The sequence below is a fragment of the Callionymus lyra genome, chromosome 4 (genome assembly GCF_982586985.1).
Source record: "Callionymus lyra chromosome 4, fCalLyr1.hap1.1, whole genome shotgun sequence".
Lineage (NCBI taxonomy): Eukaryota > Metazoa > Chordata > Actinopteri > Syngnathiformes > Callionymidae > Callionymus > Callionymus lyra.
In genome coordinates, this window is record NC_141821.1 from 3,444,551 (window position 1) to 3,728,497 (window position 283,947).

Below are 283,947 nucleotides of genomic sequence, written 5' to 3' on the forward strand. Positions count from 1 at the left end.
GATGGGATGTTTAACCATCATCATCATCATCATCATCATCATCATCATCTTCATCATCATCTTCATCATCACGCTGGAGGCAGGACGCCGTAAATCGAGGTCACGGCAGGTTAACGCGAGGCCTCAGGTGCCGGACGGGAGGCAGGTTGTGCCAAAACACAAGTGCAGTTTTTTTCCATTTGCTGTGGGCAAAATCACGACCCCTAAAACCTACCAAACCCCCCCCCCCCCCCTCCAACACCCACCCTCCCGATTTGAATTGATGTGAGCAGACAAGACGATGGAAAGAGAAGCATGTTAGAAACATGAATATTCACAGATACTTGAAAAAGCCAGAGGCCTCAGACAAACATGGAAAGCGTGTGTCTATAAAGCTGTCCAACCGTCTGGAGACACAAAAATATACTAAAGTCTAAAAAAAAGGTAAAATATATATATATATATAGAAGAGGAAGTGTGAGTACGTAGGATGAGGAGGGATACATCTAGAATAGTGTTGATGCTAATATTGATATTAAGTTAAGGTATATATGTACGTATACATGATGTATTTACGTATATATTATATCATACTTTATATCGGCTTCGTAAATACATTTTTATTCTAATATATTGTAGGATATCGTTAGTTATATTGTTCAATTTAGATGATATAATAACAAGATACATGGAATGTATTTATATAAGTGTTACCAGATTGTGTATTGTTATGGATATCTATGTATATATTGGTTACAAACTGATTTAAACTGTATTAAAAAGGGGTAGGAAATTAAAAAAAAACTACTTGCTACTCTATTTTGGAAATACAGTGTTTTCTTTTATTGTATATGTTTTTATTTCCATGGTTAATTTTTTTCTTGTGTATGTACAAATAATAATATATTTTACAGATGATTGAAATAAACATTATACATTTGGTTGTTCTTTCCTCTGCCAAGTTCATTTCTCACCGATATTCTATGCCTGCAAGAGAAGGTAGAAATGAAAAGTATAAGAGAAAGTAAAAATGAGTATTAAAATAAGTATTTTAAGGGCACCTTATGGTCCAAGAAATTCTGTGATTTATTTGTTTTCTATAATTTTGTATATATTTAAAAGCGAGTCTATAAGAATATGATATTTTTGGTGTGACTGGAAGGGCTTTGCTGTAATATGATTGCGAGGTGTTTGAAATATGAAAGAACCCTCCGGTGGGTATATAGTGCAACTGCGATAGGATGATGGTAAAGCTGTAGCGGTTAAATGTTGTTACAAGCGTTGGTCACATGTGTAGATGAAATCCAATTATTTTCAACACAATATTAAATTAAAATAACATCGCTTTAAGAGTAAGATCTAACGAGACAGAAATAAAATATGTTAATATTAGATTAATAATTCCACATTTGTGTGATCGAGACACTTTTGACCTTAAAATAAGTTTTCCTACCTTAAGGAACTTCATAAAAAGATGAGGTGCATTTAAGACACAATCTATATCGAGATCATTTATGAATTAAATGATACAAATTGAAGGTTTGGGTTTCATTTTAAATCTCAATATTCAAAAAAACACTGTTAGCCACTAGCTAAGCTATCGAGGTGAACATTCAGTTTGACATTTCCTTCACTTTAAATTCCAAATTTCAATCGAATGTGATGTTCAGACCAAATTCACCAAATATATTCACCAGAAACAGAAAATAAATCAATTCAATTGTGTCAAACTGCAGATCATTGACAACTCCAGAGGCGACAGTGTCCTCTAGCGGTGATCTTCTGCTACTGCGTCCCTCTGGTTCAACTCACTGTCACACATAAGAATAACAGCTTTTGACGGCTGGACCAGCAGCCCCTCACCACTGCCGTCCTACCACAGGGAAACACCCACAATGCACCGGTGGATGGCTCTGTGACCTACTTTCCTCCAGCAGCAGTTGCTCAGAGGTTCGAGGAAGGAGAGGAAAGGTGAGGAAGAGGGCGAGGAAGAGGAGGTGCTGACAAGCGAGTAGTGATAACAGAGGCCGAGGAATTGTTGTGACATTCTGGTTTGTGCTGCAGGGAACAAACTCACTGACATCAGGGTCGTCCAAGCATCACCGCAGATGAAGCTTGTCATGAGCTCGGATCATGTGAACGTTCTGCAAAATATTCTTCATTATTTGAATGACGCGCTTGATGCCTCTGTTAGAATTAGGATCTACACCCACATCACAGTTTATCATTCTCCCATCACGCTCGCAGCACGATGTCTGGATTCATTTATAAGACCCTGATTTTTTAAGTGACATCACAGAGAGCAGACTCTAATCCAGCTGGATGGATGGATGGATGGATGGATGGATGGATGGATGGATGGATGGATGGATGGATGGATGGATGGATGGATGGATGGATATTTATTCATGAAACAGTGTCATGTCTTCTAGACGTCAGTAGGTGGCGTCATCAGTTTCAAAATGATGTTTCATTAGAACAGTTGTTTAAATCAAAGGAAAATAGTGCAGAGACGCCATCTAGTGGACTTTGTAGATAATGACACTGTTTCATGAAGCTTCATCAACACATCACTACCATCTAGTGGACTCTGAAGATAATGACACTGTTTCATGAAGCTTCATCAACACATCACTACCATCTAGTGGACTTTGTTGATAATGACACTGTTTCATGAAGCTTCATCAACACATCACTACCATCTTGTGGACTCTGAAGATAATGACACTGTTTCATGAAGCTTCATCAACACATCACTACCATCTAGTGGACTCTGAAGATAATGACACTGTTTCATGAAGCTTCATCAACACATCACTACCATCTAGTGGACTCTGAAGATAATGACACTGTTTCATGAAGCTTCATCAACACATCACTACCATCTAGTGGACTCTGAAGATAATGACACTGTTTCATGAAGCTTCATCAACACATCATTAGTTGTATGTGTGTGTGTCTGTGTGTCGGTGTGAGAAAGGGAGATGGATGGGTTAAAAAAAAAGCCATAACACAAGTTAAATACATTTAATTATTCTTTAAACAAGAATTGAAAGTGAAGGATATCAGTTTATCAACACAATACTTAATAGCTTAGCTAACAGAGCAAGCTGCAGCGGTTCACCACCAGTACACATTAAGAATCCAAAGTCTGTAAATCAAATCAAATTAAAATAAGCTATAATTTCATATATTTATTTGTGGCATAAAAATGGTCAATACTGTGTAATAAATGATTTGTGTTCAATGGTATCAATATGAGAAAAAGACAGCGTATCAATGATTGGTACGTGGGAATGTCCAGATGTCAGCCCCGGAGCAGCAGGAGTCTCCTTAGGTCATATGTGTCAAACTCAAGGCCCGCGGGCCAAATGTGGTCCGCCATGTGATTTTATGTGGCCCGCCTGACTTACCTTGACCATTGAGCAAAAAAAAAAAAGAAAAAAAAAAAAAAAATTTAATAAAAAAAAATAAAAAACTTGTCCGACAAACCCATCCCACAACAGACAAAATGGTTTTCCTTCTTTTATTCACGCTGCTTGTGTTCCCTTCTCTGACTCTGCCTCGGTCAGCTTTTCACAAGCGCAGGCACACACGCACGCACGCACGCAATACATGGCTTTGGGAAAACCGGCCGCGAGCCTTTGATGTGAGCAGCACGCGCTCTCATCGCGGCACGCACACACGCACGCGCACACACACACACGCACGCGCACACACACACGCACACACGCACACACGCACGCGCACACACACGCACACACGCACGCGCACACACACAGTCCCTGGCCTGTCAATCGCTGCTGGCTTGTAAAGAAACCTACATTTACCCACAATGCATGCCTACCGGTATTATGTTTCCCACGATTGACGCATCACTGCTGCAGCGTCTCCAAATCCATGCCAACAGGTGGAATTGAGAAATACAAATACATCCTGGCAAAATGTCCAAGAAGAGAAGAGTTGATGCGAAGGGAAGGATATTTCAAGAAAGGTGTGAAGAATACATGTTTGTGCTTCAAGGAGAAAGACCTGTATGTCTTTTGTGTTATGAGGCGTGTCGGTTGTCAAAGAGTAAAATCTACGCCGGCATTTTGACACCAAACACGGAGCTAAGTATGTCACGTTTACTTATTTTCATAACATGACCAATGGATGGTTGGGAGCAGGGCTGGGTCTAGGCAGGGGCAAGAGGGGGCCTGGCACAATGCCCCCTCAAGATTTGTGGCTGCCTGTCTAGACCCGGCCCTGGTGGAGACGGGATCCACTTGGTGTGTTCAGGATCTACTCATCAAAAAGAATTGACAGCCAATATATAAGCTGGGGAACCTAAAAACGTGACCAATAACTGGTTGTGAGACTTTCTTTCTTGTTGGGACATATAAAGACTCAACAATCTGATTTTCCTGCTATTTATTTATTTTTTCTCTGCTTGAGATGACAAGTGTGATGACAATAAAGTTTTAACTTACTACCTTACCTTACCTTACCTTACACATGTGCATCAACAGGAAAAGTTGTTTGTCAGACTTATTTCAGTTGCAACTTATTAGTCTTGAGCTGTAAGTTTTGACTTATCTTTATGTGTAGAAATGTATTTAGTACCACATGCAAGGCTGAGTGCAGCCATTTTTATTTTATTGTAAAATGCTACGTCACACATGTTGTTAGCAGCTCACAATTGTTGGTTTTACAGTAGTTATGACCTAAAGTAATACATTCAAGTCATTTAACATTAAGGAGTAGTTACATTTATTTTACATTAGCTTACATTTAGTTACATTTATAAGTAACATCTGGCCCTTTGAGGGCAGCCATTATGATGATGTGGCCCCTGGTGAAAACCAGTTTGACACCGCTGCCTTAGGTGGAAGATCTAAAAGTAAAACCAGTGGGTTGTTTGAGTTTTCAGGTAAAAAATGTCCGTCTGACTGTGGAGACCAGGCCTGTCTTCCTCTCACGACGCTCGATCCTAGTGCGACTCCCTCGTCTCTTCCTCCACAATTCAAGAGGTCAATCCATCAGTAGTAGTGTGGAGTTAGTGGTTAATGCTAACAACTGCTTCCTACGGGAACATAAGTTTGTTGCATTAAATCATGCAGTCTGACGAAGAGACCATGACGATGGACACCGTCTTGCAAGCAGACATGATGCTGATGTTTAAATAGTTAAATTAGTGCATTCATTCTTTTTTTGTATAAAACATTTCCTTTGAAAAGTTTACTTTCTGTATGAAGCAGCCTATGAGTGTTTCTCTCTAAAAAATATTCTTATTATTGGATATTTTGTATTTTCTGAGGTACTATCCTTGCTTCAGTTCTTACTTGTCTTATAAAAGCTCTTGAAATAACTTTATTTAGTTAATAATCAATCAGTTAATAAGGCTTTGCTTAACTTTCAGTGACTTTCAGAAACACATATAATTATTTTTACATTGAAATATATACCGTGATGAATTATTTGACCATTAAGAGATTCAATTTATACCGTGACATCAATTTAATTCATACCAACCAATAATACATGACAATATTACCACATGCATGATAACTGTTAAGAGTAATCACTGACTTTTGTACTTTATAATGTATAACACGTCCACTGATACAACACAAGAGTTCATCAATACTTTGGTTGGTCAGTGACTCAGATGTGTTTGATTATTTAATAAATAGATGTATTAGTCAAAATGTCTCTGTCTCTCAACAGTTAAATACTCTCGACTTTGTTGTAGTACACATTTCAGCCGTTAGATGGCAACAGTTCTAACTCTAGACTAACAACGACGTCAAAAGAAGAAAACCACGTGACTCAGTGGTAAACAAATGCTGTGTCTCAAATCGCATACTACATCTTAGTATGCTAGAAGTTAGTATGCATCAGTTTAGTGTACGTACTAACTAGTACGCAAATTCTCCACAGATAGTATGTCTCAAATCAAACTCTGCTGCTACACACTAACTGGAAATCACATGACAGCTTCTTCTTCTATTTCTATTTAATGATGTTTCAAGCAGCTGTTTGAACGCTATCGCCACCTGCTGGCAGCACGTTTTGCAAGTTTGGAAAAAGAAATAAAGAAAAAATAAGACGTGTCATCCTTCTACTGCTGCTGAAAATGCATCTGTAAGTATATTAATATATATGCATTTATATATGACGTAACTTCCGTTTAAAACGTCATTAAGATGGCGGACGTTTAGGGTGGTTAGTGTCCATCGAACCATACTCAGTTTTGTGGGCGTGTTAGTGACAATTTAGTGTGCATGGAGCACTAAATTTCGCATACTAAGAATTGAGACGCACTAACGCACTAAAAATACTAACTTTGAGTACGCTAGTATGCGATTTGAGACACAGCAAAAGGATCTTCACTCTCCTCCATTTTCTTCCACCAGAACACACCGAAGCAAGAATCCTGCTGGAGATGGAGACCATAAATCCAGGTACACACTTATATTTCTATTCAAGGTGGAATAATGACATTGTTCATACGTTGTGTACGTCATTAATATGACGCAGTGTGGATCATGATGTCATGGCGTCAGACTTACAAATGTAAGAAGTGAAAATAGCATCTTAATCCACTGTTCATCCTAAAACTACTGTGAGGCATTTTTCTTCAGTGTTGGGAAAGTTCACTTTCTACGTGAACTAGTTTAAAGTTTAGTTCACCAGTTTTAAAATAAACTCGTTCATTTCATAGTTTATAATTCAGTATTTTCAGAAGTTCACGTCTCCAAGAATGAACTAGTTCGTAGTTCTTTTTTCTTGATGTGTTGTTACGAACTAGTGTTATTTTGACGCATTAGTTCGCGATACTTATGCTTCAAAGGACCATAAACATTCTCCAGTTATGATAAAGAAGTAGTTTTGTTCAGTGACTTCCCATTTGGCAAAATAAACGAGTCTTTTTTTCGAATCACGTAATGAATGTTCATAACTGTAGTTCTTCAGTTTAGCCACTAGTTGAACCAAGTCAATAAAGTTCATCGTTATAGACCAGAAGTTAACAGAACTTGGTTACAGGTTGATGTTTGTAAAATGTTACTTTCACTGGTTGATCCTGTGAGTCTCCTGTGATACTGAGGCAGTTCTTCAAGTCCTTCTCGTTCATCTTCATAAATTCCTCCAGCTTGATCTTCTTCAGCTTCTGGTCTCTAAACCATCACTTGGTCATCAATGAACTAAATAATAATAAACAAATATATATGTGTGTAAAAAGGTCAATGAACAGACAAAGTGATAATATTTGTTCCTTCTGTGCTGTTGTTATTTATTTACAATTTTAACGTGTCGCTCATACTGCACAGATTTCAAAACAAGACCCTCATGAGACGAGCCGTGTCCATGCCAACGAACACACGAGTCCCCGTCTTGGTCAGTTCATCAAGCATGGACCACCTCCAGTTGGACTTTGGTTACGTGGCTTCCTCTTTCCTTGGGGGTTGTTGGCTTGTCTTGCAATGTTTCTGAGATCCTTTCGAAGTGTATGGCCGATCCACGCCCACTTTCTATTTCATTTGATTTGTGTGTCCTTTGTGTGAAGGAGGAGCCTGACCATGAATAGATCTGAAAGTAAGAACCAGAATTTTAAAGTTGATCCTGAAAGCAACTGGAAGCCAGTGAAGAGTTTTAAGGATCTGAGAAATGTGAGTTCTTCTACTTGAGCGGGTTAGAATTATAGCTGCAGTTCAGCTGAGTTCTGAATCAACTGCAGGGGGGACAGCTCCTTCTTGTTAAGACATGAAAACAAACTGTTGCAATAGTCCAGACGAGAAGAAACAAACGCATGGATTACCAGCTCCAGATCATGTTCGGACAGGAAGGAAACAGTTTCTGGTCAGTTTTCTACAGTGTTGAACAAGAGACATGTCTTTATCAAATACAACACCCAGGTTTCTCAGGCTCAGTTTGACAGACTGACCTAAGTCACCCAAGTACTGACTCAACCCTGGAACCTTATCATCAACAATCACCAGAGTTTCAGTTTTGTCCACATTTATCTGCAGAGTGTTTTCACTCATTGTTTGATTTCTAGCAAACAATTGACTAAGTTCAGCCTCTGGGGCTCAGTTGGATCAAAAGAGCAGTAGAGCTGGGTGTCATCAGAAAAAATGTGATAAGAAAAATCAGGAAATCTCTGAATGATTTTACCGAGGGGAATCAAGTACAGCAAAAACAATAAAGGACCCAGAACAGAACCTTGAGGGACTCCACACATCAGATCTGCCGATTCAGACCTCATTTGATGACAGATACACTAAAACTGCGCCCAGAAAGGTAAGATGAGAACCATTCTAACACAGACCCAGACAGTCTTCATCCCTCAGTCTTCTCAGCAGGATCTGGTGATCAACTGTGTCAAAGCCTGAGGACAGATCCAACAGAACCAGAACAGTGAATTTACCCGAGTCAGCCGACACCATGATGTCACTGGACACCTTCATTAAAGCTGTCTCTGTAGAGTGATGTTTACGGAAGCCAGACTGAAACTTCTCATGGATGTCGCTCTGATCCAGGAACAAAGACAGCTGCTCAGACACCACCTTCTCCAAGATCTTGGACAAGAAAGGGAGCTTAGAAATAGGCCTGAAATTACTGAGGTCAGTTGGGTCTAAGCCTGTTTTTTTGAGCAGAGGCTCCACAATGGCATGTTTAAATGCATTGGGGAAAACCCCTGTGGAAAGGGAGAGGTTCACCATATTGGTAATCCAGGGGCCAATTACACCAAATACTTTGATAAAAAGCCTACAAGGAAGGACGTCATCTGAGCAAGAGGAGGGTTTCATCTTGTTCACTAGTGCCGAAATATCACCCAAAGATACAGCAGTGAAGGAAGACCAAGAGGAGGAGAAGGGCTCAGAGACAGTAGGGGTTCCAAACAAAGGGGGAGAGATTTTCTCTTTGATCAATTTAATTTTGTCAATGAAAAATCTCAACAATGCATTGCTGTCAGCTTCACAGAAGAAAGTTACCAGATAGTGTGAGACTTGAAAATAGTTTTTGTTACGCAATAAATTAACAGTAATAAGGTTTTATGTTGTTTTCATTTAACCTGATGCAATCCTGTTCTATTTTTAATTATGTTTCCATTTATTTATTTTGACCAACAATACGAAGGAATTAATTTAAATTGTGCTAATAGCGCTATATATATAGCGGAAATGTATCTTAAACTTTTATGGGGTAAATTGAAAAGTTATATCATTATAATCCGTCAATAAAGACACATGTATTTTAAATATCATATAATTAAATGGATTTTATTATTATTCGGGTTTAAACATCTTTAAAATATCTTCACTGTTTTGAAGTTCACAATTAATCCGCTAGATGGCAACAGTTCTAACTCTAGACTAACAACGACACCAGAATAAGAAAACCACGTGACTCAGTGGTAAACAAAGGATCTTCACTCTCCTCCATTTTCTTCCACCAGAACACACCGAAGCAGCTCCAAACGGAGGAGAATCCTGCTGGAGATGGAGACCATAAATCCAGGTACACACTTATATTTCTATTCAAGGTGGAATAATGACATTGTTCATACGTTGTGTACGTCATTAATATGACGCAGTGTGGATCATGATATCATGGCGTCAGACTTACAAACGTAAGAAGTGAAAATAGCATCTTAATCCACTGTTCATCCTAAAACTACTGTGAGGCATTTTTCTTCAGTGTTGGGAAAGTTCACTTTCTACGTGAACTAGTTTAAAGTTTAGTTCACCAGTTTTTTAAATAAACTCGTTCAGTTCATAGTTTATAATTCAGTATTTTCAGAAGTTCACGTCTCCAAGAATGAACTAGTTCGTAGTTCTTTTTTCTTGATGTGTTGTTACGAGCTAGTGTTATTTTGACGCATTAGTTCGCGATACTTATGCTTCAAAGGACCATAAACATTCTCCAGTTGTGATAAAGAAGTAGTTTTGTTCAGTAACTTCCCATTTGGCAAAATAAACGAGTCTTTCTTTCGAATCACGTAATAAATGTTCATAACTGTAGTTCTTCAGTTTAGCCACTAGTTGAACCAAGTCAATAAAGTTCATCTTTATAGACCAGAAGTTAACAGAACTTGGTTACAGGTTGATGTTTGTAAAATGTTACTTTCACTGGTTGATCCTGTGAGTCTCCTGTGATACTGAGGCAGTTCTTCAAGTCCTTCTCGTTCATCATCATAAATTCCTCCAGCTCGATCTTCTTCAGCTTCTGGTCTCTAAACCATCACTTGGTCATCAATGAACTAAATAATAATAAACAAATATATATGTGTGTGTGTTAAACTCAATGAACAGACGAAGTGATAATATTTGTGTGTCATTAATGTTACAACACTATTATCAAGTGAAGTATGACTATATATTGTTTGTAATGCATTACACTAATGTCTTCTTGGAAGTTATTCTGAGCATGACCAACTAGGAGGATACCCCGGGGCAGACCCAGTATACATCTGAGAGACTGTCTCCCAGTTGGCCTGGGTATTCTCCCAGAGGAGCTAAAAGAGGTTTTTCAGTTCTGAGAAATACTAAAAATACATCCAGGTTATTGAGGGACTTGAAGGTGAGGAAGAGAACCTTGTATTGTATGAGGTATGTGACAGGGAGCCAGTGTAGGTCTTTGAGGACGGAGTGATGTGGTTTCTGAAGCGGGTGTGGGTGAGCAGACGAGCAGCAGAGTTCTGGATATATTGTAGTAGGAGAGTCTGGAGGTAATGAATGTGTATGAAGATTTCAACAGTGGAGGAATTGTAAAACAATATTACGAAATAATCATGGACTTGTGTATTTCAAATGTATAACAAGTCCACTGATACAACACCAACAAGAGTTCATACATAATTGATTGGTCAGTGACTCAGGTGTGTTTGTGTCGCTGCAGATGTTCAGCAGCTGCTGGTGATCAAAGAAGAAGTTGAGGAACAGAAGTGCAGCTTCAGTCTGATTAAGGAGGAACAAGAACATGAACTCATTAAAGAAGAAGAGGCGGAGAATATACAAGATGAAAAAAACTCCCAGTTCTTCCACACTCCTGTTGATGTGAAGAATGAATATGATGACGACACCAACAACCTGACTCCACAAATGAAGGCAGAAGATGATGGAGACAACTGTGGAGGACCAGAACCAGCCAGCTACTTGCATACACCTCTCCATCCTGACCACCAGAGGGGGCTGTCTTCTGAATCTGACACTGATGACAGTGAAGACTGGAGAGAAACCAGTAACACTCAGTCAGGTTCAAACTCTGTGGAGAATCCAAAAGTTCATGTCAGTGAGAAGAAAGATGATGATCACAAATCACTGATCTGCTCTGGATGTGGGAAGAAATGTTCTTCAAAATCTGGACTGACTAAACACACACAAATCTGCGGTCGACAACCTTTTAGTTGTTCGATTTGTGGAAAGTGTTTTGCACAGAGGATCACTATGAAGAATCACATGATGACTCACAGTGAAAAAAAAACTTTAACCCGCTCTCAGTGTGGTAAATCTTTTTCTCAGGCCAAGAGCCTGAAGTTACATATGAGAACGCATACAGAAGAAAAACCTTATACCTGCTCTCAGTGTGGTAAATCTTTTTCTCAGGCCAGGAACCTGATGTTACATATGAGAACGCATACAGGAGAAAAACCTTATACCTGCTCTCACTGTGGTAAATCTTTTTCTCAGGCCAAGAGCCTGAAGTTACATATGAAAACTCATACAGAAGAAAAACCTTATACCTGCTCTCAGTGTGGTAAATCATTTTCTCAGGCCAAGAGCCTGAAGTTACATATGAGAACTCATACAGAAGAAAAACCTTATATCTGCTCTCAGTGTGGTAAATCTTTTTCTCAGGCCAGGAACCTGACGTTACATATGAGAACGCATACAGGAGAAAAACCTTATACCTGCTCTCACTGTGGTAAATCTTTTTCACTAAAAATATACCTGACACAACACATAAAAATTCATACTGGAAAAAACCCTTTTCTCTGCTCTCATTGTGGTAAATCTTTTACTCATCCCAGTAACCTGAACAAACATATGAGAACTCATACAGGAGAAAGACCTTTCACCTGCTCCCAGTGTGGTAAATCTTTTAGTAGTCGTTATTACCTGAAAGATCACAAAATAACTCACACTGGAGAAAAACCTTGTAAATGCTCTCGGTGTGATAAATCTTTTACTCAGATTGCGTATCTGAGGACACACATGAGAACTCACACAGGTGAAAAACCTTATACCTGCTCGCAGTGTGGTAATTGTTTTGCACGTTCAACGAGCCTGAAAAGTCACATTAGGATTCACACTGGAGAAAAACCTTATACCTGCTCTCACTGTGGTAAATCTTTTTCACTAAAAATATACCTGACACAACACATAACAATTCACACTGGAGAAAAACCTTATAACTGCTCCAAGTGTGGTAAATCCTTTACTCAAAGTGGGAATCTATATAGACATATGAGAAGGTACTGTAAGTAAATGACAACTTTACTGTAACCGTTCCTCTCGATTTAACTTACATTTAAATAATCACTTGATTAGCTGATAATCTTTCATATTAAATAGTGTTGTGTATTGCAGTTTTTGTCCCTAATGTGCTACCGTATTTAAAGCCCTGTATGGTATGTGGTGACAGCATTAAATGAATGAAGCTGCACTAAACAGCTGCTCAACAAAGTTCCGGTCTCCTGTCATTCCTGCTGCTTTCAACTATGATCATATTTTGGAGCCTAAAGACACTACAAACTGGCGACGAGGTTCGGCCCCACGTTGTGTTTTAGTGACGGAAAGTGAGCTTTTGAAGCGTCTGTATCCAACATAAATAACGTTCTACCTAACCTATCCGTGCGGGTGAGAGTGAATCAGCTGCGGTGACGTCACAGACCGGCTTCGGTGGAAGGAATCGAAAGTTTTTGAAGAAACTTTCTTCCCACGGAGAGCTGGAAAGGATGACAGATGAAGAAAACTTCACAAGCTGGAATAAAGAGATAATGGAGTTCATACACCGAAAGGTTCAAGTACTTTGCCCTGGCAAACAGCTTCAAAGAAGCTGTTCTAGTGCCAACATTTTTGAGTGTCATGGGAGCAAAAACGTTCAGCTTATTGAGAAGTTTGATACAACCAAGTTGTGGCAGTTTTGAAGAATCACTAAACTCAGCTAAACCACTGATTATTGCAGAGGTTCAGATTTCATAAAAGAAATCAAGAGGAAAGAGAATCTGTTTCACAGTTTGTTGCAGTGCTGAAAGGTTTATCAGAGCATTGTGAGTTTGGACTTTCACTCAATGATACCATCCGGGACCGCCTGGTGTGTGGCCTACGCTGCGAGGCCATTCAAAAGAGGTCGTTGACTGGAGCTAACTTGAGATTGGAGAAAGCTATTGAGATCACGAGTCAATGGAAATGGCTGCAAGAGAAGCTCATCAGCTCAAGTTCATCCATCCAAGTACACAAGTTTACACAAGACTCTGCACAAAAAACGGCACCTGGTCCGCCATGTTACCGCTGTGGAAAACCAGGACATCAGGCATCAGAGTGTTGGTGTAAAGACTGTAGAATTTGTGGTAAAAAAAAAAGGCCACATTGAACGTGCCTGCAGGAATAAGATATTTAAACAACCTAATGATAAGAAGATAGGATTTTACAAGAACAAAAAGAAACGTGTGAATAAGATGAGGAACAGGAATATGATGAATATGAATCAGACGACGATACTGTGCACATTTTATCTGTCATGAACAGTGATGATGAAGGATACTGGGTCACACCATTGCTAGAAAACAAACCAGTTCGTATGCAGGTCTCCTGTCATTCCTGCTGCTTTCAACTACGATCATATTTTGGAGCCTAAAGACACTACAAATAGTCATTGCCTCTCTTTAGAATCCACTTGTTCAGGTCAGGTCAAGCCTAAACTCACAAGACAAAACAATCTCTCGATGGTGCAGCTAGTGAAGGACAAGTACACAACATCTGCGTAAGTAATCATGTAAGTTGTGTCTCTGACTTTTGCATATTTCACTAAACAAGCATTTTCTCCTAAAGTCATTCCTGTGTCTGTCTTTCTTTACCACCACCTCGTATCGACTGGGGAGGGGTCGGTTCATCGGAAAACAAAACCTTAACAGCACGAAAGAGAAAAAGAATGATCTTGACTCAAATAAGGGTTTACACAGCTTTCATCCGCTTTCAGTATGGACATGGTTTCACACAGAGAGACAATCTGGAGGAACACATCAACACTAGAAGTCCAAGCTTTTTTCTGCTCGCCCTAGAAACCCAGCAAAGAGCCAATTGGCTAAAAATCTTCTGTGGACACTCATTTTGTTATGGAAACAAAACAACCCAAAAACTAGTCAGGATGTTTTCAGTCACATGTGTCGTTAGCATGTTGTTTAGAGATTGTGAGAATGATATATCTTATGCCATTATAGGTTTGTAGTAAGTGCTTGAGACAAAAAATAACAAATATAACATCACTAACCTCAGACACCCAGAAGATTAACTACAAAACAACATGAGACCATCCTGAGTAGTTCCGGGTTTCACTGACCCCCCCAAACACTGACGACTCATTAACCACTGTTGAGTGATAATTTATCACATTTTCATGTAAAATTTGAGTTTCTTCACACTGCAGATGAGGAGACTGCTCCTCAACCAAAGAAGAGAGCTCCCCCACTGCCCTCACCATGTCCCCTCCTGTGGTGTGACAATTATCGGTTTACATAACAAAATACGTGTCCACAGGGTTATTTAGCCAATCAGCTCTTGGCCGAGCATTATAGAGCAAAAAGCCAAATGGCTCTTCTCTGGGACTTCTCTGGGAACTCACAAAAGAAAAAACATTTTGATGATTTAAGGGCGGCATTTCTTTCACACTGAGAGAAAGGGTGGATACACACAAGAAAATACTAATTGAAAAATCTTGGTAAACATTTTTTCTGTCACTGTTGCAAGACATACTCCACAGTGTATATTATAATAATCTCCATCCATTCATCCTTCGCTGGCTCAGGATTCTCGTCCAAACGGATAATGAACAGCTTACACAACTGTGATACAGTATAAAGAGTGACCTGACAGTTCTTTGTGAAGGAGAACTTTGAACCTTGGTGTACGTCTGTAATTTCTCTCTCTTGCAAATAAAACGTGTGTGACTTTAAACCACCTTCTCTGTTGGAGTTTACAGTCCAAACCTGAAAGTTTGCCTCCATTATGAGGAAGGAGAAAAGAACAATGAGTGGACACTCGTGCCATTCATCACCAGCATCACCTGTCTCCTTATATGGATGATCTGAAAGATAGAAAGATACCAACCAATCCTACATGACAATATTACCACATGCATGATAACTGTTAAGAGTAATCACTGACTTTTGTACTTTATAATGTATAACACGTCCACTGATACAACACAAGAGTTCATCAATACTTTGGTTGGTCAGTGACTCAGATGTGTTTGATTATTTAATAAATAGATGTATTAGTCAAAATGTTTCTGTCTGTCAACAGTCTAAATACTCTTGACTGTGTTGTAGTACACATTTCAGCCGTTAGATGGCAGTTCTAACTCTAGACTAACAACGATGTCAGAAGAAGAAAACCACGTGACTCAGTGGTAAACGAAGGATCTTCACTCTCCTCCATTTTCTTCCACCAGAACACACCGAAGCAGCTCCAAACGGAGGAGAATCCTGCTGGAGATGGAGACCATAAATCCAGGTACACACTTATATTTCTATTCATACATCCTTAAAAACAGACTTATATTAATACAACATCACGTGATGACTATTTGCAAACTATTTCTAACGACGACAGAGATAATCAGACGCGCTCAGTGATGATGATGATGATGATGATGTTAAGATTAAGTTTATGATTTACAGAAACGTAATCTTCACATTGGAGGATGTTTTAAATAAGCCACTGGTCGCTCGTCTGAACGTGTGATTCATGTCAGAAATGTTTAAAATTAAAGAGTATCAACAGTTAATCGAGTTTTATTTATTACTTTAAGGTTATTTATACACCACAGGGATCTGACCGTGAACTGCTATAGATCAATAAGACGTTTATCATCAAATGAACATCAGTGCATTATATCAAAAAATCACTCCGACTACAGTCTGTGTGGTTTCCATGACCACGACACACACGCTCTGCATCGAAACTTAGTAACACAACAACACACGGAGGAACAATAACAAACCCCCCTCCTCCCCACACACACACACACACGCACTGCGCGCTTCAGCGACAAACACACACACACTAAAGCGACAAACACACACAAGCACCACTATTGATCTCATAAAGCGCAACATTATTTAGAAAAAAAATAAATTTACCTCACGTAGTTCATGGAGGAAATAAATCAATCCTTTGAAGCTCATGAAAGACTTGTCTCACAGTTAACATAACTTTATTAACAACGTCTAGTTTTTCTTGAAAAGTCCTTCTTGAAAGTTGCTTTACAAGTATATCCGAGACCAGATCAAGCTCTTCAGCTATTGTGTGTTGAAAAACAAACGGTTAAATTAACTCAAATCAACGTTTCAGCGCCATGTGACTTGTCTCAGTGCTATCCTGTGAGAAGAGTATCTGACGAAACGCTGACGTAGATGTCGCCGACTCGAATCTGATTGGTTAACACAATCCTTTGGCTGGCTTTTATTTCAATGTACAAGAGCCACTTCTGAAACGACTGAAGGCCTTGGGTAGATTTCTTCTGGCAACACGTGACAGCTTAAATATGATTGGATGAAAGCTCTAATTTTAACGTACAGTCCTGGAAGCAGTGCAAGCAACAGGAAATAAATTAAATGAATGTCGAAATATAATACATATTTATGAAAAATAAACAATAAAAAAATGGTGTTAAGCTTATCAGTGGTCAGTTGTGATACCCACACTGCTTCCTTATTATCATTTAGCGTTTCCAGCGTCTGATATGTGTTGTTCCAATGAGTGGGTACTTCATTGAGGAGTTTCAGGATCGGGAGTCTCATCTGTTGAAAAACCTTCTCCTTAGCAATGACGCTGGATCTGAATTATTTAACAATTTACCCAGATTTTTGCCTAATTTGTATAAGAAAATGAGTGTAGATGCTATCATTTCATATCTTAATATTTCTATGTTAGAGACTCAGATGTGTTTGTGTTCCTGCAGATGTTCAGCAGCTGCTGGTGATCAAAGAAGAAGTTGAGGAACAGAAGTGCAGCTTCAGTCTGATTAAGGAGGAACAAGAACATGAACTCATTAAAGAAGAAGAGGAAAATATACAAGCCACTCCTGTTGATGTGAAGAATGAATATGATGATGACACCAACAACCTGACTCCACAAATGAAGGCAGAAGATGATGGAGACAACTGTGGAGGACCAGAACCAGCCAGCTACTTGCATACACCTCTCCATCCTGACCACCAGAGGGGGCTGTCTTCTGAATCTGACACTGATGACAGTGAAGACTGGAGAGAAACCAGTAACACTCAGTCAGGTTCAAACTCTGTGGAGAATCCAAAAGTTCATGTCAGTAAGAAGAAAGATGATGATCACAAATCACTGATCTGCTCTGGATGTGGGAAGAAATGTTCTTCAAAATCTGGACTGACTAAACACACACAAATCTGCGGTCGACAACCTTTTAGTTGTTCGATTTGTGGAAAATGTTTTGCACAGAGGATCACTATGAAGAATCACATGATGACTCACAGTGAAAGAAAACATTTAACATGCTCTCACTGTGGTAAATCTTTTTCTCATGCCGGGAATCTGAAGGGACATATAAGAACTCATACAGGAGAAAAACCTTATACCTGCTCTCAGTGTGGTAAATCTTTTACTCGGGCCGGGACTCTGAAGGAACATATGAGAACTCATACAGGAGAAAAACCTTTTACCTGCTCTCAGTGTGGTGAATCTTTTTCACAAAAAATATACCTGACACAACACATAAAAATTCATACTGCAGGAAAACCTTTTTTCTGCTCTCATTGTGGTAAATCTTTTACTCTTGCCAGTAACCTGAAAAAACATATGAGAATTCATACAGGAGAAAGACCTTTCACCTGCTCTCAGTGTGGTAAATCTTTTTGTAATCGTTATTATCTGAAAGATCACAAAATAACTCACACTGGAGAAAAACCTTTTAAATGCTCTCAGTGTGATAAATCTTTTACTCAGATTGCGTATCTGAAGAGACACATGAGAACTCACTTGGGTGAAAAACCTTATACCTGCTCGCATTGTGGTAATTGTTTTGCACGTGCAATGAGCCTGAAAATTCACATTAGGATTCACACTGGAGAAAAACCTTACATCTGCTCGCGCTGTGGTAATTGTTATGCAAGTAAACGTAGCTTGAAGGTACATATAAGAAGTCACACAGGAGAAAAACCTTATAAATGCTCCAAATGTGGTAAATCCTTTACTCAAAGTGGGCATTTATATAGACATATGAGAAGAAACTGTAAGTAAATGACAACTTTACTGTAATCGTTCGTCTAGATTTAACTCACATTTCAATAATCACTTGATTAACTGATAATCTTTCATGTTTAATTCATATTAAATAGTCATTGCCTCTCTTTAGAACCCTCTCGTTCAGATCAGGTCAAGCCTACACTGAGAAAGACAAAACAATCTCTCGATGGTGCAGCTAGTGAAGGACAAGTACACAACATCTGCGTCAGATCAACTGATAAACAGATTCTCTCTACATGATCAAACTAACTTTCCAAAACCAACATATGGCACGGCCATCTTAGAAAACAAAACCCTAACAGCACAAAGGAGAAAAATAATGATCTTGACTCAAATAGGGTGGGGAAAAACCTTTCATCCGCTTTCAGTATGGACATGGTTTCAGAGAGACAATCTGGAGGAACACATCAACACTAGAAGTCCAAGCTTTTTTCTGCTCGCCCTAGAAACCCAGCAAAGAGCCAATTGGCTAAAAATCCTCTGTGGACACTCATTTTGTTATGTAAACGAAGCGACCCAAAAACTAGTCAGGATGTTTTCAGTCACATGTGTCGTTAGCATGTTGTTTAGAGATTGTGAGAATGATTTATTTTATGCCATTATAGGTTTGTAGTAAGTGCTTGAGACAAAAAATAACAAATATAACATTTCTTCTTCTCTGGGACTTCTAGTGTTAAAACTCACAAGAGAAAAACATTTTGATGATTTAAGGGCGGCTGTGATACAGTATAAAATGTGACCTGACAGTTCTTTGTGAAGGAGAACTTTGAACTTTGCTGTACGTCTGTAATTTCACTGTCTTGCGAATACAACTTGTGTGACTTTAAACCACCTTCTCTGTTGGAGTTTACAGTCCAAACCTGATAGTTTGCCTCCATTATGTCCACTCGTGTCATTCATCACCAGCATCACTTGTCTCCTTATATGGATGATCTGAAAGATAGAAAGATACCAACCAATCCTACATGACAATATTACCACATGCATAATAACTGTTAAGAGTAATCACTGACTTTTGTACTTTATAATGTATAACACGTCCACTGATACAACACAAGAGTTCATCAATACTTTGGTTGGTCAGTGACTCAGATGTGTTTGATTATTTAATAAATATATGTATTAGTCAAAATGTTTCTGTCTGTCAACAGTTAAATACTCTTGACTGTGTTGAAGTACACATTTAAGCCGCTAGATGGCGACAGAGTAAACTCAAGACTAACAACGACGTCAGAAGAAGAAAACCACGTGACTCAGTGGTAAACAAAGGATCTTCACTCTCCTCCATTTTCTTCCACCAGAACACACCGAAGCAGCTCCAAACGGAGGACAATCCTGCTGGAGATGGAGACCATGAATCCAGGTACACACTTATATTTGTGTTCAAGTAGGTACGTGTGTAACATTTTAAACATGAATTGATTTTTTATGAAACCAGTATCAGATAAAATGTACTTAAGTAAAGTTGGCTCGATATTATCAGATTCGATCTTTGCGCTCTAATACCTCTTTATACGAGTTATTAAAAATAACAAAGCCCGATGTATTTTGATCACTGTTACACTAGCTTTGTACTACACCCTCATTTTTGAAGAAAACATGTGTTGATCGCACGTAAACAGCAAAAATAACGTGAAAGAGCCTCTGCAGGCGCGACATCAAATGAGGGACCGTCTACAAATTACATACACTGACAAAAATGTAGTGTTGAAAAATATTGTCTGATTTTAACCAGCAGACTTTCTTTCAATTACAACTCTGATGGTCACCAAATTCATGTCACATCCTTCATATCAAGTTACTACACTCATTAGTTTTTCAAATGTTCCTCTAAATTCTTTTAAATCACTATTTTCACACAATATTTCACATATATTTTGTAATAGCTTTGTAATTACAACTCTGATGGTCACCAAATGCATGTCACTTATGAAGTACCTTCATATCAAGTTACTACACTCATTAGTTTTTCAAATGTATTCTTGAAATTTTCAAAATCACTATTTTTGTGAAATATTTCACATACATTTTGTAATAGCTTTGTAATTACAACTCTGATGGTCACCAAATTCATGTCACTTATGAAGTACCTTCATATCAAGTTACTACACTCATTAGTTTTTTTTAATTTCTTCTTGAAATTATAAATATGACCATTTCTGTGCAATATTTAACATACATTTTTAATAGCTTTGTAATTACAATTGTGATGGTCACCAAATTCATGTCACTTATGATGGCTCGGGTCCAAAAAAATCAATGAATGAATACATTTAGAAGATATTTGGCAGACTTACAGGTAAATATATACTTTGTAATATAATGGTTGTTCCAAAGACTATTTTACTCAATATTTTGTCGAGTGAAAAATTGTCAAGTTGTCGGCGATTTGTGGCGCATATACTGGACCAATGTGGAAACATTCTACAGAAACTATGACGCGTCTTCTTCGTCATCAGTATTAATAAAAACAAACGAATGCATCGACACACACATACCTGATCCAAGGTGTGAATAATGACATTGTTGATACGATCCTGGCTGGTTTATGGTTTGTGGTTCAAATGAAAGCAGCTAAAGTCGGTTTCTCGTCGTGGTGACGAGTTCGGAGATACATTAAAACACACTTATATTAATACACCATCACGTGATGACTATTTGTAAACTAATTCTAACGACGACAGAGATGATCAGACAAAGCACTCAGTGATGATGATGATGATGATGATGTTAAGATTAAGACCAATGAAAGGAAATGTCAATATTCTAATGAAACTATTGTAGTGATATGTAGTGACAAATAAACAAGCGTGGAATATCCGTGTCTTTAGCCGTAGCTTCGGACCAAGAACAACACGTCACTCCCGATGTATCCATGCGCCGTGCGCTATAGAAAACATAGTCCCTTAACACCACATCTCCCTTCCTTTGAGTCTGTTGAGACACAGTGTTACCATAACCTAATAAACATTTTCTTCAGAACAAATAAATAGAGATTTGTGCAAACAATATTTCAAGCATGTTTATCTTAACATTTCGAATATCCGAGATATCACTCCTTTAACATCTTACTAGGGTTTCTCTCCCAAACATTTATTTACACAAACTCTTTAAAACTTTCAGGAGGTTTTATTTCCACTTCTTCTCAACACTGTAGGACTCTCTGGTTTGGCAGTAGAAGAATCTTCTCAGTCTCGAGCCTTCAGTTGGTTGTTCAGGTGTTTAAACCGTTGTCTGAGATGATCTGTTTCGTCTCACTTCACCTTCGTCAGTCTGGACTATAGATGACCTTGGTGGATCAAAGCGTTTAACAACAGTCGCAGGTTTGATCCTTTTCCTGCTCTAGTTTTACACTCAAGTTCCGGATTGCAGCTCCGGCAAGGGTTTAGGATTGTGTTAAAGTTTGGACTGTACCTTTCCTTTACTTTTGCATCTTTTTGCCTCACCTGCATCAGATCAGGCCATGCAGGCTGCGATCTAAGCTTCAATGGTTGGAAGAGTTGTGCGGATTTGTCTTCCCAACATCAACTGAGCTGGACTCACTCCAGTCACTTGTAAAGGTGTTGCTCTGTAGGACAAGAGTGCTAGTGATGGATCACTCTGTCTCAGCATCTGTTTTGCAGTTTGCACTGCCCTCTCTGCCTCACCATTAGCCTGTGCATTATTCTAGTTATATGATCAAAATCATAAGCTCTTGAAAAAGGCTGCAAACTCTTGACCTGAAAACTGTGGTCCTCTGTCAGTTATGAGTTTGTTTGGACAACCCCATCTTGCAAAGATGTTCTTCAGGCTGAAAACTGTACTGTCAGTGGTCAATTTTGAAAGGTGCAAAATTTCAACATACCGGGAAAAATCATCAACCACCACTAAATCGTTTTTTTTCCCTCAAAGTGACGAATGTCAGCCGCGATTCTCTCCCACGGAAGACTTGGTAGCGGTGAACAGATAAGAGGCTCTTTCCTGAGATGGTTTCATCTCCTGACATTCTCTACACACACTGATGAGGTCCTGAATGTTTTTACTCAGACCCGGCCACCAAACACTACATTTCTCACGACACTTCACTCTGCCCTGGTGACCATCGTGAATGTCACGTTCAATGTCCTTGTAAAGTAATAAACTCTGTGACACAGTAAGGTGATCACGATGTGAGAAATAAGGTTTCACACATACCGGTACATCAGCGTAATACTTCGGCCATCCATCTGTAATGAACTTTTGGACCGACTTCAACTCCTGGTCTAGTTGAGTCTGCTTTCTAATCTGTTCCAGCTTTCCAGGGGAAACTGGCCAACGTTCTTGAACTGCCTCCTCATACGCCTCCATCTCACTGGTCAGTTCTGATGCTTCTTGTTTAACTTCTACCAGTGGATGTCGAGAGAGTGTATCTGCCACGACTAAATGTTTCTGGTACAAACTCTGCCACAGGATTGTATCTCATCATGCGGATCAGCAGTCTCTGGCCCCTCATAGGCACACAGTCCAGATGTTTGCTGTTAATAAGTTGTTTGTGGTCAGTTTGAAAGAATCTAGACCGTACAGATATCTGCTAAACTTTCCACATGTCCACACTGCAGAAGGCACTCTTTCTCAATTTGAAGCGCTTCTCAGCATCAGTTAATGTTCTAGAACAATAAGCTACCGGTCTTAGCTGCCCATCATGTTCCTGCATTAAGACGCCTCCAAGCCCAGAGCTACTTGAATCAGCACTTATTACTGTGGTTTTGTTCACATCATAATAAGCTAACACAGGAGCTTCAACCTGTGCAGGGCCCCATGTCCATGTTCCATCAGTCTTTAACAAGTCATTCAGGGGTCTCGTAATATCAGACAGGTGAGGAAGATACCTGCCCAAATAATGAACCATCCCCAGAACCCTTCTGAGGCACATTGTTTGGTTCAGCTGCATGATGGCTTGAACTTTCACATCATCTGGACGTATTCCGTTCTCATCAATGAGTGTCCCAAGTAGTTAAGTTTCCGCTGCCGCAGTGAGACCTTCTCATTGTTCAGCTTCAGGCCTGCTCTCCTCAGGGTGTCACAAGTCTCTTGAAGTATCTCCTCCTGTTGCTCCTCTGACTCTGAATAAACAAGAATGTCATCCATGTATACAGCGACTCCATCAAGGTCTTTCAGCAGTTCTGTCGTCTCACGCTGGAAGATTTCTGGGGCACTTGTTATTCCAAATGGAAGCCGGTTGAAGAAGTATCTCCCAAATGGCGTTATGAACGTCGTCGACTCCAAAATCCACTTGCAGTAGAGAAAACATTTTGTCATGTGCTAATTTTGGCAAGATGTCATCTATCGTTGGTAGCAAGTACTTTTCCCTCTTGACTGCTCTGTTGAGGTTCTTCAAGTCAACACATATCCTCAGCTGTTCCTTGTTCTTCTTTGGTACCATTGGAGCAACCACTCTGTAGGTTCCTTGATTTCTGTTATTACTCCAGCATCAACCATACGTTTCAATCAGAATCAGAATCAGAAAACCTTTATTAGTCCCGCGAGGGGAAATTCGGTTTAACAACAGCAAGAGAAATAAAAACACACAGAAATAAAAACGAGAAAGAAAATCTAAATAGAATAAAAGTTAAATCAGCGCTATATAATATATACACAATCATATTTACATAAATAACAAGAGGTGCAGTTAAATAGTTATCTTGGTGTGTTCTTGTTGTGGAGTCTGATGGCAGCAGGGAGGAAAGACCTGCGGTACCTCTCCCTCACACACCTGGGATGGAGCATCCTATCACTGATGGAGCTCCTCAATGCCCTCAGTGTGTGCTGGAGAGGGTGAGACAAGTTCCTCCTTATGGAGCCCAGCTTGCTCCGCATCCTCCCTCCAGTCACTTCCTCCACAGGATCCAGGGGGCGCCCTAGGACGTAACCGGCCTTCTTAATAAGGCTGTCCAATTTAGCCCTATCCTTTGCTGTCATGCTGCTCCCCCAGCAGACCACACCGTTGAAGATGGCAGAGGCCACTACTGAGTCATAGAATGACTTCAGGAGTGACCCCCGGACACCAAACGACCTCAACCTCCGGAGCAGGTAGAGTCTACTCCGCCCTTTTTTATAAAGAGCAGCAGTGTTATCCACCCAGTCCAGGCGGTTGTTGAGGTGAACACCCAGGAACTTGTAAGTCGTGACAATCTCAATGTCCTGTCCCTGGATGTTCAGTGGTCCACTCATCAACTTGAATGTATTTTCTGATATAACAGTGGTATCAGCGCCAGTGTCAATTTTAAAGTTCACCAGAATGTCGAGAATTTGAGTTTCACTTTCCAGGCGTCATTTGGCTCTCAGAGTTTCTTGCAGGACATCATCTCTTAAATGCGCTTTTCCACATCTGTAGGCCATGTCTCTGCATCTGACCAGCATCCTTCTCTGTTCTCCACTTTGATACTTCATTCAGGTTAGTTCTCTCTGCGTGAGCTCCTTGTTCACTGATGTGACATTTAACAACTGATTGACGCACTAACTCGACCGCTTTGTCCAGAGTTAGGTCCAAGGTTAACTGTAGCTTCTCTGACGGTTCCCTATCCAAGATGCCCACGACCAGTCTGTCACGGATATTTTCATTTTTCACTTCGGCAAAGGCACATGTGTCTGCGAGCTCGTGCAGATGTACTCACTGGTAAAAGAGTCCTCGGTCGTGAATGACATTAACTTTTGGCACTAAATAATTGTCCAGTTTGCCCGGCACGGTATCATAGTCATCTTCATCATCTCCTTGCCCAAAGAAAAAAGCTTTAAACACTTCCTCAGACTCTTTTCTTAATCTTAACATCAGAGGATGTTTTAAATAAGCCCCTGGTCGCTCGTCTGGCGTCTGTGTGGTTTCCATGGCCACGACACACACGTTCTGCATCGAAACTTAGTAACACCACACACACACACACACACACACACACACACACACACACACACACACACACACACACACACACCACTATTGATCTCATAAAGCGCAACATTATTTAGAAAAGAAAAAAAAATTTAGTCATGGAGGAAATAAATCAAGAGAAATTTAATACTTTTTAATGAAAAATAAACAATAAAAAAGTGGTCAGTTGTGATACACACACTGCGTCCTTCGCATCATTTAGCCTTTCAAGCGTCTGATAGGTGTTGTTCCGATGAGTGGGGACTTCATTGAGGAGTTTCAGGATCAGGAGTCACATCTGTTGAAAAAGCTTCTCATTAGAAATGACTCTGGATATAAATGATTTAACAATTTACCTAGATTTTTGCCTAATTTGCATACAAAAATTAGTGATCATTTCATATCTTAATATTTCTATGTTAGAGACTCAGATGTGTTTGTGTTCCTGCAGATGTTCAGCAGGTGCTGGTGATCAAAGAAGAAGTTGAGGAACAGAAGTGCAGCTTCAGTCTGATTAAGGAGGAACATGAACATGAACTCATTAAAGAAGAAGTGGTGGAGAATATACAAGATGAAAAAAACTCCCAGTTCTTCCACACTCCTGTTGATGTGAAGAATGAATATGATGATGACACCAACCACCTGACTCCACAAATGAAGGCAGAAGATGATGGAGACAACTGTGGAGGACCAGAACCAGCCAGCTACTTGCATACACCTCTCCATCCTGACCACCAGAGGGGGCTGTCTTCTGAATCTGACACTGATGACAGTGAAGACTGGAGAGAAACCAGTAACACTCAGTCAGGTTCAAACTCTGTGGAGAATCCGAAAGTTCATGTCAGCGAGAAGAAAGATGAAGATCACAAATCACTGATCTGCTCTGGATGTGGGAAGAAATGTTCTTCAAAATCTGGACTGACTAAACACACAAAAGTCTGCTCTCTAGGACCTTTTAGTTGTTCGATTTGTGGAAAATGTTTTGCACAGAGGATCACTATGAAGAATCACATGATGACTCACAGTGAAAAAAAACATTTAACATGCTCTCACTGTGGTAAATCTTTTACTCATGCCGGGAATCTGAAGGGACATATAAGAACTCATACAGGAGAAAAACCTTATATCTGCTCTGAATGTGGTAAATCTTTTACTTGGGCCGGGACTCTGAAAGAACATATGAGCACTCATACAGGAGAAAAACCTTTTACCTGCTCTCAGTGTGGTACATCTTTTTCACTAAAAAGATACCTGACACAACACATGGAAATTCATACTGGAGAAAAACCCTTTCTCTGCCCTCAGTGTGGTAAATCTTTTACTCAGGCCAGGAAACTGAAGGAACATATGAAAACTCATACAGGAGAAAGACCTTATACCTGCTCTCAGTGTGATAAATCTTTTACTCAGGCCAGGAACCTGAGGGAACATATGAGAACTCATACAGGAGAAAGACCTTATACCTGCTCTCAGTGTGGTAAATCGTTTACTCAGGGTGTGCATTTGAAGAAACACGTAAGAACTCACTCAGGTGAAAAACCTTATATCTGCTCTCAATGTGGTACATCTTTTTCTCAGGCCGGGAGCCTGAAGTTACATATGAGAACGCATACAGGAGAAAAACCTTATATCTGCTCTCAGTGTGGTAAATCTTTTACTCGGGATCGGGGCCTGAAGGAACATATGAGAACTCATACAGGAGAAACACCTTATATCTGCTCTCAGTGTGGTAAATCTTTTTCTCAGGCCGGGAGCCTGAAGTTACATATGAGAACGCATACAGGAGAAAAACCTTATATCTGCTCTCAGTGTGGTAAATCTTTTTCACGAAAAATATACCTGACACAACACATAGAAATTCATACTAGAGGAAACCCGTTTTTCTGCTCTCAGTGTGATAAATCTTTTACTCGGGCTGGGGGCCTGAAGGAACATATGAGAACTCATACAGGAGAAAAACCTAATATCTGCTCTCAGTGTGGTAAATCTTTTTCTCAGGCCGGGAGCCTGAAGTTACATATGAGAACGCATACAGGAGAAAAACCTTATATCTGCTCTCAGTGTGGTAAATCTTTTTCACGAAAAATATACCTGACGCAACACATAGAATTTCATACTAGAGGAAACCCTTTTTTCTGCTCTCACTGTGATAAATCTTTTACTTGGGCAGGGGGCCTGAAGGAACATATGAGAACTCATACAGGAGAAAAACTTAATATCTGCTCTCAGTGTGGTAAATCTTTTACTCATGCCAGTAACCTGAACAAACATATGAGAACTCATACAGGAGAAAGACCCTTCACCTGCTCTCAGTGTGGTAAATCTTTTAGTAATAGTTATAATCTGAAAGGTCACAAAATAACTCACACTGGAGAAAAACCTTTTAACTGCTCTCAGTGTGGTAAATCTTTTACTCAGAGTGCATATCTGAAGAAACACATGACAACTCACTCAGGTGAAAAACCTTATACCTGCTCGCAGTGTGGTAATTGTTTTGCACGTGCAATGAGCCTGAGAAATCACATTAGGATTCACACTGGAGAAAAACCTTACATCTGCTCGCGATGTGGTATTTGTTATGCAAGTGCACGTAGCTTGAAGGTACATATAAGAACTCACACTGGAGAACAACCTTATAACTGCTCCAAGTGTGGTAAATCCTTTACTCAAAGTGGGCATTTATATAGACATATGAGTCACTGTAAACTTTTTGCTGTTCGCCCTAGAATGCCCAGTCAAGAGCAAATTGGCTAAAAATCTTCTGTGGACACTCATTTTGTTATGTAAACAAAACAACCCAAAAACTAGTCAGGATGCTTTCAGTCACATGTGTCGTTAGCATGTTTAGAGATTGTGAGAATGATATATTTTATGGGTATTATTATAGGTTTGTAGTAAGTGCTAGAGACAAAAAATAACAAATACAACATTCTTCTCTGGGACTTCTAGTGTTAAAACTCACAAGAGAAAAAACATTTTGATGATTTAAGGGCGGCATTTCTTTAACACTGAGAGAAAGGGTGGATACACACATGAAAATACTAATTGAAAAATCTTGGTTAATTATTTTCTGTCACTGTTGCAAGACAGACCTTATGAATGACTCCACAGTGTATATTATAATAATCTCCATCCATTCATCCTTCGCTGGCTCAGGATTCTCGTCCAAACGGATAATGAACAGCTTACACAACTGTGATACAGTATAAAGAGTGACCTGACAGTTCTTTGTGAAGGAGAACTTTGAACTTTGCTGTACGTCTGTAATTTCACTCTCTTGCAAATAAAACTTGTGTGACTTTAAACCACCTCTGATCTCTGTTGGAGTTTACAGTCCAAACCTGATAGTTTGCCTCCATTATGAGGAAGGAGAAAAGAACAATGGGTGGACACTCGTGTCATTCATCACCAGCATCACCTGTCTCCTTATATGGATGATCTGAAAGATAGAAAGATACCAACCAATCCTACATGACAATATTACCACATGCATAATAACTGTTAAGAGTAATCACTGACGTTTGTACTTTATAATGTATAACACGTCCACTGATACAACACAAGAGTTCATCAATACTTTGGTTGGTCAGTGACTCAGATGTGTTTGATTATTTAATAAATAGATGTATTAGTCAAAATGTTTCTGTCTGTCAACAGTTAAATACTCTTGACTGTGTTGAAGTACACATTTCAGCCGTTAGATGGCAACAGAGTAAACTCAAGACTAACAACGACGTCAGAAGAAGAAAACCACGTGACTCTGGTAAACAAAGGATCTTCACTCTCCTCCATTTTCTTCCACCAGAACACACCGAAGCAGCTCCAAACGGAGGAGAATCCTGCTGGAGATGGAGACCATAAATCCAGGTACACACTTATATTTCTATTCAAGTAGGTACGTGTGTAACATTTTAAACATGAATTTATATTTATGAAACTAGTATCGGATAAAATCTCTCGTAAAGACGATTCCAGTGATGCAAGTATATTTTTTCTTCGATAAATATTTACAAAGTAATGGACTATAATAACTACTAAAATGCTCTCATTTATGGTCAATATTTAAGGTTTGACAGTTTGTTAAACCCGACTTTGAAAATACTATAACCTGCTCAACATTTTCTTGATTTTTAAAAGGTTGGTATCATTGGGGAGCTTAATAAATATGTCAATTATGTTATTCATTTTAAGTTGTTTAAATGTAAAAATAAAGGACACATAAAGCAAATTGGCGTTGTCATTAAACATGGCTCGGGTCCAAAGAAAATCAATGAATGAATACATTTAGAAGATATTTGGCAGACTTACAGGTAAATATATACTTTGTAATATAATGGTTGTTCCAAAGACTATTTTACTCAATATTTTGTCGAGTGAAAAATTGTCAAGTTGTCGGCGATTTGTGGCGCATATACTGGAGCAATGTGGAAACATTCTACAGAAACTATGACGTGTCTTCTTCGTCATCAGTATTAATAAAAACAAACGAATGCATCGACACACACATACCTGATTCAAGGTGTGAATAATGACATTGTTGATACGATCCTGGCTGGTTTATGGTTTGTGGTTCAAATGAAAGCAGCTAAAGTCGGTTTCTCGTCGTGTGGTGACGAGTTCGGAGATACATTAAAAACACACTTAAATTAATACAACATCACGTGATGACTATTTGTAAACTAATTCTAACGACGATGATCAGACAAAGCACTCAGTGATGATGATGTGAAGATTAAGTTTATGATTTAAAGAAACTTAATCTTCACATCGGAGGATGTTTTAAATAAGCCACTGGTCGCTCGTCTGAACGTGTGATTCATGTCAGAAATGTTTAAAATGAACGAGTATCGACAGTTAATCGAGTTTTATTTCATGTTCTCTTTTGTTGGCTCATGGATACTTTTGAAAGTTACTCACAGAGGAAAACTAATTGATTACTTGATTAAATCAACTCATCCTTCCATCATGACTGAAGTATGTACTTGCTTGTGTACTTACTCATGTTAAGCATACTTGATGAAGGTAGATCTTTTGGACTTGATGTTTTTTTTGCCTGTGGTTTCTGAATATGTGTTCTTCTCTTAATACATCTGCTCAGACAATATCTACAGGGGCCCCATGCTACTATATCAACTACTATCCAGGTAGTTACGTTTCCGCCATTAAGATTTGATTGTTATGCTTTTACTTTTGTCCGGGTTAAGAATATGACAGGGCTACACATCTTGCATATTAATGCTCATAGCTTGTTCCCAAAAATGAATATGCTAAGATTATGGGTTCGCTCAACTGGTGCTGATTATTATTATTATATTGATGGGTTTAATATTTATCGCTCAGACTGTCCAAGGAAGGGCGGTGCTCTGGCAATATATGTCAGGTCCAGTCTTGCCACACAAACTGTGTTCTCTAAATCTGCAACTAAGCAGTTTGAAATTTGAGCACTAAATATTGATTTATCTGGTGGTCGGTCCTTGACTGTTGTTGGCTGCTACAGGCCCCCTTCTGCCACATTACAGCCTCGGATCAACTACCACTGCCTTGAGAGTTTATTTTAGCTTCACGGCTAACTTTGGATAAACCTCGGAAGATGGAGCGTGTCCATGCTATTGCTAATAATTTATGATCTGATATAGATGTGAATTAGATAAGATCACAGTCCAGTGTTTGATGTATTTAGTTGTACTGGGTTTATGTTTGCAAGTAATTTTTGTGTCCAGTTAACTGTGTCGTTCTAGTGATCATAGAACCTGAGTTATTCATTTCCTGCACAGCTGGTGAGCAAACCACAATGTTACATCTCTCAAGTCGAACAACTTGTATCAATACTCAGGTGTCAACTATGTGAGAATATAAACCATTGAAATGGTGGTTTGCAGTGATAAGTTCAGAGTTTACGGAGGTCTGTGAAGGCATCGCGAGTCTCGGTTCGTGAAGAAGAATACGGACAGTTGTTGTCGTAAGGTAAGGTAAGGTAAAACTTTATTGATCCCTCAGGAGGTCTCCTTTGGGAAATTGTTTTTTACCAATAGCCAGCAATTTTTCATAAACAATAAAAAATAATACATAAAAAATAAAATAAGAAGAACATAAAGAGGAAGAACAAGATGACACAATCTAAGTCTAAAGACAAAGACAAAGGACATAGGTCAAGGAAAGAAAAACAACAAAGACAAAGATACAAAGACTAACATGGAACAGAACATCCAGATACTTTCACTCCACTCCTGCCCCCGAACTCAGAATTGTACAATTTAATAGCCCGAGGGATGAATGAGTCCCTGAGTCTATTTGTTTTGCACCTGGGTAGGAGCATTCGTGCACTCATTCTGCTTCTCTGCTCACTGATGACAGTGTTCAGAGGATGACTGTCATCATCCATGATGGACAGTAGTTTGTTCAATGATATCCTCTCAGAAACTGTCACCAGTGAGTCCAGCTTCATTCCAACCACAGAACCAGCCCTCCTGATCAACCTGTCCAACCTGTTGACACTCCTCTTGGACACATTTCCACCCCAACACACCACAGCATAGAACAGGACACTGAAGACGAGGGAGTGTGTGTTCACTGTTTTTTGGCCTTGTCTGTGGCACAACCTGATCAGCATTATCAACAAAGTTGATAAACCCTTTATGCTCTCTCTCTTTCTCTGCGAACGCTACAGTTCAGTTTATTTAAAAGGACAATGTGCAGTTACATTAAAAAGATGCTGCACCAGATTTAGCACAATGCTTATTTCCATCTGTTGTCCTCAACAAAGATGCAGACAGTTTACATAATACATACACATACAAATAAAGCAAAAACACAATAATACACAAAAACACAGTACAATCTTATAATGTCAATGATGGCCAATCACCATCTGGTACTATCAGTGCGAGCAGGACTGGTGGTCTAAAAGCCAGTCTTTAACAGCCTGTGAGAAGCGATGAAAATCGGCTTTGTTCCTGATATTGTCTGGGATCCCGTTCCATTCTTTGATTCCTTTGTATGAAAAGGCTGATTGAGGGAACGCAGACTTTCTTTTGGGAACATTTTAGTCGCCCCTGGACACTGACATTAAAGTTCTGCTCGTTAGTTGAAAGCGTGACTGTACGTAGGTCTTTAGGGGAGGAGGGGCAGCATCATGCAAGACTTACTATGTACCAGACGGATATTAGAGAACCAGTCTTAATAGACATTTTGTTGCCTCGAGCACCTTGTTCGACTCAGTTTTTCATGGTGAATCACCTACTTCTTCTCCCACCACTCATGCCTCTAATAACCTCACCTTCTCACTTTCTCAATTTTCTGTCAGTGAAGTCTTTAAAGCCTTAAAGGGTTTAGATCCTAAAAATTCTGCAGGCCCCGACGACCTCTCCCCTTACTTCCTGCGCCTGGCTGCATATATTATAGCTGAACCAGTGTCATATATTTTAAATCTCTCCATACAACAAAATATTATTCCTGATGTTTGTAAAACAGCTTTTGTACTCCCTTGTAATCCCACTGTGCTTAATAACAATTTCCAAACTCTGCAATTTATCCAAGGTTCTTAAACAGCTGGTGAATGATCAGATTAAGGAGTACTTGTGTCCTTTTAATATTTTTTATCTCCCCTTCAGTCTGGCTTCAGGAAACAGCACAGCACAGCGACTGCCTCCATAAAGGTTTAAAATGATATTGTTGAAGCATTGGATGCCAAATACTACTGCGCTTTACATATAATTCTGTCCAAAGCATTTGATACTGTAGATCATGGCACAGACTCTCAGACATTGGCTTGTTCGTCTGCAGCACGGTGACCCTTCATCCGGTTATCTTAATGTCATCAATGGAGTGCCACAAGGCTCAGTTTTAGGACCAACTCTTTTAACAATATTATTATATATATTACAGATGCATCTTCACATCTTTATACAGATGATACAACTATTTATTGTCGTTCAAACACTGTTGCTCAGGTCTTTCAATGACAACAGTCTGCTTTCGACGCTATTCAGTCACACATATTCAGACTGATGCTTAATGCTGAGAAAACAAAGGTTATTTTCAAACAAAAAGAAAGGGCCTTCAGCTCTTCCATCGATCACATCCAAAAAAGGTGTTCCTATCGAGTTTGTGGCCACTTATAAATACTTGGGATTCTTAATTGATGACAATCTCTCTTTTAATCCTCATATTCCTAACATTTTAAAAGGCTGAAACTAAGGCTAGGGTTCCTCTTTAGGAATAAATCATGTTGTACCTTCAATGCCAGGAAACGGCTTGTAGCTGCCACTTTCTTACCAATTGTTGACTTATGGTGACATTGTTTCTATGAATGCCTGTGCCAGCTCTCTACAGATGTTGTCCACCATGGAGCTCTGAGATTTATAACTGGCTGTAAACACCTCTGCACTCTGTATTCTCTGGTCAACTGGTCATCATTATCCACTCGTAGACTTCTGCATTGGTACCTTCATTTACAAATCAATCCTTGGACTTCTGCCATCATATATTTCCACCTACATGTCGCGCAGACGGTGTAGTCATAGCCTGCGCTCCCATGCCTTTATAACCTTCAGCGTTCCTCCAGTACATACAGAACTTGGCAAGAAGGCATTTTCATACTATGCCCCTTCAATCTGGAACATTTTGCTACAGGATCTGAAGTTGTCAAGTTTGATTTTCATGACAATTTTAAGAACACTTGAAAAATCTCTGAAAATGTGTTCCTGTTTTTAACAGTCCAATCTGCTTTACTGTGTTTATTGTACATTTTTGTCTGTCTGTAACTAATCGTTTGTTTTCTGGTATGTTTGCCTGAAACCAATCTCTCTTGAGAATGAGACTCCGCGTCTCAATGAGACTACATGTATAAACAAAGGTTAAATAAAAAAATGATTTTAAAAGCGAACCGAAAAAGTGTGGACACCCATGCTTTAGATATAGTGCAGTCTCTGTGTTTGAAGAAGAAGCATGACTCAGCATTTTCATCAGGATGATGACCTTTGAACCTGACACCACTGTGGCTCGATGGATAAGAGGAAGCACAAGAAGTGCTTCTCTAATGGTGTTAAACTCATCAGCCGTCAGTTGTGATACCCAAACTGCTTCCTACTCATCATTTAGCCTTTCCAGGGTCTGATTTGTGTTGTTCCAATGAGTGGGTACTTCATTGAGGAGTTTCAGGATCAGGAGTCTCATCTGTTGAAAAACCTTCTCCTTAGCAATGACGCTGGATCTGAATTATTTAACAATTTACCCAGATTTCTGCCTAATTTGCATACAAAAAATGAGTGTAGATGCTATCATTTCATATCTTAATATTTCTATGTTAGAGACTCAGATGTGTTTGTGTTCCTGCAGATGTTCAGCAGCTGCTGGTGATCAAAGAAGAGGTTGAGGAACAGAAGTGCAGCTTCAGTCTAAAAATACAAGACATAGAAAAAAATGCCTCCCAGTTCTTCCACACTCCTGATGATGTGAAGAATGAATATGATGATGACACCAACAACCTGACTCCACTAATGAAGGCAGAAGATGATGGAGACAACTGTGGAGGACCAGAACCAGCCAGCTATTTGCATACACCTCTCCATCCTGACCACCAGAGGGGGCTGTCTTCTGAATCTGACACTGATGACAGTGAAGACTGGAGAGAAACCAGTAACACTCAGTCAGGTTCAAACTCTGTGGAGAATCCAAAAGTTCATGTCAGTGAGAAGAAAGATGATGATCACAAATCACTGATCTGCTCTGGATGTGGGAGGAAATGTTTTTCAAAATCTGGACTGACTAAACACACAAAAATTTGCGGTCAACAACCTTTGAGTTGTTCGATTTGTGGAAAATGTTTTGCACAGAGGATCACTATGAAGAATCACATGATGACTCACAGTGAAAAAAAACATTTAACCTGCTCTCACTGTGGTAAATCTTTTACTCATGCCGGGAATCTGAAGGAACATATGAGAACTCATACAGGAGAAAAACCTTTTATCTGCTCTGAGTGTGGTAAATCTTTTACTCGGGCCGGGACTCTGAAGGAACATATGAGAACTCATACAGGAGAAAAACCTTTTACCTGCTCTCAGTGTGGTACATCTTTTTCACAAAACAGATACCTGACACAACACATGGAAATTCATACTGGAGAAAAACCTTTTCTCTGCCCTCAGTGTGGTAAATCTTTTACTCAGGCCAGGAACCTGAAGGAACATATGAGAACTCATACAGGAGAAAGACCTTATACCTGCTCTCAGTGTGATAAATCTTTTACTCAGGCCAGGAACCTGAGGGAACATATGAGAAATCATACAGGAGAAAGACCTTATACCTGCTCTCAGTGTGGTAAATCTTTTACTCAGGGTGTGTATCTGAAGAAACACGTAAGAACTCACTCAGGTGAAAAACCTTATATCTGCTCGCAGTGTGGTGATTGTTTTGCACTTGCAGTTAGCCTGAAAAATCACATTAGGATTCACACTGGAGAAAAACCTTTCATCTGCTTGCACTGTGGTATTTGTTTTGCACTTGCACGTAGCTTGAAGGTACATATAAGAACTCACACGGGAGAAAAACCTTTTAACTGCTCTAAGTGTGGTAAATCTTTTACTCAGAGCAGGAACCTGAAGGAACATATGAGAACTCATACAGGAGAAAGACCTTTTACCTGCTCTCAGTGTGGTAAATCTTTTACCCAGTGTGGGACTCTGAAGAAACACATGAGAACTCACTCGGGTGAAAAACCTCATATTTGCTCATACTGTGGTGATTGTTTTGCATTTGCAATGAGCCTGAAAAATCACATTAGAATTCACACTGGAGAAAAACCTTTCATCTGCTTGCACTGTGGTGTTTGTTTTGCACTTGCACGTAGCTTGAAGGTACATATAAGAACTCACACGGGAGAAAAACCTTTTAACTGCTCCAAGTGTGGTAAATCTTTTACTCAGAGCAGGAACCTGAAGGAACATATGAGAACTCATACAGGAGAAAGACCTTTTACCTGCTCTCAGTGTGGTAAATCTTTTACCCAGTGTGGGACTCTGAAGAAACACATGAGAACTCACTCGGGTGAAAAACCTCATATTTGCTCATACTGTGGTGATTGTTTTGCATTTGCAATGAGCCTGAAAAATCACATTAGAATTCACACTGGAGAAAAACCTTTCATCTGCTCGCACTGTGGTGTTTCTTATGCTCGTGCGCGTAGCTTGAATGTACACATAAGAACTCACACTGGAGAAAAACCTTATAACTGCTCCAAGTGTGGTAAATATTTTACTCGGACCAGGAACCTGAAGGAACATATGAGAACTCATACAGGAGAAAAACCTTTTTCCTGCTCTCAGTGTGGTAAATCTTTTACTCAGGGTGGGACTCTGAAGAAACACATGAGAACGCACTCAGGTGAAAAACCTCATGTCTGCTCACAGTGTGGTGATTTTTCTTGCACTTGCAATGAGCCTGAGAAATCACATTAGGATTCACACTGGAGAAAAACCTTACATCTGCTTGCGCTGTGGTATTTGTTATGCACGTGCACATAGCTTGAGGTACACATAAGAACTCACACTGGAGGAAAACCTTTTGACTTCTCACACACCTTTCATCTGCTTTTAGTGTGGACATTGTTTCACACAGTGAGACAATCTGGAGGAACACATCAACACTAGAAATACCAGCATTTTGCTGTTCGCCCTAGAATGACCAGCCAAGAGCCAATTGGCTAAAAATCCCCTGTGGACACTCATTTTGTTATGAAAAGGAAACAGTAGTTGTTGCACCACAGCAGGGAACATGGTGAGTGAGATTGGGGAGGGATGGGGGGGGTCCCAGAGAGCTCATGCAAGTAAAAAAATAATAAAGAAAGGTTTAGGGTTAGGTAAATCACGGGGTGAAATGGCAGGGCCAGTGCAGGATGAGTTAAAAAAAAATGAAAGGTCTGATTATCTTTCATTTTTAATTCATATTAAATAGTCATTGCCTCTCTTTAGAATCCACTCGTTCAGATCAGGTCAAGCCTACACTGAGAAAGACAAAACAATCTCTCGATGGTGCAGCTAGTGAAGGACAAGTACACAACATCTGCGTAAGTCAACTGATAAACAGATTCTCTCTAGAAGAAATCAAACTAACCACAACCAACATGTGGCACGGCCATCTTAGAAGACAAGTGTTTGGAGTATTTGACCAATCATACATGCACAAGTGACTAGAGGCGTTTACCTGAATATTCATACTATAAAGATCCGCCATTTCATTAGAACTTTGCGCTTGGCACTGGAAGACGTCTCTGTGATAGATTTCTGCTCTGTTAAGCGTCTGTGATTATGTAAGTTGTGTCTCTGACTTTTGCATATTTCACTAAACAAGCATTTTCTCCTAAAGTCATTCCTGTGTCTGTCTTTCTTTACCACCACCTCGTATCGACTGGGGAGGGGTCGGTTCATCGGAAAACAAAACCCTAACAGCACGAAAGAGAAAAAGGATGATCTTGACTCAAATAAGGGTTTACACAGCTTTCAGTATGGTCATGGTTTCACACAGAGAAACAATCTGGAGGAACACATCAACACTAGAAGTCCAAGCTTTTTGCTGTTCGCCCTTGAATGCCGAGTCAAGAGCCAATTGGCTAAAAATCCTCTGTGGACACTCATTTTGTTATGTAAACGAAGCGACCCAAAAACTAGTCAGGATGGTTTCAGTCACATGTGTCGTTAGCATGTTGTTTAGAGATTGTGAGAATGATATATTTTATGCCATTATAGGTTTGTAGTAAGTGCTTGAGACAAAAAATAAATACTAAATACTTGACTGTGTTGAAGTACACATTTAAGCCGTTAGATGGCAACAGAGTAGAGTCAAGACCAACAACGACGCCAGAAAACCACGTGACTCAGTGGTAAACAAAGGATCTTCACTCTCCTCCATTTTCTTCCACCAGAACACACCGAAGCAGCTCCAAACGGAGGACAATCCTGCTGGAGATGGAGACCATAAATCCAGGTACACACTTATATTTCTATTCATACATCCTTAAAAACACTTATATTAATACAACATCACGTGATGACTATTTGTAAACTAACGACGACAGAGATGATCAGACAAAGCGCTCAGTGATGATGATGATGATGATGATGATGATGTTGAAGATTAAGTTTATGATTTACAGAATCTTCCCACAACAGAAATACAGTATCTATTCTATATTACTATTTTGCTTATTCTTAACTAGTTCCTTTAATTAATATTCACTTCAAGGAGATTTCCTCTTAGTCTATAGGTGTTTGGTTTATTCAACTAGAGAGAAGAATGTCATATTTATTTTTCAAAGTGTTTCTTTGAATGTATCTCTCAATTAACTATTTTTTCTTTGACCTTCTTACAGTATTTTAGTCTCTATTTTTACCATTTTCACAATTTTAGTCTAATTTCAAAGAACAATATATCATCAATTTCACTCGCATCAAGATGGAGTGGTTTAGTATAGTATACTCTAGTCTCTATAGTATATTCTTTATAGTCTAGTCTCTATAGTCTAGTTTCTGGAGGTGACAAGTCAGCAGCTCTAGACAGAGTCACTTATAATTAGTTTAAATAAAATTCTGCATCAGTCGACCACACAAGTTTTGTTTAGTTTTCTTATGGCTGCTTTCATCATAGCTCTGAGTGGATCAATCAGAGGATGTTATTCTGGGATTAACTGTTTACTGTTACATTTTAGACTCAGGAAGTTATCATGTTTCTAAGATTTGTCTACTTTTTCATCAAATCACAAACAACTTTGCATTTCTCAGGGCCCTGTTATAATACCTATATTATAATATCTATATATAATATATAGAACCTAGCTTCTCCACCAGCAACCACAGCAAGAGCAACACGAGGGACAGAAGTGTCAGAGAGAGCATAGAGAACCTTGTTCAGTTGTTAGTTCAGCAGCCTCACCATCAGGACCACAAAAATGTCACCGCAGACTAGAGTCAAGTTCATGTTTGCGACCAGATCGTGCCATTTGTCGTCATCATCACGTTCATCATCATCCCAGATATAGTTAATAGTTCAGTGTGGGGGGTCCACAGGTGGATCATAGGAATAAAGTCTCAAAAGTCTTTTCAAGATCAGAGAAACCATCAGATGTTCAATCACGTTGAACCAGTACAGCTCCTCCCTCTCTGGAGCAGAAGTTCATTCTTGGTGGAGAGTTGTTGAGGTTGAGTTCTTGTTTGTTCAACTAAAGAAAAATTGCTTCAATCGTAGGTGTCACCGATAGGGAACTGGACCAAAGTTCCTGGACTAAAAGCCAAAAATGCGCCATTGTTGACCAAAATTCTTTGTTTGTTTGTTTCCATCCCCTCGTCCTCTTCTCCTGCCACACCCATGCACTCCAGTCAGTGGCCAATAGGGATCTATGATAGGAGCCTAGAACTATCATCAACTATCATCTATGATAGGACCCTAGAACTATCATCAACTATCATCTATGATAGGACCCTAGAACTATCATCAACTATCATCTATGATAGGACCCTAGAACTATCATCAACTATCATCTATGATAGGACCCTAGAACTATCATCAACTATCATCTATGATAGGACCCTAGAACTATCATCAACTATCATCTATGATAGGACCCTAGAACTATCATCAACTATCATCTATGATAGGACCCTAGAACTATCATCAACTATCATCTATGATAGGACCCTAGAACTATCATCAACTGTCATCTATGATAGGACCCTAGAACTATCATCAACTATCATCTATGATAGGACCCTAGAACTATCATCAACTATCATCTATGATAGGACCCTAGAACTATCATCAACTATCATCTATGATAGGACCCTAGAACTATCATCAACTATCATCTATGATAGGACCCTAGAACTATCATCAACTGTCATCTATGATAGGACCCTAGAACTATCATCAACTATCATCTATGATAGGACCCTAGAACTATCATCAACTATCATCTATGATAGGACCCTAGAACTATCATCAACTATCATCTATGATAGGACCCTAGAACTATCATCAACTATCATCTATGATAGGACCCTAGAACTATCATCAACTATCATCTATGATAGGACCCTAGAACTATCATCAACTATCATCTATGATAGGACCCTAGAACTATCATCAACTATCATCTATGATAGGACCCTAGAACTATCATCAACTGTCATCTATGATAGGACCCTAGAACTATCATCAACTATCATCTATGATAGGACCCTAGAACTATCATCAACTATCATCTATGATAGGACCCTAGAACTATCATCAACTATCATCTATGATAGGACCCTAGAACTATCATCAACTATCATCTATGATAGGACCCTAGAACTATCATCAACTGTCATCTATGATAGGACCCTAGAACTATCATCAACTATCATCTATGATAGGACCCTAGAACTATCATCAACTATCATCTATGATAGGACCCTAGAACTATCATCAACTATCATCTATGATAGGACCCTAGAACTATCATCAACTATCATCTATGATAGGACCCTAGAACTATCATCAACTATCATCTATGATAGGACCCTAGAACTATCATCAACTATCATCTATGATAGGACCCTAGAACTATCATCAACTATCATCTATGATAGGACCCTAGAACTATCATCAACTATCATCTATGATAGGACCCTAGAACTATCATCAACTGTCATCTATGATAGGACCCTAGAACTATCATCAACTATCATCTATGATAGGACCCTAGAACTATCATCAACTATCATCTATGATAGGACCCTAGAACTATCATCAACTGTCATCTATGATAGGACCCTAGAACTATCATCAACTATCATCTATGATAGGACCCTAGAACTATCATCAACTATCATCTATGATAGGACCCTAGAACTAACATCAACTATCATCTATGATAGGACCCTAGAACTATCATCAACTATCATCTATGATAGGACCCTAGAACTATCATCAACTATCATCTATGATAGGACCCTAGAACTATCATCATCTATCATCATCTCTATTTTTTAGAGAAGCTCTTTCAAGTCTTTAAGTTGAATCTTAATTAGCTGTATCTGGAGCTCAATAAGAGCATTTTGTTGAACTATTCTATTTATTATGAATTCTCAGAAATCATTAATGTCAGTAACACACTTATAATAAGTTAAAAACAGAGTAAAGATTCTTCTTTTTCTTCCTTGTCAGGAGCTTTAACTTGTCACCTGTAGTAATAGTTACTTTTCTTTTAAAAAGAGAAGGTCAATAAATGAATAGCACAAATTAATAATAATATTAATAATAATGCTAATAATAGTAATAGGTGGGGAAGCAATTACCAAAATAAACAATTAAATGAAAATATGAAAGAGGAAGAATCTAAAAATCTAAATTAAGAACCAAAACTTTAATTAACTAATTAAAATATTATGAAATCCGAGATAAATAAAACAAAAAAGTAAATTAAGATATTAATAATAAAAATGATAAAATTAAAATGAATGGAATAATTTGAAAATAAATGCAATTAGATCTAATCACATATATACTAATTAATTAAAAGTATTAAAGTCAAAACAATGGTCAATTAACAACTTATTATTTATTTATTAATATTTATTTAACTTCCTAATTAGTTGCATATATATATATATATATATATATATATATATATATATATATATAGCGCAATTGACAAAGAGGAATAAGAGTGACTGTCTAAAGACCAAATACAACACATAAGTTAACATTCCTCCAATAATTAAAAAGATAAAAATCCAATCCCTAATTTACTAAAAATAATAAAACAGTAGTACATTTAACTTATTGTTAAAATAATAAAATGTATTTAGAGTAATAATTGAAAAATTAAAAAAACAAAATAAACTGCAATTGATTCAATTAATTAATAATTAAATAATTAAACCAATTGAGTCAGAACAAAAGTCAATTAAGGATCAAGCAAAGAGAAAACCAGCAGGGGGCAGCATAGCAAATACAACACCAGAGATCAGCAATTGAGAGTAGAAGAAACAGGAACTAGATATCAACAAACGTACACACGTGCAAGCAGTCAATGACACACTTGTTTTAGATAAGCAGTATTAGCAACACAAAACAACCAAAGTTACACTCAATGTGACCAATTGTGAGTTGATCAATTGATAATGTGAAATAGTAAGAGAGGATGATCAAGATCATTAATACATACAACAGTGTGCCAACAATCAATGTTAATTGTGTTATTGTTATTGAACACAGCAGAAGAAGGAGAAAATTGAAATGTGAGTTGTTTTTGTTTTTCTTCTTAAACCAATTATACCACTAATTAACTGTATATATTCATATATACCTTAATTAAGAAACAGGAATAATAGTATAATAACTATTGTCAACAAAGAATGTTACTTAATAAAGAGAAAAGAAAATGATATCAAACCCAATCCATATACTTAAAAGAAAAACAATAAAGGAAAAAACTAAACAAAAATAATAATAGAAATCAATAAAAAATAGAAAAATAGAAATGACAACAATGGATAAAGGTAAGAGAAAAGGTAATAAGTCAACAATTCAAACAAACAGTCGGGATCAACATAGAATTCAAGATGACGTAAGAATGTGTGTTTAAAGAAGACATGAATACAACGGGAGGGTCGGTGAGGAAAAGAAGGAAGTCTTAAAAGTTCAACCTCCAAGCGAAACCACTCCCACTAACAAGGAAAAACTCTTTCGGAGCTCAGTTGCCTTGCAGCAGCTGAAGAGACAACGTCTGCCAAGAAGCAGTTCTTATCAGCAAGAGATAGTGTCCACAGACACAAGAACCTGGACTCTCAGCTGAGTCACAGAAAGTCAGAGATCTCACACAAACGAATGCTAATTTTTACAAGTACCGCAGCGAGAAAAAATATTCTAAATATAAAAATATACAGACACAGACAATTTAAACAAACAATATGTCATGACAATACGACGACAACAGTATTTTACCAAAACAGGTGAGAGAGACACACTATGCTACGTGGAACGAGACTCTTGACCAGCCTGTCGTGTCTAAAGTGTTGAAGTCATAATGGCAGGAGCCCCTCGATCGCTCAGTTAGCTTCCAAACACCCTGGATAGGAGACCCCTCAACTCATCCATTCTATTTCAACCCCCGTCGAACTAACTCTAAACTAATCATCAATGAGACTTTATCCATCACCGTGATGGTTCGGAAAAATTAACTAGCCCTAACTATACTGCCAAATACCTGTGGAGCCCCTCAACACCGAACACAATGAGATCTAACTGGCCTACACACCGGCTGGCAGAGTCTTCAGACCAGGATATTGGGAGAGACCCCTCAAATCACCTTACATCCCCAAATTTATGATAGCTACTCGGCTTACCGAAAAGGTACGTCTACCATAATCAACCATAGGCCAAGCATCCTAACTAGTTTAGGAATCTGAAATTTAAAATGTCAGACGCCCCGTAGAGGGAGCCGGTTATACTTCCACCTCTACTCAGAATTCCCAAGGTTTACCAGGTCGTGTCTCCTCTGCCTATCAATTCTACTTAAATTCTAATCAACGTTTTTTCTTCAAAACTTCACAACGTTTTTTCTTCAAACTTCACAACGTTTTTTCTTCAAAACCCGGGACACGATAATGTCGTCTACACTTAATACAACAAAAAACAACAACTGACCATGTAATACCTCAAAAAACGAGCACCAGCTTGAGAAAGCACTATTGAAAATTATAATCTAAATTTGTGACAGAACCAGAGACTTACGTTTATTCTTCCAGGCAACCAAAACTAATATAGAATATATATGTAATCTTTCCTAACCAAAAATAAACTTAATTTTAGATTATAGATTATAAAATCTATGTAAAAATAAGATCAAATCTTTCTCGCCTGATTCTTGAAGTAAGGTAAAGTTGCCGCGGCCTGGTTGCCTGGAGAACAATCAGCTCAGAGTTCGTCTCGGAATCGAAAAGGCCTTCAAACCATCAGTCCACGCCAAGGGTCACGTGCACCAAGTTGTTAGGGGTTTCTGTGTTCCGATGAACCGACCCTCCCCAGCCTCGTACGTGGTGGTGGAATGAAGGACAGACACATGGATGAGTTTAAGAAAAATGCTTGTTTAGTGAATCATGCAAAAGTCAGAGACAAACTTACGTGAACACAGCGCTAGCAAGCAGAGAGATCTATCAACAGAGATCTATCAACAGAGAGATCTATCGCAGACGTCTTCGAATGCCAGAAGGCAAAGATCTCACAAAATGGCGGATCTTTTATAGTAGAATATTCAGGTTAACGCCTCTAGTCAAATGTGAATGTAGGATTGGTCAGTAACTCTAAACACTTGATTCTAAGATGGCCGTCGCACGTGATCGTAGTGGAAACTTACTGAAAGTTGTCCTCTCCAGAGAATCGGTTCCCAGCGAATTGCTACATTTGATACATTTTGTTACATATTTATACATTTGATTATACATTTATCTATACATTTTGACATTTATTTATACGAAAGTCATTTATCTTCCTTCATTCAGACAATGGAAGTCTGGAAACAGAAAATTTGTCCAACTGCTGTAAACCATTTACATGGCAATTTTTTGCGACGTTAACGAGTGCTCATGGGAAATGTAGTTTCCCGTCAGGCTAAACACTACCACCTTTAGTCCATTGGCGTCGCTCTGCGTCAAATCGTATAGAGCTGCTTCAAGTTATTTATTATTATTATATTATTATATTATTATTATTTCATGTTATCTTTTGTTGGCTCATGGATACTTTTGAAAGTTACTCACAGAGGAAAAGTAATTGATTAAATCAACTCATCCTTCCATCATGACTGATTATCAGTCCATTCAGTGCAGTCATCTGACTGAAGTATGTACTTGCTTGTGTACTTACTCATGTTAAGCATACTTGATGAAGGTAGATCTTTTGGACTTGATCATTTAAAAAGTGTGGACACCCCTACTTTAGATATAGTGCAGTCTGTGTTCGAAGAAGAAACGTGACTCAGCAGAATGATGACCTTTGAACCTAACACTCCTAGTGCTCCTCAGGTAACTCCACTGAGGTTCGATGGATAAGAGGAAGCAGAAGAAGTGCTTCTCTAATGGTGTTAAACTCATCAGCCGTCAGTTGTGATACCCAAACTGCTTCCTACTCATCATTTAGCCTTTCCAGTGTCTGATTTGTGTTGTTCCAATGAGTGGTTTTTTTTAACAATTTACCTAGATTTTTGCCTAATTTGCATTAAAAAAGAGTGTAGATGCTATCATTTCATATCTTAATATTTCTATGTTAGAGACTCAGATGTGTTTGTGTTCCTGCAGATGTTCAGCAGCTGCTGGTGATCAAAGAAGAAGTTGAGGAACAGAAGTGCAGCTTCAGTCTAAAAATACAAGACATAGAAAAAAATCCCTCCCAGTTCTTCCACACTCCTGTTGATGTGAAGAATGAATATGATGACGACACCAACAACCTGACTCCACAAATGAAGGCAGAAGATGATGGAGACAACTGTGGAGGACCAGAACCAGCCAGCTACTTGCATACACCTCTCCATCCTGACCACCAGAGGGGGCTGTCTTCTGAATCTGACACTGATGACAGTGAAGACTGGAGAGAAACCAGTAACACTCAGTCAGGTTCAAACTCTGTGGAGAATCCAAAAGTTCATGTCAGTGAGAAGAAAGATGATCACAAATCACTGATCTGCTCTGGATGTGGGAGGAAATGTTCTTCAAAATCTGGACTGACTAAACACACAAAAATCTGCGGTCGACAACCTTTTAGTTGTTTGATTTGTGGAAAGTGTTTTGCACAGAGGATCACTATGAAGAATCACATGATGACTCACAGTGAGAAAAAAAAACCTCTAACCTGCTCTCACTGTGGTAAATCTTTTACTCGGGGCGGGAATCTGAAGGAACATATGAGAACTCATACAGGAGAAAAACCCTATACCTGCTCTCAGTGTGGTAAATCTTTTACTCAGGCCGGGAGCCTGAAGGAACATATGAGAACTCATACAGGAGAAAGACCTTTCACCTGCACTCTGTGTGGTAAATCTTTTAGTAATAGTTATAATCTGAAAGGTCACAAAAGAACTCACACTGGAGAAAAACCTTTTACCTGCTCTCAGTGTGGTAAATCTTTTACTAAGGATGGGTATCTGAAGAAACACATAAGAACTCACTCAGGTGAAAAACCTTATACCTGCTCACAGTGTGGTGATTCTTTTGCACTTGCAATAACCCTGAAAAATCATATTAGGATTCACACTGGAGAAAAACCTTTCATCTGCTCGCGCTGTGGTATTTGTTATGCACGCGCACGTAGCTTGAAGGTTCACATAAGAATTCACACTGGAGAAAAACCTTTTAATTGCTCCAAATGTGGTAAATCTTTTACTCAGACCAGGAACCTGAAGGAACATATGAGAACTCATACAGGAGAAAGACCTTTCACCTGCTCTCAGTGCGGTAAATCTTTTACTCTGGGTGGGACTCTGAAGAGACACATTAGAACTCACTCAGGTGAAAAACCGTATACCTGCTCACAGTGTGGTAATTGTTTTGCACTTGCAATGAGCCTGAAAAATCACATTAGGATTCACACTGGAGAAAAACCTTTCATCTGCTCGTGCTGTGGTATTAGTTATGCAAATGCACGTAGCTTGAAGGTACATATAAGAACTCACACAGGAGAAAAACCCTTCACCTGTACATTGTGTGACAAATCATTTACTGAGAGTTGGAATCTGAAGACACACATGAAAACTCACACTGGAGAAAAACCTTTTAACTGCTCCAAGTGTGGTAAATCCTTTACTCAAAGTGGGAATCTATATAGACATATGACAAGTCACAAAGGAGAAAAAGATGAATCTTGACTCAAATAAAGGTGCACATAGCACCATGTGAATATAGTTTTGGGCCTTTTTCTGATGTACTGGATTTATTATTATTAGTCTCTATGCATGCATTTGAGATATATATTTGACTTTCCCTTTGCTCAAAATTTGAGTTTCTTCACACTCCCCAATTGCCCTACCCACTCCCTCTCAACATGTTCTTTCCTGTTGTGCGACAATTATCGGATTGTTTACATAACAAAATGAGTGTCCACAGGGTTATTTAGCCAATCGGCACTTGGCTGGGCTTCTTTAACGCTGAGAGAATGAGAGTGGATACACACGTGAAAATATTAATTGAAAATTCTTGGTAAATCTTTTTCTGTGATTGTTGCAAGACAGACCTTATGAATGACTCCACAGTGTATATTATAATAATCTCCATCCATTCATTCTTCGCTGGCTCAGGATTCTCATCCAAACGGATAATGAGCAGCTTACACAACTGTGATACAGTATAAAGAGTGACCTGACAGTTCTTTGTGAAGGAGAACTTTGGTGTACGTCTGTAATTTCTCTCTTGCAAATAAAACTTGAGTGTGATTTTGAACCAAGTTTTACCTTTGTTGGAGTTTACAGTCCAAACCTGATTGTTCGCCTCTGTAGCGGGTTCAGCCTCTGGGGCTCAGTTGGATCAAAAGAGCAGTAGAGCTGGATGTCATCAGCAAAAATGTGATAAGAAACATCAGGAAATCTCTGAATGATTTTACCGAGGGGAATCAAGTACAGCAAAAACAATAAGGGCCCAGAACAGAACCTTGAGGGACTCCACACAACAGATCCGCCGATTCAGACCTCATTTGATTGGCAGATACACTAAAACTGCGCCCAGAAAGGTATGACGAGAACCACTGTAACACAGACCCAGACAGTCCCACTTCATGCATTTGTCTTTTCAGCAGGATCTGAAATGAACTGTGTCAAAGGCTGAGGACAGACATTGACATTGATAACATTGTTGACAGCATACATGTTACAAGCTTAACTGAATTGCACCATTAATTCAAAAGACTGTTAACCGAATCAGTCATCAGACTTTTAAAGTTGCAGTAATCAAACCTCTGCTCTTGATCCAGGGGTTCTCACTAACTATAGGCCTATCTCTAATCTTGTCTTCACTCAACTGTATTTGTCAATGAAGCAGATGAAAGAATCAGATACACAACTACAGTCCTGTATTACAGATATCAAGTACTGGATGACCAAAAACTTCCTTTTACTTAACTCAGACAAAACTGACGTTCTACTAGTTGGTCCACAACATCTCAGACAATCATTAACTAATGATTTAGCTTTACGTAATGGATTCCTGCTACTAGCACCACTGTAAAGAATCAGTGTCTGCTTTGACGAGGATTTTTCATTTAACTCACACATAAAACAAACCTTCCATTGGATGCTGCAGAGAAACTCCATGCTTGTGTTACCTCCAGACTGGACTATTTTAACTCTTCTGTCAGGATGTTCTAAAAAGTCTCTCAGAATCTTCAGCTATATAGAACTCTGCAGCTTGTGTCCTGACTAAGACTAAGAGGCGCGAACACATTTCCCCTGTGCTGTCTTCTATACGTTGGCTTCCTGTAGAATTTAGAATACAATTTATGTATTATATATATATTATATAGGTATTTATATTCATGGTCTAGCACCAACATACATCACAGATCTTATCCAAACTAATAAACCCTCTAAGACATCAAATCTGATCTATTAGTTACACCATATATCTCTGAATGTAGATTTGGAGCCAGGGCCTTCAGTTTTCAAGCCCATCTGCTGTTGAACCAACATTTGGATTCAGTCTGGAGGGCAGACACCCTCTCTACGAGACTTATGATTTCTTAAATAAAGAATCAACTCATGCAGTTGATTCCTTGGTCTTTTCACCTCTTGGGGCCCATCCTTCCACAATACGAGCAAATCCAAGCATGTTTTCTTTGTACATCCAAATAAATCTGGAATTCAGCGTAGATTATTTATCCCTCTCCCTCCCTCCATTTATATATGTCAATCATATAAGACCTCAAGATGGTCACATACAGTGCATAGTGACAGAAAGAACAAGATCGCTGGTACAGGTGGCCAAAATGAGTTATTTTCCGTAGGGTGGTTGGACTCTGTCCTGGAGATAGGGTGAGAATCATGGTCATAGCGGAGAGCCTCGGAGTAGAACTGCTGCTCCTCCATGTTGAGAGGAGTCAGTTGAGGTGAACATCTGATCCGGAAGCCTCCAGGACGAACCACTGGTGAGGTGTTCATGGTGAGTTCAATCGGTAGGAGACCACGGGCAGACCCAGGATGTGCTATTGAGACTATGTCTCCCAGCTGGTATGTGAATGCCTTGGGGACCCTCGGGAGGAGCTCGATGATGTAGCTGGAGGAGGAAAGTCTGGTCTCCCTGATGAAACTGCTGCCCCCGTGACCCGAACCCGGATTTTCTTGCATATTCATCATGTGATGTTGCTTCTATAAATGTGTTCTTCGAGGAGGTGGCTCCGAACACATGATCACATGAAGGAAACTGGCTTTTGCTGAACTTTCATGTGAACCTGCAGCTTCCGTTTGATACTGACGTGATGTTGTTTCACAAGAACGTCTGTGACTCTCGTAGAGAAGACTCAAGGTGATCAGACAATAGCAAACAAACCTACAATTAAGGGCGTCATAGCTCAGATGGTAGAGTGGTTGACTTGTGGTCTGAGAGGTTGCAGGTTCAATCCCAGTTCCGGACGAGAATGTGGCATTGTGTCCCTGAGCAAGACACTTTACCCCGATTGCTCCTGATGGTTGAGCTGGCACGCTGTGTCGCAGCCTACTCTCATCAGTGTGTGAATGGGTGAATTTGTAACTTAGTGTAAAGCACTTTGAGTCCTGAATAAGCACAGAAAGTGCTATATAAGTAGGAGTCATTATAATCCCTGCAAACTTTTTATTTTGCATTGAATTAGCTGATAGACACATGTAGTATAAAAAGATCATGTGGTCATAATAAAAATCAGATTGGTGAACGAAAACATATTTTTAAGTTTAAGATTAATTTGATATCCACCCGTTTAACAAACACGTCCGTGTTACTGTTTGATCATTATTGTGTCTCGGATGTAAGTAAGTTAGTAAGTAAGTAAGTTATTTTTATTTATATAGCACTTTTCCAGACCAGGGTCACAAAGCGCTTAAACAATCAAAACAATATTCAATAAAGTATATATTTTAAAGATCAAGATAAAACTGATAACAGAACAGGAGTTCCAGAAAATCAAAGAAAAGCCTGAACAAATAAAAACGTCTTAAGATGTTTCTTAAAGGAGTCAGTAGTAGTAGTAGTAGTAGTGGGAACTTCTCAAAATGATAAGTCTGAGAGGTGAGAAACATGCTTCTGTTCAACAGTAAGAACCAACTCATGATACATATTTATCTTGAGAATTAAAAAAATGTCACAGCAGGAGAATAAAGATTTTCTACCTGAATCTGAAGAAACACATCAAAGGTTCTTTACTGTCAACGTCTGTCACTAAACTCATCACCTCTGCTTCTGATGTCATCATGTCATCATCCTACTGCTTAAACCATTTGTTACAGAGGGTTCCTGCTCCTGTGAACATTTTAGTCCGGGATTCATACTTTCATATCCTTTTAAATAGTTCTATTTGTTTTACTAATTTAAAGTTAATCATTTCGAACTATTCTTTAATGCAGTTCTAATTTAAAAGGTTTCCGTCTCTCAACAGTCTGAATACTCTTGACTTTGTTGAAGTTCACATTTCATCCGCTAGATGGCAACAGAGTCTAGAGTCTAGACTAACAACGACGTCAGAAGAAGAAAACCACGTGACTCAGTGGTTAACAAAGGATCTTCACTCTCCTCCATTTCTTCCACCAGAACACACCGAAGCAGCTCCAAACGGAGGACAATCCTGCTGGAGATGGAGACCATAAATCCAGGTACACACTTATATTTCTATTCAAGGTGGAATAATGACATTGTTCATACGTTGTGTACGTCATTAATATGACGCAGTGTGGATCATGATATAGATAGATAGAACTTTATTAGATAATGCCATTGATTTCAGTGACAGCAGATCCTCTCCATGTTTTAAAGTATCCATCGAATAAATTATTAATAAAAAACAGAAAGTTATTGATCGTTGCTATGGAGCTACTGGAGAGGATGTCGTTCTCTTCAGCGCCTTGTGACGATGATTGATGTGGAGCGAGAGGTCGTGGAAAAAGATGTGTGAAATAATACTACGTTAAAAGTAAAAAACAACAACTAAAAACTGGTAAAAGTACCTCTTGCTACTTGAAGTATAGTATAAGTAGTAAAGTATCATATGTGACCGACAATATTACTGTCTTTAAATTGTAATGTTAAACTACTTTTATATCACTTTTACTTTCACAACCATTTTTTTTAGTTTTTCAATACAACAATATAATGGCTGCGGTACATGTCTCTGGTTCAACTCTTCAGAAAACTGACCAGAAACTGTTTCAACTGAGAAAAATCTCTAAACTTAGGAAAATGTTGTAAAAACACGACCTGGAGCTTGTTGTACAGCTTGTGAAAACATTTTTTTTTTCATGTCTTAACAAGAAGGATGTGTCTCGCCTGCAGTTTAATTAAAAAACTCTGCAGCCAGAATTCTGAGCCGCTCTAGTAGAAGAACTCACATTTCTCCTTCAAACTCTTCACTGGCTGCCAGTTTCTTTCAGGATCATTTTAAAATTCTGGTTGTTATTTTCAGATCTATTCATGGTCAGACCTTCCATCAGTGATCTGATCCAGACTTACACCCCAGCTCAAGAAACATCTTGATGGAGTCAGTCAACATTACAGCCTTCATGCTGACTTGAATGAGAGGTGTGGATGTGGAGACGAGAGGACGAGCAACTAGAGTATAAATGACCTGTTAGTGTTTCATCAAAGATTAGATCTTAACTTCAGAAGAAAAGTAAAAAAAAGCAAACAAAGATTATTACATGAAATATTACAATATGAATATATTAAAAATTGACATAACAAGCTTTTCATGAATTCAGTGTCATTTTTTTCTACCAGCAGACTTTGAGACAAAAATTGAATCATTATAAAATAAATAATTTAGTTAAAATAACAAATAAAGTAATGCATTTTACTGAGAAATGTACCAAGTAAATGATAACTATATTTATTTTACAATTCCTTAAACTACCGAGTTAAAGCAACATGTAATGCATTACATGCTCAGTCACCTTTTAAGAATGATTCCTGGATGTCTCTCTTGCAAAGTGTTCTGTGTAAAAGCTAATAGACGTTTCTCAGCACTGAGAAATAATGTAACATGACTTGTGTATATATAACATATATAACACGTCCACTGATGCATCACAAATAAGACTTTAGAAAATGGTTGGATTGGTCAGTGACTCAGATGTGTTTGTGTTCCTGCAGATGTTCAGCAGCTGCTGGTGATCAAAGAAGAAGTTGAAGAACAGAAGTGCAGCTATAGTCTAAAAATACTAAAGAAAGAAAAAAATCCCTCCCTGTTCTTCCACACTCCTGTTGATGTGAAGAATGAATATAATGATGACACCAACAACCTGACTCCACAAATGAAGGCAGAAGATGATGGAGACAACTGTGGAGGACCAGAACCAGCCAGTTACTTGCATACACCTCTCCATCCTGACCACCAGAGGGGGCTGTCTTCTGAATCTGACACTGATGACAGTGAAGACTGGAGAGAAACCAGTAACACTCAGTCAGGTTCAAACTCTGTGGAGAATCCAAAAGTTCATGTCAGTGAGAAGAAAGATGATGATCACAAATTACTTATCTGTCCTGGATGTGGGAAGAAATGTTCTTCAAAATCCGGACTGACTCAGCACACAAAAGTCTGCTGTCGAGAACCTTTTAGTTGTTCGTTTTGTGCAAAATGTTTTGTAAAAAGGAGGAATCTGAAGGATCACATGAAAATTCACACTTTAGAAAAACCTTTTATCTGCTCTCAGTGTGGTAAATCTTTTGCTCGGAGGGGTAGGTTGAAGATGCACATGAGAATTCACACTGGAGAGAAACCTTTCATCTGCTCACAGTGTGATCATTCTTTTACTCAGAAAGGGAGTTTGAAGAAACACATGAGAACTCACACTGGAGAAAAACCTTTCATCTGCTCGCAGTGTGGTACTTGCTTTTCACATAAACAAAGCCTGAGAAAGCACATGCGAATTCATTCTGGAGAAAAACCGTATACCTGCTCTCAGTGTGGTAAATGTTATGCACGTGGGGATTGTTTGAGCAAACACATGAGAACTCACACAGGAGAAAAACCTTTCATCTGCTCGCAGTGTGGTAAATGTTATGCACGTGGAGGTTCTTTGAGAAAACACATGAGAATTCACACTGTGGAAAAACCTTCTGTCTGCTCGCAGTGTGGAAAAAGTTTTATTAGGGCTGATCATCTGAGGACACACATGAGAATTCACACTGGAGAAAAACCTTCCATCTGCTCACAGTGTGGTAAATGTTATGCACGTGTAGGTTCTTTAAGAAAACACATGAGAAGTCACACTGGAGAAAAACCTTTCATCTGCTCGCAGTGTGGTAAATGTTATGCATGTGTAGGTTCTTTAAGTAAACACATGAGAAGTCACACAGGAGAAAAACCTTTTACCTGCACTCGGTGTGATAAAACTTTTAAACAGAGTGGGGCTTTGAAGAAACACATGAGCGTTCATGAGTGAGAAAATCATCTGCTCGCACTTTGGTCATTGTTCTTGTCATCTTTCACTCGAAGTGAGAGTTTGAAGAGACACATCTCAGTGGTTCCATTGCAGAATAATAGTGAATGAAACATGTTGAAATACAATGTTTATCACATTTACTTAACTACATTTTACATTAATAAAACGGTATAATGTTGTCTGTTGCATGTGTGAAGGATGAATTTAAGTTTTAAACAAGATGTCTCTGTGCAAGTTACTGGACTGAAAAGTAATCCACCTCTGAGACCATTAGAGGAACAAAATGTAAGACTTGTGAAACTGGGATGGAGATATAACAGCAACCTCAACAGAACTGGAAACGTTGCTGGTATTTCTTTAATTGTATACAAATAAAATGGGGGTCTTTCAACCACCAACTTATTTCTTGTGATTGTTGAAAGCATTAAGTCAGATCCTACCCCCACAAATTAGTCCTTGAGGGATCCTTAGTGATCTGATCGACGGGAGAGCAACACAGCTTATCGAGAGACTGTGTACACAGTAATTGATTAATACTGAAGTGATGTTGTATCACAAGAACGTCTGTGACTCTCGTAGAGAAGACTCAAGGTGATCAGACAATAGCAAACAAACCTATAATCCCTGCAACCTTTTTATTTTGCATTAAATTAGCTGATGGACACATGTGGTATAAAACAATCATGTGGTCCTAATAAAAATCACGAAAAACATATTTATAAGTTCATGATTAATTGAATATCCACTCGTTTAACTACAAACAATTTCCCGAAGGAGACCTCCTGAGGGATCAATCAAGTTTTACCTTACCTTACCCTTAAACTTACTGTTTGATCATTATTGTGTCTCGGATGTGAACTTCTCAACATGATAAGTCTGAGAGGAGAGACACATGTTACTGTAAACATTTTGGTCTGTGATTCTTTCATATCCTTTTAAATAATTCCATTTGTTTTACTAATTTAAAGTTAATCTATTCTTTAATGCAGTTCTAATTTAAAAGGTTTCCGTCTCTCAGTCTGAATACTCTTGACTGTGTCGAAGTTCACATTCCAGCCGTTAGATGGCAACAGTTCTAAATCTAGACTAACATCGACGCCAGAAGAAGAAAACCACGTGACTCAGTGGTAAACAAAGGATCTTCACTCTCCTCCATTTTCTTCCACCAGAACACACCGAAGCAGCTCCAAACGGAGGACAATCCTGCAGGAGATGGAGACCATAATTGGTAAATTGAACTTCATACATGAACTAGTTCCACTTTTAGTTCACCAGCTTTAAAATGAATTAGTTCAGTTTATAATTCAGTATTTTCAGAAGTTCACGTCTCCAAGAATGAACTAGTTCATAGTTATTTTCTCTCTATATGTTGCTACGAGCTATTATTATTAAATTAGTGACAAAGCACATATATAACCAAAGTCAACAATTATTATATCTATTTTAACATAAACATATTAATCATACTTTACTGAGATATCAGAAAGTATTTTAAATTTAAAATGACAGGAATTTTAAGTTGTGTTTTTGTAATACTACTGTCGTGTCTCCAATAAGTTGAGGCTTTAGTGGGTTTTTATAACTGTTATGAAGTGAACACTTGGATGCTGTTTTCAAATGTGTGGATAAAATATCACTAGTTTGGCCTTTTTTTGTTATAAGTACACTAAAGAATTTGATGAAACTTCCTGAGTCTATTCTTCAGTTAGTCTACTTAGTCTAGATCAATTCCAGCCATGCTAAACTAGGGGTATTTTCTATACACAGTTAAAAACGGTACACATTGAGATTTAAAGGAACATTTTAAAACTTTTAAAATATTTGATAAGATATCTTGAAAGTAAATGCAGTTTTTTTTAATGGAAATATCTGGATTTATTCGTGAAATTTAACTATTTCATGTTTCTATTACTTTTAAAGAGCTTCTTGTGTTTATGTTTTGTATGAGACTTCTGGCTCAGGCACAACCGTATTAAGCAAAGTATGCGCGCACGACACATTTAGCAGACTCTGGGTGTTGACTTGATCGCTGTTGATATTCGTATATCATGTAATTCACGTCTAGTGTAATTTTGACGCATTAGTTCACGATACCTAAGCTTAAAAGTACCCGAAATATTCTCCAGTTGTGATAAAGAAGTGGTTTTGTTTAGTGACTTCGGCAAAACAAACAAGTATTTTTTTCAAATCACTTAATAAATGATCATAACTGTAGCTCTTCAGTTTAAAAACAAGTCAACTAAGGTCTTTTTTATAACCAAGTTAACAGAACTTGGTTACAGGTTGATGTTTGTAAAATGTTACTTTCACTGGTTGATCCTGTGAGTCTCCTGTGATACTGAGGCAGTTCTTCAAGTCCTTCTCGTTCATCTTCATAAATTCCTCCAGCTCGATCTAATTGGTCAGTGACTCAGGTGTGTTTGTGTCGCTGCAGATGTTCAGCAGCTGCTGGTGATCAAAGAAGAAGTTGAGGAACAGAAGTGTAGCTTCAGTCTGATTAAGGAGGAACAAGAACTTACTTTTATTAAAGAAGAAGTTGAGGAACAGAAGTGCAGCTTCAGTCTGATTAAGGAAGAACAAGAACATGAACTCATTAAAGAAGAAGAGGCGGAGAATATACAAGATGAAAAAAACTCCCAGTTCTTCCACACTCCTGTTGATGTGAAGAATGAATATGATGACGACACCAACAACTTGACTCCACAAATGAAGGCAGAAGATGATGGAGACAACTGTGGAGGACCAGAACCAGCCAGCTACTTGCATACACCTCTCCATCCTGACCACCAGAGGGGGCTGTCTTCTGAATCTGACACTGATGACAGTGAAGACTGGAGAGAAACCAGTAACACTCAGTCAGGTTCAAACTCTGTGGAGAATCCAAAAGTTCATGTCAGTAAGAAGAAAGATGACGATCACAAATCACTGATCTGCTCTGGATGTGGGAGGAAATGTTCTTCTAAATCTGGACTGAGTAAACACACAAAAGTCTGCGGACGAGAACCTTTTAGTTGTTCAATTTGTGGAAAATGTTTTGTAAAGAGAAGTATTCTGAAGCATCACATGAGAATTCACACACTAGAAAAGCCTTTCACCTGCATGTTGTGTAGTAAATCCTATAGTCAGAGTTGCACTCTGATGACGCACATGAGAACTCACACAGGAGAAAAACCTTATACCTGCTCGCAATGTGGCAAATGTTTTACTCAGAGTGGACATCTGAAGCAACACATGGTAATTCACACAGGAGAAAAACCTTTCTCCTGCTCTCAGTGTGGTAAATGTTTTACTGAGAGTGGGACTTTGAAGAAACACATGAGAAGTCACACAGGAGAAAAACCATTTACCTGCTCTCAGTGTGATAAAACCTTTAAACAGAGTGGGAATCTGAAGAAACACATGAGCATTCACGAGTGAGAAAATCATGTGCTTGCACTCTGGTCATTGTTCTTATCATCTTTTAGATACTATGTAGTGAAATCATGCATGTTGTTTTTGCTGTTAACAGAAAGACCAAAGTTCTGTTTTACGACTACCTTGGTCTTAAAGCTTTCCCAGAAGATGACAATTATCAAAGCCTTCAAGTCCGTTACTTCCTGAGTAATTAATATTGTTCCTTCCATGATATCAAAGCAAGCATCATCATTCCATTACATTGTTCTTAACTGTTCTCCCTTTTCTCTTTATTTCTTTCAATAAATCCCATAAAAAGTACGTCAGTTGCCTTTACAATTTTTCATATTTTTGTATAATCAATTTAAGAGCCTCTTTCTCAGTAAAGAACATTAATAACAAGTAGTAACTTCAGTTAATGAGATTGATTCAAACTAGTGTTTCATAATTAATTAATAATGCCAATTAATTATTATCCAAGTAAATTTAATAGTTTCCTTTGGACTAGAAATCAAGGGTGGTGCTCTTTTCTTCAGGTAATTTTACCTAGAGGCCATTTAAAAGTTAAATCTACCAGAACTTAGATGTTCTTAAAGTAAACCTTTTTATAAGGAATCAACTGGATTTACAGTTTCTATTCGTTAATTTGTTTGTAAAATGTTTGTATTATACAGAGTTTTTATCACGAATAGTTGAATTACAGAGACAATCAGGAGCTTGTTAGAAACTTCTTAAGAGAATAAAAATATGATTCAGTGACTCGAAGTGATGAGTAGTGATGATGATGTGAAGATGTTATGATAATCTATGTGCTTGAATAGAATTTGTGGCTCACCTGCGATACAGACACGTGTGTATATTATATAATACAGATAAAATATACAGTGTATTAACCAATAAAGAATAAATTGAAAATTCCACAGAGTACAATATAATCTGGTAAGAAATCTAACCTGAATTTAACCCCGAGTGCATGGAAAGGCCACGATGTAAGTGTGAAGTGAGAATTAAAAGTGTGAAATGAGAATTAAAAGTGTGAAATGCTGACGAGTGAAAGAACAGGAAACATCTGTGCTGTAAAGAGGAACCGAACGCGCCAGTCTCCAACCGCAGAACTGGTCTGATGACGGTCCATGTCTGGGTAAAAGGTTCACGTCTGGGGAGACTGCTATAACACCCTAACCTGCCTAGCAACCTGATGTGTACTAACCCAAAACGAGGTCCGGGTCCATGGAGCCAATCCGAAGTGTCCTCGCCCAAGCTCGACTGTATAAAAAATGTCTGTTTCTTTGTTTCTGTAGTAAGTTGGTAGGCTGTATCTGAGAGTTCCTCAGGTAACAGTCGCTGACCCAGAATTCTGGGTCTTAATCTCCTTCTGTTAGAATAAACACAAGTTCTTTTAACGGTTTGCCTTCTGGTTCTCTTTGAGGTCGAAACAACGAACGCGCTGGAGATACAGTGGGAAACTGTACTTCCAATAAAATATATACACTTATATACACTTGTAATATTTATAAAACGTGTTTGCTGTTTTCTTGCCTCGAGGAGGTGGCTCCGAACACATGATCTCATGAAGGAAACTGGCTTTTGCTGAACTTTCAATTGGACCTGCAGCTTCAGTTTGATACTGACGTGATGTTGTTTCACAAGAACGTCTGTGACTCTCGTAGAGAAGACTCAAGGTGATCAGACAATAGCAAACAAACCTATAATCCCTGCAACCTTTTTATTTTGCATTGAATGAGCTGATAGACACATGTGGTATAAAACGATCATGTGGTCCTAATGAAAATCACGAAAAACATATTTATAAGTTCATGATTAATTTAATATCCGCTCGTTTAACTACAAACTTACTGTTTGATCATTATTGTGTCTCGGATGTGAACTTCTCAACATGATAAGTCTGAGAGGTGAGACACATGTTTTACTAATTTAAAGTTAATCTATTCTTTAATGCAGTTCTAATTTAAAAGGTTTCCGTCTCTCACAGTCTGAAAAGTCTTGACTTTGTTGAAGTTCACATTTCAGCCGCTAGATGGCAACAGAGTAAACTCTAGACTAACAACGACTTCAGAAGAAGAAACCCACGTGACTCAGTGGTAAACAAAGGATCTTCACTCTCCTCCATTTTCTTCCACCAGAACACACCGAAGCAGCTCCAAACGGAGGACAATCCTGCAGGAGATGGAGACCATAATTGGTAAATTGAACTTTATACATGAACTAGTTCCACTTTTAGTTCACCAGCTTTAAAATGAATTAGTTCAGTTTATAATTCAGTATTTTCAGAAGTTCACGTCTCCAAGAATGAACTAGTTCATAGTTATTTTCTCTCTATATGTTGCTACGAGCTATTATTATTATTAAATTAGTGACAAAGCACATATATAACCAAAGTCAACAATTATTATATCTATTTTAACATAAACATAGTAATCATATTTTACTGAGATATCAGAAAGTATTTTACATTTATTGTGAGAAATCACAGGAATTTTAAGTTGTGTTTTTGTAATACTACTGTCGTGTCTCCAATAAGTTGAGGCTTTAGTGGGTTTTTATAACTGTTATGAAGTGAACACTTGGATGCTGTTTTCAAATGTGTGGATAAAATATCACTAGTTTGGCCTTTTTTTTTTAAAGTACACGAAATGATTTCATGAAACTTCCTGAGTCTATTCTTCAGTTAGTCTACTTCAGTCTAGATCAATTCCAGCCATGCTAAACTAGGGGTATTTTCTATACACAGTTAAAAACGGTACACATTGAGATTTATAGGAACATTTTAAAACTTTTAAAATATTTGATAAAATATCTAGAAAGTAAATGCAGTTTCTTTAATGGAAATATATCTTGATTAACTCGTGAAAATGAACTATTGCATGTTTCTATTACTTTTAAAGAGCTTCGTGTGTTTATGTTTTGTATGAGACTTCTTGCTCAGGCACAACCGTATTAAGCAAAGTATGCGCGCACGACACATTTAGCAGACTCTGGGTGTTGGCTTGATCGCTGTTGATATTCGTATATCATGTAATTCACGTCTAGTGTAATTTTGACGCATTAGTTCACGATACCTTAGCTTAAAAGTACCAGAAATATTCTCCAGTTGTGATAAAGAAGTGGTTTTGTTTAGTGTCTTCGGCACTTTCACTGGTTGATCCTGTGAATCTCCTGTGATACTGAGGCAGTTCTTCAAGTCCTTCTCGTTCATCATCATAAATTCCTCCAGCTCGATCTAATTGGTCAGTGACTCAGGTGTGTTTCTGTCGCTGCAGATGTTCAGCAGCTGCTGGTGATCAAAGAAGAAGTTGAGGAACAGAAGTGCAGCTTTAGTCTGATTAAGGAGGAACAAGAACTTACTTTTATTAAAAAAGAAGTTGAGGAACAGAAGTGCAGCTTCAGTCTGATTAAGGAGGAACAAGAACTTACTTTTATTAAAAAAGAAGTTGAGGAACAGAAGTGCAGCTTCAGTCTGATTAAGGAGGAACAAGAACATGAACTCATTAAAGAAGAAGTGGAAATGAATGCCTCCCAGTTCTTCCACACTCCTGTTGATGTGAAGAATGAATATGATGATGACACCAACAACCTGACTCCACAAATGAAGGCAGAAGATGATGGAGACAACTGTGGAGGACCAGAACCAGCCAGCTACTTGCATACACCTCTCCATCCTGACCACCAGAGGGGGCTGTCTTCTGAATCTGACACTGATGACAGTGAAGACTGGAGAGAAACCAGTAACACTCAGTCAGGTTCAAACTCTGTGGAGAATCCAAAAGTTCATGTCAGTGAGAAGAAAGATGATGATCACAAATCACTGATCTGCTCTGGATGTGGGAAGAAATGTTCTTCAAAATCTCGTCTGACCTATCACAGAAAAGTCTGCGGACGAGAACCTTTTCGTTGTTCTCATTGTGGAAAATGTTTTGGAAAGAGAAGTTATCTGAAGGATCACATGAGAATTCACTCAATAGAAAAGGCTTTCACCTGCACGGTGTGTGGTAAATCCTATAGTCAGAGTTGGAATCTGAATAAACACATGAAAACTCACACCGGAGAAAAACCTTTTACCTGCTCTCAGTGTGGTAAATGTTTTACTCATAAATGTGATCTGAAGAAACACATGGGAACTCACACCGGAGAAAAACCTTTCTCCTGCTCTCAGTGTGATAAAACTTTTAAACAGAAATGGAATCTGAAAAAACACATGAGAATTCACAAGTGAGAAAATCATCTGCTCGCAATCTGGTCATTGTTCTTATCATCTTTTAGATATGTAGTGAAATCCTTCATGTTGTTTTTGCTGTTAACCGAAAGACCAAAGTTCTGTTTTACGACTACCTTGGTATGCAGACCCCCCCCCAAAATCAAAATCCCGGCCAGTGTCCACACATGGCCACAGACCAGCATGGCCAGAAGAGCAGAATGACTAGATGACCTTCAGAGTATTAAATGTATTTTTCTTGTTCAATAAAAAACTTTCAGGTAAAGAGACGCCAAAGAAGGAAGTCATATGAAATATATTTCCAAATATAAAAGTGTTTTGATGTTTATATGCTGTCTGAAAATACATCTCAATATTGTGTTTTCATAACATGTAATGTATGATATCATTCTGATCCTTAGAAAGAGGTGGGAAAGTCATGATAAGTTAGCATTTTATGTGAGCCTCAGATCTTTCAAAAACATCAAATAAAAAGTTTAAAAGTCAATACGAAGGAGGAGAGAAAACCAAAGGACAGAGGGGGGGACCATCTCTAGCCAATGTGGGGGTGAGGAATCAGATGTCACCCACCAATCAGGAGCACGATTTGATGGCTTTAAAGAGGACTGCATGATTCAAATCACTCTCTTGACCCTTTTGCCTTCATCCTCTTGACTCTTCCCTCCCGTTTCTGACTCCTGCCTCCTTCCTGCAACTTGGTGAGAGGAGCGCCCAGCTGCTTACCTTCTCAAGACGCAAGCAACCTGCACACCTTCAAGCTCCAGCACCCAGCCAAGCGTGGCTGAATCTCTCTGGCTCTACCAAGCAACCGAACTGCTATTCCAGAAAGATCCGTGAGTCAAAGACTTGTTAACCCTTGAGCAGAGTAAAGATACGTCTCTGGTTGGTAACGCCAACTCTCTCAAGGAAGATCTTTGCCAGCCTGCAACAAAGTACCAGGGCCGGACCCAAGAAGACCCGACATCACTGGATCCAGGGCCTTCATTCGTGCTTCTCCTGCTGCTGCTCATCCTCCTCATCCTGCTCACCTCAACCTCCTCGTCATCATCACAACTTCCTCTCTCCTGAAACTGTAACATTGTCACTCTTGCATTGATTGATGTGTTGGAATTTTTCTAATTGATCAGCGGCAGCAAGATTAGCTTAAGATAAGTCTTAAAGCTTTCCCAGAAGAAGACAATTATTAAGCCTTCAAGTCTGTTCCTTCTTGAGTAATGAATATTGTTCCTTCCATGATATCAAAGCAAGCATCATCGTTCCATTACATTGTTCTTAACTGTTCTGTTAATTGATATGTTGTACTATGTTAATTAATAAGGCAAATCAATTATTATCCAAGTAAATTTAATAGTAAGAAAGTAAGTAATTTTTATTTGTAAAGCGCTTTTCCAGACCAGGGTCACAAAGCGCTTAAATAATCAAAACAATATTCAATAAAGTATATATTTTAAAGATCAATATAAAACTGATAACACAACAGGAGTTCCAGAAAATCAAGGAAAAGCCTGAACAAATAAAAACGTCTTAAGATGTTATTTAAAGGAGTCAGTAGATCCATCAAGAAAGAGGAAGATCGTTCCAAAGCTTAGGAGAAACAGCCTGGAAGGATTTCTCTCCTCTGGTCCTGAACCGTGTGCGTGGAATCATCAGTAGATTTTGATCCACAGACCTCAGAGCCCGAGCTGGCGTGTAAGGCTGGATCAGATCAGTGATGTAAGGAGGAGCCTGACCATGAATAGCTCTGAAAGTAAGAACTAAAGTTGATCCTGAAAGAAACTGGAAGCCAGTGAAGAGTTTTAAGGATGGAGCGGGTCAGAATTCTCGCTGCAGAGTTCTGAATCAACTGCAGGCGAGACACATCCTTCTTGTTAAGACATGAAAATAAACTGTTCCAATAGTCCAGACGAGAAGACACAAACGCATGGATTATAAGATCCAGATCATGTTGTGACAACATTTTACTAAGTTTAGAGATTTTTCTCAGTTGAAGGAAACAGTTTCTGGTCAGTTTTCTGCAGTGTTGAACAAGAGACATGTCTTTATCAAATACAACACCCAGGTTTCTCAGGCTCAGTTTGTCAGACTGACTTAAGTCACCCAAGTACTGACTCATCCCTGGAATCGTATCATCAGGAGCAATCACCAGAGTTTCAATTTTGTCCACATTTAGCTGCAAAGTGTTTTCACTCATTGTTTGATTTCTAGCAAACAATTGACTAAGCTGTTCAGCCTCTGGGGCTCAGTTGGATCGAAAGAGCAGTAGAGCTGGATGTCATCAGCAAAAATGTGATAAGAATCATCAGGAAATCTCTGTATGATTTTACCGAGGGGAATCAAGTACAGCAAAAACAATAAAGGACCCAGAACAGAACCTTGAGGGACTCCACACAACAGATCTGCCGATTCAGACCTCATTTGATTGGCAGATACACTAAAACTCTGCCCAGAAAGGTAAGATGAGAACCATTCTAACACAGACCCAGACAGTCTTCATCCCTCAGTCTTCTCAGCAGGATCTGGTGATCAACTGTGTCAAAGGCTGAGGACAGATCCAAAAGAACCAGAACAGTGAATTTACCCGAGTCAGCCGTCATCATGATGTCACTGTACACTTTCAATAAAGCTGTCTCCGTAGAGTGATGTTTACGGAAGCCAGCCTGAAACTTCTCATGGATGTCGCTCTGATCCAGGAACAAAGACAGCTGCTCAGACACCACCTTCTCCCAGATCTTGGACAAGAAAGGGAGCTTAGAAATAGGCCTGAAATTACTGAGGTCAGTTGGGTCTAAGCCTGTTTTTTTGAGCAGAGGCTCCACAATGGCATGTTTAAGTGCATTGGGAAAAACCCCTGTGGAAAGGGAGAGGTTCACCATATTGGTAACTCAGGGGCCAATTACATCAAATACTTTGATAAAAAGCCTACAAGGAAGGACGTCATCTGAGCAAGAGGAGGGTTTCATCTTGTTCACTAGTGCCGAAATATCACCCAAAGATATAGCAGTGAAGTAAGACCAAGAGGAGGAGAGGGGCTCAGAGACCGTAGGGGTTCCAAACGAAGGGGGAGAGATTTTCTCTTTGATCAATTTAATTTCGTCAATGAAAAATCTCCACAATGCATTGCTGTCAGCTTCACAGAAGACAGGCCTGATTTGAGGAGCAAAAGTAAAAAATAAAAAGTAAACCTTTTTATAAGGCATATAACATTACTACAGATAGATAGATAAAACTTTATTGATCCCTCTGGAGGTCTACTTCGGGAAATTGTTTTTCCAGTCAGCACACAGACGATAGATTAACAAAAAACTAGAAACACAATAAAAACATATTTTAAACTGGATTAACAGTTTCTATTCGTTCATTTGTTAGTAAAAATTATTTTTTATACCGAGTTTTTATCACGAATAGTTGAATTACAGAGACAATCAGGAGCTTGTTAGAAACATCTTAAGAGAATAAAAATATGATTCAGTGGATCGAAGTGATGATGATGTGAAGATTTTATGATCATCTATGTGCTTGAATAGAATTTGTGGCTCACCTGCGATACATATACATGTGTATATATAAACTTGTAATATTTATAAAACAAGTGTTTGCTGTTTTCTTGCATATTCATGATGTGATGTTGCTTCTATAAATGTGTTCTTCGAGGAGGTGGCTCCGAACACATGATCACATGAAGGAAACTGGCTTTTGCTGAACTTTCATGTGAACCTGCAGCTTCAGTTTGATACTGACGTGATGTTGTTTCACAAGAACGTTTGTGACTCTTGTAGAGAAGACTCAAGGTGATCAGACAATAGCAAACAAACCTATAATCCCTGCAACCTTTTTATTTTGCATTGAATGAGCTGATAGACACATGTGGTACAAAACAATCATGTGGTCCTAATAAAAATCACAAAAAACATATTTATAAGTTCATGATTAATTTAATAATCAACTGTTTTAACTACACACTTACTGTTTGATCATTATTGTGTCTCGGATGTGAACTTCTCAACATGATAAGTCTGAGAGGTGAGACATGTGTTACCTTTCCAGCCTTCTGGCGTCTTTACCGTAGTTAAGACCCACTGGTTTCCGAAACTAAGTTATCAACTTAACTGGCTCGTTCGTCGGTGGTAACTTTATGTCCGTATAGTTAAGATGAAGATGGTCACGGAGAGTCTCCACAGGAACAACAACTTTACTGGCTTCAATGGTTTTTATTTCCAACGGTATTTCTCCGGACAAACGTGCATATGCGGCTTCACTGCTCGCCTCCTCATCAACACACACAGAACACGCACACAGAGCACGCACACCTAGACACGCCCCCAACCACGCATCATCCGCCTGCATAATGAGGAACGCAGGTTGGTAACACTACCCCCACTCTGGATGATAATTAACTCCTAATATCACTCCAGGACATAATACACATTATAGACAGGCACACTTGCAACCATTCCCACCATACTCATCCCAACCCCTAGGGTCCCTCAGTGGGCTATTCTAAGCGGGAGGGACCTGTTATGAGAATGATCGACATCTATGTCGTGTGCAAACCGAAATGACAAAAACCCTTACCATTCACATGTAAATGCAACAAAGTGTCCATAACGAATATGTGCATTACTCCGGAAATAGGTAACAGTTGCTCAATTTCACTTTCTAACATTCCCGACAATATAAGGCACAAGGTATTTAGCTTTGCTGCTCGCAGGTCCAAACTCTGAACAATTCACTTTGAGCTGTCTCACTAACTTTGTGAATGGTTGGGTGAGTGTCAACCCCCCTGCAGCTGCTCACTCCACTGTGCTCTACCCCCACTATCACTGGCCCCAGTTCTACAACCCTGCTGCCAACCCAGCCTTCAGGCTCCACTACCCCCACTGGCGATTGCTCTGTGGTACCTGCAATAGCAACCAACTTCTCTATGTCACTAGTTAGGTTGCACTGTACCTCTTTATGCTGGTACTGGACAGTGTTGATGGTAGGGTCCGGTATGGTACATGGACATGAGCTCCGACACGGTTTCCTTGAAAGTGCATCTGCATTTTGGGGGTTTTTCCCCGGCCGGTGGACCACACAGAAGTTGTATTCAGCGAGCTTTTCCAACCAACGAGCTAGCTGACCTTCCGGCTCCCTTAACCTGGTCAACCATCTCAGGCTGCTGTGGTCGGTGCGGATGGTAAAGGGTCGGCCTAGCAGGTACTGTCTGAAATGGGAAGTGAACCCCACCACTGCTAAGAGTTCTCGTCTCGTTGTGCAGTAATTCTGCTCTGTAGTCGTCAACCTTCTGCTTCCATATGCCAAGACTCTCTCCTCACCACCCTGCACTTGGGACAAGACAGCTCCTATCCCCCAGTCACTGGCATCAGTGTCAACGAACATCTCACCTTCATCAAGCGGATAGCCCAGAATAGGAGCCGAGGTCAGTCGCTGCTTGAGTTCCTCAAATGCCTCCTGACATTCTTCTGTCCATCTGTAGTGAGCATACTTTTTGGTGAGTTTGTGGAGCGGCTGGGCTATTGTTGCGAAGTCTGCCACAAAACGCCGATAGTAGGAGGCCAGACCAACAAACTGCCGGACTTCATGGACATTCCTGGGTACAGGCCAGTCCTTCACTTGTTCGATCTTCTGGGGGTCAGTAGCTACTCCCTTAGCAGAGACCACGTGACCCAAGTAGAAAACTTGCTCCCGGAACAAACAACATTTGGAAGGTTTTAGCTTTAAGTTTGCTTCCCGCAACCAGCAAACACCTGGCCTAACCGCTCCAGCATTTGAGCGCTGTCCCGTCCCAGAACAATTATGTCATCGAGGTAGACAAGGCAGGTCTCCCATTGTAGTCCAACTAAGACACGGTCCATAAGTCTCTGAAACGTGGCGGGCGCATTGCACAGTCCAAATGGCATAACATTCCACTCGAAGAGTCCCTTTCGTGTACAGAATGCAGCAGCTTTGCTGGCCCTGGGGGTCATTTGTACTTGCCAGTACCCTGACGTCAGATCTAGAGTGCTGAAGAACTTGGCAGAAGATAGTGTGTCTAGAGTGTCTTGGATGCGGGGCAAAGGGTAGGCATCCTTAATAGTTCGTTCATTCAGGGGTCTGTAATCCACACAGAGCCGATGAGTTTGGTCTTTCTTTCTGACCATCACAACCGGTGCTGCCCAGCTGCTGTTACTGGGCCGGGCCACACCAGCATCCAGGCTTTGTTGTAACTGCTGGTCCGACGATATTTGTTTGTCCCTGGCCATTCTGCGTGGTTGTTGTTTTACAGGTGGTCCAGGAATTGTCAGAATGTCGTGCTGGACAATGCTAGTACGGCCGAGATCAGTGGGGCTGGAAGAGAACACATCACTGTGAGACTTCAGCAAGGCTGCCAGATTTTGGCGATCACTTTGGGACAGGTTAGGGCAACTCTCAACATATAGGGCTTGCAGGTGACTCGGTACAAGGACATTATCGGGGTTGCTGAGAGCAAAATCTGTTTGAGCCTCTGGAAAGAGAGACTCCCCGGCGCTCAACACTTGTGCAGACTGGAGGACCCCCGCAACGGCCCCTCTCTTCAAAGTTACAGGTGTGGCACTTGCATTGAAAACGCGAATGGGGACGCTGGTGGACTGCTGCTGCTTCACGACGACCCGGGCCACCAGAACATGGTGCTTCTCAATGAAACCCTGGGTGGGACTTAACATCATGTCTCTACCAATAGCATGGCCCAAACGGGAAGCGCCGGGGACAACGTCCTGGTTCCAACACAGTCGTGCGTGCCACCCTGACAAGATGAGACTTGGTTTGTTGACTAAACCCATAGCGGGGAACTGTCTCACCGAAGAGGGTTATCTCTTGGCGGCTATAGTCGAGGAGAGCCTGTGCTTGCTGCAAGAAAGGGTGAACCAGGATGACTTCAGTACTTTGAACCGTATCGACCACGATAAAGTTCACCTGGGTAACTGTGCTTCCGGTCTGCACAGGGATGATAACTTCCCCCAGGACGGGTAGCCCAGCTAGTCCGATACCTTGTAAAACTTGTGCCACAGATGGCTGGAGTCTAACGTCTAAGGGAATGGAGTTAAAATGATGTAGAGACAACACGCTTCTACGTGCTCCAGAGTCCAACAGTGCCTGCAGTTCTTCTCCATGTATCCATATTTCGACACACATCTCGCCATCTTCACTCTTTGTCACAAAGATGACTGTGGTTGGATCAAGTGCGGAGTTGAGGCCATCATTAGTGGGACGCCATGGTTGTTGGCGAGGGGAGGAGCAGTTCTTCTGAATGTGTCCCACTCCAGAGCAGTTGTGACATACCACTTCTCCCCTGCTTGTCTTTTTGTACCTGCTTCTGTTAGCCTGCCATGGTATGGAAGTTTTTGGTGCCCTCTGCAGTGTTTCAGCGAGCATCCTTGGTGGCCTCTCAGGCTCCTCATTCATCACCATGCACGCTGGTTCCCGTAGCATCGCAGTTCTGGTCGCTGGTGCCACAGAGCCACGGCCCCCTTGACGCATCATTTGTGTGACGGCCCTGGCATCTCTCCTGGTGGCTTCATACTTGTGTACTATTTCATAAGCTCTCGCCAGGATTCGGGGTCGGTCTTCTAAAAGCCTCTGCACTACCTCAGCATCCGCCAGGGCGTTGGTGAAGATCTCAACACGGATACAGTCTTGCTCTGCATCAGTCCGGTCAGCATAAACAATGGAGACCTTCTCGTAAATGTCGTCCCTGAGTGCGTGTAGAGGTTCACCTGGCTTACGGACTCTTTGCCTCAATTCAATGCCAATGGCGGCCGCATGTTCCGAGCATGGTCCATAGGCGGCCTCCATCTCCTCCACCATGCTTAAAGCTCCAATTGGCAGATCCGGGGTTCTTATGGACGATGGCACCAGCTGCACCAGTCAGACTGTATCGCATTTGGACGGCCATGGTCTTCTCAGTCCAGTGGTTAGCACTTGCACAGCTTTCAAACTGGTAAAGGAAGTCTTTCCATGAACCTGAACCGTCAAACTGACCTGGTCGCACTTGTTAGCCTTCTATCAAAGTTAGCTCGAACCGGGTTTAACTCTAATAGAGGAAAATGTCCGTCATTCATATAATCCCCGTCGTCTTCAACTTCAACATGTTTTATATCCGACAGAAAAGGGTTATTGCTTACTGGTGTCCTCATTTTGAAATATGTCGCTCAGGTGATTTGATTCGTGTCGTCACCGCGGGCCGCCATCTTGTCACTATATCCGCTTAAAAGTTCGTTATTCCTCTTTTCTCTCGGTGAAACTCTGGTCTGCATGTACAAAACTATCCCGGACGAGCCCCCAGTGTTACCTTTCCAGTCTTTGCCGTAGTTAAGACCCGCTGGTTTCCGAAACTAAGTTATCAACTTAACTGGCTCGTTCGTCGGTGGTAACTTTATGTCCGTATAGTTAAGATGAAGATGGTCACGGAGAGTCTCCACAGGAACAACAACTTTACTGGCTTCAATGGTTTTTATTTCCAACGGTATTTCTCCGGACAAACGTGCATATGCGGCTTCACTGCTCGCCTCCTCATCAACACACACAGAACACGCACACAGAGCACGCACACCTAGACACGCCCCCAACCACGCATCATCCGCCTGCATAATGAGGAACGCAGGTTGGTAACACATGTTACTGTAAACCTTTTGGTCTGTGATTCTTTCATATCCTTTTAAATAATTCCATTTGTTTTACTAATTTAAAGTTAATCTATTCTTTAATGCAATTCTAATTTAAAAGGTTTCCGTCTCTCAGTCTGAATACTCTTGACTGTGTCGAAGTTCACATTTCAGCCGCTAGATGGCAACAGTGTAAACTCAAGTCTAACAACGACGCCAGAAGAAGAAAACCACGTGACTCAGTGGTAAACAAAGGATCTTCACTCTCCTCCATTTTCTTCCACCAGAACACACCGAAGCAGCTCCAAACGGAGGACAATCCTGCAGGAGATGGAGACCATAATTGGTAAAATGAACTTTATACATGAGTACACGAAATTATTTCATGAAACTTCCTGAGTCTATTCTTCAGTTAGTCTACTTCAGTCTAGATCAATTCCAGCCATGCTAAACTAGGGGTATTTTCTATACACATTTCAAAACGGTACACATTGAGATTTATAGGAACATTTTAAAACTTTTAAAATATTTGATAAAATATCTAGAAAGTAAATGCAGTTTCTTTAATGGAAATATATCTTGATTAACTCGTGAAAATGAACTATTGCATGTTTCTATTACTTTTAAAGAACTTCTTGTGTTTATGTTTTGTATGAGACTTCTGGCTCAGGCACAACCGTATTAAGCAAAGTATGCGCGCACGACACATTTAGCAGACTCTGGGTGTTGGCTTGATCGCTGTTGATATTCGTATATCATGTATTTCACGTCTAGTGTAATTTTGACGCATTAGTTCACGATACCTAAGCTTAAAAGTACCAGAAATATTCTCCAGTTGTGATAAAGAAGTGGTTTCGTTTAGTGACTTCGGCAAAACAAACAAGTATTTTTTTTCGAATCACTTAATAAATGATCATAACTGTAGCCACTAGATGGCGTAAAACAAGTCAACTAATTTCATCTTTATAGACCAGAAGTTAACAGAACTTGGTTACAGGTTGATGTTTGTAAAATGTTACTTTCACTGGTTGATCCTGTGAGTCTCCTGTGATACTGAGGCAGTTCTTCAAGTCCTTCTCGTTCATCATCATAAATTCCTCCAGCTAGATCTAATTGGTCAGTGACTCAGGTGTGTTTGTGTCGCTGCAGATGTTCAGCAGCTGCTGGTGATCAAAGAAGAAGTTGAGGAACAGAAGTGCAGCTTTAGTCTGATTCAGGAGGAACAAGAACTTACTTTTATTAAAAAAGAAGTTGAGGAACAGAAGTGCAGCTTCAGTCAGATTAAGGAGGAACAAGAACTTACTTTTATTAAAGAAGAAGTTGAGAAACAGAAGTGCAGCTTCAGTCTGATTAAGGAGGAACAAGAACATGAACTCATTAAAGAAGAAGTGGAAATTAATGCCTCCCAGTTCTTCCACACTCCTGTTGATGTGAAGAATGAATATGATGATGACACCAACAACCTGACTCCACAAATGAAGGCAGAAGATGATGGAGACAACTGTGGAGGACCAGAACCAGCCAGCTACTTGCATACACCTCTCCATCCTGACCACCAGAGGGGGCTGTCTTCTGAATCTGACACTGATGACAGTGAAGACTGGAGAGAAACCAGTAACACTCAGTCAGGTTCAAACTCTGTGGAGAATCCAAAAGTTCATGAAAAACCTTTTACCTGCTCGCAGTGTGGTGAATGTTTTACTCAGAGTGGGAATCTGAAGAAACACATGATATGTCATACATTAGGAAAACCTTTCACCTGTATTTTGTGTGGCAAATCATTTACTGAGAGTTGTAATATGAAGAATCACATGAGAATTCACACAGGAGAAAAACCCTTTACCTGCTCACATTGTGGTAAATGTTTTACTCAGAGTGGGAATCTGAAGAAACACATGAGAACTCACACAGGAGAAAAACCTTTCTCCTGCTCTCAGTGTGGTAAATCTTATACTGAGAGGGGGACTTTGAAGAAACACATGAGAAGTCACACCGGTGAAAAACCTTTCACCTGCACGTTGTGTGGTAAGTCCTATAGTGTGAGTGTGACTTTGAAGAAACACATGAGATTTCACACAGGAGAAAAACCTTTCGTCTGCTCACACTGTAGCAAATCATTTCCTGAGAGTAGGGATCTGAAAACACACATGAGAATTCACACTGGAGAAAAACCCTTTACCTGCTCTCATTGTGGTAAATGTTTTACTCAGAGTTCACATCTGAAGAAACACATGAGAACTCACACCGGAGAAAAACCTTTCTCCTGCTCTCAGTGTGATAAAACTTTTAAACAGAATTGGAATCTGAAAAAACACATGAGCATTCACGAGTGAGAAAATCATCTGCTCGCACTCTGGTCATTGTTTTTATCATCTTTTAGATATGAAGTGAAATCCTTCATGTTGTTTTTGCTGTTAACTGAAAGACCAAAGTTCTGTTTCACGACTACCTTGTTCAATAAAATACATTCAGGTAAAGAGACGCCAAAGAAGGAAGTTATATGAAATATATTTCCAAATATAAAAGTGTTTTGATGTTTATATGCTGTTTGAAAATAAATGTGGGGGTGAGGAATCAGATGTCACCCACCAATCAGGAGCACGAGTGGATGACTTTAAAGAGGACCGCATGATTAAAATCACTCTCTTGACCCTTTTGCCTTCATCCTCTTGACTCTTTCCTCCCGTTTCTGACTCCTGCCTCCTTCCTGCAACTTGGTGAGAGGAGCGCTGTTATATCTTCGCATAAAAAGTGAGGTCCACCCTGTGGGACTCCGTTTACTTCTTTATTAACTTCGTTGCAAGCATGACACAGGGAACAAACTCCATACTCTTTCGACTACCTAGTTTCCGGGATAACTCTCTTCTTCGCTTCACACACTTCCTAACTCACTCTGAACCAATCTCCACACGCCCTCTACTGGACCCTCCAAGTACTACATTAGATTTCCTTAACCAGTCCCTTAGACATACATACATACAATAAGCTACTATACCACATCTCCTCCCCCCTTAAGATAACAACTTCCCCTTATCTGAAAAGGTAATACTTCTTAATAGTGCAAAACAAGCATCAACATACAACAATAACCAATTTCCTTTTCTAACTAGGAAGGTACATCCCTCCTGTGAGATCAGAGCGCATTGTTGCTCTATTCCTGGAACAATCTCACTCTATCTAACAAAATCCTTGAGACCCTCAGGTGAACGTCTCTCTCTTTGGGACCGCCGCAACACTGGTGCTGCTGAGGAGTCTGTTTGAGCCTGAGTGACTGGAGCAGGTTGAAGCTCCTGTGGCTCAGATGCTGGAGATGGTGGTGTTACGTCCATCACTGCAGGTAAGCAGCCCTCAGAGCCTGCTTCTGTTTCCAGCAGTAGCTCCTGCTCACTGTCCGGTTCACTGGGAACAGTGTCCGCCAGTCTTGCTCTCACCTGATCCACGTGTCGCTTCATAGTTTGACCATTCCCGATGGTAACGATGTATGACACTGGACCTAATGAACTTGTGATGACTGCTGGAATCCACTTTGGTCCATAGGAGTAATTCCGGATGAACACATTGTCCCCTGGTGCGAAACTTCTCAGTGTTTTTCTGTTGTCATGATTCTCTTTCTGTTTCAGTTGTTTTTTCTGCACTTTTGTTTTCACATCCGGCATGAGCAAGTCCAATGCTGATCTGAGTCTCCGGGACATCATTAACTCTGCTGGTGACAAGCCTGTTGTCGAATGCGGTGTGATGCGATAACTGAACAGGAATCTTGACAGTCTGGTTTGTAGTGTGTCACCTTTTACCTTCTTCATCCCCTCCTTGAAAGTCTGGACCGCTCTCTCTGCCAAACCATTGGAAGACGGGTGGAAAGGTGCTGACCTTACATGATCGATGCCATTTTGCTTCATGAATAACTCAAATTCAGCACTTGTGAAACATGTTCCGTTGTCTGATACCAACATTTTAGGTAGGCCAAACACACTGAAACTCTGTCGCAGTTTCTCAATGGTCACCTGTGATGTAGAAGATTTCACAGGGTAAATGTCCATCCACTTGGAATGAGCATCCACAACGATCAGGAACATCTCCCCAAGGAAAGGCCCTGCGTAATCCACATGAATCCTGGACCACGGTAACTCTGGCCATTCCCACGGGTGTAATGGTGCTGTAGGTGGTGACTTGTGCTATTTCTGACACTCATCACATGACTGCACTTCTCGTTCGATGTTCTCATCCATTCCTGGCCACCATACATACGACCTTGCCAAGCCTTTCATCTTTGACATGCCTGTATGGGTCTGATGCAAGATTTTCAGTATCTTGTCTCTGCCTTTGGTGGGAATAATTACTCTGGCGCCCCAGAGCACACAACCATCCCTCACACTCAGTTCCATTTTTCTTTGTTGATATGGCTTGAAACAAACCTCCGTCTGGGCAGGCCAACCTTTCAAGGTGTACTCATGTACTTGGGACAAGATGACATCTTTAGCTGTCCAGCGTTTGATCTGTGTGGTGTCCACTAGTGTGTCATCCAGTACATCCATCATCAAAACTTGCTCCGTCATCTCTTTTTCGGGCGCTGTATCCGGCACAGGCAACCTGCTGAGTGCATCTGCGTTTGCATGGTGTTTACCTGGCTTGTACATGATGTTGTACTCATAAGCGCTCAATGTCACAGCCCATCTTTGCACTCTCGGTGAGCCCATCTGTGGAATAGGCTTTTTGTTATTCAAGAGTGAAATCAACGGTTTGTGATCTGTATAGATAGTGAAAACTCGGCCATCCAAGTATTTGTGAAATTTCTTGATGCCGAATATGACAGCTAAGCCCTCCTTGTCCAGCTGCGAATACTTCTTCTCAGCAGGGGATAGTGTACGTGACATGAACCCCAGGGGTCTTTCGCTGCCATCATCCATCTTGTGTGACAACACTGCGCCCACGCCGTATGGTGACGCATCACATGAGAGCACTAACTCTCGGTCAGCAGAGTAATGGACTAACACCTCTGCTGAGTCCAACAGGTCCTTTGATTCTTTGAACGCTTCCTCTTGTCTCTTTTGCCAAGTCCATTGCACTTCATGTCTCAGTAGTTCATGCAGTGGTGCAAGCAGGGTCGACAGGTTGGGCAGGAATTTATTATAATAGTTTAGCAACCCCAAGTATGCTTTCAGTTCAGTCACATTTGTGGGAGTAGGGGCATCTCTGATTGCTTTTACTTTCTTTTTCACTGGGTGAAGCCCCTGTGCATCCACAATGTGCCCCAAGTACTCCACCTCTTCCTGCATAAAGACACACTTACTTCTTTTGAGCCTCAACCCCGCCTCCTCCAACCTGGTCAACACTTTCTCCAGGTTCTGTAGGTGGTCTGCCTCATCCACCCCGCTCACCAAGATGTCGTCCAAATACACCACAACTCGAGGTATTCCCTTCAAGAGGCCTTCCATGGTCCTCTGGAAGATGGCTGGTGCAAATGCCACTCCAAAAGGCAGTCTGTTGTATGTGAACAGTCCTCGTGGTGTGTTCACCGTCACATACTTTTTAGATTCATCATCCAGGAGAATTTGCTGATACGCGTGGCTCATATCCAGTTTGGTGAACTGCTTTCCCCCTGAAAGCTCTGCAAACAGGTCCTCCATTTTGGGTATTGGATACTGTTCCAGAGAAGCCACCGTATTTACCGTAAGTTTGTAATCTCCACATAGCCTTATAGTCCCTGTTGGCTTCAGGAGTGGTACAACTGGTGCTGCCCATTCAGCGTATTTCACCGGCGACATGATGCCCTCCTGCAACAGTCTGTCTATTTCCTCGTCGACTTTAGCTCGCATGGCAAAGGGAACAGACCGTGGACGGAAGAAGCGTGGGGTGGCGTCACCCTTCACATGGATCTTTGCTTTCATGCCTTTCAGGGTGCCCAACTCCTCTTTGAACACATTCTCACTTTGGATGAGAACTTGCTGTAGTGTGATTTTCGCTGTCTTGACCTGGTGTAATTTTCTGTCTTTACGACTGTTTTTTATCTCTCTCCAGTCCAGGTTAATCTCCTCTAGCCAGCCTCGTCCTAGCAAGCTGGGGCCGTCACCGTCGACCACCACAAGGGGCAGATCCCTTTTCTGCTGCTTGTATCCAGCTCTGACAAGGGTTGCACCAATCACCTTAACTGGATCCCCTGTATATGTTTCCAGCTTGATTTTGATGGGCCGCAGACTAGGGAGTTTGGTGTGTCTCCATGTTGCTTTAAATGTCTCCTCATTCATGACTGTTAAACAACACCACGTGTCTATTTCGAAATTAACCATGTTTTCGTTAAGTTCCATATCCACAGTGTAGGGATCTACTTTTCTCAGGTGCACCGCACTCCGACGCCCCACCCTGTACAGTTTAGTCTTGTACTCTTCTCTGCACTTAACACAGTTCAATGTGTAGGAGTCCTCTTCAGAGCTTTCACTTTTGCTGTTATCCACTGTCTCACATACTTTGTGAGAATGGTAGTGTGCACTCTGTTTCCGGTCATTCTTTGTACTTGCCGATCCATACTTTTTCTGATGAAATTTGTCTTTACTTCGACAAGCTCTAGCTAGGTGTCCCACTTTCCCACAAGCATGGCATTTTTCTTGTTTGTACTTACAGTCTGCTGCTGTGTGCTTGGTTCCTTTGCATCTGTAACACTCTCTGCCTTCTCCTTTAAAGGTACGAGCGTCCTGCTGTCCTTTGGTGAAGCTGAAACACTTTGCTGTTGCTCCCGATGTCTGCAGATCCTGCGCATTTTTATTGGCAGTTTCCAATGATACCGCGATTGACAGAGCCTTGTCAAAAGTGAGATCTGTTTCGGACAAGAGACGCCTCTGGATTCGGTCATCATTAATCCCGCAGACGATCCGGTCTCTCAACATCTGTTGCAACGTGTTGCCATAGTTACAGTCTTGAGCCAGCCGACGCAGCTCCGCTACGTAATCCATAACCGACTCATGAGACTTGCGAGAGCGAGAGTCAAATTTGTACCTCTGCACAATTTCACTGGGCTTTGGGTCGAAGTGGTTTTTCATTAGAAGTACCAGCTCTTGGAATGTTTTATCTTTGGGTTTATCCGGGCTGAGAAGGTTCCTCATGAGGCTGTAGGTCGCTGCTCCGACAACGCTAATCAATATAGCTCTTTGTTTTTCCGCCTGGTCGATTCCATTAGCCGCGAAAAACTGCTGAGTATTTCAGTATACTCATCCCACGTCTGATTCTTAGGGTCAAACGCCGCTAGCGTGCCTATTGTAGCCATTTTCTTTTTTTAAAACCCCTTTTTAGCCAGGTGCTAACTGCATCCACCGAAGGTTAGCCAAACCTGTTGCCGGCTCCCGTCACGTACTTTCTTTTGAAGTCCGTGCGACGTCTTCCTTCCCCCTTAATAGTCCTCGTCGCCAAAAAGATGTTATATCTTCGCATAAAAAGTGAGGTCCACCCTGTGTGACTCCGTTTACTTCTTTATTAACTTCGTTGCAAGCATGACACAGGGAACAAACTCCATACTCTTTCAACTACCTAGTTTCCGGGATAACTCTCTTCTTCGCTTCACACACTTCCTAACTCACTCTGAACCAATCTCCACACGCCCTCTACTGGACCCTCCAAGTACTACATTAGATTTCCTTAACCAGTCCCTTGGACATACATACATACAATAAGCTACTATACCACAAGCGCCCAGCTGCTTACCTTCTCAAGACGCAAGCAACCTGCACACCTTCAAGCTCCAGCACCCAGCCAAGTGTGGCTGAATCTCTCTGGCTCCACCAAGCAACCGAACTGCTATTCCAGAAAGATCCGTGCGTCAAAGACTTGTAAACCCTTGAGCAGAGTAAAGATATGTCTCTGGTTGGTAACGCCAACACGGTCAAGGAAGATCTTTGCCAGCCTGCAGCAAAGGACCAGGGCCGGACCTAAGAAGACCCGACATCACTGGATCCAGGGCCTTCATTCATGCTTCTCCTGCTCATCCTCCTCACCTCAACTTCCTCGTCATCATCACGCCTTCCTCTCTCCTGAAACTGTAACATTGTCACTCTTGCATTGATTGATGTGTTGGGATTTTTCTAATTGATCAGAGGCAGCAAGATTAGCTTAAGATAAGTCTTAAAGCTTTCCCAGAAGAAGACAATTATTAAGCCTTCAAGTCTGTTCCTTCTTGAGTAATGAATATTGTTCCTTCCATGATATCAAAGCAAGCATCATCATTCCATTACATTGTTCTTAACTGTTCTCCCTTTTCTCTTTATTTCTTTCAATAAATCCTATAAAAAGTACGTCAGTTGCCTTTACAATTTTTAATATTTTTGTATAATCAATTAAAGAGCCTCTTACTCAGTAAAGAACATTAATAACAAGTAGTAACTTCAGTTAATGAGATTGATTCAAACTAGTGTTTCATAATTAATTAATAAGGCCAATAAATAATTATCCAAGTAAATTTAATAGTATGTAAGTAATTTTTATTTGTATAGCGCTTTTCCAGACCAGGGTCACAAAGCGCTTAAACAATCGCAAGAGCAAAGAGAGAGAAGATCGTTCCAAAGCTTAGGAGCAACAGCCTGGAAGAATTTCTCTCCTCTGGTCCTGAGCCGTGTTCAGGAACCATCAGTAGATTCTGATCCACAGACCTCAGAGCCCAAGCTGGGGTGTAAGTCTGGATCAGATCACTGATGGAAGGTCTGACCATGAATAGATCTGAAAGTAAGAACCAGAATTTTAAAGTTGATCTTGAAAGAAACTGGAAGCCAGTGAAGAGTTTGAAGGAGAAATGTGAGTTCTTCTACTAGAGCGGCTCAGAATTCTCGCTGCAGAGTTTTGTATGAACTGCAGACGAGACGATCCTTCTTGTTAAGACATGAAAATAAACTGTTACAATAGTCCAGACGAGAAGAAACAAACGCATGGATTATAAGATCCAGATCATGTTCCGACAAAATTTTCCCAAGTTTAGAGATTTTTCTCAGTTGAAGGAAACAGTTTCTGGTCAGTTTTGTTCAGTGTTGAACAAGAGACATGTCTTTATCAAATACAACACCCAGGTTTCTCAGGCTCAGTTTGACAGACTGACTTAAGTCACCCAAGTACTGACTCAACCCTGGAACTTTATCATCAGGAGCAAACACCAGAGTTTCAATTTTGTCCACATTTAGCTGCAAAGTGTTTTCACTCATTGTTTGATTTCTAACAACAATTGACTAAGTTCAGCCTCTGGGGCTCAGTTGGATCAAAAGAGCAGTAGAGCTAGATGTCAGAAAAAACAATAAAGGACCCAGAATAGAACCTTGAGGGACTCCATACAACAGATCTGCCGATTCATGCCTCATTTGATTGGCAGATATGTTGCGCACTTAGAACCATAAAGTAGATTCCAGGCGTGCATTGGTTTCGATGATTTTAGTTCTCTGTAGACAGAAACACACAAACACTTCACTCGGCTGCTTCGCACATGCTCGCTCTTCATCGAATGACTCGAATGAGCCGCACGGACCCACAAAGACCCTAAAGCTGCCCATAGTGCCTGCTAAAGTTTAACTCACTGTCCCTGTCTAAAAATAGAAATACAATTGTTCTGCACACATGAATGACAAATTAACAAAACTCACAAAATAACATAAAATAATGAAAAATAAATAAATAATAAATAAACAAATAACAAAGGGGTGCTCTTTCCATATGTAAATATTACTATTGCTCCACACTATTCTTTAATGCAGTTCTAATTTAAAAGGTTTCCGTCTCTCACAGTCTTAATACTCTTGACTGTGTCGAAGTTCACATTTCAGCCGCTAGGTGGCAACAGTGTAAACTCAAGACTAACATCGACGCCAGAAGAAGAAACCCACGTGACTCAGTGGTAAACAAAGGATCTTCACTCTCCTCCATTTTCTTCCACCAGAACACACCGAAGCAGCTCCAAACGGAGGACAATCCTGCAGGAGATGGAGACCATAATTGGTAAATTGAACTTTATACATGAACTAGTTCAACTTTTAGTTCACCAGCTTTAAAATGAATTAGTTCAGTTTATAATTCAGTATTTTCAGAAGTTCACGTCTCCAAGAATGAACTAGTTCATAGTTATTTTCTCTCTATAAGTTGCTACGAGCTATTATTATTATTAAATTAGTGCCAAAGCCCATATATAACCAAAGTCAACAATTATTATATCTATTTTAACATAAACACAGTAATCATATTTTACTGAGATATCAGAAAGTATTTTACATTTAGTTTGAGAAATCACAGGAATTTTAAGTTGTGTTTTTGTAATACTACTGTCGTGTCTCCAATAAGTTGAGGCTTTAGTGGGTTTTTATAACTGTTATGAAGTGAACACTTGGATGCTGTTTTCAAATGTGTGGATAAAATATCACTAGTTTGGCCTTTTTTTTTTTAAGTACACGAAAGAATTTGATGAAACTTCCTGAGTCTATTCTTCAGTTAGTCTACTTCAGTCTAGATCAATTCCAGCCATGCTAAACTAGGGGTATTTTCTATACACATTTCAAAACGGTACACATTGAGATTTAAAGGAACATTTTAAAACTTTTTAAATATTTGATAAGATATCTTGAAAGTAAATGCAGTTTCTTTAATGGAAATATCTGGATTCATTCGTGAAATTTAACTATTACATGTTTCTATTACTTTTAAAGAGCTTCTTGTGTTTATGTTTTGTATGAGACTTCTGGCTCAGGCACAACCGTATTAAGCAAAGTATGCGCGCACGACACATTTAGCAGACTCTGGGTGTTGGCTTGATCGCTGTTGATATTCGTATATCATGTAATTCACGTCTAGTGTAATTTTGACGCATTAGTTCACGATACCTAAGCTTAAAAGTACCCGAAATATTCTCCAGTTGTGATAAAGAAGTGGTTTTGTTTAGTGTCTTCGGCAAAACAAACAAGTATTTTTTTTCGAATCACTTAATAAGTGAACATTACTGTAGCCACTAGATGGCGTAAAACAAGTCAACTAATTTCATCTTTATAGACCAGAAGTTAACAGAACTTGGTTACAGGTTGATGTTTGGAAAATGTTACTTTCACTGGTTGATCCTGTGAGTCTCCTGTGATACTGAGGCAGTTCTTCAAGTCCTTCTCGTTCATCATCATAAATTCCTCCAGCTCGATCTAATTGGTCAGTGACTCAGGTGTGTTTGTTTTCCTGCAGATGTTCAGCAGCTGCTGGTGATCAAAGAAGAAGTTGAGGAACAGAAGTGCAGCTTCAGTCTGATTAAGGAGGAACATGAACTCATTAAAGAAGAAGTTGAGGAACAGAAGTGCAGCTTCATTCTCAATCAGGAGGAACATAAACAAAAACTCATTGAGGAAGAAGGTGCTGAAAATATACAAAAAGAAAAAAATCCCTCCCAGTTCTTCCACACTCCTGTTGATGTGAAGAATGAATATGATGATGACACCAACAACCTGACTCCACAAATGAAGGCAGAAGATGATGGAGACAACTGTGGAGGACCAGAACCCGCCAGCTACTTGCATACACCTCCCCATCGTGACCACCAGAGGGGGCTGTCTTCTGAATCTGACACTGATGACAGTGAAGACTGGAGAGAAACCAGTAACACTCAGTCAGATTCAAACTCTGTGGAGAATCCAAAAGTTCATGTCAGTGAGAAGAAAGATGATCAGAAATCACTGATCTGCTCTGGATGTGGGAAGAAATGTTCTTCAAAATCTGGTCTGACCTATCACAGAAAAGTCTGCGGACGAGAACCTTTTCGTTGTTCTCATTGTGGAAAATGTTTTGGAAAGAGAAGTTATCTGAAGGATCACATGAGAATTCACTCACTAGAAAAGGCTTTCACCTGCACGGTGTGTGGTAAATCCTATAGTCAGAGTTGCACTCTGATGACACACATGAGAACTCACACAGGAGAAAAACCTTTTACCTGCTCTCAGTGCGGTAAATGTTTTACTCAGAGTGGACATCTGAAGCAACACATGGTAATTCACACTGGAGAAAAACCTTTTACCTGCTCACAGTGTGGTAAATGCTTTACTCAGAGGGGACATCTGAAACCACACATGGCAATTCACACAGTACAAAAACCTTTCTCCTGCTCTCAGTGTGGTAAAACTTTTAATGAGAGTGGGAATCTGGTGCAACACATGCTAATTCACTCAGCAAAAAATACGTTCACCTGCTCTCAGTGTGGTAAAACCTTTAAACAGAGTTGGAATCTGAATAAACACATGAAAACTCACACAGGAGAAAAACCTTTTACCTGCTCGCAGTGTGGTAAATGTTTTACTCATAAATGTGATCTGAAGAAACACATGAGAACTCACACCGGAGAAAAACCTTTCTCCTGCTCTCAGTGTGATAAAACTTTTAAACAGAAATTTAGTCTGAAAAAACACATGAGCATTCACGAGTGAGAAAATCATCTGCTCGCACTCTGGTCATTGTTCTTATCATCTTTTAGATATGTAGTGAAATCCTTCATGTTGTTTTTGCTGTTAACCGAAAGACCAAAGTTCTGTTTTACGACTACCTTGGTATGCAGACCCCCCCCCCAGGAGTCTTCTAGCATCAAAATCCCGGCCAGTGTCCACACATGGCCACAGACCAGCATGGCCAGAAGAGCAGAATGACTAGATGACCTTCAGAGTATTAAATGTATTTTTCTTGTTCAATAAAATACTTTCAGGTAAAGAGACGCCAAAGAAGGAAGTTATATGAAATATATTTCCAAATATAAAAGTGTTTTGATGTTTATATGCTGTCTGAAAATACATCTCAATATTGTGTTTTCATAACATGTAATGTATGATATCATTCTGATCCTTAGAAAGAGGTGGAAAGTCATGATAAGTTAGCATTTTATGTGACCCTCAGATCTTTCAATAACGTCAAATAAAAAGTTTAAAAGTCAATACGAAGGAGGAGAGAAAACCAAAGGACAGAGGGGGGGGACCATCTCTAGCCAATGTGGGGGTGAGGAATCAGATGTCACCCACCAATCAGGAGCCCGATTGGATGGCTTTAAAGAGGACTGCATGATTCAAATCACTCTCTTGACCCTTTTACCTTCATCCTCTTGACTCTTCCCTCCCGTTTCTGACTCCTGCCTCCTTCCTGCAACTTGGTGAGAGGAGCGCCCAGCTGCTTACCTTCTCAAGACGCAAGCAACCTGCACACCTTCAAGCTCCAGCACCCAGCCAAGCGTGGCTGAATCTCTCTGGCTCCACCAAGCAACCGAACTGCTATTCCAGAAAGATCCGTGCGTCAAAGACTTGTAAACCCTTGAGCCGAGTAAAGATATGTCTCTGGTTGGTAACGCCAACACGGTCAAGGAAGATCTTTGCCAGCCTGCAACAAAGAACCAGGGCCGGACCTAAGAAGACCCGAAATCACTGGATCCAGGGCCTTCATTCGTGCTTCTCCTGCTGCTGCTCATCCTCCTCACCTCAACTTCCTCGTCATCATCTCTTGCATTGATTGATGTGTTGGGATTTTTCTAATTGATCAGAGGCAGCAAGATTAGCTTAAGATAAGTCGTAAAGCTTTCCCCGAAGTTGACAATTATCAAAGCCTTCAAGTCCGTTACTTCCTGAGTAATTAATATTGTTCCTTCCATGATATCAAAGCAAGCATCATCATAAAACGTTTAAAACTGGAGTCTGTTTCCGTCGCTCCAACACGACGTCACCTCCGGGTCTTAATACTTTGCTTTATGGAGAAAAAAGGTCTATGCAGAGTGTAACGGGTCACTTATTCGCCACTTCAAGTCAAACAAAGTACAGCTTTTACGATCGATCGGAGGCACTCTTTGCCGGCAGCTTTTCAGGTCGATAGCTCCGGGAAAGACGGTCCCGTACTGTAGAGCATCGCTATATTTAAGGGAAAGTTCCCCGACCAGGAGGTCGTCTCTTCCGGGCCAGATGGTTCTTTCAAGTTTGTCCATGTCTCGATCACCTGGAGAGTACCTTCCTTGCTTCCCTGTTGCGTGGGTGGATGCCGTTGTCTTCCAGACCCCCTTTCCTGGGTGTGTCCCGCTTCGCTCTTTGTTTCACCTCCACAGGTGTGAAAACGGGCGGAGTCTAAGTAACCGCTGTCATGACTCTACGTCTGTTCCAAGCTTTTGTTGAAAGAGTCAAATCAGTCTGGAGTGAAATGCTGATTGTGAATGTGTATTCAAACGTTGAAGCTCTTAGATGAAGCCAATAATTTATACTTTATATTTTGATCATCTTTTAGCATTCATTTAAGTATGGCGTATATAGTGTATAATCATTTTTATTCTAACAATATGAAAGAATCACAGACCAAAATGTTTACAGTAACATGTGTCTCTCCTCTCAGACTAATCATGTTGAGAAGTTCACATCCAAGACACAATAATGATCAAACAGAAAGTTTGTAGTTAAACGAGTGGATATTCAATTAATAATGAACTTATAAATATGTTTTTCATTCACCATATTGATTTCCATTAGGACCACATGATCGTTTTATACCACATGTGTCTATCAGCTAATTTAATGCAAAATAAAAAGGTTGCAGGGATTATAGGTTTGTTTGCTATTGTTTGATCACCTTGAGTCTTCTCTACGAGAGTCACAGTGAGACTCACTGAGAGTTGAGACACATGTTACTGTAAACCTTTTGGTCTGTGATTCTTTCATATCCTTTTAAATAATTCCATTTGTTTTACTAATTTAAAGTTAATAATTAAGAACTTTTCTTAAATGCAGTTCTAATTTAAAAGGTTTCCGTCTCTCACAGTCTGAAAAGTCTTGACTGTGTTGAAGTTCACATTTCAGCCGCTAGATGGCAACAGAGTAAACTCTAGACTAACAACGACTTCAGAAGAAGAAAACCACGTGACTCAGTGGTAAACAAAGGATCTTCACTCTCCTCCATTTTCTTCCACCAGAACACACCGAAGCAGCTCCAAACGGAGGACAATCCTGCTGGAGATGGAGACCATAATTGGTAAATTGAACTTTATACATGAACTAGTTCCACTTTTAGTTCACCAGCTTTAAAATGAATTAGTTCAGTTTATAATTCAGTATTTTCAGAAGTTCACGTCTCCAAGAATGAACTAGTTCATAGTTATTTTCTCTCTATATGTTGCTACGAGCTATTATTATTATTTAATTAGTGCCAAAGCACATATATAACCAAAGTCAACAATTATTATATCTATTTTAACGTAAACATATGAATCATATTTTTACTGAGATATCAGAAAGTATTTTACATTTATTGTGAGAAATCACAGGAATTTTAAGTTGTGTTTTTGTAATACTACTGTCGTGTCTCCAATAAGTTGAGGCTTTAGTGGGTTTTTATAACTGTTATGAAGTGAACACTTGGATGCTGTTTTCAAATGTGTGGATAAAATATCACTAGTTTGGCCTTTTTTTTTTAAAGTACACGAAAGAATTTGATGAAACTTCCTGAGTCTATTCTTCAGTTAGTCTACTTCAGTCTGGATCAATTCCAGCCATGCCAAACTAGGGGTATTTTCTATACACATTTCAAAACGGTACACATTGACATCTATAGGAACATTTTAAACTTTTAAAATATTTGATAACATATCTTGAAAGTAAATGCAGTTTCTTTAATGGAAATATCTGGATTCATTCGTGAAATTTAACTATTACATGTTTCTATTACTTTTAAAGAGCTTCTTGTGTTTATGTTTTGTATGAGACTTCTGACTCAGGCACAACCGTATTAAGCAAAGTATGCGCGCACGACACATTTAGCAGACTCTGGGTGTTGGCTTGATCGCTGTTGATATTCGTATATCATGTAATTCACGTCTAGTGTAATTTTGACGCATTAGTTCACGATACCTAAGCTTAAAAGTACCCGAAATATTCTCCAGTTGTGATAAAGAAGTGGTTTTGTTTAGTGACTTCGGCAAAACAAACAAGTATTTTTTTTCGAATCACTTCATAAATGATCATAACTGTAGCCACTAGATGGCGTAAAACAAGGTCGATCCTGTGAGTCTCCTGTGATACTGAGGCAGTTCTTCAAGTCCTTCTCGTTCATCATCATAAATTCCTCCAGCTCGATCTAATTGGTCAGTGACTCAGGTGTGTTTGTTTTCCTGCAGATGTTCAGCAGCTGCTGGTGATCAAAGAAGAAGTTGAGGAACAGAAGTGTAGCTTCAGTCTGATTAAGGAAGAACATGAACTCATTAAAGAAGAAGTTGAGGAACAGAAGTGCAGCTTCAGTCTGATTAAGGAGGAACATAAACATGAACTCATTAAAGAAGAAGAGGTGGAGAATATACAAGATGAAGAAGAAAATGCCTCCCAGTTCTTCCACACTCCGGTAGATGTGAAGAATGAATATGATGATGACACCAACAACCTGACTCCACAAATGAAGGCAGAAGATGATGGAGACAACTGTGGAGGACCAGAACCAGCCAGCTACTTGCATACACCTCTCCATCCTGACCACCAGAGGGGGCTGTCTTCTGAATCTGACACTGATGACAGTGAAGACTGGAGAGAAACCAGTAACACTCAGTCAGGTTCAAACTCTGTGGAGAATCCAAAAGTTCATGAAAAACCTTTTACCTGCTCGCAGTGTGGTGAATGTTTTACTCAGAGTGGGAATCTGAAGAAACACATGATATGTCATACATTAGGAAAACCTTTCACCTGTATTTTGTGTGGCAAATCATTTACTGAGAGTTGTAATATGAAGAATCACATGAGAATTCACACAGGAGAAAAACCCTTTACCTGCTCACATTGTGGTAAATGTTTTACTCAGAGTGGGAATCTGAAGAAACACATGGTAAGTCACACAGGAGAAAAACCTTTCTCCTGCTCTCAGTGTGGTAAATCTTATACTGAGAGGGGGACTTTGAAGAAACACATGAGAAGTCACACAGGTGAAAAACCTTTCACCTGCACGTTGTGTGGTAAGTCCTATAGTGTGAGTGTGACTTTGAAGAAACACATGAGATTTCACACAGGAGAAAAACCTTTCGTCTGCTCACACTGTGGCAAATCATTTACTGAGAGTAGGGATCTGAAAACACACATGAGAATTCACACTGGAGAAAAACCCTTTACCTGCTCTCATTGTGGTAAATGTTTTACTCAGAGTGCACATCTGAAGAAACACATGAGAATTCACACAGGAGAAAAACCTTTTACCTGCTCTCATTGTGGTAAATGTTTTACTCAGAGAGCACATCTGAAGCAACACATGAGAACTCACACCGGAGAAAAACCTTTCTCCTGCTCTCAGTGTGATAAAACTTTTAAACAGAATTGGAATCTGAAAAAACACATGAGCATTCACAAGTGAGAAAATCATCTGCTCGCACTCTGGTCATTGTTTTTATCATCGTTTAGATATGAAGTGAAATCCTTCATGTTGTTTTTGCTGTTAACCGAAAGACCAAAGTTCTGTTTCACGACTACCTTGGTATGCAGACCCCCCCCCCCCCCAGGAGTCTCCTAGCATCAAAAGCCCGGCCAAGGTCCACACATGGCCACAGACCAGCATGGCCAGAAGAGCAGAATGACTAGGTGACCTTCAGAGTATTAAATGTATTTTTCTTGTTCAATAAAATACATTCAGGTAAAGAGACGCCAAAGAAGGAAGTTATATGAAATATATTTCCAAATATAAAAGTGTTTTGATGTTTATATGCTGTTTGAAAATAAATGTGGGGGTGAGGAATCAGATGTTACCCACCAATCAGGAGCACGAGTGGATGACTTTAAAGAAGACCGCATGATTAAAATCACTCTCTTGACCCTTTTGCCTTCATCCTCTTGACTCTTCCCTCCCGTTTCTGACTCCTGCCTCCTTCCTGCAACTTGGTGAGAGGAGCGCCCAGCTGCTTACCTTCTCAAGACGCAAGCAACCTGCACACCTTCAAGCTCCAGCACCCAGCCAAGTGTGGCTGAATCTCTCTGGCTCCACCAAGCAACCGAACTGCTATTCCAGAAAGATCCGTGAGTCAAAGACTTGTAAAGCCTTGAGCAGAGTAAAGATATGTCTCTGGTTGGTAACGCCAACACGGTCAAGGAAGATCTTTGCCAGCATGCAGCAAAGGACCAGGGCCGGACCTAAGAAGACCCGACATCACTGGATCCAGGGCCTTCATTCATGCTTCTCCTGCTCATCCTCCTCACCTCAACTTCCTCGTCATCATCACGCCTTCCTCTCTCCTGAAACTGTAACATTGTCACTCTTGCATTGATTGATGTGTTGGGATTTTTCTAATTGATCAGAGGCAGCAAGATTAGCTTAAGATAAGTCGTAAAGCTTTCCCAGAAGATGACAATTATTAATATTGTTCCTTCCATGATATCAAAGCAAGCATCATCATTCCATTACATTGTTCTTAACTGTTCTCCCTTTTCTCTTTATTTCTTTCAATAAATCCTATAAAAAGTACGTCAGTTGCCTTTACAATTTTTAATATTTTTGTATAATCAATTTAAGAGCCTCTTTCTCAGTAAAGAACATTAATAACAAGTAGTAACTTCAGTTAATGAGATTGATTCAAACTAGTGTTTCATAATTAATTAATAAGGCCAATAAATAATTATCCAAGTAAATTTAATAGTATGTAAGTAATTTTTATTTGTATAGCGCTTTTCCAGACCAGGGTCACAAAGCGCTTAAACAATCGCAAGCGCAAAGAGAGAGAAGATCGTTCCAAAGCTTAGGAGCAACAGCCTGGAAGAATTTCTCTCCTCTGGTCCTGAGCCGTGTTCAGGAACCATCAGTAGATTCTGATCCACAGACCTCAGAGCCCAAGCTGGGGTGTAAGTCTGGATCAGATCACTGATGGAAGGTCTGACCATGAAAAGATCTGAAAGTAAGAACCAGAATTTTAAAGTTGATCTTGAAAGAAACTGGAAGCCAGTGAAGAGTTTGAAGGAGAAATGTGAGTTCTTCTACTTGAGCGGGTCAGAATTCTCGCTGCAGAGTTTTGTATGAACTGCAGACGAGACACATCCTTCTGGTTAAGACATGAAAATAAACTGTTACAATAGTCCAGGCGAGAAGAAACAAACATGGATTACAAGATCCAGATCATGTTCCGACAAAATTTTCCCAAGTTTAGAGATTTTTCTCAGTTGAAGGAAACAGTTTCTGGTCAGTTTTGTTCAGTGTTGAACAAGAGACATGTCTTTATCAAATACAACACCCAGGTTTCTCAGGCTCAGTTTGACAGACTGACTTAAGTCACCCAAGTACTGACTCAACCCTGGAACTTTATCATCAGGAGCAAACACCAGAGTTTCAATTTTGTCCACATTTAGCTGCAAAGTGTTTTCACTCATTGTTTGATTTCTAACAACAATTGACTAAGTTCAGCCTCTGGGGCTCAGTTGGATCAAAAGAGCAGTAGAGCTAGATGTCAGAAAAAACAATAAAGGACCCAGAATAGAACCTTGAGGGACTCCATACAACAGATCTGCCGATTCATACCTCATTTGATTGGCAGATATGTTGCGCACTTAGAACCATAAAGTAGATTCCAGGCGTGCATTGGTTTCGATGATTTTAGTTCTCTGTAGACAGAAACACACAAACACTTGACTCTGCTGCTTCGCACATGCTCGCTCTTCATCGAATGACTCTAGAGCCGAACGGACCAATACTTAAATTTACACATATTATCAAACCTTCCATTCTCAGTCTCACCATAAACATTCACAACATTCTCACACATGCGCATACAATACATACTTGTAATTTAAATACATAACTTGTCACGGGTAATGCACAAACTCAGACGCCTCCTGTCAGTCTAACACACGAACAACTATCACACTTTCTGCGTATCACTGACATATTATTACCATTCGCGTCACTCTTATTAACTTTCTCGTACATTCACCCACCTGTAGACAGAAACACACAAACACTTCACTCGGCTGCTTCGCACATGCTCGCTCTTCATCGAATGACTCGAATGAGCCGCACGGACCCACAAAGACCCTAAAGCTGCCCATAGTGCCTGCTAAAGTTTAACTCACTGTCCCTGTCTAAAAATAGAAATACAATTGTTCTGCACACATGAATGATACAAATTAACAAAACTCACAAAATAACATAAAATAATGAAAAATAAATAAATAATAAATAAACAAATAACAAAGGGGTGCTCTTTCCATATGTAAATATTACTATTGCTCCACACTATTCTTTAATGCAGTTCTAATTTAAAAGGTTTCCGTCTCTCACAGTCTTAATACTCTTGACTGTGTCGAAGTTCACACTTCAGCCGCTAGGTGGCAACAGTGTAAACTCAAGACTAACATCGACGCCAGAAGAAGAAAACCACGTGACTCAGTGGTAAACAAAGGATCTTCACTCTCCTCCATTTTCTTCCACCAGAACACACCGAAGCAGCTCCAAACGGAGGACAATCCTGCAGGAGATGGAGACCACAGTTGGTAAATTGAACTTTATACATGAACTAGTTCCACTTTTAGTTCACCAGCTTTAAAATGAATTAGTTCAGTTTATAATTCAGTATTTTCAGAAGTTCACGTCTCCAAGAATGAACTAGTTCATATTTATTTTCTCTCTATATGTTGCTACGAGCTATTATTATTAAATTAGTGACAAAGCACATATATAACCAAAGTCAACAATTATTATATCTATTTTAACGTAAACATATGAATCATATTTTTACTGAGATATCAGAAAGTATTTTACATTTAGTTTGAGAAATCACAGGAATTTTAAGTCGTGTTTTTGTAATACTACTGTCGTGTCTCCAATAAGTTGAGGCTTTAGTGGGTTTTTATAACTGTTATGAAGTGAACACTTGGATGCTGTTTTCAAATGTGTGGATTAAATATCACTAGTTTGGCCTTTTTTTTTTAAAGTACACGAAAGAATTTGATGAAACTTCCTGAGTCTATTCTTCAGTTAGTCTACTTAGTCTAGATCAATTCCAGCCATGCTAAACTAGGGGTATTTTCTATACACATTTCAAAACGGTACACATTGAGATTTAAAGGAACATTTTAAACTTTTAAAATATTTGATAAGATATCTTGAAAGTAAATGCAGTTTCTTTAATGGAAATATCTGGATTCATTCGTGAAATTTAACTATTACATGTTTCTATTACTTTTAAAGAGCTTCGTGTGTTTATGTTTTGTATGAGACTTCTGGCTCAGGCACAACCGTATTAAGCAAAGTATGCGCGCACGACACATTTAGCAGACTCTGGGTGTTGGCTTGATCGCTGTTGATATTCGTATATCATGTATTTCACGTCTAGTGTAATTTTGACGCATTAGTTCACGATACCTTAGCTTAAAAGTACCAGAAATATTCTCCAGTTGTGATAAAGAAGTGGTTTTGTTTAGTGACTTCGGCAAAACAAACAAGTATTTTTTTTCGAATCACTTAATAAGTGAACATTACTGTAGCCACTAGATGGCGTAAAACAAGTCAACTAATTTCATCTTTATAGACCAGAAGTTAACAGAACTTGGTTACAGGTTGATGTTTGTAAAATGTTACTTTCACTGGTTGATCCTGTGAGTCTCCTGTGATACTGAGGCAGTTCTTCAAGTCCTTCTCGTTCATCATCATAAATTCCTCCAGCTCGATCTAATTGGTCAGTGACTCAGGTGTGTTTGTGTCGCTGCAGATGTTCAGCAGCTGCTGGTGATCAAAGAAGAAGTTGAGGAACAGAAGTGCAGCTTCAGTCTGATTAAGGAAGAACATGAACTCATTAAAGAAGAAGAGGTGGAGAATATACAAGATGAAGAAGAAAATCCCTCCCAGTTCTTCCACACTCCTGTTGATGTGAAGAATGAATATGATGACGACACCAACAACTTGACTCCACAAATGAAGGCAGAAGATGATGGAGACAACTGTGGAGGACCAGAACCCGCCAGCTACTTGCATACACCTCTCCATCCTGACCACCAGAGGGGGCTGTCTTCTGAATCTGACACTGATGACAGTGAAGACTGGAGAGAAACCAGTAACACTCAGTCAGGTTCAAACTCTGTGGAGAATCCAAAAGTTCATGAAAAACCTTTTACCTGCTCGCAGTGTGGTGAATGTTTTACTCAGAGTGGGAATCTGAAGAAACACATGATCTGTCATACATTAGGAAAACCTTTCACCTGTATTTTGTGTGGCAAATCATTTACTGAGAGTTGTAATATGAAGAATCACATGAGAATTCACACAGGAGAAAAACCCTTTACCTGCTCACATTGTGGTAAATGTTTTACTCAGAGTGGGAATCTGAAGAAACACATGAGAACTCACACAGGAGAAAAACCTTTTACCTGCACGTTTTGTGGTAAATCCTATAGTCAGGGTGGAAATCTGAAGCAACACATGGTAAGTCACACAGGAGAAAAACCTTTCTCCTGCTCTCAGTGTGGTAAATCTTATACTGAGAGTGGGACTTTGAAGAAACACATGAGAAGTCACACAGGAGAAAAACCTTTCACCTGCACGTTGTGTGGTAAGTCCTATAGTGAGAGTGGGACTTTGAAGAAACACATGAGATTTCACACAGGAGAAAAACCTTTTGTCTGCTCACAGTGTGGCAAATCATTTACTGAGAGTAGGGATCTGAAAACACACATGAGAATTCACACTGGAGAAAAACCCTTTACCTGCTCTCATTGTGGTAAATGTTTTACTCAGAGTGCACATCTGAAGAAACACATGAGAATTCACACAGGAGAAAAACCTTTTACCTGCTCGCAGTGTGGTAAATGTTTTACTCAGAAATGTGATCTGAAGAAACACATGAGAACTCACACCGGAGAAAAACCTTTCTCCTGCTCTCAGTGTGATAAAACTTTTAAACAGAAATGGAATCTGAAAAAACACATGAGCATTCACGAGTGAGAAAATCATCTGCTTGCACTCGTCATCGTTTTTATCATCTTTTAGATATGAAGTGAAATCCTTCATGTTGTTTTTGCTGTTAACCGAAAGACCAAAGTTCTGTTTCACGACTACCTTGGTATGCAGACCCCCCCCCCCAGGAGTCTTCTAGCATCAAAAGCCCGGCCAAGGTCCACACATGGCCGCAGACCAGCATGGCCAGAAGAGCAGAATGACTAGATGACCTTCAGAGTATTAAATGTATTTTTCTTGTGCAATAAAATACTTTCAGGTAAAGAGACGCCAAAGTACGAAGTCACATGAAACATATCCAAATATAAAAGTGTTTTGATGTTTATATGCTGTTTGAAAATAAATGTGGGGGTGAGGAATCAGATGTTACCCACCAATCAGGAGCACGAGTGGATGACTTTAAAGAAGACCGCATGATTCAAATCACTCTCTTGACCCTTTTGCCTTCATCCTCTTGACTCTTCCCTCCCGTTTCTGACTCCTGCCTCCTTCCTGCAACTTGGTGAGAGGAGCGCCCAGCTGCTTACCTTCTCAAGACGCAAGCAACCTGCACACCTTCAAGCTCCAGCACCCAGCCAAGCGTGGCTGAATCTCTCTGGCTCCACCAAGTAACCGAACTGCTATTCCAGAAAGATCCGTGAGTCAAAGACTTGTAAAGCCTCGAGCAGAATAAAGACATGTCTCTGGTTGGTAACGCCAACACGGTCAAGGAAGATCTTTGCCAGCCTGCAGCAAAGGACCAGGGCCGGACCTAAGAAGACCTGACATCACTGGATCCAGGGCCTTCATTCATGCTTCTCCTCCTCATCCTCCTCACCTCAACCTCCTCGTCATCATCACGCCTTCCTCTCTCCTGAAACTGTAACATTGTCACTCTTGCATTGATTGATGTGTTGGGATTTTTCTAATTGATCAGAGGCAGCAAGATTAGCTTAAGATAAGTCTTAAAGCTTTCCCAGAAGTTGACAATTATCAAAGCCTTCAAGTCTGTTACTTTCTGAGTAATTCATATTGTTCCTTCCATGATATCAAAGCAAGCATCATCATTTCATTACATTGTTGTTAATTGTTCTCCCTTTTCCCTTTGTTTCTTTCAATAAATCCCATAAAAAGTACGTCAGTTGCCTTTACAATTTTTCATATTTTTGTATAATCAATTTAAGAGCCTCTTTCTCAGTAAAGAACATTAATAACAAGTAGTAACTTCAGTTAATGAGATTGATTCAAACTAGTGTTTCATAATTAATTAATAATGCCAATTAATTATTATCCAAGTAAATTTAATAGTATGCAAGTCATTTTTATTTGTATAGCGCTTTTCCAGACCAGGGTCACAAAGCTCTTAAACAATCGCAAGCGCAAATAGAGAGGAAGATCGTTCCAAAGCTTAGGAGGTGACATAGCTCATATGGTAGAGTGGTTGCCTGCAGTCCAAAAGGTTGCAGGTTCAATCCCAGCTCCAGACAAGCTTGTGTCGTTGTGTCCCTGAGCAAGACACTTCATCCTGATTGCTCCTGATGGTGAACTTGGCGCAAGTGTGCAGCCTACTCCCATCAGTATGTGTGAATGGTTAAATTTCCCCTCGCGGGACTAATAAGGGATTCTAAAAAAAAAAAAGGAGCAACAGCCTGGAAGGATTTCTCTCCTCGGGTCCTGAACCGTGTGCGTGGAACCATCATTAGATTCTGATCCACAGACCTCAGAGCCTGAGCTGGGGTGTAAGTCTGGATCAGATCACTGATGGAAGGTCTGACCATGAATAGATCTGAAAGTAAGAATCAGAATTTTAAAGTTGATCCTGGAAGAAACTGGAAGCCAGTGAAGAGTTTTAAGGATCGGAGAAATGTGAGTTCTTCTACTTGAGCGGGTCAGAATTCTCACTGCAGAGTTCTGAATCAACTGTAGGCGAGACAGATCCTTCTTGTTAAGACATGAAAACAAACTGTTGCAATAGTCCAGGCGAGAAGACACAAACGCATGGATTACAAGCTCCAGATCATGTTCCGACAACATTTTCCTAAGTTTAGAGATTTTTCTCACTTGAAGAAAACAGTTTCTGGTCAGTTTTCTGCAGTGTTGAACAAGAGACATGTCTTTATCAAATACAACACCCAGGTTTCTCAGGCTCAGTTTGTCAGACTGACTTAAGTCACCCAAGTACTGACTCAACCCTGGAATCTTATCATCAACAATCACCAGAGTTTCAGTTTTGTCCACATTTAGCTGCAAAGTGTTTTCACTCATTGTTTGATTTCTATCAACAATTGACTAAGTTCAGCCTCTGGGGCTCAAGTTCAGCAAAAACAATAAAGGACCCAGAACAGAACCTTGAGGGACTCCACGCAACAGATCTGCCGATTCAGACCTCATTTGATTGGCAGATACACTAAAACTGCGCCCAGAAAGGTAAGATGGGAACCATTCTAGCACAGACCCAGACAGTCCCACTTCATCCCTCAGTCTACTTAGCAGGATCTGGTGATCAACTGTGTCAAAGGCTGAGGACAGATCCAAGAGAACCAGAACAGTGGATTTACCAGAGTCAGCCGACATCATGATGTCACTGGACACTTTCAGTAAAGCTGTCTCCGTAGAGTGATGTTTACGGAAGCCAGACTGAAACTTCTCATGGATGTCGCTCTGATCCAGGAACAAGGACAGCTGCTCAGACACCACCTTCTCCAAGATCTTGGACAAGAAAGGGAGCTTAGAAATAGGCCTGAAATAACTGAGGTCAGTTGGGTCTAAGCCTGTTTTTTTGAGCAGAGGCTCCACAATGGCATGTTTAAATGCATTGGGAAAAACCCCTGTGGAAAGGGAGAGGTTCACCATATTGTTAACCCAGGGGCCAATTACATCAAATACTTTGATAAAAAGCCTACAAGGAAGGACGTCATCTGAGCAAGAGAAGGTTTCATCTTGTTCACTAGTGTCGAAATATCAACCAAAGATACAGCAGTGAAGGAAGACCAAGAGGAGCTCAGAGACAGTAGGGGTTCCCTAACAAAGGGGGAGAGATTTTCTCTTTGATCAATTTAATTTTGTCAATGAAAAATCTCAACAATACATTGATGTCAGCTTCACAGAAGACAGGCGTGATTTGAGGAGCAGGAGACACGAGAGAATTAATCGTGTCAAACAACACATTGGGGTTTTGCTTATTTGCTGCTACCAGTTTTCTGATGTAATCAGATCTAGCAGTTTCTACCATCTCATTGTAAGAAGTCATCAGATCCCTGAGGTGAAGTCTATGTACCTCAAGTTTAGTGGACTTCCAGAGACGCTCAGTCAGACTCAGGAGATTCATTTGTCCAAGGGCACTGTTTTTTCTGAATTTTCAAGTTTGATTGAACAGGTGCCACTTGATCCAGTATTTCAACACAATGATCAGTGAAACAGTGAATCAAACTGTCCACGTCTGGGCAGTCATCAAAGGAAAGAGGGTCAAACATAGCAGACAAATTGTCTGCAGTATCAGCTGAGATGACACGCCTCTGAGACCTAACTTTCAAAGGCTTAGGTTCAGGGATGAAGTCCAGGTTAAACAAGACAAGAGAATGATCACTCAGATGAACATCATGTACAGATACATTAGAAATGTCCAGGCCAAGAGTAAAAACTAAGTCTAAAATGTGGCTTTTTTGATGAGTGGGTTCAGAAACATGTTGCTCAAAATTAAAGGCTTCTGTTAAAGTTATTTAGCAGAACAAGATGTGACGTCATCAACATGAAGATTATAGTCTCCAAGAATAAGAACAGATTCCATTTGAATAATGGAAGATAAGAAGTCACTGAAATCTTTCAGAAAACAGTTTCTGGTCAGTTTTCTGCAGTGTTGAACAAGAGACATGTCTTTATCAAATACAACACCCAGGTTTCTCAGGCTCAGTTTGACAGACTGACTTAAGTCACCCAAGTACTGACTCAACCCTGGAACTTTATCATCAGGAGCAAACACCAGAGTTTCAATTTTGTCCACATTTAGCTGCAAAGTGTTTTCACTCATTGTTTGATTTCTAACAACAATTGACTAAGTTCAGCCTCTGGGGCTCAGTTGGATCAAAAGAGCAGTAGAGCTAGATGTCAGCAAAAACAATAAAGGACCCAGAATAGAACCTTGAGGGACTCCATACAACAGATCTGCCGATTCATACCTCATTTGATTGGCAGATATGTTGCGCACTTAGATCCATAAAGTAGATTCCAGGCGTGCATTGGTTTCGATGATTTTAGTTCTCTGTAGACAGAAACACACAAACACTTGACTCTGCTGCTTCGCACATGCTCGCTCTTCATCGAATGACTCTAGAGCCGAACGGACCAATACTTAAATTTACACATATCCTCTTCACCATCTACACTTCAGACTTCTGCTACAACTCAGAGCTGAGTCTCGTCCAGAAGTATGCTGACGACACTGCCATTGTTGGATGCATCAGGGACAACAGCGAAGACGAGTACAGGAGTCTGATATGTGACTTTGTGGACTGGAGTGAGAGGAACCACTTGCAGCTGAACACCTCAAAAACCAAGGAGCTGGTCTTGGATTTCGGGAGGTCCAGGACAAAGCCACGTCCAGTGTCCATCAGAGGCGACGAGGTGGAGATAGTGGACAACTATAAGTACCTCGGTGTGTGGATGGACAGTAAACTGGACTGGTCCTGCAACACAGACCATGTGTATAAGAAGGTTCAGAGTAGACTCTACTTTCTGAGGAGGCTTCGATCATTTAACATCTGCAAGAAGCTCCTCTGCATGTTCTACCAGTCTGTGGTGGCCAGTGTCCTGTTCTATGCTGTGGTGTGTTGGGGTGGAAATGTGTCCAAGAGGAGTGTCAACAGGTTGGACAGGTTGATCAGGAGGGCTGGTTCTGTGGTTGGAATGAAGCTGGACTCACTGGTGACAGTTGCTGAGAGGATATCATTGAACAAACTACTGTCCATCATGGATGATGACAGTCATCCTCTGAACACTGTCATCAGTGAGCAGAGAAGCAGAATGAGTGCACGAATGCTCCTACCCAGGTGCAAAACAAATAGACTCAGGGACTCATTCATCCCTCGGGCTATTAAATTGTACAATTCTGAGTTCGGGGGCAGGAGTGGAGTGAGAGTATCTGGATGTTCTGTTCCATGTTAGTCTCTGTATCTTTGTCTTTGTTGTTTTTCTTTCCTTGACCTATGTTCTTTGTCTTTGTCTTTAGACTTAGATTGTGTCATCTTGTTCTTCCTCTTTATGTTCTTCTTATTTTATTTTTTATGTATTATTTTTTATTGTTTATGAAAAATTGCTGGCTATTGGTAAAAAACAATTTCCCAAAGGAGACCTCCTGAGGGATCAATAAAGTTTTACCTTACCTTACCTTACCTTATATTATCAAACCTTCCATTCTCAGTCTAAAACGGATAAAACCGGAGTCCGTTTCCGTCGCTCCAACACGACGTCACCTCCGGGTCTTAATACTTTGCTTTATGGAGAAAAAAGGATCAATTCAGAGTGTACGGTCGTTTATTCACCGCTTCAAAACAAACAAACATGCAAACTTTTACGATCGATCGGACTCGCTCTTTGCCGGCAGCTGTACAGGTCGATAGCTCCGGGAAAGACGCTCCTGGGTTATGGGTCTTCTCTATATTTAAGGGAAAGTTTCCTGTCCAGGGGGCGTCTGTTCCGGGGCAGTGGTTCTTTGATGTTAGTTCCCGTCTTGAGTCACCTGGAGAGCAACCTTGCTTCCCTGTTGTGTGGGCGGATTCCTTTGTCTTCCAGCCCCCCTCTTTTGGGTGTGTTCTTTCTTGCTCTTTTGTTTCACGTCCACGGGTGTGAACAGAGCAGACAGACAGTCCTTCATTAAATCGCTGAATAATCTCTAGTCTGTTTCAAGCTACCCTTGAGACAGTGTATATCAGTATGAAAGTGAAATGTTGGTTGTGAATGTGTATTTAAACGTTTAAGCGCTTAGATGAGGCTAGTATTTTATACTCTATATTTTGATCATCTTTTTAGCATTAATTTAACTTATGGCGTATACGTATAGTGTAGAATAATTTCCAATCTAACAAGTCTCACCATAAACATTCACAACATTCTCACACATGCGCATACAATACATACTTCTAATTTAAATACATAACTTGTCACGGGTAATGCACAAACTCAGACGCCTCCTGTCAGTCTAACACACGAACAACTATCACACTTTCTGCGTATCACTGACATATTATTACCATTCGCGTCACTCTTATTAACTTTCTCGTACATTCACCCACCTGTAGACAGAAACACAGAAACACTTCACTCGGCTGCTTCGCACATGCTCGCTCTTCATCGAATGACTCGAATGAGCCGCACGGACCCACAAAGACCCTAAAGCTGCCCATAGTGCCTGCTAAAGTTTAACTCACTGTCCCTGTCTAAAAATAGAAATACAATTGTTCTGCACACATGAATGATACAAATTAACAAAACTCACAAAATAACATAAAATAATGAAAAATAAATAAATAATAAATAAACAAATAACAAAGGGGTGCTCTTTCCATATGTAAATATTACTATTGCTCCACAATATTCTTTAATGCAGTTCTAATTTAAAAGGTTTCCGTCTCTCACAGTCTTAATACTCTTGACTGTGTCGAAGTTCACACTTCAGCCGCTAGGTGGCAACAGTGTAAACTCAAGACTAACATCGACGCCAGAAGAAGAAAACCACGTGACTCAGTGGTAAACAAAGGATCTTCACTCTCCTCCATTTTCTTCCACCAGAACACACCGAAGCAGCTCCAAACGGAGGACAATCCTGCAGGAGATGGAGACCACAGTTGGTAAATTGAACTTTATACATGAACTAGTTCCACTTTTAGTTCACCAGCTTTAAAATGAATTAGTTCAGTTTATAATTCAGTATTTTCAGAAGTTCACGTCTCCAAGAATGAACTAGTTCATAGTTATTTTCTCTCTATATGTTGCTACGAGCTATTATTATTATTAAATTAGTGACAAAGCACATATATAACCAAAGTCAACAATTATTATATCTATTTTAACATAAACACAGTAATCATATTTTACAGAGATATCAGAAAGTATTTTACATTTAGTTTGAGAAATCACAGGAATTTTAAGTTGTGTTTTTGTAATACTACTGTCGTGTCTCCAATAAGTAGAGGCTTTAGTGGGTTTTTATAACTGTTATGAAGTGAACACTTGGATGCTGTTTTCAAATGTGTGGATAAAATATCACTAGTTTGGCCTCTTTTTTTTTAAGTACACGAAAGAATTTGATGAAACTTCCTGAGTCTATTCTTCAGTTAGTCTACTTCAGTCTAGATCAATTCCAGCCATGCTAAACTAGGGGTATTTTCTATACACAGTTAAAAACGGTACACATTGAGATTTAAAGGAACATTTTAAAACTTTTAAAATATTTGATAAGATATCTTGAAAGTAAATGCAGTTTCTTTAATGGAAATATCTGGATTCATTCGTGAAATTTAACTATTACATGTTTCTATTACTTTTAAAGAGCTTCTTGTGTTTATGTTTTGTATGAGACTTCTGGCTCAGGCACAACCGTATTAAGCAAAGTATGCGCGCACGACACATTTAGCAGACTCTGGGTGTTGGCTTGATCGCTGTTGATATTCGTATATCATGTAATTCACGTCTAGTGTATTTTTGACGCATTAGTTCACGATACCTAAGCTTAAAAGTACCCGAAATATTCTCCAGTTGTGATAAAGAAGTGGTTTTGTTTAGTGACTTCGGCAAAACAAACAAGTATTTTTTTTCGAATCACTTAATAAGTGAACATTACTGTAGCCACTAGATGGCGTAAAACAAGTCAACTAATTTCATCTTTATAGACCAGAAGTTAACAGAACTTGGTTACAGGTTGATGTTTGGAAAATGTTACTTTCACTGGTTGATCCTGTGAGTCTCCTGTGATACTGAGGCAGTTCTTCAAGTCCTTCTCGTTCATCATCATAAATTCCTCCAGCTCGATCTAATTGGTCAGTGACTCAGGTGTGTTTGTGTCGCTGCAGATGTTCAGCAGCTGCTGGTGATCAAAGAAGAAGTTGAGGAACAGAAGTGCAGCTTCAGTCTGATTAAGGAGGAACATGAACTCATTAAAGAAGAAGTTGAGGAACAGAAGTGCAGCTTCAGTCTGATTAAGGAAGAACATAAACATGAACTCATTAAAGAAGAAGAGGTGGAGAATATACAAGATGAAGAAGAAAAAAACTCCCAGTTCTTCCACACTCCTGTTGATGTGAAGAATGAATATGATGATGACACCAACAACCTGACTCCACAAATGAAGGCAGAAGATGATGGAGACAACTGTGGAGGACCAGAACCAGCCAGCTACTTGCATACACCTCTCCATCCTGACCACCAGAGGGGGCTGTCTTCTGAATCTGACACTGATGACAGTGAAGACTGGAGAGAAACCAGTAACACTCAGTCAGGTTCAAACTCTGTGGAGAAACCAAAAGTTCATGTCAGTGAGAAGAAAGATGATCAGAAATCACTGATCTGCTCTGGATGTGGGAAGAAATGTTCTTCAAAATCTGGTCTGACCTATCACAGAAAAGTCTGCGGACGAGAACCTTGTCGTTGTTCTCATTGTGGAAAATGTTTTGGAAAGAGAAGTATTCTGAAGGATCACATGAGAATTCACTCAATAGAAAAGGCTTTCACCTGCACGGTGTGTGGTAAATCCTATAGTCAGAGTTGCACTCTATTGACACACATGAGAACTCACACAGGAGAAAAACCCTTTACCTGCTCTCATTGTGGTAAATGTTTTACTCAGAGTGGGAATCTGAAGAAACACATGAGAACTCACACAGGAGAAAAACCTTTTACCTGCACGTTTTGTGGTAAATCCTATAGTCAGGGTGGAAATCTGAAGCAACACATGGTAAGTCACACAGGAGAAAAACCTTTCTCCTGCTCTCAGTGTGGTAAATCTTATACTGAGAGGGGGACTTTGAAGAAACACATGAGAAGTCACACCGGTGAAAAACCTTTCACCTGCACGTTGTGTGGTAAGTCCTATAGTGAGAGTGGGACTTTGAAGCAACACATGAGATTTCACACAGGAGAAAAACCTTTCGTCTGCTCACAGTGTGGCAAATCATTTACTGAGAGTAGGGATCTGAAAACACACATGAGAATTCACACTGGAGAAAAACCCTTTACCTGCTCTCATTGTGGTAAATGTTTTACTCAGAGTGCACATCTGAAGAAACACATGAGAATTCACACAGGAGAAAAACCTTTTACCTGCTCGCAGTGTGGTAAATGTTTTACTCAGAAATGTGATCTGAAGAAACACATGAGAACTCACACCGGAGAAAAACCTTTCTCCTGCTCTCAGTGTGATAAAACTTTTAAACAGAAATGGAATCTGAAAAAACACATGAGCATTCACGATTGAGAAAATCATCTGCTCGCACTCTGGTCATTGTTTTTATCATCTTTTAGATATGAAGTGAAATCCTTCATGTTGTTTTTGCTGTTAACCGAAAGACCAAAGTTCTGTTTCACGACTACCTTGGTATGCAGACCCCCCCCCCCAGGAGTCTTCTAGCATCAAAAGCCCGGCCAAGGTCCACACATGGCCGCAGACCAGCATGGCCAGAAGAGCAGAATGACTAGGTGACCTTCAGAGTATTAAATGTATTTTTCTTGTTCAATAAAATGCTTTCAGGTAAAGAGACGCCAAAGTAGGAAGTCACATGAAACATATTTCCAAATATAAAAGTGTTTTGATGTTTATATGCTGTTTGAAAATAAATGTGGGGGTGAGGAATCAGATGTTACCCACCAATCAGGAGCACGAGTGGATGGCTTTAAAGAGGACTGCATGATTCAAATCACTCTCTTGACCCTTTTGCCTTCATCCTCTTGACTCTTCCCTCCCGTTTCTGACTCCTGCCTGCTTCCTGCAACTTGGTGAGAGGAGCGCCCAGCTGCTTACCTTCTCAAGACGCAAGCAACCTGCACACCTTCAAGCTCCAGCACCCAGCCAAGTGTGGCTGAATCTCTCTGGCTCCACCAAGCAACCGAACTGCTATTCCAGAAAGATCCGTGAGTCAAAGACTTGTAAAGCCTCGAGCAGAATAAAGACATGTCTCTGGTTGGTAACGCCAACACGGTCAAGGAAGATTTTTGCCAGCATGCAGCAAAGAACCAGGGCCGGACCTAAGAAGACCCGACATCACTGGATCCAGGGCCTTCATTCATGCTTCTCCTGCTCATCCTCCTCACCTCAACTTCCTCGTCATCATCACGCCTTCCTCTCTCCTGAAACTGTAACATTGTCACTCTTGCATTGATTGATGTGTTGGGATTTTTCTAATTGATCAGAGGCAGCAAGATTAGCTTAAGATAAGTCTTAAAGCTTTCCCAGAAGTTGACAATTATCAAAGCCTTCAAGTCCGTTACTTCCTGAGTAATTAATATTGTTACTTCCATGATATCAAAGCAAGCATCATCATTTCATTACATTGTTGTTAACTGTTCTCCCTTTTCCCTTTGTTTCTTTCAATAAATCCCATAAAAAGTACGCCAGTTGCCTTTACAATTTTTCATATTTTTGTATAATCAATTTAAGAGCCTCTTTCTCAGTAAAGAACATTAATAACAAGTAGTAACTTCAGTTAATGAGATTGATTCAAACTAGTGTTTCATAATTAATTAATAATGCCAATTAATTATTATCCAAGTAAATTTAATAGTATGCAAGTCATTTTTATTTGTATAGCGCTTTTCCAGACCAGGGTCACAAAGCTCTTAAACAATCGCAAGCGCAAATAGAGAGGAAGATCGTTCCAAAGCTTAGGAGGTGACATAGCTCAGATGGTAGAGTGGTTGCCTGCAGTCAAAAAGGTTGCAGGTTCAATCCCAGCTCCAGACAAGCTTGTGTCGTTGTGTCCCTGAGCAAGACACTTCAGCCTGATTGCTCCTGATGGTGAACTTGGCGCAAGTGTGCAGCCTACTCCCATCAGTATGTGTGAATGGTTGAATTTCCCCTCGCTGGACTAATAAGGGATTCTAAAAAAAAAAAAAGTAGCAACAGCCTGGAAGGATTTCTCTCCTCGGGTCCTGAACCGTGTGCGTGGAACCATCAGTAGATTCTGATCCACAGACCTCAGAGCCCGAGCTGGGGTGTAAGTCTGGATCAGATCACTGATGGAAGGTCTGACCATGAATAGATCTGAAAGTAAGAATCAGAATTTTAAAGTTGATCCTTGAAGAAACTGGAAGCCAGTGAAGAGTTTTAAGGATCGGAGAAATGTGAGTTCTTCTACTAGAGCGGGTCAGAATTCTGGCTGCAGAGTTCTGAATCAACTGTAGGCGAGACAGATCCTTCTTGTTAAGACATGAAAACAAACTGTTGCAATAGTCCAGGCGAGAAGACACAAACGCATGGATTATAAGATCCAGATCATGTCGTGACAACATTTTCCTAAGTTTAGAGATTTTTCTCAGTTGAAGAAAACAGTTTCTGGTCAGTTTTCTGCAGTGTTGAACAAGAGACATGTCTTTATCAAATACAACACCCAGGTTTCTCAGGCTCAGTTTGTCAGACTGACTTAAGTCACCCAAGTACTGACTCATCCCTGGAATCTTATCATCAGGAGCAATCACCAGAGTTTCAATTTTGTCCACATTTAGCTGCAAAGTGTTTTCACTCATTGTTTGATTTCTATCAACAATAGACTAAGTTCAGCCTCTGGGGCTCAAGTGCAGCAAAAACAATAAAGGACCCAGAACAGAACGATGAGGGACTCCACACAACAGATCTGCCGATTCAGACCTCATTTGATTGGCAGATACACTAAAACTGCGCCCAGAAAGGTAAGATGAGAACCATTCTAGCACAGACCCAGACAGTCCCACTTCATCCCTCAGTCTACTTAGCAGGATCTGGTGATCAACTGTGTCAAAGGCTGAGGACAGATCCAAGAGAACCAGAACAGTGGATTTACCAGAGTCAGCCGACATCATGATGTCACTGGACACTTTCAGTAAAGCTGTCTCCGTAGAGTGATGTTTACGGAAGCCAGACTGAAACTTCTCATGGATGTCGCTCTGATCCAGGAACAAGGACAGCTGCTCAGACACCACCTTCTCCAAGATCTTGGACAAGAAAGGGAGCTTAGAAATAGGCCTGAAATTACTGAGGTCAGTTGGGTCTAAGCCTGTTTTTTTGAGCAGAGGCTCCACAATGGCATGTTTAAATGCATTGGGAAAAACCCCTGTGGAAAGGGAGAGGTTCACCATATTGGTAACCCAGGGGCCAATTGCATCAAATACTTTGATAAAAAGCCTACAAGGAAGGACGTCATCTGAGCAAGAGAAGGTTTCATCTTGTTCACTAGTGTCGAAATATCAACCAAAGATACAGCAGTGAAGGAAGACCAAGAGGAGGAGAGGGACTCAGAGACAGTAGGGGTTCCCTAACAAAGGGGGAGAGATTTTCTCTTTGATCAATTTAATTTTGTCAATGAAAAATCTCAACAATACATTGATGTCAGCTTCACAGAAGACAGGCGTGATTTGAGGAGCAGGAGACACAAGAGAATTAATCGTGTCAAACAACACATTGGGGTTTTGCTTATTTGCTGCTACCAGTTTTCTGATGTAATCAGATCTAGCAGTTTCTACCATCTCATTGTAAGAAGTCATCAGATCCCTGAGGTGAAGTCTATGTACCTCAAGTTTAGTGGACTTCCAGAGACGCTCAGTCTTTCGACAAAGTCTCTTCAGACTCAGGAGATTCATTTGTCCAAGGGCACTGTTTTTTCTGAATTTTCAAGTTTGATTGAACAGGTGCCACTTGATCCAGTATTTCAACACAATGATCAGTGAAACAGTGAATCAAACTGTCCACGTCTGGGCAGTCATCAAAGGAAAGAGGGTCAAACATAGCAGACAAATTGTCTGCAGTATCAGCTGAGATGACACGCCTCTGAGACCTAACTTTCAAAGGCTTAGGTTCAGGGATGAAGTCCAGGTTAAACAAGACAAGAGAATGATCACTCAGATGAACATCATGTACAGATACATTAGAAATGTTCAGGCCAAGAGTAAAAACTAAGTCTAAAATGTGGCTTTTTTGATGAGTGGGTTCAGAAACATGTTGCTCAAAATGAAAGGCTTCTGTTAAAGTTAAAAGTTATTTAGCAGAACAAGATGTGACGTCATCAACATGGAGATTATAGTCTCCAAGAATAAGAACAGATTCCATTTGAATAATGGAAGATAAGAAGTCACTGAAATCTTTCAAGAACACCGCCGGAGGAGCAGGCGGGCGGTAGATTGACACACAATAGAAAGGTCTTGTAGAACCAACCAAGATCATCTGAGACTCAAAAGAAGTGAATTCCTGTGTCTGAATCACTTTGCAAGAAAAACTCTCCCTAAAAACTGTAGCAAGACCTCCCCCACGACCAGAGAGGCGAGGCGTCACCAGGACAGCGCTCCAGCTGTGGAGGACACCATCAGAGACTGCTTTGAAACAACAGACTGGGATGTGCTACTGAAGTGTCATGGTGAAGACATCGTGGGTCAGACACACTGTCTAAAGGATTATTTAAATTTCTGCTCGGACGTTGTCGCCCCTACTAAGACTGTCCGCTGTTACCCTAATAATAAACCGTGGGTAACAAAGGAGGTCAAGGATGTCCTTAACAGGAAGAAAGTGGCATTCAGGAGCAGGGACAGGGACGCCATGAGATCAGCTCAGCAGGAGGTGAAGCGATGCTTGAGGGAGGCAAAGGACACCTACAGGAGGAGGTTGGAGGAGAAGCTGAACCGAGAAGAAATAAGAGAGGTCTGGGATGGTGTTAAAACCATCACTGGACACAAGACCAAGGCCTCGCTGTGGACACGGTGGAGGAGGCAAACGGACTAAACGACTTTTTCAACAGGTTTGAGCAGGTCACCTCACCCTCACTGCTGCCCGTTTCAGGACCTGCCCCACCTTCTTGTGCCCCCTCAGCTCCACACAACCACTTCCAAGCTTCACCTCACTCCAGGTACACGATGTCCTTCGGAGGATTAATCCAGGGAAGGCTGCTGGTCCTGATAAGGTGTCTGCTCGACTCCTAAAGACCTGCGTTGCTGAACTAGCTGAGCCACTATAGCATATCTTCAACCTCAGTCTACGGCTGGGGAAAGTACCAACTCTGTTGAAGACTTCCTGTATCGTTACAGTCCCGAAAAATATCATCTACACTTCAGACTTCTGCTACAACTCAGAGCTGAGTCTCGTCCAGAAGTATGCTGACGACACTGCCATTGTTGGATGCATCAGGGACAACAGCGAAGATGAGTATAGGAGTCTAATACGTGACTGGAGTGAGAGGAACTACTTGCAGCTGAACACCTCAAAGACCAAGGAGCTGGTCTTGGACTTCGGGAGGTCCAGGACATAGCCACGTCCAGTGTCCATCAGAGGCGACGAGGTGGAGATAGTTGATAACTATAAGTACCTCGGTGTGTGGATGGACAGTAAACTGGTCTGGTCCTGCAACACAGACCATGTATATAAGAAAGTTCAGAGTAGACTGTACTTTCTGAGGAGGCTTCTTCAAGAAGCTCCTCTGCATGTTCTACCAGTCTGTGGTGGCCAGTGTTCTATGCTGTGGTGTGTTGGGGTGGAAATGTGTCCAAGAGGAGTGTCAACAGGTTGGACAGGTTGATCAGGAGGGCTGGCTCTGTGGTTGGAATGAAGCTGGACTCACTGGTGACAGTTGCTGAGAGGATATCATTGAACAAACTACTGTCCATCATGGATGATGACAGTCATCCTCTGAACACTGTCATCAGTGAGCAGAGAAGCACAAATGCTCCTTCCCAGGTGCAAAACAAATTAGTGTTGTGTCGTTCGAAAGAACGAATATTTTGAGTGAACGTACTGAACCGAATCACTTCATGAAGTGATTCGTTCCTTTCTCAGTTCAGTTGAACTCACTCAGCCGCGATGTGGGAGGGATTCTGTGACTCGCTGAATCCTCGGCGTCAGCGAGCGACGCAGCAAACAAGGATTTCTTATTTTAATATTTTTTTTTACTTAAACGAGGCCTTTTTAATGTATTGTTGATTTCATTTAAGTTTATATTACATTTTATTATTATTATTATTTTTGTTTTATTTTGACTGAACGAGGATTCTCATCCGGTGATTCTATTCCGGTGATTCTCACCCGGGATTCGAGAAAGATTCATTCAGTGAAAAGGATTCTCTTCCGGTGATTCTATTCCGGTGATTCTCACCCGGGATTCGAGAAAGATTCTTTCAGTGAAAAGGATTCTCTTCCGGTGATTCGTGCGTCAGGGATTCGGTCAGTGAACGAGGATTCAAGTTCGGCTGTGAACACACCTCAAGATCTTCTATATTTTCTAAATCCTCACGAATGTCACTGGTCCTTGTCCGTGAACGCACCGGGCGTCTTTTTTTTTCTTCTTTTTTTTCTTGCATTGTCCCTCAAGTGCAGTGAATGTTAACTTCGGGTCTGAATCATTAAACCTAGTAACGGATTGTTTGGCTGCGTTCAGGAAGTAGATAAATTGCAGTCAGGGCCCCTTAAGCACCCAATTAGTGATTTGATGAATGAACGAACTGAACAAATCTTTTGAACGAATAATTTTAATGAACTGATTCTAGGGATTCAGTACACTCAAAAGAACTGCCGATCCCATCACTAAAACAAATAGACTCAGGGACTCATTCATTCCTCGGGCTACTAAATTGTACAATTCAAAGTTCGGGAGCAGGAGTGGAGTAAAAGTATCAGGATGTTCTGTTCTATGTTAGTCTTTGTTATTTTTCTTTGATCTATGTTCTTTATCTTTAGACTTATCATCTTGTTCTTTCTCTTTATTTCTCTTTGTTCTTGTTCTTATTTTATTTTGATTTTTTTTTAATGAAAAATTGCTGTATTTGCTGTGGCTATTGGAAAAAAACAATTTCCCGAAGGAGACCTCCTGAGAGATCAATAAAGTTCTACCTTACCTTACCTTAAGAAACAGCTCATGATATATATTTCTCTTGAGAATTCGTCTGTTTCAATTTTTTTTTTTAAATGTCAGTATCATAAAAAACATGTCACTGCCGGAGCATTAAGACTTTCTTCTTTACTGTCAACGTCTATCACTAAACACATCACCTCTGCTTCTGATGTCATCTTGTCATCATCCTACTGCTTAAACCATCTGTTACAGAGGGTTCCTGCCAGGGCCGGGTCTAGACAGGCATGTATGAGGGGGCAGCCACAAATCTTGAGAGGGCATTGTGCCAGGCCCCCTCTTGCCCCTGCCTAGACCCGGCCCTGGTTTGAGGGGGCACAACATTTATTTGAGGGGGCCAGGCCCCCTCTTGCCCCTGCCTAGACCCGGCCCTGGTTCCTGCTCCTGTGAACATTTAAGTCTGGGATTCTTTCATATCCTTTTAAACAGTTTTATTTGTTTTACTAATTTAAAGTAAATTTATTCTTTAATGCAGTTCTAATTTAAAAGGTTTCCGTCTCTCACCGTCTAAATACTCTTGACTGTGTTGAAGTACATATTTCAGCCGCTAGATGGCAACAGTGTAAACTCAAGACTAACAACGACGCCAGAAGAAGAAAACCACGTGACTCAGTGGTTAACAAAGGAGCTTCACTCTCCTCCATTTTCTTCCACCAGAACACACCGAAGCAGCTCCAAACGGAGGACAATCCTGCAGGAGATGGAGACCATAAATCCAGGTACACACTTATATTTCTATTCAAGGTGGAATAATGACATTGTTCATACGTTGTGTACGTCATTAATATGACGCAGTGTGGATCATGATATCATGGAGTCAGACTTACAAATGTAAGAAGTGAAAATAGCATCTTAATCCGCTGTTCATCCTAAAACATACAACTGTGATTTTCTTCAGTGTTGGGAAAGTTTACTTTCTATTTGAACTAGTTCAACTTTTGGTTCACCAGTTTTAAAGTGAATCGGATCATCGTTCATAAATTCCTCCAGCTCGATCTTCTTCAGCTTCTGGTCTCTCAACCGATCACTTGGTCATTTTCTTCTTTGATCTGCTCCTTCAGAGGTCACCACAGCGAATCAACCTCCTCCATCTAACCCTGTTCTCTGTATCCACCTCTCTCACTCCAACCAACTTCATGTTTCACTACCTCCATAAACCTCCTCTCTGGTCTTCCTCTAGACCTCCTGCCTGGCACTTCCAACCCCAGCATCCTTCTACCAATATACTCACTATCTCTGTACATGACAATCTCATTCTCTCTGAACTTATCTCCAAAACATCTCAGATGTTCCTGTGATTAAGGTAAGGTGAGGTAAAACTTTATTGATCCCTTGGGAGAATCCTTCGGGAAATTGTTTTTTTCCAGTAGCCAATACAAACAGCATTTTTTTATATATAAAAAAATAAATAAAAATAAATTAAGAATAAGAGAAATAAAGAGAAATAACACAATTACACAATCTAAGTCTAAAGATAAAGACAAAGAACATAGATCAAAGAAAAACAACAAAGAAAAAGGATAGAAATAGAAATAGAAAATAGAAAACGTTTATTCATCCCCAGAGGGGAAACACACTTTTACAACAGCAGCAGCAGGACAATGAAAATAAAGTGCATGGAAAAAAAGAAATAGTAAAAGAGATAATAAAATAAAATTAAACGATATTAAAAATATACAAATTATTTACAGTATTAGAAAATTAGCACTATTAACAGAATAAAGTAAAGTAAAGTAAAAAATAAAATAAAAATAAAATAAAGTAAAATAAAAACAAAATATAAAAACACACGAGAAGAAAAACACGCTACGGATTAGCATCAGGATATTTAAAGTAACGAGTTAAATATCCTGACACCAGTTGGGATGAAGGACCTTCTATAACGCTCCGTCCTACACTGGGGGTGCCTGAGCCACTGAAGGAGCTGGCCAGCTCCTCCACGGTCAGGTGCAGTGGGTGGAGAGTGTTGTCCCTGATGGAGGATAGTCTGGAGAGTGTCCTCCTCTCTCCCACCTCCTCCACCGAGTCCAGCGAGCAGCCCAGGACAGAGCCGGCCCTCGTGACCAGCCTGTTCAGTCTCTTCCTGTCCCGGTCCGTGCTGCTGCTCCCCAGCAGACCACAGCGTAGTGGATAGCAGAGGCTACCACAGAGTCATAAAAGGTCCTTAAAAGTGGTCTGCACACTCCGAAGGACCTCAGTCTCCCCAGGAGGTGGAGGCGACTTCGGCCCTTCTTGTACAAGGCGTTGATATGTGTAGACCAGTTCAGTTTATTGTTCAGGTGAACACCCAGGTATTTGAAGCTGTCCACCAGCTCAATGTCCGAGCCCTGGATGCTCACCGGTTGATGTGGTGGGGACTTTTTCCTGAAGTCAATCACCATCTCCCTTGTCTTGGGTCTTGCTCTCACACCAGTCGACAAAGTCCTTGATGACTGACCTGTACTCCAGCTCGCCCCCCCCCAGACACGCAGCCCACAATGGCCGAGTCGTCAGAAAACTTCTGGAGGTGACAGCTGCTGGAGTCATAGGTAAAGTCCGCCGTGTAGAGGGAAAAAAGGAAAGGTGACAGCACTGTCCCTTGAGGTACCCCGGTGTTGCAGATGGTCCACACAGGAGGTCTTCCACTGGACCGGGACCTTCTCCAGTTTGAGGCTCAGGTTGAAGATGTGTGTGACCAGCTCACAGAGTTGATCAGCACAGTCCCTGAGCAGTCTGGGGCTGAGTCCATCTGGTCCAGCAGCTTTCCTGATCTTCAGTCGCCTTAATTCTCTCCTCACCTGTTCAGGTGTAACAGAGAGAGGTGGCTGTGGGGGGTTGGGCAGCTGATACAAAGACTACTCCAGATACTCTCACTCCACTCCTGCCCCCGAACTCAGAATTGTACAATTTAATAGCCCGAGGAATGAATGAGTCCTTGAGTCTATTTGTTTCGCACCTGGGTAGGAGCATTCGTGCTTCATCTGCTTCTCTGCTCACTGATGACAGTGTTCAGAGGATGACTATCATCATCATGATGGACAGTAGTTTGTTCAATGATCTCCTCTCAGCAACTGTCACCAGTGAGTCCAGCTTCATTCCAACCACAGAGCCAGCCCTCCTGATCAACCTGTCCAACCTGTTGACACTCCTCTTGGACACATTTCCACCCCAACACACCACAGCATAGAACGCTGGCCACCACAGACTGGTAGAACATGCAGAGGAGCTTCTTGAAGATGTTAAATGATCGAAGCCTCCTCAGAAAGTACAGTCTACTCTGAACTTTCTTATATACATGGTCTGTGTTGCAGGACCAGTCCAGTTTACTGTCCAGCCACACGCCGAGAGGCAGCCGTTACTAACCAAAGAGAACCTCAACATCAGGGGTCTCCAAACCGGTCCTCAAAGGCCCGGGGTGGTGCAGGTTTTGTTCCAACCGATCAAGCATGTACAGTTTAACCAATGAGGTTTCAGCTTAAACAAGCAACACCCGACTGAAAATCAACTGAATAGATAGATAGATAGATAGATACTTTATTCATCTCCTTAGAGAAATTCATGGTTCAGCAGCTCCAGAATATGTTACAAAGAGATAGAACACAGAGGCATGCAAGTTATGTACAGTCTAACATATACTGAAACATATGTATAAAAAGGAAAAAAATAATAGAATAAAATAAAAATAAAAATATTAAAAAAGTATATAAAACGTTAAAAAGAATGGGATGAGTCCGTGTCATGTGTGATGCAGGTTGAAGAGTCTGATGGCATGGGGGAGGAATGATCTCCTCAGTCTTTCAGTGGAGCATGACATTGACAGCAGTCTGTCACTGAAGCTGCTCCTCTGTCGGTCTATGGTGCTGTGAAGGGGATGCTGTGGATTGTCTATGATGGACAGGAGCCTGTTGAGTGTGCGTCGCTCAGCTATGGATGTCAGACTGTCCAGTTCTGTGCCTACAACAGAGCCTGCCTTCCTTATTAGTTTGTCCAGGTGTGAAGCATCCTTCTTCTTTAGACTGCCCCCCCAGCACACCACTGAGTACAGGAGGGCACTCGCTACCACAGACTGGTAGAAGGTCTGTAGCAGCTTCCTGCAGACGTTGAAGGATGCCAGCCTTCTAAGGAAGTACAAGCGACTCTGTCCTTTCTTGCACAGAGCATATGTGTTGGTGGTCCAGTCCAGCCTGTCATCCAGCTGTACTCCCAGGTATTTGTAGGTGTGCACCACCTCCACACAGTCCCCCTTGATGAGAACTGGTTCTGGGTGCACCCTGGATCTCCGGAAATCCACAACCATCTCCCTGGTCTTGGTGGTGTTTAGGAGCAGATGATTGTTGTCACACCATTTGACAAAGTCCTGGATGAGCTCCCTGTACTCGTCCTCCTCTCCGCTCTTGATACAGCCAACTATGGCTGTGTCGTCCGCAGTGTGTCAGACCTGCATTCCCCCAATCTCACATACTGGGGTCGGCCGGTCAGGTAGTCGCTTATCCAGGTAACTGGGTGTGAATCCACTCCCATCCCCGACAGCTTGTCCCTCAGGAGCAGAGGCTGGATGGTGTTGAAGGCGCTGGAGAAGTCCAAAAAAGTAATTCTCACAGCACTGTTACCTCTGATCGGTGTTGCAGGAAGATGATGGCATCTTCCACTCCCACCTTTTCCCGGTAAGCAAACTGTAGGGGGTCAAGGGCGTGGCAGGTCTGTGGCCTAAGGTGATGAAGTACAAGGCCACAGGTCTGAAGTCGTTCATCTCTCCAGGATGGGGTTTCTTTGGGACTGGGATGATGCACGATGTCTTCCACTGCTGGGGAACCTTCCCCAGTCCCAGGCTCAGGTTGAAGATGTGCTGAAGGGGGTGACCCAGTTCCCGCGCGCAGGCCTTCAGTAGTCGAGGCGACACTCCATCTGGACCTGCAGCTTTGTTAGGGCGCAGCCTCCTCAGCTCTCCATGAACCTGAGCTGCTGTGATCGTGGGTAGTGTGGTGGGGGGTTGGGAGTTGTCCTCATCTGTGTTTGTGGAGTCTTGTGTGAGTTGGGGGCTGAGGTGAGGGGTGAGGGCATCTGCATTCAGAGGTGTGAGTGGGATGGGGTGATCAAACCTGTTAAAGAACTGGTTTAACTGGTTTGCCCTTCCCACATCGGTCTCCTTGGGGGCTTTCCTCTTGGAGCTGCAGCCAGTGATTGTTTTCATGCCCTCCCACACCTCCCTCATGTTGTTTTCCTGCATCTTTTGTTCAATCTTCCTTCTGTACTGCTCTTTGGCCTCTCTGAGCTGGACTCGGAGTTCCTGCTGTATCCGCTTGAGCTCCTGGGTGTCGCCATCTTTGAAGGCCCTCTTTTTCTACAACAACGTCCATACAGAAGTTGATATACTCAGTTGTGCAGTCAACCACCTCCTCAATGTTCTCATCATGGTATCCATGCAAAGCATCCCAGTCAGTGGTCTCAAAGCAGTCCTGTAGGGCCAGTTCAGCCTCAGGAGACCACTTCCTGAATGTGCGTGTGACTGTAGGCAGCCTCCGCACTCTTTGGATATAGTGAGGTTTTAACAGGACCAGATTGTGATCAGCTTTTCCCAGTGCAGGCAGGGGGGAGGCTGTGTATGCATCCTTCACGTTTGCATACATCAGATGTAAAGTCCTATTCCCCCCTGGTGTTACAGTCCACGTACTGGTGAAAAGCATTCAGTGTTTTGTCCAGAGTGAGATGATTAAAGTCCCTAGAGATTAACACAAGAGCCTCTGGATGCTGTGTTTGTAGTTCAGCCACAGCGCTGTGGATGACGTCCGCGTCAGCCCGCGGAGGAATGTAAACCATGACAACAATGGCGTGGCTGAACTCCCTGGGCAGGTAATACGGTCTTTCCATGCGTTTGTTTCTTCTCGTCTGGACTATTGTAACAGTTTGTTTTCATGTCTTAACAAGAAGGAGCTGTCTCGCCTGCAGTTGATTCAGAACTCTGCAGCGAGAATTCTGACCCGCTCTAGTAGAAGAACTCACATTTCTCCGATCCTTAAAACTCTTCACTGGCTTCCAGTTTCTTTCAGGATCAACTTTAAAATTCTGGTTCTTATTTTCAGAGCTATTCATGGTCAGGCTCCTCCTTACATCACTGATCTGATCCAGCCTTACACCCCAGCTCGGGCTCTGAGGTCTGTGGATCAGAATCTACTGATGGTTCCACGCACACGGCTCAGGACCAGAGGAGAGAAATCTTTTCAGGCTGTTGCTCCTAAGCTTTGGAACGATCTTCTCTCTCTTTGCACTTGATGATCTACTGACTCCTTTAAGAAACATCTTAAGACGTTTCTATTTGTTCAGGCTTTTCCTTGAATTTCTCGAACTCCTGTGTTGTTCTCAGTATTATCTTGATCTTTAAAGTATGTACTTTTTTGAGTATTGTTTTGATTGTCTAAGCGCTTTGTGACCCTGGTCTCAAAAAGCGCTATATAAATAAATATTACTTACTTACTTACTTAAACTTACCGCCAGGAGTTCAACGTCCCTGCAGCAGGTGGAGATTTTAATCCTCACATGTCCAGGGTTACACCATCGTTTGTTTACATACAGCGGGAGTCCGCCTCCTTTGCGCTTTCCACAGGCTCTTGTGTCTCTGTCCGCTCTGACTGCGCTGAACTCGGGTAGCTCCACGTTAGCATCTGGGATGCTATCCGTTAGCCAAGTTTCAGTTATGCACAGTAAACTGCACTCCCTGTAGATCTTGATGTTCTTTGTCAGCGCAGCCAGTTTGTCGATCTTGTTTGGTAGTGAGTTCACATTCCCCATGATCATAGAAGGTACCGGATGTTCTGTAAAAAAAAATGTATGAGTAACATACAATAAAATAAATTACTCTTTCATTAAAGTGGGAATATAAAAATGTTATAACTGAAGTGTTCATGATCCAAATCATCTAATTTTAAACCCTAAGAACCAGGTTTACAACAGGGCATTAAAATGTGTAAAGCTTTTAACTCCTTGGTTACTCTCGTCTAGTGAATTTGTATGAAAGACAAATGTTACTATATATTTTTTGGAATGCATTACACTGACGTGTGCATAACCAACTAGGAGGATACCCTGGGGCCCACCCAGAATACATCTCAATGACTGGTTAGATATGAGAGGGCCAGGTTATTGAGGGACTTGTAGGTGAGGAAGAGAACCTTGTATTGTATGAGGTATGTGACAGGGAGCCAGTGTAGGTCTTTGAGGACGGAGTGATGTGGTTTCTGAAGCGGGTGTGGGTGAGCAGACGAGCAGCAGAGTTCTGGATATATGGTAGTAGGAGAGTCTGGAGGTAATGAATGTGTATGAGGATTTCAACAGTGGAGGAATTGTATGACAATATTACGAGATGTGTAACAACTGTAAAAAATAATCAACTTGTGTATTTCAAATGTATAACAAGTCCACTGATACAACACCAACAAGAGTTCATTCATAATTGATTGGTCAGTGACTCATGTGTGTTTGTGTTCCTGCAGATGTTCAGCAGCTGCTGGTGATCAAAGAAGAAGTTGAGGAACATCAGTGCAGCTACAGTCTGATTAAGGAGGAACAAGAACTTACTTTTATTAAAGAAGAAGTTGAGGAACAGAAGTGCAGCTTCAGTCTGATTAAGGAGGAACATGAACTCATAAAAGAAGAAGTGGAAAAAATACAAGACGTAGAAAAAAATCCCTCCCAGTTCTTCCACACTCCTGTTGATGTGAAGAATGAATATGATGATGACACCAACAACCTGACTCCACAAATGAAGGCAGAAGATGATGGAGACAACTGTGGAGGACCAGAACCAGCCAGCTACTTGCATACACCTCTCCATCCTGACCACCAGAGGGGGCTGTCTTCTGAATCTGACACTGATGACAGTGAAGACTGGACAGAAACCAGTGACACTCAGTCAGATTCAAACTCTGTGGAGAATCCAAAAGTTCATGTCAGTGAGAAGAAAGATGATCACAAATCACTGATCTGCTCTGAATGTGGGAAGAAATGTTCATCAAAATCTGGACTGATAAATCACGCAAAAGTCTGCTGTCGAGAACTTTTTAGTGGTTCGTTTTGTGGAAAATGTTTTGAAAAGAGAAGTAATTTGAAGGATCACATGATAATTCACACACTAGAAAAGTCTTTCACCTGCACGTTGTGTAGTAAATCTTTTACTCAGGTTGGCATGCTGAGGACACACATGAGAACTCACACAGGAGAAAAACCTTTCATCTGCTCTCTGTGTGGTAATTGTTACGCACACGCAGATAGATTAAGAAAACGTATAACACGCACAGGAGAAAAACTTTTCGTCTGCTCACAATGTGGAAAAACATTTACTCAGAGTAGGTATCTTAAAAGACACATGATAATTCACACAGGAGAAAAACCTTTTACCTGCACGTTGTGTGGCAAATCATTTGCTGAGATTTGGGATCTGAAGAAACACATGAGAACTCACACAGGAGAAAGACCTTTTACCTGCTCGCAGTGTGGTAAATGTTTTACTCAGAGTGTACATCTGAAGCAACACATGGTAATTCACTCAGCAGAAAAACCTTTCTCCTGCGCTCAGTGTGGTAAATCTTATTCTGAGAGTTGGAATTTGAAGAAACACATGAGAACTCACACAGAAGAAAAACCTTTCTCCTGCTCTCAGTGTAATCAATCTTATACTGAGAGTTGGACTCTGAAGAAACACATGAGAACTCACACAGGAGAAAAACCTTTCTCCTGCACTCAGTGTGATAAATCTTATACTGCGAGTTGGAATCTAAACAGACACATGATAATTCACACACGAGAAAAACCTTTTCCCTGCACGTTGTGCGGCAAATCATTTGCTGAGATTGGACATCTGAAGAAACACATGGTTATTCACTCAGCAGAAAAACCTTTCTCCTGCGCTCAGTGTGGTAAATCATATTCTAAGAGATGGGATTTGAAGAAACACATGAGAATTCACACAGGAGAAAAACCTTTCTCCTGCTCTCAGTGTGATAAATCTTATACTGCGAGTTGGAATCTGAAGAAACACATGAGCATTCACGAGTGAGAAAATCATCCGCTTGCACTTTGGTTATTGTTCTTATCATCTTTTAGATGGATAGATAGATCAACTTTATTGATCCCTCTGGAGGTTTACTTCAGGAAATTGTTTTTCCAGTCAGCACACAGCAAAGCAGACGATAGATTCATAAAAAAACAACAGTCCAAAGTCCTTGTTCGCCCACTGTTTTAGAGTTTAAAGAGACACATATCTCAGTGGTTCCATTGCAGAATAATAATGAAGGAAACCTGTTGAAATAAAGTATGTTTATCACATTAACTTAACCACATTTACTTTAATAAAACTGTATAATGTTGTCTTTTGCATGTGTGAAGGATGAATTTAAGTTTTAAGCAAAGATGTCTCTGTGCAAGTTACTGGACTGAAGCTTATGTTTTAGGGAGACCATTGGAGTAACAACTGTAGTGAAATCTTCTATGTTGTTTTTGCTTCCACTATAAACAAAGGTTCTGGTTTATGACTTTGGAATGCAGACCCGGCCAGCCAGTCTCCATACATGACCGGAGAAAACCAGAATAGACCGATGACTTTTAGCGTATTAAATGTCATTTTCTTGTTAAATAAAATATTTTCAGATACAGAGAAGCCAAAGAAGAAAGTCACATGAACTGTATAACCAAACATAAGTGTTTTGATGACTATATGCTGTTTGAACATACATCTCAATATTGTGTTTTCATAATATGTAATGTTTGATATCATTCTTATCCTTAGAAAGAGCTGGTAAAGTTATGATAAGTTAGCATTTTATGTGAGCCTCAGATCTTCCAATAATGTCAAATAAAATAAGTTTCAAAGTCAATCAGAAGGACAAAGGACGTGGACCATCTCTAGCCAATGGGGGCTGAGGAATCAGATGTTTTAAGAGGAGCTGCTTAAAACAAATCACTCTTGACTTCCTTGCCCTTACACTCCTGACACACTTGTCACTCTTGGCTTCCCATCCTCTTTACCCCACCTTCTCCTTGCCGAGCTCGCCAGCCTGCTCGCCTGAACCTCTGGCTCCACCAAGCATCCAAACTGCTCTTCCAGAGAAGATCCATGCGTCAAACACTTGTGATCTCTTGCACCGAGTAAAGATATGTCTCTGGTTGGTTACGCCAACTCGGTCAAGGAACATTTTTGCCAGCCTGCAACAAAGAACCAGGGCCTGAACCAAGTAAGTAAGTAATTTTTATTTATATATCGCTTTTCCAGACCAGGGTCACAAAGCGCTTAAACAATCAAAACAATATTCAATAGAGTATATACTATAAAGATCAAGAAAACTAATAACACAACAGGAGTTCCAGAAAATCAAGGAATAGCCTGAACAAATAAAAACGTCTTAAGATGTTTCTTGAAGGAGTCAGTAGATCATCAAACACAGATGTTTCTTGAAGGAGTCAGTAGATCATCAAACACAGATGTTTCTTGAAGGGGTCAGTAGATCCATCAAGCGCAAAGAGAGAGAGAGATCATTCCAAAGCTTAGGGGCAACAGCCTTGAAGGATTTCTCTCCTCTGGTCCTAAACCGTGTGCGAAGAACCATCTGTAGATTCTGATCCACAGACCTCAGAGCCCGAGCTGGGGTGTAAGGCTGGATCAGATCAGTGATGTAAGGAGGAGCCTGACCATGAATAGATCTGAAGGTAAGAACCAGAATTTTAAAGTTAATTATGAAAGAAACTGGAAGCCAGTGAAGAGTTCTAAGGATCGGAGAAATGTGAGTTCTTCTACTTGAGCGGGTTTCTGGAGTGTCGTACAAGAGACATGTCTTTATCAAATACAACACCCAGGTTTCTCAGTCTCAGTTTGAAAGACTTGAAAGTCACCCAAGTACTGACTCAACCCTGGAACCTTATCATCAGGAGCAATCACCAGAGTTTCAGTTTTGTCCACATTTAGCTGTAAAGTGTTTTCACTTATTGTTTGATTTCTAGCAAACTATTGACTAAGCTGTTCAGCCTCTTGGGCTCAGTTGGATCAAAATACACTAAAACTGCACCAAGAAAGATATGATTAGAACAATTCTAACACAGACCCAGACAGTCGCACTTTATCCCTCAGTCTTCTCAGCAGGATCTGGTGATCAACTGTGTCAAAGGCTGAGGACAGATCCAAGAGAACCAGAACAGTGAATTGACCCGAGTCAGCCGACATCATGATGTCACTGGACACTTTCAATAAAGCTGTCTCCGTAGAGCGATGTTTACGGAAGCCAGACTGAAACCTCTCATGGATGTCGCTCTGATCCAGGAACAGCTGCTCAGACACCCACTTCTCCAAGATCTTGGACAAGAAAGGGAGCTTAGAAATAGGCCTGAAATTACTGAGGTCAGTTGGGTCTAAGCCTGGCTTTTTGAGCAGAGGCTCATCAATGGCATGTTTAAATGCATTGGGAAAAACCCCTGTGGAAAGGGAGAGGTTCACCATATTGGTAACCCAGGGGCCAATTATATCAAACACTTTGATGAAGAGTCTACAAGGAAGGACGTCATCTGAGCAAGAGGAGGGTTTCATCTTGTTCAATAGTGCCGAAATATCACCCAAAGATACAGCAGTGAAGGAAGACCAAGAGGAGGAGAGGGGCTCAGATACAGTAGGGGTTCCAAACAAAGGGTGAGAGTTTTTCTCTTTGATCAATTTAATTTTGTCAAAGAAAAATCTCAGCAATGCTGTCAGCTTCACAGAAGACAGGCGTGATTTGAGGAGCAGGAGACACGATGTCAGTGTTTCCTGCCGCCAAGCCGTCTTCACTGTGGTCCCTGCAAACTGTCCTACTGTAAAGTTGCTACATATTCTTAATGTACTAATCTGCCATGATTCGATGATTTTGGCTGTTTCACTAATAATAGTTCAACTACTTTTGGTTGTTTAGCATTGTATGCCATAGTGCCAAATTTTTTTACTAAACCATTTGAACTGTGCTAATCTGACGATTGGACAGTCTCTGCTTTTGTTACTAAAATCTTAGCCTTGGCGAAAGATATTTGTTGTTGTTGCAGTTCATGCTGATGCTACGCTGGGGTGTGCAACCATCTTGCTGTGTTGGTCAATGATAAGCCAGTAGTTATTCTGTGCATAGTTGCATCTGTTGAATGTTATTGGTTAGATAGATAGATAGATAGATAGATAGATAGATAGATAGATAGATAGATAGATAGATAGATAGATAGATAGATAGATAGATAGATAGATAGATAGATAGATAGATAGATAGATAGATAGATAGATAGATAGATAGATAGATAGATAGATAGATAGATAGATAGATAGATAGATAGATAGATAGATAGATAGATAGATAGATACTTTATTCATCTCCTTAGAGAAATTCACGGTTCCGCAGCTCCAGAAAATGTTACAAAGAGATAGAACACAGAGGCATGCAAGTTATGTACAGTCTAAAATATACGGAAACATATGTATAAAAAGGGAAAAAAACAAAATAGAATAAAATAAAAATATTCAAAAAGTATATAAAACGTTAAAAAGGTTGAAGAGTCTGATGGCATGGGGGAGGAATGATCTCCTCAGTCTTTCAGTGGAGCATGACATTGACTGCAGTCTGTCACTGAAGCTGCTCCTCTGTCTGTCTATGGTGCTGTGAAGGGGATGCTGTGGATTGTCTATGATGGACAGGCCTGTTGAGGGAGCGTCGCTCAGCTATGGATGTCATACTGTCCAGTTCTGTGCCTACAACAGAGCCTGCCTTCCTTATTAGTTTGTCCAGGCGTGAAGCATCCTTCTTCTTTAGACTGCCCCCCCAGCACACCACTGAGTACAGGAGGGCACTCGCTACCACAGACTGGTAGAAGGTCTGTAGCAGCTTCCTGCAGACGTTGAAGGATGCCAGCCTTCTAAGGAAGTTCAAGCGACTCTGTCCTTTCTTGCACAGAGCATATGTGTTGGTGGTCCAGTCCAGCCTGTCATCCAGCTGTACTCCCAGGTATTTGTAGGTGTGCACCACCTCCACACAGTCCCCCTTGATGAGAACTGGTTCTGGGTGCACCCTGGATCTCCGGAAATCCACAACCATCTCCCTGGTCTTGGTGGTGTTTAGGAGCAGATGATTGTTGTCACACCATTTGACAAAGTCCTGGATGAGCTCCCTGTACTCGTCCTCCTTTCCGCTCTTGATACAGCCAACAATGGCTGTGTCATCCGCAAATCTCTGCACATGGCAGAGCTCTGAGTTGTGCTGAAAGTCAGACGTGTACAGGGAGAACAAGACAGGAGAGAGCACAGTTCCCTGTGGCACCCCCGTGTTGCTGACCATCGTGTCAGACCTGCATTCCCCCAGTCTCACATACTGGGGTCGGCCGGTCAGGTAGTCGCTTATCCAGGCAACTAGGTGTGAGGTGTGGTTGTGCAGTAGTTAAGCTAATGTCGTAAAGTTGTAGCAGTGCTAAAGTTCAGTGCTGGATTAACTGCTAATGCTTATCTACTTTGATTAGTTTGTTATTGTGTCATATACACAATTTATTTCCTTTTTGTTGCTTATCCCCATTTCACAAATAGCTTGTGCTTGTTCTGTAGGTGTTTTGAAATTGAATTGCTGATTTTTACACGTTTATTTCACCTCAATTCAGCTTAAAAGCTTCACCTGTTGTCCTAAGACCAAAGTCTAAAAATAGTGTGTCTAGTGGAATTTAAACATTCGAAACAGTGTGCACTAACAACACTAAGAGAAACATTTTTTATTATAAGGTCTTATTTAAAGAAAGCTCAGTGATACAAATAAAAAAGAAAATATATGTTCGAGAAATGAATCGAATAAATAACTAAATAATTAGATTATTTTCAAACAAACAGCTAACTCATTGACGGACTATGCGTGCCAATAAATTAATAGTACAAGTTTATCCATTATTTAGGTCAACTCCAAATTCAATTCCTTGAATTCAGAAGGAAAACATTTTGACTATAATTGAGAATTAATTGATAACACTAAGACTTTTTTTAAAACCATATTTAAAGACTAAGAACTTAGTTATTAATTTCTTATTTGATCACATTTATAAAACTAAATTGACCATTTAATTAATAAACTAAGTAGTAGAACAAACAGAATCTTTAGTTAATCACAAATTTCTAAAGACAAAGATAGTTCGTATACAAAGCAAAAACAATACAACTAAAGAAACCTTAAACTTCTCTGACAAATTATTTACTAAAAATATCCAACTTTAATTGAATAATAACTGTGAGACTAATGGTAACGACAATTTGAACATACCTTAAACTGAATAAGAACACATTTATTTGTGCAGAAGTCTCGAATTCATCTGCTCGCAGTGTGGTATATGCTTTTCACGTTAACAAAGCCTGAGTGAACACATGCAAATTCATACTGGAGAAAAACCATATACCTGCTCTCAGTGTAGTAAATCATTTATTCAGAGAGGGTGTTTGAACAAACACGTGATAATTCACACTGGAGAAAAACCTTTCATCTGCTCGCAGTGTGGTAAATGTTATGCATGTGTAGGTCCTTTGAGAAAACACATGAGAAGTCACACAGGAGTAAAACCTTTTACCTGCTCTCAGTGTGATAAAACTTTTAAACAGAGTGGGGCTCTGAAGAAACACATGAGCGTTCATTAGTGAGAAAATCATCTGCTCACACTTTGGTCATTGTTCTTGTCATCTTTCACTCGGAGTGAGAGTTTGAAGAGACACATCTCAGTGGTTCCATTGCAGAATAATAGTGAAGGAAACGTGTAGAAATAAAGTATGTTTATAACATTTACTTAACCCCATTTTACATTAATAAAATTGTTTAATATTGTCTGTTGCATGTGTGAAGGATGAATTTAAGTTTTAAGCTAAAATGTCTGATACTGGACTGAAAAGTAATCCACCTCTGACCTTGACGGTAATACATTTGTTCGAAGCTTGTGTTTTAGGGAGACCATTGGAGTAACAAAATTTAAGACTTGCGAAACTGGGATGGAGATATAACAGTAACCTCAAAAGAAAATCCGATCGACGGGAGGAAAACATATATCTTATCGAGAGACTGTGTACTCAGTAGTTTAAGCCAGGGCAATCAGTTTTCAAACCCATCTGCTGTGGAACCCACTATACTCATTGTTTAGTTGCTGAATCTGTTTTTCTTTTCTCCATTATAGTCTTACTTAAACTAAAAAGTTCTTGAAATAACTTTGACACTTAAAATAAAATTTAACTGAAATTCTAATTGAAGAAAATAATGACCTCATGAATTTGAGTCTTTTGATTTCTTAAAGAAAGAACCAACCCATCCAGTTGATTCTGTGGTCTTTTCACCTCTTGGGGCCCATCCTTCCACAACACGAGCAAATCCAAGCATGTTTCCTTTGTACATCCAAATAAATCTGGAATTCAGCGTAGATAATTCATCCCTTTCCCTGCCTCCATTTAAATATGTCAATCATATGTAGTAATGTAATATGCCTTATAAAAAAAATAATTATTTTCAAGTTCAATTTAACTTTAAAATGGCCTCTAGGGTAAATTACCTGAAGAAAAGAGCACCACCCTTGTATTCTAGTCCAATGGAAACTATTAAATTTACGTGGATAATAATTAACTAATTGGCCTTATTAATTAATTATGAAACACTAGTTTGAATCAATCTCATTAATTGAAGTTACTGAGTAAGAGGCTCTTAAATTGATTATACAAAAATATGAAAAATTGCAAAGGCAACTGACGTACTTTATAGGATTTATTGAAAAAAACAAAGAGAAAAGTGAGAACAGTTAAGAACAATGGAATGGAACGATGATGCTTGCTTTGATATCATGGAAGGAACAATATTAACTACTCAGGAAGGAACGGACTGGAAGGCTTTGATAATTGTCAACTTCTGGGAAAGCTTTACGACTTATCTTAAGCTAATCTTGCTGCCTCTGATCAATTAGAAAAATCCCAACACATCAATCAACGCAAGAGTGACAATGTTACAGTTTCAGGAGAGAGGAAGTCGTGATGATGACGAGGAGGTTGAGGTGAGGAGGATGAGCAGGATGAGCAGCAGCAGGAGAAGCACGAATGAAGGCCCTGGATCCAGCGATGTCGGGTCTTCTTGGGTCCGGCTCTGGTTCTTTGTTGCAGGCTGGCAAAGATCTTCCTTGACCGTGTTGGCGTTACCAACCAGAGACGTATCTTTACTCAGTGCAAGGGTTCACAAGTCTTAAGGCTTGCTTGGCTGGCTGCTGGGTCGCGTGCAGCTTGCTTGCGTCATGAGAAGGTACTGCGGCTGGGGAGACGTGCCGCACCTTGTTGCAGAAGTGGGGGGGGGGGGGGGGGGGGGTCAGGAGTCAGGAACGGGGGTAAAGAGAGAAGGGGATGAGACCCCGAGAGTCCAGCGTAAAGTGTCCAGAGAGTCAAGAGATAAGAGGAAAGACAGTGATTTGAATCATGCAGTCCTCTTTAAAGCCATCCACTCGTGCTCCTGATTGGTGGGTGACATCTGATTCCTCACCCCCACATTGGCTAGAGATGGTCCCCCCCCTCTGTCCTTTGGTTTTTCTCTCCTCCTTCGAATTGACTTTTAAACTTATTTTGTTTGACTTTATTGAAAGATCTGAGGCTCACATAAAATGCTAACTTATCATAACTTTCCCACCTCTTTCTAAGGATCAGAATGATATCATACATTACATGTTATGAAAACACAATATTGAGATGTATGTTCAGACAGCATATAAACATCAAAACACTTTTATATTTGGAAATATATCTGGTCTAGAAAGGCGCTATATAAATAGAGATTATTATTATTATTATTATTATTATATGACTTCCTTCTTTGGCGTCTCTTTACCTGAAAATATGTTATTGAACAAGAAAAAGTAATTTAATACTCTGAAAAGTCATCTGGTGATAACGGTTCCTCTGTGGTCATTTTGGCTCACTGGCCATGTGTGGATGTGGGGGAAGTCTGCATACACCAGTCATAAACCAGAACTTTGGTCTTTCAGTTAACAGCAAAACAACATGAAGCATTTCACTAAACATATAAGACCTCAAGATGGTCACAAACAGTAGTGACAGAAAGAACAAGATCGTGGGTACAAGCGTTTTTTTTCCTGTAAGGGTGGCTGGACTCTGTCCTAGAGACTGGGTGAGAATCATGGTCATAGTGGAGAGGCTCGGAGTAGAACCGGTTCTTTTCCACGTTGAGAGGAGTCAGTTGAGGTGAACATCTGATCAGGATGCCTCCAGGATGAACCACTGGGGCACACCCAGGTTGTGCTAGAGAGACTGTGGTGGTCTGGGAATGCCTTGGGGACCCTCGGGAGGAGCTCGATGATGTAGCTGGACTGAGGAAAGTCTGGTCTTCCTGATGAAGCTACTGCCAGTCTACAGGATCATAAGAAACACAATAAAAACATGAATTTAAACTTTACATTAAATTATCTGATAGACACATGTGGTAAGAAACAATCATGTGGTCCTAATAAAAATCAGATTGGTGAACGAAAAACATATTTTTAAGTTTATGAATAATTGAATATCCACCAGTTTAACTACAAACTTACTGTTTGATCATTATTGTCTCGGATGTGAACTTCTCAACATGTTAAGTCTGAGAGGTGAGACACATGTTTCTGTTCAACAGTAACAAACAACTCATTTCATTTTCATTTCATTTTCTACCGCTTTATCCCTAATCACCAGGGGACACCCTGGACAAGACGCCAGTCCGTCGCATGGCATACAAAGACAGACAACCATTCACACACGAAACAACTCATGATATATATTTATCTTGAGAATTCGTCTGTTTCTATTTTGGCCGCTAGAGGTCAGTATCAGACAAAACATGTCACGGCAGGAGAATAAAGACTTTCTACCTGAATCTGAAGAAACTGATTGAACACATCAAAGGTTCTTTACTGTCAACGTCTGTCACTAAACTCATCACCTCTGCTTCTGATGTCATCCTGTCATCATCCTACTGCTTAAACCATTTGTTACAGAGGGTTCCTGCTCCTGTGAACATTTTGGTCTGTGATTCATACTTTTATATCCTTTTAAATAATTATATTTGTTTAACTAATTTAAAGTTAATTTATTCTTCAATGGGATTCTAATTTAAAAGGTTTCCGTCTCTCACCGTCTGAATACTCTTGACTGTGTTGAAGTTCACATTTCAGCCGCAAGTGGGCAACAGTGTAAACTCAAGACTCTCAACGACGTCAGAAGAAGAAAACCACGTGACGTAGTCGTTAACAAAGGATCTTCACTCTCCTCCATTTTCTTCCACCAGAACACACCGAAGCAGCTCCAAACGGAGGACAATCCTGCAGGAGATGGAGACCATGAATCCAGGTACACACTTATATTTCTATTCAAGGTGGAATAATGACATTGTTCATACGTTGTGTACGTCATTAATATGACGCAGTGTGGATCATGATATCATGGCGTCAGACTAACAAATGTAAGAAGTGAAAATAGCATCTTAATCCGCTGTTCATCCTAAAACATACAACAGCTTTTCTTCATTGTTGGGAAAATTCACTTTCTACGTGAAATAGTTCTCCATTTTGAAAATGAAATAGTTCACCGACAAGACAAAGGAGATTATGGTGGACATGAGGAAGGAGATCACGCCTCACCAGCCACTGTGTATCCTAGAGCTTAAAGGAACTCTGATGAGAAGTTTGTTTCCTGTTTCATCTATTCTTGATGCTGTGAATGCTCGCCTGGAGACGCGACTTCACGACAGGTCGACCTGCGCCTCACCGTGTGGGGTTTGTTTTCATGTGGACTCGCAGGACTCACTGATCGTTGCCTTTTTCGGATTCTTCCTGGTCAAGAACATTGTAACTTCAATCGCGGGGTATCTTGTCTTTGGGTTGATCGCGGGTGTTTAAGTTGTGTATTACTATTTTACAACAGAAGTGGTTTCGTCCTGTAAACGTTAATTCACATGTTATTGCTATTAAACCATATTATTCTTGATCAGGCAAAACATTATGACCACTTGTGTGACACGTCACGCCACTAAGAGAGTTAAAATACACATTCATTCATCCCTCTGTTTTGGAGCACTTTTTGTTGTTTTATTGAGAATTAGATATTCAGTAAGTAAGTAATTTAATTCAAGGAAAAGCCTGCACAAATAAAAGTGTCTTAGAATAGAATAGAATAGAAAAGCTTTATTCATCCCCAGAGGGGAAACACACTTTCACAACAGCGCAGTTGAAAAAAATAAAGTGCAAGGAAAAAAGAAATAATAAAAGATATAGTACAAAATAAAAACGATCTTAAGAATATACAAATTATTTATAAAATTAGAAATTTGACACTATTAACAAAATAAAATAGAATAGAATAAAAAACGGAAAAAAATAAGATAAAAAGCACACAAGAAGAAAAACACACTACGGATTAGCATCAGGATATTTAAAGTAGAGAGTTAAATATCCTGACACCAGTTGGGATGAAGGACCTTCTATAACGCTCCGTCCTACACTGGGGGTGCCTGAGCCACTGAAGGAGCTGCTCCTCCACGGTCAGGTGCAGTGGGTGGAGAGCGTTGTCCCTGATGGAGGATAGTCTGGAGAGTGTCCTCCTCTCTCCCACCTCCTCCACCGAGTCCAGCGAGCGGCCCAGGACAGAGCCGGCCCTCGTGACCAGCCTGTTGAGTCTCTTCCTGTCCCGGTCCGTGCTGCTGCTCCCCAGCAGACCACAGCGTAGTGGATAGCAGAGGCTACCACGGAGTCATAAAAGGTCCTTAAAAGTGGTCTGCACACTCCGAAGGACCTCAGTCTCCCCAGGAGGTGGAGGCGACTTCGGCCCTTCTTATACAAGGCGTTGATGTGTGTGGACCAGTTCAGTTTATTGTTGAGGTGAACACCCAGGTATTTGAAGCTGTCCACCAGCTCAATGTCCGAGCCCTGGATGCTCACCGGTTGATGTGGTGGGGACTTTTTCCTGAAGTCAATCACCATCTCCCTTGTCTTACCGGTGTTTAAGCAAAGGCAGTTGCTCTCACACCAGTCAACAAAGTCCTTGATGACTGACCTGTACTCCAGCTCGCCCCCCCCAGACACGCAGCCCACAATGGCCGAGTCGTCGGAAAACTTCTGGAGGTGACAGCTGCTGGAGTCATAGGTAAAGTCCGCCGTGTAGAGGGAAAAAAGAAAAGGTGACAGCACTGTCCCTTGAGGCACCCTGGTGCTGCAGATGGTCACCTCAGACCTGCAGTCCTGCAGCCTCACATACTGCAGCCTGTTGGTGAGGTAGTCCATCGTCCATGCTGCCAGCTGTGTCCCAACTCCTGCGTCCTCCATCTTCTTCCTTAGCAGCACTGGCTGGATGGTGTTGAAAGCACTTGAGAAGTCAAAAAACATGACAGGAGGTCTTCCACTGGACCGGGACCTTCTCCAGTTTGAGGCTCAGGTTGAAGATGTGTGTGACCAGCTCACAAAGTTGATCAGCACAGTCCCTGAGCAGTCTGGGGCTGAGTCCATCTGGTCCAGCAGCTTTCCTGATCTTCAGTCGCCTTAATTCTCTCCTCACCTGTTCAGATGTAACAGAGAGAGGTGGCTGTGGGGGGTTGGGCAGCTGAGGCAGTAGGGCTTGTTGGGGGGGAGAAAGGTGGCTTGGAGGTGAGAACAGTTGGGGGGAGGGGGCTGAAGCAGGGGAAAAACAGCTTTGTGAAGTCTTAAGATGTTTCATGAAGGAGTCAGTAGATCATCAAACACAGATGTTCCTTGAAGGAGTCAGTAGATCATCAAACACAGATGTTTCTTGAAGGAGTCAGTAGATCATCAAACACAGATGTTTCTTGAAGGAGTCAGTAGATCATCAAACACAGATGTTTCTTGAAGGAGTCAGTAGATCATCAAACACAGATGTTTCTTGAAGGAGTCAGTAGATCATCAAACACAGATGTTTCTTGAAGGAGTCAGTAGATCATCAAACACAGATGTTTCTTGAAGGAGTCAGTAGATCATCAAACACAGATGTTTCATGAAGGAGTCAGTAGATCATCAAACACAGATGTTTCTTGAAGGAGTCAGTAGATCATCAAACACAGATGTTTCTTGAAGGAGTCAGTAGATCATCAAACACAGAGATGTTTCTTGAAGGAGTCAGTAGATCATCAAACACAGATGTTTCTTGAAGGAGTCAGTAGATCATCAAACACAGATGTTTCTTGAAGGAGTCAGTAGATCATCAAACACAGATGTTTCTTGAAGGAGTCAGTAGATCATCAAACACAGATGTTTCTTGAAGGAGTCAGTAGATCATCAAACACAGATGTTTCTTGAAGGAGTCAGTAGATCATCAAACACAGATGTTTCTTGAAGGAGTCAGTAGATCATCAAACACAGATGTTTCTTGAAGGAGTCAGTAGATCATCAAACACAGATGTTTCTTGAAGGAGTCAGTAGATCATCAAACACAGATGTTTCATGAAGGAGTCAGTAGATCATCAAACACAGATGTTTCTTGAAGGAGTCAGTAGATCATCAAACACAGATGTTTCTTGAAGGAGTCAGTAGATCATCAAACACAGATGTTTCTTGAAGGAGTCAGTATATCATCAAACACAGATGTTTCTTGAAGGAGTCAGTAGATCATCAAACACAGATGTTTCTTGAAGGAGTCAGTAGATCATCAAACACAGATATGTTTCTTGAAGGAGTCAGTAGATCATCAAACACAGATGTTTCTTGAAGGAGTCAGTAGATCATCAAACACAGATGTTTCTTGAAGGAGTCAGTAGATCATCAAACACAGAGATGTTTCTTGAAGGAGTCAGTAGATCATCAAACACAGATGTATCTTGAAGGAGTCAGTAGATCATCAAACACAGAGATTGTTCCAAAGCTTAGGAGCATCAGCCTGATTAAGTAAAATATATTTTGGTTTCCTTTTAAATCGGCTTTGTAGGTGTTTTGTTTTCATTAAATAAATGCTGCCAATCAGCAAAAATCAAGAATTTGTAAATTTGTTTCAGGGCTAAAGGTGATCATATGGAGTATTGTGAACATTGTATATCATCTCTAAAAATACAATAATCTCTTTTTTAGAAATTCTTATCATTATCAAAAAATTATGTATTTCGTCTTTAGACATGGACGTAAGGCCAGTAGAAAAGGACTGTTTCCGCCATTTTACAGTTAGACAGCAGGCAGGACTTGAGGAGCTGTCCAGTTGTCCTGAGTCTTTATATTTAGATAGCCCTGGACAACCTACTGCATCCGACGACCAAGACAAGCTCCCTCTCCATCAAGGACAAATTCAACAATTGTATGAAAGATGTGATGCAATGGAAAACCGCCTGAGGGGAAAAATTGGACAGTGCTCTAGGTCGTGAGGAGGGTCTGAGAGATTCCCTAGATGCTGTGGCTGCAGGTGCTCGAGCTTATATTGATGCCAAGCTAGAGCATCTTGACAAAACCATCTTGATAAGGCGTGACATATTGATGAAAAATTAATTAAAATCCAGCCTTAATAAAAACTCATGGAGGCCGTGATTTTATAGACCAATGTGAGAATTCTTTGACGCTGCTTTGAGGCAATTGAGTGAGCTAGAACTTGTCGGTACACTCAAATCTGTCCTAAAGGGTCCTGCATGTAGTTGGTGGCTAGCGGACAGAAACAAAATCATTGACTGGGTCAGCTTCAAAACTGCTTTTTTGGAGGCTTTTCTGCCCACCGTCTGCCAGGGAGATATTGAGGAACAGCTCCGCTCAAATGTCCAAATTCCTTCTCAGTGTCTCAGAGACGTTGTGTACGACCACCGAGCACTTTTCCTAAAATGGAGACCAGAGATGCGAGAAGGAGATTGTGAGCAGGATCCAAAATGCCTGTAACCCCATCCAAGCTCATTCAAAGGACTACTGGAATCGAGTTCAACTAACAGGTTCCTTGAATGCACCTAAAAGATCGGCCAGAACCAGACCAATCTAGGGGTGCTGGGGCTGAAGGTGGGGCGGTTTCAGTAAAGCCCTATTTATTAATTGTTCCTGTCCGTATTAGGGGCGCTCAGTGGGATGCAGTCCTAGAATCAGGTAGCACTCACTCATTGATGGGTAGTTCCTTGTGAAACTGTATTAAAGGTGCAGAAGAGTCTTTGGGCCGGAGTGAAATATCCGGATTTGTTATGGCCATCCTGATTTCGGACCTGCAGGATTCTAGAGTTGCAGTGGCCATCCATGTGCTCGACGATGACCAGCTCTGCATGCCATTATGATTTTATGTGCGCAAGTCAGATTGTTTTAAAGCTCCACCTGCAGAAGTACAGCCTACTGGGGGGGGGGAGAATATAAATTGATCTTAAAGGAAAGGGAATCACTGCACTGGTAACCAACCCGGGCGGCAATTCACTTGTACTTGGCCAAGAGGGAACCTCTCCCAGAAATAAGTTTTTGAATTCACAAGCTGAGGTAGTCAAGCCATTGCTGAAGAAGTGGACTTCGGTTTGGTCCCTCAAGAAAGGCACGACTTTCCCTTGGTCCATGAAGTTTTGGAGTCGTTACATGGAGCCAGATACTTTAGTTCATTAGACTTAAAAAGTGTCTATTGGCAGGTATGGCAAGTGCCAATTTGGACTGATGAACGCCGGAGCCACCTTTAGCTGCTGATCGAGTATGTATTGAGAGGACTACAGGGAAAGTGTTGCTTTGTTTAGTTAGATGACATCATTATTTTCTCCAAGACTTAAGAAAAAGACCTGGAAGCTGTGTTTGAGAGACTGCACCTGGCCCACTTGACCTTAGATGTAAATGCCATCTCTTCCAGACAAAACCGCTTTTCCTTGGCCATGTCGTGACCAGAAAAAGGAGTAGAAGTGGACAGAAAAAAGGTTCAGTCCATCTCTGCTTTTACAGCCCCCAAGAACCTAAAAGCCTACAAAGGTTTACCTGCTGGACACTGAGGCTCGAATCTTTCACTGTCAGGGTTTAACTATAAGAAGGGATGCTGTAATGTGGTCCCTAATGCCCTTTCCCGTGCACCGGTGAACAAGGATGGTGGGGTTTGTTTGTCAGTCCAGACTTCCTACTGGGCTAGTCTCTCCAGTTAATAGAACCATATAGAGAAAGCTCAGGCCGCGGACCCACGCTGTCAGGAAGTTTGTCATTCACTTGAGCCACCTAAACCTGGACTCATCCACTACCAACTACAGCAAGGAGTCCTGTATCATTGCGTGCCATCCAAATACAGTGGCTACAGCCATCAGGTGGTGGTGCCTGCAACCATGGCCCCAGAGTTTCTTGCATACTTGCATGACAGTCCTTTCGGAGGCCACCTGGGGAGAATGAAAACCCTATTAAAGGTACTTGAAGTGTCATGGTGGCCATCTATACGGAGGGATGTATAGAGTCATATGTGTGCGTCTCAGACCTACCAGCAGTACAAAGATGCTAATGTGAAGCCAGCGGGACTGCTGCAGTCCCCAGACATAAAGGCACCAGGAGAGATGATCAGTGTGGATTTCATGGGCCCTTTCCCTTTAAGCAAGGCAAGGAACTCGGTCCTGATGGTGGTGGTGGACTACTACTTCAAAGGGGTACAGTTTTTTGCCCTTAGAGATGCGAAAACTCCAAAGGTCACTCAGACCACATGAGATTTTTATTCAATGGGGAGTCCCTGCCTACATGGTTTCCAACTATGGTCCACAGTTCACCAGCCAGCTCATGTCCCAGTTATGTGGAGCATGGGGCGTCAGTCCAAAACTGACCACAGCCTATCATGCCCAGACCAATAGTATAGAACAAGTAAATCGGGTTATGAAAACGATGATCGCCTCAAATGTTAGAGAATGACACCAAGACTGGGATAAGTGGCTTCCAGAGTTCTGGATGGCAATAAACACTGCAGTTCATCTGACTACCAGCGTGACTCTTGCTACTCTGGCACTCGGTCGAAACCTTAAGGGTCCACTTGAAAGACTTATAAACTCAGCTCCATTGCCCCCAGAGGGTGTAACATACCGGTGATGTCACAGGGTATACATTTTTTATTGGCAAATAAGAGCATGTCTGTTTTATTTTTGATGCTCTAAATATGATGTCATGGTATATTCTGTTTGTATATGTTGTTTTGAATGGCGGGAAAATCGCAAGGGGAAGTTTATTTAAAGGGTGGATGGGAGAGACCTGTGTGAGATTGAGATGAGTAATTTGAGACTCTGTTACAAGACAAATAAAATGCAATTAAATAAATTACTCTCGCATTAAAGTAGGAATAAAAAAATGTAATAACTGAAGTTTTCATGATCCAAATCATCTAATTTTAAACCCTAAGAACCAGGTTTACACCAGGGCATTAAAATGTGTGCAGCTTTTTACTCCTTTGGTCTTTTTACGTCTGGTGAATTTGTATGAAAGAAAAATGTTACTATATATTTTTTGGGATGCATTACACTAACGTGTTCTTGAAAGGGCATGACCAACTAGGAGGATACCCTGGGGCAGACCCAGTATACATTTGAGTGACTGGTTAGATATGAGAGGGCCAGGTTATTGAGGGACTTGTAGGTGAGGAAGAGAACCTTGTATTGTATGAGGTATGTGACAGGGAGCCAGTGTAGGTCTTTGAGGACGGAGTGATGTGGTTTCTGAAGCGGGTGTGGGTGAGCAGACGAGCAGCAGAGTTCTGGATATATTGTAGTAGACGAGTCTGGAGGTAATGAATGTGTATGAGGATTTGAGCAGTTGAAAAACAATATTACGAGATGAGTAATAACTGTAAAAAAAAAAAAAGATCACAGACTTATTTCAAATGTGTAACAAGTCCACTGATGCAACACCAACAACAGTTCATATATCATTTATTGGTCAGTGACTCAGGTGTGTTTGTGTCCCTGCAGATGTTCAGCAGGTGCTGGTGATCAAAGAAGAAGTTGAGGAACATGAGTGCTGCTACAGTCTGATTAAGGAGGAACAAGAACTTACTTTTATTAAAGAAGAAGTTGAAGAACAGAAGTGCAGCTTCATTCTCAATCAGGAGGAACATAAACACTCATCATCAATCATTAAGGAAGAAGGTGCTGAAAATATACAAGAAGAAAAAAATCCCTCCCAGTTCTTCCACACTCCTGTTGATGTGAAGAATGAATATGATGACGACACCAACAACCTGACTCCACAAATAAAGGCAGAAGATGATGGAGACAACTGTGGAGGACCAGAACCAGCCAGCTACTTCCATGGCAGTGAAGACTGGAGAGAAACCAGTAACACTCAGTCAGGTTCAAACTCTGTGGAGAATCCAAAAGTTCATGTCAGTGAGAAGAAAGATGATGATCACAAAGCACTGATCTGCTCTGGATGTGGGAGGAAATGTTCTTCAAAATCTGGACTGACTAAACACACAAAGATCTGCGGTCGAGAACCTTTCAGTTGTTCGTTTTGTGGAAAATGTTTTGTAAAGAGAAGTAATCTGAAGGATCACGTGATAATTCACACGCTAGAAAAGCCTTTCAGCTGTACGTTGTGTGGTAAATCTTTTACTCAGAGTGGCAGTCTGATGACACACATGAGAACTCACACAGGAGAAAAACCTTTCATCTGCTCTCAGTGTGGTAATTGTTATGCACATGCAGATAAATTGAGAAAACACATGAGAACTCACACAGGAGAAAAACCTTTCGTTTGCTCACAGTGTGGCAAATCATTTACTGAGAGTAGGAATCTGAACAGACACATTATAATTCACACTCTAGAAAAGCCTTTCACCTGTACGTTGTGTGGCAAATCATTTACTGAGAGTTGGAATCTGAAGAAACACATGAGAACTCACACAGGAGAAAAACCTTTTACCTGCTCGCAGTGTGGTAAATGTTTTACTCAGAGTGGACATCTGAAGCAACACATGATAATTCATACAGGAGAAAAACCTTTCTCCTGCACTCAGTGTGGTAAATCTTATACTGAGAGTGGGTCTCTGAAGAAACACATGAGAACTCACACCGGAGAAAAACCTTTTACCTGCACGCAGTGTACTAAATGTTTTACTCAGAGTGGACATCTGAAGCAACACATGGTAATTCACACAGGAGAAAAACCTTTCTCCTGCTCTCAGTGTGGTAAATCTTATACTGAGAGTGGGACTCTGAAGATACATATGAGAACTCACACCGGAGAAAAACCTTTTACCTGCTCTCAGTGTGATAAAACTTTTAAACAGAGTGGGGCTCTGAAGAAACACATGAGCGTTCACAAGTAAGAATATCATCTGCTCGCACTTTGGTCATTGTTCTTATCATCTTTTAGATCGACAGATAAACTTAATTGATTCCCTCTGGGGGTCTACTTTGGAAAATTGTTTTCCCAGTCAGCACACAACAACACAGACGATAGATTCATAAAAAACGAGAACAAGAAAAAAGTCCTTGTTCACCCGCTGTTTTTACTCGGAGTGAGAGTTTGAAGAGACACATCTCAGTGGTTCCATTGCAGAATAATAGTGAAGGAAACGTGTAGAAATAAAGTATGTATATCACATTTACTTAACCACATTTTACATTATTAAAACTGTATAATGTTGTCTGTTGCATGTGTGAAGGATGAATTTAAGTTTTAAGCTAAGATGTTTTCGTGCAAGATACTGGACTGAAAAGTAATCCACCTCTGACCTTGAGGATTATACTGTACATGTGTTCGGAGCTTGTGCTTTAGAGAGACCAATGGAGGAACAACATTTAAGACTTGTGAAACTGGAATGGAGATATAACAGAAACCTCAACAGAACTGGAAACTCTGGTATTTCTCTAATTGTATACAATTAAATTTGGGTCTTTCAACCAAGATCTGATTTATTGTCATGGTTGTCATGGTTGAAAGTCAGATTCTACCCCCACAAATTAGTCCTTGGAGCCGGATCCCAAAATCTGATCGACGGGAGGAAAACGTATATCTTATCGAGAGACTGTGTACACATTATTTTAAGCCAGGGCAATCAGTTTTCCAACCCCTCTGCTCTGGAACCAACTATAGGCTTCAGTCCGGAGGGCACACACCCTCTCTATGTTTGAGAGTCATCCTAAAACTTTACTTTTGGATAAAGCCGTAGTTAAAATGCTGCTATAGGCTGAGACTGTGTAAGCCACACTTTTGATCCTCCCGGAGCTCCAGGGCTACACCTCCACAGCTGCTGCTGGATCTAGGATCTCAACCATGTCAACGATCCAGATTGCTCTCCATTACTCTCCCTCACTCTTTTTCCATCCATCTGTGTACCCTTCAGGCCGGATGCAGCAGGAGGCCGTCAACACTGAGTCTGGTTATGCTTGTGGTTTCTGCCTTCTAAAAGGAAGATTTTCTCTCCACTGTCACGCTGTGATTCTTTTATAGTCTTACTTGTTTTTTTGATTGAAAAGTGTCTTGAGATAACTTTGACCGTTTAAGTAAAATTGAACTGAAAATTGAATTGAAGAAATCGAATTCAGCGAAGATTATTCATTCCTTTCCCTGCCTACATTTAAATATGTCAATCATATAAAACAGAAAGAACAAGATCGTGGGTACAAGCGACCTTAGTGAGTTTTTTTCCATAGGGTGGTTGGACTCTGTCCAGTGCTGTGTCTCAAATTGCATACTAATCTTAGTATGCTAGAAGTTAGTATGCATCAGTTTAGTATGCATACTAACTAGTACGCAAATTCTCCGCAGATAGTATGTCTCAAATCAAACCCTGAAGCTACACACTAACCGGAAATCACATGACAGCTTCTTCTTCTACTTCTATTTAACGATGTTTCAAGCAGCTGTTTGAACGCTATCGCCACCTGCTGGCAGCACGTATTGCAACTTTGGAAAAAGAAATAAAGAAAAAATATGAGAATCTAAATAATCGCGAGATATTTAAGCTGGTATCAGCAGCGAAGACGTATTTATCCTCCTACTGCTGCTGAAAATACACATTTAAGTATATGCATATATATGCATTTATATATGACGTAACTTACGTTTAAAACGTCACTAAAATGGCGGCTGTTTAGTATGGTAAGTGTCCATCGAACCATGCTACTTTTGTGGGCGTGTTAGTACGCCAATTTAGTGTGCATGGTGCACTAAATTTCGCATACAAAGAATTGAGACACACTAACGTACTAAAAATACTAACTTTTAGTACGCTAGTATGCGATTTGAGACACAGCACTGGAGATAGGGTGAGAATCATGGTCATAGCGGAGAGCCTCGGAGTAGAACTGCTGCTCCTCCATGTTGAGAGGAGTCAGTTGAGGTGAACAAATGATCAGGAAGCCTCCAGGACGAACCACTGGTGAGGTGTTCAGGGAAAGTCCAATCGGTAGGAGACCATGGGCAGACCCAGGATGTGCTAGAGAGACTATTTCTACAAGCTTGTCTGGGATTGCCTTGGGTACCCTCAGGAGGAGCTTAAATGAACCAGGGAGTCCACTCTACAGGATCATAAGAAACACAATCAAAACATGAATTTAAACTTTATTAACAGTTTCTATTTATTAATTTGTTTGTAAAATGTTTATATTATACAGAGTTTTTAACACAAATAGTTTTTAGAATTACTAAGACAATCAAGAGCTTGTTAGAAACATCTTAAGAGAATAAAAATATAATTCAGTGAGTCAAAGGGATGAGTAATGATGATGATGTGAAGATTTTATGATCATCTATGTGCTTGAATAGAATCTGTGGCTCACCTGCGCAACACACGTGTGTGTATATACACTTGTAATATTTATAAAACTATTATTATTATTATTAAAAAGTGTTTGCTTTTTTCTTGCATATTCATGATGTGATGTTGCTTCTATAAATGTGTTCTTCGAGGAGGTGGCTCCGAACACATGATCACATGAAGGAAACTGGCTTTTGCTGAACTTTCATGTGAACCTGCAGCTTCAGTTTGATACAGACGTGATGTTGTTTCACAAGAACGTCTGTGACTCTCGTAGAGAAGACTCAAGGTGATCAGACAATAGCAAACAAACGTATAATCCCTGAAACCTTTTTAATTTTGCATTAAATTAGCTTCTAGAAACATCCGTCTGCTTAAACCACTTGTTAAGGTAAGGTAAGGTAAGGTAAAACTTTATTGAGGGTACCTGCTACTGTGAACATGTTGGTCTGTGATTCATACTTTATTATCAATTTAAAAACTTCTATTTGTTTTACTAATTTAAAGTTAATTTATTTCCAACTATTATTTAATCGAATAATCATTTTAAGTGTTTCTTCTTGTAAGTCTAAATACGCTTGACTGTGTTAAAGTACACATTTCAGCCGCTAGATGGCAACAGTGTAAACTCAAGACCAACAACAATATTAAAATGTTTAAATGTTTAAACAATAGTTTAAATTGAAATGGTATTAAAATAAATTGTAAATTCCAACTACCACGGAGAGTACTGGTGCAGTTTTACACTGCCATTGTGGAGGCCATCATCCCCGTGTGGTACTCTGCTGCAGCAGATACAGACATGACCCGACTGCAGCGGAATTATCCGTTCTGCTAAGAAGGTGATTGGCTGGCCTCTTCCATCCCTGCAGGAACTGGACCTCAACAGGACATGGAGGCGTGCAGGCAGGATCATAGCTGACCCTCTCACCCAGGAACACCCCTGTACCAACTGATCCTGTCCAGCAGGAGACTGAGATTGATACAGACCAGAACATCACAGTTCAAGAATTCTTTCTACCCGTCTGCTGTCTTGACCATCAATATTGTTTAAAATTGAATGTTTCTTTTGTTTTTCATTGTTTACTTGTAATTTTACGTTGTTTAACACTGGCAATCAAAGTTTTCTGATTCTTTTTCAAAATATAAAGCTTTAACCATAAAACTGTGGCAGCTTGTGACCTTATGTACTATTTATCACGAGACGTCTTATATTCTGTTTGTAATCTAATTTTACCTGCTTCAAATAAAGTTTGCTCAGAATTCCTTACTGGATTTATGATTCAAAAAAGGTCTCTCTGTCGACACTTTGAAATCTCTTGACTGTGTTGAAGTTCACATTTGAGCCGCTAGATGGCAGCAGAGTAAACTCAAGACTAACAACGACGTCAGAAGAAGAAAACCACGTGACTCAGTGGTAAACAAAGGATCTTCACTCTCCTCCATTTTCTTCCACCAGAACACACCGAAGCAGCTCCAAACGGAGGAGAATCCTGCAGGAGATGGAGACCATAAATCCAGGTACACACTTATATTTCTATTCAAGGTGGAATAATGACATTGTTCATACGTTGTGTACGTCATTAATATGACGCAGTGTGGATCATGATGTCATGACGTCAGACTTACAAATGTAAGAAGTGAAAATAGCATCTTAATCCACTGTTCATCCTAAAACTACTGTGGGGCATTTTTCTTCAGTGTTGGGTTAGTTGGTTAGTTCACCAGTTTTTAAATAAACTCTTTCAGTTTCAAGTTCACAATTAGTTCTTTTTTCTTGATATGTTGCTACGAGCTGTTATTTTTCAAAATGAATGACAAAGTCCTTGTATAACCAAAGTCAGCAGTTGTTATATCTGTTTTACCATTAAACATGTTAATCATATTTTTCTGACATATTAGAAACTATTTACTTAAGTAAAGTTGGCTCGGCATTGATTCGATCTCTGCTCTCTAATACGTTTTTATACGAGTAATTCAAAATAACAAAGTCCCATGTGTTCTGTTACACTAGCTATATACTTACTACACCAGACCTGGGCAAAGTGTGGCCCTTTGACTGTATATACAGTATGTGGCCCTCGTAATGTCAAAGTATGATCACATATAAAAATGGTTCTAATGCATTAACAAATGTATTTATTATTAATTCACATTTTCACATAACACTTCCCTCCTTTTTGTGTGTAGTCTTTCGAGTATATATTAATCCCTCAAAACCTTTTTTTTTAATTAATTGAAGAAATGTTTTGAAAAAACTCATCTTTACAAGAATAAAATTGCATCTTATTTAGTTTAATAAATGTCACAGCCTAATGATGCATGTCCTTTTTTTTAGGGATTTTTTCATCTTTCTTTCTGCTTGACGGCCCCTAACGACATTCACAGAATTTAACGTGGCCCTTGAAGAATTTGAATTGGCCCCCCTGTACTACACCCTCATCTTAGAAGAAAAATGTGTTGATCGCACGTAAGCAGCTAAGATGGTGTCAAAACCTCTGCAACCGCCACTTTAAATGAGGGACCGTCTCTAAAGAACTTACAATGACAAAAATGTAATATCGAAAAAAATTGACTGATTTTAATTATAAGAATTGTTTTAATCATTGTTATAACAAGAATAACTAACCTTCATATAATATGGAATACCCAGAGTGACATTTAATTGATATAAATCGTTTGGCAATAGCGACATCCAGGGGAAAAGATAGTCCTTCAAATGGCTATTTTGATTTTGGTAAGAAAATAGTTGCTTTTTTTAAATACAAAATGCACCTATTTCGATATTGATATACACATTTTGTGGTCTTTTCCCCTGGATGTCGCTATTGACAAACGCTTTATTATCAATTTAAATATGTCACTCTGGGTATTCCATAATTCAACCGTTTTTAACAGTTAAGCGTATTGTATTAGTTATTAGAAATATTTTCATGCATAGGCTTTACACATTTTGTAATGACTCCTACTAGTTACAAATCTGAAGGGCAACAAATGTATGTCACTTCAAATCATCCTGCACCAGTCTAACATACATGTCCTGCACCAGTCTAACATACATGTCCTGCACCAGTCTAACATACATGTCCTGCACCAGTCTAACATACATGTCCTGCACCAGACTAACATACATGTCCTGCACCAGACTAACATACATGTCCTGCACCAGACTAACATACATGTCCTGCACCAGTCTAACATACATGTCCTGCACCAGTCTAACATACATGTCCTGCACCAGACTAACATGCATGTCCTACACCAGACTAACATACATGTCCTGCACCAGTCTAACATGCATGTCCTGCATCAGTCTAACATACATGTCCTGCACCAGACTAACATGCATGTCCTGCACCAGTCTAACATACATGTCCTGCACCAGTCTAACATACATGTCCTGCACCAGTCTAACATACATGTCCTGCACCAGTCTAACATACATGTCCTGCACCAGTCTAACATACATGTCCTGCACCAGTCTAACATACATGTCCTGCACCAGTCTAACATACATGTCCTGCACCATTCTAACATACATGTCCTGCACCAGTCTAACATGCATGTCCTGCACCATTCTAACATACATGTCCTGCACCAGTCTAACATACATGTCCTGCACCAGTCTAACATACATGTCCTGCACCATTCTAACATACATGTCCTGCACCAGTCTAACATACATGTCCTGCTCCAGTCTAACATACTTCTCTGCCACTCCATACTTCCTCATAAAGTACCATAGTTCCTCTCTCTGAACCCTGTCATAGGCTTTTTCCAGATCTACAAAGGCACAATGCAGCTCCCTTTGAGCTTCTCTGTATTTCTCTACCAACATTCTTACAGCAAATACTGCATCTGTAGAACTCTTTCTAGGCATGAAACCACACTGTTGCTCACAAATGCTGACTTCTGCTCTCAATCTAGTTTCCACTACTCTTTCTCATACCTTCATTGTATCATCTACTTTATTCCTCTATAGTTACTCCAATTATGAGGCATACCATCAGGACCAGCTGCCTTTCCATTCTTCATCCTCTTCAATGCCTTCCTCACTTCATCTTTACTATTCTCTGCCACTTCATGGTTCACAGTTGTCACCTCTCCTCAAACTTCTCTTTCTTTCTTCCTATTACTTCTGTGGTACCTGTCACAAGGTGTCCCTCTCTATCCTTAATCACCCACACCAGGTGTGCATCTTTCCCATCTCTATTTCTCTGTTTTGCCAGCCTGTATAAATCATCCTCTCTGTCTTTACTTTCCAATCTAGCATACAAGTCATCATACACCCTTTGTTTGGCCTTTGCCACCTCTACCTTTACCTTGTGCTCCTGTCTTCTCTCTTCAGTCTTTGCCAACCCTTTTCTCTATCTACTTTCCTTCCAGACAACACACCAAGTACTCTTCTACATGACTTCCTGATAACATTAGCTCTCCTTGACCACCCAGATTCTCCCTCAACTCCTCCCTAAAAACTATAGAACAATCAAGTCTTTTCAGCTTCCACCACTTTGTCCTCTTTATCTTCCTTACAATGTCCTTAGCAGTCACTGATCTGCTTTAGATGACATTATCTATACAAGAGTTTATAAATAGTTTGATTGGTCAGTGACTCAGGTGTGTTTGTGTCGCTGCAGATGTTCAGCAGCTGCTGGTGATCAAAGAAGAGGTTGAGGAACAGAAGTGCAGCTTCAGTCTGATTAAGGAGGAACAAGAACATGAACCCATGAAAAAAGAAGTGGAAAATATACAAGAAGAAAAAAATCCCGCCCAGTTCTTTCACACTCCTGTTGATGTGAAGAATGAATATGATGATGACACCAACAACCTGACTCCACTAATGAAGGCAGAAGATGATGGAGACAACTGTGGAGGACCAGAACCAGCCAGCTACTTGCATACACCTCTCCATCCTGACCACCAGGGGGGGCTGTGTTCTGAATCTGACACTGATGACAGTGAAGACTGGAGAGAAACCAGTAACACTCAGTCAGGTTCAAACTCTGTGGAGAATCCAAAAGTTCATGTCAGTGAGAAGAAAGATGATGATCACAAATCACTGATCTGCTCTGGATGTGGGAGAATTTTCTTTTCAAAATCCGGACTGACTCTGCACACAAAAGACTGCTGTCTAGGACCTTATAGTTGTTCTTTTTGTGGGAAATGTTTTCAAAAAAGGGGGAATCTGAAGGATCACATGAGAACTCACACAGGAGAAAAACCTTTTACCTGCTCTCAGTGTGGTAAATGTTTTACCCAGAGTGGGAATCTGAAAAAACATATGATAACTCACACAGTAGAAAAACCTTTTTCCTGCTCTCAGTGTGATAAATCTTATACTGAAAGTGGGAATCTGAAGAAACATATCAGAACTCACACAGGAGAGAAACCTTTCGTCTGCTCCCAGTGTGGTAATTGTTATGCACGGGCAGATAGTTTAAGAAAACACATGAGAACGCACACTGGAGAAAAACCTTTTATCTGCTCTTATTGTGCCAAATCATTTACTGACAGTGGGACTCTGACATATCACATGAGAATTCACACTCTAGAAAAACCTTTCACCTGTACATTGTGTGGTAAGTCTTTTACTCAGGGTGGCAGTCTGAGGACACACATGAGAACTCACACAGGAGAAAAACCATTTGTCTGCTTGCAGTGTGGTAATTGTTATGCATATGCAGAGAATCTAAAGGCACACATGAGAACTCACACAGGAGAAAAACCTTTCATATGCTCGCAGTGTGGTAATTGTTATGCACATGCAGAGAAGCTAAAGACACACATGAGAACTCACACTAGAGAAAAACCTTTTTCCTGCTCCGAGTGTGGTAAATGTTTTACTGAAAATGGGTATCTGAAGAAACACATGAAAACTCACACTGGAGAAAAATCTTTCAAATGCTCGTAATCAGGTAATTGTTTTGTTTATTCTTATTTTAATGAAGTGTGTGATTTTATTGTTGGTATCTGTGAAGCTACCTTGGGTTTTGTGAAAGGCACTTTTAAATAGAATCTATTATTATTTCACTCAACGGAGAGGAAGGAACTAAGCAGTTACACCTGGTGTCAATATTAAATGGCTTACCCAACCTGTTCATGCATCAATTCCTTCTTTTTTAGTGGTGAGTGGTTTGGCCAGAAGGCAAAGCTCTCTGTATACCAGTTGATCTACATCTACCTTCATCTATGATCACTGGTGACCCAAAGAAAAGGATCATAGGTACAAGTGGCCAAAATGAGTTTTCTCTGCAGGTTGCCTGTACTCTCCCTTAGAAAAAAGGGTTAGAAGCAAGATCATCTGGGAGCGGCTCCAAGTAGAACCATTGCTCAACCATGTTGAGATGGCTTTGATGGGTGTTTAGGATGTCCTCTGGTTGCCACAATGGTGAGGTGTACAGGGAGTGTCTCATCGGTAGAAGCATCAGGGGAAACCGAGAACATGCCGGAGAGACTACGTCTCAGCTTACCTGGGGGCTCCTCAGGGTTCCCGGGAAGAGCTGAATGATGTAGCTGGGGAGAGGAAAGTCTGGGCCTCCCTGCTTGAATTGCTGCTCAAGCGATCTGTCCCTGGATATAATGGACAAAGAAGGTTTTTTTTCTCATCTCATTGTGAAGGAGAGAAGTGACTATTCTATAAGAATACAAAGATGGAAATAAATCCTAATTGAAGTGGGCCTCTAGGAATATGAGTGTTGACAATTTGTGTAGATACTGCAGTTAAATACGTTTTAGAAAAATACGCATGAAACATTGGTCCTTCGAGCTGGTTCGTTGACTACCATGGAAGATGTTGTCCGATGTCAAGTTTCACACTACCCTCTTGTCCAGGAGCCGTGGGAAGACCATCTCGACTACGTTAGATCCCAAAACACTTGTAGGGTTGGATGGATGGATAAACTTCATTGAACCCTGTGGATTATCTGGGTTATGTCCTTGACTACAATCACCAACAACCCATCCCTTCCTCCTACAATCCCAAGAGAATGTCATCCCAATATATTCAGCAATCTAGGAGAGTACTCAACAACTCGTAGCCAACAAACAATGGGACTCCTGAATGTCGAATCGTTAAGGGATCTGGTCGAGTCCATAAAAGGCACGGATAAAGATGAGGCTGCCGGAAAACTTGCTTAATAAAAAAAAAAGGTGATACAGACAGTTAATGAAGCTGTGTACAATTTCCCATTCCATCACTTTTCTTTGAGATTATAATTAAGAATAGGATATACAACAAGATCTTGAACACCACCGCCCCAAAGGAGCACTTTTTCCATTTCTATCTTAGGGGCAGATGTCAGCCTAGCGTTTTATTCTCCATTAGCAGAGCCAGTAGGTGTGCAGCTAGGAGGTGCATAAGGCTTCCACCTGGGACTGGGAGGTCAAGAAGGAGACAACCAAATATTAAATACTTTGATTTTTACCCTTTAGGATGGAACACATCTTCTCCCAGTTTGAAATACTTTGAGCTTTTAACAATAAAAACAATAAACAATGTCCTGTTCACTGCTGTGACCCATTTATTTCCACACAATACATCTTTATTCTCACCTAAGTACAGCACAGATTGTAGATTTTCATTGATAGTTTCTTCTTGTTGAAAGTCTTCCTGCAATGCTGCCACTCTGATGCAATAACTCTGGCACCTTCCATTAGGTGAGAACACATTGTGTGATTACTTATTGGCAATATAAACTGTTAAGAATGTGACAAATTGATAGATATGATGAAAGTTTGATATATGACATTAAAATGTTATTTGTCCCATAGTAGGTAGAGTTGTCACAGCAGTACACAGTAGAAATAGACATACAATAAATATTAAAAATAAATACACATTTGATTTTACTAACAGTGCAATAATAATATGGTCTTATCTTGACCTATTAAGTATATATTTTATTAAATATTGCTTTGTGACCCTGGTCTGTAAAAGTGCTCTATAAATATAAATGACTTACTTATAAGAAAGCAAAACACAAAATGACATTGTTGATACGTTGTGTACGTCATGAATATGACACAGTGTGGAACATGATATTGTTATAGTTCACTGTCAACCCAGGCCATGTTACCCTGGTCTGCGTGTCCAGAATGTCTTTAGTAGCTCGTTCCTGTTCGTGTGTGTCCATGAATAATAATGTCATGAAAAAATGTATGTATTTCTTGTCAGTTATTTACAAAATAAATACAGATGTATATATTACTGAGACACTTTTCTAGTGTGGCAGCAGCACAAGCAGACGGCTAATATAGCCTGATCAATTTACACCCAGAAAGAAATGGACATCAAGGTTGGAAAGGCCCACTTGGATGCAACTCTTCAGGTGATGGAGTCTGTGCTGCTCAGGTCGACGCTCCAAAAAGAATTGAAGAGTTTGAGTTTGAGTAAACCGAGAGCAGAAAGTGACTGATTACATAAACATACAGAACAACCTGAACCTCCTCAAAGACAGATGTACATGTTTATGCATCATAATCGAAAGCAATCTCCAGAGGGATTAATAAAGTCTATCAAATCTAAACAAGACAGTAGAATGATTCCTCACTCTAGGGTGACAGTGCTTCTCCACCAATCACAAGGCAGAGTGCAGAGAAAACTATTTTTGTTCATTTGCATCCGCAATTGTATTATTAGGTGAGGGTAGAGATGTAGATTGATATGTATACAGTGAGCTTTGCCCTTTGGCGTAGGTTTCTTTTTCACCAACACAGATCTGTGCAGTGTCTGTGTCACTGCTGACACTGCATGGACAGAAAAACTCTTATTTGCCAGTATTAGGTCGCGGCGTTTGGATGTGGACTTGGTCCTGTTAGCTTCATGAAACCATGACCTTGAGCTCTCGCTGGAGCAGTTTGCAACAAGTGTGAAATGGCAGGGATTAAATCAATAATGTAATTTTATATACAGGTTAGAATTCTGACTAAGCCGACATCAAATTCAAACAAAGGTAGAAGTCAGAGATGGTTTAAATGTCACAAAAGTTTAATTTGCAAGGAGAGAGAAATAATGATGGTACACCAATGTTCTCGTCTCAAACAATGGTCTGTTATGTCATTCTTTATACTACTGTATGTCGCAGTCGCAATGTTTTGAATTTTAACAACGCAAATTCAGCAGTGGTGTATGTGGGATCCCACCCCTCAATTGGTATTAATTCTAGTTTCCAAAATCAATTTGACTGCATGTGCATAACAATCACCACACTGTGAGTACGTGGAAGGTTTTCCTCCTGTATTGGTTCTCATGTGTTTCTTCAGAGACCCACTCTTGAAAAACGTTTTACCTCACCTTGAGCAGGTAAAAGGTTTTTCTCAAGTGTGAACTCGCATGTGTTTAGTCAAGCTCTGTGCATATCCAAAACAATGACCACACTGTGAGCAGCTGAAAGGTTTTTTTCCTGTGTGAGTTCTCAAGTGTTTCTTCAGATGCCCTTTCTGACTAAATGATTTTCCACACTGAGAGCAGGTGAAACGTTTTTCTCCTGTGTGAGTTCCCATGTGTTCCTTCAGATACCCACTCTGAGCAAAAGATTTACCACAGCGTGAGCAAGTAAAAGGTTTTTCTCCTGTATGAACTCGCATGTGATTTGTCAGGACGTGTGCATGTGCAAAACAACTACCGCACTGCAAGCAGATGAAAGGTTTTTCTCCAGTGTGTGTTCTAATGTGGGTCTTCAAACTCCCTCTCTGGGTAAAGGATTTCCCACACTGAGAGCAGGTAAAAGGTTTTTCTCCTGTGTGAGTTCCCATGTGGTTTTTCAGATTCCCCTGCTGGGTAAAAGATTTACCACATAGAGAGCAGGTAAAAGGTTTTGTTCCTGTGTGACTTTTCAAGTGTATCTTGAGAGTCCCCCTCTGAGTAAAAGATTTACCACACTGAGAGCAGGTAAAAGGTTTTTCTCCTGTGTGAGTTTTCATGTGTGTCTTCAGATTTCCACTCTGAGTAAAAGATTTACCACACTGAGCGCAGGTGAAAGGTTTTTCTCCTGTGTGAGATCCCATGTGATCCTGTAGTGTTCTCCTATTTAGAAAACATTTTCCACAAAACGAACAACTAGATGACCTTAGACAGCAGCGTTTTATGTGCTTAGTTAGCCGGCATTTGGAAGAAAATGTCGTCCCACATCCAGAGCAGATCAGTGATTTGTGATCATCATCTTTCTTCTCACTGACATGAACTTTTGGATTCTCCACAGAGTTTGAACCTGACTGAGTGTTACTGGTTTCTCTCCAGTCTTCACTGTCATCAGTGTCAGATTCAGAAGACAGCCCCCTCTGGTGGTCAGGATGGAGAGGTGTATGCAAGTAGCTGGCTGGTTCTGGTCCTCCACAGTTGTCTCCATCATCTTCTGCCTTCATTTGTGGAGTCAGGTTGTTGGTGTCATCATCATATTCATTCTTCACATCAACAGAGGAGGCATTTTTTTCTTCACCTTGTATTTTCAGGCTGTTGATGCACTCTTGCTGCTCAACTTCTTCTTTGATAAAATCATGTTTACGTTCCTCCTGAATCAGACTGAAGCTGCACTTCTGTTCCTCAACTTCTTCTTTGATCATCAGCAGCTGCTGAACATCTGCAGGGACACAAACACACCTGAGTCACTGAACACAGAAACTGAGATGAGCACACTCATTATTTTCCTTACGTTGGAGAAAAGAATGTTGCATTGAAGTTAAGTGCTCAGTGTGTGAAAGGAACAATCTACCTCGTGAACTAGCACTAGTTATTTATCAAAACACCTGGTTTGATGCCACACTAACATTAAGCCAGTGACCAAATGTTATCTTCATTTTTTTATCTTTCTCGTCCTCTCTTGTCCACATCCACACCTCTCCTGTCATTCAAGTCAGAATGAAGGTTGGAATAAACACTAATAGACTGTAACTCTATTGATTTCACGTGTTATATGTTATAAAGTTACAGTATCTCTGTCATATTATGTCGTGATTCATAAACGCAGCCATTATAGATAGATAGATAGATAGATAGATAGATAGATAAAAACTTTACTTTCCCTCTGTATTGAAAATGAGTGTAAAAAGTGATAAATTAACATTATGAAGTAACTTTCCACTGATACTAATATACTTCATTCAATACTTTACTACTTCTACTTCACTACAAGGATCAAGAGGTATTTTTACCAGATGTTAGCTTATTTTAACTATTAATGTAGTATTATTTCACACACGATTTTTCCACGACCCTCCATGATATCATGATCCACACTGCGTCATATTAATGACCTTGAATAGACATATAAGTGTGTACCTGGATTTATGGTCTCCATCTCCAGCAGGATTCTCCTCCGTTTGGAGCTGCTTCGGTGTGTTCTGGTGGAAGAAAATGGAGGAGAGTGAAGATCCTTTGTTTACCACTGAGTCCTGTTCTTCTTCTGAGGTCGTTGTTGTTTTTTAGTTTACTCTGTCACCATCTAGCGGCTGAAATGTGAACTTCAACACAGTCAAGAGTAATCAGACTGTTGACAAAAATAAATGTTTTGCCTCAGAAATCCGTTCAAGATGAGTTTAAAGGAAAATTGATTTTAAATCAGTTAGACACATCAAATAAAATTAGGAGAGATAATATAAATTGTATAAAAGAGACCTCCTGAAGGATCAATAAAGTTTTACCTTACCTTACCTTAAATGGCAACATGACAGAGATTGTAGTAGAGATTGAGTGTTTTCTCTATTTTTTGTCAGCAAATGACAGTTCAAGCTCAATTTAATTGATTGTGTGTGAATTGTTAGTAAAAAAAAACACATAGTTAAGGGTTGTTAGGATACAAGAACACGTTTGCCCACCTCAGCTGTCTCTGAATTATTATCCACAACATTAAGATAATGAAGACGTATAAGACTGAATTTAATCTGTGTCTTAGTGGTGAACAAATGATCCACACATTTGGATTCAAGCTGGGAATAACTACATTGTTGATACGTTGTGTTTGTATCTCTGCCGTTCATCAGCTGCTGGTGTTAAATGAAGAAGTTGAAGATTAGGAGCCACAGCCTTGTTCGGAGGGAACAAGAACATCATTTTGTTGAGAAACATTAGTAAAACTACTCTCTGAAAGTACAAGATGCAGAAAAAAATCACTCCCAGTTCGAATTGTAGTAAATGTTTTGTAAAGAAGAGGAATTACACAAGAGAAAAAAAACTCAACTGCTCTCAGTGTGTCAACTCTTTTGCATGTGCACAGATACATAGTAGACACATGAGAACTCACACAGGAGAAAAACCTTTTACCTGCTCTCAGTCGGGTAAATCGATCTCAAACATGAGAAAAAAATTCATCTGCTCGCTTTGAGATAATTGTTATGCATTTGCAGATTCACACAAGAAAGTTTTTTATCTGCCCTCACATAAGTGATTCACACAGCTTTAAATAAAAGATGGCTGATCCAGAATCCATTCTTTCCTGATAACAGCTTATTTACAGTATCAGTGGTGACATGACCACTGCACTGATCGGTGTTGGTGAAATGAGAGCTAAACCAAAGTGTTCCGGTTGATCGATGTCTCTTCCCTCAACTACCGTCGCGAGCGGTGATTAATGAATAAAAGGACAAGAATGCAGGTACTTATGGACAAAATTAGAAAGTAGAATCAAGAGAAACTAAAGTATTTGCAAAATAAATTGTGAAAAACGAGAAGAGTCCTAGAATTTGTAATAAAAACTTAAATAATTAGTAAAAAAAAAGAAAAGGAATGGATGAATTTAATACAAAAGCAATTTACAAAACAACAATACTACGAGGAAGCTGAAACATCTGTAGAAGTTCTTTCCTATAAACTGATGAGAAGGACTTGGAGAGCTACACAGAATCTATAACCCCACTGGCAGCATCATTTAATTCATTCATATCTTTAACAGAGAACTATACTCACAGGACCATATTGGTAAAAATCATAACAGAAGAAAAAAAATATGTATACACTGTATTAACCAAAGAAGAAATTCATCTGTCAATCAACACATTGAAGAGAGGTCAAATGTCAGGAACAGACGGATACGGACCGTGCTCTCTGGTTTACAGTCAGATATACAGAGATAATTATGAATAACCGTTAAAGGCTGAAACTTTGAGGCAATAAAACGAATTGGATAATTAGAACCTGTGTATAAGATAAATCTTCCAAAAGTCAAATTGAGGTTACGTTTTAATTGTTCAACGGTGTGAGAACATTTGCGCTAAAGTGCACAGACACAACAATAATACAAAAAAAAAAATGGATGTGTGAAGTGCTACAATCCATGTAGTCAGTGCAGCTCACGCCCCACTCTGTGGTGCAGCAGGAAAGGACGCCCTCGATGGTTCCTCAGTAGAACATTGGAGGACATTCTTTACCAGTGAAGTAGTGTCGGTGGTCCACGAGAAGGTCTTGACCGATATACACTACCAGGGATTTAGTGCTGGCCTCTCTCTCCCGGGCAGCACCATTGATGGTCAGTGGCAGGTGTTGACAACCACCTCCGTGGTCTTGCTGATGTTCAGCAGGAGGTTGTTGTCTAGGCACTACGTGGTCAGAAGATCGCGTGTTTCATCGCCTTTGGTGATGAAGACTCACCGTCTGCGAACTTCACTGGTGGATTCGTGCTCTGGGTTGTTTTACAATAATGTGTCATCAGGGTTAAGAGCATCCTTGCGAAGCTCCTGTGCTGTGTGTGATGCTGTGTGAGATGTCGTGGGCGACACATAACTACTGTGGCCCCTGACCGAGGGAGTCCAGCAGCCAGTGGCAGGGAGAGTTTGTCCTGTTTGCATATGAGTTGTTAAAGTATTATGTTGTTGAAAATGATACATGTGATTATATTTGAAGGTATTGTTAGATTAAAAATGATTATACACTATACGTATAAGCCATACTTAAATTAACGCTAAAAGATAATCAAAATATAAAGTATAAATTACTCGCTTCATCTAAGAGCTTAAACGTTTGACTACACATTCATAATCAACATTCCACTCAGACTGATTCACACTGTTTTCAAGACAAGCTTGAAACAGAATTAGAGACATGACACCGGTTATTTAAACGTCTGTTTGTCTGCCCTTCACACCTTGGGTCGTGGATCAAAGAATGATGCGGGACACATCCAGGAGGGGGGGGCTGGAGGGCGAAGGCCCCCACCGAGAACATTTGAATGACAGATTGCAAGAGGGCAAGTTAGGAAGTTTGCTCTGCGGGTGATCGAGACACAGGCAAGTTGAAAGAACCATTTGCCCCGGAAGAGACGACCCCCGGGGCGGGAAATTTCCCTTAAATATCGTGATGTTTCTACAGCTCGAGACCGTTTCTCCAGGGGCTATTGAACTGTAGAGTTGCCGGTAGAAAGTGCGACCGATCGATTGTAAAGCTTGTATTTTGTTTGACTTGAAGCGGCGAATAAAGGAACCGTGACACTCTGCATTGACCATTTCTCTCCACAAAGCGAAGTATAGGAACCGGAAGTGACTCTTGTTTTGACCATTTTAGTTTCATAACTGATGAAGTTTATGTTTCCTGATGGATCGATTGATCTCTATACAGACAAACATTGCATTAATTGGCTACAAAGGAATATGAATGAAGGGGTTCATAGTCTAGAACGATTTAACAGGGGCCTCAGTTGGCCCCAGACCAGCAGGGGTCAGAGAGGGCAGAGGGAGAGAGTTGGAGAATGTGTCATAATTAAGTTCTCATTTTATTTTTTTTACTTTCATTTTCCCGGTCATTTTTGTGTTTTCTGGTGACATAGTGGTTGAAGCAGCTGCGGACAGTTTGGCAAACACGGAGCTGAAAAGAACGAGGTTCCCTGAAGGCATCACGACCTGGTAAACGCGTGAGGCCTTATCGATCGAGTTGTAATAATTCATATCGTTTCCTGGACTGTTTTCGTTGTCAGCGCTTTCAGTTTGTAAGTCTAGTTTTTAATTTGTTATTTTCTCTCTCGGTTCCTGTTTTGTTTCTGTTGTTGTAATAATATAAATGTAATAATAATAAATTCCGGATCATCTACTACGTTCTGGAGTTAAACCTGTTTACGAACTTTTCCTGTGGATCCATTTGTTTATTTATTAAAGAGTTTCTACGAAAGAACTCTTGACGGTTTCTCTTCCGCATACGTCACAGGAAGCCCTCGCAGAAGCGACACACGTCATCACAGGCGTTAACTTGCTTTCTATCCCTGTTGGGACATGAGATCTCAAACCATTAGTGAAGAGAAAGAAATGATCCATGATAGATTTGGATCTTGAGATTGTATTCCGTATCTGTTTTTTTTTGGCCCCCTAGAGGTCACTATCAGATCAAATAAGAAAGTTCCTGTGAACCTTTTATTATAATTTCAATTGACTTTATTATATTACAACTTAACTCAAAAACGTTTATCTTTAACTAATTCTGAATGTATTTCTAAACCAAAAATGTTTCTGTCTGTCAACAGTCTGAATACTCTTGACTGTGTTGTAGTACATATTTCAGCCGCTAGTTGGCAACAGTGCGAACTAAAAACCAACAACGACGTGAGAAGAAGAAAACTTCCTCACGTGACGTAGTCGTTAACAAAGGATCTTCACTCTCCTCCATTTTCTTCCACCAGAACACACCGAAGCAGCTCCAAACGGAGGAGAATCCTGCTGGAGATGGAGACCATAAATCCAGGTACACACTTATATTTCTATTCAAGGTGGAATAATGACATTGTTCATACGTTGTGTACGTCATTAATATGACGCAGTGTGGATCATGATGTCATGGCGTAAGAGGTCGTGGAAAAAGGTGTGGAAAATAATACTACGTTAAAAGTTTAAAAATAAATTTAAAAGCTGGTAAAAGTACCTCTGCATCCTTGTAGTATAGTATAAGTATTAAAGTATCATATGACCGAAGTATATTCGTATCAGTGGAAAGTTACTTTAAAATGGTGATGCAATATTTATTACTTATTAATAAGTAAGTAAGTAATTTTTATTTGTATAGCGCTTTTCCAGACCAGGGTCACAAAGCGCTTAAACAATCAAAACAATATTCAATAAAGTATATATTTTAAAGATCAAGATAAAACTGATAACACAACAGGAGTTCCAGAAAATCAAGAAAAGCCTGAACTAATAAAAACGTCTTAAGATGTTTCTTAAAGGAGTCAGTAGATCATCAAGCGCAAAGAGAGAGAAGATCGTTCCAAAGCTTAGGAGCAACAGCCTGAAAAGATTTCTCTCCTCTGGTCCTGAACCGTGTGCGTGGAACCATAAGTAGATTCTGATCCACAGACCTCAGAGCCCGAGCTGGGGTGTAAGTCTGGATCAGATCACTGATGGAAGGTCTGACCATGAATAGATCTGAAAGTAAGAACCAGAATTTTAAAATGATCCTGAAAGAAACTGGAAGCCAGTGAAGAGTTTGAAGGATCGGAGAAATGTGAGTTCTTCTACTAGAGCGGCTCAGAATTCTGGCTGCAGAGTTTTGTATGAACTGCAGGCGAGAAGATCCTTCTTGTTTAGACATGAAAACAAACTGTAGCAATAGTCCAGGCGAGAAAGTAATTGGTTACATAACAACATTACTGTCCTTAAATTGTAATGTTAAATAACTTTCACCAACATTGTTTTGTTTCAATACAACAATATAATATTTTATGTATAATATATAATATAATGGCTGCATTTATGAATCACGACACAATGTGACAGAGATACTGTAACTTTATAACATATAACACGTTAATCAATAGAGCTACAGTCTATTAGTGTTTATTCCAACCTTCATTCTGACTTGAATGACAGGAGAGGTGTGGATGTGGACAAGAGAGGACGAGAGGCTTCAGAAGGAATGGTCTAATGGAAAACCAGTATATCGACAGTGCAGATAAAAGTGTCCTTAAACTTCTTCAAACTCAATACTGGAGTTGTTTAGTAAACAAGGTAATCCAGTACCCGGGTACCGAGCCAGCATTTGGATCGGACCGCAACAGCTTGGCGACCTCGCCTCCTGACATCACTGCATTGTAACTACAGCTGAGTGGACGAGGAGCGAGACGGTGTTTAGCGAGAACAAATGGATGGGAAACAGAAGAGCAGGATCACCAAGTGTCACGATTTGACCTTTCTCGCGCTTGCATTTACCCATTTAATACTCGTATTTATTTACTTCGTGATAATAAAATATCCTTTTTGTATTTATCATGGCGCAGTCATCACAATTTAACACAATGACACCAACATCATACGGCCGTTGGTAGATCATGTATAACAAAAGTACAATTTTATAACATTTGAATGTATAATATGAGAGAAATTGGTTATTGAAATGTAATAATGATGTTTTGTCGTTGACAAAGATCACAGGTTTATGTTGCCATAAATAAATCAATGATTATCCTAAGTTGTGATTAATGACTGTCTTGGATCTCTTCCAACGGTTACAGACTATTATCCCCAAATTATGAGATGAACATCGATTCAATGTAGACTTTTAGAGAAGTAAATAATTTGTTCTGTCGGATGGTTGATGCTATAGCTGCCATAGAGGTGACTGACTTCGGTCAAATTCATCTAAATCACCTTAAAATGACTCCCCCATCAAATCTTGGTACCCAAGTCACTCTTGTCATTTTCTGAAACTGCCCTGGTTTCACTGTGTAAACGCTGTTTTAAAACATGCAACACCTAAAGCACAAGAACCCTGACCTTCACACTTCAGTGAACGGCGGGTTATTTACTCAATTCAATTTTATTTAAAAAGTGTCTTATCATAACAAAGTTATCGCAAGACACTTTACAGTTGAAGTAAGACTATAGTGGAGAAAGGAAAAATAGATCCCAGCAATTCAATTCAATACTCATGAAAAATAAAACGGTGCGAGAAGCAAGAGTAAACCCTTCGATCTTAACAGAGGTAGCCCTGGAAGAAAAAAGAGCTGATATATACTATAATACTTTCTATTTATTCACCCTTAACAAGTTTTTAAGGGCAACACGACTTTAGTGTTTTGAATTATTTTTTTCCAAATTATGTGCATTAGAAAATCTTGTGGAAGGCGCTTTACAAATAAAAAAATACTTGCTTACTTTGTGGTAAATGTTCTATAATTTTCTATTAAATATATAATATGCCTTTTTATTAAAATTAAAGTATCAATACCAAAATGTTAGTAGCTTAACAACACTACTGAAACAATTTTATTTACTCATCAATGTTTCTTTTCGGTCACTGGCTTGATGTATTGTTTCAAAACACCTGATACCACGCTCACAAGTAGTATTTCAAGAGGTAGATGAATCAACACACCGTTGACTTAACTTTGATTTGCTTTGCATTCAATTCTCCAACATGAGGAAGATAATGAAAGTGTGCCCATCAAGACACTCCACAGGTTAAGGTAAGACTAGGTTGGAGAAAAGTGTTGACGGCCTCCTGCTGTGACCGGCTGGGAGGAAGGATGGGGGGGGGTAGACAGATGGATAAGGAGAGGAGTGAGGGAGGATACAGTGAGGGAAAAGAGGAGAGTATAGAAGAGTCCATGGAGTTGCTGGAGAGAAATCTGGATCTAATGACTCGGTGGAGGTCCTGGATCAGCAGCAGCTCTGGAGGTGGAGCCCTGGGGTCCGGGAGAGAATGAAAAGTGTGGGTTTAACCTGCACAGGTGATGAATATAAGGCAGAAAATGTTGGCTTTACGGAGAGAAAGCTCTGTGTCTGAAACCCCTCAAACAATCAGCCTATAGCAGCTCAAGCAAAAAGGGCTGATTCAGAGCCTGAGTCAGTCCTAACTATGGGCTTTTATCGAAAAGTTAAGTTTTAAAATGACTCTGAAACACATGGAGGGTGTCTGCACCTACTGAAGCCGGTAGTTGGTTGGACCTTGGTGCTTAGTTTTGATTTTCTATTGCTTATTTTGTGTGTCACCTTATTGTTTTAGTTTATTCTGTACAACACTGGCAGTAAAAGTTTCTGAAGGTTCCGTGCTGCTCAGCTTCTGCTCTCATCAACAACCTAGTCTAGCTGTAGGAGGAAGTTAATATTCGCAGAGCTTTTTCACTCCATTGATGCATTTGCATGTCAAATTTGTGTTTAAATACACCAAAAGAAAAATGAGTACATTTTATTGAGAGTTGTACTGAGTCAATATAACAATTTGGCCTTAAACTACTGGGTTAAAACAACATATAATGCATTACAGGATCAATCACCTTTTAATGATGCATCTCTTGAAAGGTGTTCAAGTCCGGGGCATTCTTTCCAATGTATACTAGGTCTTCCCCAAAGCTAGCATGGGTATTTTCTCAGAAGCACCAAAAGAGGTTATTCAACTGTGACCGATTATATAACATGAAATACGACATGTGTGGTGGCTGTAAAAATTAATTAATTAAAAATATATAACAAGTCCAATGATACAACACCAACAAGAATTCATAAATAGTTTGATTGGTCAGTGACTCAGGTGTGTTTGTGTCCCTGCAGATGTTCAGCAGGTGCTGGTGATCAAAGAAGAAGTTGAGGAACACGAGTGCTGCTATAGTCTGATAATACCAGACGAAGACCATAATCCCTCCCAGTTCTTCCACACTCCTGTTGATGTGAAGAATGAATATGATGACGACACCAACAACCTGACTCCACAAATGAAGGCAGAAGGTGATGGAGACAACTGTGGAGGACCAGAACCAGCCAGCTCCTTGCATACACCTCTCCATCCTGGCCACCAGGGGGGGCTGTGTTCTGAATCTGACACTGATGACAGTGAAGACTGGAGAGAAACCAGTAACACTCAGTCAGGTTCAAACTCTGTGGAGAATCCAAAAGTTCATGTCAGTGAGAAGAAAGATGAAGATCACAAATCACTGATCTGCTCTGGATGTGGGAAGAAATGTTCTTCCCAATCCGGACTCACTAAACACAAAAAAGTCTGCTCCCTTGGACCTTTTAGTTGTTCGTTTTGTGGAAAAAGTTTTTTAAAGAAGGAGAGTCTGAAGGATCACATGATAACTCACACAGTAGAACAACCTTTCACCTGCTCACAGTGTGGTAAATCCTTTGCACGAAAACCGAGTCTGAGAAAACACATGCGAATTCATACTGGAGAAAAACCGTATACCTGCTCTCATTGTGGTAATTCTTTTACTCAGAGTGGGCATCTAAAGGACCACATGAGGACTCACACTGGAGAAAAACCTTTCGTATGCGTGCAGTGTGGTAAATCATTTACTCAGAGTTGTAATCTGAAAGAGCATGTTAGAATTCACACAGGAGAAAAACCGTATACCTGCTCTCAGTGTGGTAAATCTTTTACTCAGGGTGGTAGTCTTAAGACACACATGAAAACTCACACAGGAGAAACACCTTTCATATGCTCAGAGTGTGGTGACTGTTGTGCAAATGCACAGGCCCTCAAGACGCACATGCAGATTCACACAGGAGAAAAACAACCTTTTACCTGCTCTCAGTGTGGTAAATCTTTTTCTGGTAGTTGGCATCTGAAGGAACACATGAAAATTCACACAGGAGAAAAGCCTTTTAGCTGCTCTCAGTGTGGTAAGTCTTTTACTCAGAGAGTGAATCTTAAGGACCACATGAGAACACACACAGGGGAGAAACCTTTCGTATGCTTGCAGTGTGGTAAATCTTTTACTCAGAGTGGGAATCTAAAGACCCACATGCGAACTCACACAGGAGACAACTTGACTGCTGCTGTCAGTGTGGCAAATCATTTTCTCAAAGAGGAATCATGACACTGAAATGCTATCCGTATGGGCAATGTTTTACACAGAAATGTTGGATACAAACATGAACATACACAGTAAAAATTATCGTATTTACCTGTTAAGAGATTATTTCTAGAGACAGAAGTATAGAAAGTGCCTCCAGATAAACACAAACCACAGTCGGGGAGGAACGAACTGAATGGTTACACCTGGTGTAGATATAAACGGCTTACAGAACTATGTTAGAATATAAAGTGATCCACAAGTTTGTTTCTTCGGAGATAAGTAAGACATTGAGACGAGCACATTGTGCTTTTGTTACTATTCTCTCATTGCAAATAAAACTTGTTTGACTTTGAACCATCTCTGGTATTCGTTTGTGTTTACAGTCGGATTTCTAACCTGTCACTTTGCCTCCATAATGAGGAAGGAAAACAACAACAAACAATAAGTGGACACTCGGGATGTCCATGCTTAAGTTTTACACAAAAAGATGGGGGGAAACAATGTAACAACGTAATTTGAGATAAATCATATAATAATGGTTTTATCATGCAGTGCGATTAAACTTAAGTAATTTAATTTACAGTATCTAATGTGAACATTGTTCGCAAGTTAATAAAGGTTATTGAAAGATGTTCACATTTACAAGTTCAATTTCTAATACAAGTCGCATCAATACTATTTCTTCAAGTACACAAGAGTTTAATGGACATTGTTGTTTGGAAAAAATACTTCTATTTGAGCACCTTGAAGTTTTATCTTCACATTCAGTCTGTAAGAGAATATTTGCTTTTCATCCTTTGTAAGATGGAATTACAGCCATTTATATTTACTGTAATTAGTCCAGAAGATCAGTCTGGAAGACTGTAAAGTAGTGATGGCGAGATGAAGCCTCGTGAACCACTGAAGCTCCCAGCAGAGTCATTCATCTTTGGAGCGAAGCCTCATGAGGCTTCATTTGCACGACCATGCCATCATGCGGACAATGGGAGCATTGCATATTTGTGCGCAAATAATTCTGACAATAAAAAAATGTGCTTGACTAACTTGTTTCTGAATTACTTGTTAATTTGTATTCCAAAAAAAGCAGTTTTTCAACAGTATGTTTCTTTATATATATATATATATATATATATATATATAATTTCACAATCTTTGGAAAAAACATTACCGAGCGATTCCCGAACCGGTCAGTTCGCGAGGCATCGAACGTCATCACTACGTCACCTACTACGTCACACGCCTCATGAGAATCTTCCTGAATTACTCGAGACAGTCGGACACATCACTACTGTAAAGTAATATGTGTTACAGGTCATATATTTGCAAATTGTTCTTACTGTGCGCTAGAAATGTCCAGTTTTATTATAAATTAAAATATTTACAATAATTTTAATTAATACATTTTGTATAATTCATTTAAATCAATTGAATTGATGCGAGTGCTTTGTCTAAATATACTGCAATATGTACTTTAATACTGTATTTATTTGTTTTGCTCTATTGATATTTCTTAAGGGAACAGTGCACACATGCCTCACATTGTTACAGAGTAAATTAGAATTGTGCCATTGAGGTAAGAAAGCTGACTATAGTTAAATACATTCTTGAAGTGACTGAAAATTAAGTTGATTTAATTTTAATCACAAGAGTGATTTTTAGGGGGGGGTTCAGTGTATCGCAAGCATGTTGAATTTAATTCAATTGAATATTAATTTGTGATGGAGATTTTAACATTTCCATTAATCCTAGTCTAGATTCCTCAGAGTAGGAGGTACTTAAGACATGCTCTGAGAGGTGAGACACATGCTGCTCATCCATCATCCTCGTGATCTAAGAGTCCATACGTGGAGAGTAAAACATGATCTGTGATAGATTTTGAGATTTATTTTGTTTCTATTTTTTTGCCGCTAGAGGTCAGTATCAGACATCATAATATGACAGCAGGAGTTTAAAAATTGAGCCTATCTCTGAAGGATTAACGTTAAGTAAAAGAAGAAAAAAAGGTTACCATTACTAGTTTCTTTACTCTAAACGATTCTGTTATTCAAAAATACAAATGGCAAATGACAAGAGTGTCCACCCATTGTGCATTTTTTCTTTTCTCCTTCCACAAAACAATCAGATATGGTTCAAAGTCAAAAAGGTTTTTATTCACAAGGAGAGAAAAATAACAAACTTACACCAATGTTCTAGTCTCAATATATGACTTCTCTCTAAAGCAAAGAACTGTTAGGTGACTCTTTATCACAGTTTTGAAAGCTGTTGGTCATCAACTCCAGGTGTAACCACTCCGTTCATTCCAACCCGATGAGTCGACTCACTCTTATCTCATTTAATTAAATGTATGCACAACACTTAGGTTGTGAGTTATTACCACTTCAATATACATCTCTGACACTACTTTTATCCATTTTAGACATTTTACCCAGAAACTTTAAACTCTGCTTAATGTAGGCCGTCTGTCTTTTTATCGACTTCGCTCTCTTGCCTAACAGACCCCTAGATGTCCAATGTGTGACCTTTACTCCTGGTAACTGCATAAACTATTGTGAATATCAGCTGTTGTGCACGTGTACAATCCAAATAAAAGCAACCACAAAATAAACTGAAACAATGGAAAAAAAGAAATAAATCAGAATCTGGGGGCTGTGTTCAGTCATATGCTGAGTATCAAACCAGGCACCACACACAAGCTAACCAGATTTATGAGAGGGCTTAACCAATTCTCATGTTATTAAAGAATTCTTCTTAGGGTCTACACTATGCGAGGTGGTCCAATTGTAAGATAACGATCTTGTTAACATTCAGTCCAACATGGAGAAGATTTAGTATCCTGGGTCTGTGAAGGATGAATGGATGCTCCTAATGATAGTTGACTTACACTCTGGAAATATTAATGGATTTATTCATCATGTCTGCCTCAAGGTCCCCAATCACAGTAAAGGTTTTACCAAGATTATTGTTGTGTACCCAATCATTGTCCTGCACTGAGTGCATCTAAAAGGTTTTTCTAATATTCCTCCAGATTGTCTGTGTAAAAGGATATCCATACCGAGAGCAGATGAAAGGTTGGTGCATCCTCATGAGTGTCATGATTCCTCTTTGTGAAAAATGTTTACCACACTGACAGTAGCTGTAAGGTTTTCTCCAGTGTGAGTTCCCATGTGGGTCTTCAGATTTCCACTTTGAGTAAAGGATTTACCACACTGAGAGCATATAAAAGGTTTTTCTCCAGTGTGAGTTCTCATGTGGTCCTTCAGATGCCCACTCTGAGTAAAGGATTTACCACACTGAGGACAGATGAAAGGTTTTTCACCTGTGTGAAACAGCATGTGTCTCTTCAGATTACAACTCTGAGTAAAAGACTTGCCACACTGGGAGCAGGTAAAAGATTGTTTTTCTCCTGTGTGAATCTGCATGTGTACCTTCAGATTCCATCCATGTGCAAAACAATTACCGCACTGTGAGCAGATGAAAGGTGTTTCTCCAGTGTGAATTCTCATATGGGTCTTCAGATTACAACTGTTAGTAAAACGCTTATCACAGTATGAGCAGATAAAAGGTTTTTCTCCTGTGTGAGTTCTCATGTGCGTCCTCAGATGCCCACTCCGAGGAAAGGATTTACCACACTGAGGGCAGATGAAATGTTTTTCTTCTCTGTGAGTTCTAATGTGGTCCTGTAGAGTCTTCCTCTTTACAAAACATTTTCCACAAATCGAACAGCTTAAAGGTCCTAGACCGCAGACTTTAGTGTGTTTACTCAGTCCAGATTTTGAAGAACATTTCTTCCCACATCCAGAGCAGATCAGTGATTTGTGATCATCATCTTTCTTCTCACTGACATGAACTTTTGGATTCTCCACAGAGTTTGAACCTGACTGAGTGTTACTGGTTTCTCTCCAGTCTTCACTGTCATCAGTGTCAGATTCAGAAGACAGCCCCCTCTGGTGGTCAGGATGGAGAGGTGTATGCAAGTAGCTGGCTGGTTCTGGTCCTCCACAGTTGTCTCCATCATCTTCTGCCTTCATTTGTGGAGTCAAGTTGTTGGTGTCATCATCATATTCATTCTTCACATCAACAGGAGTGTGGAAGAACTGGGAGGGATTATGGTCTTCGTCTGGTATTATCAGACTATAGCAGCACTCCTGTTCCTCAACTTCTTCTTTGATCACCAGCACCTGCTGAACATCTGCAGCGACACAAACACACCTGAGTCACTGACCAATCAAACTACTAATAAAAGGTTGTTGGTGTTGTATCAGTGGACGTGTTATATACTTGAACGTCAGTAATGAATACTTACAGTTATCATGTCATAATTCTGGTATGCTATATCGTTTCTCACTGCTAAAAAAACTCTTTTACGTCTTCCGGGAGAATACCCAGGTCAACTTGAGGACATACTGTCGAATGTTTGTGTTCTTCCAGTTCGTAATGACCAGAACAACCTTCAAGAGATGCACCCGAGATGCATTTTTAAGTGCAACTAATGTGTTGATTTAAGTGTGTTGTTGTGATGTGTGACTCTATTGTATCATCAGTGTGTGTGTGTTGTTGTGATGTGTGACTCTATTGTATCATCAGTGTGTGTGTGTTGTTGTGATGTGTGACTCTATTGTATCATCAGTGTGTGTTGTTGTTGTGATGTGTGACTCTATTGTATCATCAGTGTGTGTTGTTGTGATGTGTGACTCTATTGTATCATCAGTGTGTGTGTTGTTGTGATGTGTGACTCTATTGTATCATCAGTGTGTGTGTGTTGTTGTGATGTGTGACTCTATTGTATCATCAGTGTGTGTTGTTGTTGTTGTGACGTGTGACTCTATTGTATCATCAGTGTGTGTTGTTGTTGTTGTGACGTGTGACTCTATTGTATCATCAGTGTGTGTTTGTACAAAACTCTCTTTTCATTTAAACATTTTTTTATTAGAAAATGATCTTAAGCCCCGCCCACTGAAAACACTTTGCAATTCTGGAGATTAAATCTTGTTGATCATAACCACACCCACTCTGCTGTGATTGGTCAATCATGGAGGTTTGTCACTGTGTGTCATCAATGGTCTCCATCTCCAAGAGATTCATTGTATAAACAAAGCGGGGTGTGATTACAGCTGGAGGAGGAGTGAAGCCATTATTACGTCATAATGGACTCTCGTAACCTCTTGTTCGTTCAGATTTCAGAGCAACTTTATAAAGTAATAAGTTTAAAACATGGTCATGATGAAGAACTTGAACTTGGAAGAAGAATCCCTTCATGAGTCATTCCTTACTTAAAATACTGTGAATGATGAAAAGACGCTTCTGGAACTCCTGTTGTGTTATCAGTTTTAATTGTTTAAGTATATACTTTATTGAATATTGTTTTGATTGTTTAAGCGCTTTGTGACCCTGGTCTGGAAAAGCTCTATACAAATAAGAGTTACTTACTTACTTACTTACATAATATTGACCTTCTCCTCGTGTAAATGAGACAGGTGGTATTTGACGTGCGCATGAGATATTAGTTTATTTATTTATAAAACCAAATGTAGTTTAAAGCAAGGAAGACTGTGAGTTGGCTTGTATTTGACTTTTTGTTTCAACAAATAAATAATTATTTCAGCGTGTTTAAGTACTTTTTGAACATCTTGAGTATATTCTTACATCACCATGATTATAATAAACAATTAATGAATTCATGATTTTGCTCATAATAACAATGTTAAAAAAAATGTTCATATCGTTACATCTTTATCCTAGAAAAGCGTAAAAGTTTTGGTTCTGGAATTATTTTTGTGGTTACTTCATAAGATCAACACCTCACTTAGTTTGTTGTGTGTTGTTACAACTTTTTATTGCACAGACCACCTCTGTTTTTTTGCAGGTGACAAAGTTTACAATTGAACTGCATTTTCTTTTTGTTCTCAAAACGGCATCAGGTATCTGGACCATAGAAGTGAATCGTGAATCACAAATCTTATCAAGTCATTTATCTTCCTCGTCCTCCGTTATCCACATCCACACCTCTCCTGTCATTCAAGTCAGAATAAGGTTGTAATAAACAATAATAGACTGTAACTCTATTGATTTCACGTGTTATATGTTATAAAGTTACAGTATCTCTGTCACATTGTGTCGTGATTCATAAATGCAGCCATTATATTATATATTATACATAATATATTATATTGTTGTATTGAAACAATAAAACAATGCTCGGGAAAGTAAAAGTTATATAAAAGTACTTTAACACATTACAACTTAAAGACAGTAATAATGTAATGTAAGATTACATGTAAAATTACTTTATAACGATAATATGTAATAAATGTTGCATCACCAAGTAACTTTCCACTGATACTAATATACTTCATTCATATACAACACTTTACTACTTCTACTTTACTACAAGGATCAAGTAATTAGTAATTTTACCAGTTGTTAGTTTATTTTAACTTTTAATGTATTATTTCACACACCTTTTTCCACGACCTCTTCCGCCATGATATCATGATCCACACTGCGTCATATTAATGACGTACACAACGTATGAACAACGTCATTATTCCACCTTGAATAGAAATATAAGTGTGTACCTGGATTTATGGTCTCCATCTCCAGCAGGATTGTCCTCCGTTTGGAGCTGCTTCGGTGTGTTCTGGTGGAAGAAAATGGAGGAGAGTGAAGATCCTTTGTTTACCACTGAGTCACGTGGGTTTCTTCTTCTGACGTCGTTGTTAGACTTGAGTTCGAACTGTTGCCAACTAGCGGCTGAAATGTTTACTTCAACACAGTCGGGAGTATTTAGACTGTTGATAGAAACATCCAAGGCTGGTTTAAAATAAGGAAAAATGGGAGCTTGTTTTTTCAATTGCTTATTTTTTCCGTTACCTTGTTTGATTTATTATCCTGTACTGACACCATAAAAATGTGATGTTTAATAAAAGTTTCGTGTGAGAAAAGTTAGGATTTACTACAGCACTATGTTAGGAGAACGACAAAGAGCCTGATAGAAAAGGTTTTACTTTAATGTGTTAAATGTCGTTTTCATCTTCAACAGTATAATGGTTCCTGAACTTCTGGACCAGAGGAGAGAAATCCTCCCAGACTGTTGCTCCTAAGCTTTGGAACCATCTCTGTGTTTGATGATCTACTGACTCCTTCAAGAAACATCTGTGTTTGATGATCTACTGACTCCTTCAAGAAACATGTGTGTTTGATGATCTACTGACTCCTTCAAGAAACATGTGTGTTTGATGATCTACTGACTCCTTCAAGAAACATCTGTGTTTGATGATCTACTGACTCCTTCAAGAAACATCTGTGTTTGATGATCTACTGACTCCTTCAAGAAACATCTGTGTTTGATGATCTACTGACTCCTTCAAGAAACATCTGTGTTTGATGATCTACTGACTCCTTCAAGAAACATCTGTGTTTGATGATCTACTGACTCCTTCAAGAAACATCTGTGTTTGATGATCTACTGACTCCTTCAAGAAACATCTGTGTTTGATGATCTACTGACTCCTTCAAGAAACATCTGTGTTTGATGATCTACTGACTCCTTCAAGAAACATCTGTGTTTGATGATCTACTGACTCCTTCAAGAAACATCTGTGTTTGATGATCTACTGACTCCTTCAAGAAACATCTCTGTGTTTGATGATCTACTGACTCCTTCAAGAAACATCTCTATGTTTGATGATCTACTGACTCCTTCAAGAAACATCTGTGTTTGATGATCTACTGACTCCTTCAAGAAACATCTGTGTTTGATGATCTACTGACTCCTTCAAGAAACATCTCTGTGTTTGATGATCTACTGACTCCTTCAAGAAACATCTGTGTTTGATGATCTACTGACTCCTTCAAGAAACATCTCTGTGTTTGATGATCTACTGACTCCTTCAAGAAACATCTCTGTGTTTGATGATCTACTGACTCCTTCAAGAAACATCTCTGTGTTTGATGATCTACTGACTCCTTCAAGAAACATCTGTGTTTGATGATCTACTGACTCCTTCAAGAAACATCTGTGTTTGATGATCTACTGACTCCTTCAAGAAACATCTCTGTGTTTGATGATCTACTGACTCCTTCAAGAAACATCTGTGTTTGATGATCTACTGACTCCTTCAAGAAACATCTGTGTTTGATGATCTACTGACTCCTTCAAGAAACATCTGTGTTTGATGATCTACTGACTCCTTCAAGAAACATCTGTGTTTGATGATCTACTGACTCCTTCAAGAAACATCTGTGTTTGATGATCTACTGACTCCTTCAAGAAACATCTGTGTTTGATGATCTACTGACTCCTTCAAGAAACATCTGTGTTTGATGATCTACTGACTCCTTCAAGAAACATCTGTGTTTGATGATCTACTGACTCCTTCAAGAAACATCTGTGTTTGATGATCTACTGACTCCTTCAAGAAACATCTCTGTGTTTGATGATCTACTGACTCCTTCAAGAAACATCTCTATGTTTGATGATCTACTGACTCCTTCAAGAAACATCTCTGTGTTTGATGATCTACTGACTCCTTCAAGAAACATCTGTGTTTGATGATCTACTGACTCCTTCAAGAAACATCTCTGTGTTTGATGATCTACTGACTCCTTCAAGAAACATCTCTATGTTTGATGATCTACTGACTCCTTCAAGAAACATCTCTGTGTTTGATGATCTACTGACTCCTTCAAGAAACATCTCTGTGTTTGATGATCTACTGACTCCTTCAAGAAACATCTGTGTTTGATGATCTACTGACTCCTTCAAGAAACATCTGTGTTTGATGATCTACTGACTCCTTCAAGAAACATCTCTGTGTTTGATGATCTACTGACTCCTTCAAGAAACATCTGTGTTTGATGATCTACTGACTCCTTCAAGAAACATCTCTGTGTTTGATGATCTACTGACTCCTTCAAGAAACATCTGTGTTTGATGATCTACTGACTCCTTCAAGAAACATCTCTGTGTTTGATGATCTACTGACTCCTTCAAGAAACATCTCTGTGTTTGATGATCTACTGACTCCTTCAAGAAACATCTCTGTGTTTGATGATCTACTGACTCCTTCAAGAAACATCTGTGTTTGATGATCTACTGACTCCTTCAAGAAACATCTGTGTTTGATGATCTACTGACTCCTTCAAAAAACATCTCTGTGTTTGATGATCTACTGACTCCTTCAAGAAACATCTCTGTGTTTGATGATCTACTGACTCCTTCAAGAAACATCTCTGTGTTTGATGATCTACTGACTCCTTCAAGAAACATCTCTATGTTTGATGATCTACTGACTCCTTCAAGAAACATCTGTGTTTGATGATCTACTGACTCCTTCAAGAAACATCTGTGTTTGATGATCTACTGACTCCTTCAAGAAACATCTCTGTGTTTGATGATCTACTGACTCCTTCAAGAAACATCTGTGTTTGATGATCTACTGACTCCTTCAAGAAACATCTGTGTTTGATGATCTACTGACTCCTTCAAGAAACATCTGTGTTTGATGATCTACTGACTTAGTTCTTGTCGTACAGAACATTCACAACACTTTCCTGTATTGGCCACTTATGCTCACTCCATTCATGTCAGGTACTGACCACTGCACTTTTCTAAAAGCGACTAATCTCATGTTGTTTTTATTACCAGTCACTGGATGCAGTAAGTTGGCCGATCAAATTATATGAATATCCTCAGCCAGGGACTCATCATGAACAACATTTTCTTTTTCTCTTTTTTCACTTCTTTCTTTATTCTCTTATTTACTTCTTTGCAGCAAAATTCAACATTCTTGAGCCCTTGTTTTCCGACTTCATTTTTCTCCTTCTTTTCACAGTATCTGTTTACTGAACTCTTCAAATCACATCTTCCAGTAAATTCATATCCTTTCTTCTATTCATTCTTCAACATAATTGTTACTTGTTTCTACATCCCATGAATGAAACATCTCCCTCTAGAGGAGCAACTTGTGCTATTTTTAAATTTCCATTTTTTTTTCATTCATTCATGTTCTACCGCTTTATCCCGGGGTCGGGGTCACGGGGAGACTGGAGCCTATCCCAGAGTCATAGGGCGAGAGGCAGGGGACACACTGGACAGGACGCCAGTCTGTCTCAGGGCACACAAAGACAGACAATCATTCACACACACACTCATACCTACGGACAATTTCCCAAAGTTCTTAATTTCCATTTTGTCTTTTTTAAAAGCTTTTCATCTTAAATGTGACTTTACTTCTAGTTTTTATTTGTAAGGATTTTCCCAGGATTTTATTCTTATTCTGCGTAATCAATTACTTTAGATTACCGTACGTAGTCAAGCATGTTAGTCAACCTTGAGTAGTAAATTATAGAGATGGGTCAATGAGGCCTCATGAAACAGACATTGTGTCATGAACAGTGTCTTACATTTTAAAAGGCCACTAGATGACAGTTTGAAAATGAGGCCAAGTTTCATTGACTTAGTAGATCAGAGCCAAAGGTTTTAAAGCAGAGAGTGACATCTAGTCTTTTAAAATGAAGACACTGTTTCATGACAGTGGCTTTACCTGCAAACTGTTTCATGAGACCTCATCAGCCCATCACTCGTAAATTACTTTAAACTAATAGACCAGCTTTACCTTACTTTAGAGTAATTTGATGTGACGTCCTGCGCCCTGCGCTTCTTAATGATCGTGTCTACTTCAAACGACTGCTTCAGTTTTCACCGTGAGGTTTCCACAGTCCTGCTGCTTCAACAATGATCCCCAAATATACGCCGTTTGGTATTTTTAATAAGAATATCTCTTGTAAATAAGTACATTTTAAGGCCTATGGTCTCTGACCATTTACACAGTGTGGACTTTTGTGTACTTATCTTACCATATCTGAAGTCTCTTCTCAACTTTATTTATAGAGCACTTTAAAACAACAGCAGTTGATAATAAGTGCTGTACAAGAACATAAGAATATCAGCTAAAATAAGAACAGTCGAAAACATGATAATACAATACAAGCAAATAATACAAGTCAAAGGCACTAAGAACCGCTACCAAGTTCAATGAAGTTTTAAAAGCCAGGGAATAAAAGTGGGTTTTGAGACTAGTTTTAAAAATTGCTTCGTTGATTCCGTCACTCTGGTCGACAAGAGTTCCATGTTCAGTCTCTGGCCTTCCAGAGGTTTTTTATAATGCTGTGTACACAGTCTCTCAGTAAGATGTCCACTTTTCTCCCGTTGATCAGATTTTGGCATCCGACTCCAAGGACCAATTTGTCAGGTTAGAATCAGGGACACGTTACTGTGATGAAGGTCTTGTGTTGTCGGGATTTAGAACTGTTGGCTGTCAGCCTGTGACGCTTTTATCATCATCTCTGGAGATTTGAATCATGCCAACCTGGACTCTACACTGCCTACTTCCCACCAGGCGGTAGATTGTCCCACAGGAAAATTACAGGACAATTAACCTTATTTACACCAACTTGAAAGATGCGTGCAGAGCCAAACCTCTTCCTCCACTTGGAAGGTCTGATCATAACCTGGTCCACCTACAGTCAATGTACACTCCTCTGGTGCAGAGACAGACTGTGACCACTAGGACAATCAGAAAGTGGACACCAGCTGTGGAGGACGCCATCAGAGACTGCCTTGACACCACAGACTGGGATGTGCGGCTAAAGTCTCATGGTGAAGACATTGAGGGTCAGACACACTGTCTAACGGATTATTTATATTTCTGCTTAGATGTTGTCGCCCCTACTAAGACTGTTTGCTGTTACTAATAATAAACCGTGGGTGACATAGGAGTTCAAGCATATCCTTAACAGGAAGAAGGTGGCTTTCAGGATAAGGTACTCCAGGTACGCGACGTACTTGGGAAGATTCGTCCAGGGATGGCTGCTGGTCCTGATAAGGTGCCTGCTCACCTGCGCTGCTGAACTAGCTGAGCCGCTCCAGCATGTCTTCAACCTCAGTCTACGGCTGTGGAAAGTACCAACCCCATGGAAGACTTCCTGTATCGTTCCAGTCCAGAAAAATATCTGGCCGAGCGAGCTGAACGATTACAGACCGGTGGCACTGACTTCACAGCTGATGAAGACACTGCTGGTCCTCAAACATTTCAGGCCACAAGTTCAGCACGTACAAGACCCCTTGCAGTTTGCTTACCGACCCGCGGTTGGGGTAGAATTTGCCATCCTTCACCTCCTGCATCGAACCTACTCCCACCAGGATGAAGGAAGCGGCTCAGCGAGGATCCTGTTCCTGGACTTTTTTTTAGCACCTTTAACACTATCCAGCCCACTGTGAGGCAGGACAAACTGACAAATATGCATGTGGACTCGTACCTGATCTCGGACTATCTTACTGATTGACCACACTTCCCCAAAACTGAAGAAAAATGCCCCATAGTAGTTTTTGGCTGAACAGTGAACTAAGATGCCATTTTCACTTCTTACATTTGTAAGTCTGACGCCATGATATCATGATCCACACTGAGTCATATTAATGACGTACACAACGTATGAACAATGTCATTATTCCACCTTGAATAGAAATATAAGTGTGTACCTGGATTTATGGTCTCCATCTCCAGCAGGATTCTCCTCCGTTTGGAGCTGCTTCGGTGTGTTCTGGTGGAAGAAAATGGAGGAGAGTGAAGATACTTTGTTGCCAGCTACCGGCTGAAATGTGTACTTAAACACAGATATTCAAAGTGTCGACAGACAGAAATAGTTTGAATTATAAATCTGGTGAAGAAGAATTCTAACCAAATTTTATTTGAAGCAGGTAAAATAAGATTAGAAAACAAAAGAGACATTATGAGACATTTTGTGATAAAAGTACAGACTACATAAGGTCACAGGCAGCAGAAAAGAAAATACATTCAGTTTTAAACAATATTGATGATCCAGACAGCAGACGGGTAGAAAGAATTCTTGAACTGTGATGTTCTGGTCTGTATCGTTCTCGACCCAGGTGAGAGGGTCAGCTATGATCCTGCTGCATGCCACCATGTCCTGGACATACAGTTCCTGCAGAGATGGAAGAGGGCAGCCAATCACCTTCTTAGCAGGACAGATTATATGATGCAGTCTGGCCTCTCAGACTGCAGCAGAGGAGGTCGCAGAGGAGGTCAGGGATGACTGTGTAATACACTGCAGAATAGTTCACATACAGGAATATGTTTTACTCCAGCGCGAGTTCTCATGTGTCTTCTCAAATTATCTGCACATGCATTACAATTACACTGTGATCAGACAAAAAGATTTTTCTCCAGTGTGAGTTCTGATATGTTTCTTCAAAGTCCTACTTTTAGTATAAGATTTAGCACACTGAGAGCAGGAGAAAGGTTTTTCTCCGGTGTGAGTTCTCATATGTATCTTCAGATTCCCACTCTGAGCAAAAGATTTACCACACTGAGAGCAGGAGAAAGGTTTTTCTCCTGTGTGAGTTCTCATATGTATCTTCAGAGTCCCACTTTCAGTATAAGATTTACCACACTGAGAGCAGGAGAAAGGTTTTTCTCCTGTGTGAATTACCATGTGTTGCTTCAGATGTCCACTCTGAGTAAAACATTTACAACACTGCGAGCAGGCAAAAGGTTTTTCTCCTGTGTGAGTTCTCATGTGTTTCTTCAGATTCCCACTATCAGTAAATGATTTGCCACACAACGTACAGGCGAAAGGCTTTTCTAGAGTGTGAATTATCATGTGTCTGTTCAGATTCCCACTCTCAGTAAAAGATTTGCCACACTGTGAGCAGATGAAAGGTTTTTCTCCTGTGTGAGTTCTCATGTGTTTTTTCAATCTATCTGCACGTTCATAACAATTACCACACTGAGAGCAGGTAAAAGGTTTTTCTCCCGTGTGAGCTCTCATGTGTGTCCTCAGACTGCCATCCCGAGTGAAAGATTTACCACACAACTTACAGGTGAACGATTTTTCTAAAGTGTAAAATAACATGTGATCCCTCAGATTCCTTTTACGTGCAAAACATTTTCCACAAATCGAACAACTAAAAGGTTCTCGACCGCAGATTTTAGTGTGATTACTCAGTCCAGAATTTGAAGAACATTTCCTCCCACATCTAGAGCAGATCAGTGATTTGTGATCATCATCTTTCTTCTCACTGACATGAACTTTTGGATTCTCCACAGAGTTTGAACCTGACTGAGTGTTACTGGTTTCTCTCCAGTCTTCACTGTCATCAGTGTCAGATTCAGAAGACAGCCCCCTCTGGTGGTCAGGATGGAGAGGTGTATGCAAGTAGCTGGCTGGTTCTGGTCCTCCACAGTTGTCTCCATCATCTTCTGCCTTCATTTGTGGAGTCAGGTTGTTGGTGTCATCATCATATTCATTCTTCACATCAACAGGAGTGTGGAAGAACTGGGAGTTTTTTTCATCTTGTATATTCTCCACCTCTTCTTCTTTAATGAGTTCATGTTCTTGTTCCTCCTTAATCAGACTGAAGCTGCACTTCTGTTCCTCAACTTCTTCTTTGATCACCAGCAGCTGCTGAACATCTGCAGCGACACAAACACACCTGAGTCACTGACCAATTAATTATGAATGAACTCTTGTTGGTGTTGTATCAGTGGACTTGTTATACATTTGAAATACACAAGTCCATGATTATTTTTTACAGTTATTACGCAGCTCGTAATATTGTTATACAATTTGTCAACTGTTGAAATCCTCATAAAGATTCATTTTTATACTCTTTGGGAGTGACAGAGATGGATCAGGAATGAGTCAATCAGAAGAACACGTGAGATGTTTTGGAGATATTTTCAGAGAGAATGAGATTGTCATGTAAAGAGATAGTAAGTATATTGGTAGAAGGATGCTGGGGTTGGAAGTGCCAGGCAGGAGGTCTAGAGGAAGACCAGAGAGGAGGTTTATGGAGGTAGTGAAACGTGAAGTTGGTTGGAGTGAGAGAGGTGGATACAGAGAACAGGGTTAGATGGAGGAGGTTGATTCGCTGTGGTGACCTCTGAAGGAGCAGATCAAAGAAGAAAATGACCAAGTGATCGGTTGAGAGACCAGAAGCTGAAGAAGATCGAGCTGGAGGAATTTATGAACGATGAACTGATTCATTTTAAACTAGTGAACCAAAAGTTGAACTGGTTCACGTAGAAAGTGAACTTTCCCAACACTGAAGAGAATCACAGTTGTATGTTTTAGGATGAACAGCGGATTAAGATGCTATTTTCACTTCTTACATTATTAAGTCTGACGTCATGATATCATGATCCACACTGCGTCATATTAATGACGTACACAACGTATGAACAATGTCATTATTCCACCTTGAATAGAAATATAAGTGTGTACCTGGATTTATGGTCTCCATCTCCAGCGGGATTGTCCTCCGTTTGGAGCTGCTTCGGTGTGTTCTGGTGGAAGAAAATGGAGGAAAGTGAAGATCCTTTGTTTACCACTGAGTCACGTGGTTTTCTTCTTCTGACGTCGTTGTTAGTCTTGAGTTTACACTGTTGCCATCTAGCGGCTGAAATTTGTACTTCAACACAGTCAAGATTATTCCGACTGTGAGAGACGGAAACCTTTTAAATTAGAATTCCATTAAAGAATAGTTCTAAATTATTAACTTTTAATTAGTAAAACAAGTTAAAAGGAAATTAAATTATGAATCACAGACTAAAATGTTGACAGGAGCAGGAACCCTCTGTGACAAATGGTTAAAGCAGTAGGATGATGACAGGATGACATCAGAAGCAGAGGTGATGTGTTTAGTGACAGACGTTGACAGTAAAGAACCTTTGATGTGTTCAATCAGTTTCTTCAGATTCATGTAGAAAGTCTTTATGCTCCTGCAGTGACATGTTTTGTTTCATACTGACCTCTAACTACCAACTACTGACCGGCCAAAATAGAAACAGATGAATTCTTAAGTAAATATATATTGTAATGGTTTCACATGTTCTTGTTAATGTTGCCAGAGTAACAGATTGTCTCGCGAGACCAGTGAGTTGAGAGTGTGTGTTTTCCGGGTCCGGTGTGTCGTTGTTGTGGTTCTGACCGTGATCCGCCTGTTATGAACGAGCTCTGTGAGTGGTCTAATAAAGTAAAATGACTCTCTATAACCAAGTCTGATATTTGAATCTGAAACTTTTCAATGAAGCCGAACGGAAGCGGAGCCTGCACTAACATGAAGGAGGAGCCGGTGAGTGACCTTTATGACAGATGGAAGATGGAGAGTGACCATGAGCAGCAGGCGAGGTATGCTTGAGAGACTCTGTGAGATGCATGGCTGCAGATGCAGGCTTTGGTTCTGCTGCCTTTTGGACATTGTGACCAGCCTAGCGTCCTGCTGCGGTCGGAACTTGCCAACAGACTGTAAGGAAATGACAACTTTACTGTAATCAATCATCTTGATTTAACACACATTTCAAATATTCACTTGATTTACTGATAATCGTTCATATTTAATTCATATTAAATAATCATTGCCTTGCATTGCATTCACTGCAACAACTCAGGTTCACAGGCCCAGGTCAGATGAAGCCATTCACACACACAGAAAGATTAAACAATCCCAGATTCCCAGCAAGTCTGTGAGAACCTGTTAGAGAACTCACACTGAAAGAGACAACAGGCCAGCAAGTCGCTGGGAACAGATTCTCTATAGAAGACAACAACCTTTGGTAAATATTCCATGACGGCCACGTACGGCGGCCATCTTAGAATCAAGTGTTTACAGTTACTGACCAATCCTACATGCACTGATGACTAGAGGCGTTAACCTGAATATTCTACTATAAAAGATCCACCATTTTGTGAGATCTTTGCGTTCTGGCATTCGAAGACGTCTGCTATAGATCTCTCTGCTTGCTAGCCCCCATGTTCACGTAAGTTTGTCTCTGACTTCTTCATAATTCACTAAATGAGCATTTTTCTTAAACTCATCCATGTGTCTGTCCTTCATTTTCCACCACCACGTACGAGGCTGGGGAGGGGTCGGTTCACCGAAACACAAAATCCCCACAAGACGCAGACAACCTGGAGAACCTCTTCGTGTCTTGGCAAATTAAATTGAGAGACTTGCCAGAAGAGCTTACACTCCCACATGCCCCCTGCAGTGCAGACAGAGCTTGCCTGTGACCTGTTCATCCAGGCTCTGACTCCAAAAGATGCTTTGGAGCTTACTCCGGAACGTGAGATTGTGGAGGGAGGAGCGGAAGAAAGCGGACCCTGCCGAGACAAGACCCAGGTGGGCAGAGGAGATTACTGAACGGATCGGAGCAGTGTCAATGGAGCGACCAGCATCGACCTCTCGTCCTCGCCAGCGTCTACGAGTATGCTGGGGGTGTGGACAACCAGGTCATCTTGTCAGACTGCCCCATGTATGCAAATAATCAGGGAAATGGGCAGGGGGCCGCGTAGATTGGACGGCACAAACCCCTGATTATGAGTCCCAACATTCACCTTCGGGTGGAGAGACAGTGAAACACCACACAACGGGACTGAGGGTGATCCTACTGAATCAGCCACGGTGGTTGGTTGGACACAGACTGGAAACTTCTGCCATGTCCCAGTCGCAATAAACAGAACTTGCACTGCTCTTGTCGACACAGGTTCTACTCTTTGTAGTTTGCACGATGTCTGTACCTGTTGTACCAGCAGGTACAGACATCGTGCAAACTACAGTGCAGCTAAGGACAGTAACTGGTGAACTTGCTCCCATGCTTGGAAAGTGGAGAGTGACTCTCAACGTTGCGGAGGTAGCTGTGGATTTCCCTGTCTAGGTCGCGCAGATACAAGATGCATGTATTCTGGGACTGGATTTTCTGAGATCTTTTGACCTTGGTGAGCACTTGTTTAATTTCCCAGGGGCGGAAGTGCTGTTAGAATGATGGCTCCAGCACGGTCTAGGCCACAACAACCCATGGTCCATGGGGCCACAGATACTCCACACAACAAGTGCGATACCCATATCGTGAATGAATGCCTAGAGTATCTGGATGACATTCTGTTGCATGGTCGTTCTTTTGGTGCTGCCGCTTCACGAGAAGAGAGGTGGAAATCTTAGGGCACAGACTGGGGGTTGAGGGCATCAGCACACTGGAGGAAAAGGTGCGTGCTGTTAATGACTGGCCAATCCCAGCCAACAAAAGACAGCTATAAAACACTTCCAGTAGTAGGAGGCTGGCCATTTGTCGTTAGAACTGACCATTCTGCACTGGATTGGCTAATGTCATTCCGAGAGCCACAAGGACAGGTGGCGTGGTGGATCGAAACGCTCCAGTCCTATGATTTCACAGTGGTGTCCAGGGCACATGATCATCACTACTCATCACTTCTAGTCATTGAATCATATTTTTATTCTCTTAAGATGTTTCTAACAAGCTCCTGATTGTCTCTGTAATTCAACTATTTGTGTTAAAAACTGTATAATATAAACATTTTTACAAACTAATTAATGAATAGAAACTGTTAATAAAGTTTAAATTCATGTTTTTATTGTGTTTCTTATGATCCTGCAGAGGGGATTCCCTGGTTCATTTATATATGGTTGTGTTTTTTCATTTCGTAGTCCTCTGTTTATTCGGGTTCTAGTCGGGGCAGCATCTTCATGAGGGAGCCCAGACTTTCCTCACCCCAGCTACATCATCAAGCTCCTCCTGAGGGTCCCCAAGGCATGGGGACATAGTTTCTCTAGCACATCCTGGGTCTGCCCTGTGGTCTCCTACCGATTGGACTTCCCCTGAACACCTCACCAGTGGTTCGTCCTGGAGGCATCCTGATCAGATGTTCACCTCAACTGACTCCTCTTAATGTGGATTTATATAATAACAGCATTTCTACTCCGAGCCTCTCCGCTATGACCATGATTCTCACCCTATCTCCAGGACAGAGTCTAACCACCCTATGGAAAAAACTCACTAAGGTCTTGTTCTTTCTGTCACTACCCACTGTTTGTGACCATCTTGAGGTCTTATATGATTGACATATTTAAATGAAGGCAGGGAAAGGGATGAATAATCTATGCTGAATTCTAGATTTATTTGGATGTACAAAGGAAACGTGCTTGGATGGTGTTGTGGAAGGATGGGCCCCAAGAGGTGAAAAGACCACAGAAACAACTGGATGAGTTGGTTCTTTATTTAAGAAATCAAAAGTCTCAAATTCATGAGGTCATTATTTTCTTCAATTCAATTTTCAGTTAAATTTTATTTAAAGTGTCAAAGGCTGTATCTGATAGTTCCTCATTTACATTCGCTGACCCAGAATTCTGTGCCTTACTCTCCTTCTGTTGTTAGAATAAACAAAAGTTCTTTAAACAGTTTGCCTTCTGGTTCTCTTTGAGGTAAAAACAACAAACACATGGGAATACCAGCGGGAAGCAGGACTCCCAATGAAAGAGTTTTAAGATGAATCTTAAACAGAGTTTTAAGATGAATCTTAAACAAAGAGTTTTAAGATGACTCTTAAACATAGAGAGGGTGTGTGCCCCCGGACTGAAGCCTGTAGTTGGTTCCACAGCAGAGGGGTTTGAAAACTGATTGCCCTGGCTTAAATTACTGTGTACGCAGTCTCTCGATAAACTGTACGTTTTCCTCCCGTCGATCAGATTTTGGGATCCGGCTCCAAGGACCAATTTGTGGGGGTAGAATCTGACTTAACGCTTTCAACCATGACAGGAAATCAGATCTTAGTGGAAAAACCCAAATTTTAACTGTATACAATTAGAGAGATACCAGCAGAGATTCCAGTTTCACAAGTGTTAAATGTTGTAACTACAATGGTCTCCCTAAAACACAAGCTTCGAACAAATGCATTACCCTCAAGGTCAGAGGTGGATTACTTTTTAGTCCAGTATCTTGCACGGAGCTTAAAACTTAAATTCATCCTTCACACATGCAACAGAAAACATTATACAGTTTTATTAATGTAAAATGTGATTAAGTAAATGTGATAAACATACTTTATTTCAACATGTTTCCTTCACTATTATTCTGCACTGGAACCACTGAGATGTGTCTCTTCAAACTCTCACTCTGAGTAAAAGATGAGAACAATGACCAAAGTGCGAGCAGAAGATTTTCTCACTCATGAATGCTCATGTGTTTCTTCAGAGCCCCACTCTGTTTAAAAGTTTTATCACACTGAGAGCAGGCAAAAGGTTTTTCTCCGGTGTGAGTTCTCATGTGCATCTTCAGAATCCCACTCTGAGTAAAAGATCTACCACACTGAGAGCAGGTAAAAGGTTTTTCTCCTGTGTGAGTTCTCATATGTATCTTCAAAGTCCCATTCTCAGTATACGATTTACCACACTGAGAGCAGGAGAAAGGTTTTTCTCCTGTGTGAATTACCATGTGTTGCTTTAGATGTCCACTCTGAGTAAAACATTTACCGCACTTCGAGCAGGTAAAAGGTTTTTCTCCTGTGTGAGTTCTCATGTGTTTCTTCAGATCCCAACTCTCAGTAAATGATTTGCCACACAACGTACAGGTGAAAGGCTTTTCTAGAGTGTGAATAATCATGTGTCTGTTCAGATTCCTACTCTCAATAAATGATTTGCCACACTGTGAGCAGACGAAAGGTTTTTCTCCTGTGTGAGTTCTCATGTGTTTTCTCAATCTATCTGCACGCGCATAACAATTCCCACACTGAGAGCAGATGAAAGGTTTTTCTCCAGTGTGAGTTCTCATGTGTGTCCTCAGAATGCCAACCCGGGTAAAAGATTTACTACACAACTTACAGGTGAAAGATTTTTCCAAAGTATGATATCTCATGTGATCATTCAGACTCCTTCTCTTTACAAAACATTTTCCACAAATCGAACAACTGAAAGGTTCTCGACCGCAGACTTTTGTGTGTTTCATCAGTCCAGATTTTGAAGAGAATTTCCTCCCACATCCAGAGCAGATCAGTGATTTGTGATCATCATCTTTATTCTCACTGACATGAACTTTTGGATTCTCCACAGAGTTTGAACCTGACTGAGTGTTACTGGTTTCTCTCCAGTCTTCACTGTCATCAGTGTCAGACTCAGAAGACAGCCCCCTCTGGTGGTCAGGATGGAAGTAGCTGGCTGGTTCTGGTCCTCCACAGTTGTCTCCATCATCTTCTGCCTTCATTTGTGGAGTCAGGTTGTTGGTGTCATCATCATATTCATTCTTCACATCAACAGGAGTGTGGAAGAACTGGGAGTTTTTTTCTTCTTCATCTTGTATATTCTCCGCCTCTTCTTCTTTAATGAGTTCATTTTCATGTTCTTCCTTAATCAGACTGGAGCTGCACTCATGTTCCTCAACCTCTTCTTTAATAAAAGTAAGTTCTTGTTCTTCCTTAATCAGACTGAAGCTGCACTTCTGTTCCTCAACTTCTTCTTTGATCACCAGCAGCTGCTGAACATCTGCAGCGACACAAACACACCTGAGTCACTGACCAATCAATTATGTATGAACTATTGTTGGTGTTGTATCAGTATCAAGATATATATATTTGAAATTCACAAGTACATGATTATTTTTACAGTTATTACTCATCTCGTAATATTGTTATACAATTCCTCCACCGTTGAAATCCTCATATATATTAATTACCTCCAGACTCGCCTTCGACAATACAGGTAAATCTCAAAAAATTAGAATATCATGAAAAAGTTTAATATTTTTTGGTACTCGTATCAGAATGTGAAACCCATATATAATATAGTCATTACACATAGAGTAAAAAATTTCAAACATTTATTCCTTGAAATGTTGATGATTGTGGCTTATAGAGCTTATAACGTTTTTGTTTTACCTTTTACCTTATAGATAATGAAAACCCAAAATGCAGTGTCTCAGAAAATTAGAAAATTACATGACCAATGAAAAAAATATGTTTTTCTTGTGGGGGGGCGACACAGTCGTGGGTGAACAGTGTGTAGTGGATGGGGTTGGGGAGACATCCCTGTGGGACACACGAGTTTCGTAAGAGTTTCCGTTCAGAAAGACATCACAGAGAAAAAGCATAAAGTGAGTGAAGTCCTGGATCTCACAGTGGCAGCTCGGAAGGCTTTTACCCATTTGCGCCGAGTAGATGAGGGAAATAATTGTGATTATCTAGAAAGATCACTAAAGTCATGTCAACAATATTGTGTGTCATTATTAACACAAAATGACCATGAATCAGACGCGGTGGTAATGTACAAATGTTTGGATGAAGGTGACTCACTTGTGAATAGAACAATTCAAGACATTAACGTAAATGAATGAGTTCATGGAGCAGGAGGTGATGAGATGTGTTCATTGTTAGGATAATGTCCTCTGGATGCATGTGAAAGGATCAGATTATCACGTCTAGACTGCACTGATCTTCTTCATTCACATGATTATATTGGTGTGAAGTTTTCGATGAAAGTGTAGTTTCATCCATCGCTGCTTATCTAGTGTTTACAATAGTCACTTCCGTTTCATTGTCCTGCGCTGATTTGGTAGCTTAAGATAGCACTCGACCAATCAGATTGACCATTGAGCCCGACTGAACCCGCCTCTCATCTGACTAGGACCAACTAGGACGCTGACTCCACACTGGGGGAGACAGACCACGGGGACTCAGGGCACGGACCACACAGGGCGCCCGATAATATAAGGCCTTTACAGGAGGAGGGAATAAAGGAGGGTAGCAGCAATGGCATCTGAGGTGGATCTGTAAGACATACTGTAGGGGGTCCAGTGTATCTTGTATGCTGCTCTGAATGTGGACCAGCACCACCGGCTCAAAACACATCATAATGATCGGAGTTAGTGCTAGTGGCCTGTAAGTCATTCATGCAGGAGGGTGGGTTTTTCTTGGAGAGGGGAGGGGCTGTGTTTGTGGTCATGAAGCAGGTCGGAAAAATGCTCTGGCTGAGGGAAAGGTTGTATATGGGTCACATAGTCTGCATAGTCCTCAACGGAGACCAAAGACTCCTCTAGCCTGACTGCATCCTTAAATACATCCCAGTGTGTCTGTGCAAAGCAGACCTGGAGGGTGCTCTCAGTATCTGGGGTCCACAGTTTGATTTGTTTTGTGACATGATTTATCCGTTTCAATATTTGTTTGTAGTTATGTTTTTTGACTTCCTTGTCGACAAAGTCAAAAATTCAATCAAGTAGTTAATATTCCTAACAGTAGTTCTCAAGTTTACCCACTAGATAGAGTCGTCCATTGTTTGAGTGTGTTCGTTGGCATGGAGACGTCCCTGTTTTGAAATCTGTGCAGTATGAGGGATATGCGTGAATTGTAAATAAATAATAACAGCACATAAGGAACACATTATCACTTTGTCTGTTCATTGAGTGTTTAAACACACACATGTATATTTGTTTATTATTATTTAGTTCATTGATGACCAAGTGATCGGTTTAGAGACCAGAAGCTGAAGAAGATCGAGCTGGAGGAATTTATGATGATGAACGAGAAGGACTTGAAGAACTGCCTCAATATCTCAGGATCAACCAGTGAAAGTAACATCTAACAAACATCAACCTGTAACCAGCCTGTTAACTTCTGGTCTATAACGATGAACTTGAAACTAAAGAACTACAGTTATGAACATTTACTATGTGATTCGGAAAAAATACATGTTTGGCGAAAAGGAAGTCACTGAACAAAACTACTTCTTTATCACAACGGGAGAATATTTCTGGTCCTTTGAAGCATAAGTATATTGAACTAATGCGTCAAAATAACACTGGACGTGAATTACATGAGATACTAGAATCACGAGATATACAAATATAAAGAGACCCAAATATCTCGAAATGAAACCTCCTAGTTGTTGCGATAGTATAGATCATTCGGTGTTCGATTGGTTGAATCTAGGTTGACTATTATGATTTGAAGTAAACTGTTCGTGCTGCATCCAAGTGTTCACTTCATAACAGTTATAAAAACCCACTCAAGCCTCAACTTATTGGAGACACGACAGTAGTATTACAAAAACACAACTTAAAATTCCTGTGATTTCTCACAATAAATGTAAAATACTTTCTGATATCTCAGTAAAATATGATTACTGTGTTTATGTTAAAATAGATATAATAATTGTTGACTTTGGTTATATATGTGCTTTGTCACTAATTTAATAATAATAGCTCGTAGCAACATATAGAGAGAAAATAACTATGAACTAGTTCATTCTTGGAGACATGAACTATGAAATGAACTCGTTTTTTTTTTTTAAACTAGTTCACGTAGAAAGTGAACTTTCACAAAACTGAAGAAAAGCACAGTTGTATGTTTTAGGATGAACAGTGGATTAAGATGCTATTTTCACTTCTTACATTTGTAAGTCTGACGTCATGATATCATGATCCACACTGCGTCATATTAATGACGTACACAACGTATGAACAATGTCATTATTCCACCTTGAATAGAAATATAAGTGTGTACCTGGATTTATGGTCTCCATCTCCAGCAGGATTCTCCTCCGTTTGGAGCTGCTTCGGTGTGTTCTGGTGGAAGAAAATGGAGGAGAGTGAAGATCCTTTGTTTACCACTGAGTCACGTGGTTTTCTTCTTCTGACGTCGTTGTTAGTCTGGAGTTTACTCTGCTGCCATCTAGCGGCTCAAATGTGTACTTCAACACAGTCAAGAGATTTCAAAGTGTCGAAAGAGAGACATTTTTTGAATCATAAATCCAGTAAGGAATTCTGAGCAAACTTTATTTGAAGCAGGTAGAATAAGATTAGAGAACAACAGAGATCTTCTAAGACGTTTCCTGATAAATAGTACAGACTAAATAAGGTCACAAGCTGCCACAGTTTTATGGTTAAAGCTTTATATTTGGAATAAGAATCAGAAAACTTTAATTGCCAGTGTTTTAAACAACGTAAAATCACAAGTAAATAATGAAAAATAAAATAAAACATTCAATTTTAAACAATATTCATGATCCAGACAGCAGACGGGTAGAAAGAATTCTTGAACTGTGATGTTCTGGTCTGTATCAATCTCAGTCTCCTGCTGGACAGGATCAGTTGGTACAGGGGTGTTCCTGGGTGAGAGGGTCAGCTATGATCCTGCCTGCACGCTTCCATGTCCTGTTGAGGTCCAGTTCCTGCAGGGATGGAAGAGGCCAGCCAATCACCTTCTTAGCAGAACGGATAATTCCGCTGCAGTCTGGTCATGTCTGTATCTGCTGCAGCAGAGTACCACACGGGGATGATGGCCTCCACAATGGCAGTGTAAAACTGCACCAGTACTCTCCATGGTAGTTGGAATTTCCTTAACTGATGCAGGTAGAACATACAATCCTAGTCCTTCTTAGGGAAGAGACAGATGTTCTTCTCCCACCTCAGATAATACCAAGCTCACAGATAAACTCCACAATGTCAACCGTGGAGCTGTTGAAGATGAGAGGGTCCTTGGGGCTTGAACTCCTCTGACCTCTAGATGGACTCTCCATCTGAGATGACTCCGATCAGAGTGGTGTCATCCGGAAACTGAGGAGCTTGAAAGAGGTATAACTTGAGGTGCAGCTTTTGGTGTGCAGGGAGAAGATCAGGGGTGAGAGAATCCAGCCTTGAGGGATACCAGTGCTAGTGGTCCGAGACTCTGCAAGATGTTTCTCCAGGTGCTGCTTTCGGTTTGACGAGAAGACGATGATCTATTGAGATGGTTTGGCAGGTCTAGCTGGGAGAGCTTGTCCTGGAGGGGGTCAGGGATGACTGTGTCAATCGCTGAACATAGTCCTCATACAGGAATGGGTTTTTCTACAGTGTGAGTTCTTATGTGTTTTCTCAAACTATCTGCAAGTGCATAACAATTACCACACTGGGAGCAGGAGAAAGGTTTTTCTCCAGTATGAGTTCTTATGTGTTTTCTCAAACTATCTTCATGTGCATAACAATTACCACACTGAGAGCAGGGGAAAGGTTTTCCTAATGTATGACATATGTGTTTCTTCAGATTCCCACTCTGAGAAAAACATTTACCACACTGTAAGCAGCTAAAAGGTTTTTCTCCTGTGTGAGTTCTGATATGTTTCTTCAGAGACCCATTTTCTTTATAAGATTTACCACACTGAGAGCAGGGGAAAGGTTTTCCTAATGTATGACATATCATGTGTTTCTTCAGATTCCCACTCTGAGTAAAACATTTACCACACTGCAAGCAGGTAAAAGGTTTGTCTCCTGTGTGAGTTATCATGTGTGTCCATAGAGTGCCACTCTGATTAAAGGATTTGCCACACAATGTACAGGTGAAAGGCTTTTCTAGCGTGTGAATTATCATGTGTTTCTTCAGATTCCCACTCCCAGTAAATGACTTGCCACAATTTGAGCAGATAAAAGGTTTTTCTCCTGTGTGAATTCTCATGTGTGTCCTCAGAGTGCCACTCTGCTTATAGGATTTACCACACAGCGTACAGGTAAAATGTTTTTCTACTGTGTGAATTCGCTTGTGATCATTCAGACTCCTTCTCTTTACAAAACATTTTCCCCAAATCGAACAACTGAAAGGTTCTCGACCGCATACTTTTGTGTGTTTACTCAGTCCAGATTTCGAAAAAAAATTCTTCCCACATCCAGAGCAGATCAGTGATTTGTGATCATCATCTTTCTTCTCACTGACATGAACTTTTGGATTCTCCACAGAGTTTGAACCTGACTGAGTGTTACTGGTTTCTCTCCAGTCTTCGCTGTCATCAGTGTCAGATTCAGAACACAGCCCCCTCTGGTGGTCAGGATGGAAGTAGCTGGCTGGTTCTGGTCCTCCACAGTTGTCTCCATCATCTTCTGCCTTCATTTGTGGAGTCAGGTTGTTGGTGTCATCATCATATTCATTCTTCACATCAACAGGAGTGTGGAAGAACTGGGAGTTTTTTTCATCTTCATCTTGTATATTCTCCACCTCTTCTTCTTTAATGAGTTCATGTTCTTGTTCTTCCTTAATCAGACTGAAGCTGCACTTCTGTTCCTCAACTTCTTCTTTGATCACCAGCAGCTGCTGAACATCTGCAGCGACACAAACACACCTGAGTCACTGACCAATCAATTATGAATGAACTCTTGTTGGTGTTGTATCAGTGGACTTATACATTATACATACGTTATGCATTTGAAATACACAAGTCCATGATTATTTTGTACAGTTATTACACATCTTGTAATATTGTTATACAATTCCTCCACTGTTGAAATCCTCATACACATTCATTACCTCCAGACTCTCCTACTACAATATATCCAGAACTCTGCTGCTCGTCTGCTCACCCACACCCGCTTCAGAAACCACATCACTCCGTCCTCAAAGACCTACACTGGCTCCCTGTCACATACCTCATACAATACAAGGTTCTCTTCCTCACCTACAAGTCCCTCAATAACCTGGATGTATTTTTAGTATTTCTCAGTGCTGAAAAACCTCTTTTAGCTCCTCTGGGAGAATACCCAGGCCAACTGGGAGACAGTCTCTCATATGTATACTGGGTCTGCCCCGGGGTATCCTCCTAGTTGGTCATGCTCAGAATAACTTTCAAGAAGACATTAATGTAATGCATTACAAACAATATATAGTAATATTTCACTTGATAATAGTGTTGTAACATTAATGACACACAAATATTATAACTTTGTCTGTTCATCGAGTTTAACACACACATGTATATTTGTTTATTATTATTTAGTTCATTGATGACCAAGTGATGGTTTAGAGACCAGAAGCTGAAGAAGATCGAGCTGGAGGAATTTATGAAGATGAACGAGAAGGACTTGAAGAACTGCCTCAGTATCACAGGAGACTCACAGGATCAACCAGTGAAGGTAACATCTAACAAACATCAACCTGTAACCAAGTTCTGTTAACTTCTGGTCTATAACGATGAACTTTATTGACTTGGTTCAAGTAGTGGCTAAACTGAAGAACTACAGTTATGAACATTTATTACGTGATTCGAAAAAAAGACTCGTTTATTTTGCCAAATGGGAAGTCACTGAATAAAACTACTTCTTTATCACAACTGGAGAATGTTTATGGTCCTTTGAAGCATAAGTATCGCGAACTAATGCGTCAAAATAACACTAGCTCGTAACAACACATCAAGAAAAAAGAACTACGAACTAGTTCATTCTTGGAGACGTGAACTTCTGAAAATACTGAATTATAAACTATGAACTGAACGAGTTTATTTTAAAACTGGTGAACTACACTTTAAACTAGTTCACGTAGAAAGTGAACTTTCCCAACACTGAAGAAAAATGCCTCACAGTAGTTTTAGGATGAACAGTGGATTAAGATGCTATTTTCACTTCTTACATTTGTAAGTCTGACGTCATGATATCATGATCCACACTACGTCATATTAATGACGTACACAACGTATGAACAATGTCATTATTCCACCTTGAATAGAAATATAAGTGTGTACCTGGATTTATGGTCTCCATCTCCAGCAGGATTCTTGCTTCGGTGTGTTCTGGTGGAAGAAAATGGAGGAGAGTGAAGATCCTTTGTTTACCATTGAGTCACGTGGTTTTCTTATTCTGGTGTCGTTGTTAGTCTAGAGTTAGAACTGTTTCCATCTAGCGGATGAAATGTTAACTTCAACACAGTCAAGAGATTTTAAAGATTTTTAAACCCGAATGATCCATTTAATTATATGATATTTAAAATAAATGTGTAGTTATTGACAGATTATAATGATATAACTTTTACATTTACCCCATAAAAGTTGAAGATACATTTCCGCTATAGCGCTATTAGCATAATTTAAATTAATTTATTCGTATTGTTGGTTAAAATAAATAAATGGAAACATAATTAAAAATAGAACAGGATTGCATCACGTTGAATGAAAACAACATAAAACCCTATTACTGTTAATTTATTGCGTAACAAAAAACATTTTCAAGTCTCAAACTATCTGGTAGCTTTCTTCTGTGAAGCTGACAGCAATGCATTGTTGAGATTTTTCATTGTCAAATTAAATTGATCAAAGAGTAAATCTCTCCCCCTTTGTTTGGAACCCCTACTGTCTCTGAGCCCCTCTCCTCCTCTTGGTCTTCCTTCACTGCTGTATCTTTGGGTGATATTTCGGCACTGTGATGTTATGAGCATAATAACATGTGAACTCCATTACCCAGCAAGCCACAGCAGTGAGGTGCATGCGTGGAAGCCCCGCCTGCTGGTCTGTTCTAGGTAGCCATGCAGATAGCATGTGAATGGTTACAGGTTAATAAAGAATCAGGTTTATATTAACAAACCAGATGTCACGCCTCGTCTGCTTATTGAAGCATGACTGAAGACAACACATGGTGTCAGAAGTGGCCGTGAGCAGCTTCGGACGGAAGATTTGCCACGGAAAGTAAAAGGAAAAGTTTCAGGTCGCGTGAGTGCTAAGGGCTAATAAAGCTACATGCTAACAAAGTTTGCTGCGGTGTGTGATTGCTACGAGAGGAAGTAAAGCGAGGACGAGGGACGGATCGAACAAGTAGAAGAGGATCTCGTACGCCGACGAGGACGGCTGCCTCTTCCAGTAGCTTCGCAGCAATTTCTATAATTTTCTATAATTTTCTGTTTTTTATTAATTTTTTACTATAATTTTTTAAATGGATACTTTTGAACATGGAGAGAATCGTCTTGTTTACTCAAGAGAGGATCTACTGTCGCTGAAGTCAATGGCACGGGCTGGAGATCGCCACGAGACCCCGATTGAACTTCAGCGCCGTTACAGAGGCTGTCGGGCAGGGAAGAGACTAAAGGCTAAGCTAACGGACAATCGGAGACGTCACAGACCAACGATCCCAACGATCACGATAGGGAACGTCAATTCACTGATGAATAAGATGGACGAGCTGTCTGCCCTCAACAACCAGCGGATCTACAGAGAGAGCAGCTTGTTGATCTTCACGGAGACGTGGCTCACTCACTGACTCTGGACGCACATGTGGAGCTGCCTGGTTTCAGCTCCGTCAGAGCGGACAGAGACGCGCGCGCGTGTGGGAAGCGCAGAGGAGGAGGTCTGATCATGTACGTGAATAAACGCTGGTGTAGTCCGGGACACGTTACTGTGAAGAAAGTCTCGTGTTGTCAAGATTTAGAACTGTTGGCTGTCAGCATGCGTCCATATTATCTACCGCGTGAGTTCAGTCACGTGATCGCGCTGTGTGTCTACATTCCTCCGAGCGCTGCGGCTGCATCTGCCTGTGAGAAGATCCACACAATCGACAGATCGACTTCAGAATCAACATCCTGACGCGTTTATCATCATCTCTGGAGACTTTAATCATGCCAACCTGGACTCTACTCTGCCTACTTTCCATCAGGCCGTGGATTGTCCCACCAGGAATAACAGGAGAATTGACCTTCTTTATTCCAACTTGAAGGATGCCTACAGAGCCAAACCTCTTCCTCCACTTGGAAGGTCCGATCACAACCTGGTCCACCTTCAGTCACAGTACATTCCTCTGGTGCAGAGACAGACTGTCACCACTAAGGCAATCAGAAAGTGGACACCAGCTGTGGAGGATGCCATCAGAGACTGCTTTGAAACAACAGACTGGGATGTGCTGCTGAGGTCTCATGGTGAGGACATCGAGGGACAGACACACCGTCTAACGGATTATTTATATTTCTGCTTAGACTTTGTCGGCCCTACTAAGACTGTCCGCTGTTACCCTAATAATAAACCGTGGGTAACAAAGGAGGTCAAGGATGTCCTTAACAGGAAGAAAGTGGCATTCAGGAGCAGAGACAGGGACGCCATGAGGTCAGCTCAGCAGGAGGTGAAGCGATGCTTGAAGGAGGCAAAGGACACCTACAGGAGGAGGTTGGAGGAGAAGCTGAGCCGAGAAGAAATAAGAGAGGTCTGGGATGGTGTTAAAACCATCACTGGACACAAGACCAAGGCCTCTCTGACTGCAGTGGACACGGTGGAGGAGGCAAATGGACTGAACAACATTTTCAACAGGTTTGAGCAGGTCACCTCACCCTCACTGCTGCCCGCCTCAGGACCTGCCCCACCTTCTTGTGCCCCCCCCAGCTCCACACAACCACTTCCCAGCTTCACCTCACTCCAGGTACAGGATGTACTTCGGAGGATTCGTCCAGGGAAGGCTGCTGGTCCTGATAAGGTGTCTGCTCGACTGCTAAAGACCTGCGCTGCTGAACTAGCTGAGCCACTCCAGCATGTCTTCAACCTCAGTCTACGGCTGGGGAAAGTACCAACTCTGTGGAAGACTTCCTGTATCGTTCCAGTCCCTAAAAAGATCCGACCGAGTGTGCTGAACGATTACAGACCGGTGGCACTGACTTCGCAGCTGATAAAGACACTGGAGCGGCTGGTCCTCAAAAATCTCAGGCCACAAGTCCAGCACGCGCAGGACCCCCTGCAGTTTGCCTACCAGCCAGCAGTTGGTGTGGAAGATGCCATCCTTCACCTCCTGCATCGGACCTACTCCCACTTGGATAAAGGAAGCGGTTCAGTGAGGATCCTGTTCCTGGACTTTTCTAGTGCCTTCAACACTATCCAACCCACTCTGCTGCAGGACAAACCGACCAAGATGCATGTGGACCCTGGTCTGGTTTCCTGGATTACGGACTATCTTACTGATCGACCACAGTATGTCAGGCTGAAGGACATCAAGTCTGACACTGTGGTGTGCAGTACAGGAGCACCTCAGGGGACAGTACTGGCCCCTCTCCTCTTCACCATCTACACTTCGGACTTCTGCTACAACTCAGAGCTGAGTCTCGTCCAGAAGTATGCTGACGACACTGCCATTGTTGGATGCATCAGGGACAACAGCGAAGACGAGTACAGGAGTCTGATACGTGACTTTGTGGACTGGAGTGAGAGGAACCACTTGCAGCTGAACACCTCAAAAACCAAGGAGCTGGTCTTGGACTTCGGGAGGTCCAGGACAAAGCCACGTCCAGTGTCCATCAGAGGCGACGAGGTGGAGATAGTTGACAACTATAAGTACCTCGGTGTGTGGATGGACAGTAAACTGGACTGGTCCTGCAACACAGACCATGTATATAAGAAGGTTCAGAGTAGACTGTACTTTCTGAGGAGGCTTCGATCATTTAACATCTGCAAGAAGCTCCTCTGCATGTTCTAACAGTCTGTGGTGGCCAGTGTCCTGTTCTATGCTGTGGTGTGTTGGGGTGGAAATGTGTCCAAGAGGAGTGTCAACAGGTTGGACAGGTTGATCAGGAGGGCTGGTTCTGTGGTTGGAATGAAGCTGGACTCACTACTGACAGTTGCTGAGAGGAGATCATTGAACAAACTACTGTCCATCATGGATGATGACAGTCATCCTCTGAGCACTGTCATCAGTGAGCAGAGAAGCAGAATGAGTGCACGAATGCTCCTACCCAGGTGCAAAACAAATAGACTCAGGGACTCATTCATCCCTCGGGCTATTAAATTGTACAATTCTGAGTTTGGGGGCAGGAGTGGAGTGAGAGTATCTGGATGTTCTGTTCCATGTTAGTCTTTGTATCCTTTGTCTTTGTTGTTTTTCTTTCCTTGACCTATGTTCTTTGTCTTTGTCTTTAGACTTAGATTGTGTCATCTTGTTCTTCCTCTTTATGTTCTTCTTCTTATTTTTTATTTTTTAATTTATTTATTATTTTTTTTTATGTATTATTTTTTATTGTTTATGAAAAATGGCTGGCTATTGGTAAAAACAATTTACCAAAGGAGACCTCCTGAGGGATCAATAAAGTTTTACCTTACCTTACCTTACCTTATTGGAGGATAACCAGCACCAGGAGAGGGCTGTGTAAGTCCCGACACCCCACGTGCGGTCATGGATAAGCTAAGTCCACCAACTTCCATGCAAATAACTGGGAACGTTGCCGATAAATGGAAGCGTTTCAAGCAACGATTTAATATATATATAGCAGCAAGTGGAGCTGGGGGTGATGATGAAAAACTGAAAGCTCACATTCTTTTGCATGTTATAGGAGAAGATGCATTGGACATACACTATATAATAGCTTTCAGCTGAATGAAGCTAATCTGACTTTGACAGAGCTAATGACAAAGTTTGAAGAATACTTTGTGCCTAGACAGAACGTGACGTTTGAGAGGTACAAGTTTTTCACCCATGACCAAAAGCAAGGAGTACTATTTGACCAGTACTTAGCAGAGCTTCACACGCTAAGGAAGACATGTGAATTTGGCACCTTAAGAGACTCATTAGTGAGAGACAGGGTCGTTTGTGGAACAGTGGATAATGCACTCAGAGAAAGGATGCTCAGAGAGACGGGACTGACACTAGACAAGTGTGTCAGTATGTGCAGAGCAGCTGAAACCACTCGATCACAAGCAAAAGAGCTTCGGAGAGGTGAGACAACTGTGTATTCAATAAATAAAGAACAATGGAAAAAGAAAACATTTACCAAACAGAGAGACCAAAAAGAGAAATCTACTGAGTTCAAATGTGGTAAATGTGGAGGCAGCCACAAGCCAAGATCTTGTCCTGCATTTGGAAAATCCCGTGGAAGGAGAAATCACTATGCTAAATGTTGCAAAGCAGCTCTAAAACAAAAAGTTCACACAGTCGATGAGGGAGAAGAGGAGTATGATGAGTTTATTGTGGATGTGGTGCAAGTTTGTACAACTGAAAAAGAGGAATGGATTGTGCCTATTGAGGTGAATAAAACAATAATACCATTCAAGTTGGACACATGTGCTCATGTAAACCTGCTGTCATTGGAAGACTACAAAACACTGACAGTAAAGAGCAAAATTCATCCTTTAAAAACAAAAATCACTGGATACACCGGAGAACGTGTTCCTTTAAAAGGCGGATGCATCGCAACCTTCAAACACAAGGGTCATCAGATAAGAGCACAGCTTCTGATCGTGGATATGAGTGTACAACCAATGCTGGGACTCAGTGCATGTACAAAGCTCAGTCTGGTCAAAAGAGTGTTTGTTGTGACATCACCAGGTACTGCAAATGATCATGACTCACTCATGGAGGAGTATAAAGACTGTTTCGAAGGACTAGGATGTCTACCTGGAAAACATAAGATACGTGTGGATGAAAGTGTGTCTCCTCTTGTGCATCCCTGCAGGAAAGTCCCGTTTGCCCTGCGGGAAAAAATGAAAGAAGAACTAGCGCGCATGGAAAAATTAGAGGTCATCAAGAAAATAGATGAACCAACGGAATGGGTCAGCTCGCTGGTTATTGTGCAAAAGAAAACAGGTGCTCTGAGGATTTGTTTGGATCCTAGGGATTTAAACAGAGCAATCAGAAGTGAACACTTTAAGTTACCAACCAGAGAAGAAATCATGGCACAGTTTGCTGGAGCTAAATGGTTCAGTAAACTAGATGCTTCGTCAGGTTTCTGGCAAACTGAAGTTAGACGAGCAGAGTTCGAGACTGTGTACGTTCAACTCGCCGGAGGGCAGGTACAGGTTTCTTCGTCTGCCGTACGGTATCTTGTCAGCGCCTGAAGTATACCATAAGACTATTCACATGATTTTTGAGCACATTCCAGGAGTAGAGACGATGATGGACGATGTTATTGTCTGGGGGGCTACTCGAGAAGAACACGACGAAAGACTGAGACAAGTGCTAGACAAGACAAGAGAAGTTAATCTGAAACTTAACAAAGACAAATGTGAGTTCGGTGTAAAAACACTTAACTTTGTGGGAGATGTTCTCAGTGAAGAGGGGGTGAAGCCTGACCCGAGAAAAACATCAGCGATCAACAACATGGAAAGACCAAACAATAAAGATGAGGTCAGACGGTTTTTAGGGATGGTCACCTATCTCGCCAAGTTTGTCCCACACTTGTCAACACGGTCGGCACCTCTCAGGAGTCTTCTCGAACAAAAGAATGAATGGATCTGGTCCCATGAGCAGGAACAATGTTTTGTGAAACTGAAAGAGACTCTCACACAGGAACCCGTGCTAAAGTTCTACGACCCAAAGAAGAGTACTAGGATCTCAGCAGACGCGTCACAGTACGGCCTGGGAGCAGTGCTGCTGCAGCAACACGACGAGCAGTGGCAACCTGTCGCTTATGCATCCAGAGCCTTGACAAGTGCCGAGTCCAGGTACGCTCAAATTGAAAAAGAACTGTTAGCGAGTTTGTATGCATGTGAGCGTTTTCATCAATATGTGTATGGTCAATCTTTTGAGGTGGAAACTGACCATAAACCTTTAGTGTCCATCATGGCCAAACCTCTAAATGACTGTCCTGTACGGATACAGCGCATGCTGATCAGGCTGCAAAAGTACGACGTGCACATGATATACACACAAGGAAAATACATGTTCACCGCCAACAACTTGTCTAGAGCAGTGGATAAAGAGGAACGTGCAGACTGTGAGAACAGTGCAGACATACAGGCATATGTGGACATGATTGTGACGTCTCTGCCAGTAACTGCAGACAGAACGGAACAAATACGAAGAGAGACTAATGCAGATGAAACAATGAAAGAACTCAAGAGCACAGTACAGAAAGGCTGGCCTGAAAACAAAAAGGATTGCCCTGTGCAAATACAAGACTACTGGAACTCAGACCAGGCTGCAGAAAAACATTTAAGGGGGGGCATTACATTTTTTTCAGGGGGGCAAACTTTTCAACCTAAAAACGTATTGGCATCAGGCTGAACAATGGCTCTTGATCGGCTCACACAGTACGGAGAAATAATTAAATAACTAAAAAGTGACGGTTGATCCCAAAGTTTAAAAAAAAACTTACAACCAACAACAAAGTTTAGTGCTGTGTCCCTTTATTAAACTAAAGCACAACAGCTTCACTTCTACTAAAAACTTAAGCACTGCAGTCAACCTGAACACTGGATTGAACAATCAAATAAGTTTTAATCTCATTGAACAAAATCATGTTAAGTGTGATGTGTTTGATACTTGATGAAGCCCAGTTGCTGATAAATATGTTTTTTTAAAGGGCACCAAATGACCAGAGCCTTGTTTTTAAAAGGCACAATAAAAACACTGAACTGAGCCCAAGTCCAAGGCAGGTGTCTTGGTGAGTTCAAGTGAAGGCTTTAGCTGCAGCTACTCTCTGTTTGAATGTTCACTCCAGGGTTCAGGTTGACTTCAGTGTGTTTTCAGTAGACATGGATGGCGCTGCTTCCTGCTCGCTCTCCTTGTTACTTTTTCTTGTCAGGGTATTACGGATGTTCATAGTAAAAACCAAAACAAATGATTGACTCTATAAGCAACTGTAACCATTAATGTCAAACGATATCAATAACTGTAGTGGAACCTAATGACCACTTGAGTGCGCTGTTCTCTTGAAATTGATGGATGTGTGTTGAGAGATCGAAGAAGAAAATAAACGAACATATTTTGAATTGCATTTATTTATTAGAAAAAAATGCAGATAACTTAAAATATAGTCTTTAAGATACATATAATTAGTGCTTACCTTTGATGGTGTATTCTATTCTGTTCTTAGGATTATCACAGTCAAGAGTAAGGTTGTTGTAGTCGTTATTGAGCAAGAAATGGCGAACTTCATCGTGAAAGTTTTCCATTTTTCGTTCGGTAGTTGATCACTTACAAGTAATCAAAGGAAAGAATTTTGAATATCGCCGATATTTATATAGACAGGTTCAGCCAATCAACTGCTAGATGTGAGAATGTCGCTGATTGGCCACTTTAATGTTACAATTAAGACCATAAACCCTAATATATTACAACCGTTTTTCAATAATATGACAACAAATCTCAATAGTATGAAAATTAGAAAATGTTTATTGCCAGTAGTGTTAAAAAAACACGATTTTTTTTGTAGTGCATACATTATACAAATGGAACAATTAAAAAAAATGACTCGTTCAATAAAGTGGGCATATGTAAGTAAGTAAGTAAGTAATATATATTTATATAGCGCTTTTCGAGACCAGGGTCACAAAGCGCTTTAACAATCAAAACAATACTCAAAACATTACATACTTCAAAGATCAAGACAACACAGAGAACAACACAGGAGTTCGAGAAATTCAAGGAAAAGCCTGAACAAATAGAAACGTCTTAAGATGTTTCTTAAAGGAGTCAGTAGACTCCATCAAGCGCAAAGAGAGAGGAAGATTGTTCCAAAGCTTAGGAGCAACAGCCTGAAAAGATTTCTCTCCTCTGGTCCTGAGCCGTGTGCGTGGAACCATAAGTAGATTCTGATCCACAGACCGCTGTTCGCTTCAAAAGATCCCGCTCTGCGCGCCTGTCAGTGACGCGGCGTCGTCAGTGACGTCATCGGTGCTGAATGTGGGACTTCTTAATGTTCGCTCCATTGCTAATAAATCCTTTATTCTTAATGATCTTTTCACAAGAGTTAATTTGGATTTATTATGTCTTTCTGAGACTTGGCAGAGAGAGGAAGAGTTTATTCATCTGAACGAACTCTGTCCAGTAGGGAGCGCTGTCCTGGGGAAGCCTCGCCTCTCTGGTCGTGGAGGAGGTCTTGCTACTGTTTTTAGGGAGAGTTGTTCTTGCAAAGTGATTCAGACACAGGAATTCACTTCTTTTGAGTCTCAGATGATCTTGGTTGGTTCTACAAGACCTTTCTATTGTGTGTCAATCTACCGTCCGCCTGGTCCTGCGGCGATGTTCTTGAAAGACTTTAGTGACTTCTTATCTTCCATTATTCAGATGGAATCTGTTCTTATTCTTGGAGACTTTAATCTTCATGTTGATGACGTCACATCTTGTTCTGCTAAAGAACTTTTAACTTTAACTGAAGCCTTTAATTTTGAGCAACATGTTTCTGAACCCACTCATCAAAAAGGCCACATTTTAGACTTAGTTTTTACTCTTGGCCTGAACATTTCTAATGTATCTGTACATGATGTTCATCTGAGTGATCATTCTCTTGTCTTGTTCAACCTGGACTTCATCCCTGAACCTAAGCCTTTGAAAGTTAGGTCTCAGAGGCGTGTCATCTCAGCCGATACGGCAGACAGTTTTTCTGCTATGTTTGACCGTCTTTCCTTTGATGACTGTCCAGATGTGAACAGTTTGATTCACTGTTTTACTGATCATTGTGTTGAAATACTGGATCAAGTGGCACCTGTTAAATCGAACTTGAAAATTCAGAAAAAACGGTGCCCTTGGACAAATGAAGATCTCCTGAGTCTGAAGAGACTTTGTCGAAAGACTGAGCGTCTCTGGAAGTCTACTAAACTTGAGGTGCACAGACTTCACCTCAGGGATCTGTTGACTTCTTACAATGAGATGGTAGAAACTGCTAGATCTGATTACATCAGAAAACTGGTAGCAGCAAATAGGAAAAACCCCAAAGTTTTGTTTGACACGATTAATTCTCTCGTGTCTCCTGCTCCTCAAATCACGCCGGTCTTCTGTGAAGCTGACAGCAATGCATTGTTGAGATTTTTCATTGACAAAATTAAATTGATCAAAGAGAAAATCTCTCCCCCTTTGTTGGGAACCCCTACTGTCTCTGAGCCCATCTCCTCCTCTTGGTCCTCCTTCTCTGCTGTATCTTTGGGTGATATTTCAGCACTAGTGAACAAGATGAAACCCTCCTCTTGCTCAGATGACGTCCTTCCTTGTAGGCTTTTTATCAAAGTATTTGATGTAATTGGCCCCTGGGTTACCAATATGGTGAACCTCTCCCTTTCCACAGGGGTTTTTCCCAATGCATTTAAACATGCCATTGTGGAGCCTCTGCTCAAAAAACCAGGCTTAGACCCAACTGACCTCAGTAATTTCAGGCCTATTTCTAAGCTCCCTTTCTTGTCCAAGATCTTGGAGAAGGTGGTGTCTGAGCAGCTGTCTTTGTTCCTGGATCAGAGCGACATCCATGAGAAGTTTCAGTCTGGCTTCCGTAAACATCACTCTACGGAGACAGCTTTACTGAAAGTGTCCAGTGACATCATGATGTCGGCTGACTCTGGTAAATTCACTGTTCTGGTTCTCTTGGATCTGTCGTCAGCCTTTGACACAGTTGATAATTGATTTAAAAAAAATCGAAACCTAAATAATTACTGAGGTGTTTATGGTCCGAACTACAGACAAGTTATTGAAAGGGGAATATTTTAACTTTTTTTTTTATTTGAAAAGCGAATTCGAATGATTTTTATTTCATTGTACAGTTGTGCGTTATTATTAGTAAAACAGCTTCAGCCAATCAGCAGCTTCGTCACATGTAGCGCGGACACTTCCGTTGGTCTCAAAGTCACGTGTGTCGTCAGACCAGGAAATGAAAGAACGGAAAGTAATTATGTTGACGGATATCGTCTTCTTGTCTATAAATGTTTTATGTGGTAAAAAGTATCATGTAAACGTTCTGTTGACGTTTCTTTAACCCATAAAAAATATTTTAAAGAGACGTTCGCATATGCCGTGTGTGACGTCATCACGTAGGAAGTGGGGGGATAAAATTTGTAGGGGGGACAAAATTTGTACCTACACCGGATTGCTGTTAGCGTTGTTGTGTGTTCTCACATGAAAGTAACTAAAGAGTTGAGCTAAAACATCGTACATTCTAGAAAGGCGCTATATAAATAGAGATTATTATTATTTTTATTATTATTATTATTATTATTATTTACATCACCTGTAATGGGCGTAACAGCGCTTTGGCTTCGTTCGATAGAGCAGAGGGTTGACCACTCTTACGTAAAAAAACTACCTTCCTGCCAGGGCGGGCACAGCTGACCCCGCGGGCGGGCATGGCCCCCCAATGCCCACCCATGCCGCCGGGTCTGCTGGAACTGTAAGGCAGAGCTCACAGTGGTGGATGATATGGTGTTGAAAGGGAGCAAATACGTTATTCCATCTTCACTACGTAAACACATGTTCCAAAAGATTCACGAAGGCCACCTTGGAGAAGTCAAGTGTAAACGCAGGGCTAGAGAAGTGATGTACTGGCCGAGAATCAATTTAGATATAAGCCAGACGACAGCGTCATGTGAACTTTGTCGCATCCACAGGCCAAGACAACAAGCTGAGCCGCTGATGATGCATCCAGTGGCCCACAGACCCTACTACAAGGTTGGCACTGACCTTTTTGACTGTGATGGTAAGAGTTACATTGTGGTCTCCGACTATTTCTCAAACTATCCTGAAGTTGGAGCGCTGCAGTCAACATCAGCTACCTCAAGACTGTCTTCGCTAGACATGGTGTCCCATGTGAACTGTTCTCGGATAATGGGCCCCAGTTTTCTAGCTGTGAGTTTGCTGCCTTTGCCAAAGAATGGGTGTTTCAACACTCTACATCGAGTCCAACCTATCCAAAGTCAAACGGCTTGGCAGAAAGCTCTGTAAAGACAGTAAAAACAATGATGAAGAAAGCAGAGGATAGAGATGACTTTCAGACAAGTTTACTGATTTACCGGAGTACACCCCTACAGAATGGACTGTCACCAGCCCAAATGCTGATGGGTAGGCGCATTCGCTCCAACCTACCAGTAAATGAAGACCTGCTGACGCCGAAAAATGCACACAAAGTCAGAAACGCAAGGGAGGAACAAAAAGTGAAACAAAAACAGCTGTATGACTGAACGGCTAAACACCTGCCTATGCTGAAGCGAGGAGACGTAGTGCGACTCAGAGACATCTCTACAGGTGCATGGAGACAAAAAGGACAGGTGGAGGAGGAAGTTGCCCCGCGCTCCTACAGGATCCAGACAGAGAGTGGATTGTCTCTGAGAAGGAACCGCACGGATCTTCAACGACAACTGACTGAAAAGGACACTACAGCTCAGGAGATGGTTCAACAGGACACGGCGGAATCTACAGAGTCAACTAACAGTGGGACTGACCACACTGACTGTAGTCTAACAGCAGAGTCTGCGTCGCCAGCTGTTGAAAGACTGTCCAGACCTGTAAGACATGTTCAGCCACCTAAGAGGCTGATCGAGAGTTGCTAGACGAAGAAGCAACATAGACGTTTAAGTTCAAAGAAATGTTAATGTAAAAAAAAAAAAAAAAATGTTGACATGATTCTAGGTGTGTTATGATGCTTAGAAAGTTTGCACTTTAATATTTTTATATTGCAGAAAAAGTGTTTAAATTGAAAAGTTGTTTATAAGTATTTACGATAAAGATTGAAAATAATGATAAATACCAAGGTAAGAAAAAAGCATGGCTTTGTTTTAAGAGGTATATATAATTTATTTTATAGGGGGAAAGATGTGATGTTATGAGCATAATAACATGTGAACTCCATTACCCAGCATGCCACAGCAGTGAGGCGCATGTGTGGAAGCCCCGCCTGCTGGTCTGTTCTAGGTAGCCATGCAGGTAGCACGTGAATGGTTACAGGTTAATAAAGAATCAGGTTTATATTAACAAACCAGATGTCACGCCTCGTCTGCTTATTGAAGCTTGACCGAAGACAACACAGGCACTAGTGAACAAGATGAAACCCTCCTCTTCCTCAGATGACGTCCTTCCTTGTAGGCTTTTTATCAAAGTATTTGATGTAATTGGCCCCTGGGTTACCAATATGGTGAACCTCTCCTTTTCCACAGGGGTTTTTCCCAATGCATTTAAACATGCCATTGTGGAGCCTCTGCTCAAAAAAACAAGCTTAGACCCAACTGACCTCAGTAATTTCAGGCCTATTTCTAAGCTTCCTTTCTTGTCCAAGATCTTGGAGAAGGTGGTGTCTGAGCAGCTGTTCCTGGATCAGAGCGACATCCATGAGAAGTTTCAGTCTGGCTTCCGTAAACATCACTCTACGGAGACAGCTTTACTGAAGGTGTCCAGTGACATCATGATGTTCTGGTTCTCTTGGATCTGTCCTCAGCCTTTGACACAGTTGATCACCAGATCCTGCTGAGAAGACTGAGGGATGAAGTGGGACTGTCTGGGTCTGTGTTAGAATGGTTCTCATCTTACCTTTCTGGGCGCAGTTTTAGTGTATCTGCCAATCAAATGAGGTCTGAATCGGCAGATCCGTTGTCCCTCAAGGTTCAGTTCTGGGTCCTTTATTGTTTTTGCTGTACTTGATTCCCCTCGGTAAAATCATTCAGAGATTTCCTGATGTTTCTTCTTCTATTTGAACCAGGTAAAACAAAATTATACTACAAAACAAAAGATCATATAAGACATTTCGTGATAAATAGTACAGACTACATTAGGTCACAAGCTGCCACAGTTTTATGGTTAAAGCTTTATATTTGGAAAAACAATCAGAAAACTTTAATTCCCAGTGTTAAACAACGTAAAATTACAAGTAAATAATGAAAATAAAGAAAAAGAAAAGAAAGCAAATTACATTCAATTTCAAACAATATTGATGGTCAAGACAGCAGACGGGTAGAAAGAATTCTTGAATTGGGATGTTCTGGTCTGTATCAATCTCAGTCTCCTGCTGGACAGGATCAGTTGGTACAGGGGTGTTCCTGGGTGAGAGGGTCAGCTATGATCCTTGGCCAGCCAATCACCTTCTTAGCAGAACGGATAACCCGCTGCAGTCTGGTCTTGTCTGTGGCAGCAGAGTACCAGGTGGTGATGGAGGACGCGATGATGGACTCCACAAGTGCAGTATTAAATCGCACCTGTATTGTCCGTGCGAGTTGGCATATCCTTAACTGAAGTGGGAAGTACAGTATATCCGCCTCAGGTCCTCCTTCAGGATCAGACCGATGTTCTTCTCCCACCTCAGATCTCCAGAGAAGGTAATACCGAGCTGACAGATATACTCCACAATGTCAACCGTGGAGCCGTTGAGGATGAGAGGGTCGGGCGGCTGGAACTCATCAGAAGTCTGTTTTAGACGCTGAATAATGGTACACATAAGGGCACATTTTTTTTTCATGTGTGAATTCAAATGTGTCTTCTCATGTTTTTTCAAAGTATCTGCACATAAATAACATTTACCACTGCATGCAGACGGAAGGTTTTTAGCCTCTGTGAGTTCTCATGTGTATCTTCAGAGACCCACTATCAGTATAAGATTTACCACTCTGAGAGCAGGAGAAAGGTTTTTCTAGTGTATGACATATCATGTGTTTCTTCAGACTTGCACTAAGAGCAAAACATTTACCACACTGCGAGCAGGTAAAAGGTTGTTCTCCTGTGTGAGTTCTCATGTGTTTCTTTAGATACCCACTCAAAGTAAATGATTTGCCACACTGTGAGCAGGTGAAAGGTTTTTCTCTTGTGTGCGTTCTGATATGACCCTTCAGATGTCCACTCTGAGTAAAAAAATTACCACACTGCGAGCAGGTAAAAGGTTTTTCTAGTGTGTGAGTTCTCATGTGTTCCCTCAGAACACTTCTCTTTACAAAACATTTTCCACAAATCGAACAACTAAAAGGTTCTCGACCGCAGACTTTTGTGTTTACCAGTTTTTGAAGAACATTTCCTCCCACATCCAGAGCAGATCAGTGATTTGTGATCATCATCTTTCTTCTCACTGACATGAACTTTTGGATTCTCCACAGAGTTTGAACCTGACTGAGTGTTACTGGTTTCTCTCCAGTCTTCACTGTCATCAGTGTCAGATTCAGAAGACAGCCCCCTCTGGTGGTCAGGATGGAGAGGTGTATGCAAGTAGCTGGCTGGTTCTGGTCCTCCACAGTTGTCTCCATCATCTTCTGCCTTCATTTGTGGAGTCAGGTTGTTGGTGTCATCATCATATTCATTCTTCACATCAACAGGAGTGTGGAAGAACTGGGAGTTTTTTTCTTCTTCATCTTGTATATTCTCCACCTCTTCTTCTTTAATGAGTTCATGTTCATGTTCCTCCTTAATCAGACTGAAGCTGCACTTCTGTTCCTCAACTTCTTCTTTAATGAGTTCATGTTACTCCTGAATCAGACTGAAGCTGCACTTCTGTTCCTCAACTTCTTCTTTGATCACCAGCAGCTGCTGAACATCTGCAGGAACACAAACACACCTGAGTCACTGACCAATCAATTATGTATGAACTCTTGTTGGTGTTGTGTCAGTGGACTTGTTTTACATTTGAAATACACAAGTCCATGATTATGTTTTGCAGTTATTACTCATCTCGTAATATTGTTTTACAATTCCTCCACTGTTGAAATCCTCATACACATTCATTACCTCCAGACTCTCCTACTACAATATATCCAGAACTCTGCTGCTCGTCTGCTCACCCACACCCGCTTCAGAAACCACATCACTCCGTCCTCAAAGACCTACACTGGCTCCCTGTCACATACCTCATACAATACAAGGTTCTCTTCCTCACCTTCAAGTCCCTCAATAACCTGGATGTATTTTTAGTATTTCTCAGTGCTGAAAAACCTCTTTTAGCTCCTCTGGGAGAATACCCAGGCCAACTGGGAGACAGTCTCTCAGATGTATACTGGGTCTGCCCCGGGGTATCCTCCTAGTTGGTCATGCTCAGAATAACTTCCAAGAAGACATTAGTGTAATGCATTACAAACAATATATAGTCATATTTCACTTGGTACAACTCTCAGAAACATGCATTAATTTAATCTTAAATTAAGTTTTCTTCATACAAATTCACCAGACGAGAGTAACGAAGTTGCAAATATTTTAATGTTCTGGTGTAAACCTGGTTCTTAGGGTTTAAACTTAGATGATTTTGGATCATGAGCAATTCAGTTATTACATTTTTATATTCCCACTTTAATGCAAGATTAATTTATTTTATTGTATTTTATTCAACCTATTTTTTCAATTAATTATACTACTTTATTTATTCTATTCTTCACTGTACTAAGACCCGGAGGTGACATAAATGTTTATGTTTTTTTTATCTCGAGTACTCGTTTCTTGTTAAATGCACGTCTCGTTTTATTTTGACGCTCTAGTTCACGATGCTTGTGTGTTCGTTGGCATGGACACGGCTCGTCTCATGAGGGTCTTGTTTAGAAATCTGTGCAGTATGAGCGGCACGTGAAAATTGTAAATAAATAACAACAGCACAGAAGGAACAAAAAGTATCACTTCGTCTGTTCATTGACTGTTTAGACACATATATATTTGTTTATAATTATTTAGTTCATTGATGACCAAGTGATGGTTTAGAGACCAGAAGCTGAAGAAGATCGAGCTGGAGGAATTTATGTTGATGAACGAGAAGGACTTGAAGAACTGCCTCAGTATCACAGGAGACTCACAGGATCAACCAGTGAAAGTAACATTTTACAAACATCAACCTGTAACCAAGTTCTGTTAACTTCTGGTCTATAAAGATTAACTTTATTGACTTGGTTCAACTAGTGGCTAAACTGAAGAACTACAGTTATGAACATTTATTACGTGATTCAAAAAAAGACTCGTTTATTTTGCCAAATGGGAAGTCACTGAACAAAACTACATCTTTATCACAACTGGAGAATGTTTATGGTCCTTTGAAGCATAAGTATCGCGAACTAATGCGTCAAAATAACACTAGCTCGTAACAACACATCAAGAAAAAATAACTACGAACTAGTTCATTCTTGGAGACGTGAACTTCTGAAAATACTGAATTATAAACTATGAAATGAACGAGTTTATTTTAAAACTGGTGAACTAAACTTTAAACTAGTTCACGTAGAAAGTGAACTTTCCCAACACTGAAGAAAAATGCCCCACAGTAGTTTTAGGATGAACAGTGGATTAAGATGCTATTTTCACTTCTTACATTTGTAAGTCTGACGTCATGATCTCATGATCCACACTGCGTCATATTAATGACGTACACAACGTGTGAACAATGTCATTATTCCACCTTGAATAGAAATATAAGTGTGTACCTGGATTTATGGTCTCCATCTCCTGCAGGATTCTCCTCCGTTTGGAGCTGCTTCGGTGTGTTCTGGTGGAAGAAAATGGAGGAGAGTGAAGATCCTTTGTTTACCACTGAGTCACGTGGTTTTCTTCTTCTGAAGTAGTTGTTAGTCTTGAGTTTACTCTGCTGCCATTTAACGGCTGAAATGTTAACTTCAACACAGTCAAGAGATTTTAAAGATTTTTAAACCCGAAAAATCAATTTCATTATATGATATTTAAAATACATGTGTCTTTATTGACGGATTATAATGATATAACTTTTAAATTTACGCCATAAAAGTTTAAGATACATTTCCGCTATAGCGCTATTAGCACAATTTAAATTAATTTATTCGTATTGTTGGTTAAAATATGTAAATGGAAACATAATTAATATAAATAAATGATATAATTCTTAAGTCCAAAGAAAATGGAACAGGATTGCATCAGGTTGAATGAAAACAACATAAAACATTATTACTGTTAATTTATTGCGTAACAAAAACAATCTTCAAGTCTCAAGCTATCTGGTAGCTTTCAGCGTCTTAAGCGTAAGCTTAGCAATAGATACTGAGGATTTGGTGGCCCAACAAAATGTCAAATGTAGAACTGTGGAGATGCATGAAACAGACACACAAATCAAATGAAATAGAAAGTGGGCGTGGATCGACCATACACTTGGAAAGGATCTCAGAAACATAGCAAGACAAGCCAACAACCCCCAAGGCAAGAGGAAGCCAGGTAACCAAAGTCCAACTGGAGGTGGTCCATGCTTGATGAATTGACCAAGATGGGGACCAAATGGCAAGAAACAAAAACTGTTGCACAGAGGAGAGTGAAGTGGAGCTCCATGGTGGATGCTTTAAGTAAGTAAGTCAAGCAGGTACAAGGTTTTTCTCCTGTGTGAATTCTGATGTTTCTTCAAATGTCCACTAAAAGTAAATGATTTGCCACACTGTGAGCAGATGAAAGGCTTTTCTCCTGTGTGAGTTCGGATATGACTCTTCAGATATCCACTACTGGAAAAACATTTACCACACTGCGAGCAGGTAAAAGGTTTTTCTCCTGTATGAGTTCTCGTGTGTCCTCAGAGTGCCACTCTCAGTAAAGGATTTGCCACACAACGTACAGGTAAAAAGTTTTTCTCCTGTGTGAGTACTCATGTGTGTTCTCAGTTGTCCACTATAAGAAAAACATTTACCACACTACGAGCAGGTAAAAGGCTTTTCTAGTGTGTGAGTTCTCATGTGTTCCTTCAGATTCCAATTCCGAGTAAAGGATTTGCCACACTGTGAGCAGAGGAAAGGTTTTTCTCCTGTGTGAGTTCTGATATGACTCTTCAGATGTCCACTCCGAGTAAAAAAATGACCACACTGCGAGCAGGTAAAACGCTTTTCTAGAGTGTGATCTCTCATGTGAATAGTCAGATTCCTACTCTCAGTAAATGATTTGCCACATTGTGAGCAGACAAAAGGTTTTTCTCCAGTGTGAATTCTCAGGTGATCATTCAGAATACTTCTCTTTCCAAAACATTTTCCACAATGAGAACAACGAAAAGGTTCTCGACCGCAGACTTTTATGTGTTTAGTCAGTCCAGGTTTTGAAAAACATTTCTTCCCACATCTAGAGCAGATCAGTGATTTGTGATCCTCATCTTTCTTCTCACTGACATGAACTTTTGGATTCTCCACAGAGTTTGAACCTGACTGAGTGTTACTGGTTTCTCTCCAGTCTTCGCTGTCATCAGTGTCAGATTCAGAAGACAGCCCCCTCTGGTGGTCAGGATGGAGAGGTGTATGTAAGTAGCTGGCTGGTTCTGGTCCTCCACAGTTGTCTCCATCACCTTCTGCCTTCATTTGTGGAGTCAGGTTGTTGGTGTCATCATCATATTCATTCTTCACATTAACAGGAGTGTGGAAGAACTGGGAGTTTTTTTCATCTTGTATATTCTCCACCTCTTCCTCTTTAATGAGTTCATGTTCTTGTTCCTCCTTAATCAGACTGAAGCTGCACTTCTGTTCCTCAACTTCTTCTTTAATGAGTTCATGTTCTTGTTCCTCCTTAATCAGACTGAAGCTGCACTTCTGTTCCTCAACTTCCTCTTTAATGAGTTCATGTTCATGTTCCTCCCTAAACAGACTGAAGCTGCACTTCTGTTCCTCAACTTCTTCTTTGATCACCAGCAGCTGCTGAACATCTGCAGGGACACAAACACACCTGAGTCACTGACCAATCAATTATGAATGAACTCTTGTTGGTGTTGTGTCAGTGGACTTGTTATACATTTGAAATACACAAGTCCATGATTATTTTTACAGTTATTACTCATCTTGTAATATTGTTTTTCAATTCCTCCACTGTTGAAATCCTCATACACATTCATTACCTCCAGACTCTCCTACTACAATATATCCAGAACTCTGCTGCTCGTCTGCTCACCCACACCCGCTTCAGAAACCACATCACTCCGTCCTCAAAGACCTACACTGGCTCCCTGTCACATACCTCATACAATACAAGGTTCTCTTCCTCACCTTCAAGTCCCTCAATAACCTGGATGTATTTTTAGTATTTCTCAGTGCTGAAAAACCTCTTTTAGCTCCTCTGGGAGAATACCCAGGCCAACTGGGAGACATTCTCTCAGATGTATACTGGGTCTGCCCCAGGGTATCCTCCTAGTTGGTCATGCTCAGAATAACTTCCAAGAAGATATTGGTGTAATGCATTACAAACAATATATAGTCATATTTCACTTGATAATAGTGTTGTAACACTAATGACACACAAATATTATAACTTTGTCTGTTCCTTGAGTGTTTAAACACACACATGTATATTTGTTTATTAATATTAAGGTAAGGTAAGGTAAAACTTTATTGATCCCTCAGTTGATTGATGACCAAGTGATCGGTTTAGAGACCAGAAGCTGAAGAAGATCGAGCTGGAGGAATTCCTGGTCCTTTTAAGCTTAAGTATATTGAACTGATGGTCAAAATAACACGTGAATTTAATGAGATACGAGATTAAAAAATGATTCACCCATGTAACCTCTGGTGATCCGTAGTATTACAAAACAAAACATAAAATTCCTGTGATTTCTGACAATAAATGTAAAATAGTTTCTGATATGACAGTAAAATATGATTAATATGTTTATGTTAAAACAGATATAATAATTGCTGACTTAAATATAATTTTGAAAAATAAGGGGTCGTAGCAAAATATCGAGAAAAAATAACTATAAACTAGTTCCTTCTTGGAGACGTGAAAGTATTAAATTATGAACTGAACTAGTTCACTTTCTACGTAAATTAGTTTAAAAAAAAGAATTATTTTATGTAGAAAGTGAACTTTCCCAACATTGAAGAAAAATGCCCCACAGTAGTTTTAGGATGAACAGGGGATTAAGATGCTATTTTCACTTCTTACATTTGTAAGTCTGACGCCATGATATCATGATCCACACTGCGTCATATTAATGACGTACACAACGTATGAACAATGTCATTATTCCACCTTGAATAGAAATATAAGTGTGTACCTGGATTTATGGTCTCCATCTCCAGCAGGATTCTCCTCCGTTTGGAGCTGCTTCGGTGTGTTCTGGTGGAAGAAAATGGAGGAGAGTGAAGATCCTTTGTTTACCACTGAGTCACGTGGTTTTCTTATTCTGACGTCGTTGTTAGTCTTGAGTTCATACTGTCGCCATCTAGCGGATGAATTGTGAACTTCAAAACAAGAGATTTTAAATCTCAACAAGATTTTTAAACCCGAATAATCCATTTAATTATATGATTGTGGGGATTTTGTGTTCCGATGAACCGACCCCTCCTCAGCCTCGTACGTGGTGATGGAATGAAGGACAGACACATGGATGAGTTTAAGGAAAATGCTCGTTTAGTGAATTATGCAAAAGTCAGAGACAAACTTACGTGAACAAGGGCGCTAGCAAGCAGAGAGATCTATCGCAGACGTCTTCGAATGCCAGAACGCAAAGATCTCACAAAATGGCGGATCTTTTATAGTAGAATATTCGGGTTAACGGCTCTAACTAAATGTACATGTAGGATTGGTCAGTGATTCTAAACACTTGATTCTAAGATGGCCGTCGCACGTGATCGTAGTGGAAACTTACTGAAGGTTTGTTGTTTTCTAGAATCTGTCTGTTCCCAGCGAATTGTGTCAGGTCATCAAAACAAAATTATATTACAAAACAACAGAGATCATATAAGACTTTTCGTGATAAATAGTACAGACTACATTAGGTCACAAGCTGCCACAGTTTTATGGTTAAAGCTTTATATTTGGAAAAATAATCAGAAAACTTTAATTCCCAGTGTTAAACAATGTAAAATTACAAGTAAATGATAAAAAGAAAGCAAATACATTCAATTTTAATTAATATTGGTGGTCAAGATAGCATACGGGTGGAAAGAATTCTTGAACTGTGATGTTCTGGTCTGTATCAATCTCAGTCTCCTGCTGGACAGGATCAGTTGGTACAGGGGTGTTCCTGGGTGAGAGGGTCAGCTATGATCCTGCCTGCACGCCTCCATGTCCTGTTGAGGTCCAGTTCCTGCAGGGATGGAAGAGGCCAGCCAATCACCTTCTTAACAGAACGGATAATCCGCTGCAGTCTGGTCATGTCTGTATCTGCTGCAGCAGAGTACCAGGTGGTGATGGAGGACGCGATGATGGACTCCACAAGTGCAGTATTAAATCGCACCTGTATTGTCCGAGCGAGTTGGCATATCCTTAACTGAAGTGGGAAGTACAGTATATCCGCCTCAGGTCCTCCTTCAGGATCAGACCGATGTTCTTCTCCCACCTCAGATCTCCAGAGAAGGTAATACCGAGCTGACAGATAGACTCCACAATGTCAACCGTGGAGCCGTTGAGGATAAGAGGGTCGGGCGGCTGGAACTCTCCAGAAGTCTGTTTTAAACGCTGAATAATAGTACACATAAGGGCACATTTTTTTTTCATGTGTGAATTCAAATATGTTTTCTCATGTTTTTTCAAAGTATCTGCACATGAATAACATTTACCACTGCATGCAGACGGAAGGTTTTTCTCCTCTGTGAGTTCTCATGCGTTTTCTCAGATTCCCACTCTCCGTAAAGGATTTACCACTCAAAGTACAGGTAGAAGGCTTTTCTAGAGTGTGAATTCTCATGTGACTAGTCAGAGTCCCACTCTCGGTAAATGATTTGCCTCACTGGGAGCAGATAAAAGGTTTTTATCCTGTGTGAGCTCTAATGTGTGAGCTCAGAGTGTCACTCTGAGTAAAGGATTTGCCACACAACGTACAGGTTAAACGTCTTTCTTCTGTGTGAATTTTCATGTGACTAGTCAGAGTCCCACTCTCGGTAAATGATTTGCCTCACTGGGAGCAGATGAAAGGTTTTTCTCCTGTGTGAATTATCATGTGTCTGTTCAGTCCCCCACTCTCAGTAAATGATTTGCCACACTGTGAGCAGATGAAAGGTTTTTCTCCCGTGTGAGTTCTGATATGTCTCTTCAGATGTCCACTATTGGAAAAACATTTATCACAATGCGAGCAGGTAAAAAGTTTTTCTCCTGTGTGATTTCTCATGTGTGTCATCAGATTTCCACTCTGAGTAAAGGATTTACCACACAACGTACAGGTAAAGGGTTTTTCTCCTGTGTGAGTTCTGATATGTCTCTTCAGATGTCCACTATTGGAAAAACATTTACCACACTTCGAGCAGGTAAAAGGTTTTTCTCCTGTGTGAGTTCTCATATGTGATCTCAGAGTGTCACTCTGAGTAAAGCATTTGCCACACAACGTACAGGTGAAAGGCTTTTCTAGAGTATGAATTCTCATGTGAATTGTCAGATTCCTACTCTCAGTAAATGATTTGCCACACTGTGAGCAAACGAAAGGTTTTTCTCCTGTGTGAGTTCTCATGTGTGTCAACAGATTCCCACTCTGAGTAAAGGATTTACCACACAACGTACAGGTAAAAGGTTTTTCTAGCGTGTGATATCTCATGTGATCCTTCAGAATACTTCTCTTTACAAAACATTTTCCACAATGAGAACAACGAAAAGGTTCTCGACCGCAGACTTTAGTGTGTTTACTCAGTCCAGATTTAGAAGAACATTTCCTCCCACATCTAGAGCAGATCAGTGATTTGTGATCTTCATCTTTCTTCTCACTGACATGAACTTTTGGATTCTCCACAGAGTTTGAACCTGACTGAGTGTTACTGGTTTCTCTCCAGTCTTCACTGTCATCAGTGTCAGATTCAGAAGACAGCCCCCTCTGGTGGTCAGGATGGAGAGTTGTATGCAAGTAGCTGGCTGGTTCTGGTCCTCCACAGTTGTCTCCATCATCTTCTGCCTTCATTTGTGGAGTCAGGTTGTTGGTGTCATCATCATATTCATTCTTCACATCAACAGGAGTGTGGAAGAACTGGGAGTTTTTTTCTTCTTCATCTTGTATATTCTCCGCCTCTTCTTCTTTAATGAGTTCATGTTCATGTTCCTCCTTAATCAGACTGAAGCTGCACTTCTGTTCCTCAACTTCTTCTTTGATCACCAGCAGCTGCTGAACATCTGCAGCGACACAAACACACCTGAGTCACTGACCAATCAATTATGAATGAACTCTTGTTGGTGTTGTGTCAGTGGACTTGTTATACATTTGAAATACACAAGTCCATGATTATGTTTTGCAGTTATTACTCATCTCGTAATATTGTTATACAATTCCTCCACTGTTGAAATCCTCATACACATTCATTACCTCCAGACTCTCCTACTACAATATATCCAGAACTCTGCTGCTCGTCTGCTCACCCACACCCGCTTCAGAAACCACATCACTCCGTCCTCAAAGACCTACACTGGCTCCCTGTCACATACCTCATACAATACAAGGTTCTCTTCCTCACCTTCAAGTCCCTCAATAACCTGGATGTATTTTTAGTATTTCTCAGTGCTGAAAAACCTCTTTTAGCTCCTCTGGGAGAATACCCAGGCCAACTGGGAGACAGTCTCTCAGATGTATACTGGGTCTGCCCCAGGGTATCCTCCTAGTTGGTCATGCTCAGAATAACCTCCAAGAAGACATTAATGTAATGCATTACAAACAATATATAGTAATATTTAACTCGGTACAACTCTCAGAAACATGCATTAATTTAATCTTAAATTAAGTTTTCTTCATACAAATTCACCAGACGAGAGTAACGAAGTTGCACATATTTTAATGTTCTGGTGTAAACCTGGTTCTTCGGGTTTAAACTTAGATGATTTGGATCACGTGAGCAATTCAGTTATTACATTTTTTTATTCCAACTTTAATGCAAGATTAATTTATTTTATTGTATTTTATTCAACCTATTTTTCAATTAATTATACTATTTAATTAATAATAATTAATTAATTAAATATTTAATTCATTCTATTCTTCACTGTACTAAGACCCGGAGGTGACATAAATGTTTATGTTTTTTTATCTCGGGTACTTGTATCTTGTTAAATGCATGTCTCGTTTTATTTTGACGCACTAGTTCACGATACTTGTGTGTTTATTGTAAATAAATAACAACAGCCCAGAAGGAACAAATATAATCACTTCGTCTGTTCATTGAGTGTTTAAACACACACATGTATATTTGTTTATTAAGTCAATTGATGACCAAGTGATGGTTTAGAGACCAGAAGCTGAAGATCGAGCTGGAGGAATTCCTGGTCCTTTTAAGCTTAAGTATATTGAACTGATGCGTCAAAATAACACATGAATTTAATGAGATACGAGATTAAAAAATGATTCACCCATGTAACCTCCGGTGAATCATAGTATTACAAAACACAACATAACATTCCTGTGATTTCTGACAGTAAATGTAAAATAGTTTCTGATATGACAGTAAAATATGATTAATTTGTTTATGTTAAAACAGATATAATAATTTCTGACTTAAATATAATTTTGAAAAATAAGGGGTCGTAGCAAAATATCGAGAAAAAAAAACTATAAACTAGTTCCTTCTTGGAGACGTGAAAGTATTAAATTATGAACTGAACTAGTTCACTTTCTACGTAAATTAGTTATAAATAATGAATTCATTTACGTAGAAAGTGAACTTTCCCAACACTGAAGAAAAATGCCTCACAGTAGTTTTAGGATGAACAGTGGATTAAGATGCTATTTTCACTTCTTACATTTGTAAGTCTGACGTCATGATATCATGATCCACACTGCGTCATATTAATGACGTACACAACGTATGAACAATGTCATTATTCCACCTTGAATAGAAATAGAAGTGTGTACCTGGATTCATGGTCTCCATCTCCAGCAGGATTCTTGCTTCGGTGTGTTCTGGTGGAAGAAAATGGAGGAGAGTGAAGATCCTTGGTTTACCACTGAGTCACGTGGTTTTCCTCTTCTGGCGTCGTTGTTAGTCTTGAGTTTGCTCGGTTGCCATCTAGCGGATGAAATGTGAACTTCAACACAGTCAAGAGATTGTCGACAGAAATATTTTTTAATTATAAATCCATTCAAGAATAGTTCAAAATAAAATATTTTTTATTATAAATAATTTAAAGAATGTTAAGATGCTCACGTGGAAGAGCTTGCTTCTGTTTTTTGGGGTAGGAGGGGAAGTTCAACCAGGACTGTAATCATTTCTGTGTGTTTACATATCTGCATTACCTTTACATATACGACAGTTAAAAAGCAAGGTTCATTTGTTAATTCCATCCATTCATCCATCCATCCACCTAAACACAGATAAAGTTGGTTTCTTTGAACAAGTTTTTTCCACATTGCCTGACCTTAATTTATTGCTCTCATTCTGGGTGGCGCTTTAATTCCACACTGCTTTCAGATGATGACATAATTAAGTACATGGAGGATAGTATCTATATCTTTTTCGAAACAAGCTCCACCTCTGAGATATCAAACCTAATTTTATGGGACACCTTGATTAAAATCCAAAGAGGAAGTGTTAGAAATAACAAAACAATTTTAGGAGACTGACCGTCAATACGCACTTGCAAAAAACCCGGTTTTGTATGAAAAATGAGTTGAACTCCAAACTAAATGTGATCTTCTGTCAACACACGTTATTGAAAAACAACTTCTGAGAAACAAGAGCCTGCTATACATACATGGTGATAAATCAGGGGATTTATTGGCTAATCAAGCTTTAGTGCTAGACAGCTGATCACCAAAATGAAAACTTTAAATGATAAAGCCACATCAGATCACAACAAAATTAATGAAACATTCAGAGCCTTCTACAGTGAACTTTACACCTCAGAGATGGCAAATAAAAGTGCTCTTCTTGAAAACTTTTGAAGTCATTTAAATAAACCTTTTATTATTTATTACTATTATTAGTGAAAATAAAATCGACTAATCGACTATAAGAGACCCTTTTAGGAGGTGATAACAGAAGCCTTCTCACTACAATCAAAAAGTTTCCTGGACCAGACTGATTTCCTGCTGAATTTTTTTTAAAAGTTCTCCCCTTTACTGGCTCCCAAACTTAGGCCAGTGTAGTCAGATTTAATTACCATAAGGAAATTACCTAATCACTTTATGAAGCATATATCACCCTCATTGCTAAAACAATGATAAAGTTCCAGAAGAGGGTGCCTCCTACAGGCCTATATCACTTCTTTATGCTGCAGTGAAGATTCTAGCAAATGTTCTGTTCTAGCGGTTGCAAATGATATACAATAATATGTGAAGATAAGACTGGCTTTATCAAAAAACATGTTATACGTGGAACTACTTTTTTGTTGTGTTGGACTAATTTGGATTTGGCACTAATATTATTTCATGGATTCAATTACTTTATTTACACAAAAGTAAGATTTTCCCAATAAGTGATTATAGGCTGCTTGAAAACTTAACGCTTTCTTTTAAGAAGGTCTACACCACCTCAGATACCTTGGTATTACTATAAGAAAGAAACATAAACATTTACTAAAATAAAACTTTGTAAACCTACTTAAGCAGGTGAAACGGACACACTGGTCACCTCTCTCTACCACTTTGATTGGTAGAATCAACTCTATTAAGATGAACATTCTTCCAAAGTTCTTGTATCTATTTCAAAATATCACAACTTATATTTCAAGTCTTTATTTGATTCTCTGTACTCAATTATACCATCATATACTGTATATAGCAAGCCAAAAAAAACACGTTTAAATAAACTACACCTTCAAAAACCTGAGTCAGATGGAGGAATGGCTCTACCAAATTTTCATCTCTATTTCTATTGTTGGTCCGTTAACCTACGTTCCATAATACTCAAACCTTGACTATAAAGAGGAAATCTCCCTAATGGGTGAAGATAGAGTTTAACTGTGTGAAGAACCTCTCACTACCAGCTCTCTTCTCCTCATCCCTCCCTCTTCCACAAAGTAGCCTGAGTTCATCACACCATTAGAATCTGGGCCCAATGTCATAAACATTTTGGTTTGAATGATCTATCTCTGTCTGTTCCTATCCTCTCCAATCACCCTTTCCAACCATCAATAACAGATGAGGCATTCCAGGAATGCCACAGTAAGGGTTTCCTTAACTTTAGAGAAGTTTTTATAGACAACAAATGTCCATCAATTGAAAAGTTCAATCCAAAATTTCTAATTTTCCTACCGCTCCGAATAAAACCCTGATCGATGCCATTCTTGGTTTACCCCCATCAATTTTTTTTTCTACAATATACAACCAGCTGATTAAGTCCAGAAAAACACCATCACTCGAGATCAAAAATGACTGTGAAGAAGACCTGAACATGACCATCTCTGATGACAAGTGGGACTCCATCCTTGCTCATGTAAACAAAACGTCTTTGTGTCCTCGATACTGTCTTATACAGTTTAAGGTTGTACATCGTGCTTCTTCTTTCTTTACTTTGAGCTGCTCCTTCAGAGGTCACCACAGCGAATCAACCTCCTCCATCTAACCCTGTTCTCTGTGTCCCTTCTCTCACTCCAACCAACTTCAGGTCCTCTTTAACTTCATCCGTAAACCTTCTCTCATGTCTTCCTCTAGACCTCCTGCCTGGCACTTCCAACCCCAGCATCCTTTTACCAATATACTCACTAACCAAACCATCTCATTCTGGCCTCTCTGACCTCATCTCCTTATCTCTTCATCTCTGCTACCTCCAGCGCTGCTTCTTGCCTTTTTCCTCAGCGCCACTGTCTCTAGACCATAGATCATGGCTGCTTTCACCACGGTCTTGTATATATTTCCTTTCATTGTAGCTGATTCTCTTTTATCACACAATACCCCTGACACTTTTCTCCACACATTGACACCAGCTTGGACACATTTCTTCAACTCTTTTCCACGATCTCCACTGCTCTGTACTGTTGACCCTAAATACTTAAAATCCACCTTCTTCATCTCCCTGTAGCCTCATGCTTCCACTTGGGTTCCTGTCATTCACACACATGTATTCTGTCCTCCTGCGACTAACGTTCATTCTTCCCCCTCTCTAGCTTTTCCTCCTCCTGCTCTCTGCTCTCACCACAGATCACAATGTCATCTGCAAACATCATAGTCCATGGAGAATCCTGTCTAACCTCATCTGTCAGTCGGTCCATCAGCACCTCAGAGCTGAACCCTGATGTAGTCCCACCTTCAACTTCTCTGGCACACCTACTGCACACCTCACTGCTGTCTTACAGCTACATGCATGTCCTGCACCAGACTAACATGCATGTCCTGCACCAGGCTAACATACATGTCCTGCACCAGTCTAACATACATGTCCTGCACCAGTCTAACATACATGTCCTGCACCAGACTAACATACATGTCCTGCACCAGACTAACATGCATGTCCTGCACCAGACTAACATGCATGTCCTGCACCAGTCTAACATACATGTCCTGCACCAGTGTAACATACATGTCCTGCACCAGTCTAACATACATGTCCTGCACCAGACTAACATGCATGTCCTGCACCAGACTAACATACATGTCCTGCACCAGTCCAACATACATGTCCTGCACCAGACTAACATGCATGTCCTGCACCAGACTAACATGCATGTCCTGCACCAGTCTAACATACATGTCCTGCACCAGTCTAACATACATGTCCTGCACCAGTCTAACATACATGTCCTGCACCAGTCTAACATACATGTCCTGCACCAGTCTAACATGCATGTCCTGCACCAGTCTAACATACATGTCCTGCACCAGTCTAACATACATGTCCTGCACCAGACTAACATACATGTCCTGCACCAGTCTAACATACATGTCCTGCACCAGACTAACATACATGTCCTGCACCAGTCTAACATACATGTCCTGCACCAGTCTAACATACATGTCCTGCACCAGTCTAACATACATGTCCTGCACCAGTCTAACATACATGTCCTGCACCAGACTAACATACATGTCCTGCACCAGTCTAACATACATGTCCTGCACCAGACTAACATACATGTCCTGCACCAGTCTAACAAACATGTCCTGCACCAGTCTAACATACATGTCCTGCACCAGTCTAACATACATGTCCTGCACCAGTCTAACATACATGTCCTGCATCAGTCTAACATACATGTCCTGCACCAGTCTAACATACATGTCCTGCACCAGACTAACATACATGTCCTGCACCAGTCTAACATACATGTCCTGCACCAGTCTAACATGCATGTCCTGCACCAGACTAACATGCATGTCCTGCACCAGTCTAACATACATGTCCTGCACCAGTCTAACATACATGTCCTGCACCAGTCTAACATACATGTCCTGCACCAGACTAACATGCATGTCCTGCACCAGACTAACATGCATGTCCTGCACCAGACTAACATACATGTCCTGCACCAGTCTAACATACATGTCCTGCACCAGACTAACATGCATGTCCTGCACCAGTGTAACATACATGTCCTGCACCAGACTAACATACATGTCCTGCACCAGACTAACATACATGTCCTGCACCAGTCTAACATGCATGTCCTGCACCAGTCTAACATGCATGTCCTGCACCAGACTAACATGCATGTCCTGCACCAGTCTAACATACATGTCCTGCACCAGACTAACATACATGTCCTGCACCAGTCTAACATACATGTCCTGCACCAGACTAACATACATGTCCTGCACCAGTCTAACATACATGTCCTGCACCAGTCTAACATACATGTCCTGCACCAGTCTAACATACATGTCCTGCACCAGTCTAACATACATGTCCTGCACCAGTCTAACATACATGTCCTGCACCAGTCTAACATGCATGTCCTGCACCAGTCTAACATGCATGTCCTGCACCAGTCTAACATACATGTCCTGCACCAGTCTAACAAACTTGTCCTGCACCAGTCTAACATACATGTCCTGCACCAGTCTAACATACATGTCCTGCACCAGTCTAACATACATGTCCTGCATCAGTCTAACATACATGTCCTGCACCAGACTAACATACATGTCCTGCACCAGTCTAACATACATGTCCTGCACCAGTCTAACATACATGTCCTGCACCAGTCTAACATACATGTCCTGCACCAGACTAACATGCATGTCCTGCACCAGACTAACATGCATGTCCTGCACCAGTCTAACATACATGTCCTGCACCAGTGTAACATACATGTCCTGCACCAGTCTAACATACATGCCCTGCACCAGACTAACATGCATGTCCTGCACCAGACTAACATGCATGTCCTGCACCAGACTAACATACATGTCCTGCACCAGTCTAACATACATGTCCTGCACCAGACTAACATACATGTCCTGCACCAGTCTAACATACATGTCCTGCACCAGTGTAACATACATGTCCTGCACCAGTCTAACATACATGTCCTGCACCAGACTAACATGCATGTCCTGCACCAGACTAACATGCATGTCCTGCACCAGACTAACATACATGTCCTGCACCAGTCTAACATACATGTCCTGCACCAGACTAACATACATGTCCTGCACCAGTCTAACATACATGTCCTGCACCAGACTAACATACATGTCCTGCACCAGACTAACATGCATCTCCTGCACCAGTCTAACATACATGTCCTGCACCAGACTAACATGCATGTCCTGCACCAGTCTAACATACATGTCCTGCACCAGACTAACATGCATGTCCTGCACCAGTCTAACATACATGTCCTGCACCAGTCTAACATACATGTCCTGCACCAGACTAACATGCATGTCCTGCACCAGTCTAACATACATGTCCTGCACCAGTCTAACATACATGTCCTGCACCAGTCTAACATACATGTCCTGCACCAGACTAACATGCATGTCCTGCACCAGTCTAACATACATGTCCTGCACCAGTCTAACATACATGTCCTGCACCAGTCTAACATACATGTCCTGCACCAGTCTAACATACATGTCCTGCACCAGACTATCATACATGTCCTGCACCAGTCTAACTTACATGTCCTGCACCAGTCTAACATACATGTCCTGCACCAGACTAACATACATGTCCTGCACCAGTCTAACATACATGTCCTGCACCAGTCTAACATACATGTCCTGCACCAGACTAACATGCATGTCCTGCACCAGTCTAACATACATGTCCTGCACCAGTGTAACATACATGTCCTGCACCAGACTAACATGCATGTCCTGCACCAGTCTAACATACATGTCCTGCACCAGTCTAACATACATGTCCTGCACCAGACTAACATACATGTCCTGCACCAGTCTAACATACATGTCCTGCACCAGTCTAACATACATGTCCTGCACCAGTCTAACATACATGTCCTGCACCAGTCTAACATACATGTCCTGCAACAGACTAACATACTGTTTGATGATCTACTGACTCCTTCAAGAAACATCTTAAGACGTTGTTATTTGTGCTTTTCCCTGATTTTCTGGGACTCCTGTGTTTGTCTTGTGTGTCTTGGCCCTTCAAAGCATGTATTTTAGCTGTATGTTGTTTTGGATTGTCTAAGCGCTTTGTGACCCTGGTCTAGAAAGGCAATTTACAAATAACCATTACTTACTTACTTACTTACTTACTTACCCTAAAACCAGACTGAAACCCTTCAAATTGATCATAGTCATGGAGATGATCACAGAACTTAATTTCATGTGAAATGAAGAAAATAAGAATAAGAGATAGGCCTATAGTTAGTAATTACCCCTGGATCAAGAGTGGGCTTTTGAAGCAGAGGTTTAATTACTGGGACTTGAAAAGCCTGATGATCATCAACTTGATGTCAGCTACAAGTTAATAATGCCAAGTATGAAAATGCTAGGTAAGAGGAACACTTCTTTAAGTAGCCATGTTGGAATAGATCCAAGAGACATGTTGCGTATTTAGAGAAAACAATCAAAGACAGTTGTCGAGGCTTAGTGTCTGAGTCTTTAAGCTGCATCGGTTGTATCAGAAGATTCTAAGAGGTCTTGAATCTCTCCCCTTATACTAACGATTTTTTCATTAACAAAGTTAATAAAACTACTACTGAGATGTGAAGGGATGGACTGCTCAATGGACTGATGGCTCTGTGTCAGCCTGGCTACAGTGCTGAATAAGAACCTGGGGTTATTCTTATTCACTTGATGAGTAATAGCTGGCTCTGGCTTTCAGAAAAGCTGCTTTGTATATTTTAACTTATCTTGCCAGCACAGGTAGAATTCATAATTTTTTGTTGAAACATTTATTTTTTAGTTCTCAATAGTTGTTTTGTAATTGATGTTTTAACTTATGTGTTATTAAGTATATTAGGGAGCCGAACATTTGAGTTAGTTGTGCAATTAAGTTAGGTGTGTTATATAGCGAGTGTGTAATGCTGTCAACAATGTTATTAATGTCATGTGTCTATGGGTGGAGTTTTCTGACACACAGACTAGAAATTTTACTGAGAACTGAGGGAATCATTTCTTTAAATTTGGCTTTGACACTTTCAGACTGTTACTGTAACTGTCTTTTAAGAGCTTCAGCTCTGTAGTGGGTTTTGATAACTGGGTAAGTTAAGATCAAATCAAATTTTATTAATGTTGGTCAGACAAAAATTAATTCTGAGGATAAACAATTACATTTTTTGCTAGAAAAAGATCTAATATTTGGTTGAAACAATAAGTAGGTTCATTAACTTACTGAGAGAAACCAAATGACTCTAGTATAGATAGAAGATAGATTATTAAAACAAGAACAAAGTGCAATAAAAAAAAGTGCAAAGTGCAGACACGATGTAAGTCTAAAGAGAAAGAACATAGATCAAAGAAAAATAACAAAGACAAAGGATACAAGGATCAACATAGAATAGAATCATCTTTTCACTTCACTCCTGCCCCGAAATTCAGAATAATACAAATTAATAGCTCAAGGAATGAATCAGTCCCTGAGTCTATCAGTGTTGCACCTTGGTCAGTCATGTTAGTCAACCTTGAGTAGTAAATTACTTTATACTAATTTAAGCAGTAGGATGATGACATGATGACATCAGAAGCAGAGGTGATGTGTTTAGTGACAGACGTTGACAGTGAAGAACCTTTGATGTGTTAAATCAGTTTCTTCATATTCAGGTAGAAAGTCTTTATTCTCCTGCAGTGACATGTTTTGTATGATACTGACCTCTAGCGGCCAAAATAGAAACAGACGAATTCTCAAGATAAATACATACAAACCAGAAATTATTCAATTACTTTAGGGCCGTGACACACGCCGTTTGGTCTTTCTGATGCAAATATTTATTTAAAATAAATATAATAATATATAATAATATTTATATAAAATAATATTTGAAGGCTTAACCATTCACACAGTTAGGACTTTTATGTACATTTCTTACCAAATCTTAAGTGTCTTCTCAACTCAACTTTATTTATAGAGCACTTTAAAATAAAAGCGGTTGACACAAAGTGCTGTACAAGACCATAATTATATCAGCTAAATTAAGAACAATTGAAAACACCAAGATAATACAATACAAGCAAATAAATAAGTAAAAGGCACTTAGAACAGATACCGAGTCCCATACCGTTTTAAAAGCCAGGGAATAAAAGTGGGTTTTGAGACTTGTTAGAAGAGCAGGTAAAAGGTTTTTCTCCTGTGTGAGTTCTCATATGTGACTTCAGATGCGCACTCTGACTAAAAGATGTACCACAAAGACAGCAGGTAAAAGGTTTTTCGCCTGTGTGAGTTCTCATGTGTGTTGTAAGATGATCACCCCGAATAAAAGACATACCACACTGCGAGCAGACGAAAGGCTTTTCTCCAGTGTGAATTCTCATGTGTTTCCTCAAACAATCTCCATATGCATAACATTTACCACACTGCAAGCAGACGAAAGGCTTTTCTCCAGTGTGAGTTCTCATGTGTTTTCTCAAACATTCTCCACGTGCATAACATTTACCACACTGAGAGCAGATGAAAGGTTTTGCTCCAGTGTGAGTTATCATGTGTGCCCTAAGATGATCACCTCGAATAAAACAATTACCACACTGGGAGCAGACGAAAGGTTTTTCTCCAGTGTGAGTTCTCATGTGTTTTCTCAAACAATCTACACGTGCATAACATTTAACACACTGTGAACACGAGAAAGGTTTTTCTCCAGTGTGAGTTCTCATGTGTTTCTTTAAACTCCCTGTCCGAGTAAAAGCTTTACCACACTGCGAGCAGATGAAAGGTTTTTCTCCAGTGTGAGTTCTCATGTGTGTCTTCAAAGTCCCGCCCTCAGTAAAGGATTTACCACACTGAGAGCAGGTATAAGGTTTTTCTCCAGTATGAGTTCTCATGTGATCCTTCAGATTCCTTTTACATGCAAAACATTTTCCACAAAGTGAACAACTAAAAGGTTCTCGACAGCAGACTTTTTTGTGCTGAGCAAATCCAGATTTTGAAGAACATTTCTTCCCACATCCAGAGCAGATAAGAGATTTGTGATCATCATCATCTTTCTTCTCACTGACATGAACTTTTGGATTCTCCACAGAGTTTGAACCTGACTGAGTGTTACTGGTTTCTCTCCAGTCTTCACTGTCATCAGTGTCAGATTCAGAACACAGCCCCCTCTGGTGGTCAGGATGGAGAGGTGTATGCAAGTAGCTGGCTGGTTCTGGTCCTCCACAGTTGTCTCCATCATCTTCTGCCTTCATTTGTGGAGTCAGGTTGTTGGTGTCATCATCATATTCATTCTTCACATCAACAGGAGTGTGGAAGAACTGGGAGGGATTTTTTTCTTTCCCTTGTATTTTCAGACTGTAGCTGCACTTCTGTTCCTCAACCTCTTCTTTAATAGAATTATTTTCTTGTTCCTCCTTAATCAGACTGTAGCTGCACTTCTGTTCCTCAACCTCTTCTTTAATAGAATTATTTTCTTGTTCCTCCTTAATCAGACTGAAGCTGCACTTCTGTTCCTCAACTTCTTCTTTGATCACCTGCAGCTGCTGAACATCTGCAGGGACACAAACACACCTGAGTCACTTACCAATCAAACCATTTATGAGCTCTTGTTGGTGTTGTATCAGTGGATATGTTATATAAATGTTATATATTTAAAATTCTAAAGTCAATGATTACTCAACTCAACATTATAGGGATAGACTGATTATCGGCGCCGATATTCAGCCTTTTTGATAATCCGAGTGGAGAAGTGGATGTAAAGTTAAGGTAGTCCAGCCAATGGCAGCAGACGGTCTCTGATTGACTGTCTTCGTGGCAGACATCTAACTTGCATTTATGTTGAGCGTGCGAGACTCGTGTTGTGAGCAGACAAATGTTGAGTGCGCAGCAGTGAAGTTGAGCGTGTATAGCTAGAGCGTGCGCGTATGACTGGTTGAGCGCGCAGAAGAGTGATTTAGCGCAAAAAAAATGTTTTGAGTGTACAACAACCAAGACACACTCCGTGGCAGTAATCTCACTCCATAAAAAAGTAGCTAGATGACACCACACGCACATTTACATATGATGAAGTAATTACGTATAATGCCTACTGGTCCTGTCTGTTGCAGTGAGGGGGAGCTTATTTTTAACAATATATACAAATGGTTGATAGAAAAATATTTACCAAATAATCACAAACTCTCTAAACGGACAAATATATTTGAAGTAAAAACAGTAAAGGCCCGGAATTTTGCCTGCGCAGCCGCACGAGAGGGGAGAAGGCTGAAGAGGAGCCATGGATTGTTGTGACTCTGAGCCGCATGTGAATTACAATATAATATATTTCTGGCCTTTCCCCTGATAATCTGAAAAAGTCGCTAAATTTGTGATTAGTCACTTTTTAGAAATAAAGTTTCAAATATTCAAATATTCTTAAAGCCATTCAACTCAATAAAGTGCAGTCTAAGTCTAAGTCTAAGACTAAAAAAGATAAGTGTTGGCGTTTGTATTACTCAAAAAATGGATGCAAATATATTAACTTTTACTGCAAATAAATATCGGCTACAAATATCGGTTATCGGGCTCCTTGACTACTTATAATCGGTATCAGCCCTGAAAAAAACATATCGGTCAATCTCTAATTGAAACACCAAAACCTTATTTGTGAAAGTAAAAGGAAAGTTATATAAAAGTAGTTTAACACTTAACAATTTCAGGACGGTAATATTGTCGGACATTTATGATACTTTACTACTTATACTATACTACAAAGATCAAGAGGGACTTTTACCAGTTTTTAGTTTATTTTAACTTTAAATGTATTATTTCACACACCTTTTTCCACGACCTCTTCCGCCATGATATCATGATCCACACTGCGTCATATTAATGACGTACACAACGTATGAACAACGTCATTATTCCACCTTGAATAGAAATATAAGTGTGTACCTGGATTTATGGTCTCCATCTCCAGCAGGATTCTCCTCCGTTTGGAGCTGCTTCGGTGTGTTCTGGTGGAAGAAAATGGAGGAGAGTGAAGATCCTTTGTTTACCACTGAGTCACGTGGTTTTCTTATTCTGACTTCGTTGTTAGTCTTGAGTTAGAACTGTCGCCAACTAGCGGCTGAAATGTGTACTTTAACTCACAGTATTTAGACTATCGAAGAAATATTTTGAATTATAAATCCATTAAAGAATAGTTCGAAATAAATTAAATATAAGTAAAAAAAAAACGAAAATATGAGTTTTTAAAAGGATATTAATGTGTGAATCCCGGACTAAAATGTTCACAGGAGCAGGAACCCTCTGTAACAAATGGTTTAAGCAGTAGGATGATGACATGATGACATCAGAAGCAGAGGTGATGAGTTTAGTGACAGACGTTGACAGTAAAGAACCTTTGATGTGTTCAATCAGTTTCTTCAGATTCAGGTAGAAAGTCTTTATTCTCCTGCAGTGACGTTTTGTATGATACTGACCTCTAGCGGCCAAAATAGAAACAGACGAATTCTCAAGATAAATACATATCATATATTTTGTTTGTTAGTGAGTTGTTTGTTACTGCTAAACAGACTCACCTCTCAGACTTATCATGTTGAGAAGTTTACATCCGAGACACAAACATGATCAAACAGTAAGTTTGTAGTTAAACGGGTGAATATTAAATTAATAATGAACTTATACCCTGGTCTCGAAAAGCGCTATATAAATAAATATTACTTACTTATAAATATGTTTTTCGTTTACCAATCTGATTTTTATTAGGACCACATGATCGTTTTATACCACATGTGTCTATCAGCTAATTTAATGCAAAATAAAAATGTTGCAGGGATTATAAGTTTGTTTGCTATTGTCTGATCACCTTGAGTCTTCTCTACGAGAGTCACAGACGTGCTTGTGAAACAACATCACGTCAGTATCAAACTGAAGCTGCAGGTTCAAATGAAAGTTCATTGTCTCTCCAGCACGTCCTGCTTCTGCCCCGTGGTCTCCTACCGGTGGGACTTCCCCTGAACACCTCACCAGTGGTTCGTCCTGGAGGCATCCTGATCAGATCTTCACCTCAACTGACTCCTCTCAACATGGAGGAGCAGCGGTTCTACTCCAAGCCTCTCCACTATGACCATGATTCTCACCCTATCTCCAGGACAGAGTCCAACCACCCTATGGAAAAAACTCACTAAGGTCGCTTGTACCCACGATCTTGTTCTTTCTGTCACTACCCACTGTTTGTGACCATCTTGAGGTTTTATATAATTGACATATTTAAATGAAGGCAGGGAAAGGGATTAATAATCGATGCTGAATTCCAGATTTATTTGGATGTACAAAGGAAACATGCTTTGATTTGCTCGTGTTGTGGAATGATGGGCACCAAGAGGTGAAAAGGCCACAGAATCAACTGGACGAGTTGGTTCTTTATTTAAGAAATCAAAAGTCTCAAATCGATGAGATCATTAATTTGTTCAATTCAATTTTATATAAAGCGTCTCATCATAACAGTTTTATCTCAAGAGACTTCACAGTTTAAGTAAGACTATATTGATGAAAAGAAAAACAGATCCAGCAACTCAACAATGAGTGAATCACAGCGTGACAGTGGAGAGAAAAACTTTAAGAAGGCTTGGAGCAGAACCAGACTCAGTGTTGACGGCCTCCTGCTGCATCCGGCTTGGAGGGTACACAGATGGATGGAAAAAGAGTGAGGGAGGATACAGTGAGAGAAAATAGGATAGTAAACAGTAGGACAGCAGAGTCCACGGAGGGGTCATGGAGAGAAATCTTGATCTGTTGACATGGTTGTGGAGAAGATCCACCAGAAGGTCAAAGTAGGCAGTCCGTGAGATTTGTTTTATGTGTGAGTTAAAGTCCTGATCAAAGCAAACCCCAAGATTCTTTGCAGTGGTGCAGCAGCAGGAGTCCATTTTGAAATGATCATTAGTTAACGATTGTCTGAGATGTTGTGGACCAACTAGTAGAACCTTTGTCTGAGTTCAGTAAAAGGAAGTTTTGATCATCCAGGAATTTATATCTGTGATACCTATTGCGCCTGATGATAAAGTTCAAAGGTTGAGTCCTTGGATGACTAAGGCCAGTCTGTCAACCAAAGCCTGAGATACCTGGGTGTTGTAAGACATGTCTCTCAACTGAGAAAAAACTCTAAATTTAGGAAAATGGTTTCACAACACAATCTGGATTTTATAATCCACGTGTTTGTGTTTTGGTGTCCAAACAAGAATGAGCCTGCAGTTCATACAAAACTCTGCAGTGAGAATTCTGAGCTGCTCTAGTAGAAGAACTCACGTTTCCTTGATCGATTAAAAACTGCATTGGCTGCCAGTTTCTTTCAGCATCCATTTTAAAATTTGGTTCTTACTTTTAGATCTTTTTAATTGTTAATGTGCTTTGTCTCCCTGGTCTGAGATAGGCGCAAGTTACTATTACTTACTTACTTAATTACTTACATACGCTGGCCAGGGAGTATCAAGCAAGTGTGACCAGCCTCACATACATTGGAGAGACTGTCTCCGAGTTGGTCTTGGAATTTTTTTCGACATGCACAATAACTGTAGAGTAATCACTGACTTGTGTATTTCAAATGTATAACACGTCCACTGATACAACACCAACAAGAGTTCTGGAACAGTTTGATTGGTCAGTGACTCGGGTGTGTTTGTGTCCCTGCGAATGTTCAACAGCTGCTGGTGATCAAAGTAGAAGTTGAGAAACATGAGTGCTTCTATAGTCTAATATTATAAGACAAAAACCAAGCAGAGCATGTCGAGGGTCACTCCGGATGCCTACTTAAGAGCCTAACACTACATTACACCATGAGTGGCAGAGAAGTGAGGTGTCCCAGTTGATACAAACGAAATGTTTGATTTATTGTGATTTATTTACATATTAGAAATAGAAGGATTTATCTAAATATTGTTGTTAAGTTTATAACAGTTGTAATGTATTTTTGTGCTGACAGTACAGACTTGTTTCTAGGTGCGTGAAAACATAGAGAGCAAAAATGCTTCATATGTGAAACATATAAACTCGCCTGACACACTCTCTCCTACATATAATCCACTGGGTGAGAAAATAGCCCAAATGTTTATTTTGTTTCTCTTTTTTTGTAATCAGTCATTTTACAGAACCCTGATGTCAGAAAACAAAACAAAAAAAGAGGGGAAATTTGATTATTTAAGTTATATGAGTGTGAAAGAAATATTGCTTTATTACAATATTAATGTGTTTTAAACTGCTTACTACTTTATCACAATATTAATGTGTTTGTTTTGCCACAATGCAAATGCGTTTCGAAACCGCTGATTGCTTAAGCACAATGTGTATGTGTTTGAAACTCCTCACAAGATGTACCCATCAGGGGTCAGGAAGGGCAAGTGAAAAACAGGGGACGAGTCGGGAGGGGGAAGGTGAGAAAGAGCAGATGACTATGGTATGCACCCTAACCTTGAGTGTTATCTGTAAGACTGTTTTGAACTGCTGATGCCGATGCTGTGATGTAACCTGCACAATCAATCTTACTATGGACAAACTGAATAAAGGAGGGGGGACAAAGAGCTTTCGTTGGCCGTCTGTGAGATCTGACATCCGTGTTGGTTCTGCTGTCCCTTCCGGAGTGACAACAAATCTCTTACTGGTGTGAGTCTGAATCTTTGGCTATTGAACTGAATTTGTCTGTGAAAACGTTTGCAAACAGTTTTTTCTGACAATGAGTTAGTAGGATGGGGGTTATTTATAAAGCTAGAGTATTTTTCCAAGTCACACTCAGATTTGTCACACTGGTTGAGGAATCTGTAAGAGTCACATTCATAGGCAGCTGCAAGTCCCAGCCAGGAAAGCCCTTTATGTTAGTGGCGGTATAGTCTCTCTTTTCCAATGAGTTTCCTTCCCAGTATAAAAGGAGTTTGCACCTGGTCTGCCTGTAGAGCTCGAAGAGCCGCTGGTAGACGTGGATAAATATAAAATAACAAATGTTTATCAGCTTTAACTATTAATTGAACTAATGACAATTTGATAACCAACCTTTCTGAGCGACAAGGCAGGGCCACGACATATGTACCAGTGAACCAGCACCACAGCTGGGACTGTCTCATTTTAAATAACACCGTTCTCAAGCTTTCTAGATACTTTCTAAAGGTTATTCTGCCACATATATTTTAATATTTATTCAATTTACAGTATCCCATTCTAACTCGGTCCTTTGGGCACCACGTTCGAACCCTGATGACGAGTGCCGAACACTTTCAGCAGCATGGGATGGATTTCTGAGTCAAAAAGTTTTTCGATACTAGTGTTAATACGTTTGAATTGGTTGAAGTACATATTTCAGCCGCTAGATGGCAACAGAGTAAAACTCAAGACTAACAACGACGTCAGAAGAAGAAAACCACGTGACTCAGTGGTAAACAAAGGAGCTTCACTCTCCTCCATTTTCTTCCACCAGAACACACCGAAGCAGCTCCAAACGGAGGAGAATCCTGCTGGAGATGGAGACCATAAATCCAGGTACACACTTATATTTCTATTCAAGGTGGAATAATGACATTGTTCATACGTTGTGTACGTCATTAATATGACGCAGTGTGGATCATGATGTCATGACGGAAGAGATCGTGGAAAAAGGTGTGGAAAATAATACATTCAAAGTTAAAATAAACTAACAAACAGTAAAAGTACCTCTTGATCCTAGTAGTATAGTAGAAGTAGTAAAGTATCACATTTGAATTAAGTATTTTAGTATCAGTGGAAAGTTACTTCAAAATGGCTAAACATTATTTAATAAGTAAGTTAGTTTTATTTGTAAAGATCTTTCTCAGACGAGGGTCACAAGGCGCTTAAACAACAGAACAATACACCGTTAAAAATACAAACAAATTTAAAAACTTTAAAAGGTCAAGACAACATAGAGACAAACACAGCAACAAGAAAGTATATTTAATGTAACTTATTTGAGAAATATTAACTGATTTAATCAGTTACATAAAGTCTATTTGTATGGTTTATTACATGATGAGCAAGTAAAACCAGTCTGGAAGGATTTCTCTCCTCTGGTCCTGAACCGTGTGCGAGGAACCATCAGTAGATTCTGATCCACAGACCTCAGAGCCCGAGCTGGGGTGTAAGGCTGGATCAGATCACTGATGGAAGGTCTGACCATGAATAGATCTGAAAGTAAGAACAAGAATTTTAAAGTTGATTCTGAAAGAAACAGGAAGCCAGTGAAGAGTTTTAAGGATCGGAGAAATGTGAGTTCTTCTACTAGAGCGGGTCAGAATTCTCGCTGCAGAGTTCTGAATCAACTGCAGGCGAGACACATCCTTCTTGTTAAGACATGAAAATAGTTTAGAGAAAAACAGGGCTCAGTCACCTCTGAAGGATCATTCCTGGATGTCTCTCTTGCAAGGTGTTGTTGTGTGAAAAACTCTAGTAGAGGTTTCTCAGCAGTGAGAAATTATGTAACATGACAGTATTACGACATGTGTAAAAATTCAATACTGACTTGTTTCTAATATATAAATAGTTTAATTGTTCAGTGACTCAGGTGTGTTTGTGTTCCTGCAGATGTTCAGCAGCTGCTGGTGATCAAAGAAGAAGTTGAGGAACAGAAGTGCAGCTTCAGTCACATTCAGGAGAAACATAAACATGAACTCATTAAAGAAGAAGAGGCGGAAAATATACAAGATGAAGAAGAAAAAAACTCCCAGTTTTTCCACACTCCTGTTGATGTGAAGAATGAATATGATGATGACACCAACAACCTGACTCCACAAATGAAGGCAGAAGATGATGGAGACAACTGTGGAGGACCAGAAGCCAGCTACTTGCATACACCTCTCCATCCTGACCACCAGGGGGGGCTGTGTTCTGAGTCTGACACTGATGACAGTGAAGACTGGAGAGAAACCAGTAAAACTCAGTCAGGTTCAAACTCTGTGGAGAATCCAAAAGTTCATGTCAGTGAGAAGAAAGATGATGATCACAAATCACTGATCTGCTCTGGATGTGGGAAGAAATGTTCTTCAAAATGTGGACTGAGTAAACACACAAAAGTCTGCGGTCGAGAACCATTTAGTTGTTCACTTTGTGGAAAATGTTTTTCATGTAAAAGGAGTCTGAGGGATCACATGAGAACTCATACTGGAGAAAAACCTTATACGTACTCTCAGTGTGGTAATTCTTTTACTGAGGGCGGGAGTTTGAAGAAACACATGAGAACTCACACTGGAGAAAAACCTTTCATCTGCTTGCAGTGTGGTAAATCTTTTACTCGAAATCAGCATCTGAAGACACACTTGAGAATTCACACAGGAGAAAAACCTTTTACCTGCTCTCAGTGTGGTAAATATTTTACACAGACTGGAAATCTGAAGACACACATGATGACTCACACAGGAGAAAAACCTTTCTCGTGTTCACAGTGTGGAAAATGTTTTACTATGAGTGGGCATCTGAAGAAACACATGAGAACTCATACAGGGGAAAAACCTTTTACCTGCTCACAGTGTGGTAAGTGTTATGCTGAGAATGGGAGTCTGAAGATACATATGAGAATTCACACAGGAGAAAACCCTTTAATCTGCCCTCAGTGTGGTAATTGTTTTGCACATCCACATGGACTGAAAAACCACATGAGATTTCACACAGGTGTTAAACCTTTTACCTGTTCTCAGTGTGATAAATCTTTTACGCAGAGTTGGCATCTGAAGAAACACTTGAGAACACACACTGGAGAAAAGCCTTTCAGCTGCTCACAGTGTGATAATTGTTATGCACATTCAGAGAGTTTGAAAAAACACTTAAGAATTCACACTAGAGAATAACCTTCTCCTGCTCTCAGTGTGGTAAATGTTATACTCTAGAGAAACACAAATTACACTGTAGAAAAACCTTGCAGCTGCTCACATTGTATTCAACAATTTCCCCAAAGAGGAAGAAATGACAATACAAGAAGCTTTAACATAATCTGCTCTCCGTGTGGACATCTTTTTACGGTGACAATTTTAGGAACATTTTATAGAATGAGAGAAGAACCTTACAGATGCTCCATTTCCGTGATATCTTTTTATTAGAAATAAAAGCCCAGATTTACAAAAATACCCAGTAAAATACGCTATTTGTTCACAATGTGATAAATATTTCATTATGATTAGGGAACATAAAGACATACAAGATGGATTACTTGGTTAAGATATCTACAATGTGAGTTAGCTAAATCCTAGACTCATCAGTAACATCATCAGGTGCTCCTTTAAAGCCTCAGGATACTCAACCTCCCAAATCTCGGCCAACTATTCAATGTTTACAAGTTGTATCCTTTTACTAGGAACACATCCCATTTTGTATACAAGAAAAAATGAATTCCTTATATTTAACCACAAGCTAATGTTAACTATATTACCTTAACTATTAAAAATGGTATTGACAATATATGCTCGTATTTACTTTCATGCAACAAAGATGCAACAGACAACAGTCTTTGTCCAATCTCATTGCTTAATGTGGAGGCTAAGGTCTTCTTCAGTATCATTGCTCGGGGGATGGCCGAAAATCTGTGCAGCAATGAGTACATCGATACATCCGTACAGAAAGCAGGAATATCTGGCTTCTCAGGATGCCTAGAACATGCAAGTGTGATCTGGCATCAGATCCATACAGCAAAGCTGGAGAAAAATGACCTTCATGTGATCTTCCTGGATCTGGCTAAAGCCTTCGCCTCTGTGCCCCATGAGATCATTTGGACTTCTTTAACATCCCGGACACCATCACAACCCTGGTTAAAGCCTACTTTCAGGACCTGCAATTCTGATTTTCAACACCTGAATTTAGCACCTCATGGTAGTGCTTGGAGGTTGGCATTATGGCTGGATGCAATGGAGATAGTCATTCGAACCTCAAAATGGGTTGTAGGTGGACAAAGAGCTGGCTCTGGTCTTCGCCTCCCTCCCCTTAGAGCCTATATGGATGATATCACCACCTTGACTACCACCCTCCCATGGACCAGGAGACTGCTAAGAAAACTGGAGGAGAACATCAGTTGGGCCCGCATGAGGATCAAACCAGCCAAGTCTCTATCATCTCAGTGGTGAAAGGCAAGCTTCAAAGCTATCAAAAGCCTTGGAAGGTGCTATGACGCAAGCCTGAAAGACAAAGACCAGGTGAAACAACTGCGCAAGGATATCAATGCTTGCCTACAAGCGATCGACAACACCTATCTCCCTGGCAAGCTAAAGACCTGGTGTTTCCAGTTAAGTCTTTTACCCACGGGTGCTGTGGGGGTTTGTTGCAAAATCCACCGCCAAGCTGCAAGGGGACCTTGGTATCAGGGGCCAGAGCCAACGTGTGGCCATCAAAACTGCATCAGAAGCAGCAGAAAGGAGCAGGCAGTGGCTTTGGCTGAAAAGGAACGACTCCTGATGGGCCCCAGCTTGCAAGCCATACATCCCCTGGGATGTTTGCCACATGACTAAAGCTGACTGATTGGACATAGGACGCAAGCTTGGGCCTGATCAGCCTGTAGCTAGCCGCCTCTGGTGAGGGTGTATGGTGTGAAAGGCCGAAACACCCAATGAGCCAGTGGAACACTACTGACGATGTGTTCCAAATTTGGCAATTTACTATCCACTGTTCACCGACAAATCTACCAGTTCTTTTGTTTGTGCTCGCACAGAAACTAACGTCCTATTCTGTGTGCTTTGAATCATGAAATATGCACATATTCATCCACGAAGTTTATGCAAACTTTGTGTTGCAACTATATTACTTTTATATTGGAAGTTAACATTTTTAATAAGTTTTGGCCTGCTGAACTGTGTGTGACCCAACAACATGTCTGTTTCCTTATACAACGTGACACTCCAATGTTTGGTCAACCTGTACTCTTTGCTAAACATATTTTGTATGACCATACAAAGAGACTTCCTTTACTCAGCCACTAATTGGGAAGTTTTTCAGTTTCATCGATGCTGATAGAACTCCCACCAAAGAGAGCTTGACAGAGTGAAAGTGAAGGCCATTGATAAGGATAAGGTTGAGAAACACAACCTGGTTTTAAATAGTTCTGGAGCCAGATGGAGCTTAGGTGGGGAGTACCTATTCTCACTGAGTCGTCTATAGTTGATGGTCCCCCTTTCTTAGGTGATTTAGTATCACTACTATCTAGTACACAGAGCCATCCGTTGGCAAGGTTCCCACACAACATATTCCACACAGTTGTAAATACAATAAAAAAGACTGTCATACGTGTGTAATAAACTTATACTATAACATGACTTTGTAATAAACACTTAACATTAACTATTTTGTTTGTTATTTTAAAATTAATCTTGAAGTGAAAAATGTTTCTGTCTGTCAACAGTCCGAACTTGACTGTGTTGAAGTTCACATTTCCGCCGTTAGATGGCAGCAGAGTAAAACTCAAGACCAACAACGACGTCAGAAGAAGAAAACCACGTGACTCAGTGGTAAACAAAGGATCTTCACTCTCCTCCATTTTCTTCCACCAGAACACACCGAAGCAGCTCCAAACGGAGGAGAATCCTGCTGGAGATGGAGACCATAAATCCAGGTACACACTTATATTTCTATTCAAGGTGGAATAATGACATTGTTCATACTTGTGTACGTCATTAATATGACGCAGTGTGGATCATGATATCATGGCGGAAGAGATCGTAGAAAAATGTGTGGAAAATAATACATTAAAAGTTAAAATAAACTAACAACTGGTAAAGGTACCTCTTGATCCTTGTAGTATAGTAGAAGTAGTAAAGTATCACCTTTGACTTAAGTATATTAGTATCAGTGGAAAGTTACTTCAAAATGGCTAAACATTATTTAATAAGTAAGTTAGTTTTATTTGTAAAGATCTTTCTCAGACGAGGGTCACAAAGCGTTTAAACAACAGAACAATACACCGTTAAAAATTCATACAAATTTAAAAACTTTAAAAGGTCAAGACAACATAGAGACAAACACAGCAGCAACAAGAAATTCAATTTAATGTAACTTTCTTGAGAAATATTAACTGATAAATCTGAGAACACATCTCATCACCTCCTGCTCCATGTACTCATTCGTTTACGATCATGTCTTGATTTGTTGTTCTATTCACATGCTGTAGCAGGTTCACAGGGGTGTGTTCTCTCACCCAGTGGATCATGGGTAGTCTAGCACAGAAGAGTATAAATATCCGTGCTCGATTTGACATGCTCTCTCTGATCCGGGACTTGTGAATAAACAGTTGACTCAACTAACGTCTCGTTGCTGCATCGTGCCACATTGGTGACCCCTTCTTGAACATGTTTGAGGTGGAGGAAGATTATGTCTCCTCATCAGCAGCCGATGGAGGTACCTCATCGGCAACACCTTAACTTCAGCGGCTCAGTCAAGCTACCAGAGTTTTGCACGGCGATCCTGCTCCGTGGTTTGAGCAGGTCGAGGCACTTTTCCATCTTAAAGGAACAACGGCAGATGAGTCTAAATATTACTTTGTGGTCGCTGATACTGACCAGAAGTCCACGTCGTGGGTGATGACGCTCCTCAGAAGTCCTCCGGCGCGTGGAAAATACACTAAGCAGCTTCTTCTCCGGAGGTAAAGCCTCTCTTTAGCAGAGAGAGCGGACAAGTTGCTGTCACTTCCTATGTCGGCGATAGTTCAGCGGTTGATCGGATGGACGAGATGGTTTTGTTACTCGGAGCAGAAGACGGAAGTTTCTTGTTTCCTCACCTGTTCCTGCGTCAGCTGCCGCAGTCTGTACACACCTCGCTTGCAAATTCTCCATGCCTGGCCAGGGGGGTTTTCCTCGGTTTGGCTAAAGATGCAGATCGAGTCCTGCTGATATCCAGACGTGCCTCCGTGCAGAACATGACGGCGGAGCCGGCGATGACATCGGAACCGGCGAAGACGGCGGACACCTCGACCCGACGACGGCGAGGCGGACTCTGCTTCTTCAATCAGCGTTCTGGTGAGAGGGCTCATTGCTGTGTTCCCCCCTGCACTTTTGGACCGGCAGGAAACGAGAGGGCCAGCACTCAGTAGCGGCTGTGGTTGCTGGCGAGAGAGAGGAGCTGCTGTTCGTTAAGGATTCGCTGTCGGGCAGACGTTTTCTGGTGGACTCAGGGTCTTAGAAGAGCCTCCTTCCCCTGACAAAGATGGACATGTCCTCCTGTGACCTGGACCTCCATAGAGACTTTTGGAACCAGGACGGTGACTTTTCGAACATTTAACAAGGCTTCAGGGAAAAACTCTAGTAGAGGTTTCTCAGCAGTGAGAAATTATGTAACATGACCATATTTGACGTGAAAAAATGAATTACTGACTTGTTTCTAATATATAAATAGTTTAATTGTTCAGTGACTCAGATGTGTTTGTGTCCCTGCAGATGTTCATCAGCTGCTGGTGATCAAAGAAGAAGTTGAGGAACAGATGTGCAGCTACAGTAACATTCAGGAGGAACAAAAAAATGAACTCATTAAAGGAGAAGAGGAGGGAAATATACAAGATGAAGAAGAAAAAAAGTCCCAGTTCTTCCACACTCCTGTTGATGTGAAGAATGAATATGATGATGACACCAACAACCTGACTCCACAAATGAAGGCAGAAGATGATGGAGACAACTGTGGAGGACCAGAACCAGCCAGCTACTTGCATACACCTCTCCATCCTGACCACCAGAGGGGGCTGTGTTCTGAATCCGACACTGATGACAGTGAAGACTGGAGAGAAACCAGTAACACTCAGTCAGGTTCAAACTCTGTGGAGAATCCAACAGTTCATGTCAGTGAGAAGAAAGATGATGATCACAAATCACTGATCTGCTCTGGATGTGGGAAGAAATGTTCTTCAAAATCTGGATTGGCTCAGCACAAAAAAGTCTGCTGTCGAGAACCTTTTAGTTGTTCACTTTGTGGAAAATGTTTTTCATGTAAAAGGAATCTGAGGGATCACATGAGAACTCATACTGGAGAAAAACCTTATACCTGCTCTCAGTGTGGTAAATCTTTTACTGAGGGAGGGAGTTTGAAGAAACACATGAGAACTCACACTGGAGAAAAACCTTTCGTCTGCTTGCAATGTGGTAAATATTTTACTCGAAATCAGCATCTGAAGATACACTTGAGAATTCACACAGGAGAAAAACCCTTTACCTGCTCACAGTGTGGTAAATATTTTGCTCAGAAAGTGAGTTTAAAGAAACACATGAGAGTTCACACTGGAGAAAAACCTTACATCTGCTCACAGTGTGGTAATTGTTATCCACATGCAGATAGTTTGAGAAAACACATGAGAATTCATACTGGAGAAAAACCTTTCATCTGCTCGCAGTGTGGTAATTGTTATCCACGTGCAGAAAGTTTGAGAGAACACATGAGAATTCACACTGGAGAAAAACCATTTACCTGCTCACAGTGTGGTAAATGTTTTATCCATTGTGGGAACCTGAAGACACACATGAGAATTCACACTGGAGAAAAACCTTTCATCTGCTCGCAGTGTGGTAATTGTTATCCACGTGCAGGAAGTTTGAGAGAACACATGAGAATTCACATGGGAGAAAAACCTTTCTCCTGCTTGCAGTGTGGTAAATATTTTACTCGAAGTAGTGATCTTAAGAAACACATGAGAACGCACACTGGAGAAAAACCTTTTGCTTGCTCTCAGTGTGGTAATTCTTTTACTGAGGGCGGGAGTTTGAAGGCACACATGAGAACTCACACTGGAGAAAAACCTTTCGTCTGCTTGCAGTGTGGTAAATACTTTACTCGGAGTGGTGATCTTAAGAAACACATGAGAATGCACACTGGAGAAAAACCTTTTGCTTGTTCTCAGTGTGGTAAATATTTTGCTCAGAAAGGGAGTTTAAAGAAACACATGAGAACTCACACAGGACAAAAACCTTACATCTGCTCAAAGTGTGGTAATTGTTATACACATGCAGATAGTTTGAGAAAACACAGAAGAATTCACACTGGAAAAAAACCTTTGCTTGCTCTCAGTGTGGTAACTGATTGTGGTAACAGTGTGGAAATATGAAGACACATGATGACTCACAAAGAGGAAGTCATGACAATTCCAGAAGATACACACAGCTTAACCATAATCTGCTCTCTGTGTGGACATTGTTTTATGGTGACAATTTTGAGGAACATATTATCGAATGAGAGAAAAAACCTGATGCTCCATTTGCAGGATATCTTTTATATCGAAATAAATCCCGGATTCACAAAAATACCCAGTAAATTATGCTATTTGTACACAATGTGATGAATATTTTATTTTGATTAGGGAACATAAAGAAGACGTACAAGATGAATTACTTGGTTAAGATATCTACAATGTCAGTTAGCTAAATCCTAGATTAGCTAATCAATAGAAACTTTGTTCTTCTTCTTATTTTTATTTTTATGAATTATTGTCTGTATATCTGTGGGCTAATTGGAAAAACAATTTCCTGAAGGGAACCTTAAATAAATGCAGTGTTAATTCTAAGTTTCTCTCTTCCTTGGATCAAACGAATGCGCAGAACTCCATAGAGACGAGCAGGACTGAGTTTGTTCACTCCACAATGAGTAAGGAGAAAACAATGCAATCGTTGGGCATTTATGTTATTTGCCAACATGCATTCCTTCATCTCACAGAATCATGTTATTAAAAAAAATTATAAGATGAATATTGTCATTAAAAGAAAACCCCCCACAAAAAAGAGCATTTTAACAGACAATAGGAATCCTGCAGGGGTCATCATTGTTACTTGTGTATAAAATGTTAAATAGTAAAAATTCCAATAACCGGCAAAGATTAACGACCCCTGGCACCTGGGATACATGTTACTGGCATCTGATGCCTCGGGTCACTGAGGGGGCGTGGTGGCACTTTCAGATTTTTTCTTTTACTACCTTAACACTGAACAAAAATAAACAAGTGAATGTAAGGCAAGATTGCTGCTGTAGCTGCAACACAATTATATATATAAATCCAAAAAGATCAATGCCAAACGTCGAAGCAGGACTCGAAGCTGGCTTTCGGGCCCAGCCCCCGCTATACTTCCGCTAAAATTCCCTAAAGTTTCCTCATTAATTTGCAATGGTAGGGAAAGGGTATGAGTTGGTACTGAAAATGAATACGGTTTTCGGCCACAGGGGGGCTGTCTGGCGCTATTTGACGCGCTTATTTTTAAAATTGAATAGAGCGTTGTTCCCTATTTAGATTTTAGCCATTTGAAAGGTGTTGTTTTTTACCACTTCTCGGCTCTCTGGCGCTTTTTTTCCAGCTTCTTTTTTCATTGGTATTGAGACTCCTTTTTGTATGCAAATTGGGTCATTTGAAACTTGTCGTTTTCGAGCACTAGGCGCGCCTGCATTTGCATTTTGCATTTTCATCATTCTAATTGCTGAAATACAGCCTCTTTTTGATTCCACAACAGTCTGAAAACGACAGAGGAACCTGGGTGCCTACTTTTAAAAAGTAATCCCGTATTTCGTCGCAACGACACCTACTCTTTTAATACCTTTCACAATGCGATTCATTTAACTGGTAAGGGGGGACTGTTTAATAAGGGCATAAGGCGATGGAGTATTCTGATTGGCTGTTTGTCTCTTCCAGCAGTCCACAACTGGTCCAAATCCTGAAATACAGTATTTCTCAGTTGCTATGGCGCTTTTCTCAGATCAGAATGAAAATTCTCACAACTATTTGTTCAACCTCCGCAACATTTAGTAGCAACATAGTAGCAATTTCTCCTTCCTCTGAACAAATTTCAAATGCTTTTGGACATGTATCAGTTGCTATGGATGTTTAATAGTCGTTCCCAATAAAACCAATAGTCGTCATTTCATTGCTTGAGTCATTAGATACAAAATTGTAGAACTAGTTATCAAATTCTGTCAAGCAAATTTTATACCTTTCTTTATCATTTTTTCCTGGAAATGTCTCCTAAATTGAACAATTGCTCTCAGGTGGACTTTAGTTACTACAACTTCTACTTTACTAGCTTTCACTCATGAGGAGGTGTGTGAAGTATATGTTGTAACCAATGACAAGCCACTTGTTCACAGTCACTCAGGGATGAATCCCATGAACCCTCACAAGCATATATGAACAGAGCAGGACATAGTGTGGACCATTTCTACAATTCTGTGACACAGAAATGGAAGGTTGGCCTCGTGGAAGAGGATTGAGGATGCAAGGAAGAAGGGGAAGAGGACAAAACAGGGGAAGAGGGAGAATAGGCCATTTACATAGGCAGATTCCAGATTACAATATGTCCTGTTATATTGTTCCCATTTGTGCACAGCTCTACCCAAAAGGTAAGTTTAACACAGTTAGGGGAGTGAGTATAAGACACTGAATATGTATGTTTCACATTTTTACTGTATATGCTCTTTGCAATTCTACAGCATTGTGCAAAAGAAAAATGAACTTCAGTCACTTATTTAGGACAAACTTGTACTGTAGTAGTGTACAGTGCTGTCTTGAGCATTTTCAGGTAGTGTCACCGAGTTCTGAGCTTTTTTTCCGCATTGGAAAACACTGAGAGAATAAACTGTCATAATGAAAACATGATAAAGCCTTTTGACTATCTTATTCATACACAATGGTGTCAAGACTCATTTTGTTGACACTGGCAGTTTCATTGACATGAATACTTGCTTTGAGGAATAGACTTTCCAATTTAAGCAAGTGATGTACTTTTGCAGGTTATCCACTAGGTTTTGCAGTTTGCACTAATTGTTTTGAGAAATGCTGTGCAAATGTTAATAGTGATGTGAGAAAAGCGACTGAGAAAAACTGTAATAAACATAAACAAAACAAAAAACATCATATTGATAAGACATATTTTCATATATTAAAAAATTAGATACATTTAGCGTTCACAACTCTCTCTCTCTCTTTAAATATTTCTGCAAACTCTGTTTTAGGTTTTTCTTTAGTGTTGTTAAAACCTGGTTCAATTAAAGGACAGTTGGGCAAAAAAATGTATTTCGAAAGTCAGAAGACGAACCCTTCCCCACGTGACTTAGTGGTAAACAAAGGATCTTCACTCTCCTCCATTTTCTTCCACCAGAACACACCGAAGCAGCTCCAAACGGAGGAGAATCCTGCTGGAGATGGAGACCATAAATCCAGCCCCAGAGGCTGAACTTAGTCAATTGTTTGCTAGAAATCAAACAATGAGTGAAAACACTTTGCAGCTAAATATGGACAAAACTGAAACTCTGGTTATTGCTCCTGATGCGAAGGTTTCAGGGTTGAGTCAGTACTTGGGTGACTTAGGTCAGTCTGTTAAACTGAGCCTGAGAAACCTGGGTGTTGTATTTGACAAAGACATGTCTCTTGTTGTCACAACATGATCTGGAGCTTATAATCCATGCATCCTCGCCTGGACTACTGTAACTGTGTTTATTTTCATGTCTAAACAAGAAGGATGTGTCTCGCCTGCAGTTCATACAAAACTCTGCAGCCAGAATTCTGACCCGCTCTAGTAGAAGAACTCACATTTCTCCTTTAAACTCTTCACTGGCTGCCAGTTTCTTTCAGGATCAACTTTAACATTCTGGTTCTTACTTTCAGATCTATTCATGGTCAGACCTTCCATCAGTGATCTGATCCAGTCTTACACCCCAGCTCGGGCTCTGAGGTCTGTGGATCAGAATCTACTTATGGTTCCACGCACACGGTTCAGGAACAGAGGAGCGAAATCCTTCCAGACTGTTGCTCCTAAGCTTTGGAACGATCTTCCTCTCTCTTTGCACTTGATGATCTACTGACTCCTTCAAGAAACATCTTAAAACGTTTTTATCTGTTCAGGCTTTTCCTTGATTTTCTGGAACTCCTGTTGTGTTATCAGTTTTATCTTGACCTTTAAAGTATATACTTTATTGAATTGTGTTTTGATTATACAAGCGCTTTGTGACCCTGGTCTGGAAAAGCCCTGTACAAATATAAATTACTTACTTACTTACTTACTTAATTATATTTGTGTTCAAGGTTGGAATAATGACAGAGTTTTGTATGAACTACAGGCAAGACAGCTCTTTTTTTATTGATTACCCTCATTGCAAGTAATACTTTACTTAACAATAATGCTGTCTTTAAATTGTAACGTGTTAAGCTACTTTCATATTTAATATTTTTCATTACTTTCACAAACATTGTTTTATTGTTTCAATACAACCATATAATAGTTGCATTTATGAATCACGACACAATGTGATAGAGATACTGTAACTTTATAACATATAACACGTGAAATCAATAGAGTTACAGTCTATTAGTGTTTATTCCAACCTTCATTCTGACTTGAATGACAGGAGAGGTGTGGATGTGGACAAGAGAGGACGAGAAAGTTAAACACAAGCCCTAATAAGATACAAAACCCTTTTTACATTTTCCTTTTTTCTCTTCAAAGATAATTCTTAACAAAAAAAGTTTATATTTTAAACTTGTTTTTAGAAATTATATTGATCTTTCAAACTGCATGTAACTTCAAGGCAGACTATGATCGCCACAGCTGTGTAAGCGTGTCGAGTGAGAACTGTAAGATGGAAGCAAGTGGAAGCAAGTGGAAGGTGTGGTGGGGGTTATGAGGGGAAATTAAAACTAAAGAAGATAAACTATTATATTGATCACAAAATGAGCCGTTGGTGCCAGCGGATCAGTGCAGGACAATAAACGGAAGTGACTATTGTAAACACTAGATAAGCAGCGATGGATGAAACTACACTTTCATTGAAAACTTAACACCAATATTATCATGTGAATGAAGCAGATCAATGCAGTCTAGACATAATAATCAGGTCCTTTAATATTTTTATTTTATCTTTCGTTCAACAGGTGAAAACACCGACTAGTCTCAAAATGTTTCCGGTTTTCACTTCTTTGTGGCTTCAACACAGATGAGCACCACCCACTGGCATGGGGCAGTTTGTCCGATGACACAGCCTTTGATATAAGTCTGTAATTGTTCCTCATCCTCTCCATGAGTGCATCGCTTTCCGGCTTTCATATAAAAAAGGGATGGAGCTGGAAAAATGTGGCGATGGAAGCTCGGAAACGCTGTCAATGAGCTCTGGTTGATGAGGTAACAGCCACGATGAAACGTCTTTATCGGGTTGCGACAGGTGTCGACCCAAGCCAGAGACCCAAGGCTTCCATCTCTGTTTTCATCAAGACATTCTTCTTGCTGGTGTGAACATGTCCAGGGGCCAATGTCCTGAGTATAACCAACAGGCTTTGGCTGAGGACGTGGTCGAACAGGTGGCAATGGCTGACCTGGACAAACATAACGACAAATTAGTTATCATAAAATTTGATGATAAACAGATTTGATGATAATATGGCCAACTTAATTTTCAGAGGGCTTTGGCTGGTTGCTGTCTGTTCAACGGCCTGGTGAGTTGGTGCGCTGGTTTCTGAAATAGTGTGGCATGAGCAACAGGTAAATCAAGTGACATGTTTCAGTTTGTCATAAGCTTTCTGAAGTACAATAAGAACATTACTTATTAAGAATGAAATACAATATTCTAATTTTGACTTTAAAAAGATAGCTATGGGACTTCCTGTTTGGCGGCGCATGGAGTAGCGGCAGAAACTTTCGCTCCGCAATTTTTTATATACTTTTGCACTTTTACCAACCTCTGAACGCAACAAAAAAGACAAAAACCAGACCAAACGACTGGCGTAACATATTTTTATTGAAATGGCTTCAAAAGGCAAACATTCTAAGAAAGAAGACTTGACGATGGACGCCATTGCCGAAATGCTGGACAGGCTGAAGGAATCACTTGTGGCCGAATTCAAAGCCTCTTTCAACGCACTCAAGTCACAGTTGGCCAAATACAGTCTACACTGGATGACCACGGCCAGCGGCTCTCGTCACTCGAACTTGCAACGGAGGACTTAAGCCAACGTGTCGCTGACCTGGAGAACGTCTGCGATAGCCTTCGGGAAGCTAACAACAAGCTAACCGCTAAAGTTGTCGATCTTGAGGGCCGTAGCCGACGCCAAAACATCCGGATCCTGGGCCTCGCCGAAAACACAGAAGGGAGACGTCCCACCGAGTTCTTCAAAGAGTTCCTGTCCGAGGTGTTTGGGCCGGACGTGCTACCTGCTCCCCCGGAGATAGACCGAGCCCACCGCGTCTCTACGGCGAAACCGACCACCGCGCTGAAGCCTCGACACGTCATCATCCGCCTCCACCAGTACCAGGTGAAAGAGTTACTGGTCCGCGAGGATCGCCGGAGGGGGAAATTGGAGTACCACGGACAACAAATACGAGTGGTGGAGGACTACACTCCCGAAGTCCTGAGTCTTCGTGCGGAGTACAAGGAGGTGATGGCCGAGCTTTACAACCGTGGACTAAGACCGTCGCTGTGGTTCCCGGCTCGACTTTCCATCACTCTTCCCGGAGGTGAGAAGAAACGGTTCGGGTCGGCGGATGAAGCTAAGAAATACGTGGACAGAACTCCAGCCATGCAACAAAGACAGTTATAATGCTGGTTTAGTGACATTATTCAGCCACTTGATGTCACTCTGTGAGTATTTTTTTTGGTATCAACAATGTTGTGTTCTAAGTTCTAACAATATACCTTATTGAAAAAAAAGTGCATTCCATGACAATCAATAAGAAATGGAGCAGAGGATTTAGAAGTTATTTTAGAGGAAGGTTTTTGGGGTGTTATGTGTGCATTTAAGAAGAGCCTGCTGCTATTTTTCTTTTGCAGCTTTCTTCAGGGTGGGACTTTAAAGGGAGGGCTCATGGTCAACAGTCTTAGTGTTTTTGTATGTTTCGAACAGTCAACTGTCATCTTAAATTCTTGTTTTTACATCTGGAGCTTATTTAACATTACTCATTCTCATCCTACTCTTCCAATTTTGGATCATAGATAACTCCTTACGCATGTTGAGCTGGCATGTTAAAGGCTTAAACCACCCGGTTAAAAGAAGAAAGGTGTTTACATATATCAAACAAATGAAAAGTTCGGTGGTATTTTTACAAGAGACGCACATCAGAGAATGTGACAATCTGCGTTTGATGAATGGATGGAGGGGGCGGCACTTTCATTCTACTTTCCAGGGAAAGGCTCGAGGGGTCTCAATTCTTCTCCATCAAAACATCCAATTTGAACATCATAACACAATAGCAGACAGAAACAGGCGTTACGTTATTGTCACAGGTTAATTATATAACACCAATGTTATGTTAGCTAGCATATATGCTCCGAACACTGATGATGCAGGCTTTTTAAAAAAAATATTTTCTTCTCTGCCGGATCTGAACAAATACTCATTAATACTCGGAGGTGATCTCAACACATGGCTTGATCCTATCTTGGACAGATCCTCTCAAACCCCGGTCAACATGAGAAGGTCTGCTTCAGTCATCAATTCTTTTCTATCCAAGTATAGAATAGTCGATATGTGGCGATTTTTGCACCCTACTAAAAAAGACTATTCTTTTTTCTCACATGTGCATCACACATATTCCAGGATCGATTACTTCCTAGTAGACAACACATTGACACACTTCGCCGTTTCTTGCGATTATGAAACCATCATAATATCTGACCACGTACCTGTGGTATTTTGCATGACATTACCATGTCTCCCTCAAATAAGGAACCACTGGAGGTTAAACTCAACTTACTCTCAGATGATAATTTTACTAACTTTATTCAGGAACACATAAAACTATTCTTTGAGATTAACTCCTCATCCGGACCATCCAGCCTAATAATTTGGGATACCCTGAAAGCATACCTGAGAGGACAAATTATATCTTTCTCAGCCAATAAGAGAAAGACGTCACAAAGGGAGCGACATGAGCTCAGCACTAAGATAAAGGAATTGGATCTGCAGTACTCGCAAACAAAAAACCCTGTATTATATAAAAAACGTGTAGAATACCAAATAAATTACGATCTTCACACAACCCATCAAGTTGAGAGGCAGCTCCTTAAAAACAAAAGTATGTTATACATACATGGCAACAGAACTGGGAAATTACTGGCTAGTCAGCTAAGAGGGTTCAGCACGAGACAACATATCACTAAAATTAGAACATCTAAAGATGTCACCTCAAACCCAACTGAAATCAATGATGAATTCAGAAAATTCTACTCACATCTGTACACATCTGAATATCCGAGTGATGACAACTCAATTAATGATTTCCTTTCTAAGATCAATATTCCAACCATATCACATGAAGACAGAACGATATTAGAGAAACCAATTACTGATAGTGAAATAACAGCGGCCATCTCTTCTTTTATAAAACATTCTCCTCACTTATTACACCACAATTAATTTTGGTACTATCTGACTCTTTTAAGCTCAACAAACTACCGGCCTCTTATTATGAAGCGTATATCAATCTTATCCCGAAAAAAGACAAAGATCCAATGCAATGCTCATCGTACAGACCAATCTCCTTGATAAATGTTGATGCGAAAATTCTAGCAAAGATTTTGGCTCAACGATTAGAAAACATTCTCCCCACCGTCATTTCTGAAGACCAAACTGGTTTTATCAAAAACAGACACTCATATTTCAACACACGCAAACTATTTAACATACTGTACTCCCCCTCTGTCGCTGATACTGAATGCATTCTCTCCCTGGATGCAGAAAGGGCATTCGACCGTGTGGAATGGCAGTATCTATTCAAAATATTGGAAAGGTTTGGATTTGGTCCAACTATTATGTCTTGGATAAAATTACTTTATACAAGTCCCACCGCCTCAATTCTAACCAACACACAGAGATCTAAACCCTTCAATCTCAAACGAGGAACTAGACAAGGCTGCCCTTTAAGCCCCTTGTTATTTGATTTGGCAATAGAACCACTAGCTATAGCTTTGCGTAGCAGCAGTAATATCACAGGTATAAGTAGGAATGGCGTCGAACACAAGCTCTCCCTTTACGCAGATGACCTTCTGCTTTACCTATCAGACTTGAACTCGTCCATACCCTCATTGCTGTCACTTTTAACCCAGTTCGGAAGCTTTTCAGGTTACAAACTCAACTTGCACAAACGTGAACTTCTCCCTATTAACGGAGAGCAAAATATCACATGCAATCTCCCCTTCAAAATAGTCAACAATTATTTTACATATCTTGGCGTAAAAATCACAAGGAAACATAAGCACCTTTTTGAACAGAACATAATGAAACTATTAAATCAGGTAAAACAACAATTCGCGCACTGGTCCCCCTTATCCACATCCCTGATTGGCAGAATAAACTCAATAAAAATGAATATTCTCCCCAAGTTCCTTTATCTTTTCCAAGCCTTGCCAGTATTTATACCAAGACACTTCTTTAACATGTTAGATTCTGTCATCTCATCATACATATGGAAGGGTAAACCACCAAGAATAGGCAAAGTCCACCTTCAGAAATCCAAACTTAATGGGGGCATGGGGTTACCAAATTTTCTGTTCTACTATTGGGCTGCTAATCTTCATTGTATAACACATCTATTACACTATAGGGACAAAACAAACTGCCCCATGTGGGTTCAAATGGAGATAAACTCTGCCAAAGATATTTCCTTACCCGCCTTACTGACATCAGCTCTCCCGTTCCCTCCGAGCAAAATATCTGACAATACAACCGTCTGTCACACGGTAAGAATATGGCGTCAATTCAGGAAATTCTTTCAATTACACAGCTTTTCCCTATCTGGCACAATTACAAATAACCATAACTTCCAGCCCTCCATCTTGGATAAGGCTTATCAATAATGGAATAGAAAGGGCCTTTATAAATTAAAGAGTCTTTTCATCGACAACACTTTCAGCACCTTTGAGCAACTATCTAAAAAATATAACCTTCCCAAATCACATCTCTTTCAATACTTCCAAATTAGACATTTTCTGAAATCAGCAATTCCAAACTTTCCAAGTAAACCGGAAACTAATTTGATGGATGAGGTGTTGGACCTTCAACCCTCATCTAAACACCTTACATCTGTAATTTATGACAAACTGTTGACCACGAGACAGGCTCCAATTGAAAAAATTAAGCATGCCTGGGAACAGGACCTAAACATCTCTCTACCCGACGAACAATGAAAGTGCAAGATGGCACAATGTAAGTCTATATATATATAGATATATACTGTATATATAGATATATATATATATCTATATAAATATATACTGTATATATATACACTCGTGGACAAAATTGTTGGTACCCTCCCGTTAAAGTAAGAAAAACCCACAATAGTCATTGAAATAACTTGAAACTAAGTTTCAACAAGTATAAATTAATATTTTACTTAGCGACGAAAAACGTGATTACTTTAAAAAAAAGTAGGTACCTTCCTGTTCAGACTGATGTTGGAATCAAAAAAGAGGCTGTGTTTAAGCAATAAATTTGTGCCTTGAAATGACGCAAATGCAAAATGACTTCCTATAAACATCTCAGAACAGGCGCACCCAGTGCTCGAAAACAACTTGTTTCAAAATGACACAATTTGAATAGAAAAAGGAGTCTCAATTCCAATAACAAAAGAAGCTGGACGAAGAGCGCCAGGGAGGCATAAAAACAACTCCTTTCAAATGGCTAAAATCTAAATAGGAAACAACGCTCTATTCAATTTTAAAATACGCGCGTAAAATAGCGCCAGACCGGCTAACTATTCAAAATTCATCCATATGATAGATAAAACCTTCATCTTTAATAACATGTAGTTATTATATACAGAGGTTTGCAAATGTTTTTATTTTATCAAGGTTTAAAAGTCAACATGTCTTTTACAATGTATTTAAATGGCCTCATCATTCAAAACATGATTAAATAAAAAAGAACACAGTATGTTTCCAAATTAATTCATATGTTAGATAAAACCTTCATATTTAATAATATATAGTTATTATTCACAGAGGTTTGCCATTTTTCCTTTTATTGCTGTTAAAAGGGGTGATATGAGTAAAAATTTTGAAATGACGCAAATACAAAATGAATTCATTCTACACAAAATACGCCAGGTAAACATCTTCGAACAGGCTTCGAAAACAACCTGTATCAAAATGACACAATTTGAATACAAAGAGGAGTCTCAATTCCAATTAGAAAAAAAAAATCTGGACGAACAGCACCAGGGAGATGTAAAAACAACAGCTAAAATCTAAATAGGAAACAACGCTCAATTTTAAAATATGCACGTCAAATAGCGCCAGACTCGCACCCTTTCACAACCATTGAAAATGAACTGTGAAACATTAGGGATTTTTAGCAACAGTATCCGCGGCGGATGCGCGGGAGGCCCGGGTTCGGCCAATGCAAGCTCCTTTTGAGGATTTTCCTCCACACATTCAAACCAAAAGCATTTTCGTGCAGCATCCGAGCTTGCGCTCGTAGTGGAAGGCGAACATGCGCCACTGGAATGCAGGGTGTTTAATCAAATCCCTGAGACAGGACACTCAACTCCTGGTTCTCCTGACGCCGTTGGAACCTGAGAGTTAATTATTGTTAGATGTGTTACTTTGTCGTATTACTTGCCTGTGTACTTTTCAGGTCTGCATGTCTTCTTTTCCAGCACCAGCCGGCTCAACTGCTCCGCCGCATCTCTGACAAAGCTGTCGTACGAGCGGACCAGAGGCGTTCTCGACCGTCGCCAGCATGCAGTCGTCGTTCCAGCGCATCAGCGTATCACCTGCAGGAGATACGCCTGGAAATGCACATCCTTGGCACTGGTTCCTGGAGATTAAATAAACATGAGTCAATGGGCTTAAGCTGTGCAACGATCATGATTAATAAATCTCAATGGTTATTACAACGGTGTCTCGTCACTGTTAAGACTCGTAGCTTACCTGGGATGAACCTGTTTAGGTGGAGATGGAAGGACTCCAGGGACGTGGAGCCATGGGCACACCAGCTCCAGGCCTCCTTTTCCTCAGGGTGCATGTCTCCACGTACAGAGACATTAGCTTGGGGTCCTGGATACACAGCACGTGTCTCCGCTGCTCCTTCCAAATTTGCTGGATCCGCTCGTGGTCCAACAAATAAACGCTTTAAAGTGTCCTTTTTGCTCGCGCTGTCCTCCTCCGGCAGTGACGCGCCAACTCCCTCCGGCCGATGAGATGGTCGACGGTGTCCTCCGAGATGTCACCAACCCCCTGCGCCACCATCTCGTGCTTTTTTGGCACGTCGAAGGGCGGCAACGTCCTGCGGATCCCACTCGTAGATGCACCTCGAGAGGCAGACCATGAAAATGCCATAGAGGGGATGGGCCACCGTGGTGACACCGGCGGAGAAGCGGCGCATAAAGTTGAAAGTTCTCCACTGAGAGAGTCTGCACGTTTACAGATTGGCACTGGTCGTAACAGTTTGCTGTTACATCAATTAAAATTGGAACGATACAGAGAAGATTAGCATGGCCCCTGCGCAAGGATGACACGCAAATTCGTGAAGCGTTCCTTATTTTTTCATTTCGATCAGTGTGCGGCCCAGGGGATAGCACGAAAAGAGGGCAGGGCAGGAGTCTAAAGGTCGGAGGGGTAAGTCTGAAAGATCCTCGGGCTGGGTTTTGAGTAAAAGTGAGCTTGTAAGCTTGGGGCCAGGAGAAGATAGGCAGTGACTAGCCATTACTGCCCACACGCCAACGAGACCCAAGCACCTGAAGGCATGATGCCGCACGAAAATGCTTTTGGTTTGAGTGTGTGGAGGAAAATCCTCAAAAGGAGCTTGCATTGGCCGGGAATCGAACCCGGCCCCCCGCGCGGCCGCCGTGGATAATTGCGCTAAAGATCCCTAAAGTTTTCCCATTCATTTTCAATGGTAGTGAATTGGTATGAGTTGGTAGTGAGAATCAATACGATTTTCGGCCACTGGGTGCCGATTTGGCGCTATTGGACCCGCGTCTTTTAAATGTGAATAGTCATCGTTTCCTATTTAGATTTTAGACATTTCAAAGGTTGTTTTTACGCCTTCCTGTCGCTGTTTGTCCAGCTTCTTTTGTCATTGGAATTGAGACTCCTTTTTGGATTGTAAAATTGTAAATTTTGTCATTTTGAAACGTGTTTTTTTTCGATCCTGTCCGGAGATTTTACCTGGCGTATTTGTGTGTAGAATGAATGAAAAGTCATTTTGTATTAGCGTCATTTCAAAATTTGAACTCACATCACCGCTTTTAACAACAATAAATGGAAAAATGGCAAACCTCTGTGAATAATATTTATGTATTTTTAATGATGAAGGTTTTATGTATCATACGAATTAGTTCGGAAACATTTTATTGTACTTTGTTTTGTTTTGTTTGTCATGTGTTGAATATTGTAGTCATTTAAATACTGTGTAAAGACATGTGAACCTTAAACAGGAAGACAATACAATTGTGAAAACCTCTGTAAATAATAACTATGTATTATTAAAGATGAAGGTTTTAACCAGCATATGAATAAATGTGGAAACTTTATAGTGTACTGTATTCTTATTTTTTTTTTTTAATCATGATTTGAACGTTGTGGTCATTTAAATACATTGTAAAGACATGTGGACTTTAAACAGTATTAAAATAAAACATTTGCAAACCTCTGTAAATAATATCTATAAATGATTAAAGATGAAGGTTTTATCTATCATATGGATACATTTAGAAATATATAGAAATATAATATATAGATCTATCTATCTATCTATCTATCTATCTATCTATCTATCTATCTATCTATCTATCTATCTATCTATCTATCTATCTATCTATCTATCTATCTATCTATCTATCTATCTATCTATCTATCTATCTATCTATCTATCTATCTATCTATCTATCTATCTATCTATATATATACACACACTCGTGTATATATATATGTATATAGATCTATCTATATATAGATCTATATATATATCTACACAAGTGTGTGCAGATATATATATATATATATATATATATATATATATATATATATATATATATATATAGATCTGTCTGTCAGTCTGTATAAACACACCTTTAAAGGGAAATTGGATGACATTTTAGCGGTTCTTAAAATGTTTACTGTTTTGGATGCTTAGTGTTTCTAGTGAGTCCACCTTGTCTTTGTGTATATGTATGTCTATGCTACTGCCTGTCTTGGCCAGGACACTCTTGTAAAATAGATTTGTATCTCAATTAAATAAAGGTTAAATTAAAAACACATCTACTATTAAACTTTCTCACATCTGTTATGTGTTACTTACATCCTTATTTATAAATATTTTTTTATATATTTTATCAGTCACTTTAGCATGCTGTGAGTCTTTGGTATGTGTGAAAAAATGTTACATTAATTTACATTTTTCTCTTTGAAGGTAAAATGTCTAAAATCAACTTCTTTCCTGGAAGAGTGGCAGTTACCTTTCAGAAAGGTCCACTTGGATATCTGCGACAGGATCCAACTGATGCGGCCAAAGCCATAAAGAGTAACCCATCTCTACGAGACAAGTCTTTGCCCATTAAAGAAGGACTTGTGAGAGAATAAGCCCTCGTTGTGGTCCGCCAAAGGGGAGGCGATGCTTCTGACAAGACAGAAGTGTTTGGAGAATATGTGCTGCAGTTTGGCAAGTACAAGGGCAAGTCTTTTCGCTGGCTTCTTGAAAATGATGTTAGCTACACGCTCTATCTGATCAACAAGTAAAAGAAGGAGGAGGATGCTGGTGTGTTTGTTGCCGAAGGCCCAAGCAAGGACAATTTACTCTCCTTTATCAGTTATGCCCTCTCCTTTAAAGAAAAAAGCTCCCTCCTCGATTATGAATCCATGATGCCGGGAAAAAGGCCCGAGACAAGAACAGAGGACGACCAGCTTGTTGGCTTTGGTTTACAAGCAAATAAAACCTGGGGCAAGATTTGGGCAAACATAAAAGATGGCTTTGCTTCTATTATTTTGAAAAAAGCGTGTACCCCAGGCACAAAAATGCACAAGTTGCGAAAATACCTCCAAAAGAAACAGGAATCCATCTTAACCCCTGCTGTGGAACCGGCCTCAAATACATCCTCAGGTGTAATCGGTACATAACAGTGAATTCCTTGTACATATAACTTACTGACATTCCTACTCTAGTCGCAACAATGGCATGTCCAGCCCCAGAGGAGATGCAAACAGTTCAAGGGTGAATTATTAAATTAAATGTTGTTTTTTTCTCAGTTACATCGACACTGTCATGATTATTTTTCTCTTTTATTACCTACAGAGGAAACAGAGGCACCAACGAAGAAAACCGTTCTTATTCCCAAGGAGCTGATGTTTCTGTTACCAGAAGGAATTTTCGAAGTTGAAACTTCCACCCCTCTACCAGGTGGGCATGTTATCCATTTCTCACATTAACAAGCATAGCTATCTTTTTAAAGTCATAATCAGAATAGTGTATTTCATTCTTAATAAGTAATGTTGTTATTGTATTTCAGAAAGTTCATCACAAACTGAAACATGTCACTTGATTTACCTGTTGCTCATGCCACACTATTCAGAAACCAGTGCACCAACTCTGGCACACAAGGCCGTTGAACAGACAGCAACCAGCCAAAGCCCTCTGAAAAGTATGTTGGACATATTATCATCACATTTTTTATCATCAAATTTTATGATAACTAATCTGTCGTTATGTTTGTCCAGGTCAGCCATTGCCACCTGTTTGACCACGTCCTCAACCCACGACATTGGCCCCTAGACCTGTTCACACCAGCAGAAAGTCTGGATGAAAACAGAGTTGGAAGCCCTGGTTCTCTGGCCTGGGTCGACACCTGTCAGCAAAATAGTGTTGATCATTGAAGTGTATTATTAAATTGTTAAATTAAATTCTCCAAAATCCTGAAATAAAAAATAATCAATCCTCTTTTAAAAAACTTTCACAATAGGATTCATTTAACTGGAAAGAAAAATATAAAAAGAAAGAAATGTGTGGTTTTATGCTTTTAACATTAAACAGTTGAGCCCCCAGAGACATAAGGCGATGTAAAATATTACTTTTAATACTTAATACCTAACAACGTGATTAATTTAACAAGAAAGAAAAAAAAGATGTGTGCATCGGCCGGGAATCGAACCGGGGTCTTTATTGCTCCAACATTATTTAAATATTTCAACAGTTGGCCACCAGGTGTTAAGATGGAGAATTCCGATTGGCTGTTAGTATTTGGCATTCTGATTGGCTGTTTGTCTGTTCCAGGTATCCATGTTGGCTGCTGTTTGAAACCTCCCTGGACTACCTTCCTGCCCGGCTAGCTCAGTCGGTAGAGCATGAGACTCTTAATCTCAGGGTCGTGGGTGCGAGCCCCACATTGGGCGTAATTTTAACCCCACTGGACCCTTCAATTGTGCAAATGCCGTACGGGGGACTTTTTAGTGGATTACTTTGTCTTTGCGATTGGGAGCTTAAACTTAAGTGTCTCTGGATCCATGATCAAGAGGTTGGGTCCCCCTGTCAAAATGTCTATTCCTTCAATAACATCCGGCTATGTGCCTCAGATTTTTAAAGTTGCAGTAATTAAACCTCTGCTTAAAAAACCCACTCTCGATCCAGAGGTCCTCACTAACTACAGGCCTATCTCTAATCTTGTCTTCATTTCAAAACTTCTGGAGAAAGTGGTAACGAGTCAGCTCTGTGATTATCTCCAGGACAATGATCAATTTGAGGTGTTTCAGTCTGGTTTTAGGGAACACCACAGCACAGAGACCGCCCTGGTAAAAGTAAGTAACGACCTACTGATGGCCTCTGATCAGGGCCATGTTTCAGTTCTTGTTCTTCTAGATCTCAGTGCTGCATTTGACACTGTCGACCACCAAATCCTTCTACAGAGGCTAGAAAACCATTTAGGCATTCGTGGAACTGCTCTTAACTGGTTTAAATCTTACCTGTCGGATAGAAAGCACTATGTACATGTCAACCACCTCTCATCGACACACACTAAGGTCAGCTATGGTGTCCCACAAGGTTCTGTTCTTGGTCCAATACTATTCACAATCTATATGCTCCCACTAGGGGACTTGATTAGAAGACACTCTATACATTTTCACTGTTATGCTGATGACACCCAACTTTACCTGTCCATGAAGCCAGATGAAAGAATTCAGCTAACACAATTACAGTCCTGTATCACAGATATCAAGTCATGGATGACCAAAAACTTCCTCCTACTGAACTCGGAAAAGACTGAGGTTTTACTAGTTGGTCCGCAACATCTCAGACAATTATTAACTAATGATCTAGCTTTACAAAATGGACTTGCTCCTGCTACTAGCACCACTGTAAAGAATCTGGGTGTATGCTTTGACGAGGACTTATCATTTAACTCACACATAAAACAAATCTCACGGACTGCTTACTTCCACCTTCGTAACATTTCAAAAATTAGGCACTTCCTTCCTTTAGATGCTGCTGAGAAGCTCATCCATGCTTTTGTTACCTCCAGGCTGGACTATTGTAACTCTCTTCTGTCAGGCTGTTCTAAAAAGTCTCTCAGAACTCTTCAGCTCATTCAGAACTCTGCAGCTCGTGTCCTGACTAAGACTAAGAGGCGCAAACACACCTGTACTGTCTTCCCTACATTGGCTTCCTGTAGAATTTAGAATACAATTTAAAATCCTTCTCCTAACCTATAAAGCATTACATGGTCTAGCACCAACATACATTAAAGATTTAATCCAAACTTACCAACCCTCAAGGACCTTACGATCCCTAAACTCTGATCTACTAGTTATACCACAAATCTCTAAATGTAGATTCGGAGCCAGGGCCTTTAGTTTTCAAGCCCCTCTACTGTGGAACAAACTACCGGCTTCAGTCCGGAGGGCAGACACCCTCTCTATGTTTAAAAATAATCTTAAAACCTTACTTTTCGATAAAGCCTATAATTAACTTGACTGTTTATCTCTAGCTGTCATAACTAACAAAACTGTTTATCTTAGCTGCTATAGGCTGAGAATGCTGGAGGAGTTTTAGTTTTAGTTTTAGACACCGAGCTCTGTATATCCTTCTTTTCTCGCCGGGGCCGTTCTGGCTTGGCCGGTTCGGGTGTGGGGGTCCGGCGGGTGGGGCCTGTGGGTGCCTTGGGCCTGGTGGTGGTCACCGCTGGTGCCGCGATGGCCCCGTGCGCCGGCGGGGGGGTGGCCCGCTTCCGGGGGGTTTTTGATGGTGCGCGGGTGCTGGCGGGGGTGGCTGGGGTGGTGGATGGGGGGTTGCGCTGGGGGCGGTGCTGGGGCTGGGGGGTTGCTGGTCCCGCCGACGGGGTCGGGTGAGCCGTCGGGGGTGGGGCTGGGGCTGGCCGGGTGTTCTGGATGACCTTCCGGCCCCGATGGCTTCGCCTGGTCTGTGGTGGGGGGCCTGTCTTGGGGTGGGTGTCTGCTGCAGCAGTGGCTGTGGTCCTCTACCCGCCCTGTGTGGCATGTGCCGTGGTCGGGGGGTTTGTCGCCCTTGTTCCTGGGGGTTCGTGGCCGGGCTGGTCGGTCTTTCGGGGGCTTCCCGGGTGGGGGGGGGGCCGCATTGGGGGGACGGCGGAGGCATTGGGCGGACCCATGTTACCGTAGTGACCATGTACCGCCCATGCAAGTGCTGCTGTCCCCCTGGGTGATGCATGGTGGGTGGGGGCGGTGGCTGGGGGTCAGTACGTGTGATGGGCGGGGCCTCGGCACCTTAGAGACCGTGGACTGCCCATCGAATACTGCTGGCCCCCCAAACTTCCCTCATGGGGAGGTGGGCTGCGGCTGTTGGGGACGGTCTACAGTTCAAAGACTGGGGGCCGTTCCCGGACGGCTGCGGCCCCATTGCCCCCGCCCTGCCCGCACAACCGTGGCCCCCCTGTGACCCGGGGGACCTGGGCCGGTGCCTGGCCATTACTCCCCCGGGCTCATGCGGTGGCACTCAACCCGGCTACTGGCCGTGTCCGCAGGGTATTGGGGGGGGTTCCGCCGCCGCTGCTGTGGTGGGTCCCCATCTCCTTGACTCGGTCCCCTGCTATGGACTTGTTGGCGGCCTGACGGTCTGGGGGTCCTCCGTCGCCCGGCCTGGCCCCGGGGCCCTATCCCCTGACTGGTTCTTCTGGCTGCCCCTCTGCCCCGGTGCCTGCGCCTGGTGCCTCCCCCTCTCTGCTTCCTCGGTCGTCCTCGCCTGTGCTCGCCCTCTCGCGCCCCCGGTGGTGGTCCGCCTTCTCGCTGGTGTTTGGGGTCGGCCCTGGTGGTTTTCTTGCCTGCCGGGTCCTGGTCTCCCGCGGGTTCCTGCCGCGGCTTGGGCCCCTGTGTCTGGATCTGCTGTGCTAGGTATGTGCCCTCTGGCCTGGCTATTTCAACCCCCCCCCCCCCCTCTCCCCTCTATATATCTTCACCCGTCACCGGTGTCTGTATACCTGTGTATTGTCTACATTTGTCCCAAACCCACACCTTTTTATTTCTCTCCCGGAGCCCCAGGGATCCACCTCCAGAGCTGCTGCTGATCCAGGGATCCACCTCCAGAGCTGTTGCTGATCCAGGGATCCACCTCCAGAGCTGCTGCTGATCCAGGATCATCACCACGTCATCAGATCCCGAGTTCTCTCCAGCACCCCCATGGACCCTCCTACACTCTCCTCTTTTCTCTCACTATATCCTCCCTCACTCCTCTCCTTATCCATCTGTCTACCCCCCCATCCTTCCTCCCAGCCGGTCAAAGCGGCAGGCCGTCAACAATGAGTCGGGTTCCGCTCTAGGTTTCTGCCTTCTAAAAGGAAGTTTTTCCTCGCCATTGCTCACTGTACAGCTCACTGTACAGTGTTTTGTTTCTTGCTCTTTGTTGAATTGCTGGGATCTATTTTTCCTTAATCAACTGTAGTCTTATTTCAACTGTATAGTGTCTTGAGATAACTTTGTTATGATAAGACACTTTAAATAAAATTGAATTGAATTGAATTGAATAGTTTTGATCTGTTTAAAACTCACTATCTAAAAATTGGCATGATTAGTTGCAAAGGTATAAAGACTAAAGGTTGCACCAAGATTTGAACTCAGATCATAAGATCCAGAGTGCTAACCATTACACCATGGAACCATTAGTTTAACAGGTAGGTTAGGAAGTAGCAAGTTCATTTGATAGCAAAAGGATGTGTCTCCTGTCAAGGTTCATGAACCTTGTGGACCATAATCTCTTTGTTGAACTTCTTTGTATTGAGATGAGGATCTCAAAACAGGCTGGCAGAGTAGATACCACGACTTATGATGGTGGCCCGCACTAGTCGTTTATTCACTTGGGATAGTTCTCAATCTCCAAGAAGAGATGGCAGTTGTGAAGATTTGTAAAAACATGATAGAACCCTCCCCGTCGGTGAATCGAACCCCGGTCTTCCGCGTGACAGGCAGAGATACTGTCCACTATACTAACGAGGATTGGACTATATTGTAAAGCACAGAAGTGCATCACAAAATCCGTCCTGGAATTATTTTCAGATGTGCCAAACCTAGCCTACCCAAGGACTTTCAGTGTAGAGGAAAAAGCAGTTTGCTGCTGCAATTAACTGCTTTGGGAGAAAGAAGACATGGACCAATAGAAAAACATTCTGGCAGGGCTAGTGGCGCAATGGATAACGCGTCTGACTACGGATCAGAAGATTCTAGGTTCAACTCCTGGCTAGCTCGTACTCTCCATATTTTATTTGTCACAATGTTTTTTACCAACTTGCTGCTCTATTGCCCAGCTAGCTCAAAAGAACATTTGTTAATTCCCTACTATGCACCTGTTTGGCCTTTAATAGCAAGCAACATTAAGAGGGCAAAATGTATACGTCCTGGAGTTTTTAAAGTGGCTTTGAAATAGCCTGGCTAGCTCATACGGTAGCGCACCAGATTCTCATTATCATGGTCTGTTCGAGCCCCATGTTGGCTGCTGTTTGAAACCTCCCTGGACCACCTTCCTGCCCGGCTAGCTCAGTCGGTAGAGCATGAGACTCTTAATCTCAGGGTCGTGGGTTCGAGCCCCACGTTGGGCGTAATTTTAACCCCACTGGACCCTTCAATTGTGCAAATGCCGTACGGGGGACTTTTTAGTGGATTACTTTGTCTTTGCGATTGGGAGCTTAAACTTAGGTGTCTCTGGATCCATGATCAAGAGGTTGGGTCCCCCTGTCAAAATGTCTATTCCTTCAATAGTTTTGATCTGCTTAAAACTGACTATCTAAAAATTGGCATGATTAGTTGCAAAGGTATAAAGACTAAAGGTTGCACCAAGATTTGAACTCAGATCATAAGATCCAGAGTGCTAACCATTACACCATGGAACCATTAGTTTAACAGGTAGGTTAGGAAGTAGCAAGTTCATTTGATAGCAAAAGGATGTGTCTCCTGTCAAGGTTCATGAACCTTGTGGACCATAATCTCTTTGTTGAACTTCTTTGTATTGAGATGAGGATCTCAAAACAGGCTGGCAGAGTAGATACCACGACTTATGATGGTGGCCCGCACTAGTCGTTTATTAACTTGGGATAGTTCTCAATCTCCAAGAAGAGATGGCAGTTGTGAAGATTTGTAAAAACATGATAGAACCCTCCCCGTCGGGGAATCGAACCCCGGTCTTCCGCGTGACAGGCGGAGATACTGTCCACTATACTAACGAGGATTGGACTCTATTGTAAAGCACAGAAGTGCATCACAAAATCCGTCCTGGAATTATTTTCAGATGTGCCAAACCTAGCCTACCCAAGGACTTTCAGTGTAGAGGAAAAAGCAGTTTGCTGCTGCAATTAACTGCTTTGGGAGAAAGAAGACATGGACCAATAGAAAAACATTCTGGCAGGGCTAGTGGCGCAATGGATAACGCGTCTGACTACGGATCAGAAGATTCTAGGTTCAACTCCTGGCTAGCTCGTACTCTCCATATTTTATTTGTCACAATGTTTTTTACCAACTTGCTGCTCTATTGCCCAGCTAGCTCAAAAGAACATTTGTTAATTCCCTACTATGCACCTGTTTGGCCTTTAATAGCAAGCAACATTAAGAGGGCAAAATGTATACGTCCTGGAGTTTTTGTAGTGGCTTTGAAATAGCCTGGCTAGCTCATACGGTAGCGCACCAGATTCTCATTATCATGGTCTGTTCGAGCCCCATGTTGGCTGCTGTTTGAAACCTCCCTGCCCGGCTAGCTCAGTCGGTAGAGCATGAGACTCTTAATCTCAGGGTCGTGGGTTCGAGCCCCATGTTGGGCGTAATTTTAACCCCACTGGACCCTTCAATTGTGCAAATGCCGTACGGGGGACTTTTTAGTGGATTACTTTGTCTTTGCGATTGGGAGCTTAAACTTAGGTGTCTCTGGATCCATGATCAAGAGGTTGGGTCCCCCTGTCAAAATGTCTACTCCTTCAATAGTTTTGATCTGCTTAAAACTGACTATCTAAAAATTGGCATGATTAGTTGCAAAGGTATAAAGACTAAAGGTTGCACCAAGATTTGAACTCAGATCATAAGATCCAGAGTGCTAACCATTACACCATGGAACCATTAGTTTAACAGGTAGGTTAGGAAGTAGCAAGTTCATTTGATAGCAAAAGGATGTGTCTCCTGTCAAGGTTCATGAACCTTGTGGACCATAATCTCTTTGTTGAACTTCTTTGTATTGAGATGAGGATCTCAAAACAGGCTGGCAGAGTAGATACCACGACTTATGATGGTGGCCCGCACTAGTCGTTTATTCACTTGGGATAGTTCTCAATCTCCAAGAAGAGATGGCAGTTGTGAAGATTTGTAAAAACATGACAGAACCCTCCCCGTCGGGGAATCGAACCCCGGTCTTCCGCGTGACAGGCGGAGATACTGTCCACTATACTAACGAGGATTGGACTCTATTGTAAAGCACAGAAGTGCATCACAAAATCCGTCCTGGAATTATTTTCAGATGTGCCAAACCTAGCCTACCCAAGGACTTTCAGTGTAGAGGAAAAAGCAGTTTGCTGCTGCAATTAACTGCTTTGGGAGAAAGAAGACATGGACCAATAGAAAAACATTCTGGCAGGGCTAGTGGCGCAATGGATAACGCGTCTGACTACGGATCAGAAGATTCTAGGTTCAACTCCTGGCTAGCTCGTACTCTCCATATTTTATTTGTCACAATGTTTTTTACCAACTTGCTGCTCTATTGCCCAGCTAGCTCAAAAGAACATTTGTTAATTCCCTACTATGCACCTTTTTGGCCTTTAATAGCAAGCAACATTAAGAGGGCAAAATGTATACGTCCTGGAGTTTTTAAAGTGGCTTTGAAATAGCCTGGCTAGCTCATACGGTAGCGCACCAGATTCTCATTATCATGGTCTGTTCGAGCCCCATGTTGGCTGCTGTTTGAAACCTCCCTGGACCACCTTCCTGCCCGGCTAGCTCAGTCGGTAGAGCATGAGACTCTTAATCTCAGGGTCGTGGGTTCGAGCCCCACGTTGGGCGTAATTTTAACCCCACTGGACCCTTCAATTGTGCAAATGCCGTACGGGGGACTTTTTAGTGGATTACTTTGTCTTTGCGATTGGGAGCTTAAACTTAGGTGTCTCTGGATCCATGATCAAGAGGTTGGGTCCCCCTGTCAAAATGTCTATTCCTTCAATAGTTTTGATCTGCTTAAAACTGACTATCTAAAAATTGGCATGATTAGTTGCAAAGGTATAAAGACTAAAGGTTGCACCAAGATTTGAACTCAGATCATAAGATCCAGAGTGCTAACCATTACACCATGGAACAATTAGTTTAACAGGTAGGTTAGGAAGTAGCAAGTTCATTTGATAGCAAAAGGATGTGTCTCCTGTCAAGGTTCATGAACCTTGTGGACCATAAGCTCTTTGTTGAACTTCTTTGTATTGAGATGAGGATCTAAAAACAGGCTGGCAGAGTAGATACCACGACTTATGATGGTGGCCCGCACTAGTCGTTTATTCACTTGGGATAGTTCTCAATCTCCAAGAAGAGATGGCAGTTGTGAAGATTTGTAAAAACATGACAGAACCCTCCCCGTCGGGGAATCGAACCCCGGTCTTCCGCGTGACAGGCGGAGATACTGTCCACTATACTAACGAGGATTGGACTCTATTGTAAAGCACAGAAGTGCATCACAAAATCCGTCCTGGAATTATTTTCAGATGTGCCAAACCTAGCCTACCCAAGGACTTTCAGTGTAGAGGAAAAAGCAGTTTGCTGCTGCAATTAACTGCTTTGGGAGAAAGAAGACATGGACCAATAGAAAAACATTCTGGCAGGGCTAGTGGCGCAATGGATAACGCGTCTGACTACGGATCAGAAGATTCTAGGTTCAACTCCTGGCTAGCTCGTACTCTCCATATTTTATTTGTCACAATGTTTTTTACCAACTTGCTGCTCTATTGCCCAGCTAGCTCAAAAGAACATTTGTTAATTCCCTACTATGCACCTTTTTGGCCTTTAATAGCAAGCAACATTAAGAGGGCAAAATGTATACGTCCTGGAGTTTTTGTAGTGGCTTTGAAATAGCCTGGCTAGCTCATACGGTAGCGCACCAGATTCTCATTATCATGGTCTGTTCGAGCCCCATGTTGGCTGCTGTTTGAAACCTCCCTGGACCACCTTCCTGCCCGGCTAGCTCAGTCGGTAGAGCATGAGACTCTTAATCTCAGGGTCGTGGGTTCGAGCCCCACGTTGGGCGTAATTTTAACCCCACTGGACCCTTCAATTGTGCAAATGCCATACGGGGGACTTTTTAGTGGATTACTTTGTCTTTGCGATTGGGAGCTTAAACTTAGGTGTCTCTGGATCCATGATCAAGAGGTTGGGTCCCCCTGTCAAAATGTCTATTCCTTCAATAGTTTTGATCTGCTCAAAACTGACTATCTAAAAATTGGCATGATTAGTTGCAAAGGTATAAAGACTAAAGGTTGCACCAAGATTTGAACTCAGATCATAAGATCCAGAGTGCTAACCATTACACCATGGAACCATTAGTTTAACAGGTAGGTTAGGAAGTAGCAAGTTCATTTGATAGCAAAAGGATGTGTCTCCTGTCAAGGTTCATGAACCTTGTGGACCATAATCTCTTTGTTGAACTTCTTTGTATTGAGATGAGGATCTCAAAACAGGCTGGCAGAGTAGATACCACGACTTATGATGGTGGCCCGCACTAGTCGTTTATTAACTTGGGATAGTTCTCAATCTCCAAGAAGAGATGGCAGTTGTGAAGATTTGTAAAAACATGATAGAACCCTCCCCGTCGGGGAATCGAACCCCGGTCTTCCGCGTGACAGGCGGAGATACTGTCCACTATACTAACGAGGATTGGACTCTATTGTAAAGCACAGAAGTGCATCACAAAATCCGTCCTGGAATTATTTTCAGATGTGCCAAACCTAGCCTACCCAAGGACTTTCAGTGTAGAGGAAAAAGCAGTTTGCTGCTGCAATTAACTGCTTTGGGAGAAAGAAGACATGGACCAATAGAAAAACATTCTGGCAGGGCTAGAAGTGCAATGGATAATGCGTCTGACTACGGATCAGAAGATTCTAGGTTCAACTCCTGGCTAGCTCGTGCTCTCCATATTTTATTCGTCACAATGGTTTTTACCAACTTGCTGCTCTATTGCCCAGCTAGCTCAAAAGAACATTTGTTAATTCCCTTCTATGCACCTTTTTGGACTTTAATATCAAGCAACATTAAGAGGGCAAAATGTATACGTCCTGGAGTTTTTAAAGTGGCTTTGAAATAGCCTGGCTAGCTCATACGGTAGCGCACCAGATTCTCATTATCATGGTCTGTTCGAGCCCCATGTTGGCTGCTGTTTGAAACCTCCCTGGACCACCTTCCTGCCCAGCTAGCTCTACCCATCGCACGTCAGACTGTCTTCTCTCGACCAATCGTGTAACAGAGTTCCTTTAAGTGAAAAACCAATCATGAAGCAGAGGTGCTCTCAGCTCGACCAATCGTGTAACAGAGTTCCTTTAAGCGAAAACCAATCATGAAGCAGAGGGGGCTCGAGTGAGCCTGACCAATCACAGGCGCTAAACCCTCCCCCCCTGCGCGCGCATGAACTTGCTCATCTACCGACCCCCTCCCTCGCTACTTCATTTGCGTCACAAGGAGCGATTGCAGACTGTTACATTGAGAAGGTAAGTTTTTAATATTAAGGATTACTATCTAGCCATGTAAATAACATTTTATGTTTATTTTCTTGCATAAAATGTCGTGCATGCAACGCTAGTTATAACACACTACTTTTCAAAATATTTGTCACTACCCACGTTAGCTTTAATGTATGAATGAAATCCGCTTTAAATACATGTCAGTAATTTAACCAGAAAAATATTTCTAACTTTTATAACAAATAATCTATTTTTTGTCTGTGTTTTTGCCCGTCGAAGTAGGGCTTTGTTTCTTGTCTCCCGTTAATAACAATTACGCGCAAGGAGCAGTTATCTTACAAGAGTTTAATGATTTAAAGTCGAATAAAATTAAAAAATAAAATAAAATATTATGTTTAACATTTCCATGGTAAGAATAGGCATTGTGTTTTCGTTTTTCTACAGTTATTGGGGTGTTTTACAAACAGAATTTATTGTTTTTAAACAGAGTTTATTGTTTTTAAACAGAGTTTTACACGTTTTTAAACAGAGTTCTACACGTTTTACAAAGCATGCAGCCTTAGAAATTATAATATATTATAATTCACTTCTTTTTGCTTAATAAAAATGAGAAATTTGGGGATTTAATTTAACTTTATTACTTCCACAACAGATGAGTGCTAGACCAAAGTCCCACAAGCCCATGGGGGATGGTGAATGGATGGCCAGGTTGAAGGAAGGCCTTTGCCAATACAGGCGTCTGGCCCTCTGGAGCAGGCAACAGACCAGCTCCACGGCAGCGGAAGTGGCATGACCTCTATCAGAAGGTAAAAAATTATACATTCGTAAATACTTATAAACTGTGAGTAAATAACGCCAAAATATCTCCTCAGATTGAGAAGTGCCCTTTGCAGACCCGTGGACAAACTGTCCTGTTCGGAGGATCCACTGCCTGCTCTTGTGGCTTTCACGCCTCTAAAGTAATCTTTTTATTCATATAACATAAACACATGAGATTACATTGTGAGCTGAACATCAGCATGACGGTCATGTGTCGAATATTAGTTACTCTCAGCATTATGTTATGTTATAACACTATAACATTGCTGTCCTAATGCTACATTATTGCTGTTGTCAATCCAGTCGGGCCCTGCAACAACAACATCGGTGTCCCATGCTACCACCTCAACAGCAGTAGCAGCTGGGACATCAAGAGAAGGAACCGGGCCCTCACAGACTGAGGCTTTGGCGACGCCACGGTCATTCTTGAGACCTCCTCCCAGTTTATCGATGGTGAATAATAGTCTTTTTTTATTTCATTGTGCTCTTATCATTATGGTCTTGAAGTCTAACAAATGTCAAACACCCATTCATAATAATATAGTTACACACCTATAATACATGCATCTGGTTTCTTTATCTCTGCCCACAGTTAGACACAACACTTGTGAAATTGTATGGAGCATCAATCATGATCTAATACATTTTTTTCTTTTTGTAGTTCACAAAGTCTCGCTTTGGAGGGTCCAAGTCAGCTCTACTAAAGCCTAATTTAGTGAGCCGCAGCCCAAGTCCTTCTCCTCCACCACCACCCAAGCTTCCTAGCTCTGCTCCACGCAGCCCTGCTCCACGCAGCCCTGCTCCACGCAGCCCTGCTCCACGCAGCCCTGCTCCACGCAGCCCTGCTCCACGCAGCCCTGCTCCACCCCGCCCTGCTCCACCCCGCCCTGCTCCACGCAGCCCTGCTCCACCCCGCCCTGCTCCACGCAGCCCTGCTCCACCCCGCCCTGCTCCACCCCGCCCTGCTCCACCCCGCCCTGCTCCACGCAGCCCTGCTCCACGCAGCCCTGCTCCACCCCGCCCTGCTCCACGCAGCCCTGCTCCACCCCGCCCTGCTCCACGCAGCCCTGCTCCACCCCGCCCTGCTCCACCCCGCCCTGCTCCACGCAGCCCTGCTCCACCCTGCCTTGCTCCACCCAGCCCTGCTCCACCCCGCCCTGCTCCACGCAGCCCTGCTCCACGCAGCCCTGCTCCACGCAGCCCTGCTCCACGCAGCCCTGCTCCACCCCGCCCTGCTCCACCCCGCCCTGCTCCACCCCGCCCTGCTCCACGCAGCCCTGCTCCACCCCGCCCTGCTCCACGCAGCCCTGCTCCACCCCGCCCTGCTCCACGCAGCCCTGCTCCACCCCGCCCTGCTCCACCCCGCCCTGCTCCACCCAGCCCTGCTCCACGCAGCCCTGCTCCACCCTGCCTTGCTCCACCCAGCCCTGCTCCACGCAGCCCTGCTCCACGCAGCCCTGCTCCACGCAGCCCTGCCTTTCCCCAACCAAGGATGCTCCTAGTGACACCATCCGCCCTTAGTGGGCCCTCTCTAGGAGTCTTCCTCTGTGCCTCTCCTGCACCTGTACATGCACCTGCTCCAGCTCCGGTTAGAAGGGTGAACCGCAAGGAGGAGCACAACAGCTGTAAAAAATGTGGGCAGTTTAGGACAAAGGAGACTGGGCACAGTCAGTATCAGGGGAAAATGTACTGCCCTTCGACTGAGACTGTTCCTAAAGAGAAGTGGCTTGAGGATATTAAAAAAATATATATAATATGTATTGTATATAAAATATTTGGTTTTTTTACTGGTTTTGGGTTGATGTGTAAATTTTTCTTGTGTGTTTTACTAAATTAAACATATATATATATTGAAACATCTGTTTGTGTTTTGCATGTTTCATCACATCACAAGAAAGAAAAGCAGAATATGTATCAACTTCCCTTAACATAACCAACATATTTTATTTAAATACAATGCCCATAGTTGATAAAAACTGTCAATAGCATAACAACGATCACTAAAAATGGGATAAATTCAGTTTCCTGAATATTTCCCTTTCCCCTCCTTTTTTTCTCTTTTTTTCCTCTTTTTTCCTCTTTTTTCTTCTTTTTTCTTCCTCCCCCTTCTCCCCTCTTCTCTTCCTTCTTCCCCCCCCTTAACAGACTAACGTGCGCCAGCTTTAGCTCAGTCGGTAGAGCATGAGACTCTTAATCTCAGGGTCGTGGGTTCGAGCCCCACGTTGGGCGTAATTTTAACCCCACTGGACCCTTCAATTGTGCACATGCCGTACGGGGGACTTTTTAGTGGATTACTTTGTCTTTGCGATTGGGACCTTAAACTTAGGTGTCTCTGTATCCATGATCAAGAGGTTGGGTCCCCCTTTCAAAATGTCTATTCCTTCAATAGTTTTGATCTGTTTAAAACTGACTATCTAAAAATTGGCATGATTAGTTGCAAAGGTATAAAGACTAAAGGTTGCACCAAGATTTGAACTCAGATCATAAGATCCAGAGTGCTAACCATTACACCATGGAACCATTAGTTTAACAGGTAGGTTAGGAAGTAGCAAGTTCATTTGATAGCAAAAGGATGTGTCTCCTGTCAAGGTTCATGAACCTTGTGGACCATAATCTCTTTGTTGAACTTCTTTGTATTGAGATGAGGATCTGAAAACAGGCTGGCAGAGTAGATACCACGACTTATGATGGTGGCCCGCACTAGTCGTTTATTCACTTGGGATAGTTCTCAATCTCCAAGAAGAGATGGCAGTTGTGAAGATTTGTAAAAACATGATAGAACCCTCCCCGTCGGGGAATCGAACCCCGGTCTTCCGCGTGACAGGCGGAGATACTGTCCACTATACTAACGAGGATTGGACTCTATTGTAAAGCACAGAAGTGCATCACTAAATCCGTCCTGGAATTATTTTCAGATGTGCCAAACCTAGCCTACCCAAGGACTTTCAGTGTAGAGGAAAAAGCAGTTTGCTGCTGCAATTAACTGCTTTGGGAGAAAGAAGACATGGACCAATAGAAAAACATTCTGGCAGGGCTAGTGGCGCAATGGATAACGCGTCTGACTACGGATCAGAAGATTCTAGGTTCAACTCCTGGCTAGCTCGTACTCTCCATATTTTATTTGTCACAATGGTTTTTACCAACTTGCTGCTCTATTGCCCAGCTAGCTCAAAAGAACATTTGTTAATTCCCTACTATGCACCTTTTTGGCCTTTAATAGCAAGCAACATTAAGAGGGCAAAATGTATACGTCCTGGAGTTTTTGTAGTGGCTTTGAAATAGCCTGGCTAGCTCATACGGTTGCGCACCAGATTCTCATTATCATGGTCTGTTCGAGCCCCATGTTGGCTGCTGTTTGAAACCTCCCTGGACCACCTTCCTGCCCGGCTAGCTCAGTCGGTAGAGCATGAGACTCTTAATCTCAGGGTCGTGGGTTCGAGCCCCACGTTGGGCGTAATTTTAACCCCACTGGACCCTTCAATTGTGCAAATGCCGTACGGGGGACTTTTTAGTGGATTACTTTGTCTTTGCGATTGGGACCTTAAACTTAGGTGTCTCTGTATCCATGATCAAGAGGTTGGGTCCCCCTTTCAAAATGTCTATTCCTTCAATAGTTTTGATCTGTTTAAAACTGACTATCTAAAAATTGGCATGATTAGTTGCAAAGGTATAAAGACTAAAGGTTGCACCAAGATTTGAACTCAGATCATAAGATCCAGAGTGCTAACCATTACACCATGGAACCATTAGTTTAACAGGTAGGTTAGGAAGTAGCAAGTTCATTTGATAGCAAAAGGATGTGTCTCCTGTCAAGGTTCATGAACCTTGTGGACCATAATCTCTTTGTTGAACTTCTTTGTATTGAGATGAGGATCTGAAAACAGGCTGGCAGAGTAGATACCACGACTTATGATGGTGGCCCGCACTAGTCGTTTATTCACTTGGGATAGTTCTCAATCTCCAAGAAGAGATGGCAGTTGTGAAGATTTGTAAAAACATGATAGAACCCTCCCTGTCGGGGAATCGAACCCCGGTCTTCCGCGTGACAGGCGGAGATACTGTCCACTATACTAACGAGGACTGGACTCTATTGTAAAGCACAGAAGTGCATCACAAAATCCGTCCTGGAATTATTTTCAGATGTGCCAAACCTAGCCTACCCAAGGACTTTCAGTGTAGAGGAAAAAGCAGTTTGCTGCTGCAATTAACTGCTTTGGGAGAAAGAAGACATGGACCAATAGAAAAACATTCTGGCAGGGCTAGTGGCGCAATGGATAACGCGTCTGACTACGGATCAGAAGATTCTAGGTTCAACTCCTGGCTAGCTCGTACTCTCCATATTTTATTTGTCACAATGGTTTTTACCAACTTGCTGCTCTATTGCCCAGCTAGCTCAAAAGAACATTTGTTAATTCCCTACTATGCACCTTTTTGGCCTTTAATAGCAAGCAACATTAAGAGGGCAAAATGTATACGTCCTGGAGTTTTTGTAGTGGCTTTGAAATAGCCTGGCTAGCTCATACGGTTGCGCACCAGATTCTCATTATCATGGTCTGTTCGAGCCCCATGTTGGCTGCTGTTTGAAACCTCCCTGGACCACCTTCCTGCCCGGCTAGCTCAGTCGGTAGAGCATGAGACTCTTAATCTCAGGGTCGTGGGTTCGAGCCCCACGTTGGGTGTAATTTTAACCCCACTGGACCCTTCAATTGTGCAAATGCCGTACGGGGGACTTTTTAGTGGATTACTTTGTCTTTGCGATTGGGACCTTAAACTTAGGTGTCTCTGTATCCATGATCAAGAGGTTGGGTCCCCCTTTCAAAATGTCTATTCCTTCAATAGTTTTGATCTGTTTAAAACTGACTATCTAAAAATTGGCATGATTAGTTGCAAAGGTATAAAGACTAAAGGTTGCACCAAGATTTGAACTCAGATCATAAGATCCAGAGTGCTAACCATTACACCATGGAACCATTAGTTTAACAGGTAGGTTAGGAAGTAGCAAGTTCATTTGATAGCAAAAGGATGTGTCTCCTGTCAAGGTTCATGAACCTTGTGGACCATAATCTCTTTGTTGAACTTCTTTGTATTGAGATGAGGATCTGAAAACAGGCTGGCAGAGTAGATACCACGACTTATGATGGTGGCCCGCACTAGTCGTTTATTCACTTGGGATAGTTCTCAATCTCCAAGAAGAGATGGCAGTTGTGAAGATTTGTAAAAACATGATAGAACCCTCCCCGTCGGGGAATCGAACCCCGGTCTTCCGCGTGACAGGCGGAGATACTGTCCACTATACTAACGAGGATTGGACTCTATTGTAAAGCACAGAAGTGCATCACTAAATCCGTCCTGGAATTATTTTCAGATGTGCCAAACCTAGCCTACCCAAGGACTTTCAGTGTAGAGGAAAAAGCAGTTTGCTGCTGCAATTAACTGCTTTGGGAGAAAGAAGACATGGACCAATAGAAAAACATTCTGGCAGGGCTAGTGGCGCAATGGATAACGCGTCTGACTACGGATCAGAAGATTCTAGGTTCAACTCCTGGCTAGCTCGTACTCTCCATATTTTATTTGTCACAATGGTTTTTACCAACTTGCTGCTCTATTGCCCAGCTAGCTCAAAAGAACATTTGTTAATTCCCTACTATGCACCTTTTTGGCCTTTAATAGCAAGCAACATTAAGAGGGCAAAATGTATACGTCCTGGAGTTTTTGTAGTGGCTTTGAAATAGCCTGGCTAGCTCATACGGTTGCGCACCAGATTCTCATTATCATGGTCTGTTCGAGCCCCATGTTGGCTGCTGTTTGAAACCTCCCTGGACCACCTTCCTGCCCGGCTAGCTCAGTCGGTAGAGCATGAGACTCTTAATCTCAGGGTCGTGGGTTCGAGCCCCACGTTGGGCGTAATTTTAACCCCACTGGACCCTTCAATTGTGCAAATGCCGTACGGGGGACTTTTTAGTGGATTACTTTGTCTTTGCGATTGGGACCTTAAACTTAGGTGTCTCTGTATCCATGATCAAGAGGTTGGGTCCCCCTTTCAAAATGTCTATTCCTTCAATAGTTTTGATCTGTTTAAAACTGACTATCTAAAAATTGGCATGATTAGTTGCAAAGGTATAAAGACTAAAGGTTGCACCAAGATTTGAACTCAGATCATAAGATCCAGAGTGCTAACCATTACACCATGGAACCATTAGTTTAACAGGTAGGTTAGGAAGTAGCAAGTTCATTTGATAGCAAAAGGATGTGTCTCCTGTCAAGGTTCATGAACCTTGTGGACCATAATCTCTTTGTTGAACTTCTTTGTATTGAGATGAGGATCTGAAAACAGGCTGGCAGAGTAGATACCACGACTTATGATGGTGGCCCGCACTAGTCGTTTATTCACTTGGGATAGTTCTCAATCTCCAAGAAGAGATGGCAGTTGTGAAGATTTGTAAAAACATGATAGAACCCTCCCCGTCGGGGAATCGAACCCCGGTCTTCCGCGTGACAGGCGGAGATACTGTCCACTATACTAACGAGGACTGGACTCTATTGTAAAGCACAGAAGTGCATCACAAAATCCGTCCTGGAATTATTTTCAGATGTGCCAAACCTAGCCTACCCAAGGACTTTCAGTGTAGAGGAAAAAGCAGTTTGCTGCTGCAATTAACTGCTTTGGGAGAAAGAAGACATGGACCAATAGAAAAACATTCTGGCAGGGCTAGTGGCGCAATGGATAACGCGTCTGACTACGGATCAGAAGATTCTAGGTTCAACTCCTGGCTAGCTCGTACTCTCCATATTTTATTTGTCACAATGGTTTTTACCAACTTGCTGCTCTATTGCCCAGCTAGCTCAAAAGAACATTTGTTAATTCCCTACTATGCACCTTTTTGGCCTTTAATAGCAAGCAACATTAAGAGGGCAAAATGTATACGTCCTGGAGTTTTTGTAGTGGCTTTGAAATAGCCTGGCTAGCTCATACGGTTGCGCACCAGATTCTCATTATCATGGTCTGTTCGAGCCCCATGTTGGCTGCTGTTTGAAACCTCCCTGGACCACCTTCCTGCCCGGCTAGCTCAGTCGGTAGAGCATGAGACTCTTAATCTCAGGGTCGTGGGTTCGAGCCCCACGTTGGGTGTAATTTTAACCCCACTGGACCCTTCAATTGTGCAAATGCCGTACGGGGGACTTTTTAGTGGATTACTTTGTCTTTGCGATTGGGACCTTAAACTTAGGTGTCTCTGTATCCATGATCAAGAGGTTGGGTCCCCCTTTCAAAATGTCTATTCCTTCAATAGTTTTGATCTGTTTAAAACTGACTATCTAAAAATTGGCATGATTAGTTGCAAAGGTATAAAGACTAAAGGTTGCACCAAGATTTGAACTCAGATCATAAGATCCAGAGTGCTAACCATTACACCATGGAACCATTAGTTTAACAGGTAGGTTAGGAAGTAGCAAGTTCATTTGATAGCAAAAGGATGTGTCTCCTGTCAAGGTTCATGAACCTTGTGGACCATAATCTCTTTGTTGAACTTCTTTGTATTGAGATGAGGATCTGAAAACAGGCTGGCAGAGTAGATACCACGACTTATGATGGTGGCCCGCACTAGTCGTTTATTCACTTGGGATAGTTCTCAATCTCCAAGAAGAGATGGCAGTTGTGAAGATTTGTAAAAACATGATAGAACCCTCCCCGTCGGGGAATCGAACCCCGGTCTTCCGCGTGACAGGCGGAGATACTGTCCACTATACTAACGAGGATTGGACTCTATTGTAAAGCACAGAAGTGCATCACAAAATCCGTCCTGGAATTATTTTCAGATGTGCCAAACCTAGCCTACCCAAGGACTTTCAGTGTAGAGGAAAAAGCAGTTTGCTGCTGCAATTAACTGCTTTGGGAGAAAGAAGACATGGACCAATAGAAAAACATTCTGGCAGGGCTAGTGGCGCAATGGATAACGCGTCTGACTACGGATCAGAAGATTCTAGGTTCAACTCCTGGCTAGCTCGTACTCTCCATATTTTATTTGTCACAATGGTTTTTACCAACTTGCTGCTCTATTGCCCAGCTAGCTCAAAAGAACATTTGTTAATTCCCTACTATGCACCTTTTTGGCCTTTAATAGCAAGCAACATTAAGAGGGCAAAATGTATACGTCCTGGAGTTTTTAAAGTGACTTTGAAATAGCCTGGCTAGCTCATACGGTAGCGCACCAGATTCTCATTATCATGGTCTGTTCGAGCCCCATGTTGGCTGCTGTTTGAAACCTCCCTGGACCACCTTCCTGCCCGGCTAGCTCAGTCGGTAGAGCATGAGACTCTTAATCTCAGGGTCGTGGGTTCAAGCCCCACGTTGGGCGTAATTTTAACCCCACTGGACCCTTCAATTGTGCAAATGCCGTACGGGGGACTTTTTAGTGGATTACTTTGTCTTTGCGATTGGGAGCTTAAACTTAGGTGTCTCTGGATCCATGATCAAGAGGTTGGGTCCCCCTGTCAAAATGTCTATTCCTTCAATAGTTTTGATCTGCTTAAAACTGACTATCTAAAAATTGGCATGATTAGTTGCAAAGGTATAAAGACTAAAGGTTGCACCAAGATTTAAACTCAGATCATAAGATCCAGAGTGCTAACCATTACACCATGGAACCATTAGTTTAACAGGTAGGTTAGGAAGTAGCAAGTTCATTTGATAGCAAAAGGATGTGTCTCCTGTCAAGGTTCATGAACCTTGTGGACCATAATCTCTTTGTTGAACTTCTTTGTATTGAGATGAGGATCTCAAAACAGGCTGGCAGAGTAGATACCATGACTTATGATGGTGGCCCGCACTAGTCGTTTATTAACTTGGGATAGTTCTCAATCTCCAAGAAGAGATGGCAGTTGTGAAGATTTGTAAAAACATGATAGAACCCTCCCTGTCGGGGAATCGAACCCCGGTCTTCCGCGTGACAGGCGGAGATACTGTCCACTATACTAACGAGGATTGGACTCTATTGTAAAGCACAGAAGTGCATCACAAAATCCGTCCTGGAATTATTTTCAGATGTGCCAAACCTAGCCTACCCAAGGACTTTCAGTGTAGAGGAAAAAGCAGTTTGCTGCTGAAATTAACTGCTTTGGGAGAAAGAAGACATGGACCAATAGAAAAACATTCTGGCAGGGCTAGTGGCGCAATGGATAACGCGTCTGACTACGGATCAGAAGATTCTAGGTTCAACTCCTGGCTAGCTCGTACTCTCCATATTTTATTTGTCACAATGGTTTTTACCAACTTGCTGCTCTATTGCCCAGCTAGCTCAAAAGAACATTTGTTAATTCCCTACTATGCACCTTTTTGGCCTTTAATAGCAAGCAACATTAAGAGGGCAAAATGTATACGTCCTGGAGTTTTTGTAGTGGCTTTGAAATAGCCTGGCTAGCTCATACGGTAGCGCACCAGATTCTTATTATCAGGTTCTGTTCGAGCCCCATGTTGGCTAGTGTTTGAAACCTCCCTGGACTACCTTCCTGCCCGGCTAGCTCAGTCGGTAGAGCATGAGACTCTTAATCTCAGGGTCGTGGGTTCGAGCCCCACGTTGGGCGTAATTTTAACCCCACTGGACCCTTCAATTGTGCACATGCCGTACGGGGGACTTTTTAGTGGATTACTTTGTCTTTGCGATTGGGACCTTAAACTTAGGTGTCTCTGTATCCATGATCAAGAGGTTGGGTCCCCCTTTCAAAATGTCTATTCCTTCAATAGTTTTGATCTGTTTAAAACTGACTATCTAAAAATTGGCATGATTAGTTGCAAAGGTATAAAGACTAAAGGTTGCACCAAGATTTGAACTCAGATCATAAGATCCAGAGTGCTAACCATTACACCATGGAACCATTAGTTTAACAGGTAGGTTAGGAAGTAGCAAGTTCATTTGATAGCAAAAGGATGTGTCTCCTGTCAAGGTTCATGAACCTTGTGGACCATAATCTCTTTGTTGAACTTCTTTGTATTGAGATGAGGATCTCAAAACAGGCTGGCAGAGTAGATACCACGACTTATGATGGTGGCCTGCACTAGTCGTTTATTAACTTGGGATAGTTCTCAATCTCCAAGAAGAGATGGCAGTTGTGAAGATTTGTAAAAACATGATAGAACCCTCCCCGTCGGGGAATCGAACCCCGGTCTTCCGCGTGACAGGCGGAGATACTGTCCACTATACTAACGAGGATTGGACTCTATTGTAAAGCACAGAAGTGCATCACAAAATCCGTCCTGCAATTATTTTCAGATGTGCCAAACCTAGCCTACCCAAGGACTTTCAGTGTAGAGGAAAAAGCAGTTTGCTGCTGCAATTAACTGCTTTGGGAGAAAGAAGACATGGACCAATAGAAAAACATTCTGGCAGGGCTAGTGGCGCAATGGATAACGCGTCTGACTACGGATCAGAAGATTCTAGGTTCAACTCCTGGCTAGCTCGTACTCTCCATATTTTATTTGTCACAATGGTTTTTACCAACTTGCTGCTCTATTGCCCAGCTAGCTCAAAAGAACATTTGTTAATTCCCTACTATGCACCTTTTTGGCCTTTAATAGCAAGCAACATTAAGAGGGCAAAATGTATACGTCCTGGAGTTTTTGTAGTGGCTTTGAAATAGCCTGGCTAGCTCATACGGTTGCGCACCAGATTCTCATTATCATGGTCTGTTCGAGCCCCATGTTGGCTGCTGTTTGAAACCTCCCTGGACCACCTTCCTGCCCGGCTAGCTCAGTCGGTAGAGCATGAGACTCTTAATCTCAGGGTCGTGGGTTCGAGCCCCACGTTGGGTGTAATTTTAACCCCACTGGACCCTTCAATTGTGCAAATGCCGTACGGGGGACTTTTTAGTGGATTACTTTGTCTTTGCGATTGGGACCTTAAACTTAGGTGTCTCTGTATCCATGATCAAGAGGTTGGGTCCCCCTTTCAAAATGTCTATTCCTTCAATAGTTTTGATCTGTTTAAAACTGACTATCTAAAAATTGGCATGATTAGTTGCAAAGGTATAAAGACTAAAGGTTGCACCAAGATTTGAACTCAGATCATAAGATCCAGAGTGCTAACCATTACACCATGGAACCATTAGTTTAACAGGTAGGTTAGGAAGTAGCAAGTTCATTTGATAGCAAAAGGATGTGTCTCCTGTCAAGGTTCATGAACCTTGTGGACCATAATCTCTTTGTTGAACTTCTTTGTATTGAGATGAGGATCTGAAAACAGGCTGGCAGAGTAGATACCACGACTTATGATGGTGGCCCGCACTAGTCGTTTATTCACTTGGGATAGTTCTCAATCTCCAAGAAGAGATGGCAGTTGTGAAGATTTGTAAAAACATGATAGAACCCTCCCCGTCGGGGAATCGAACCCCGGTCTTCCGCGTGACAGGCGGAGATACTGTCCACTATACTAACGAGGATTGGACTCTATTGTAAAGCACAGAAGTGCATCACAAAATCCGTCCTGGAATTATTTTCAGATGTGCCAAACCTAGCCTACCCAAGGACTTTCAGTGTAGAGGAAAAAGCAGTTTGCTGCTGCAATTAACTGCTTTGGGAGAAAGAAGACATGGACCAATAGAAAAACATTCTGGCAGGGCTAGTGGCGCAATGGATAACGCGTCTGACTACGGATCAGAAGATTCTAGGTTCAACTCCTGGCTAGCTCGTACTCTCCATATTTTATTTGTCACAATGGTTTTTACCAACTTGCTGCTCTATTGCCCAGCTAGCTCAAAAGAACATTTGTTAATTCCCTACTATGCACCTTTTTGGCCTTTAATAGCAAGCAACATTAAGAGGGCAAAATGTATACGTCCTGGAGTTTTTAAAGTGACTTTGAAATAGCCTGGCTAGCTCATACGGTAGCGCACCAGATTCTCATTATCATGGTCTGTTCGAGCCCCATGTTGGCTGCTGTTTGAAACCTCCCTGGACCACCTTCCTGCCCGGCTAGCTCAGTCGGTAGAGCATGAGACTCTTAATCTCAGGGTCGTGGGTTCAAGCCCCACGTTGGGCGTAATTTTAACCCCACTGGACCCTTCAATTGTGCAAATGCCGTACGGGGGACTTTTTAGTGGATTACTTTGTCTTTGCGATTGGGAGCTTAAACTTAGGTGTCTCTGGATCCATGATCAAGAGGTTGGGTCCCCCTGTCAAAATGTCTATTCCTTCAATAGTTTTGATCTGCTTAAAACTGACTATCTAAAAATTGGCATGATTAGTTGCAAAGGTATAAAGACTAAAGGTTGCACCAAGATTTAAACTCAGATCATAAGATCCAGAGTGCTAACCATTACACCATGGAACCATTAGTTTAACAGGTAGGTTAGGAAGTAGCAAGTTCATTTGATAGCAAAAGGATGTGTCTCCTGTCAAGGTTCATGAACCTTGTGGACCATAATCTCTTTGTTGAACTTCTTTGTATTGAGATGAGGATCTCAAAACAGGCTGGCAGAGTAGATACCATGACTTATGATGGTGGCCCGCACTAGTCGTTTATTAACTTGGGATAGTTCTCAATCTCCAAGAAGAGATGGCAGTTGTGAAGATTTGTAAAAACATGATAGAACCCTCCCTGTCGGGGAATCGAACCCCGGTCTTCCGCGTGACAGGCGGAGATACTGTCCACTATACTAACGAGGATTGGACTCTATTGTAAAGCACAGAAGTGCATCACAAAATCCGTCCTGGAATTATTTTCAGATGTGCCAAACCTAGCCTACCCAAGGACTTTCAGTGTAGAGGAAAAAGCAGTTTGCTGCTGAAATTAACTGCTTTGGGAGAAAGAAGACATGGACCAATAGAAAAACATTCTGGCAGGGCTAGTGGCGCAATGGATAACGCGTCTGACTACGGATCAGAAGATTCTAGGTTCAACTCCTGGCTAGCTCGTACTCTCCATATTTTATTTGTCACAATGGTTTTTACCAACTTGCTGCTCTATTGCCCAGCTAGCTCAAAAGAACATTTGTTAATTCCCTACTATGCACCTTTTTGGCCTTTAATAGCAAGCAACATTAAGAGGGCAAAATGTATACGTCCTGGAGTTTTTGTAGTGGCTTTGAAATAGCCTGGCTAGCTCATACGGTAGCGCACCAGATTCTTATTATCAGGTTCTGTTCGAGCCCCATGTTGGCTAGTGTTTGAAACCTCCCTGGACTACCTTCCTGCCCGGCTAGCTCAGTCGGTAGAGCATGAGACTCTTAATCTCAGGGTCGTGGGTTCGAGCCCCACGTTGGGCGTAATTTTAACCCCACTGGACCCTTCAATTGTGCACATGCCGTACGGGGGACTTTTTAGTGGATTACTTTGTCTTTGCGATTGGGACCTTAAACTTAGGTGTCTCTGTATCCATGATCAAGAGGTTGGGTCCCCCTTTCAAAATGTCTATTCCTTCAATAGTTTTGATCTGTTTAAAACTGACTATCTAAAAATTGGCATGATTAGTTGCAAAGGTATAAAGACTAAAGGTTGCACCAAGATTTGAACTCAGATCATAAGATCCAGAGTGCTAACCATTACACCATGGAACCATTAGTTTAACAGGTAGGTTAGGAAGTAGCAAGTTCATTTGATAGCAAAAGGATGTGTCTCCTGTCAAGGTTCATGAACCTTGTGGACCATAATCTCTTTGTTGAACTTCTTTGTATTGAGATGAGGATCTCAAAACAGGCTGGCAGAGTAGATACCACGACTTATGATGGTGGCCTGCACTAGTCGTTTATTAACTTGGGATAGTTCTCAATCTCCAAGAAGAGATGGCAGTTGTGAAGATTTGTAAAAACATGATAGAACCCTCCCCGTCGGGGAATCGAACCCCGGTCTTCCGCGTGACAGGCGGAGATACTGTCCACTATACTAACGAGGATTGGACTCTATTGTAAAGCACAGAAGTGCATCACAAAATCCGTCCTGCAATTATTTTCAGATGTGCCAAACCTAGCCTACCCAAGGACTTTCAGTGTAGAGGAAAAAGCAGTTTGCTGCTGCAATTAACTGCTTTGGGAGAAAGAAGACATGGACCAATAGAAAAACATTCTGGCAGGGCTAGTGGCGCAATGGATAACGCGTCTGACTACGGATCAGAAGATTCTAGGTTCAACTCCTGGCTAGCACGTACTCTCCATATTTTATTTGTCACAATGGTTTTTACCAACTTGCTTCTCTATTGCCCAGCTAGCTCAAAAGAACATTTGTTAATTCCCTACTATGCACCTTTTTGGCCTTTAATAGCAAGCAACATTAAGAGGGCAAAATGTATACGTCCTGGAGTTTTTGTAGTGGCTTTGAAATAGCCTGGCTAGCTCATACGGTAGCGCACCAGATTCCTATTATCAGGTTCTGTTCGAGCCCCATGTTGGCTGCTGTTTGAAACCTCCCTGGACTACCTTCCTGCCCGGCTAGCTCAGTCGGTAGAGCATGAGACTCTTAATCTCAGGGTCGTGGGTTCGAGCCCCACGTTGGGCGTAATTTTAACCCCACTGGACCCTTCAATTGTGCACATGCCGTACGGGGGACTTTTTAGTGGATTACTTTGTCTTTGCGATTGGGACCTTAAACTTAGGTGTCTCTGTATCCATGATCAAGAGGTTGGGTCCCCCTTTCAAAATGTCTATTCCTTCAATAGTTTTGATCTGTTTAAAACTGACTATCTAAAAATTGGCATGATTAGTTGCAAAGGTATAAAGACTAAAGGTTGCACCAAGATTTGAACTCAGATCATAAGATCCAGAGTGCTAACCATTACACCATGGAACCATTAGTTTAACAGGTAGGTTAGGAAGTAGCAAGTTCATTTGATAGCAAAAGGATGTGTCTCCTGTCAAGGTTCATGAACCTTGTGGACCATAATCTCTTTGTTGAACTTCTTTGTATTGAGATGAGGATCTGAAAACAGGCTGGCAGAGTAGATACCACGACTTATGATGGTGGCCCGCACTAGTCGTTTATTCACTTGGGATAGTTCTCAATCTCCAAGAAGAGATGGCAGTTGTGAAGATTTGTAAAAACATGATAGAACCCTCCCCGTCGGGGAATCGAACCCCGGTCTTCCGCGTGACAGGCGGAGATACTGTCCACTATACTAACGAGGATTGGACTCTATTGTAAAGCACAGAAGTGCATCACAAAATCCGTCCTGGAATTATTTTCAGATGTGCCAAACCTAGCCTACCCAAGGACTTTCAGTGTAGAGGAAAAAGCAGTTTGCTGCTGCAATTAACTGCTTTGGGAGAAAGAAGACATGGACCAATAGAAAAACATTCTGGCAGGGCTAGTGGCGCAATGGATAACGCGTCTGACTACGGATCAGAAGATTCTAGGTTCAACTCCTGGCTAGCTCGTACTCTCCATATTTTATTTGTCACAATGGTTTTTACCAACTTGCTGCTCTATTGCCCAGCTAGCTCAAAAGAACATTTGTTAATTCCCTACTATGCACCTTTTTGGCCTTTAATAGCAAGCAACATTAAGAGGGCAAAATGTATACGTCCTGGAGTTTTTGTAGTGGCTTTGAAATAGCCTGGCTAGCTCATACGGTAGCGCACCAGATTCTTATTATCAGGTTCTGTTCGAGCCCCATGTTGGCTGCTGTTTGAAACCTCCCTGGACTACCTTCCTGCCCGGCTAGCTCAGTCGGTAGAGCATGAGACTCTTAATCTCAGGGTCGTGGGATCGAGCCCCACGTTGGGCGTAATTTTAACCCCACTGGACCCTTCAATTGTGCACATGCCGTACGGGGGACTTTTTAGTGGATTACTTTGTCTTTGCGATTGGGACCTTAAACTTAGGTGTCTCTGTATCCATGATCAAGAGGTTGGGTCCCCCTTTCAAAATGTCTATTCCTTCAATAGTTTTGATCTGTTTAAAACTGACTATCTAAAAATTGGCATGATTAGTTGCAAAGGTATAAAGACTAAAGGTTGCACCAAGATTTGAACTCAGATCATAAGATCCAGAGTGCTAACCATTACACCATGGAACCATTAGTTTAACAGGTAGGTTAGGAAGTAGCAAGTTCATTTGATAGCAAAAGGATGTGTCTCCTGTCAAGGTTCATGAACCTTGTGGACCATAATCTCTTTGTTGAACTTCTTTGTATTGAGATGAGGATCTCAAAACAGGCTGGCAGAGTAGATACCACGACTTATGATGGTGGCCTGCACTAGTCGTTTATTAACTTGGGATAGTTCTCAATCTCCAAGAAGAGATGGCAGTTGTGAAGATTTGTAAAAACATGATAGAACCCTCCCCGTCGGGGAATCGAACCCCAGTCTTCCGCGAGACAGGCGGAGATACTGTCCACTATACTAACGAGGATTGGACTCTATTGTAAAGCACAGAAGTGCATCACAAAATCCGTCCTGGAATTATTTTCAGATGTGCCAAACCTAGCCTACCCAAGGACTTTCAGTGTAGAGGAAAAAGCAGTTTGCTGCTGCAATTAACTGCTTTGGGAGAAAGAAGACATGGACCAATAGAAAAACATTCTGGCAGGGCTAGTGGCGCAATGGATAACGCGTCTGACTACGGATCAGAAGATTCTAGGTTCAACTCCTGGCTAGCTCGTACTCTCCATATTTTATTTGTCACAATGGTTTTTACCAACTTGCTGCTCTATTGCCCAGCTAGCTCAAAAGAACATTTGTTAATTCCCTACTATGCACCTTTTTGGCCTTTAATAGCAAGCAACATTAAGAGGGCAAAATGTATACGTCCTGGAGTTTTTATAGTGGCTTTGAAATAGCCTGGCTAGCTCATACGGTAGCGCACCAGATTCTCATTATCATGGTCTGTTCGAGCCCCATGTTGGCTGCTGTTTGAAACCTCCCTGGACCACCTTCCTGCCCGGCTAGCTCAGTCGGTAGAGCATGAGACTCTTAATCTCAGGGTCGTGGGTTCGAGCCCCACGTTGGGCGTAATTTTAACCCCACTGGACCCTTCAATTGTGCAAATGCCGTACGGGGGACTTTTTAGTGGATTACTTTGTCTTTGCGATTGGGACCTTAAACTTAGGTGTCTCTGGATCCATGATCAAGAGGTTGGGTCCCCCTGTCAAAATGTCTATTCCTTCAATAGTTTTGATCTGTTTAAAACTGACTATCTAAAAATTGGCATGATTAGTTGCAAAGGTATAAAGACTAAAGGTTGCACCAAGATTTGAACTCAGATCATAAGATCCAGAGTGCTAACCATTACACCATGGAACCATTAGTTTAACAGGTAGGTTAGGAAGTAGCAAGTTCATTTGATAGCAAAAGGATGTGTCTCCTGTCAAGGTTCATGAACCTTGTGGACCATAATCTCTTTGTTGAACTTCTTTGTATTGAGATGAGGATCTCAAAACAGGCTGGCAGAGTAGATACCACGACTTAGGATGGTGGCCCGCACTAGTCGTTTATTAACTTGGGATAGTTCTCAATCTCCAAGAAGAGATGGCAGTTGTGAAGATTTGTAAAAACATGATAGAACCCTCCCCGTCGGGGAATCGAACCCCGGTCTTCCGCGTGACAGGCGGAGATACTGTCCACTATACTAACGAGGATTGGACTCTATTGTAAAGCACAGAAGTGCATCACAAAATCCGTCCTGGAATTATTTTCAGATGTGCCAAACCTAGCCTACCCAAGGACTTTCAGTGTAGAGGAAAAAGCAGTTTGCTGCTGCAATTAACTGCTTTGGGAGAAAGAAGACATGGACCAATAGAAAAACATTCTGGCAGGGCTAGTGGCGCAATGGATAACGCGTCTGACTACGGATCAGAAGATTCTAGGTTCAACTCCTGGCTAGCTCGTACTCTCCATATTTTATTTGTCACAATGGTTTTTACCAACTTGCTGCTCTATTGCCCAGCTAGCTCAAAAGAACATTTGTTAATTCCCTACTATGCACCTTTTTGGCCTTTAATAGCAAGCAACATTAAGAGGGCAAAATGTATACGTCCTGGAGTTTTTGTAGTGGCTTTGAAATAGCCTGGCTAGCTCATACGGTAGCGCACCAGATTCTTATTATCAGGTTCTGTTCGAGCCCCATGTTGGCTGCTGTTTGAAACCTCCCTGGACTACCTTCCTGCCCGGCTAGCTCAGTCGGTAGAGCATGAGACTCTTAATCTCAGGGTCGTGGGATCGAGCCCCACGTTGGGCGTAATTTTAACCCCACTGGACCCTTCAATTGTGCACATGCCGTACGGGGGACTTTTTAGTGGATTACTTTGTCTTTGCGATTGGGACCTTAAACTTAGGTGTCTCTGTATCCATGATCAAGAGGTTGGGTCCCCCTTTCAAAATGTCTATTCCTTCAATAGTTTTGATCTGTTTAAAACTGACTATCTAAAAATTGGCATGATTAGTTGCAAAGGTATAAAGACTAAAGGTTGCACCAAGATTTGAACTCAGATCATAAGATCCAGAGTGCTAACCATTACACCATGGAACCATTAGTTTAACAGGTAGGTTAGGAAGTAGCAAGTTCATTTGATAGCAAAAGGATGTGTCTCCTGTCAAGGTTCATGAACCTTGTGGACCATAATCTCTTTGTTGAACTTCTTTGTATTGAGATGAGGATCTCAAAACAGGCTGGCAGAGTAGATACCACGACTTATGATGGTGGCCTGCACTAGTCGTTTATTAACTTGGGATAGTTCTCAATCTCCAAGAAGAGATGGCAGTTGTGAAGATTTGTAAAAACATGATAGAACCCTCCCCGTCGGGGAATCGAACCCCGGTCTTCCGCGTGACAGGCGGAGATACTGTCCACTATACTAACGAGGATTGGACTCTATTGTAAAGCACAGAAGTGCATCACAAAATCCGTCCTGGAATTATTTTCAGATGTGCCAAACCTAGCCTACCCAAGGACTTTCAGTGTAGAGGAAAAAGCAGTTTGCTGCTGCAATTAACTGCTTTGGGAGAAAGAAGACATGGACCAATAGAAAAACATTCTGGCAGGGCTAGTGGCGCAATGGATAACGCGTCTGACTACGGATCAGAAGATTCTAGGTTCAACTCCTGGCTAGCTCGTACTCTCCATATTTTATTTGTCACAATGGT

The 283,947-nt window shown here is 40.9% G+C and overlaps 22 protein-coding genes, 1 long non-coding RNA gene, 45 other non-coding genes and 5 pseudogenes across 81 annotated transcripts; 50 read left to right on the forward strand and 23 right to left on the reverse strand.

Moving 5' to 3' along the window:
- The first annotated feature begins 6,389 nt into the window (after positions 1-6,389).
- Positions 6,390-54,388, forward strand: LOC148080565 (uncharacterized). 3 transcript variants are annotated; one of them, XM_087788494.1, is made up of 3 exons: positions 6,390-6,425; positions 52,009-52,124; positions 52,695-54,388. In XM_087788494.1, the coding sequence occupies exons 2-3, from the start codon at positions 52,118-52,120 to the stop codon at positions 53,984-53,986; spliced, it is 1,299 nt and encodes a 432-aa protein (XP_087644620.1). In that variant the 5' UTR covers positions 6,390-6,425; positions 52,009-52,117; the 3' UTR covers positions 53,987-54,388. The 3 variants fall into 3 exon arrangements, with proteins under 3 accessions (XP_087644620.1, XP_087644619.1, XP_087644618.1); XM_087788493.1 differs by lacking the exon at positions 6,390-6,425 and adding an exon at positions 51,151-51,202; XM_087788492.1 differs by lacking the exons at positions 6,390-6,425; positions 52,009-52,124 and adding an exon at positions 51,166-51,202.
- On the forward strand, positions 11,052-12,571 carry LOC148080566 (uncharacterized). The gene is made up of 2 exons (XM_087788484.1): positions 11,052-11,396; positions 11,487-12,571. The coding sequence occupies exons 1-2, from the start codon at positions 11,067-11,069 to the stop codon at positions 12,450-12,452; spliced, it is 1,296 nt and encodes a 431-aa protein (XP_087644610.1). The 5' UTR covers positions 11,052-11,066; the 3' UTR covers positions 12,453-12,571.
- On the forward strand, positions 17,577-19,245 carry LOC148080567 (uncharacterized). Its single transcript, XM_087788513.1, has one exon. The coding sequence runs from the start codon at positions 17,670-17,672 to the stop codon at positions 18,456-18,458; it is 789 nt and encodes a 262-aa protein (XP_087644639.1). The 5' UTR covers positions 17,577-17,669; the 3' UTR covers positions 18,459-19,245.
- LOC148080568 (uncharacterized) lies at positions 19,772-27,284 on the forward strand (annotated as a pseudogene). Its single transcript, XR_015710862.1, has 2 exons — positions 19,772-19,827; positions 25,799-27,284. The product of XR_015710862.1 is annotated as an uncharacterized LOC148080568 (transcript).
- Positions 29,163-36,790, forward strand: LOC148080569 (uncharacterized; annotated as a pseudogene). The gene is made up of 2 exons (XR_015710859.1): positions 29,163-29,214; positions 34,684-36,790. The product of XR_015710859.1 is annotated as an uncharacterized LOC148080569 (transcript).
- On the forward strand, positions 46,207-47,697 carry LOC148080570 (uncharacterized). The gene has a single exon (XM_087788515.1). The coding sequence runs from the start codon at positions 46,280-46,282 to the stop codon at positions 47,237-47,239; it is 960 nt and encodes a 319-aa protein (XP_087644641.1). The 5' UTR covers positions 46,207-46,279; the 3' UTR covers positions 47,240-47,697.
- LOC148080571 (uncharacterized) lies at positions 51,175-136,704 on the forward strand. 3 transcript variants are annotated; one of them, XM_087788488.1, is made up of 2 exons: positions 51,175-51,202; positions 135,027-136,704. In XM_087788488.1, exons 1-2 carry the CDS (start codon positions 51,184-51,186, stop codon positions 136,382-136,384), a joined length of 1,377 nt encoding a protein of 458 aa, XP_087644614.1. In that variant the 5' UTR covers positions 51,175-51,183; the 3' UTR covers positions 136,385-136,704. The 3 variants fall into 3 exon arrangements, with proteins under 3 accessions (XP_087644614.1, XP_087644613.1, XP_087644612.1); XM_087788487.1 differs by lacking the exon at positions 51,175-51,202 and adding an exon at positions 109,808-109,892; XM_087788486.1 differs by lacking the exon at positions 51,175-51,202 and adding an exon at positions 127,437-127,522.
- Positions 55,138-57,735, forward strand: LOC148080572 (uncharacterized). Its single transcript, XM_087788510.1, has 2 exons — positions 55,138-55,214; positions 56,421-57,735. The coding sequence occupies exons 1-2, from the start codon at positions 55,199-55,201 to the stop codon at positions 57,401-57,403; spliced, it is 999 nt and encodes a 332-aa protein (XP_087644636.1). The 5' UTR covers positions 55,138-55,198; the 3' UTR covers positions 57,404-57,735.
- Positions 59,546-62,971, forward strand: LOC148080573 (uncharacterized). Of its 3 annotated transcripts, none has more exons than XR_015710869.1 (3): positions 59,546-59,582; positions 60,661-62,446; positions 62,520-62,971. XR_015710869.1 is itself a non-coding variant. In XM_087788511.1 (2 exons), exons 1-2 carry the CDS (start codon positions 59,567-59,569, stop codon positions 61,611-61,613), a joined length of 969 nt encoding a protein of 322 aa, XP_087644637.1. In that variant the 5' UTR covers positions 59,546-59,566; the 3' UTR covers positions 61,614-62,971. The 3 variants fall into 3 exon arrangements, 1 of the variants encoding a protein (XP_087644637.1); XR_015710868.1 differs by having other exon boundaries at positions 62,524-62,971; XM_087788511.1 differs by having other exon boundaries at positions 60,661-62,971.
- Positions 70,504-72,832, forward strand: LOC148080574 (uncharacterized). Its single transcript, XM_087788504.1, has 2 exons — positions 70,504-70,580; positions 71,384-72,832. The coding sequence occupies exons 1-2, from the start codon at positions 70,565-70,567 to the stop codon at positions 72,565-72,567; spliced, it is 1,200 nt and encodes a 399-aa protein (XP_087644630.1). The 5' UTR covers positions 70,504-70,564; the 3' UTR covers positions 72,568-72,832.
- LOC148080575 (uncharacterized) lies at positions 79,918-94,200 on the forward strand. 2 transcript variants are annotated; one of them, XM_087788499.1, is made up of 3 exons: positions 79,918-80,191; positions 81,413-81,507; positions 91,988-94,200. In XM_087788499.1, exons 1-3 carry the CDS (start codon positions 80,176-80,178, stop codon positions 93,116-93,118), a joined length of 1,242 nt encoding a protein of 413 aa, XP_087644625.1. In that variant the 5' UTR covers positions 79,918-80,175; the 3' UTR covers positions 93,119-94,200. The 2 variants fall into 2 exon arrangements, with proteins under 2 accessions (XP_087644625.1, XP_087644624.1); XM_087788498.1 differs by lacking the exon at positions 91,988-94,200 and having other exon boundaries at positions 81,413-83,139.
- Positions 85,125-88,501, forward strand: LOC148080576 (uncharacterized). Its single transcript, XM_087788500.1, has 2 exons — positions 85,125-85,201; positions 86,343-88,501. Exons 1-2 carry the CDS (start codon positions 85,186-85,188, stop codon positions 87,554-87,556), a joined length of 1,230 nt encoding a protein of 409 aa, XP_087644626.1. The 5' UTR covers positions 85,125-85,185; the 3' UTR covers positions 87,557-88,501.
- On the forward strand, positions 99,924-102,577 carry LOC148080577 (uncharacterized; annotated as a pseudogene). The gene is made up of 2 exons (XR_015710867.1): positions 99,924-99,951; positions 101,173-102,577. The product of XR_015710867.1 is annotated as an uncharacterized LOC148080577 (transcript).
- On the forward strand, positions 109,807-118,985 carry LOC148080578 (uncharacterized). Its single transcript, XM_087788474.1, has 2 exons — positions 109,807-109,892; positions 116,640-118,985. Exons 1-2 carry the CDS (start codon positions 109,874-109,876, stop codon positions 118,199-118,201), a joined length of 1,581 nt encoding a protein of 526 aa, XP_087644600.1. The 5' UTR covers positions 109,807-109,873; the 3' UTR covers positions 118,202-118,985.
- A 6,079-nt stretch (positions 136,705-142,783) lies between the features above and the next one.
- Positions 142,784-143,540, reverse strand: LOC148080579 (uncharacterized; annotated as a pseudogene).
- LOC148080580 (uncharacterized) lies at positions 143,461-145,186 on the forward strand. Its single transcript, XM_087788506.1, has one exon. The coding sequence runs from the start codon at positions 143,547-143,549 to the stop codon at positions 144,729-144,731; it is 1,185 nt and encodes a 394-aa protein (XP_087644632.1). The 5' UTR covers positions 143,461-143,546; the 3' UTR covers positions 144,732-145,186.
- Positions 145,187-147,788: 2,602 nt separating this feature from the next.
- On the reverse strand, positions 147,789-150,173 carry LOC148080581 (uncharacterized). The gene is made up of 2 exons (XM_087788496.1): positions 150,096-150,173; positions 147,789-149,397 (listed from the first exon to the last, which is right to left on the reverse strand). Exons 1-2 carry the CDS (start codon positions 150,112-150,114, stop codon positions 148,136-148,138), a joined length of 1,281 nt encoding a protein of 426 aa, XP_087644622.1. The 5' UTR covers positions 150,115-150,173; the 3' UTR covers positions 147,789-148,135.
- Positions 150,174-154,272: 4,099 nt separating this feature from the next.
- On the forward strand, positions 154,273-159,876 carry LOC148080582 (uncharacterized). The gene is made up of 2 exons (XM_087788495.1): positions 154,273-154,475; positions 158,276-159,876. Exons 1-2 carry the CDS (start codon positions 154,457-154,459, stop codon positions 159,541-159,543), a joined length of 1,287 nt encoding a protein of 428 aa, XP_087644621.1. The 5' UTR covers positions 154,273-154,456; the 3' UTR covers positions 159,544-159,876.
- Positions 159,877-161,737: 1,861 nt separating this feature from the next.
- LOC148080583 (uncharacterized) lies at positions 161,738-166,182 on the reverse strand. The gene is made up of 2 exons (XM_087788507.1): positions 166,098-166,182; positions 161,738-163,711 (listed from the first exon to the last, which is right to left on the reverse strand). The coding sequence occupies exons 1-2, from the start codon at positions 166,114-166,116 to the stop codon at positions 162,612-162,614; spliced, it is 1,119 nt and encodes a 372-aa protein (XP_087644633.1). The 5' UTR covers positions 166,117-166,182; the 3' UTR covers positions 161,738-162,611.
- A 5,965-nt stretch (positions 166,183-172,147) lies between these two features.
- On the reverse strand, positions 172,148-173,883 carry LOC148080584 (uncharacterized). The gene has a single exon (XM_087788514.1). The coding sequence runs from the start codon at positions 173,812-173,814 to the stop codon at positions 172,738-172,740; it is 1,077 nt and encodes a 358-aa protein (XP_087644640.1). The 5' UTR covers positions 173,815-173,883; the 3' UTR covers positions 172,148-172,737.
- Positions 173,884-178,634: 4,751 nt separating this feature from the next.
- LOC148080585 (uncharacterized) lies at positions 178,635-183,970 on the reverse strand. Its single transcript, XM_087788490.1, has 2 exons — positions 183,886-183,970; positions 178,635-180,874 (listed from the first exon to the last, which is right to left on the reverse strand). The coding sequence occupies exons 1-2, from the start codon at positions 183,902-183,904 to the stop codon at positions 179,562-179,564; spliced, it is 1,332 nt and encodes a 443-aa protein (XP_087644616.1). The 5' UTR covers positions 183,905-183,970; the 3' UTR covers positions 178,635-179,561.
- A 173-nt stretch (positions 183,971-184,143) lies between these two features.
- On the reverse strand, positions 184,144-187,880 carry LOC148080586 (uncharacterized). The gene is made up of 2 exons (XM_087788342.1): positions 187,862-187,880; positions 184,144-186,449 (listed from the first exon to the last, which is right to left on the reverse strand). The coding sequence occupies exons 1-2, from the start codon at positions 187,878-187,880 to the stop codon at positions 185,188-185,190; spliced, it is 1,281 nt and encodes a 426-aa protein (XP_087644468.1). The 3' UTR covers positions 184,144-185,187.
- A 14,790-nt stretch (positions 187,881-202,670) lies between these two features.
- Positions 202,671-208,775, reverse strand: LOC148080587 (uncharacterized). The gene is made up of 3 exons (XM_087788509.1): positions 208,696-208,775; positions 205,139-207,351; positions 202,671-203,278 (listed from the first exon to the last, which is right to left on the reverse strand). The coding sequence occupies exons 1-2, from the start codon at positions 208,712-208,714 to the stop codon at positions 206,360-206,362; spliced, it is 1,011 nt and encodes a 336-aa protein (XP_087644635.1). The 5' UTR covers positions 208,715-208,775; the 3' UTR covers positions 202,671-203,278; positions 205,139-206,359.
- A 1,664-nt stretch (positions 208,776-210,439) lies between these two features.
- On the reverse strand, positions 210,440-225,020 carry LOC148080588 (uncharacterized). Its single transcript, XM_087788503.1, has 2 exons — positions 224,972-225,020; positions 210,440-211,736 (listed from the first exon to the last, which is right to left on the reverse strand). Exons 1-2 carry the CDS (start codon positions 224,988-224,990, stop codon positions 210,538-210,540), a joined length of 1,218 nt encoding a protein of 405 aa, XP_087644629.1. The 5' UTR covers positions 224,991-225,020; the 3' UTR covers positions 210,440-210,537.
- Positions 213,543-225,025, reverse strand: LOC148080589 (uncharacterized). Of its 2 annotated transcripts, XM_087788478.1 has the most exons (3): positions 224,972-225,025; positions 222,384-223,592; positions 213,543-213,616 (listed from the first exon to the last, which is right to left on the reverse strand). In XM_087788478.1, exons 1-3 carry the CDS (start codon positions 224,988-224,990, stop codon positions 213,549-213,551), a joined length of 1,296 nt encoding a protein of 431 aa, XP_087644604.1. In that variant the 5' UTR covers positions 224,991-225,025; the 3' UTR covers positions 213,543-213,548. The 2 variants fall into 2 exon arrangements, with proteins under 2 accessions (XP_087644604.1, XP_087644603.1); XM_087788477.1 differs by lacking the exon at positions 213,543-213,616 and having other exon boundaries at positions 222,034-223,592.
- A 4,441-nt stretch (positions 225,026-229,466) lies between these two features.
- LOC148080590 (uncharacterized) lies at positions 229,467-236,438 on the forward strand. The gene is made up of 4 exons (XM_087788508.1): positions 229,467-229,546; positions 230,603-231,547; positions 234,544-234,605; positions 236,422-236,438. Exons 1-3 carry the CDS (start codon positions 229,528-229,530, stop codon positions 234,597-234,599), a joined length of 1,020 nt encoding a protein of 339 aa, XP_087644634.1. The 5' UTR covers positions 229,467-229,527; the 3' UTR covers positions 234,600-234,605; positions 236,422-236,438.
- On the forward strand, positions 234,547-237,856 carry LOC148080591 (uncharacterized; annotated as a pseudogene). The gene is made up of 2 exons (XR_015710865.1): positions 234,547-234,605; positions 236,422-237,856. The product of XR_015710865.1 is annotated as an uncharacterized LOC148080591 (transcript).
- Positions 237,857-250,371: 12,515 nt separating this feature from the next.
- On the forward strand, positions 250,372-250,477 carry LOC148080592 (U6 spliceosomal RNA). The gene has a single exon (XR_015711190.1). It is a non-coding gene; the product is annotated as a U6 spliceosomal RNA (small nuclear RNA).
- An 8,081-nt stretch (positions 250,478-258,558) lies between these two features.
- trnar-acg (transfer RNA arginine (anticodon ACG)) lies at positions 258,559-258,631 on the forward strand. Its single transcript has one exon. It is a non-coding gene; the product is annotated as a tRNA-Arg (tRNA).
- A 277-nt stretch (positions 258,632-258,908) lies between these two features.
- Positions 258,909-258,981, forward strand: trnak-cuu (transfer RNA lysine (anticodon CUU)). The gene has a single exon. It is a non-coding gene; the product is annotated as a tRNA-Lys (tRNA).
- A 554-nt stretch (positions 258,982-259,535) lies between these two features.
- trnad-guc (transfer RNA aspartic acid (anticodon GUC)) lies at positions 259,536-259,607 on the reverse strand. The gene has a single exon. It is a non-coding gene; the product is annotated as a tRNA-Asp (tRNA).
- Positions 259,608-259,783: 176 nt separating this feature from the next.
- Positions 259,784-259,856, forward strand: trnar-acg (transfer RNA arginine (anticodon ACG)). The gene has a single exon. It is a non-coding gene; the product is annotated as a tRNA-Arg (tRNA).
- A 264-nt stretch (positions 259,857-260,120) lies between these two features.
- On the forward strand, positions 260,121-260,193 carry trnak-cuu (transfer RNA lysine (anticodon CUU)). The gene has a single exon. It is a non-coding gene; the product is annotated as a tRNA-Lys (tRNA).
- Positions 260,194-260,747: 554 nt separating this feature from the next.
- trnad-guc (transfer RNA aspartic acid (anticodon GUC)) lies at positions 260,748-260,819 on the reverse strand. Its single transcript has one exon. It is a non-coding gene; the product is annotated as a tRNA-Asp (tRNA).
- Positions 260,820-260,995: 176 nt separating this feature from the next.
- On the forward strand, positions 260,996-261,068 carry trnar-acg (transfer RNA arginine (anticodon ACG)). Its single transcript has one exon. It is a non-coding gene; the product is annotated as a tRNA-Arg (tRNA).
- A 277-nt stretch (positions 261,069-261,345) lies between these two features.
- trnak-cuu (transfer RNA lysine (anticodon CUU)) lies at positions 261,346-261,418 on the forward strand. The gene has a single exon. It is a non-coding gene; the product is annotated as a tRNA-Lys (tRNA).
- A 554-nt stretch (positions 261,419-261,972) lies between these two features.
- Positions 261,973-262,044, reverse strand: trnad-guc (transfer RNA aspartic acid (anticodon GUC)). The gene has a single exon. It is a non-coding gene; the product is annotated as a tRNA-Asp (tRNA).
- A 176-nt stretch (positions 262,045-262,220) lies between these two features.
- On the forward strand, positions 262,221-262,293 carry trnar-acg (transfer RNA arginine (anticodon ACG)). The gene has a single exon. It is a non-coding gene; the product is annotated as a tRNA-Arg (tRNA).
- Positions 262,294-262,570: 277 nt separating this feature from the next.
- On the forward strand, positions 262,571-262,643 carry trnak-cuu (transfer RNA lysine (anticodon CUU)). The gene has a single exon. It is a non-coding gene; the product is annotated as a tRNA-Lys (tRNA).
- Positions 262,644-263,197: 554 nt separating this feature from the next.
- On the reverse strand, positions 263,198-263,269 carry trnad-guc (transfer RNA aspartic acid (anticodon GUC)). The gene has a single exon. It is a non-coding gene; the product is annotated as a tRNA-Asp (tRNA).
- Positions 263,270-263,826: 557 nt separating this feature from the next.
- LOC148080605 (uncharacterized) lies at positions 263,827-265,686 on the forward strand. 2 transcript variants are annotated; one of them, XR_015710872.1, is made up of 5 exons: positions 263,827-264,096; positions 264,722-264,875; positions 264,942-265,028; positions 265,192-265,341; positions 265,550-265,686. It is a non-coding gene; the product is annotated as an uncharacterized LOC148080605 (long non-coding RNA). The 2 variants fall into 2 exon arrangements; XR_015710871.1 differs by having other exon boundaries at positions 263,827-264,875.
- A 1,985-nt stretch (positions 265,687-267,671) lies between these two features.
- Positions 267,672-267,743, reverse strand: trnad-guc (transfer RNA aspartic acid (anticodon GUC)). Its single transcript has one exon. It is a non-coding gene; the product is annotated as a tRNA-Asp (tRNA).
- Positions 267,744-267,919: 176 nt separating this feature from the next.
- Positions 267,920-267,992, forward strand: trnar-acg (transfer RNA arginine (anticodon ACG)). Its single transcript has one exon. It is a non-coding gene; the product is annotated as a tRNA-Arg (tRNA).
- Positions 267,993-268,269: 277 nt separating this feature from the next.
- Positions 268,270-268,342, forward strand: trnak-cuu (transfer RNA lysine (anticodon CUU)). The gene has a single exon. It is a non-coding gene; the product is annotated as a tRNA-Lys (tRNA).
- An 802-nt stretch (positions 268,343-269,144) lies between these two features.
- trnar-acg (transfer RNA arginine (anticodon ACG)) lies at positions 269,145-269,217 on the forward strand. Its single transcript has one exon. It is a non-coding gene; the product is annotated as a tRNA-Arg (tRNA).
- A 904-nt stretch (positions 269,218-270,121) lies between these two features.
- On the reverse strand, positions 270,122-270,193 carry trnad-guc (transfer RNA aspartic acid (anticodon GUC)). Its single transcript has one exon. It is a non-coding gene; the product is annotated as a tRNA-Asp (tRNA).
- Positions 270,194-270,369: 176 nt separating this feature from the next.
- trnar-acg (transfer RNA arginine (anticodon ACG)) lies at positions 270,370-270,442 on the forward strand. The gene has a single exon. It is a non-coding gene; the product is annotated as a tRNA-Arg (tRNA).
- Positions 270,443-270,719: 277 nt separating this feature from the next.
- On the forward strand, positions 270,720-270,792 carry trnak-cuu (transfer RNA lysine (anticodon CUU)). The gene has a single exon. It is a non-coding gene; the product is annotated as a tRNA-Lys (tRNA).
- A 554-nt stretch (positions 270,793-271,346) lies between these two features.
- Positions 271,347-271,418, reverse strand: trnad-guc (transfer RNA aspartic acid (anticodon GUC)). The gene has a single exon. It is a non-coding gene; the product is annotated as a tRNA-Asp (tRNA).
- A 176-nt stretch (positions 271,419-271,594) lies between these two features.
- trnar-acg (transfer RNA arginine (anticodon ACG)) lies at positions 271,595-271,667 on the forward strand. Its single transcript has one exon. It is a non-coding gene; the product is annotated as a tRNA-Arg (tRNA).
- A 904-nt stretch (positions 271,668-272,571) lies between these two features.
- On the reverse strand, positions 272,572-272,643 carry trnad-guc (transfer RNA aspartic acid (anticodon GUC)). The gene has a single exon. It is a non-coding gene; the product is annotated as a tRNA-Asp (tRNA).
- A 176-nt stretch (positions 272,644-272,819) lies between these two features.
- trnar-acg (transfer RNA arginine (anticodon ACG)) lies at positions 272,820-272,892 on the forward strand. The gene has a single exon. It is a non-coding gene; the product is annotated as a tRNA-Arg (tRNA).
- A 277-nt stretch (positions 272,893-273,169) lies between these two features.
- trnak-cuu (transfer RNA lysine (anticodon CUU)) lies at positions 273,170-273,242 on the forward strand. Its single transcript has one exon. It is a non-coding gene; the product is annotated as a tRNA-Lys (tRNA).
- An 802-nt stretch (positions 273,243-274,044) lies between these two features.
- On the forward strand, positions 274,045-274,117 carry trnar-acg (transfer RNA arginine (anticodon ACG)). The gene has a single exon. It is a non-coding gene; the product is annotated as a tRNA-Arg (tRNA).
- A 277-nt stretch (positions 274,118-274,394) lies between these two features.
- Positions 274,395-274,467, forward strand: trnak-cuu (transfer RNA lysine (anticodon CUU)). Its single transcript has one exon. It is a non-coding gene; the product is annotated as a tRNA-Lys (tRNA).
- A 554-nt stretch (positions 274,468-275,021) lies between these two features.
- Positions 275,022-275,093, reverse strand: trnad-guc (transfer RNA aspartic acid (anticodon GUC)). Its single transcript has one exon. It is a non-coding gene; the product is annotated as a tRNA-Asp (tRNA).
- A 176-nt stretch (positions 275,094-275,269) lies between these two features.
- trnar-acg (transfer RNA arginine (anticodon ACG)) lies at positions 275,270-275,342 on the forward strand. Its single transcript has one exon. It is a non-coding gene; the product is annotated as a tRNA-Arg (tRNA).
- Positions 275,343-276,246: 904 nt separating this feature from the next.
- Positions 276,247-276,318, reverse strand: trnad-guc (transfer RNA aspartic acid (anticodon GUC)). The gene has a single exon. It is a non-coding gene; the product is annotated as a tRNA-Asp (tRNA).
- Positions 276,319-276,494: 176 nt separating this feature from the next.
- On the forward strand, positions 276,495-276,567 carry trnar-acg (transfer RNA arginine (anticodon ACG)). Its single transcript has one exon. It is a non-coding gene; the product is annotated as a tRNA-Arg (tRNA).
- A 277-nt stretch (positions 276,568-276,844) lies between these two features.
- trnak-cuu (transfer RNA lysine (anticodon CUU)) lies at positions 276,845-276,917 on the forward strand. The gene has a single exon. It is a non-coding gene; the product is annotated as a tRNA-Lys (tRNA).
- Positions 276,918-277,719: 802 nt separating this feature from the next.
- Positions 277,720-277,792, forward strand: trnar-acg (transfer RNA arginine (anticodon ACG)). The gene has a single exon. It is a non-coding gene; the product is annotated as a tRNA-Arg (tRNA).
- Positions 277,793-278,069: 277 nt separating this feature from the next.
- trnak-cuu (transfer RNA lysine (anticodon CUU)) lies at positions 278,070-278,142 on the forward strand. The gene has a single exon. It is a non-coding gene; the product is annotated as a tRNA-Lys (tRNA).
- Positions 278,143-278,696: 554 nt separating this feature from the next.
- trnad-guc (transfer RNA aspartic acid (anticodon GUC)) lies at positions 278,697-278,768 on the reverse strand. Its single transcript has one exon. It is a non-coding gene; the product is annotated as a tRNA-Asp (tRNA).
- A 176-nt stretch (positions 278,769-278,944) lies between these two features.
- trnar-acg (transfer RNA arginine (anticodon ACG)) lies at positions 278,945-279,017 on the forward strand. Its single transcript has one exon. It is a non-coding gene; the product is annotated as a tRNA-Arg (tRNA).
- A 277-nt stretch (positions 279,018-279,294) lies between these two features.
- On the forward strand, positions 279,295-279,367 carry trnak-cuu (transfer RNA lysine (anticodon CUU)). Its single transcript has one exon. It is a non-coding gene; the product is annotated as a tRNA-Lys (tRNA).
- A 554-nt stretch (positions 279,368-279,921) lies between these two features.
- Positions 279,922-279,993, reverse strand: trnad-guc (transfer RNA aspartic acid (anticodon GUC)). Its single transcript has one exon. It is a non-coding gene; the product is annotated as a tRNA-Asp (tRNA).
- A 176-nt stretch (positions 279,994-280,169) lies between these two features.
- On the forward strand, positions 280,170-280,242 carry trnar-acg (transfer RNA arginine (anticodon ACG)). Its single transcript has one exon. It is a non-coding gene; the product is annotated as a tRNA-Arg (tRNA).
- A 1,152-nt stretch (positions 280,243-281,394) lies between these two features.
- Positions 281,395-281,467, forward strand: trnar-acg (transfer RNA arginine (anticodon ACG)). Its single transcript has one exon. It is a non-coding gene; the product is annotated as a tRNA-Arg (tRNA).
- A 277-nt stretch (positions 281,468-281,744) lies between these two features.
- Positions 281,745-281,817, forward strand: trnak-cuu (transfer RNA lysine (anticodon CUU)). The gene has a single exon. It is a non-coding gene; the product is annotated as a tRNA-Lys (tRNA).
- A 554-nt stretch (positions 281,818-282,371) lies between these two features.
- Positions 282,372-282,443, reverse strand: trnad-guc (transfer RNA aspartic acid (anticodon GUC)). Its single transcript has one exon. It is a non-coding gene; the product is annotated as a tRNA-Asp (tRNA).
- Positions 282,444-282,619: 176 nt separating this feature from the next.
- Positions 282,620-282,692, forward strand: trnar-acg (transfer RNA arginine (anticodon ACG)). Its single transcript has one exon. It is a non-coding gene; the product is annotated as a tRNA-Arg (tRNA).
- A 904-nt stretch (positions 282,693-283,596) lies between these two features.
- On the reverse strand, positions 283,597-283,668 carry trnad-guc (transfer RNA aspartic acid (anticodon GUC)). The gene has a single exon. It is a non-coding gene; the product is annotated as a tRNA-Asp (tRNA).
- A 176-nt stretch (positions 283,669-283,844) lies between these two features.
- Positions 283,845-283,917, forward strand: trnar-acg (transfer RNA arginine (anticodon ACG)). The gene has a single exon. It is a non-coding gene; the product is annotated as a tRNA-Arg (tRNA).
- Positions 283,918-283,947: the final 30 nt, after the last annotated feature.

Coding starts and splice junctions, on each gene's coding strand:
- LOC148080566 (XM_087788484.1), top strand. CDS start 11,067: ATGAAGGCAGAAGATGATGGAGACAACTGTGGAGGACCAGAACCAGCC. Junction 11,397..11,486: donor CGATTTGTGGAAAGTGTTTT/GCACAGAGGATC, acceptor TCTTTTTCTCAG/GCCAAGAGCCTGAAGTTACA.
- LOC148080567 (XM_087788513.1), top strand. CDS start 17,670: ATGAAGAATCACATGATGACTCACAGTGAAAGAAAACATTTAACATGC.
- LOC148080570 (XM_087788515.1), top strand. CDS start 46,280: ATGAGAACTCATACAGGAGAAAAACCCTATACCTGCTCTCAGTGTGGT.
- LOC148080580 (XM_087788506.1), top strand. CDS start 143,547: ATGAAAAAAGAAGTGGAAAATATACAAGAAGAAAAAAATCCCGCCCAG.
- LOC148080584 (XM_087788514.1), bottom strand. CDS start 173,814: ATGAAGGCAGAAGATGATGGAGACAACTGTGGAGGACCAGAACCAGCC.
- LOC148080590 (XM_087788508.1), top strand. Junction 231,548..234,543: donor TTTTACCTGCTCACAGTGTG/GTAAGTGTTATG, acceptor TTCTTCCACCAG/AACACACCGAAGCAGCTCCA.